The sequence below is a fragment of the Tursiops truncatus genome, chromosome 8, assembly GCF_011762595.2.
Source record: "Tursiops truncatus isolate mTurTru1 chromosome 8, mTurTru1.mat.Y, whole genome shotgun sequence".
Taxonomy (NCBI): domain Eukaryota; kingdom Metazoa; phylum Chordata; class Mammalia; order Artiodactyla; family Delphinidae; genus Tursiops; species Tursiops truncatus.
Window position 1 is genome coordinate 91851673 of NC_047041.1, and position 288358 is coordinate 92140030.

The following is a 288358-nucleotide window of genomic DNA, read 5'->3' on the forward strand; positions in this document are numbered from 1 at the left end:
TATCCTAACCACCTGGCTGCAATTGATTGGCTCAGGGGAAGCCACCTGACTCCTCCTATCACCCCCAGCCAATCAGGTGCTTTCCAAGGATTGAACCATAGATTGTGTGATTAAGTTGTTTCCAGCGGTAGGAGCTGTAAGACATAAAACTTAGAACCACTGGCAGCAATGCTTCCCCTCCCTTTGTAAAAAAAGAAAAAGAAAAAAGAAACAAAAGAAAAAGAAGCAGTTTCTAGTGAGAAAGAATGCAGGTGACACAGTGACAAAGAGAGGACTAGTGATGCTCCAGCCCTTGTTCTAGTCTTTTCTATTCCCCATATTTCTAGGATTTGATTAACCAGCCTCCCTTAGATTTCATGGGCTAATCAATTCTCCTTTCTGATAAGTTTTATTTCCATCTCTTGCAACCAAAAGAGCTCTCTTTAGATTGCTCCTAAATCCTGAGAAGAAGCATAATGTCATCTTTAAAAATCATATGTAGGTGGGTTTTGACACCTTCACCAAAAACTTTCTCAATTGCTTTCACCGAGGGCAAGAAGAGACGGGCTGTGTGGTTCAGTGAATAAAGCAGGAAAGAGGAAGAGTGTCAGGCCTTGGGCTGGAGAACTACCTCCACCGTTCTCCAGCTAGTAACATGGGCAGGCCCTTTAGCCTATTTAAGTTAGGGTTTCCGCATTTATAAAATAAAAGGATTAGATTACAAGACTTCTAAGACTCCTTCAAGCTCCTAACTTTCAGTTTCACTTCTCTAAGTCAACTGCTTCTGGGGTATCAGGATTCACAGGTGTCTGTCTAGCAGAAGTTGTTTTTCAAAACTTCTTCCCATTCTCCTCTGGTTAGTCTGGAAGCTTGTGTTAGCATTTGAGCACTAATTTTCTCACTCATCCTTTCTTCAGTTAAATCCAGCACTTCCTGAAACTGGCTGGAAGGCTACAGCTTGGATGACGGAGAAAGAGGATTAACAAGAGCAGCTCATTGGCGAAATAAGACTAATGAAGAAACAGCGTGTGGGGATCGCCTCTCTGGAGAGGAGTTTAACCTTGGGAAGGATTTCACCTGTGGTGGTTGAGGATGCTGGTACCTTTGAGAGAGGGTTGCAGAAATTAGCGTAGGGTTACACTCAGCGAGGCAGAGGGCTTTAAGGAAAGGCACTTGGAATTTGTTCAGGCCCATCTGTGGGGAGCAGATGTCACCAGGAGCTTGAGGCCAGGATGTGAGCCAAGGTCGAGGAAGAAGTCAGGAAAACCCTAGTGACAGATCTGCAGAGCCAGCGGCCACGTGCCTTATAAAAATGAACCACTTGCTTCCAACACTTGCAGCCAGTTTCGCGGTATCTGGGAACGAAGATGAAAAGATGAACGGCGCCTGCCAAGCAGATCACAGCCTTGCCTGCGACATTGGAAATGGTATGTTTAATCACTGCAGCGCACTTTCTCTAGCCTCCTAAGGACAGAAGGAAGTCCCTAATGAAATTATTGCTCTGCTGGCTGAATTAATGATTTCCAGGTAGGGTGCTGGTAAACACACTGCGCTACGTGTTCACAGGTTAACGGAGGCCACATTGTGGAGACCCTGACCCCACGGCTAACTCGTCACAGGTAGCTAAGTGTTGGGAAGAGAAAGGGCTAACCAAGGGGAACCAGCTGTGGGTACCATAACACTGAGTCTGGAAGAGAGCTTCCCATTAGGAAAAGGGGGAAAGGGAGAGAAGAGGATGAGAACTGTATCTAAAGATGGGAAGGAAGGCGCCAGAGGACAGATAAAGCCACTCCTGTCCTTCATGGGCAGCCTCTGCCATCTCCTCCACCCAACTTCCTACCCACTCTTTTTTTTTTTAATTGGCGTATACTTGATTTACAATGTTGTGTGAGTTTCTGCTGTACAGCAAAGTGACTCAGCTATATATATACACATATATCCACTCTTTTTTAGATTTCCTTCCCATTTAGGTCCCCACAGAGTACTGAGTGGAGTTCCCTGTGCTATTCAGCAGGTTCTCATTAGTTATCTAGTTTATACATAGTAGTGTCTATAGTTATCTAGTTTATACATGGTAGCGTCTATATTATCTAGTTTATACATGGTAGTGTCTATATTATCTAGTTTATACATAGTAGTGTCTATAGTTATCTAGTTTATACACAGTAGTGTCTATAGTTATCTAGTTTATACATAGTAGTGTCTATAGTTATCTAGTTTATACATGGTAGTGTCTATATGTCAATCCCAATCTCCCAATTCGTCCCATGCCTCCTCCCACCCTTTTCACACCCACTCTTGCAGACTTCACCCTTCCCACCTTCAGCGCCTCTCTCTCATCCCACATCACACAGTTTGAAGCCACACTGAGTAGATTTGCCCCATGGTGAGCCTCATACCAGGATCCAACATGTTGGAGAGAGAGAAAACACATTTTTTTCCCCTGAATGTGTTTTTTAAAGCCATCAGGAGCCCATCCATCTTTAGAAGTGACAAGCTCACCTGTGGCCTCACAGGGTCCACAGCGAGGATGCCACACACGAGCCAGCCTCAGAGGTGACAGGCTGCATCCCATTTCCTGTGGCTGCTGCTGCTACCATCTGCATCTGAGTCAGTCGGGGACGGAGGTGCAGCAGGCCAGCCACAGGGACTGCCAAATGACAGAGGGAGCGGCACGAGAGCGGCGGGGGGGGGGGGGGGGGGGGGGAGGGAAAGAGGAAGCCCACTAATAGCTCGCAAGCATGTCTTCTAAAAAGCATGTTAACCAAACAAGCTGCCATCCCTTAATCCCTCCCGCTCCTTCCCCAATGTACACTAATTGAAAATTAAGTTTTCAGTTTGAAGCCATTTTCTAATTCTGTCTCATTCAGGAACAGTGAGAGCCCCGGTGTTTTGCTGAATTCTCAACGTGCTTTTCACGAGCTCCCTCAGGAAGCCGACAAAAGAGCCTTGTCAGCATGTCCCTGACAGCAGCAGGTGGGGTCGGGACAAGGCTAAAGATTCTGCAGATCTCGACTGGAAGTGGCAAAGGGAACCCTCTCGCTCATCACCGCCCTGTCCCCAGTGTGTTAGGGAAGCCTTGCCAGTTAGACCATAAGCTCCCTGTGGGCAGGGACTCTGGTACCTAGATGGCCCTTGATCTCCTAGGGTAACTGACTCCAGGGAATGGCTCTACTTAAAGGAGAACAAAATGTCAGAGTAAATAGTGAAAAACAGGTTTATCGGAGGCTCTGTATTAAAAACTGAAATCGAAAGTTATAAAAATTGATTTATTTTGGCTTATATTTGATAAAATTTAGGTCATCATTATTCCAGAACCAAAAATAAATCATGTGCTGATTCCTCTGGCATAATTTTTCCACACAATTGTATGACTGCACAGTAGGGCATTCTTGATTTCGTATTTACCTTTCACTGCAAGAGCAAATGAGAGAATCATTTTTGAAAAATATTTAAAGTCTTCCTCATTTTTCCCGAGGGACTCTCTTAAGCACTGGATATTCTAATCACTGTCTATTGCAGAAGCTCAGATGTCCTTATCCTTGTCGACTGCTTTAATTTTTAAGGGTTCTTCCCAGTCTTGTTTTGCCAAACAGCATATATGCAACTCAGATGTCCTTCCAACCTCAATTCCACTGACTTCATCAAATCCTACACCTTTTTTTTTTTTTTTTTTTTTTTGCAGTACACGGGCCTCTCACTGTTGTGGCCTCTCCCATTGCGGAGCACAGGCTCCGGACGCGCAGGCTCAGCGGCCATGGCTCACGGGCCCAGCCGCTCCCTGGCCTGTGGGATCTTCCCGGACCGGGGCACGAACCCGCGTCCCCTGCATCGGCAGGCGGACTCTCAACCACTGCGCCACCAGGGAAGCCCATATCCTACACCTTTTACGGTATTTCCAGTTTCACTTTGCAATCGACTTACATTGAATTTGCTTTGCAGTTATCAGATATTCACCCTTCATAAAACATCAAGAGCCTGACACCCACCCACAAAGACATTGGGTAATACAAGAGGAAGGAGACCAGAGCGGATCTGGAAAGGCTGTCTGACGGGAACTGTTGTAATTGGCAGGTTCATTAGTGAGTATTTTCATTTGCAAAACCTTTCCTGTGCGATTTCATAGGATTCCTGTGATTTGTTAAGTAACTCAGATATCCACCACAGGTTGTTACCAAGGGGTGATTTCAAAATAATCTAATTCTAATGAATGGTTGGGCTACCAGGAAGGAGAAGGAAGGAGGCTTTGTTTGGGAACTTAATTAATGAAGCCTTCCCAAGGCATCATTATAAATAAACTACGATAAATGACATGGCCACTGTAACCCCCTTTTCAATGTCTATGGCAAGCAAGAACCTCATGTGCTTTGACTGAAATGTAGGTCTGAAATGCAGATTTTATGATTAATGGAACTTGAGTGACATAAGTGGAATGCTAGAGAAACTGAAATCTTGGGGACAAAAGGAAATGGGTAAATAATATGTGTGAATTTTCCTGAGGCTTGAGGAATCGGAGGGGGAGCAGCAGTGGTGGTGGTGCATAAGCTTAAAGAAGCTTCAGATGGCAGGTAGAAGTAAAAAGATTGGAGGAAACTCCAAGATCAGGCTGGAGAGGAAAGGAAAAGAAAGATCCAAGGAGTTAAAATATCAATCCACCTTGCTGGAAGGGGACTAGGACACCAGCTATTAAAAGTGCAATTCAGGGCTTCCCTGGTGGCGCAGTGGTTGAGAGTCTGCCTGCCGATGCAGGGGACACGGGTTCGTGCCCCGGTCCGGGAAGATCCCACATGCCACGGAGCGGCTGGGCCCGTGAGCCATGGCCGCTGAGCCTGTGCGTCCGGAGCCTGTGCTCCGCAACAGCAGAGGCCACAACAGTGAGAGGCCCGTGTACCGCAAAAAAAAAAGTGCAATTCAACTATATCTGAATAAAAAAAGAAACAAAAATAGGTACAATTCGCAGACAAAAGCAGCGGGTTCCTGGCTTGAGTGCTTATAGCGAATGTAGTTTCAACGAGGAACTTGAGAGTTGCACTTGGTTCCCTCACATGACTGTGCTTCAAAGTCTGACTCAACCGTTGTGTGACCACAGGTTAGTGACCTAACTTCTCTGACCTTCTGCTCCTCATTAATAAAACGAGATGTCACTCTCCAAAGAGATTTTGAGGGTTAGAACTAGTATCCATGTTATTGTGATACACAAATAAGTCCCCTACATACGAAGAGTTCTGTTCCAAGAGTGCGTATGTAAGTCCAACGTGTTCGTGAGTCCAACAAAGTTAGCCTAGGTACCCAACTAACACAATCAGCTATATAGTACTGTACTGTAATAGGTTGATAATACTTTGCACACAAATAATACATAAAATACAAACAAACCAAAAAAAAACCATTTTTAATCTTACAGTACAGTACCTTGAAAAGTACAGTAGTCCAGTACAACAGCCGGCATACAGGGGCTGGCATCAAGTGAACAGGCAAGAAGAGTTACTGACTGGAGGAGGGAGAAGAGGTGGGAGATGGTAGAGCTGAAGGATCGTCAGCAATAGGAGACGGAGGGCGAGCTGCAATTTCACTCACGCCTGATGTGGATGGCACAGGTTCTGGTTCCTTGCTGGATTCAGTTCTACCATCTTGAAAAAACGATCCAGTGAGAGCTGGGTAGTAGCTCTTTTTTTCTCATCATAGATGACACGGTAGCACTGGATTGCATTCTGAAGAGCAGCTGCAATGTTCGTGTACCATTCTACATTCGGGTCCTTTGCCTCAAAAACTATCAGTGCTTCCTCAAATAAAGAAAAATCCCCTTGCTATTTCCTGTGTTGTGAATCTTTTCGGTTCTTCGGTTATTTCTTCTTCCTCTTCCTCTTGTCTCTCTTCGTCCTTTCTCTGGGCCTCCAATTCCATCAGGTCTTGATTAGTAAGCTCCACGTTCACATCTTTGAAAGTTTGCAACTTGAATGTCCGTATGTAAGGGACTTACTGGATACTATATCCTGACTGGCACAGTCATTCTCTAAGTGGTAGCTGTGATTATAATGATGATGATAATGTGGGCAGGGCTAACATGTACCCAGCCAACCTGGGGACAGACAGGTAGAACAGTGTTAGCCTGAACCAACAACAGTTACTAATCCTGATCCCACTACAAAACAGACTTTGTTCTCTATACAAACGTCGGAGGAGTGAGCACTAAGGAATAGGCTGTCATAGTGAAGTAAAGAAGAGCCCGTAGCAATCCAGCATTGAGATAAAGTGAAGAGAAGCACTCCACTCTCAGAGGTGGCCAGGAGCCGTGAAGAAGCAGCCTCCCCTGCGTGTAGCTGGGACGATCTCAGCCCAGAAATCAGTAAGTGTGTGTGGAACGTTTTGCCATCCTCGGCATTACAAGATAAATGGCAGGAAAAATAAGACATAATCGCAGTACGGAATCATGGAAAAGGCAGGAAGACTGGGAGGTGAAGTCCTGGCTCCTTGAAAACGATAATAACAACATCAATCTAATGCTTTCATCCTGGGTACTTGGGTCAAGTTGGGTTCCCTAGAAGCAGAGCCTGAGGCAGGGACTCAGATGCATGTGACTTGTTGAGGCCATGTGCTCAGGAAGGACCTTTATGGGAGTGAGGAAGGACCTGTATGGGAGTGAGGCAATAGGAAAAAGCTGAGCAAGGATGTGGTCTCAGATGAAGTCTAGGCTTGGTCAGTAAACTGGGGAGGGGGGAAGGGAGAGAGGTCAACCTCCCAGGCATCTCCAACCAGGTGGTTCCTGTCAGCCACAGACAATTCTCCACAGGAGTTCACAGGTTGGAGTTGTTAGCCACAGATCAGAACGGGTGCACAACCTAGTGAAGGATCTGGGAGGGGCACCAGTGGTTTATACTACCACACCTTTCTAGGCAGATGCTTTAGGTGTATTAATTCACGACAATCCCATGAGATTCTCCTGACTTACAGAGGGGAAAAATGAAGCTCAGATAGTCTAAGTAACTTACTCTCAATCACCCAGCTTATGTGACAGAGCCAGGTTAGGAACCCTGGCACTCTGGTTCTGGAACCCACACACCTGGCCACTGTTCTACTTTACGAGGTACTGTTATAGGTTGAATTGTGTCCCCTCCAAAAAAGATTTTGAAGTCCTAGCCCCCAGTACCTCAAAAAGTGACCTTTCTTGGGTATAGGGTCATTGTAGATATAATGAGTTAAAATGAGGTCATTGTAGAGTAGGAAGTTCTCTTAATCCAACATGACTGATGTCCTTAAAAAAAGACACATGAGGAAAGAACACCACATGAAGATAGAGGCAGAGATTATGCTGCAGCAAGCCACAGAACTCCAAGGACTACCGGCAAATCACTGGAGGCTAGGAAGAAACAAGGAAGGACCCTCCCCTACAGATTTCAGAGGGAGCATGGCGCTGCAGATGTCTTAATTGCGTACTTCTAGCCCCCAGAACTGGGAGAGAATACACCTCTGTTGTTTTAAGCCATCCAGTTCATGGTACTTTGTTACGGCTGCCCTAGGAAACTAATATAGGTGCCAAAAGAAGGAACTAAATATTGGGGAAGAAACTGTTCTAGTATAGTTATTAATTTTAAGCTCAAAATAATGATTTACTCAAATGTACATTATAATCATAGGCAAGTGTTTCAAAATGACATATATACGAGGAATTCACAGAACCCTCAGGGAGATTATAAACTGCATGTTTAAGCTCTGGGGCTTAGAGTCATACTGGCTTCTAAATCAGTTCTTTCTTTAACAGCTGTGTGGCCTTGGACCAGTGTATTGACCTCTCTTCAGTTTTTCATTCGTGAAATGGTGATAATAATAGTACCCTCTCCTTAGAATTGCCAGGAGGATTATATGAAATAATGCACTTAGCATTTAGCATACAGCCTGGTACATAGTGAGCGCTAAAGGTGAGCTATTATTTCTATTACTGCTTTGAAATCCAATCACTATGCACTTTGGAAAACCTGAGCTCACTCCTCATTTCTACCCCTGGGTATCCTTGCACCTCTGAGCCTCCTTTCCTCAGCTATCAGTGGGATTGAGCTAAAGTATTGCTGCAATCAAACAGGATAATATATGTGTATAAATATACTCTAGGAATAATAATGCTCTTTGTAAATATGACACATGATAACGATGAGAGCTTTTCACTCTCCACTGAATTAAAGAGAACTAATTATGGGGCTGGCAGGAGGAATCGTTTCCTTCTGAGATCTATAGGCCAGAACTTCTCAAATTTTAGGGAGTATATGTGTCACCTGGGTTGCTTGTTAAACTGCAGATTCTGATTCAACGGGTCTGGGATGAAGCCTGACATTCTGCATTTCTAAGAAGCTCCCAACTGATAACCACACTGTGGGCCCAAAATGCACTGAGACATGAGATTTACCAGTCAGATGGGGTTCACATCTTGACCCTTAGGACTGCATCCCTTCTGGAATTTAGGGAGATAATGTATCCTCGTTCTGGGAACAAAATAGAAGGCCTTTTGTTATAAATTTTGTATCTGTGCTTACTGTGTTGGGGATAAACACTTTCAGAAGAGCTCTAGAGAAGTCCCCCTGGAAATGAAGGCCTATTTGTGCCCTGAGGGGTGCTGAATTTTTCCCAAGGGAGCCCCCTCAATCTCAATTGTTTCCACCACTCTCAATGGTCCCATGAACAACACAGCCCGCCTCAGGGCTGAGGAGTAAATGCTGGATGAAGAAAAATGATGGAGACTTATCGCCACCTACTGGATGAGGAAAGAAGAGTAAGGGTATGTATAGTAAAATATTTCACGGATCCCAGCTCTTAAATCTGAGAAGGGCCAGGAAAAGGAGGGGAATTATAAAACCAGAAAAAACCTTGGAGACTGCAGGTTCAACCCTCCAATCATTGAGTTCATCCCAGAACATAAACCAGCTAGGCCTGATGCCATCTCTTTCCTCAGTCTTTTTGCCAATTCTGGGAAGAATAACAGCTATAATTCACTGAGGGCTTACTATGGGTACCCGGGGACATAATTTGTATTATCTCATTTAATCCTCATAGCATCTCTCAAGTTAAAGAATACTGTTATCACCACCTTTGCAGAGAAGGAAACAGAGGCTTAGAGAAGTTAAAAAATTTAAGTTCACCAGGCATTAGGTATTTGCTCCAAAGTCTGAACCTAACAGATAACTAAGGGCAGGCACAGACCAACCGGCTCTCTGCCTTCCTGGTTGTGTGGGGAAAGCACAGTCACTAAAGTGCGGAGTCAGGATCCCCCTTTTATTCTCTTACCTCTTCCCCCATTATCACCAAATTATATCCTTAACCTTAGTTTTTGGAAACACTCCGAAGTTGAGGCTTCTTTTGTCAGCAAGCTACAGAATAGTACCTTCTCCAACCTGGAATGTATGTCCCACTGCACTAGTTTTCTAGGGCTGCTGTAACAAAGTACCACAAACTGAGTGACTTAGAACTTTATTCTGTCAGAGTTCTGGAGGCTAGAAGTATGAAATCAAGGCATCAGCAGGGCCATGCTCCCTGTGAAAGCTCTAGGGGAGGATACTTCCTTGCCTTGTCCTAGCTTCCAGTGTTTGCCAGAAATCCTTGGCATTCCTTTGTTTGTATTGGGTTGGCCAAAAAGTTCGTTCGGGTTTTAGTACCATGGAAGACCTGAATGAACTTTTTGGCCAACCCAGTAGATGCATCACTCCAATGTCTGCCTCCGTCATCACATGACTGTCTCCCCTGGGTGTCTGTGTGTCTCTTCTCTTCTTATAAGATTACCAGTCATGTTGGATTAAGCCCCCCTGCCACTCCAGTTTAACCTCATCTTAACCAATTACATCTGCAACAACTCTATTTCTAAATAAGGTTACATTCTGAGGTTCTGGGAAGGACTTGAATGGGGATGTGGGGCAGGGGGGTATCATTCAACCCAGTGGATCCACCCTAGTGGCGCTGAGAGTGACCACTGAAGTCCAACTACCTAGGTTCAAATCCTGGCCCCAGCCCTAACCAACTGTATAATTTGGGACAAGCTACCTAACTTTGTTAAACGTCAGTTTCCTCACCTATAAAACGGGTATGATAATAATTATGTCCATCTCATAGGCTTACTGTGAAGATTAAAAGAGTTAATACATAGAAGGTAACTCTCGGAACCTGGCGGTATGATGTAATTTCTAAAGCCCAGTTGCCTGGGGTTTGAGTCCCAGCTGTGTTGCTTACTAGCTTTACAGTCTTGGGCAAGCTACTCCACACTCCTAGGTCACAGGATCCTAATTTGTAAATTGAGGAATGATGAGGATGATAATTACACCTACCCATGGGGAGCAGGGCGGTTGTGAACATTTGAAGAGTTAGAGCAGAGCTTGGCGCATAATAAATGGCCAATAAGTGTTACCTAATGTTACCTAAGATCATCTCTCTCAGAGCTCTGTTGAAGGATTAACTGATGGAATCCATTGAGACCATGGGTCTCAGTACCTGCTCACTAAATATTGATGATGATGATGAATTTACACTAGGCCTGTAAGAGAAAGAGAGAAACAGCTGGAGCCTTAGGCCAGCGAGACTCCATAGGCAGGAAAATAAAGAGTCAGTATTCTCAGTTCTCCGATTTTAACTTCAAAGTAGGGATTATGATGGTAACTGAGTTGGATGAGTCTCCAGACTGTTAACTCCCCAGGGTGACACCTCTGTTCCCTTCCTTCGTGCACAAGCCCAAAGGCCCTGTCGTCTTCCTGCCTTCTGGTCTACCTCCTGGGGTCTCTTTCCCTCAGGGTTGCTGTGATGAGTGATACAGTCTCTCCAGTTCCTTCCTTCCTTCCTTGGGGTCTCTGCCATCAAGCCCACAGTTTCCTTTCCACTTTCAGGGCTTGATTCCTAATCTCTGAAGGAGAAGTAAAATACAACAAACTGGAGAGGAGATAAGTGTTCCTCAACTTCCCCCAGACATAGACCACAGTCTGTTGTTTCAGACTCTCTCCCTTAGAGGATGCCTGAAAATCTTGGGGTTTTTAAATAAATTTATTTATTTATTTATTTTTGGCTGTGTTGGGTCTTTGTTGCTGCACACGGGCTTTCTCTAGTTGCAGCGAGCGGGGGCTACTCTTCATGTGTGCAGCCTTCTCATTGTGGTGGCTTCTCTTGTTGCAGAGCACAGGCTCTAGGCGCTCGGGCTTCAGTAGTTGTGGCACGCAGGTTCAGTAGTTGTGGCACATGGGCTTAGTTGCTCCGTGGCATGTGGGATCTTCCTGGACCAGGGCTCAATCCTGTGTCCCCTGCATTGGCAGGCGGATTCTTAACCACTGTGTTACCAGGGAAGTCCAATGCCTGCAAATCTGATGGTCTCCTCTTCGTCTCTGTCTTTCCTGAAAATGGTGTTCACCAGTCCTCTGGCTATCACAGACACCAAGCCTTCCTACAGGCACAGGAATTTCTTCCTACTGGTGTAGTTTAGGAAGATTCAAACTGAATTATCCGCATTCATTCATTTGAAAGATATTTATCCAATATTTTCTAAGGGCACATGCTATGCCAGCCTCTGGGCAGTGCAGCAGTGAACTCTGCACTCTCTAGAGCTTTGCTGTCCAATCTGGTAGCCACTAGCTACATGTGGCTATTTCTATGTAAAGTAACTGAAACCAAATAAAAGTTAAAATGTATTTCCTCACTTTAACTAGCCACAAGCCAAGTACTCAAAAGACACTTGTGACTCTTGGCCACTGCATTGGGCAGTGCAGGTATAGCACATTGCCATTATTGCAGAATGTTCTACTGGAGGATGCTGGTCTAGGAGAGAGAGGCAGTGAGCAAATCCACAAATAAATGGATTCAAGAATTGCTTCTCTCAGCATCTCCAGAAAGGGTGGTGTCAATCTTAAAGGGCCTCTAACCCTGACCCACTTAGGAAAAGTCGTGCCCAATTCTCCTCCTGGGCCTCCTTACACATGGGGGCTCTGAGAGGGAGGGGAAGGGGACACCATTTCTTGAAAGCCCCTTTCCCGCCTGGACTCTGGATTCAGAGCAACACTTCAGGACTGGAACTGTGATACCTGCACTTTTACAGCTGAGGGAGCAGAAGCGGAAAGAAGTTATGCCGAAGGGAAGTTGACGTCACACAGAGCCAGGAGTCGAGGCTGGATTTGACTCAAAGCCTGGGCTGCCTCCCAGCAGTGTAAGCCCACCGAGAAGAGCTCTCTTCCAAGAGGCAGAAGGTGACGACAGAGAGAATCTTCAGGTGGCTCCTGAATCCTAGGGCCCCACTGAATCCGAGTGGACCAATATTCTCATTTTTCGTCATCCCTCAGAAGGTAAGCCTTCTTGGGATTCAGAGCCTGGGAATCTGCATTCTAGTCTGATTCCCACTATTTATTAGCTGCAACTTGGCAATAATTTAGCCTTTCTGTCCCTCAATCTTCTCACTTTTAAAGTGAGGGAGAATAATCGTACTTACCTCCTAGGGTCTTAAGAGGTGGTTTTTGTTGTAGGGATAATTGACAAATAAAACGGTAAGATATTTAAAGTGTACTGTGTTACGATTTGTATACATATATAGTGTGAAAGGGAAACCACATAGCTCAGATTTGGGACTTGAACCCACAGTCTTTTTTTTTTTTTTAATTTTTATTTATTTTTGGCTGCGTTGGGTCTTTGTTGTTGCTCATGGGCTTTCTCTAGTTGCGGCGAGCGGGGGGCTACTCTTCGTTGCAGTGCGCGGGCTTCTCATCGTGGTGGCTTCTCTTGTTGTGGAGCATGGGCTCTAGGCGTGTGGGCTTCAGTAGTTGTGGCACACAGGCTCTAGAGCGCAGGTTCGGTAGTTGTGGCTCACGGGCTTAGTTACTCTGAGGCATGTGAGGTCTTCCTGGGCCAGGGCTTGAACCCGTATAGCCTGCATTGACAAGCGGATTCTTAACCACTGTGCCAAACCCACAGTCTTTTAACTGAGATCACACACCTGGTCCCAGGACTTAATGAAGCTCAGGTTCTTTATGTCTCATCGCAGAAGGAATTCAGGGACAGACAAAGTGATAGGTAAGAAGTGGATTTATTTAGAGAGATACACATTCCATAGACAGAATGCAGGGTCCGTCTCAAAAGGTAAGAACGGCCCTGGGAGAAACACACTCCACAGACACAGTGTGGGCCATCTCAAAAAAAGGTGAGAGGGGGCTTCCCTGGTGGCGCAGTGGTTGAGAGTCCACCTGCCGATTCAGGGGACACGAGTTCATACCCCGGTCTGGGAAGATCCCACATGCCGCAGAGTGGCTGGACCCGTGAGCCATGGCCGCTGAGCCTGCACGTCCGGAGCCTGTGCTACGCAACGGGAGAGGCCACAACAGTGAGAGGCCCGTGTACCGCAAAAAAAAAAAAAGGTGAGAGACCCCAAAGTATGGCGTGGTTAGTTTTTATGGGCTGGGTAATTTCCTAGGCTAACCGGTGGGAGGATTATTCCAACCATTTTGGGGAAGGGGTGGAGATTTCCAGGGACTGGGCCACCACGCACTTTTTGACCTTTGATGGTTAGCCTCAGAACTGTTGTGGTGCCTGTGGGTGTGACATTTAGCATATGCTAATGTGTTACAATGAGCGTATAACGAGGCTCAAGGTCCGCTGGAAGTCTAAGCTTCCACCATCTTGGACCTAGTTGGTTCTAACCAGTTTCTGTCATGTCCTATGTCTGTGTCACTCTTTTAAAGGTTGTGCCCTGCCCCCTTCCCTCCTGTTTCATAAGGATTCCCACCACTGAAATGTGGATTCCTTCACATTCATCACCTCATGTATTTATCTTTTTTTTTTTTTTTTTTGGTGAGAACATTATGAGTTTCAAATGAAGCAAACTTTATGAACAACTTACCACAATGTCTAACCCACAGTAAGCACTCAGTCGTCATCATTACGGGATGGCTGGGGAGACAGTGGAATGGGTAGAGGTTAGAAGGGAACAAAACCTGCCACCCCCAAATGTGTCTCTTTGGCTTGAGGATTAATTTAGACAGATAGTTTTTAAGAAACAAAGGCTCAGCAAACCCTTTTACCTCCTCCCCTTAACCGTTCAGAAGAATTTAGATAAAGGGCCTGTTTCAGGAAAAAGAAGTATCACCGTGGGTAACTAAAGCATAATATGAACCAGCTGTGGTCATCCGGGGGAAAGTTAGCAAGGCCTGTGGCATCAAAGTCCTCTCCACCTCATGGTCTCCGCATGGCCCAGCAAACATTTGCTCTTGTTCATTTTCCTGTAACTTGCCTTCCTTCCCTTTGCAGTCCTAACCTCTACCCGCTTTCCTTCCCTCAGATGGCATACCAGCTTCTATTGACTAACTTGTTCTTAGGACCCATATTCTTATGGAACTCCTGTATGTATGTAATTAAATTTGATTTTCCCTCCTGTTAATCTGTCTCATGTCAATTTAATTCTTAGGCCATCCGGAAGAACCGAGACGGGGAGAGGAAGTGTTTTTCCTCCCCGACAAGGTCAAAGCTCTAAGTCAGCTGACCTAGTTTAAATCCTGCCTTGACCCAGCCAGCACTAGCTTCGTTTCTTGGGCAAGTCATGTATCCTCATTTGTAAGTTAAGGATAACAACGCCTACCTTAGAGTCCTAGTAAGGATGAAATGAGACAATTTCTGTAAAGCGCTTAGCATAGTAACTTGCTAGGCACAGAGTAACTTCTCAATAACAGTTAAAACCAGGCAGGATCCTGTGGGGAACTCCAGGGCATAAAAACCTTTCCCGGCTCCTGGTTTCTTGTTTGCAGGAAGAAGGCTTTCAGTCTCCTAGACCTCCCCTGAGTTGCAAAGGGCAGATTCAAACAGTTACAGGGGCCTGGGCCTGGTTCCTCCTCTAACATTTTGATACTTATCTCTGAGTTCTTCCTTAGGAGCTAAGGCCCCGCACCCGGATGGAGGAGGCTAAGTTCAGGCTGAGCCCAAGCACCCAGACCTCAGACTGGTTGGAACCAGAAGGCTGACATGGAAATTCCTGGAGCACCACCCTATTACCTCACCATCAGCCTATCACAGGAGAGTTACAAGCCCTGCAGCCCTCCCCATACGTTTTGCCTATAAAATCTTCTTCCCTGAAACCCATTGGAGTTTGTGTCTTTTTTTTTTTTTTTTTTTGCGGTATGCGGGCTTCTCACCGTTGTGACCTCTCCCGTTGCAGAGCGCAGGCTCAGTGGCCAGGGCTCACGGGCCCAGCCGCTCCGCCGCACGTGGGATCTTCCCGGACCGGGGCACGAACCCGTGTCCCCTGCACCGGCAGGCGGACTCTCAACCACTGCGCCACCAGGGAAGCCCGGAGTTTGTGTCTTTTGATGAGCCACCTGCTCTCCTTGTATGGTCCTTTCTCTGCTCCAGACTCCGACATTTCGGTCTGTTTGGCCTCGCTGTGCATTGGGCACGTGAATAACACTGTTAGCTATCAATAGGGTTACTAAAGTGCAGAGGGAAGGGAGGAAGATAAGCCCCTGGCAGACAGAAGTTTCAGGAATGGAGGGTGAGCGCCATCTAGTGGCCTCCAACTGAAGGCCAAGTACAGCAAACAGCACAGTCAAAGGCACAGGACTTTATTTCTAATTTAATATTCCCAAGAAAGAAGATCTTCTAGCCTCTTCCTGCCCACTTCTTCATGTCCAGGCTCTAGAGGCTGATGTAGGAGTAGAAGAGGAGGAAAAAAGCAAAACAGACAGGTAGTTTTCTAAAGCCTTCTCGGCCAGCCCTACTAAAATACTCAAAACCCATAAACTGCTACTATCAGGAAATGTCTCGAAGGCCCTTGAAGCATTAGGGACAGAGTTAATGGAGCTCCGAGAAGTTAAGCTTCATCTGAGCTGTTTTCTTCCCCACCACGTCATGGTCTTTCTCATCTCTCCCAGTGTACAACTTGATGCCTGGGAAATATCGTCTCACACCTGAGTTCAAGCCCGAACTCTCCCCTCCACTAGCTCTGAACTTCATGGAAGTTATTTAACTTCATTAAACCACAACTGCCCCATCAGTAAAATTTGCCTGTACTGCCCAGTGTGGGCAGAGCGCCAGCTCCCATGTGAGAGAGCTGGGTTCATGTCTTGAGCACCAATTTGGCTTTTCTGAACTCCTGATTTCTCTTCCACCAGATGCAACAAATAACTCCAACCTTGATGAGCTGTTAAGAAAATGGCATGAATGAAAGTTTGTAAACCACCTGGCATATAGAAACCACTAAACATATCATAGCTTTCTTCATTAGTTACTCTGCCGGTTTGCTGTCAGGTTTGAATGGCAAGATGTATGTGAAAGCTCATCGCACAGTGCCTGGTCCACAGTAGATGCTGTATGTTGTGGATGCTCTGGGGTGCCACCCAGATCCCCCCAAAACCATCAGCACTGAGTGGTGATAACTGAGAGCTCACAGCTGAGTCTCCCTCTGGAAATTGTTCTAGACTGAAGACAGCAGCCTTGACCGAGGTCACATCCCTTACCAGGGTGGTCCACACCCAACGAATGGTTAGTTTGTGGGTTAAACTGACGTTTAAAAGGTCCAAACCACTCGCTTCATTTGGGTCCACTCTGCAGGGTTATTCCAGCTTCAGAACTCCCCGTGGGATGACTGAGGCGGCTGAATCACACCCCAACTCCCCCCTCTGCCCATTTCTGCTTCCTACACTTCCCCACAGCTGTCATTCAGAAAGCACTTCCCAATGAACTTGCTTCATGCAAATCTTCTCAGAGTCCGCTTCCTGCGGAATTGCTCCATGACACTTCAGTGTTAGTTCTTTCTTACAGTCCCCCAACTCCCTGCCTCTTTCTTCCCCATCTGTAAACTGGAACAAGTACACTTGTCTCTTACCAGCTTCATTGGGCAAGAATAAAGATAACTGGGACAGAAACAAACCAAAAAACCTAACACCTCAATCTCACTTTCCTCCCCTTTAAATTGACATTAATTATTACTGTGCTATATATATTTTTAGGCACATCAATGAGATATAGAAGTGAGAACACTTTATGTAAAAATATAAATAATCTATAAAAATCGAAGGAATTAAGAAACTACAGAATTGACTGACAGTGAGTTAATAATAGCAACAATTTGCTGAATGTTTAGTATGTGCCAGGCACTGTGATACTTTACATGGTTTGTCATTCAATTGTCACAAAAATCATAAAGGTGAATGCTATTATTATCACCCTTTTATAATTGAGGAAACTTGGGCTTAGAGTACTAAGTGGTTTGCCCAAGGGCATCATCCAAATGGTGGGAGTGGATGGGAGGCAGGATTTGCTTCTCGGCAGCCTGATTCCAGAATCGGCACCCTTCTCCACCAGGTAACAGGGCAGGGTTATTTCCTTGATGATTATGCAATCATTCTTTTTTTCTTATCTATAGATTTATTTATTTATTTATTTTTGGCTGTGTTGGGTCTGCATTGCTGCATGCGGGCTTTCTCTAGTTGCGGAGCACAGGCTTTAGGCACGCAGGCTTCGGTAGTTGTGGCACGTGGGCTCAGTAGTTGTGGCTTGCAGGCTCTAGAGCGCAGGCTCAGTAGTTGTGGCTCACGGGCTTAGTTGCTCTGTGGCACGTGAGATCTTCCCGGACCAGGGATCAAACCCAGGCCACCTGCGTTGGCAGGCGGATTCTTTTTTTTTTTTAATTTTATTTATTTATTTATGGCTGTGTTGGCTCTTCGTTTCTGTGTGAGGCTTTCTCCAGTTGCGGCAAGTGGGGGCCACTCCTCATCGCGGTGCGCGGGCCTCTCACTATTGCGGCCTCTCTTGTTGCGGAGCACAGGCTCCAGACGCACAGGCTCAGTAATTGTGGCTCACGGGGCTAGTTGCTCCACGGTATGTGGGATCTTCCCAGACCAGGGCTCAAACCCGTGTCCCCTGCATTGGCAGGCAGATTCTCAACCACTGCGCCACCAGGGAAGCCCGGCAGGCGGATTCTTAACCACTGCGCCACCAGGGAATTCCCTTATGCAATCATTCTGATTTTTGAAGACCATTACTTAAGAGTTCTAGGAATTCTGGTCGAAATCCCAGGAAATCTGAGACTTCTGGGCAACAATATGTGGATGGGTCGGTCAGAAGCCACCGTTGTATGGGGACAGCTGAGCCTTTCTAGTGATATAATAAGACTATCAGGCTAGGAGTCTTCCATTTTACCACCTTCACTGCCCCTTACGCAGTGTGAAGCCGTCCTGCTCAGACTCCACGGAGCCTCAGGGTCCCAGGGCAGGAGGAGAGAGTGGCCCCCACTCACCCGAAACTTAGGAGTAGGCACCCTTCACTCCCAGGGAAAGGAGCACTTCCACAGCCATTTCTTTCTGGCCCTTCTAGAACCTTTTGATGAGAAGCTAAAAACACACGCTGATTGTAGGGCGCGGTCAGCTAACTGCTACGCGGCAGGAAGCTGAAATAAGCTGAGTCATCCTTCCTGTGGCCACTGCGCTTGCGCTAAGTATACTAATGAGGTTTTAAAGTAGCGACCTATCCGATGCTGGCTCACAAATCGCACCATCGGCGAAAGCCAATCACAGAGCGACACATGTTCTTAATCCCTATATAAGCAGACTGCTATAGGATTGCGGGGTCTTCCTTCCATCTTTCTTCAACCAAGCTGTGCTCCAATAAAGTGTGATACGAGAAGAATCTTGCGTGTGGCGGCTCGTTATTCTGCCGGTCAGAAACGGCTCGCCGCAAGTGGTGCCGAAACCCGGGAACTTCGCGCCCTGCATGGAGGACCGATTCAGAACTCGACACACGGAGTGAACCGTCGGTGAGTAGTCCAGTCAGGTATGTTTTCAAGATAGTGCATCAGAGAATGAACAAACAGGGACTACGGTAGACAGGCCTGAAATTATGAAAAGAGAAAAAAGAAAACAAAAGGAAAAGCAAGAAACGGTGCCAGGATTATATCCAATCCTAGATGAGTTTAAGGAATTATATTTGTTTCAAGATGAATTAAATCCTAGAGAGGAGGAAGATTTAGAAGGAGCGGCCGCGGCATATGAACAAGAGCGGTATGGGCATTGGTACATGCCGCCACTCGCTAGCCCACCATATTTTAATCCTGCGGAGGCTAGAGCTTCCGCCCCTGATATCTAATAGAGGGATAAGACGTAAGTTATAAGGCATGACCGCCCCTATAGAAGCCCGCGGAAATTTAAACCGCCGAGGCTTGGGTTTTTCTCAAGGGTCACTGAGTTTATGATTACATGGAGGACCACAACACCTGTGTGGGTACCTCAGTGGCCTTTGTCAAAGGAAAAGCTGGAGGCGGCATCCAAACTAGTGAATGAGAACCCGCTAAGATTAAGACTGATAATGGCCCAGCCTATACTTCCAAAAGCTTTGCTCTTTTTAGTCAAAAAATGCAGGTGATTCATATTACAGGCTTGCCCTATAATCCACAAGGCCATGGCCGACGAAAAGCCCAAGGAAGGAGTCAAGACTGAGAACAACGATCATATTAATTTGAAGGTGGCGGGGCAGGATGGTTCTGTGGTGCAGTTTAAGATTAAGAGGCATACACCACTTAGTAAACTAATGAAAGCCTATTGTGAACGACAGGGTTTGTCAATGAGGCAGATCAGCTTAAAGAACTCTTAATAAAACAAAAAGGGGGAATCGCAGAGAACTGTACCCCTAGACAGAGACTTTCACTTGCCTTATTTACCATAAATTTTTTACATTTAAATGATGATAAAGAAACGTCTGCTGAACGCCATGTGGCAACAAACCATAAAAATTATGGCAAAGTGATGTGGAAAGATGTGTTGTCCAATCAATGGAAGGGCCCGGATCGTGTTATTACTCGATCCAGGGGATCTCTTTGTGTCTCCCCACAGGATCAAGATCCGATCTGGGTGCCATCAAGACTGACGAGAATTGTTGAAGAAAACTTCAGAGAAGATGCTGAGCTGGATGTTCCTGATGATTCTTAATCGAAGTCTTTGTATTAGTTGGAATTCCACAAAGGATTATTCAAATTGTGCAACTGAGTGCTGCCGGGCTGGAGCCCGTTGCCTTTGGAGATTTTGCCTCTTGGCTCTCTTCTGCCTTTTCCTCCTTTGGGGAGTGGGTGGGGGTAGGAATCTTTGGAGTCTGCTGTGTATTTGGGATTATGCTGTGTCTCTGGTTGGTCTGTCGTGTGCGCATCAGGGCACATCGAGATAGGGTCCTGCTCACTCAGGCACTTCTGGCTATTAAGGAAGGAGATTCTCCCGCAGCCTGGCTCTCCGCCCTGAATAATTCGAAATGATTGCCCTTGCACAGAGAGGCCTTGTCGCCATTGCACCTCTATAGGGAGTCATCCATTGTCCTGATTGCCCTTGCACAGAGAGGCCTTGTTGCCATTGCACCTCTATAGGGAGTCAGCCATTGTCCTGATTGCCCTTGCACAGAGAGGCCTTGTTGCCATTGCACCTCTATAGGGAATCAGCCATTATTCTGAGTCAGCCTTTGCACCCTGCAGCCCTTGTTGGCATTGCACGCAGGAAGGTGTCTCAGACATGCCAACAGAAAACTGCCCTCGTACGGGCTATGTTCTGCTTGGTGTTCTAATAAATAAAAAAGGGGGAGATGTAGGGCGCGGTCAGCTAACTGCTACGCGGCAGGAAGCTGAAATAAGCTGAGTCATCCTTCCTGTGGCCACTGCGCTTGCGCTAAGTATACTAATGAGGTTTTAAAGTAGCGACCTATCCGATGCTGGCTCACAAATCGCACCATCGGCGAAAGCCAATCACAGAGCGACACATGTTCTTAATCCCTATATAAGCAGACTGCTATAGGATTGCGGGGTCTTCCTTCCATCTTTCTTCAACCAAGCTGTGCTCCAATAAAGTGTGATACGAGAAGAATCTTGCGTGTGGCGGCTCGTTATTCTGCCGGTCAGAAACGGCTCGCCGCAGCTGATGACTTTCTAATTTTCCTAGGGCCAGGTCTGAGAAAGGAGGGCATTCCACCTCAGGGAGCCATTGGGAATGAAGTCACACGGTGGAATGTTCTCGGGAATGAGGATGCCTGGAACTCAGAAGAGACGATGGCAGGTCGTTTCCATTATTTACTGCAACAAAACAAACTGTCCCCAAAACTTAGTGGCCTAAAACAGGGCCAGGAAACCTCATCGCGTGGACCGATTCAGCTCGCCACCTGTTTTTGAAAATAAAGTTTGTTTGGAAGACAGCCACACCTATTCGTTTCTCTGTCATCTACGGCCGCTTTCACACGATAATGGCAGAATTGAGTCATTGTGATAGAAACTGTATGACCCAAGAAACCTAAAATAATTACTATCTGGCCTTTTCCAGAAAAAAGTCGGATGACCCCTGGTCTGACAACAATTTTTCGTATCTCACAATAATGCAGTCTGTGCTGGTTTCTCCCATCTCACTCGGGCAACCACATTCAGCTGAAGGGATAGCTGGAAGAGGAGCTCAGCTGAGACGGCTGGGAACACTGAGCCTCGGTCTCCCAGGGGTCTCCATCCTCAAGGAGACCAGACCAAGTTCCCCCACGTGGTGGTGGCACAAGCCCCAGCACACAAGTGCTTATCAAGCCTCTGCCTGCGTCATGCTTGTTGATGTTCCACTGGGCAAAGCAAGTCACCTGAGGAAGCCCAGGGTTAAAGTGGAAGGGTATGAACACTGCGATCATGAACCCTGGAAGGGGTGGGTCATCAGGAGACACCAAGGCACCATGTACCACATTGGCTTTCAATATTTTTTGGTTGAATAAATAAGTGCAATAGGTCTGGCTGAAGAGTAGTGTTTATTCATTCACTCATTCAGCAAAGATTTAATGAGCCCCTACCCTACACCGGGCCTGATCTGAACGATTGCATTGGTCCAACGATTTATCTGAAAGTGAGTCGGTGATATATTTTTCACAAAAGCTAAATTTGTATTGATTCTCTTGCAGTGAAGACATATTGCGCTTAGATGTTTTACCTAGTATGTAAACATTTTAATGTATTCTAAGAACATTCAGTTCAATGCGAATGACATGCCTCCCAAAAAGGAACCCAAAGTAATTGTATCTTTATTGTGTCCAGTTTATGAAATGAAAACACACGTGAAAGAAGTGGGAGCTTCTCCATTTGTTACCACGATGCCGTTTTGCCGAAAGTTTTACTTTCGTTACAGGTTCAAAGGACTCGTTAACAAAAAGACACCACTCATCACACCAGTAGACAATTTCAACTTAACTTTAATAGAAAATCATTAAAAAGAAAGAAATAGAAATGAAAAGGGAAAGAAAAGTAAAAGCATGTACACCCTCAGATTGGGCCGACACCTACAGCCAGACTTAGCGCGGAGAAGTCCCGAAAACAGCAATCTGGAGTCCCAATTGGGAAAGGTCCTGGGCGGTGCGTACGCTCTGCGGGTGAGACTTCAAATTGCAGTTTAGGGGAGTCCCGCTTATAATACCAGGCTGCAGACTGATATCATCCATTTGCGTGCAAACGTGCAGCTCTGGGTTTCTTCAACAATGCTATTTATCTCATTTTGTGTATCATAAGAATTTCTAGGCCCCCGGGAACTCGCCAGGTCCCCAAGGCTCAAGAAATTCCACAGTCCACTCCCTTCTTCATCTTAAGTGCTGCCGGTCTTGCTGGCGGCAGCTCACAAGCAGGCACATAGTCCAGGCAAGGTCACGAGTCAGTTAGAGGCCTAATATTCCCTCTGAAGCCTAAACAAGACTACTTCCATTTCAATCCTCCTAACAGATGTGTAGCATGGGTGGTGTTGATTTCAGTCGTGCTTCAGACCTCAAGCTCTTAATAGGCATTTAGTTGTCCTTATAGTAGTGCCACCTCCAGAGGGAAGGGTCCTGGACTCGAGGGCCAGAGTTCTAGATTCTCATCCTGGCTCTACCAGTACCTCACTTTGTGTCAATGTACTGAGGTCAAGATCAATTTTTCACTATTCACACGTTTTGCTAACATCCTGTTTCCCTCTCTTTTGGGGCACAAGGAAAGTTTGTACTTCTCTGCCACTTGTAGTTAAGTGTAGCCGTATAACTCGCTCTGGCCAATGAACTATGAGTAGAAGAGACCAGGTGGAAGTATGAAATTGCCAGTGCTCAACACTACTCCTCACTCTTCACGTTTACCTTTTTGGGGTTTTTTTGCGGTATGCGGGCCTCTCAGTGTTGTGGCCTCTCCCGTTGCGGAGCACAGGCTCCGGACGCGCAGGCTCAGCGGCCATGGCTCACAGGCCCAGCCGCTCCGCGGCATGTGGGATCTTCGCAGACCGGGGCACAAACCCATGCCACCTGCATCAGCAGGTGGACTCTCAACCACTGCGCCACCAGGGAAGCCCTCACTCTTCACTTTTGACAGCACATGTAGATAAAAAGTGCAACCTGAGGCATCACATGCAGGATGGCTGCCCTAAAAATTCACCCAAACCTACAAAAAACTTAGTATGGGCAAGAAATCAAGCTTTCTTGTTTTATCCACTGAGATTATGGAGATGTTTGTTACTGCAGCATAACAAAACCCAGCCTAACAAAACCAGATTTCTTAGAAACAGCACCGCATCTGTTTGGGTAAAGTACCCTGACATGCTCTCAGTGCAAAGAAGGAGCCTTTCTGACACGCTCAAGCAACAAAAGATAAGCTAAACATCTATGTGTCCGATGGGGAAAGAAACTCCAGAGAGAGATATACAGAAAAGAAAGGGAAGGGGGAACCCACAGGATGCTGGGGATGTGCATATGCTAATGTGACTCCTCCTCCTGCGACCTCTACAAGTCTTCAGTAAAGTGGACTTCAAACGTTTAGGAATGCTTAGAGAGAACGGAATTGTTTTGATCATTTATGAATATGCTTTTGTTTCTTGTTCACTTGTTTGCTGTGGTTTTTGTGGCTTTTCAAAAATTTTGTTTGTTTCGGTGGAAGCTGGGTCTTAAGAGGCTGAATTGCAAGACACGGGTTGACACTGGGAGGAGTAGAGACAGCTCGTGCCACCGCAGGCAAGGATCGGGGGCGGGCAGAGAGCGCCATAAAGGAGAACTGCAAGCCCATGGGAATTTGTAGGCCTCACCAGCCCCAGCCTCAGCCCCACTGCAACAGCAGCTGACACTTCCAAAGTAACCACCATGTAGCACTTTACACAATGAGCGCGTTAAATCCTCATAATATTACCTTAAATTCTGTACTCTTATTTTCATCTTGCAGATGAATGAACTGAGGCATCGAGGAGTTAAGTTGGCCATGCAAACAGCTCCCCCTTGTGGACCCCTCTTCCAATGACCGGTTCCCTCTCCTTCAGGTCCTAACACAAATATTTTGTCTTCACAGAGACTCTCCCCAGGCACTGTTATCCACCTCTGTCATGCTAGGTCACAGCACCTATCACAATCCATGGCAAGTTGCTAATACTTTTAATTTTTGTATTGTTTTCCTCGGTTTATGTGATCGTCAGCTCCAGGACCACAGGAGCAGCGCTTGCCGTGTTTACTGTTTTATATCCCCCCCACCCCCAGTGCCTAGTGCAGCCATGAATGAACCAACATGTTGAGGAGCATGAACTGAGGTAACAGTGGTTGGATCTGTTAGGTGGGAAATCAGAACGCTTTCAGCCGCCAGTCACAAACGACCTGATTAAATGACATTAAAAAAATTAGGATGATTATTTTTTTTCTTTTCACATAGCAAAAAATCCAGTGTTTTATATAAACTAGAATTTGTATGTTTACCTATAAATAAGAAAAAAAATTCTTTTTCAGCAAACATACCAAAATGTTAACAGAGTTTGTCTCTCAGGGCAGGCTAGTAGGAGAATTTTATTTCCTTCTTTGTGCTTTTCTTTGCAGTTCCCATTTTCTTCAGTGAACATCTATTACATTTGTAATAAAAAATAGACATAAAAACCATTGGTACTTTTTTTAAACGTCTCTTTGCCTTTGAGGTTGTGAATGAATTCTGGGGTCATTCTCTTCCACTGCTTCTCCTTCTCTGGACAAAATTAAGCCAATATCAACTGTATCACTTTGCACACAGTAGTCATTTCTACCTGTTTTGATTAATGAATGGGGAACATGGAGGGAATAAAGAAGCACAGAATCTGTTCATTGTCCGTGAAGGGAAAGCTAATGGAGGGAAGACTTTTCTTCACGTTGGTTGCTGCAGTGGAGGATGGTGGGAAAGATATATAAAACTGTAGAGTCCAAGAGCTCAGGTTTTGAAGTCAGATGGGTCTGGGTTCAAATCTCACTTCTGTTACCAATCTGGCTGAGCAACTCTGGGAAATGTATGTAACCTCCTGACCTCTCTGATGTGACACAGAATTAAACCTTTTCTTCACAAGCCAGAAGGGAGAGAGGGAGATCCCACAAGGAAAAGCAGAGAGAAAGTGCTCAATATGTTAGCTATCACTTTTGTGGCTGTCATTACCATTATCGTCAGCCGTGACTGCTACGTCATCTCAGCTGCTCTCTCCCTCCCTCCCTCCCTCCTGGGCTCTCCACCCACGGAAACCCCAAAGGGTTGGCAATCAATCCAAGCTGGGAAGGTGGGACCAGCTTCAGCCTCCACTGCACCTTTATCGCTGTTATTCACAAACTCGTAAACGTCCTGATGATTAAGGGTGGACTGTATTTATGAAACATTTTTGCACTGGATAGAGTGCATACAAAGCTTTTTGCAGGAGGTGCTATACTTCAGATGAAACAGACTTTCTTTAGTTTAGGGAGGCATTCTCAATTATTTCTTTCAGTCTTACAAACTCCCTAGTTAGTTAAGAAATCTAGAGCCTCACTTCCTGCCCCAGATCACTTCCCCATTTTTTTTAAATTAATTAATTTATTTATTTATGGCTGTGTTGGGTCTTCGTTTCTGTGCGAGGGCTTTCTCTAGTTGTGGCAAGCGGGGGCCACTCTTCATCGCGGTGCGCGGGCCTCTCACTATCGCGGCCTCTCTTGTTGCAGAGCACAGGCTCCAGACGCGTAGGCTCAGTAGCTGTGGCTCATGGGCCCAGTCGCTCCGCGGCATGTGGGATCCTCCCAGACCAGGGCTCGAACCCGTGTCCCCTGCATTAGCAGGCAGATTCTCAACCACTTCACCACCAGGGAAGCCCCACTTCCCCATTTTTACACATACACCTAACACTTCATTGAATACCTAACTTAGCGGATGTGATCCAAATACACCTTTGTTATTTGTCTTTGCCTTTGTTATTTGTCTTTCACTATCTCTTTAAAATTTATTGAAGTAAAGGAATCTCATTCGGATCCTAGAGAGAAATTCTGGCAGATCCATAACTTTTCTGCTTGCTCTTAGTTAAAAAATAGTCCTCAATTCAGAAATTAAAATGTCCATTCTCACAGGTGAACCCAAACTCTAAACTTGAGTTACAATCATATCTTCTCTGCTCCATCTGGGACCTGCTTCCCATCCTGCCTTTCTGCTCTCTATTCCCCACCCCACCTGGTAAGCAGTTTCTAAGCCCTCCTGGGCATATGCTTTGAGAGGGGGATGTGAGAAGAGAGGATACGTTAGTACATGTGCAGTACTACATGCCTTCTCAGGTTGGTAGAGACTAGGTCTTTTCCATAGGCCACTCTGTGGGACCTTCAGAGGTGACCCCCAACTGTGACCCCCATGAGGTGCTCATGTGCTGCCCTCAAACGTCACACAGTTTCTGTTGCCACTGATTCTTGTCGTGGGGGATTTCTCATGCTCAGACAGATGCCCCCTGAAGCAGGACTTGGAATGGATCCAGAATCTCTCCCTCTCTCTCTCTTTTACAAGCCTATCTCTGGTACAAGGGAATCCCTCTGACCCCCTTGTTTCCAGGAAAAATCTGGGATGGCAGGTTGATCCCAACATGGCCACCTCCACTCTGCTGCCACAGGTAACTCAAGCTTTTTCAGGCATACGTCAGGCACCAGCCCTTCGTGTCTTCCAACTACAGGGATTACATTTCAGGCTCCTCAGTATGGTCCCAGGCTTGAGGGAACGAGGCCACAGTTGCCCCAAGCTGCTCACAAGCACAAGATCTCTCTCCAAAAACACCCTCACCAATCCCTCTCCTTCTACTACCTAATTTTTTTAATACCCTTAATCTAAACGAGAAGTATAAGACGCAAGGAACTGGTTTGTAACCATTGCCTGCATATATTCTGCACGAGTGAATCTGGCTTTGAAATTTACCATCTATTACAGCTGATGTTTCAATCTTGACATTTCAATATGAACACACATGCACATAACTTTGTTTTGTACGCTTTGGGGTTTTTTTATAATAAAAATGTAATCTTTTTATACCTGTTTTGCAACTTCCATTTTTTTCATCTAAACTTGTATCTTGCAGACTCTTATCAGTAAGTATATATGGTTTCAGTTATTTATTACCCTCTTGGTTATTAGACACAATCAGGTGGCCCAAACTCTACTTCGGCAGCCAGCAAAGATAAACTTTTCCAGTAGGGCAAATTTCACTCCTAGACCTGTTTAGCCTGGTGGACAGAAGTTTTTTTTTGTTTTTTGGGTTTTTCTGTTTTGTTTGGACGTTGAGTTTTGTTTGTTTGTTTGTTTAATGACAACTGAGTGATTTTTGCTCAAAAAAAACCACAAAACCCAAAATAAAAAATAATAAAAGCAACACTGAACCAATTGCCACAGATTTGTGTTACCTTCCCTGAGTCAGTTGTAAATAGAGTTTATGACTTCCCATACAGCTTGCACTCTCACTCCTCATTCTGTTTTTCTCCCCGTAAAATCACTTTTCTGGCCAACGTGAGGTCTTTTAAGGGCAGAAACGCAATTAGCTTTGTATTTTCCTCCAACCCGCACCAAGATCTCCTAGCCAGGCACAGTCCTTCCAAAAAAAAAAAAAAAGGCATGAGCTAGTTCAATCGTCCTTGCCGCTTTTTGCACCTCCCACCGCTAGAGGGCAATAAAACAGCAGGTGGCGCATTGGCAGTCAAAGAAGGCCGCTCCCGACGCGCACGTCTTTACGTGGACGTTGGGGGAGGAGCTGTCCCGTGCGAGGTGACTGGCGGCGGCACTGGCGGCAGCTGGATCCGTAATAGTGCGGGTCGCAGGCTAGGAGAACTTCAGAGGCGGCGGTGGCACCAGCGACGACGAAGACAGCAGTAACAGGCCCTGGGCTTGTCGTTCACCATGCCGACCGTAGAGGAGCTTTACCGCAACTATGGCATCTTAGCCGATGCCACGGAGCAAGTGGGCCAAGTGAGTTCCCTAGCGGCCTGCGGGGCCCAGCGCTCTGCGGCCTTTCGAAAGCGCTCCCCGGGCCGGCGGGGGCTACTGCTTCGCCCTCCCGCGGGCTCCCAGCCGCCCCGGCTGTATCGTCGGGGTGGGCCCCTCGCCGGGAGTGCAGACTCGGGCTTCACCAGGGAGAGCGCGGTCCCCGGGTTCCAGGCTCCTCTGCCTCCCTTGATTAGCCTTTTCTCACCGTGGCGTTTCCCAACTCAGCCTCTTCAGCCCCCCCGTCCCCGCCCCGTTCAGTCTCTTTCCAAGCCTTGTCCTCCAGATTCCACTGAAGTTTTTCTCCTTTTCGGTGGCGCTCAGTCCCTTGGAAGATTAGATTGAGAGTCCTCGAGAGGTCAAAAATGTCTTTCTCGAGGCAAAAATCTGCAATTAATTTACGAAGAGAATTTGGGAGACAGAAGTTTGTGAAATACAGAAAGGCCCTTTCGTCCAGACTTTAACGAGGGCTTATGATTTCATTATTCAGTACATTTTTTGAGCGCCTGTCATGGACCAGGCTCTGCGCCGGGCGCTGGAGGTACGAGACAGAAAAACACATGCGCTCCCAGAAAGCACCTTTAGTGAGGGAGACTAGTGATAAATAAGAAAGAGAGATGCTTCCCCCCCCCCTTCCCCCAATGAAGAGTGTCGTGAAGAAAATATAACAGGGCCGTAGGGGGGGTTGGGGGAGAGTGCAGTTTTAAATAGAGTTGTCTGGCAAGTGTTGAATTGGCTGTACGAGCCATTGCTTCTGTGTGAATTTTCAAGTACTGGAGTCCTTTGAAGTTGAGGAATTGACAAGTGGTTGTGTGTTTTCTTGGGAAAAGAACTAGGCTCTCCCCGCGGTAATCTTGACCATTGTTGTTGGAAATCCCATGCTGTATCTTTTTAGTGCCTAGAACGTCATGTGATTCTTCTGCTTACCCATCTCTTGGAGTAGTGAGTGGCAGATCCTAGAGTATGATAACATGAGCAAAGCTGTGGCTTTACCTCTCCCATCCCCTTTTCCAGACATTCAGGAAGAACCTTTCTGAGCCGAACAAAAAAAAATTTGATGTTGGGACCTTATTTTAGCTTAATCTAGAATTGTGAATATACCATTTTCAGATATCAGTTGGTTTTCCTTCCCTGCACGTTTTCATTTCAGTAGGAAATTTTGACATCATCAATGAGAAATATATACTGACAGTCAGTCTGTTGTAGATGTATGTAGGGTGTGTGTGTTAAGTTGGCTGTGAAGGAGACATTTTCTGCCGATTAAGGCAAGGTGGGAAAAACTTATGGTCACTCAGTTTGAGTTTGTTGTCCTTGTTCCTATAGAGAACTAGTAGTGAAGATAGTTTCATTCATTATGACTGAGTTGGGGGAGATTGTAGCCAATTGTTCTCCCTGAAATTGACTTCGTTGCACATCAGCAGATGGATGGATGGAATAAAAGGTACAACAGTGATTCTCAAGTCAGTTTGTATATGGTGCTCTCCCAAAGAGGTGATTCAGGAATCTTTTAGGGAAACTTTGAAACTGTATGCAGAGTGCTGTCCCATAACCCCACCCTCATTTTTTGCTGGAGTAGGATAAAGGTTGACAGCCACCTACTTACAGTATGTTAGAGCAAATAGAAGCCAAATGGGAGTTTTTATATTCTATGAATAATGGAGAGTTGCTCTCATTTCCCTCTTATATTGTCTTTAATTATAAATACCAGTTTAGATTCAGAGTTCTCTCTCAAGAGGTCAGTAGTGTTTCTCAAGGCAAAAATCCGCTTTTAATTTAGGAAGAGTGCTTAGGAGACAGAATTTTGTGAAAAACAGGAGGGACCCTTTTATGCAGACTTTCATGAGGACCCACAATTTCATTTATTCAGTATGTTTTCTTGAGTGCCTACCATGTACCAGACTGTGCTGGGCAATAAAATTTTAGCACGGTTCCCTTAGGTGATGGGAGATCAGTACCTTCATGACACTGTAATGACAATTGTCAAGCAACTAAATAAGGAAAAAAAATCTTCGGGTGATGAAAGGTTGTGATTTGCTCAGTCTCAAACAGTGAATTCTGGGAGAACTGAAGCTAGACTAAACCGTAATGCCAACTAATTCTGCTCTATTGTGTAATACTTCTTTCCTTTTAGAGAAAATTCCTAAAACTGCTCACCCCAAAAGGTGTATTAAGCTTCAAGATACTGCATGTGAATTTAATTAACAAAAGCAAGAGCCAACTTAACGGAAGGGACACCATTCACGTTTTTTTAAGGAGAGAAAAAAATATTTACATTCATAGTGTAGCACAGCCAGATTTTCATGTCACCTTGTTAAGATTTACAGTCAAGACTTTAAATTTCCTGGCGGGTACCTATCTGGACACTTCTGAAACCATATTTGAGTTTCTTAGTCTAGAACTTACTTCTAACTTTATTTTGATTTTCGCCCTTTTTAAAAGAGATGAGTACCACAGATGCTGCTCACAGAGCCACCACTGAAGGGAGTGCCCTCTCTGCTACTGTCAGTACTCCTTTTATTTTATTTTATTTTATTTTTTTAATTAGGAATATCTGCTTGCTTTTTTATATAGCCTATTGAAGAACATTTTTTTTACATTTTTATTGGAGTATAATTGCTTTAAAATGGTGTGTTAGTTTCTGCTTTATAACAGAGTGAATCAGTTATACATATACATATGTTCCCATATCTCTTTCCTCTTGCGTCTCCCTCCCTCTTACCTTCCCTATCCCACCCCTCCAGGCAGTTACAAAGCACCGAGCTGATCTCCCTGTGCTATGCGACTGCTTCCCACTAGCTATCTATTTTACGTTTGGTAATGTATATATGTCCATATATACACTACCACTCTCTCACTTTGTCCCAGCTTACCCTTCCCCCTCCCTGTGTCCTCAAGTCCATTCTCTACTACGTCTGTGTCTTTATTCACGTCTTGCCCCTAAGTTCTTCATGACCTTTTTCTTTTTTTTAGATCCCATATATATGTGTTAGCATACGGTATTTGTTTTTCTCTTTCTGACTTACTTCACTCTGTATGACAGACTCTAGGTCCATCCACCTCACTACAAATAACTCAATTTCATTTCTTTTTATGGCTGAGTAATATTCCATTGTATATATGTGCCACATCTTCTTCATCCATTCATCCGATGATAGACACTTAGGTTGTTTCCATGTGCTGGCTATTGTAAATAGAACTGCAATGAACATTTTGGTACATGACTCTTTTTGAATTATGGTTTTCTCAGGGTATATGCCCAGTAGTGGGATTGCTGGGTCATATGGTAGTTCTATTTGTAGTTTTTTAAGGAACCTCCGTACTGTTCTCCATAGTGGCTGTATCAATTTTCTCAGGGTATATGCCCAGTAGTGGGATTGCTGGGTCGTATGGTAGTTCTGTTTGTAGTTTTTTAAGGAACCTCCATACTGTTCTCCATAGTGGCTGTATCAATTTACATTCCCACCAACAGTGCAAGAGTGTTCCCTTTTCTCCACACCCTCTCCAGAATTTATTGTTCGTAGATTTTTTGATGATGGCCATTCTGACTGGTGTGACATGATATCTCATTGTAGTTTTGATTTGCATTTCTCTAATGATTAATGATGTTGAGCATTCTTTCATGTGTTCCTTGGCAATCTGTATATCTTCTTTGGAGAAATGTCTATTTAGGTCTTCTGCCCATTTTTGGATGGGGTTGTTTGTTTTTTTGATGTTGAGCTGCATGACCTGCTTGTATATTTTGGAGATTAATCCTTTGTCAGTTGCTTCATTTGCAAATATTTTCTCCCATTCTGAGGGTTGTCTTTTCGTCTTGTTTATGTTTTCCTTTGCTGTGCAAAAGCTTTTAAGTTTCATTAGGTCCCATTTGTTTATTTTTGTTTTTATTTCCATTTCTCTAGGAGGTGGGTCAAAGAGATCTTGCTGCGATTTATGTCATAGAGTGTTCTGCGTATGTTTTCCTCTAAGAGTTTTTTTTAAATTTTATTTATTTATTTATTTATTTATGGCTGTGTTGGCTCTCTGTTTCTGTGTGAGGGCTTTCTCTAGCTGCGGCAAGTGGGGGCCACTCTTCATCGCGGTGCGCAGGCCTCTCACTATCGCGGCCTCTCTTGTTGCGGAGCACAGGCTCCAGACGCACAGGCTCAGTAATTGTGGCTCACGGGGCTAGTTGCTCCGTGGCATGTGGGATCTTCCCAGACCAGGGCTCGAACCCGTGTCCCCTGCATTGGCAGGCAGATTCTCAACCACTGTGCCACCAGGGAAGCCCCCCTCTAAGAGTTTGATAGTGTCTGACCTTACATTTAGGTATTTAATCCATTTTGAGTTTATTTTTGAGTATGGTGTTAGGAAGTGTTCTAATTTCATATTTTTACACGTAGCTGTCCAGTTTTCCCAGCACCACTTATTGAAGAGGCTGTCTTTTCTCCACTGGATATTCTTGCCTCCCTTATCAAAGATAAGGTGAGCATATGTGCGTGGGTTTATCTCTGGGCTTTCTATCCTGTTCCGTTGATCTGTATTTCTGTTTTTGTGCCAGTACCATACTGTCTTGATTACTGTAGCTTTGTAGTATAGTCTGAAGTCAGGGAGCCTGATTCCTCCAGCTCCGTTTTTCTTTCTCAAGATTGATTTGGCTATTCGGGGTCTTTGTGTTTCCATACAAATTCTGAGATTTTTTGTTCTAGTTCTGTGAAAAATGCCAGTGGTAGTTTGATACGGATTGCACTGAATCTGTAGATTGCTTTGGGTAGTAGAGTCATTTTCACAATGTTGATTCTTCCAATCCAAGAACATGGTATATCTCTCCATCTGTTTGTATCATCTTAAATTTCTTTCATCAGTGTCTTATAATTTTTTTTTTTTGCATACAGGTCTTTTGTCTCCTTAAGTAGGTTTATTCTAGATATTTTATTCTTTTTCTTGCAGTGGTAAATGGGAGTGTTTTCTTAATTTCACTTTCAGATTTTTTCATCATTAGTGTATAGGAATGCAAGAGATTTCTGTGCATTAATTTTGTATTCTGCTACTTTATGAAATTCATTGATTAGATCTAGTAGTTTTCTGGTAGCATCTTTAGGATTCTGTAATGTATAGTATCATGTCATCTGCAAACAGTGACAGCTTTACTACTTCTTTTCCGATTTGGATTCGTTTTATTTCTTTTTCTTCTCTGACTTCTGTGGCTAAAACTTCCAAAACTATGTTGAATAATAGTGGTGAGAGTGGGCAACCTTGTCTTGTTCCTGATCTTAGTGGAGATGATTTCAGTTTTTCACCATTGAGGACGATGTTGGCTGTGGGTTTGTCATATATGGCCTTTATTATGTTGAGGTAAGTTCCCTCTATGCCTACTTTCTTGAGGGTTTTTATCATAAATGGGTGTTGAATTTTGTTGAAAGCTTTCTCTGCATCTATTGAGATGATCATATGATTTTTCTCCTTCAATTTTTTAATATGCTGTATCACATTGATTGATTTGCATATATTGAAGAATCCTTGCATTCCTGGGATAAACCCCACTTGAGCATGGTGTATGAACCTTTTAATGTGCTGTTGGATTCTGTTTGCCAGTATTTTGTTGATGATTTTTGCATCTATGTTCATCCATGATATTGGTCTGTAGTTTGCTTTCTTCATGTCACCTTTGTCTGGTTTTGGTATCAGGGTGACATTGGCCTCGTAGAGTGAGTTTGGGAGTGTTCCTCCCTCTGCTATATTTTGGAAGTGTTTGAGAAGGACAGGTGTTAGCTCTTCCCTAAATGTTTGATAGAATTTGCCTGTGAAGCTATCTGGTCCTGGGCTTTTGTTTGTTGGAAGATTTTTAATCACAGTTTCAATTTTAGTGCTTGTGATTGGTCTGTTCATATTTTCTATTTCTTCCTGGTTCAGTCTCGGAAGGTTGTGCATTTCTAAGAATTTGTCCATTTCATCCATGTTGTCCATTTTGTTGGCATATAGTTGCTTGTATTAATCTCTCATGATCCTTTGTATTTCTGCAGTGTCAGTTGTTACTTCTCCTTTTTCATTTGTAATTCTGTTGATTTGAGTCTTCTCCCTTTTTTTCTTGATGAGTCTGGCTAACGGTTTATCAATTTTGTTTATCTTCTCAAAGAACCAGCTTTTAGTTTTATTGATGTTTGCTATCGTTTCCTTCATTTCTTTTTCATTTATTTCTGATCTGATCTTTATGATTTCTTTTCTTCTGGTAACTTCGGGGCTTTTTTGTTCTTTCTTTACTTGCTTTAGGTGTAAGGTTAAGTTGTTTATTTGAGATGTTTGTTGTTTCTTGAGGTAGGATTGTATTGCTCTAAACTTCCCTTCTAGAACTGCTTTTGCTGCATCCCATGGATTTTGGGTCGTTGTGTTTTCATTGTCATTTGTTTCTAGGTATTTTTTATTTCCTCTTTGATTTCTTCAGTGGTCTCTTGGTTATTAACTAGTGTATTGTTTAGCCTCCATGTGTTTGTATTTTTTTACAGGTTTTTTCCTGTAATTTGTATCTAGTCTCATAGCGTTGTGGTCGGAAAAGATACTTGATACGATTTCAATTTTCTTAAATTTACCAAGGCTTGATTTGTGACCCAAGATATGATCTATCCTGGAGAATGTTCCATGAGCACTTGAGAAGAAAGTGTATTCTGTTCCTTTTGGATAGAATGTCCTATAAGTATCAATTAAGTCCATCTTGTTTAATGCATCATTTGAAGCTTGTGTTTCCTTATTTATTTTCATTTTGGGTCTGTCCATTGTTGAAAGTGGGGTGTAAAAGTCCCCTACTATTGTTGTGTTACTGTCGATTTCCCCTTTTATGGCTGTTAGTATTTGCCTTATGTATTGAGATGCTCCTGTGTTGGGTGCATAAATATTTACAACTGTTATATCTTCTTCTTGGATTGATCCTTTGATCATTATATAGTGTCCTTCTTTGTCTCTTGTAATAGTCTTTGTTTTAAAGTCTATTTTGTCTGATATGAGAATTGCTACTCCAGCTTTCTTTTGATTTCCATTTGCATGGAATATCTTTTTCCATCCCCTCATTTTCAGTCAGTGTGTGTCCCTAGGTCTGAAGTGGGTCTCTTGTAGACAGCATATAGACAGGTCTTGTTTTTGTATCCATTCAGGCAGTCTGTATCTTTTGGTTGGAGCGTTTAATCCATTTACATTTAAGGTAATTATCAATATGTATGTTCCTATTACCATATTCTTAATTGTTTTGGGTTTGTTATTGTAAGTCTTTTCCTTCTCTTGTGTTTCTTGCCTATAGAAATTCCTTTAGCATTTGTTGTAGAGCTGGTTTGGTGGTGCTGAATTCTCTTAGCTTTTGGTTGTCTGTAGAAGTTTTAATTTCTCTGTCAAATCTGAATGAGATCCTTGCTGGGTAGAGTAATCTTGGTTGTAGGTTTTTCCCCTTCATCACTTTAAATATGTCCTGCCACTTCCTTTTGGCTTGGAGAGTTTATGCTGAAAGATCAGCTGTTAACCTTATGGGGATTCCCTTGTATGTTATTTGTTGTTTTTCCCTTGCTGCTTTTAATATTTTTTCTTTGTATTTAATTTTTGATAGTTTGATTAGTATGTGTCTTGGCGTGTTTCTCCTTGGATTTATCCTGTATGGGACTTTCTGTGCTTCCTGGACTTCTCCTTGGATTTATCCTGTATGGGACTTTCTGTGCTTCCTCTGCTTCCTGGACTCCTTAACTATTTCCTTTCCTATATTAGGGAAGTTTTCAACTATAATCTCTTCAAATATTTTCTCAGTTTCTTTGCTCATGTCTTCTTCTTCTGGGACCCCTATAATTCGAATGTTGGTGCGTTTAATGTTCTCCCAGAGTTCTCTGAGACTGTCCTCAATTCTTTTCATTTTTTTTTCTTTATTCTGCTCTGCAGTCGTTATTTCCAGTATTTTATCTTCCAGTCACTTATCCGTTCTTCTGCCTCAGTTATTCTGCTATTGATCCCTTCGAGAGCATTTTTAATTTCATTTATTGTGTTGTTCATCACTGTTTGTTTGCTCTTTAGTTCTTCTAGTTCCCTGTTAAACACTTCTTGTATTTTCCCCATTCTATTTCCAAGGTTTTGGATCACCTTTACTATCATTATTCTGAATCCTTTTCCAGGCATACTATTTCCTCTTCATTTGTTTGTTCTGGTGGGTTCTTTCCTTGCTCCTTCATCTGCTGTGTGTTTCCTCTCTTCTCATTTTGCTTAACTTTCTGTGTTTGGGGGTCTCCTTTGCACAGACTGCAGGTTCATAGTTCCCGTTGTTTTTGGTGTCTGCCCCCAGTGGCTAAGGTTGGTTCAGTGGGTTGTGTGTGCTTTCTGGTGGAGGGGATTCGTGCCTGTGTTCTGGTGCATGAGGCTGGATCTTGTTTTTCTGGTGGGCTGGTCCATGTCTGGTGTGTGTTTTGGGTTGTCTGTGGCCTTATTATTTTAGGCAGCCTCTCTGCTAATGGATGGGGTTGTGTTCCTGTCTTGCTAGTTGTTTGGCATAGCATGTCCAGCACTGGAGCTTTCTGGTCGTTGAGTGGAGCTGGGTCTTGGCATTGAGATGGAGATCTCTGGGAGATTTTCGCCATTTGATATTACGTGGAGCTGGGGGGTCTCTTGTGGACCAATGTCCTAAACTTGGCTGTCCCACCTCAGAGGCACAGCCCTAACACCTGGCTGGAGCACCAAGAGCCTGTCATCCACACGGCTCAGAATAAAAGGGAGAAAAAAGAAAGAAGAAGATAAGATAAAATAAAATAATTAAAATATAAAATAATTATTAAAAAAGATTTTTTAAGTAATTTAAAAAAAAAGAAAGAAAGAAGAGAGCAACCAAGCCAAAAAACAAATTCAGCAATGATAAGCACTAAAAAGTATACTAAAAAAAAGCACAAAAAATGGACAGACAGAACCCTAGGATAAATGGTAAAAGCAAAGCTATACAGACAAAATCACACACAGAAGCATACACATACACAGTCACAAAAAAAGAAAAAGGGAAAAAAATATATATATTGTTGCTTCCAAAGTCCACTTCCTCAATTTGGGATGATTCGTTGTCTATTCAGGTATTCCACAGATGCAGGGTACATCAAGTTGACTGTGGAAATTTAATCCGCTGCTCCTGAGGCTGCTGGGAGACATTTCCCTTTCTCTTCTTTGTTTTCACAGCTCCTGGGGTTCAGCTTTGAATTTGCCCCTGCCTCTGCGTGTAGGTCACCTGAGGGCGTCTGTTCTCGCCCAGACAGGATGGGGTTAAAGGACCAGCTGATTCGGGGGCTCGGGCTCACTCGGGCTGGGAGGAGGGAGGGGTACAGAGTTCGGGATGAGCCTGCGGCGGCAGAGGCCAGTGTGTTCCATCAGTCTTAGGTTCGCCATGTGTTCTCCCAGGGAAGTTGTCCCTGGATCACGGGACCCCTGGCAGTGGTGGGCTGCACAGGCTCCCGGAAGAGGGGTGTGGATAGTGACCTGTGCTCGCACACAGGCTTCTTGGTGGCAGCAGCAGCAGCCTTAGCGTCTCATGCCCGTCTGTGGGGTCCACGCTGTTAGACGCGGCTCGCGCGCCCATCTCTGGAGCTCCGTTCAGCTGTGCTCTTAATCCCCTCACCTCGCGCACCAGGAAACAAAGAGGCAAGAAGAACTCTCTTGCCCCTTCGGCAGCTCCAGACTTTTCCCCCGGACTCCCTCCCAGCTAGCCGTGGTGCATTAGCCCCCTTCAGGCTGTGATCACGCCGCCAACCCCAGTCCTCTCCCTGCATCCGACCGAAGCCCAAGCCTCAGCTCGCAGCCACGCCCGCCCCGGCGGGTGAGCAGACAAGCCTCTCGGGCTGGTGAGTGCCGGTCGGCACCGATCCTCTGTGCGGGAATCTCTCCACTTTGCCCTCCACACCCCTGTGGATGCGCTCTCCTCCGCGGCTCTGAAGCTCCCCCACTCCGCCACCCGCAGTCTCCGACCGCGAAGGGGCTCCTAGTGTGTGGAAACCTTTCCTCCTTCACAGCTCCCTCCCACTGGTGCGGGTCCCGTCCCTATTCTTTTGGGTCTGTTTTTCCTTTTTTCTTTTGCCCTACCCAGGTACGTGGGGAGTTTCTTGCCTTTTCAAGGTCTGAGGTCTTCTGCCAGCATTCAGTAGGTGTTCTGTAGGAGTTGTTCCACATGTAGATGTATTTCTGATGTATTTATGGGGGGGGGGGAAGGTGATCTCCACGTCTTACTCTTCTGCCATCTTGAAGCTCCTCCTTCCTCCTGTGTTCTCTTATACAGGAGTATATTGGCTCCTAAGTGTGGAAGAGTGTAAGCTTTACTGACTTATATTTCATGAAATAGCATTCTTTTGGTACTTTTTTTTGGTATGCTTAAGCTAAAATCACAGACCAACCAAGTTCATAATCACTCAAAAATAATGTAGAAGTGTTAACAGTTTAACACTTACATTAAATTCAAACTAAGTTTATTAATTGAGTCTGAGGAAGGAAGTAGTATAGCTTAGCTTACCCATTTTCTTTTTATGTCATACTTGAGAAATTTGTTGAAACTACATCCTGTCTTCTCTTTCTTCTCATCCCCTCTTCTTCTGCTTTATTTCATGAAGGCTGCATCCTGGACCCAAACGTCGCTTACCCGGCACGTCAGTGACCACTTATGCATATCAGTTGTGATTTGACAATCATAATTGCAAGGTTTTTCTTTTAGAATGTGTCTGCTGAATGTGGATCAAATTGTAACTGACTTTTTTACTTGAAAATATCTTAGAGATTGCTCTAGAGTTTTCTCCTTTAATTAGAAATTAAAATCACACATAAATACACAGCTTTAGAAATCCATTAAAAGTATTTACAATTAAAGTTTCTTGGGCTTCCCTGGTGGCGCAGTGGTTGAGAGTCCGCCTGCTGATGCAGGCGACATGGGCTCGTGCCCCGGTCTGGGAAGATCCCACATGGTGCGGAGCGGCTGGGCCCGTGAGCCATGGCCACTGAGCCTGTGCATCCGGAGCCTGTGCTCCGCAATGGGAGAGGCCACAACAGTGAGAGGCCCGCGTACCACAAAAAAAGAAAAACAACAAAAAAAGCTTCTAATTAGGATCATTAATTTATCCAGCTAAAATATAAATACAACTGTTGGGAAAGCAAAGATACACAGTGCTGTGTAGTATTTGAAACATTTTATTATGGTTACATTCCTACTTGTTACTAAATCACTATGATCACTGCAAATATCACTTATATCTGGTTTCCTACTTTGAAAAGCAGAAATAGTAATTACTTTAAGGAGATTTCTGTTAAAAAGTCCTGTCCCTGTACTACAGTTAAAGGACATAATTCAAAAAGCTGGCAAGGAAGAATATAATTTTATTTTGCATTTCATAAAGGATAATTAGTTGAAGTCTATTGTAATGTCTGTGAAATTATTTGATAGAACTGATGCCTATTAATGATAAAAACTTTGATTTCTATTATGACTATGTTAAAATGTCTTAACTTTCCAAAGGTCTTGCTGTTTAATATACTACATTTCAATTTATATGCTTGTGTGGAGACTGTATTTAGGACTCAAATTTTACCTTTGACAATCCTCCATCTGGCAAGCTTTTCTTTCTCTCCTCCTTTGTTAATTAAGATCTCAGGACACTAATTTGAAAGATTCCAATTAAAGAAGCTTGGTATTAGGCACAGATCTTGACTTAAAAGGCTATCAGAACCACGTTCAGGTCCTGGATCTGCTACTTAACTAACTATATGTGGTTCTGGACAAATTATTTCACTTCTCTAAGACTTGGTTTTCTCATCTGAAAAACAAGCATAGTAACACCTAATTCAGGATTATTGTGAGGCACGTACAGAAGGCATTCCACAGTTCCATGTAGGCTTTCAGTAAGTGTTACTAATAATCCCTTTTTATTCTATTCCACATTTTTTTCCCTTGGTAGGGGGATGGTTGTTTTAAGCAGGGATCCTTCATTTAATTTTAGACAGTGAATTTTAGACAATTCAAAGGGGTTTATAAGTAAAGTCTGAAGTTTGAGTTACAGAAAATTGGATTGTGATACTCTGCAAAAACTAAGGATGTCAGACTGCTCAATACTTCAGTTTTATGAAGTCTGCTAGAAGCTATGAAGCAAGCCACAGGAGTGTACATTGGTAGAGAAGTCAGCCATGATTTTTTTGAACCTTTGCACTAAAAAGTGTATAATACACTTTTTAAAATATAAACTTATTTATTTTTGGCTGCGTTGTGTCTTCATTGCTGCGTGTGGGCTTTCTCTAGTTGCGGCAGGTGGGGGCTACTCTTCGTTGTGGTGCGTGGGCTTCTCATTGCCGTGGCTTCTCTTGTTGCAGAGCATGGGCTCTACGCGCACAGGCTTCAGTAGTTGTGGCTTGTGGGCTCAGTAGTTGTGCCTTGTGGGCTCTAGAGCGCAGACTAAGTAGTTGTGGCGCACAGGCTTAGTTGCTCCGAGGCATGTGGGATCTTCCCGGCCCAGGGCTTGAACCCATGTCCCCTGCATTGGCAGGTGGATTCTTAACCAATGCGCCACCAGGGAAGCCCAAAAGTGTATAATACACTTTTGAAGTAGTAACTCCTGAAGACTGATTTTGTGTCTGCATTTCATAAGGAAGCTAACCTTATTCACAGAAATTTCTGTTATTTAGGGGGTGGTATTAATGTTTAAGATAGTAGAAGGAGTTGTCATTAATCGGTTTGATGGAATTTGTTTATTAGAAATAATTTTTAGAATTTGTTTTTTTAGATAGGTTGGCAATATATGAACTTTTAAAGTAATCTAGTAATTATGCAGATTATATTAAAATGTGTACCTTTAGAAGATCTAATTGTGATCATAGCCTTTTGATACATGGAGCACTTTATTTCTGATTTTTTTTTTAAATAATGTCCTTGGGACTTCCCTGGTGGTCCAGTGGTCAAGGCTTTGAGCTTCCACTGCAGGGGGCACGGGTTCGATCCCTGGTTGGGGAACTAAGATCTTGCATGCCGTGTAGGGTGGCCAAAAATAATGATAATAATGTCCTTAATTGAGATCCCACTGAACCTAAATAACTTTTCATCATGCGATATATTTTTTCACTTAACACAGTATATTGTCCATGAGAAGAATTATCACAAAACTAAATTTGTGGTAATTCTCTAATCCATTTTCTGTTCTTTAGTTTTCCGCTCTTGATGGCATAAAGCAAGCTCACTTATCTAAAGCATTTAGAGAATTTCTTTATACAGAGTAAATACATATTTGGTATTTGTATTATGTTTAAGGTTTTCCAGGAATTAAAAGTATTGTGTAGCTGTGATATTTATTACTTTGTTTGCCAGCTTGATCCATTTAATAAAAGGACTGGTTTGGAGGCAAGTGTGTAGGGGGGATTGGGAACTTGTTGATTCTTCACATTATGAGTATCTGAGGGACAGCACTTCTGAAATTTTTTTTAAAGGAAACAAATGAGCTTTGAATGTATTATTTTAATGAAAAGTTAAATATGTGATATTAGCATCTATCTTCATCGAAATTGGTTGGCCATATAGAATGAATTACTGTTTTTATATCCTAAAATGTGAGGCAAAATAAAGCTTCCTAACCTTCCTCGTATTGCTTAATTTCAAGAGTGTATTCTCTCTACCTTCTGCAAGGTGGTAATTGGAAACATAAATATATTTAAGTAAATGTAACACAATTCTTTGAGAATTCTATTATATTCATTACAAATTTTTAAAGCATGATACAATCACAAGGCTAGGGTCAGTAATCAATAGAATAAAGAAGTGTTGGTACATAACAAACTTACTTGCTTTTTCCACTTAATACTAGAGTCATTCTTCTCCTTTCCCAACTCACAAATAATAACATGGGGGACAGGGAGCAGATAGTAGGAAGGTAGCTGTCAAATTTAAGCAGTAAAACTCCAAAAATAAGCCCATTTCTTAGCCTATGTAAAATTTAACTAATTTAAAGGAGACTCAAAGAAGTTTGTTTAGCTTCCCATCCTTCAAAATTGTGTTTCTTTTCTACTTCATTCTTTCTTTCAGCATAAAGATGCTTATCAAGTGATATTGGATGGTGTCAAAGGTGGTACCAAGGAAAAAAGATTAGCAGCTCAGTTTATTCCAAAATTCTTTAAGCATTTTCCAGAATTGGCTGATTCTGCTATCAATGCACAGTTAGACCTCTGTGAGGATGAAGACGTATCAGTAAGTTTACGTTTGACACTTTTCAACAAGTTTCAGACGTTGCTTTTGCCATTTTCAGATATTTTCTGCGTGTACCTAATATAACTGAAGTACCAATCATATCAGTGAACAATAAAATACTGCAGTGTGGCCTGGTGTGACAACATACCAAGGCTTAAACCTACATGTAAGAAAATATATTAGTTCTTTCAACTGTGAAAAATCTGTAGAATCACATAATACTTTGTTTTGCTTATTTGTTATCCACTGTTGAAAATGGTTGTGGCTCACATCTTTTCCTTAGATTATTACGCATTGTGCATATGAAATCAGACTAGTGTTAGTCTGTAGTCAATTTATGCTTGCTTGGATATTTAAAATAATAATAGTATTGCAGCATAAAATATAGTTTTAACACCCCTAAATATTTTGCATAGCAGAAAAATAATTTACCTGTGAAAAAATTGTATGTGATTACTAGACTAAAAAGAAATAGTTTTTGCTTGGAACAGAATTAACCATTAGCATTTCTGGCTGCTGATACAGGTTCCTAAGAATTTTCAACTATTAGCCCCTGGCTTTTCAAATGAAATCATTGAATCATGATTTCATGCATAATTTGTTAGATTTAACTCCCTTGCACTTTTATGTTAAACTAGATAAGCCACGATCGCATATTTGGAATGAAGTTCACAGAATGTATTCACAAATGTATTAAGTATTAAGTAGTACTGAAAGTTCTAAAGTAAATAGTTATTAGATATGACATTGACACTGTAGCCATTCTTGAGGGATACAGTATTACGTACCCACAGGTAGTAAAAACCCAACAGTTGTGTATAATCAGCATATAAACTGTTGTTTATAATCTCAAATCTGCCTACTCCAGATAATTGTATTTAATGTCCCTTTCCACCACATTTTGTTTTAGTATTCTGTGAAGCTTTGAATATTAAATTGGAGTAAATTATTTCTAAAACTGCTAAAAATCTCATATTTTTGCGACTCATATGCCCCTATATGGTTTGTCTGTGGTTTTTGTTTTCTTTAAAGGTTGAGGTTGTTTTTATTTATGATAGTATTTGGTTAATTTTTTGTTTGAAATTATGTTCAGATTCGACGGCAAGCAATTAAAGAGCTGCCTCAATTTGCCACTGGAGAAAATCTTCCCCGAGTGGCAGATATATTAACCCAACTTTTGCAGACAGGTAAGGAATTTTATTAATACTCTTTTATCTAAATATAAATTCTCTCTGAAATAATGACTCTGTTTTTCTTAGCTTTTTTTTTTTTTTTTCTGAAGGTGCTACCTCTGATAGAAATTTAAATTCTCTTTTTTATTCAGTAGTTTGAAGCTTACTGACTTGTGATTATCTAATTTCTGGTTTTGTTTTGAATTCTGTTTATAAAGGTATAATGACTGGATTCTTTGGGGAATTTTTATTCACCACCATCCCCCCCCGCCCCCTAATTTCGTGTAGTTTCTCAATTGTACCATCTTAACATAAGAACTTTACAGGTACACTAGATCAGGTTCTCTACCCTTACAAGAAAGATGTATTTTCTTGGTACTTGAGAGAAATGCTTAGTTATATGTCTCCTCTCAATGTAATCTGTGAGAAACTATGTTGAGTCTTAAGTTTGAAAATGAAGCAGATGATATTTTTCATTTATTTCATACATTGTACCACTTTTTTTCTATCCAGATGACTCTGCAGAATTTAACTTAGTGAACAATGCCCTATTAAGTATATTTAAGATGGATGCAAAAGGTAAGGCCACTTCTTGTTCTGAATTGTGTTTGATGTCCTAAAAAATTGGGGAGTTTGGTAGTACTCATTAAGGATAAAGTCTGGGATTCACCCAGACGTCTGTTTCATAAAAATTCTAAGTACTCTCCAAAAAAACCTTAGCTCAAGATGTTTGTGACTCGAAAAACCAGCAGAAATAATTGCAAAAACAGATCAAACTTTTCCCTTAGAAGTCTGTTGGAAAAACTCCCTTTGCCACTTTAAAGAAATTCTTCCAAAATACCTGAGTTTATTTATTATTAATAGTGATAGAAAAGGAAAGTCATGCTCAAGCTGATTCTGAATCCGTGAACAAAGCATATGGTCACTCTTATGGTTGGGGCTTTAGAAATTTCAGACAGTTTAACCAGTATCAGTGATATTCAGGAAGTTTATTAATTCACTTGAAAAGAAATACTGTAATTCAAATTAACTTGAAAAATTTCATTCCTATATAGAATTGACTTGCTACATGCAACTGTTTTGTTCTGCAGGGACTTTAGGTGGCTTGTTCAGCCAAATTCTTCAAGGAGAGGACATTGTTAGAGAAAGAGCAATTAAATTCCTTTCTACAAAACTTAAGACTTTACCGGATGAAGTCTTAACAAAGGAAGTAGAGGAACTTATACTAACTGAATCCAAGAAGGTAAGCTTCGGTTATCTTTTAGTGAACTTCTCTAATGCGCAAGAACATATTTGAAATTAGCCGTATTCATCAGTGCTGTATGTAGCTTGTGTATAAGGTGATATATCCCATAAGAACCACCGTAGAACTTCAAGATTTTCTTATGTTGTGCTTTGCACTTTGGTCACTTGTAGTGATGAATCAATGTGTTAATTTAAAGGGTTTGATCACATTTAAATCCTTTGTGGTGTTATCCTTAAAATTTATGCATTCATCAGGAAGGAATCATTTCCTTCAGGAATTTTTACCTAATTCCCGCCCTTCCTCCCTGATTTTAGGATATTCTCCCATAGTATTCTGGATCATTTCAGAATGAAACTGAAGTCACCTTGAAATGACCTGTTGTTTCATCCTATCCCATGACCCTATAAGCTCTAGAGACCATGCTTATTTGTGCTCCCAGCGCTGGCATAGTTACAGTTGCTAAGATTTGAAAGGTGCGTCACAATTAACTTTTCATTCATACAGTGCCAACGTTTGGGAATAATTTATTTTTATGTGTTGAGGAAAATTCAAAATTTTCTCTAATAGCACCGCTCACTTGCTTATTGATAAGATTTCTTTAGTGAGAGAGAAAGGAGCAGCATATTTCACCTATGTCCCAGCTAGTTATCTGGTGGGATACGTCATGATTGCTTGCTCCTTTGGTCAGTGAACAGAAAGGCTTAGACCTACTGATATGGAGCGCTTAAAATTTGCATGGTCTCCTGTTTTGTATACAATTACCATATTAATGTGAATGAGGCTGCTTTTAAATATAGGGAACTGAGTCTGATTTAACAGTTTATTGCCACATTTTCTCCATCTTTTTTTGGCTATCACCCCCTGAAGAGCCTTTTTAGATATTTTTTCCCTTAGCCACTATCCCATGAAACTTTAATACCACAGATATACTGTATATCTGTTTATGTACTGTATGTATATCTGTGCTTTATATGTAAAAGAAGAGTAAAATTTTCCAAGAACCAAATTTTGTTCCATTGGAAACAGTGTAGCGCACCATTGAAAATGCGTGGCTTATTCTGAAGCTAACTTGACTGAAGCCTGAAGTTGTCCTCTCTTCAGTATTTCAGGAACATTAGCAGCAAACTGACTTTGCAAAACAAATATGCTGTGCTGTTTCAGTATTGATGTTTCTTTCCCATTCAAATGATAAAGATACTAATAACTGTTCTGAATCGTCTCTTTCCAGGTCCTAGAAGACGTGACTGGTGAGGAATTTGTCCTGTTTATGAAGATACTATCTGGGTTAAAAAGCTTACAGACAGTGAGTGGAAGGCAACAACTGGTAGAGTTGGTGGCTGAACAGGCTGATCTGGAACAAACCTTCAACCCCTCGGATCCTGACTGTGTGGACAGGCTTTTACAGTGCACTCGGCAGGCGGTACCCCTCTTCTCTGTGAGCTCTTTGTTTTATATACCTGGTATTTTGATTACTCTGTTAGCTTAAAATTCTATAGATACACACTTGAGCATTCTTCTCAAACCTTTGTATAAAAGTATTAACCCAATGGAGCTATTATTTATTTTATGGAGGCCTAGGTGAAGAGCCCAAAGCAGCAAGAAATTTCTATATAGTCTTGCTTAGGGACTTTTTAAAAGTCTTGAGATTTTGCATCATACTTTATAGTTTCACTGAGTTTTTAAAACACTTAGTTTAGTAATTTAAATTTTTTTTTCCTTAAATTTTTTGGATTGTTGTTGTAGGTGTATTTGCTCTTTATCTCTGGCTTTGTGCTTCCTCTGGCCATGAATCTTCTGAGATGTGCCTAGCACAGTTTGAAAAACACAATTTAAAGGAGCTGTCCTGGTACTTCCCTGGTGGTACAGTCGTTAAGACTCAGCACTCCCAACGCAGGGGACCTGGGTTCGATCCCTGGTCAGGGAACTAGATCCCACGTGCATACCACAACCAAGGAGCCTGTGAGCTGCAACTAAGGAGCCCGTCTGCCGCAACTAAGACCCGGCACAGCCAAATAGATAAATAAATGTTTTCTAAATAAATAAATAAAGGAGCTGTCCTTCTAAAGGGAGAATGTACAGTCTAAAATTCAGCACTAAAGTTTCCCCCGAAATTTGACCTGAGAATCAAATAAGAGTTGAAAGATGTATAAAAGTCCCAATGCTCCAGATTACTTTGCAACAAAGTATATATTGTCTATTGAGGTTACTCCTGGGGTGCTTTGGGGTATGCACTCTGTTGTATTTTAGCCACAGTACTTGGTGCTTTGGTACTGAGCATTTGTCTATTGACATTCTACTGTTTGGGAGAATATAATGTATGTATATCTATATTTTTTTTTGACAATTCAGTGTTCTTTGGATTTTTACAGAAAAATGTTCATTCCACAAGGTTTGTGACTTATTTCTGTGAGCAAGTTCTCCCTAACCTCAGTTCCTTGACGACCCCAGTGGAGGGTCTTGATATACAGTTGGAGGTAAGAGAAAATTTCTGCTTTTAGCACTGAAAAGTCATTCCCGTATTTCAACATAAATGTAACCACTAACTTTGATCTGATTTCTAAGAGATTTAAGGCCTGGTGGTGGCTAGCTAGTAACCTCTCCCAGGATTAATTACATAGGAATGCTTTATGGATTCATTGAGAGTTTGCTACAGTAGGAAAGCACCGCCTATAGTTTTCATTATAGTCTAAGTCTCTGCCTTTGTAGCCTTAATACTTTTAAATACGTTGTTCAATTATGACAGTTCCTATCTCTATGACTGATAGAGCCAGATTTAACTGATTAACACAAAACGTCCTTTATCCGTTCTCCAATAGAATTGACTACTCTCTATCCCCTTTATATCTCAACTGTGATGTACATATACATTTTTTTTGCAGCATATAAAATACTCACATTTTTCTCCCCAATTTAACCTGATTCCTCTCTGAATCCTCAGAATCTAATGTAGAATTCTGAAGAGCACCTAGTAATGATTATTGAATTGAAATATGGAAATGTATGTGCCATTTCCTTCATGGGTCTTTAGGATAGAGAAGAGTCTCACTGTGTACTTACACTGTGGTTTCCTTCACATGTCCTGGGTTTGGCTTATCAGACTAGAATTGAGTAAAGCAGAGATGAACCTAAAGAATAGTGGCAATTACTGATACTTTGAGTTAGTATCCAGAGACTAAGTTTGATAGCAAAGGAGGCCCATCCTAAATGTTAGTAAATAATTCTTTGCTGTTAAGAGTTCTCATTGTCTCTTTCTTATACATTGTTAACCTGTAGCAGAAAGTGTATATTCTTTTCCTTACCAATTCTCACAGATATATTGAGAGTCATGAGATCTGGGTTTTAGAGTCTGCCCTGCCATTCACATACGTTGTGACTTTGCCAAGTCACATAATCTCTCTGACCTTCAGTTTCCTCAACAGTAAAATAGGGCTGCATCTCTAAATTTTTTTTCCAGTTCAAATGTTATGATTCTGTAAAAGCCTAACTGAAAAATAAGCAGTATTAAATAGTTATGTAGAATAATTATTATTTTATAACCCTTGCTCATTCAAAAAGAATGCTAATAACAGTGAATTGTGTGTTTTAGGTATTGAAACTGTTGGCTGAAATGAGTTCATTTTGTGGTGACATGGAAAAGCTAGAAACAAATTTAAGGAAACTGTTTGATAAGTTATTGGTAAGAACTTTTTTCTTTCCTTATGGCATAGTCAGTATAGAGCCCCAAAGTCTAATAGTGTAGTATTAATTTCTAGATTATAGAGAACCAGATTTTGAAATGATTTAGATAATAATTGTAGTGTTGTTAGCTGCTCAGACAACACGTCTACTTTAAAAATAAAATCTGTTTTAATCTTACGCATTTCTTCTGTTGTTGATGCTTTAGACAAAATATAATACAGGATTTATATAGTAAGTCTTTCTGCTATTCCTTTATCAAAATATTTTAAATGTTTGCACCAGATCACCATCAAGGTTGCTGCTCAAGGCCAAATGGCTTTAGCAACCTGGAAATAAAGTCATTAATCATAATTGTGGAGAAAATAAGCCATCTTTTTTAGTTTTTAATTGGAGTATAATTGCTTTACAATGTTGTGTTCGTTTCCACTGTGCAATGAAGTGAATAAGCTATATGTATACATAAAACCCCTCACTCTTGGACCTTCCTGCCAACGCCCCCCATCCCACCTGTTTCAGTCATCACAGAGCACTGAGCTGAGCTCCCTGTGCTATACAGCAGGTTCCCACTAGCTATCTCTTTTACACATGGTAGTGTTATTTATGTCAAACCTAATCTCCCAATTCGTCCCACCCTTCCCTTAGCCATCATGTCCACATGTCCGTTCTCTACCTCTTCATCTCTATTCCTGCCCTACAGATAGGTTCATCTGTACCATTTTTCTGGATTCCACATATATGCGTTAGTATGTGATATTTGTTTTTCTCTTTCTGGCTAACTTCACTTTGTGTGACAGACTCTATCTAGGTCCATCCACCTCAGTACAAGTAACTCAATTTCGTTTATTTTTATGGCTGAGTAATATTCCATTGTATATATGTGCCACACCTTTATCCATTCATCTGTTGATGGACACTTAGGTTGCTTCCATGTCCTGGCTGTTGTAAATAGTGCTGCAGTGAACATTGTGGTACATGACTCTTTTTGAATTATGGTTTTCTCAGGGTATATGCCCAGTAGTGGGATTGCTGGGTCATATGGTAGTTCTATTTGTAGTTTTTTAAGGAACCTCCATACTGTTCTCCATAGTGGCTGTATCAATTTACATTCCCACCAGCAGTGCAAGAGAGTTCCCTTTTCTCCACACCCTCTCCAGCATTTATTATTTGTAGATTTTTTTGATGATGGCCATTCTGACAGATGTGAGGTGATACCTCATTGTGGTTTTGATTTGCATTTCTCTAATGATTAGTGACGTTGAGCATTCTTTCATGTGTTTGTTGGCAATCTGTATGTCTTTGGAGAAATGTCTGTTTAGGTCTTCTGCCCATTTTTGGATGGGTTGTTTGTTTTTTTGATGTTGAGCTGCATGAGCTGCTTGTATATTTTGGAGATTAATCCTTTGTCATTTGATTTGTTTGCAAATATTTTCTTCCATTCTGAGGGGTGTCTTTTCATCTTATGTTTTCCTTTGCTGTGCAAAAGCTTTTAAGTTTCATTAGGTCCCATTTGTTTATTTTCGTTTTTATTTCCGTTACTCTAGGAGGTGGGTCAAAAAGGATCTTGCTGTGATTTATGTCATAGACTGTTCTGCCTGTGTTTTCCTCTAAGTTTTATAGTATCTGGCCTTACATTTAGGTCTTTAATCCATTTTGAGTTTATTTTTGTGTATAGTATTAGGAAGTGTTCTGATTTCATTGTTTTACATGTAGCTGTCCAGTTTTCCCAGCACCACTTATTGAAGAGGCTGTCTTTTCTCTGTTGTATATTTTTGCCTCCTTTGTCAAAGATAAGGGAACCATATGTGTTTGGGTTTATCTCTGGGCTTTCTGTACTGTTCCGTTGATCTATATTTCTGTTTTTGTGCCAGTACCATACTGTCTTGATTACTGTCGCTTTGTAGTTTAGTCTGAAGTCAGGGAGCCTGATTCCTCCAGCTCCATTTTTCTTTCTCAAGATTGCTTTGGCTATTCAGTGTCTTTTGCATTTCCATACAAATTGTAAAGTTTTTTGTTCTAGTTCTGTGAACAATGCCATTGGTAGTTTGATAGGGATTGCATTGAACCTGTAGCTTGCTTTGGGTAGTAGAGTCATTTTCACAATGTTGATTCTTCCAATCCAAGAACATGGTATATCTCTCCATCTGTTTGTATCATCTTTGATTTCTTTCATCAGTGTCTTATAGTTTTCTGCATACAGGTCTTTTGTCTCCTTAGGTAGATTCATTCCTAGGTATTTTATTCTTTTTGTTGCAGTGGTAAATGGGAATGTTTCCTTAATTTCTTTTTCAGATTTTTTGTTTTTAGTGTTTGGAATGCAAGAGATTTCTGTGCATTAATTTTGTATTCTGCTACTTTATGAAATTCATTGATTAGATCTAATAGTTTTCTGGTAGCATCTTTAGGATTCTCTATGTACAGTATCATGTCATCTGCAGACAGTGAAAGTTTTACTTTTTCTTTTCTGATTTGGATCCCTTTTATTTCTTTTCCTTCTCTGATTGCCTTGGCTAAAACTTCCAAAACTGCCCCTATCTTTTATCTTTTTGATGATGGCCATGCTAACAGGTATGAGCCAATATCTCATTGTGGTTTTAATTTGCATTTCCCTAATGACTAGTGATGTTGAGCATCTTTTCATGTGCTTGTTGGCCTTTCGTATATCTCTTTGGAGAAATGTCTGTTAAAGTTCTTTTGTACATTTTTTGATTGGATTATTTGGTTTTTTGCTGTTGGGCTGTATGTGTATTTATATATTTTGGATATTAACCCTTTGTCAGATACATAGTTTGCAAATATATTTTTCTGTTTCACAGGTTATCTTTTCACTTTGCTATATAGAAGCTTTTTAGTTTGATGTAGTCCCATTTGTTTTTATTTTGTGGCTTGTGATTTAGGTGTCATATCCAAAAAATCATTACCATGACCCACATCAAGGAGCTTTATTCCTATGTTTTCTTCTAGGAATTTCATGGTTTCAGGTCTTACACTTAAGTCTTTAATCCATTTCAAGTTAATTTTTGTGAGTGGTGTAACATACGGGTCCAGTTTCATTCTTTTACATGTACATATCTAGTTTCCCAGCACCATCTACTGAAGAGACTGTCTTTTCTCCATTGAATATTCTTGGCTCCCTTGTCAAATATTAATTGACCATCTATGCTTGGGTGTATTTCTGGGCTCTTGATTCTGTTCCATTGGTCTGTTTCTCTTTTTTTATGCCAGTACTATACTGTTTTGATGACTGTAACTTTATAGCCTAGCTTGAAATCAGGAAGTGTGATGCCTGTTGCTTTGTTCTTTCTCAGGATTTCTTTGGCTATTTGGGGTCTTTTCTGGTTCCATATAACTTTTAGGAGTATTTTTCCTAGGAGCATCAACTTTTTTTTTGTTTTAAGTATAGTTGATTTACAATGTTGTATTAGTTTCTGGTGTACAGCAGAATGATCCAGTTATATATATTCTTTTTCATATTCTTTTCCATTATGGTTTATTATAAGATATTGAATATAGTTCCCTGTGCTATATGGTAGGATCTTGCTGTTTATCTTAATTTTATATATAGTAGTTTGTATCTGCTAATCCCAAACTCCTTTTTATCCCTCCCCCTCCTTTCCCCTTTGGTAACCATAAGTTTATTTTCTATGCCTGTGAGTCTGTTTCTGTTTTGTAACTAGTTCATTTGTATCATATTTTAGATTCCACATATAAGTGACATAAGATAATTTGTTTTTCTGTCTGACATACTTCATGTGGTATGATTATCTCTAGGTCCATCCATGTTGCTGCAAATGGCATTATTGCATCCATTTTTATGGCTGAGTCGTATTCCATTGTGTTTGTGTGTATGTGTGTGTGTGTACATATATATGTATACCACATCTTTGCCCATTCATCTGTTGATGGACATTAAGGTTGCTTCCATATCTTGGCTATTGTAAATAGTGCTGCTGTGAACATTGGGGTGCATGTATGTTTTTGATTTAGATTTTTCTTTGGATATATGCCCAGGAGTGGGATTGTTGGATCATATGGTAACTCTATTTTTAGTTTTTTAAGGAACCTCCATACTCTTTTAAGAACATCAGCTTTTGATGTCAAACCCAGGTTGAATCCTGTCTCTTCAGCTTATTAACTTTGGGAAACTTACCTAAGCTCTCAGAACTTCAGTTTGTTCATCTGCCTAGTACCTAATAAATATTAGTCACTTTCACTGTCATTAGTAGTGGTAGTAGTAGTAGCAGCTATACTATAGGTTAATATAGAATGTTGACAGGCTGGGTTATTGATCCAATATGTAAAAGGGATATCTTACTTAAATTTCTGATCTTGGCAGTTTTTAATGCTTCATGTCTTCAAAGCGTGCCTTATAATTACGTGAGTATATGCTTATAATTAGAGTGTCTAGAGCAGATTGCATACATCTCTCTATTTTCATCTCTTAGGAGTATATGCCTCTCCCTCCAGAAGAAGCGGAAAACGGGGAGAACGCTGGTAATGAAGAACCCAAGCTGCAGTTCAGTTATGTGGAATGTTTGTTGTATAGCTTTCACCAGTTGGGCCGAAAACTTCCAGATTTCTTAACAGCCAAGCTGAATGCAGAAAAGCTCAAAGATTTCAAAATAAGGTGATGTATGGTTGAAGTGGCCAGTCTTTGACAAAGGTGAAAGCTATCTTGAAGCTCCCTAGATTTTGTTTTCATTTTATAAGAGCTTTTTCCCCACCCTGCCTTACTGCAGTGCAAAAGAATGGAAGATCTACAAAACAGGAGTGTATATAAACATACAACTATTGTGGCATAGCAAATGCATGGGAGAAGATGACCTTTCTCAAAAATGGACTCTGGCTCTCCCTACTTGCTTCATGATCTTGGGCAGGTTCCCTAACCTCTCTAACACCCCAAATTGTCCTCAGCTGTTAAATTTATTGATAATAGTACCTGCCTTATAGAGTTGTGAGAATTAAATGAGACAATGGATGAAAAGCTTTAAGCACAATGCCTGGCACATAGTGGGTATTCAGTAAACTGTATCTGCTATTACTATCTTATAGTGTTATTAATATCTTACAGTGCAGCTGGAGGAGCAGCACTGGAGAAATCAATATAAGTCATTTTCCTGATGATACTTTGTATTAAATCATTGCATGAACAAATTCACATCTTAAGTTTTGAGATGCTTGGCCACTGTATCATCTGTTATTGTCCTCTATGCTTTGGTAAGGCAGAGGTTTAATACTTGGTGAAATGTTTGACCAGAAGCAGGCATCTTAGGAAATTACTCTGAAAGTGAAAAAAACAGCGATGCCACGTTGTTAAGTAGAGTTCCTAGAAGTCGGCAGGATGGAGTTACGGTACCACCTTTCTTCACATATTAACTGGGAACAAATTTGAAAAAGAGATTACTCAACATCCTTCACAAAATCTGCAGTTTTGTTTTATTTTTAAACTGGACCCTTAGGTGCAAATGGGTCAAACACTGTCCCTCCTTAGCAGGTAAACATAGAGATTAAGTGACTTGTCTGTGTCACTTGACCTTCATTTGGCTAGTGGAAGAGAAGAACCCAGGCCACCTGATTCTAGTCACTGGCTCCTGGTTGTTTCTAATTTAGACACATACCTTGCAGGTTAACATAACAAGCTTCCTTAGCACAGTGCCAGAAGTGTTTCCCTTGCCAGGTTGAGTGTGGATCTATTCCAATTTTTGACGAAGAAAAACTGCTTTTATTTTACTTATTTGTGTATCTCTTATGATCATACATTGATAATTAAAAGAAAGTTCCCCTCAAAATTTACTCTTTATTGGTAAAGGCCATTTAGCTATAGTATTCTTTGAATTTAAAAACACAGTTGAGGTATAAAAGCAAAGTTGAAGTGATGATTTCTTAATTAGCAAATACTTCTTCATTTAGGCTGCAGTACTTTGCACGGGGCCTGCAGGTGTATATCAGACAACTTCGCTTGGCTCTCCAGGGTAAAACAGGCGAGGCCTTAAAAACAGAAGAGGTAAGAATACTCAGTTACATCTTGTTGGGAAATTTTTATGATAGCCACCATTTATTACAAATTCAGACTGAATTCATATATTGAAATGTAACATTCGACTTTATTTGAAGGATGATACAACTCTAAGTTGAAGATACAATGTTAGAAGACTACATATTTAGTTATATGCTAAGTTATATAGATAACTTTATCATTGTTGAAATGTCTTGAATGTTTCCAGTGTTTGTGAACAATGTTATCAAATGTTGATGCATACCAGTCTTTCACTAGGGTCTCATTAGCAGCATATTTTGTTTAAATATTTGATTAGCAATTGTGATATTTTTAATTTCACCTTTTTGAAGCCCAAATATTAGTTTACATTAGAAAAAAATATTAAACTGCCAATTCTATACCAAACTATATGTGTTTATGTTGGGATTTTTGGTTTTCTCTGATCTCATCTATTTTGATCAATCTTCATTTTGGTCCTAATGAAATATTTTAAGTTTTCATTGTGTCTTCCTGTAACATAAACTGATATTTTTTTAAAACAACTGCTATGTGCCCATGATCTGTCCCCTACTCGTTTTTCAAGTAAATTGTAGATATAACACTTCTAACCTGTCAAGGGAAGATAAAGATTATTTGCTTTCTTTGCCATCTCTACACTTGTTTTAGAGTCAAGAAATAGGATTGAGCATTATCAGTAAATATAAACCAAGGAATTCTCTAACTGTAGAAATGATTCTGAAAGAGAAGTGGAATTATTCAAGTTCTATACGGGAATGAAATATACATCATGAAAGTTATTGGCATTTTAATTTAATTTTGTTTTCCTTTTGCAGAACAAGATTAAAGTTGTTGCATTGAAAATAACAAATAATATCAATGTTTTAATCAAGGTAAGTCTTCCTTTCTTATCAAGTCATCCCAGCCAGCTAGAAAGTTAGTGCAAGAGGTTTTCCGTATGTCTTTATGTCTGCAATGGTACTGGTTAAGGAGAGATGCCATTACATTCCAGACGTTTGGCCTTTTAAAGCTTTATGCCTTTTATAACACCGAGTGATGTTTTTGTAGCTATTATAGAATAATACATTGTTTTATTTATTTAAAAGTTATTGCAGAAGATACTGCAAAGAAAGGGAGGCATGCAGAGTTTTTCTGACCCAGAGCATTGGAGCAGATACATTTAGACTCAGAAATTTCACTGACTTAAGTTCTTGTAGTCTTAATACTATCGGGTCCTTTTGAATGACCAATAATACCCTGCTTTGCTTACACTAAGAATGAACAGTCTTATGTGGCACATGAAATGTTGTCCTGTGGTCTTTTCTGTTAACTTGTCTATGTAATAAATTGAGAGTTTTCTATACTTACCATTAAGCCATAAATATCCTTCAGTTCTGTTTACCCTCCCCAAGTATCTGTTAGCCTAAACAAAAAACTAATGACCTGAGAGAACAAAAAAGGAATCACAACAAAGTAGCCATCATTTGATACTGTAAGTTAACAGTACTGTTATAAGTTGATAGTATTGTAGCCAGATGGGAGAAAGAAATATTTGTAACACTTATAGCACAAAGCTTAACAGCAGCAAAATCAGGGCTAGTGATATGCCTTAAAACTAATCTGGTAAAAATCCCATGGAATACTTACTTTTTATCAGAAGAGAAAGGGAAGCTTTTCAGAGAAAACAGTGAGACATTGAGGGATGAGTATCATTGCCAACAGGAAAAGTGAAAAGGCATTAACAACAGAAGAGGTAAGAATACTGACTCACATCTCAAAGAAAATTTTTATCATAGCCACCATTTATTTCAAATCTTAAATATAAATAATTTCAAATGGTGGATTAATACATTAAAATGTGAGATTTGACTTTATTTGAACTGATGCTATAAGTCAAAGTTGAAGATATACTATGATGTTAAGAACATTTTAAACTTAGCAAATACTATGACCCAACACATGGAGATGAGACAGTTTCCTGTTCAGGAAACCATAGTGATTTGAAGATGACTGCAGTAGGAAGTTGCATGGGGAAGAATGATGAATAGGGTCAGCAACCAATGTGTAGGGTACCTGACCAAAAAATTCTGAAATATTTTTTTAATATGACATAATTCTTTGTTTTAGGGAAATCACAAGAAAAACTGGTGTGCTTTGGTCCATCCATGGCATCTGCTTGCCATCTTTAGTTCCTACCTAACCAGACGCATCTAATTCCAAAATTTACCTTCACTTCTATTTCAGTGAATCCACAAACTATACTCCAGTTTCCCATTGTCACCTGAGATTTAACATGTTTAAAATTGAAGACTTCCCCCTTCTTCTTCCTGTTGACACTTTCTTAATAAATAACATTATTATATGCTAAATCACTCCAGCTAGAAACCTCAAGCATTTTTGTTTCAAAGGACTTTATATTGGCTAATTCCCTGCATTTATCTGGTACCCTGGACTTAAGTTTTATATAGTAGGAGGTGATTTTTATTCACATATTCATTTTAACTGTGAAAGAAACTTAGTTTACTTTTATCAGATTTTGCCTGTATATAAAAATTAGAGTAAAACTGGTAAGAAATGTTAGGTAAAATACCAAGAATAAATATATTTAGAAATTCATTCATAGTTTTGAGGGTATTATGAGGTTAGATTATTTCAGTTCTAGATTATGTTAACATTTAAATTCAGCAAATATTTGCATTACCTTATATTAATAATTTAGTACTTAAATCTTGTGGGTTTTTTCCTTATTGGTAATATATAGATATTTGAGGGGAAGAAAAACATGATTAGCCAGACCTTTAGTTTTGTTCTAGTTTTGAACCACTTAAAAACCTGCAAAAGCAAATGTAGAGTGCACCATTGTATCTTCCTTAAAGCACGTCAGTGACTGCTCCTGTGCAAAAGAAACTACTTGTGGATTTGATTAAAGTTGATAAATATTGATATTTTTGTCCTATAACTTGAAATGACATTTGAAAAAAGTTAGCTGCAGTTTCTTAAGTGATGTGTGCAAAATAACATTGAAGTAGTAGATGTAATTTGTAAACAAAATTGTCCTTGTTTACTTTTCTCTTGCAGTTTATTTTTTAGGTTATTATTTTAGTCATCAGCACAAAAGCAAGAAGGATAAATTAGTTTCCCGTCCAAAAATTAAAATGTGTCTCCCTGTTTCCTACCCTTACCACCACTCCCCGCACCACCAAACACATTAGAAATCTCTAATTTTTTCTCTTCAGGATCTCTTCCACATTCCTCCTTCTTATAAGAGCACAGTAACATTATCCTGGAAACCTGTACAGAAGGTTGAAATTGGGTAAGAAACATATTTAAAGGGATTAAAGTGTTCTAATATTTGATTTACAAATACGAAAAAATCTGAATTCAGATTTTACATTTCCTGTACAAAATGGTACGTTATTAGTTAAACGATTCTTAATAAGATGTTAAACTATGATTATTAAAAGCATGCCTTAAAATATAAAATCTAATCTAGTATTTATAAAATAAACTGGTAGAATACAACTCTGGAATTTTCAAGCTTTTGTCCGTATTGCTGTAACTTAATAAGACTTTCCTGACAAGTTTTATAAAATGAGTCACTTGTGTATAATCTGTGAAGCTACATATTTCAGATTGTTGTAAAGCCTTGTAAATGCCCCTCTGACAATGTCTGCATAACTAAAGCACAGTTAATTTGATGACATCAGAATGTTATTTCCTTTTTTCTGATGTGACTGTCATCTTTTGGATGTCTTTTGTAACAGATATAATAAATATATTGATAGCCTCTGGTATAAAAGAATTTTTTTTAATTGCTGTTCTTCCTACCATTATAGGCAAAAGAGAGCCAATGAAGATACAACTTCAGGCTCACCACCCAAGAAATCTTCAGCAGGACCAAAAAGGGATGCCAGGCAGATTTATAATCCTCCTAGTGGGAAATATAGCAGCAATTTGGGCAACTTTAATTATGGTGAGCGTTTCCGTTTGGGTACAAGCAATATGAGAGATTAGGCAGAAATTGTGTTGTACTTGATTTTAATTACTAATTAAATAGACTATCATAGTTCTTTCAGGTGACTTTTCGAGTTAGTTTGGGGAACCTGAACTGTTGGGGAAACAACTTAACCCATTCCTTTCTGACTCACCCTTGTGGGCTCACTGAATTGAGCATGTAACACTGAGAACCTGAAAAATGTGCCTCTTGTATTCAGAGGAGCCAACAGAAAAAAAAAGGAAGGAAGATGGCATGAACCATCTATTCCTGGTTTTCCCTGTTTTAGCTTCAAGGCAAGACATTTTGTGCATTCTCCCTCAAGAATGTATATAGCTTCCATTCTTGGCAGATGTGGTATTAATGATCCTTCTTGGCCTTAGTCAGCCTACTGCTTGTCCTCCCATCTTCTGCACTACTTCAAAAGGAGAAGTTCTAGAAGGTAGAGTGAGATGTTAAAGCATCATCTAGCAAAGAAGATGTGTCCTGTTGCAGTCTCCCCCACTACCCAGAGTGCAGTCCTCCTTTCAACTTTAGACATTAGTGCAAGGAGAGCTTCCCACTAGTCCAGTCTCTCCCAGGACTGTTGAATCAGAAGTGAAGTTTGTCTCACTGGCTTATAAACAAAAATGGACAAAAATTTCACTGACTCAGATTCTTAATCTTGCTTAAGAAGACCAAGTTTAATATTCAAAACCAAACATACTTGTGATTGGTTTTGGTTACCAAGCAGAATTGATTCTGCAGTAATTATTCCCAAAAAAGTACATTCTGAAGAATATGCTCTCTATAATTGTTTCCAGGGTGAGATGATTGTGACGTTAAGTAAATTCCTCCTACGATAGCTAAATTCCTCTAATATCTGAGCAAACAGATTATAGAAAGGCAATTTTAGATTGTGAAATGAACCCTTCTACTCCAGTCAGACTCTTTGAGGCAACTTTAGTGTAGAAAAGATCACTGAACTCTTTTACTTACATAATAATAAGTAAATGTGCATCTCTTAGCTTCTTTTCCTACCTGAAATAAAGGGATAACATAGAGCTTAAAAACTTCAAAAAATATTTGCAAAAGCATTTTTTAAATGGAAACGATGCTGTTACTTCATTGCACGAAATATTGTCCTCTGTCATTTGTATGATTTAATGTGGTGTTTATCAAAACCATTCTTAAAATCAACTGTTCTCTCAGATACTATCTTCATTTGATATAGATGAAAGTAATCAAGAGGTATGGCAATACGTAGAGAATTAAATTGTATTTATTTTCACTTAAGCAAGTCAGTTACTCTGAATTTTCGTAAGCATTTTGCCCTGTGAAATTCATTACCTGCCTGATAGGGAGAATCAGATGATGTGATGCATGTGGAAAAGAGATGTGGAAAATGCAAAGCCTTAGGTTGTATGTGATTTTTAAAAAATTATCAATGTGAAAAAAATAAGCAGTTTTACTCAGGACAAATATCCAGGGAATTCCCTGGCAGTCCAGTGGTTAGGATTCCACACTTTCACTGCCGGGGGGTTCGATCCCTGGTCAGGGAACTAAGAGCCCACAAGCTGCACAGTGCAGCCAAGAAAAAAAAAAATCCAGGAGTCACAACCTGAGTTGTTCCATAGTCGTCAAAGTAACAGAATGGCAGAACAGACAAAACTGTTGTCTTTTGTGTCTGGTATTCTTGTACTTTAATATTCCTATAGGGGTGAACCTTGTAATTGGAGTGCTTGTCATAAATTGAATTACAAAGCAAACTAAACTCTGATTGTTCTTATTGGAAAGTAGGAACAAAATTTCTGCTAGTACTTTTATTTTGGGGAGTTGAATGTGTCAGATTGTAAGTATTCTCATAGTAACAATTCAGAGAGTTTCCCTGGATTTCTTTCACCCATTCGGTTGAAAACCGTTCTTGGTACTATAGATGAGAATTGGTGGACCAATCTACCTCAAATTTTTTCTACCTTTTTTATGTCCTTTCCTTAGGGAACTGACAGTGGGTCAGGAAGAAGGAGAAACTGTTGGATTTTTTTTCCTGGGATGTCAGAGTTGTCTCAAAGTTGGAGGGAAAAAATGTTTTGTGTTCTTGAGTCTTTAATACATAGATTTTATTACCCACATTTGGCAAAAACATCATAATTCCACTTCTCTATATCAGCCAAGCTCAATTTTATTTTCCCAAGGAAGACTTGGTTGCATGGGGGGTTTTTTGTTTTGTTTTTGAAGAGTCATACACACTGAAGGGTTGGGAAATTTACTCCTTTTGTGTTATAGGGAACCAGGTAATACTAATATCGCTCTTATTACAGTGAACAAGTCTACTGCAAAGAAAATAGATTGTGCCAGTGTCATGGGCCTGAACTTGTTCACTACAGAGAAGGAGCCAGAATTTGTGATTGTTCTTTGAGTCCATGTAGGCATACTTAGACTTCTTTCCTTATCCAAGTTTATCACTTTACTAACCAATGTCTCTGTTATTTGCTTTATCAAATGGCATTTGTTCCCATAACTTAGTTCAGCTTCCTGGTGCATTTTCAGTCAAATTATTTGCAAACATATACGCATGTTTAGTTTTCCTTCATGCGGAACAGAGTTCCCTGGTAACCCACAAGTACTAATTCTACGTTTTGTGACTTGTATCCTTCAACTTTTACCTTTTTAGAATATAAAAATAATTTTTAAAGTATAATTTTAACTGTAAGCAGTGTTAGTAAGCTTGAAACCATTGAAAAGATCATTAAAGTGCAGAATAGTCCCTCAGGATGAAGAAAAAAGAAAGTTTGGTGACTCCCTGTACTGTAGAAATGGCTGCCTCGGTTGCAGATCAGAAAGAAATAGCCAATATAGAAAAGATAATCACAGCAAATAATACCTTCATACTATGTTTTTAATATACTTATTAGATATACTGAACAATTGAGGGTAACTGAGTTCTTCATATTAAAATTGATTGAAAAACAATTGAAAGGGTAGATTTTAGTAGTCTGTTAGCTTATAGCTAATAATGATAGCTATGGGGGTGTTGATTTGTTAAGTGTGTCGATGTAAACTGAGAAATGAAGGTTATATAATGAGTATGATAGGGGGAAAATATGCAGACATCTGCATGGGTAAAGCCAAGTCTTAAACAGTCAAAAATGCAGGAGTTACAGCATCAAGAAGTTGCTGTATTAAGGTTGCTATGCTCCCAGAATGCACCACAGTCATTGCATCTATCACTGGGAGTATCTTACCCACAGACGACCTCTGATTTTCTGAACGTGTTGGCTCACGATGGTTTCGTTTAAACAGTTTGCATACCAATCAACTTAGAAAAATGTGTCATGACATGAGAGGTGACTTTGAATCAGATTCTGTTCTGTTACACAGGTAAATGTTGGCTAAGCTGGGGAAAGGTCTAGTTAGTTTTCTAACTCAAGAGTTTCTGGAGGGAAAAAAAAAAAAGAAGAAATCAAAACATCACCCAAATACAGTAACTATATTTCTAGCCATAATGGCAAAAAATGGATTGCAACACTGACTTGATAGGAATTTTTCAAGCCTCCAGTATTATGGATCAAAAATGGCAACACCAGATTCTTTTTATTGCTCCTAACAAGATTGCTGCAATGAGGAAGTTTGAAAAGTTCCAATGAGGAGATTCTATCTCCAGAATTAGAAGTTTGAGACTAACTTATACATGATGAGAAGTCCTGCCTTGCTGATAACGTCAATCAGTTTTCTTCACTGGAAAGACTCCTTTGAGGAATATTTCTCTGGAGCTGTAAAACAGACTGACCAATAAATCAAGGACTCAATCTACCATATGACACAAGTAACTTGATTTTTCAGCAAAAGATATCCTTAATTTACATCAGTAACCCAAACACTGTAATATATACATATCACCTTTTTGGCAGCACTCTGAGCAGCTCATACATAGCTGAAAAAGCAGTGAGGAAGGCCGTCGGAATTTGTATCAACATTATTTTGAAATATGGTGAGCAAAACAAATTGCCTGTTTGTTGCATTTGAAAGGTACATTTTTCATTCTAGCCTGATTTTTCAGAATTGATCATTGATAGTCTAAGATATTTTACATATATGGCACTAACTTTTGAAGGCCAGTGGCTTTAATTCCATATTAAGTATAGAAATTTTTCTAGTTGTGTTAATTATCTTTGGTAGTGATAGACCCCAAAATAAAGAACTAACAATGTAGTTATAACATTGTCACCTTGAAATATCTTTATTAATGGGATACATTTAATTGAGTACCTACTGTGAATGTAGGCACCTTGTGTTATGTGCTTTGGCGTATATGATGCCCTGGTTTTATGTGAAGACTGAATTTGTAGATGGACTAGCAGAATACCGATGCTGTTTGTATAGAGCCTACTGCTGCATTCAGAGCTGCGAGCTACATTACTTCTGTGTGTGCTGTCCCGTGAAGTCCTGAACAAGACCTAAACCCTTGTTCGCTTTTTCGTAGAGCAGAGAGGAGCCTTCAGGGGAAGTAGAGGTGGCCGAGGTTGGGGAGCACGAGGAAATCGTAGTCGGGGAAGACTCTACTGAATGAGAAGTCACAGTCTTCAGCATTGTCTTGAGCTTAATATACTTAAATTCTACTACTCTACTCATTGGATTGCCGGGGATGTCCCTTTAAAAAGACTGCTGCCTTCAGCTGAAAACTTAATGTTCTTTATACCTTTGTATGTATGATCTACTTTTGTAATAGACCATGGTTGTGTCCAAGGTAAAACCACAGCGATATTTTTGGATGCTTTGTCTGCAATCTTGACTTGTTTTTGCAATATCACCATTATTCAGACTTCATATTGTGAATCTTTTAAACATCTTGATAATTTGTTATTGAGAGCTATTCAAATCTAAAATGTAATAAAATTCAGTCTAGTTCTGATAACTGGTAAAGATCATCAGTTCTGAAAGGTTACTGACTTTCCTGTCCTCTCTGTCTTGCCCCCAGCCAACATATGGAGAAGAGTAATGGTCAGTCTTAACATTTTATTTTCATTGTTATTTAATAAAGCCGCTAGGCAATGGTGCAGCATTCCTGGCTTCTGTCAGTAAAGCAAAATACTTACCAGCTTTCTTAAAATGTAGAAATGACATTACATTTTTAGGAGGAAGTAAGTTGCTTTGCACTGCTTACTTAACTCTTCTCCATATGTTGTGATATAAATTTTTGAATATGGGATCTTACTATTTGCATAGAAATGTGTATGTATAATATACATACATACATGAGCATATATCTGTGTATGTGTGTGTGTGTATATATATATATATATATGCATGCTGCGAAACTTGACTACACAACATAAGTCATTTTTTAAAATTCCAGGAACGGGTAGTCTTTGACACGGTGATTATCCTTTTGAGGCTGAATCCATTATTAACTTGTTATCTAGGTTTTCCTTCCAGCAGTGAGGGCTTTTGAGTCAGTTGCACTTACATGATTATTGTTATTTAAAACTAAAAATAAACAAAGGCTGCATTTTCAAAGATAAATTTGGAGATCCCTGTTGGAGAAATACAGCCAGAATATTGAATCTGATGTACATATAGGTTTCTACAGGATGAGATAGAATAATTTAGAATTTGGGGATTTGATAACCAGGGCAGCCCAGAAAAAGTGACTTGGTAACATGGTATACCAGTAAGTAAGGGATGCTCTCTCAGTTTGCTTTTGCCACTTTCAAGATTTTAACTTCTCAGGTTATTAATCAAAATTATTGTATAAGTTAGTCAATAGAGTCTTTAGGTTAAAACAACAGATGGGGGGTTTGTGGAGTGTTTAATGTCATGGGCATTTTTAGTAGCATAGGCCCTTTGCTCTGCATTTGAATGTTTCATATATTTTTGTTCCACAGTTAATCTTCCCTCCCCAAGTTTGCTATTCAAATCCAATGCCTGAGTGACATTTTCTAGTAGTTAGACCTTTTTTTTGAGGCATAGTTTGTGATTCCAATACAGGTGTCTTCATTACTGTTACCTCTATACTGGGGGTATAGGCAAAACCCCTTTGTTAGAATTACTGCACATGTATATGGGGAAAATATTTTTTGAAGACTAGAATGATACGAGTGAGCAAAAGAAGTTGGTCAGCTTGACTATGGAGTGGTGGCAATAATCTCTAAACATTCCAAAAGACAGTGAGCTGAACCTAAGCTCCCTTGGAATCTGAGCAGACACAGGAACATGGAATTTCCATTTGAAAACTGTGACCAGGTAGCCTGGACCTCAACGGCAGATCAGCCAGTGGCCTAAAGCCATTTCAAGTATAGATGCTGTTTTGGGACAGTTATATAAATTTGAACATTAAGTGTAATTTTTCCTCTTTTTCTTTTTAATATTTGTAAACTCAAAGCTGAGCAGAAGTGACTTTACTTTCTAAAGTTTGATATTAAGTTGACTGTGTTCCTTCCTTTACCACCTCATTGTTCCCCTTCCCTTTCCTAAGGCAATAGTGCACAACTTAGGTTGTAAAACTTTGAACGAAAAACTTCATGCCACGAATTTTTTTTCTTTTGCAAGACACCTGTATATCCCCTTGTTCAAATGTAAATGTTCCCTTATGCTTTTGAAATAAATTTCCTTTTGTAATTTTGTTTTGTGTCTTGTGTTACGATTATAACTTCAGATTCCTGGATATTCATTAAACATTTATTCATTGCTTCTCATGTGCCAAACAGTGTGTTAGACCATGAAAATATAAAGATGGAAAAAATACTGCTCTGCTTTCAAGGGTTCAGTATTACAAGTTATCTTTCATTTTCAACCTTTTGGATTTATTTTTAGAAGCTAATACCCTTCTGAAAAAAGGATTTGGTTCTTTCTGTCAAAGCAAAACATCAGATACTTGCCAAATCATTATGAAATAATTTCTTCCCTCAAGTTATTATGTAAAGCAACTTCTTATTTTGACTCCCAGCCTTTATTTGTTTTCCTGAAGTAGCACCAAGGATGGATCAGAAAAAGTTACCTAAATTCTCTTGGTGATCACATCCAGTCCTATGTCTGTAATACCATCTACATGCTGAGGACTGCCAAATGTCTATGTCCATCCTTTCTTGCCTGGAGTTTCATAATAGCCTCCTGATTGATCTCCCAGCTATTACACTTGACTATAGCCTGTTCTAAACACAGCAGCAAAGAAACATACACTCTTCTACTTGAAGCTGTTCAATGACTCCTCGTTTTAGAATAAAAATCAAAAACACTGCCATGGCTTAAAAGTTTCTGACCTCAGCTGCTGCTCTGCCCCAGTCAGTCAGCTTCATGCAGCTAGGCAAAGACACACTCCTACCTTAGAATCTGCACTGGCTGTTCCTTCTAGCCACATATCTGCCTGTCTGACTCCACCCCTTCGATTCCTCAAAGATCACCTTCTCAAGAATCCTGTTTAATACCGCAATGCCCCTTTCTACCCTGCCAAGACTTCAGAACCCACTTACCCTACTCAATGTTCTCTGGAGCATTTGCCAACTTCTAACATACTATCCTAATTATACTGTATATTGGGTTAGCCAAAAATTGCTTTCAGTTTTTAAGTAAAAACAAAAGGCATTTTTCATTTTCACCAAGAACTTTATTGAACAATGTATTCACCCTTTTATTCCACTACCTTCTGCCATTTTTCAGGCAACTTCATAATTCCATATTCCCAAAACTTTTTATCTTTTCGAAACAAAGAATTGTTCCAGGTGCCTTATACAGCCTTCCAGGGAATTGAAATTTTTTCCATTAAGAGAATTTTGTAAAGACCGAAATAAGTGGAAAGCCGAACGTGCAATGGCTGGTGAATACAGCGGACGAATCAGAACTTCCCAGCCAAGCTGTAACAGTTTTTGCCTGGTCATCAAAGAAACATGCAGACTTATGTTATCCTGATGGAAGTTTATGCGTTTTCTGTTGACTAGCTCTGGATGCTTTTTGTCAGGTGCTGCTTTCAGTTGGTCTAATTGGGAGCAGTACTTGTTGGAATTAATCACTTGGTTTTCCAGAAGGAGCTCATAATAGAGGACTCCCAATCCCACCATATACACATCACCTTTGGATGAAGACCGGCCTTTGGTGTGGTTGGTGGTGGTTTATTTCGCTTGCCCCATGATCTCTTCCGTTCCACATTATTGTACAGTATCCACTTTTCATCGCCCATCACAGTTTGTTTTAAAAACGGAACATTTTCATTACGTTTCAGTAGAGAATCACATGCGGAAATACGGTCCAGAAGGTTTTGCTTATGTGGAATCCAAACATCAAAGCGATTCACGTAACCAAGCTGGTGCAAATGATTTTCAACACTTGATTTGGATTTTTTGAGTATGTCAGCTATCTCCTGCATGGTTTAACGTTAATTGTTCTCAATTAATGTCTCGATTTGATCGCTATCAACTGTAACTGGTCTACCTGACCATGGAGCATCGTCCAGCGAGAAATCTCCAGCACGAAACGTCGCAAACCACTTTTGACACGTTCAATCAGTCACAGCACCTTCTCCATACACTGCACGAATCTTTGTTTGCGTTTCGGTTGCATTTTTTCCTTTATTGACATAATAAAGCATGATATGCCAAAAATGTTGCTTTTTTTCTTCCAACTTCAATATTAAAATGGCTACACAAAAATTCACCAATTTTGATAAGTCTTTTTTTAAATGCTGACATGACAGCTGTCACATACAATCTAACAAAATTGTTTCGAATGAAGTTAAAGACAAGTGCTACTAGAGCCATCTTACGGAAAAAAATGGACGAGCCTTTTGGCCAACCCAATAATTTACCATATTTTTAGTGTCTCCCCCTGGTAGAATGTAACATGGCCAAAATGCCACAAAGGTAAGGATTTTTGCATTTTATTCATTGATAATCCCATACATCTAAAACAATGCTTAGTACATAGTAAGCTTTCAATAAATAATAAGTAGAAGGCAGTGTTTTATGCTGAGGATATAGTGGTAAACAAGATAGGCAAACTCTCATGGAGTTTACATTCTATTATGCAGAGGCTAATTAATAAGCTGATTTCAGAGAGTAGTGTTATGAGGACACTGAAGCATTCTAAGGTGATCATTTGTAAGAGCTCACAGAATGGTTAGAAAAAGTCTCTGAGGAATTCACTTGAGCTGAATCCTGGATGATGATTTGGAGCCAGCCTAGTGAAGATCTCAAGGAAAGGCATTTGAAATGGAGGCAACAAAACGTGCAGAACCCTTGGCTTTAAGAATACCAGGCTGTGCTAAAGAATGAGTTCTCAAAGTGCTTAGGTTCCTAATCTCGACCCCAGAACTCCTAAACTCACCTTCGATGAACTACTTTCAGTAACTCAAAGGGGACATGCTCTTTCTGATCCTGGGGCATGTTTCCTCTGTCTGGAAAATCTTTGTTCCCTGACTCTCCCTCTCCCATTCATCAGACTAACATTCCTTCTTCAGGTCACACTAGATTTCACTCTCCCTGGGAAGCCTTTCCGCCCATGCTGGGCACAGGACCATGTACAGGGTGCTCCTTCAGCTCACTATCCTTCCTCCCCATTTTGGAAACCATAGGAGGAACTCAAATCAGTTCTGATGGGTAGAAAACAGCAAGTGGGATTTAATTCTAGCAAGTGTGATGGAAACTAAAACAAATGAAATCTAATTTATCAAAATCCTAAGAAACTGTAGATTTATTCCTAGAAGTTGTACATTTAAAACTAATATAGCCACAAATAAGAAAGTAAAATTCTGGTCATCATAAAGAGTTGATAAGAGAAACAAGATCTGAGACAAAGCCTAGACAGACTACTACATACAGTTCCAGTCTGTATTCTTCAAGAAATACGTAAGAATAGGAAACAAGAGCAAATAAAAGATGAAGGAATGGTATTTCTAGAAGGAAAAACTAAAAACTTGGTATGCTATAAAGTGATGGATAAGATCAAAAAGCACAAACGCACTAAAAGGTTTGAATAGAATGAACTTGGATTTAATCATAAAATCAGGATACTGAAAGTTGGGTGTATGTGAGGGAGTAAAAGCTGGGGGTGGGGCGGGTATGACCTGTAGCTACTTACAGACTGAACAGTCACAATACAATTACTCCATAGAAACTGTCGCCCCCAAATGTATTAACAGCTGCAAAGATTTGGATAAATTAATGGCTGGTAAGTCTGTATCAGGAAAAGTCTTTTGAGGCTGACCATCATGTCATCCTCAGAGCAGCCCTAGTGTCACTGTGAGTTAGAATCCTGGGCTGATTTGACACTTGGTCTCATCCAAAGTAGTCCTCATGCTTCAGACTGCCACACTACTGGCGAACAATTTCTAAATGAAATTACTACGTTTCATAATTTCTAATGAAATTAATATTTAGGTATCCCCTGTCTCTTCTTTGAAAACCCTCTTCACTTTGTGTATGGCTGCTGGGGAGATACACCTGGATAGCCCCTCCTGCCATAACCAGCCTCCCTCCGTATCCACCCTTTCAACCTCCACCAGTTCAAAATCACTGAAGGAATTAACTATATGTAGCAGGCTGCCAATAATTCCTTCTATTCCCAATCAAACATGCTGCTTCACTTATCAAGATGAGTGTTTCCATTTCCCCTGAAATCTGGGCCAGCCTTGTTACTTTCTTTGATCAACAGAATGCAGAAGTGACATTTTTCTGGGCCTGGCCCTCAAGGAGCCTGACAGCTTCTACTTTCACTCTTTTGGAGCCCTGAGCCACCACGTAAGAAACCTCTGTAACTAACTACTGGGACTGAGAGAGAGAGGCCCAGCCACCCCTAGCCATTTCAGCCACTCCTGGTAAGCACTAGGCATGAGTGAAGCCATTTGGGAACGTTCCAAACCCAGCCAGGGTCCCAGCTGTATGAAGCCTTATGAGTGACCCCAGCTAACAGCAGGAGGGGCAGAACCACCAGCTGAGTCCAGCCAAAAAATATATAATAAATCATGGTTTAAAGCTTAAAATTTAATCCACAAAGATTTACGTTGGTTTACTATGAAGCAAAAGATAATCATTTAACAGAATTTAAACCAGGGTGTTAACTCTCTCAGGAATATTTATATCTTAAGTATTTTCTCTAAGAAATAAACAGTATAGAAATCCTTCACAACATTCAGATAAAGTGGCCCAAGAGAGGAAATTAATAATCCAGAAAGATCATTTTATCATTGTCCAATTCCCAACTTCAAAAAAAATCTATAATGATAGTGATAAATTAAAGGACCTATGTGCTAAAATACTTTATGCTGAAAGACCAGATTACATGCAGTTATGGGTTTTCCTATCATTTGTTCAACTAAGAATTGAATCACAATTTAGAGATTATCAGCAATTTTGGTAACTACCATCTTATATTTCTACAGGTTTTATGTAAGCATGAAGAGAAAATATGTACTTAAAATGGAAAAAATATCAGGTCTTAGAACAACAGAATAAAAGAAGGGTAACAGGTGATCTATTTGGATGTAGAAAATTGGTAGCAACAATTTTATTTGGATTAGAAGTTTTCATTGTTTTATTCACATAAAATGGGAAAGCTACCTTTTGGGGGTATAAAATACTAAACAAACTAACCACTTAAGTATGGAAGCTTTATGGAAGATAAAAATACATTAGTATAGGAAATGCTTCCTGCCCTCAGATGCTAACAGTCTAACTAGTTAAACAAAGAGCTACTCAAGAGTTTAGCTGTTCAAAATGTACAAAGTAATATCACAAAGCAACATGGTATTAATTGTCCTATTAGTGTTACAGAATTCAGAGGAGGCAAATAGAAGTTGACAGATTTTTTTTTACAATCTGGGATTTAAACTATACCTTAAATAATATATTTTAAAAGAGCAAGAGAGGGATTTTAGGCAAGGAACAAGATGAGCAAGAGCACTTGTAAGTGTTACTGTGTGATGCTTAAAACATAGTTCAGTAAGACTAGAGGTGTGGAACTAGGCAGTCAGGATCTGTGGCAGGCAGGATTCTAAGATGACTCCCCAATGATCCTTGCCCTCATAAAATCTTCTCCCTTGAAAGTGGGGAAAATGCATGAATATGATATCATTCCTCAGTTTTATGTTATATGGCAAAGGGAATTTTTGCAGATGTCACTAAGGTTACTAATCAGTTCATATGGGGCTACTCAAAAGAGAGGTTATCCAGGTAGACCTTATCTAATCACATGTATGCTTAAAATCTGGGCCTAGAGATCAGAGATGGAAGAAGTCAGAGATATAAGTGATGGAGACATTTCCCTGCTTGCCTTGAAGAAACATCTGCCGTGCTGAGAAAGCCACATGGCAAGGCATGGTGGGTGACCTAGGAGTTGAGAATGAGGACAGTCAGTAGCCAGCAAGAAAACTGGGACCTCGGTCCTATAACAGCAAAGAACTGAACTCTGTAAAAACTTGAAAGCATTTGGGAAAAGCTCCTGAGCCTCAGGTGAGATTGCAACCTTGGTATAAGCCATGTGAGACACTGAGCAGAGAACCCACACACGCCATGCCAGACTCTTGACCCATGGAAACTGAGATAATAACTATGTTAAGCTGCTAAATTTTGTGATAATTTGTTACATAGCAACAGAAAACTAACACAGGATCCCAAAGGACAAGGGTTATCATTTAAGGAAAACGAAGGTGGGTGGTACGTTAAAGCTATAGAAGTTACTATTCCGCCCCTTTGCAAGTTAACTTGTGCATGTCAAAGAAATTGCTGATGGCCAAAAGAGGTGATGCCGGAGCTTCTTTCAAACTCCTCACCATCCTTCATCCATGCTCAGGCTCTAAAGTTAGGTAGACCTGAATGCAAATCTGAGTTCTGCTGCTTATTAGCTGTATGATCTTGGCCAAATTACTTAACTAGCCTACGCCTGGTAAGTTAGTGAAGATTAATTAGAACTATGTGTGTACAGTGCCCAGTATGTATTAAACACTCAACCAATGTTAGATGATGGTGACTGTCATTATTTAGTAGCTTTATACACAAGTAGGGTTTACTTCTATGCCTAAAAATAAGATGCTGAGAACATACAAGAAACCTTTGCAATTTGCCACCAATTTCACCTTTTCATGCTTAGCGCTTATTCTGCCTAAAACAGCACCTTTGCTCTAAGACTTTCACTTGGTTGGTCTGTCTCTTCTACACATGAGCCCTTACACACCCCCAATATCCTATATGTAAATTGTTACCTTGCCAATATCCCACCAGATTGCTCAGTGGTCAGATTTTCATACCCAGGGTCTAGCAGAGTATCAGGTAAAAAAAGCAGGTAAGCCATACATTTTTAATGAAAGTAATGCTCATCACTTCAGTACTCCTAAGAAAAGCTGCTCTAAGAAGACATAAAAAGCCAGTACTGTGGTAACGGCTTCCATAGCATGAAGTGATGTTTAAACACTTGGCAATTATTTGTTTCCTTGCAATACACCTGAGTAGGGAAGTGGTCAGGCATAATTCTCATCTTCCTTTTCCCAAAGAAAAAACCCCAAAGCATAATGAATCTAAACATAAAATGACACATATAGCTAGAAGGCAGCCCTGACACACCTAAAACGACATAGCTAGCTAGAACCTAGAAGCCAGGCTAGTCCGCTTGGCCTGCGTGTTGATGCACTAGAAGGAAGTGCTTCTCAAACTTTAATGGACATACCAGTCACCCGGGGCTCTAGTTAAAAGGTAGAATCTGATGGGAAGAGACAGAAGAGCCAAGAATGTGCTTTTTTTTTTTGTTTTTGCGGTACGCGGGCCTCTCACTGTTGTGGCCTCTCCCGCTGCGGAGCACAGGCTCCGGACACGCAGGCCCAGCGGCCGTGGCTCACGGGCCCAGCCGCTCCGCAGCATGTAGGATCCTCCCGGACTGGGGCGCGAACCCGTGTCCCCTCTAGAGGCGGCAGGCGGATTCTCAACCACTGCGCCACCAGGGAAGCCCAAGAATGTGCTTTTTTAATAAGCTCCCAGGTGATGCCAATGCTGCTGGTCTCCAGATCTAGACCTGTGATGTTCAGTAAGGTAGCCACTAGCCAGCCACACGTGGCTATTTAGCCCCTGAAATCTGGCTAGTCCGAATTTAGATGAGCTATAAGCGTAAAATGCAAACGGATTTCGAAAACTTGGTACAAAAATAAATATCTCAGTAATTTCTAATAATAGTTAGATATGTTAATAATAATCTAATAGATTTCACACTGAACTAATAATATACTGTATATAATAGGTTAAATAAGATGTTATTTCATTTTTTTTTTTTTGTGGTTCACGGCTCGCGTTACGTTTCTACTGGACGGCGCTGCCCTAGACTAACAACACTTCCAATTCTGAAGCTCCCCCTATTGTGAGGTTTTAAGAATAAAAGAGAACCTATCCCTTCCCTTAGATGTTTCGAAAGCACACCTTTTATTTTCCAACCATTTGACACAATCAGAAATAAAAATAATTTTTTTTTAAACCAAAGAGTTGCATGTATATACTCTGAGCCCTCTCATTTTGGCTTAGGCTCCAACTGGAACACTACTTTTCTCTCCCTCTGGTTCCCACGCTCCGAGATCGTATCGCGCACAGGAAAACAATAATGAGAAAGCGGTCTCCGACCTGAAGCCAAATTGGGCCAGCGTCAGAGGCCGCGCTTCCCCACCGCCTAAACCGAGCCCGAGGCCGAGGAAGGCGGTAGTCAGCGGGCAGCTCCCCCTCGGCTCCTCCTCCTCCTCCTCCTCCAGCGTCGACCTCCCCAAGATGGCGAACGGCGGGGGTCCATTTCCGCTTCCGGTGTGAGCGCCCGGGCTAGGGGGGGCAAGATGGCGGCGGCAGTAGGGGTCCGCGGACGGTGCGAGCTGCCGCCGTGCTCCAGTCCAGGCTGGTTCCTCAGCCTTTCCGCCTTGCTGAGTGTGGCAGCTCGAGGGGCCTTCGCCACCACGCACTGGGTCGTCACGGAGGACGGGAAGATCCAGCAGCAGGTAGCGGCCAGGGTGTCCCTCTCCGCCCGCGCCCGCCCTCGCCCGGGGGGGATTCCCCGGCCCGGCCCGGCCCCTGGCTGTTTGGCTCCGCGCGGCCCCGCCCCCAGCCTGCAGTCCCACGGTCCCGGTGTCGGCGACCTCCGCCCTCCAACCGGTCCCCTTCCCACTTGTGTCCTGGACCTGGCCTCGGCTGCCTGCAAGTTCTCAGGCTTCCACCCCTGGGGCCGGGCGACTCTCCCCGGGAGTTCGGGTCCTGGGGACATTATCTGGCTCCCTAGCTTTAAAACCCGGATTCATTATCCCTCCTCTGGTGCCTCTCTGGCCCACGCGTCACCAGCCCTCCCCGAGGAAGTAGAAAGCAGGTGGCAGCGCCCGGGTGTGCGCGAGTCCTAGGGAGGTGACAGCTTCGGCACCCCTAGGCAGTGTGTCACCTAATGCTACTTCCCCCAGTCTCCTGTTCCACATGCTGGCGTTCGTGTCAAGCTGTGGTGGTTTCAGCTGGTACCGTTACCCAGATCAGCAGGGGCTCATTAGACACAACACGCACACTCTCTTTGCGAAGGAATGCTTGAGGATGCCTCTGGTGGCGTTGCCTGCATCTTTTCAGCAGTCAACCGCCCTAGTATCCCAGTGTTCTTTGCATTGTTTCTTTACCTAGTTGCTGTGACCCAGCCCCTCAGGGAGGATATGCGATTTCCCGGATTCTTGTCAGGTTGAATTAATTCCTCAGAAGAGAGGCTGCTTTTCTTACATAACTTTCTGATGGCCTGTATTTTGTGAATGCTGCTGATGCCTAAAGAATGCGTGAGTGTGTATTCTGCTACAGAAACTTGATAAACTTAATGACTTCCAACACCTGAGAACAATTCTATAAAGTCCAGCAAACATTTAGAAAGTGATCTGTGTGCCCCATGCAATTTAATTGAGCCCACCGATCTGCAATGTATTAACCATTGTCCTGTGAAAGTACTGGGTTGTATGTAATGAATGGTGATAGGAACACAATGCTAGGCTTACCTTTGTGTAAAGTGAGGTTCACATTTAGATTCACCACGTGATGGCAGATTTTGTCTTAAATATAATGAATGAGTAAAGCAATTTAAAAGTCAGCGTTGGTTTTGGTGAGTGGTTTTCAGTGTATATCTGAGAAAAGACTGACTCTGTGGGGTGGCATTTCTCTATACCTAAGTTACATTAGAAAAAAATTTCCTTTTCATGGCCATACCAGCTGAGATTTAAAATATACATGTGTGTTTCAGAAACCCTAGACAACACTTACAAATTCACCTCTAACAAAAGATTGGAAATCTTGTGTGAATCCTGGTTGCTTCTGTCCTTCTTCTCTCTCCAGATGATGGTTTTCCCTGAGGCCCTTATGAAGGGAGATGTGGCGTTAAGTCCTGCTGCATTTTGGGGAGCCCTTCTCCTATTGGCTCTTTTGCAGTATTGTTTTGGGTCACAGCTATTTATATTCCCTGACGTTGACTTCTTCTCATTTTGATGTCCAGCTACTCAGCTGAGAAAGTAGCCCACCTGAAAAGTGGTAGAAAGCTGGTAGAAATGTATTTATATGCTGAACATTGCAAAGGGAAAGTAGAATCTGATTTGGTTTTTGTTTTTTAACACATTCCTTCTTTTTGCACATTGGGTACATATGTTTTGGTGGGGGAAAGGTAGGGGTTACTAAAAACTTGCTTGAGAAAGGGAGAAATCTACAGAATCTTCTGGATCTCTTCCAAGTCACTCCTACAGTAGGTAGTTAGGAAAGCAAGATTTCTTTCCTACATGCCTTTTTAGTGATCCTCTTTGGTGAATTTTCCAGTACTTTGCTACATAACATTTACAGTGTTAAGTCCAGGCAACTACAAAATTTTATACCAGAAGAAATAAAGTTGGTGACTACAGTGTAACAAGAGGCCAGGGGAGGGAAGTTGGATTTAATCTGAGGGGAAAAGCGCATGTAAATAAAGTAAGAGAGTTGGACCTCACAGTCAGCTTCTGAGTTCCACTCTGATAGCTCTGCATACATTACCCATGCAGCCCTTCCTGGCAGTAATTTGACTGCAGGCAGAATCCAAACCTCAATTTACATTATGCTTAATTATCACATTTGGGTATACTTATTAAAGAATTGAAAGGTCTCTTTAGTATGTGGATTTGGGTGTACTGCAGATCTATTCATGCTTTCAGAAACATAACTAATTAAAATTTAGTATAGGAACTTCCCTGGCGGTCCAGTGGTTAGACCTTTGCTGTCCAATGCATGGGGAGCGGGTTCGATCCCTGGTCAGGGAGCTAAGATCCCACATGCCTCACCGCCAAAAAACCAAAACATAAAACAGAAGCAATATTGTAACAAATTCAATAAAGACTTAAAAAATGGTCCACATCAAAAAAAATAAAGTAAAATTTAGTATATGTACTGTGTCTTACCAGGAGTACCAAATCCCTTGCTCCTTGTTTTTAGTTATAACTTCTGAGTGAGAACAGAAGTATTTCATTCTTTTGGCTGTGCCACACGGCTTGCAGGATCTCAGTTCCCTGACCAGGGATTGAACCTGGGCCACGGCAATGAGAGCCTGGAATCGTAACCACTAGGCCACCAGGGAGGTCCCTGATTTCATTTTTAAAAAATTTTTTTTTATTTTATACGTTTATTTATATATTTATTTTTGGCTAATTGGGTCTTCGTTGCTGCGCGCGGGCTTTCTCTAGTTGTGTTGAGCAGGGGCTACTCTTCGTTGGGGTGTGCGGGCTTCTCATTGCAGTGGCTTCTCTTGTTGCAGAGCACGGGCTCTACACACGCGGGCTTCAGTAGTTGTGGCGCACGGGCTTGGTTGCTCCGCGGCATGTGGGATCTTCCCAGACCAGGGCTCAAACCCGTGTCCCCTACAATGGCAGGCAGATTCTTAACCACTGCGCCACTAGGGAAATCCCCCGATTTCATTTTTAAAGTTGCCTAATATTAGGGAAAGGGTTAAGGGCAAACTGAAATAGCAGGTCTTAGAAAATAGCTTTTGAAACTCTTCACTCGATATTTATTTTAATTTTTTTTTAACTTTTATCTTAATTAATTTATTTATTTTTGGCTGTGCTGGGTCTTCGTTGCTGTGTGCGGGCTTTCTTTAGTGTGGTGAGCGGGGGCTGCTCTTTGTTGCGATGCATGGGCTTCTCATTGTGGTGGCTTCTCGTTACGGAGCATGGACTCAAGGCACTTGGGCTTCGGTAGTTGTGGCGCATGGGGTCAGTGGTTGTGGCTCGTGGGCTCTAGAGCGTAGGCCCAGTAGTTATGGCACACAGGCTAGTTGCTCCGTGGTATGTGGGATCTTCCTGGACCAGGGCTCGAACCCGTGTTCCCTGCATTGGCAGGCGGATTCTTAACCACTGCGCCACCAGGGACGTCCTTCACTTGATATTTAAACCTATCCAAATTAAGTGTAATAGATCATTGTTTTCCAGAGTGAATGTGGGTAAGTACTTATGAATTAAAAATCTGAATTGCCCAAAATACAGACTTAGATAGGGACATTTTCCATCATAATAGTTAAAGTTTTAAGTACAGTAAGCAGTCCTTCCCAGAAGAAGAGAACATTCGTTTGGCTTTTCTATTTCAAGCCTTAGCAGATGATAAAGATAGGCACCCACAAGTTACAGACTGCAGACTTGTGAACACGCATATATATTGGAAGCCTTAGATCTTTGGGGGGTTGAAATGGGCCTTTCAGTCAGAGCAGGGAAGCAGACATTGCTCCAGGCAGCCTCCTCGCAGTCCAAGCTGAGCTGCTTCTGGCAGTAGCAGGTGTCCAGTACTTGGTGTGGCGACTCAGGGAGTTAGTTGTTCCTTTCCACAGTCCCGGCTCCATCTAGGAAGCATGCCATCCATGTTTTTAGGCTCTGTGTTTACTGAGCTGCCACTGAACTCCCAGGAGTGTTGTACAGGGAATACTGGAGCTGGGATGTGAAGAGAATGCTCCAGTCACTAAGTTCATTTCCCACTGCAGTCAGAGGACGTCTAAGAAAAGCCCCTCCTCTCTTTCTCCTCTCCAGCTCTGTGCCGTTCTCCCAGCTTTGGGCTTTGGCATACTTCTGAACCCCTAATGTCCCTGTACCTGAAAACTAGTAAGATCCTCTCACCTTATTTAAGCAAGAGTCCTTAACTTGGAGTCCATGGACTTGAGGTATGAGCTTTTATAATCTAGTTGCTAGGAAGATCTACAGTAACTAGATCTTTTGTTTGACTTCAAGGTAAATTTTTGTTTGTTTCATTTTGACATTGTTTTTGCTTAATTACTCTTGTGGCAACACCTGTTTTCTATTTTAATCACAAGTGCCTAGCAGTTTTCTTGCACTGAAGGTTAAATAAACTTTTGTGAATTAGCCTAAGAGCCTATCTGTCACATCATTTCTTTGGAAAAATGTACGCTTCATGTTACAGCTTACCAGCTAACAGATGAACTCTTGAAAAATGTTAGTTAGGTCTAAAACTTGAAAATTTAGATTATCAACTCTCTCATAACATTATATTATTTATTTTCTTTGCTGCTGTTTCCCTCTCCTCCAATCTTAGAACCATGGCATTTTAGATTTGGAAAAAATTCTTAAAGAATATATGGTGCGACTCATAGGAGAGAGGGTCACCCAAAGACACAACTAATGAATGGCATTTAGTGGTAACAATAAGTAAAAATGTATTTATCTGCAGTAATGTGTAAGCCAGCACTTTATACTAAGTTTGAAGTGCGTTTTTTTATCTGCTTAACACCTACAAAGGAAGGAACAGAAAGAAAAACAAAACCAAATGAAGTAGATGTCTTCTCTTTTCCAGTTTGCTTTACTTTCGCAGAATGTTTTGTGATAACTTTAAGTTGGGGGTGGGTGGATGGGGGAGGGTCCCAAATAGGTGTGAATTAATTTGGGGGTCACTTAATCATTTTGCCTCCTGTCAAGCAGATGTCTTCGGAGTACAGATCTGTTTAACTGCTCAGAACAAATGAGATTTCTGACAAAACTAATGTTCTGAAGCTTAGCAAACTTGGCAAAAACTGTTTGATAAGCAACTATTTCAGCAACTATGACCTAGGGAACAGCTATCATATTTAGTTGGACAAACTGGCTAAATCTTTATTTGTTGATTTTTAACAGCTTATAAGTGAAGGAGTGGTTTAATTTTGGTCTCATGTTAAGTGATTTGGTTAATCTGGGAGAGAGCCTCCATATTGTACTGTGAAGCTGACAGCTTCATTTTGGTGCTTTTCAAAACTGAACCCATCTTTTGACATAGAGCATGTTTCTATGTTTATACACTTAAGGGATTTACTTGAACCTGGAGGTCATATTGGTTATTCAGTAGCTAGGCACCTGCAGTTCATACTAGACGTTGACATCAAAAGTGATTCTCATTCAATCCATTTTTTAAGATATTTCCCACTATTATTTTTCTTCTTATAAATTACCCAGGTATTAAGTTTGTTTATATGGTAGAGTAGTAATAGGAGTTTGGAAATATACAGAGATAAATTGTAACTTTAAATACTTTTCCCAATTATTTATTGAACACATATCTATTGATGGCTTCCTTTTCACCAACCCACAGTGCTTTGAAGGGTATGTTCTTTTCCACTGGCTACTGTGACACAAAATTCTCATTTTTCTTTAGGGGTGAGCAGAGCACAGCTCCTTCTTAACCTTCTGGGTCTTTTTGTCTTTTGTTTTGGCTCTTCCACCTCTGCTTATCTTCTAGATCAGTGGTTCTCAAACTTTGCACAAAAATAATCTGGGATGCCTGCTTAAAATTCAGATTCCCAGGTCACTGAGAGTGATTCAGTAGGTTGATGGTGGAGCCAAGGTTTCCACATTTTTATCAAACTCCTCAGGAGAGTGTGATGCAGATGGGTCACAGATCATTATGAGAAATTCAGTTTTAGATCTTGCTCTTCCTCCAGCCTTTGTTGCAGGCTTCTATTCTTACTCTCTTTGTATACCTGGGAAATGTCATCCTTTCCCAAAACTTAAGTTACCATATGTATGCTGGGAATACCTACATTTCTTTCTACAACTCAGTTTTTTTTTCTCCACGAGTTACAAATTCAAGACTTCCGTGTTAACTTTTAACTCCATGTGAATGTCCTCTAGGTACTTCAAGCTTAATATGACCAAATCTAAACTCAGTTTTACACCTATACCTATGTCATGCCCTGTTTTCCCAAACTTAATGAAAGACACCACTATACATCATCTGCTTATTGGTCCACATCAGAAGTCTGGTTGTCCTTTTTAATTTCTCCCTCTTCCTTACCAACAGCTTTCAGTTTTACTTTCTAATTATATCTTGCTTCTTTCAGTAGCCACTACCATTACTCATAATTCCAACCACCTAATTAATTGCCGTAGCTTCTTAACTGCACTCCCTGCTTCTAGTCTTGTCCTACTTCTAGTCCATTTTTTCCACAGTGCAGAGTAATCTTTTAAAACCTTCTGTGTTTTTTTGTTTAATTAAAAAATTTGAATTACAAAAGTGATGCGTGGCACTGTAAAAATAAATACCTAACACTATGGTAGTATTTGAAGTAACAAAATGAAGTCATCCTACCTCTACCCATTCTTACTCCCCAGGAAAAACTACCTTTAACAGATTGGTACATATCCCAGAATATGGTCCAAATTCATTAACATGTCTTGAGATCTGGCCCTTCCTTCTCTCTAGTCTGTCTCTGCTCATTCTTGAGTGCCCCACTCTCACCTCAGAATATACACACGTAATATACTTAGTCATACTTAACTTTTGTCAGTGTCCCCAAATATGCTCTGTTCGCACTTATTTCTGGGCCTTTGTACATGTTCTTCCCCCAAAACATCTTAATCTGGCTAACTCATACTCTTCATAACTTAAACATCACTTTCTCAGGGAAGCTTCTATGATGCACAGATTTGAATAAGCTGTTCTTTCAATGTGCCTTCAGAGCATCCTGCATTCCCTTATGAAAGCATTTGCCATACCATGTTGTGTCTGTTTACTTATGTAAATGCCCTACTAGACTACATTATGCTCTATGAAAGGAGCAGCTGTGTCCATCTTCTCTGCAACTCCAACATCTCTCACATTGCTTAATCACATAGGCTACAGTAATATCTGTTGAATGGATGATATAAGGAAGTATGAGAAATGATTCCTATTGATACCTTTTAGGAATTTACCATTGTCTGAATGAAGCCTTACGATACTCACCAATGTGGTTGTCATCAGGGACTAGCCTAAAGGAACCCTCAGACCTTCCAGGAGATCTTCAAATCTCCGAGTAACCCATCAGTGAGTCAGCCCTGAGGCCTTCAGAAACCATGCTGTACACAGGTGACAGCCATAATTTCAGAGATTACTCTTGCCTCTCTGTTGTGATCAGGTTGTGCCTGCCAGGGAAGTCATCGTGTCGCTGCTGACATTATATATCTAAAGGTCAGCTCTTGCTCAGACATAAAATGTATGGAGAAGAGACAGGAAAATGATAAACAAGAGAAACAGAAAAAGGATCGGCAAGGGCTGAGGCAAGGTAGGTGGGAGCTGGCAGCTGCACTGTTGAGGAGGGATTAGGATCAGCTGTGGGCTTCAGCAGTTGTTGCAGTTTAGAAGCAGCTCTGGTGGAAGTGAACAGAAGGCGCTCTGACAGTCAGGAATAAGAGGGCTTGCCAGCAGGTCGGGTCAAAAATTAGAACAGCTTTGCACTCGGAAATGTAGGGAGCTGGGTGTGAGCAGCGCCTGCATCTCAGCTGTGCTCCATGATGGCAAGAGTGAAAGGAATTCCTCTCCCTATGGCTCTTTTATAGCCAGACACCTCAGCACAGTTGTCTGTGCTCACAGACTCTCCTTCCTCTCTTCATATAGGTCTGTTTTAAACCCATTGCAATCAGTCCTGCATCCCCACAACTCTTGTCAAGATACCCTGGGCCTTCCACATTGCTGAATTCAGTGCTCAGTTCTCAGTCATCTTACTTAACCTCTTAGCAGCCCAGCATTTGTCTTCATACTCTATTGAACTATTTTTTTACATGACTTCCTGAACATATACTCCTGGTTTTCCTTCTAAATCCCCTGCCTCTCATTCTCTTCTGCTGAATTCCTTTTTGATTTGTGAGTCTTAAATATTGATGTGCCCCTTTTCTTCCCTCTGTACATGTGGCTCACCAGACCATCTTATGCAGTTTCATGGCATGAAATATATAAATCTGCAGTCTCTCCCTGAACTCTAGATTCATATATCCAACTGCCTACTCAACCTCTCCACCTAACTGCCTAATAGACACCACGAATACATCATGTGCTAAACTGACTCTTGATTTCCCACTCCACCACACCTGTTACCAAGTTTTTCAGGCCCCACATCTTGGTATCTTCCTTGACTCTTCCTTCTCTCACATCTCATACCCAGTCTCTCAGCAACCTGTCAACTTAACTTCCAAAATGTATTCTGAATCCTGCCATGTCTTTCCGCCTGTACTTTTACAACCCTGGTCCAGACTATCTTCATCTCTCTCCTGAACCTATGCAGTAGCCCCCTAACTGGTCTCTTTGCTTTTACGTTTGCTCCACAGGGTCTGTTCTCCCCAGATTAGCCAAAGCAGTCTTTTAAAAAACATAAGTTTTGGTCATGCCACTTCTTGAGGGGTCTTGGGGGAAGGGAAGCAAAGAGTATCAGAAAACCTTCAGTGGTTTCCCATCACACTTAAATAATAAAACCTAGTTTTCACCATGGCCTGTAAGGCCCTGCAGGATCTGGGACCTGGCTCCTGGCCACCTCTCTGCGCTGATACTACTTTCCTTCTTGTGTGCTGTGTTTCAGCCATACTGGCCTTCGGGTGGTTTTTAAAGCACCAAGTTCACTTGTTTTTGGTTCACCAAGACCTTTGCTTTTGCTCCTTCATCTGCCTGAAGCACTTTTTTGCAGTCATCAACATGGCTCAGCCCTTCTCTTCTTTCAGGCCTCTGTTCTCATGTCACCCAAATCTGACCAAGCTGTCTAAAGCAGCATCTCTTTCCATCACTCTGTCTTCTCACTCTGTTTTTCTTCATGTTATTTATTACTGGCACTGTATTGTAAGGTATACTTTATTGCCTGTCCTTCTACAAGAACATAAGCTTATGAAGGCAACAACTTTGTTTTGTTCAGTGAAGTAACCCTAGTGCCTAAAACAGTGCCTGACACATGATGCACACTCAGTAAATACTGAATAAGTGAGAGAGTATATGAATGTCTGTGTGTGCAAGCAGTAATTACTCCTGTATTAGCTCTTGTATCTCATATCAGCATACTGAAGGGCCAACCGTTGTTTTTTTGTTTTTGTTTTTTTAAATTAATTTATTTTATTTATTTTTGGCTGCGTTGGGTCTTCGTTGCTGCACAGGGACTTTCTCTAGTTGCGGTGAGCAGGGCCTACTCTTCATTGCGGTGCACAGGCTTCTCGTTGCAGTGGCTTCTCTTACTGCATAGCATGGGCTCTAGGGCGCGGGTGCTTCAGTAGTTGTGGCACGTGAGCTCAGTAATTGTGGCTTGCAGGCTCTAGAGCGCAGGCTCAGTAGTTGTGGCGCACGGGCTTAGTTGCTCCGCAGCATGTGGGACCAGGGCTCGAACCCGTGTCTCCTGCATTGGCAGGTGGATTCTTAACCACTGTGCCACCAGGGAAGCCCCCACCATTGTTTTAATAATCTGCAGGAGGGAGGTGCATTTACTTTAAAGGGGGCAAGCTGATTCATTCATTCTCCCTGTTACCAATAAAAGGTCTAGACAGCCTAAGACTTTTCTAAGAACATGGTATCTCTAACCAGAGTTGTAAAATGGTGCCTAAGATAATCTACTTTCCTACTGGCTGTTTTGGATATTTTACCTCTACAGCGTACCTTTTATGGTATGTTCAAAGAACTCATGTTTGAGATTGTGACCTTATTTAAATTAATTGAATATTGTATAAATTTAGGTTGTCACTTTATATTTTGCTTTCAAGACATACTATTAGGAATTCACACTGTTGTGCTTCCCATATTTATTTAGTCAGTAGTAAAGTCAGTTAGTAATGAGTCTAACTTTTTTTTTAATAAATTTATTTTATTTTTGGCTGCGTTGGGTCTTCGTTGCTGCGTGCAGGGACTACTCTTCGTTGTGGTGCGTGTGCTTCTCACTGAGGTGGCTTCTCTTGTTGTGGAGCACGGGCTCTAGGAGCACGGGCTTCAGTAGTTGTGGCTTGTGGCTCTAGCACGGGCTCAGTAGTTGTGGCGCACGGGCTTAGTTGCTCCGCGGCATGTAGGTTCTTCCCGGACCAAGGCTCGAACCCGTGTCCTCTGCATTGGCAGGCGGATTCTTAACCACTGTGCCACCAGGGAAGTCCCATGAGTCTAACTTTTGAAAAGAACTCATTTATGTATTTTTAACTAACGTTTTCAGTCTTCATTTTCCCTCTGAGGAACTTGGTTATTTCAGTTGAAATCAGGTGACTGGCAAGAGGTCCTGTCTCCAAAGGTCAGGCCTTTCCACCTTCAGTCTAATTGCTTGGTGGGGAGTTGAGATGGGTAATTAATCTTTAGTAGAACCCAAGAGAATAGTATCAACACATGACAAAAGTGGTCAAATGGAGTCAGGAACGTTTTTGTTAGAGCAAGTATTTGCTGAGTGCTTTTTGTGTGCCTGTTACTGCATTGGGTAAGCTTAGCTCACTCCTTCAGTACATACTTGGATGCTTTCTGTGTTAGGTACTTGAAATACAGCTGTGAGGGAGATATAGTCCCTGCCTTAGTAGAGTTTGTGTTTTATACAGTCATACATGGAAATGACTCTAATTTAGGATATCAACAGGTAACTTTTATTGTAATAAAAACAATTTAATGTCTGTAATTCACTGAACACTTTATCCAGTGTTTTCATGTTCATTATCTCATTTGGTCATCATACAGACTCAGTAAGATGTGGGTATTGATCTTCTATCAAATAAATTTGGGCAGAATGTAGTTAAACTCCTTGCCCAAGCCATGCAAGTAGGAAGTGGCAGAGTGTGAACTCAAGCTGAGGTCTGATTCTGAACCCTGTTCTCTTCTCTGCAGTGCTAAACATTGCTACTAACATAAAGAAAAATATTTCTGTAGTTTTATTTGTAAAACAAATACTAATCAAAAATTAAAATTTTTATTTTAAAAATGTTTTTTTAATTTTAAAATTGAATTAAACTATAAAATATATGATAATAGTTGAAAAAAATTTTCACACTATTTATTATGTTATAAAATGAAAAGTGAAAGTTTCATAACTACCCACAGCCCTTCTTCCTGGAAACAACTAGAATTATTTGTGTATTCTTCCCAAAAGTGTCTATGCATTTGCAAATACATAGTTCTTTATTTCATTTTTTTTGCGGTACACGAGCCTCTCACTGCTTTGGCTTCTCGCGTTGTGGAGCACAGGCTCTGGACGCGCAGGGTCAGCGACCGTGGCTCACAGGCCCAGCCGTTCCGCGGCATGTGGGATCTTCCTGGATCGGGGCACGAACCCGTGTCCCCTGCATCGGCAGGCGGACTCTCAGCCACTGCGCCATCAGGGAAGCCCCCATAGTTCTTTATTTTTAAACGCACAACTGGAAACATTTTGTCTCACCGTTATCTTCTATCCACTTCATAAAACTTAGACATCTGTCCATATCGGAAATAAGAAAGCTACCCTCTTCTCCCTTAAGATTGCATAGTATTGGGTTGTATGGGTGTTCTGTAGTTTATTTAACCAGTTCCCTAGTGGCAGACATTTAGATTGTTCCTCTGTTTTTGCTATCGCAAACATTGTTGCAGAGAGTAAACGTGCTAATACATTCATCTTTGCATGCTTCTGTGCCTATATTGAGTGTAAGATGAATTCTTTGAATTGGAATTTCCTGTTTCTAAAAATGCATATATTTAATTTTCTTAGGTTTACTAAATTGTTGTCCTAAAGGACTGCATCAGGAGTGTTTGAAAATGCTCAGCATTGCTTGGAATGTGCAAAAAGTTTTTCATAATCCAATTCTAGTAAAAGACCTCTGTTCCATCAGTTGCCCTTAGCTAAACAGTGTTGTGATTATCAGTAGAAATATGAACAGAAAGGAAGCTTCAGTTAAGTTTTTTTATCTTCATAGAAAAAAATTAAACCTTTGTCATTAACATTTATTTCACACTTGTTGGGACTGCAATAAAAGAGATTAGTCAAGCTGATTTCTTTTCCCCCACAGTTGATACTACCAGTGTTTTGATGACTAATCAAGTTGAACTTTATTCAGTTGTCTCTTGTAGAGCAGCGATTTCCAGTACGAAATAGCAGAGTAATTTACTGGCTGTTGAGTTTGCCATCATCTGAATAATGATAAAGTTACTAAGGTTTAATTCCTGGCACTAATTTTAGTGTTCCTTTTCCAACATTTGATTGACAAATCTGTCTTAGCTTGGGCTGCCGTAACAAAATGCCGTAAACTGGTGATTTAAAGAACCGATGTTTATTTTCTCACAGTTCTGGAGGCTGGAAATACAAGATCAGAGTGCCAGCATGGTCGGGTTCTAGTGAGGGCTCTCTTTTTGGCTTGCAGACAACTGCATCTTGCTGTGTCCTCACATGGTAGAGAAAAAGAGAAAGCAAGCTCTCTGGTATCTTCTCTTACAGGAGCACCAATCCCATCAGGAGGGCCCCAACCTCATGACCTCATCTAAATCTATTTACTTCCCAAACGTCCAGTCTCCAGCTACCTAATTCCCTTTTGCCATGTAACCTAACATGTTCACATGTTCTGGAGTTTAGGACATAGACGTCTTTGTCGGGCCATTGTTCTGTGTTCAGTATTTGCTGCTGGAATGAAAATTACTTCTGAGTTACATATAAATCCACTCTAACTGTACAGCTACATTTTTTCTGTGTATGTTTACAAGAATATGATAAGTACACAAATGAGAAATATTCATGACTCTGGTGTCCTGTTTCATTTTCTTTCCTTGTAAAGTTGTAAACTGTTTGCTTTATTCATTATGTTATTTGTATATTTCTTGGCAACATAAATCATAAAATGTAGACTGATAACACTTTTATAAGAACTTGTTCCTTAGTTATTCATGTTGAAAATGGTTACTTATTTGCTAATCAGTTGGGGAAATGGTGATTATTTGACATGAATGTTCTAATAAAATTGGCTGCAACACTGTACGTGTTCAAATCTAGATTATAGCTATATAATATACTTCAGATTCCTGGATTATTTTATGTGAGTTTAAGTATTTACAACTATGTCTTCCAAGAACTGAAAATCAGAAAGTAAAATCTAATTGAGGATAACTTTAGAAAATATATAAGGACATTAAAAATTCATGTGATGGTCAGGATTCAACATTTTTGTTTATTTAAAGTTTAATTTTAGTTTGGTAACTTGGTATTCTATAAAATTGAGACTGGTTTTTAACTTTTCACTAAAATACTATACAAGTGCTCTAAGAGTGAAAAAGTCATCTTTAATAAAAATATTTCCAAATCTTGACAGTTCATAACAATAGTGTTTTATTGATCTGATACAATTAAATTTTTCTAGTAAAAGGTCTGTTTAAGTTACATATTAAAGTTTTGGCAATTATTACAGCCAGCAACCTAAGTTCCTCTTAAGAGCTGAGGCTGAACTGGTATTTTGTGAACTTAACACTTCTCTAAACCTGGAAGAAGGTGCAAGTCCATGATAGTTAGACTTGAATCCTGAAGAGAGAGTTGCATGCGAAGTCAAGCCCACAGACTTTTCTGCCCCTCTCATTCTGTTCCTCTAAAACTCATCTTGCTCGCCACTGTATTAGGCTGACAGGGGTCACAAAGGTAAGGGCTCCTTAGACAATCATTTGAAAATGGCAGTGAACTAGATTTGCGATAAGGGTAAAAATTTGAGGTGAGAAAGGAACAAGAAAATACAATAGATGTTGCCTTTTTGAGTGTTTACCTGGACCCATATCTGTGAGAGGAATTTTTTTCTCTATGAGTATATAAGGAAAAGCTGCAGGATTGTTTCTCAGATCTGAGCTTATACTTGTCAGTTTGTTTATTTGTTTTTAAATACAATAAAGCATGTTGCATAGCACTCTAAAGTTTCATTTTAACAAGGTGACCTGTTCATAGCACTTTAAAAAAAATACTTTGTAAATTTAAGTGTACGTTCGCTGCAGAAGAAGTCAGAAAACACAAACCAGAAGAGAATAATCATCTGGAGTCCCACCAACTAGAAACCACCATTCGTAAAATATGATGTATAAACTGTCAGATGGATTTAAAAAGAGAAAGATTTTCTTATAAGTACACAAAAGAGGGCTTCCTTGGTGGCGCAGTGGTTGAGAGTCCGCCTGCTGATGCAGCGGACACAGGTTCATGCCCCAGTCCGGGAAGATCCCACATGCCACGGAGCGGCTGTGCCCGTGAGCCGTGGCCGCTGAGCCTTTGCTCCGCAACGGGAGAGGCCACAACAGTGAGAGGCCCGCATACCGCAAAAAAAAAAAAAAAAAAGTACACAAAAGAAGAAATATATATGACCAACAAAGAGATTAAAATATATTCACGCTCTTCTGTTTCCCTAAGAGTGTATAGAAACTCAGTGATTGTTGTTAGGAATTTCAGTTGATTCAACTATTCTGGAGAAAAGCTAGTAAAAAATATAAATTTAAAAAAGTTCAGTCCCTTTAACCTAACAGTTCTTGTTCTGGGAAGGAAATAATTTGACGGCTGTCAAAAAAATTAAGTGTAAGGATATTCATCACAATATTGTTAAAAAGAGAGCATAAATTTTAGTAGGAACCTGGGTAAATGACTTTAATATAATATTACCTACTAAATATGATCATGTAAATCTGTATTTACTGGTAAATAAGGCTGATAAAATTTAGGGAAGAATGGAGAGGGGAAGGATACAACACAGTAGATATATTATCTGATTTTTATAAAAATATTTATCTACATAGCTATATATGTATATATTGATAAATACAGAGAAGTTATCCTAACATGATATATGTATATGACAGCAGATATATCTGAAAGTGAGATTTCAAGTAATTTAACTTGCTTCTTTATATTGTCTATAATGTGTTTGTTTTTATAGTAACATATATTTAGCTTGTAAATCAGAAAAAAAGATTATTTTTAAGTTGAACTTTCTTGGAATTAAGCAATGAAAGGACAGAGAGGGCTAACTTTGTCTATGATACAATGAACAACTTAACTCTCAGAAATAAGTAGCCACTGCTAATTGGAGCCTTGGTTTAATTTGACAGATTGTTTAAAAGAAGCTTTTAACTGTAGCTTTGGAAATAGTCCCTTGCCTAAAGTGAGTACAAGTTTATATGGGCAAATTGAAAGAATGATAAATTCATTCATTTGAATATCACATTACTTCAGTGTCATAGGTTAGGCTGGTTAAAAGTGATACTTTTATAATAGTGTTAAATCTTTTATAGAGGTAGGATTTGAAAAGTATAAGGAATTTTTAGAAGTCATTAGGTTGGGTGCCCTCAGTTTATAGATGAGGAAACAGAAGCCCTGACAGGGAAGGTGATTTGCTTAAGGTCACACAGCTGGTCATAGTCCTGTCAAGGACTTATTTTTTCCTGATTCCTGGTGGCTTAGCCTCTTTACTTCCTTTCCAGATAGCCATTAGTGAGCCATAATGCCTTAGGAGATAGAGAATCTAACAGTGTGATATCAGACACTTTCATCAAACAATCATCAATGTTTTATGTACCTAACTTGTACCTGAAAGCACATTAAGTACTGAGGGTAGAAAGAGGAATACAAAAAAAAAAATTTTTTTTTTTTTTTTTCCGGTACATGGGGCTCTCACTGTTGTGGCCTCTCCCATTGCGGAGCACAGGCTCTGGACGTGCAGGCTCAGCAACCATGGCTCACGGGCAGAGCTGCTCCGCAGCATGTGGGATCGTCCCAGACCGGGGCACGAACCCGTGTCCCCTGCATCGGCAGGCGGACTCTCAACAACTGCACCACCAGGGAAGCCCCCAATTTTTTTTTTTTGGAAAGATGGCCATACAATAATTAAACACTGTAATAAATGCTAATACTGAAATATGTATAAAATACTATGGGAGCTCAAGAGAAGGATGGTTTCAGAAAAGAAATGTCATTTGAGCCAAGTCACTTGGCTTTCATCAAAAACATAAGAAGAGAAAAGCTATCCAAGTAGAGGAATTAGCATGTGCAAAGGCACAGAGGCTCATACAAGAGCCAAAAGGATAAGATACCCTAAACAGGGACTTCCCTGGTGGTCCAGTGGTTAAAAATCCATCTTGCAATGCAGGGGATGCCGGTTCGATCCTTGTCAGGGAACTAAGATCCCATATGCCATGGGGCAACTAAGCCCGCGAGCTGCAACTACAGAGTCCACACGCTCTGGAGCCCGCGCGCCACAACTGAGACCCGACACAGCCAAAAAATAAATGATTCAATTAATGAATTAATTAAAAAAAAGAAGATACCCTAGACAGGGGGCCTCAAAAAAATTAGGCAGAGGTTTATCAATACCATTAAGACTTTCAGTTTTGAAAATTTTCATTGGAATGTTTGGACAAATTCTTTTTTTTTTTTTAACATCTTTATTGGAGTATAATTGCTTTACAATGGTGTGTTAGTTTCTGCTTTATAACAAAGTGAAATCAGTTATACATATACATATGTTCCCATATCTCTGCCCTCTTGCATCTCCCTCCCTCCCACCCTCCCTATCCCACCCCTCTAGGTGGTCACAAACCACCTAGCTGATCTCCCTGTGCTATGCAGCTACTTCTCACTAGCTATCTATTTTATGTTTGGTAGTGTACATATGTCCATGCCACTCTGTCACTTTCTCACAGCTTACTCTTCCCCCTCCCCATATCCTCAATTCCATGCTCTAGTAGGTCTGTGTCTTTATTCCCATCTTACCCCTAGGTTCTTTATGACCTTTTTTTTAATTTTTATTTTTTTCTTAGATTCCATATATATGTGTTAGCATATGGTATTTGTTTTTCTCTTTGTGACTTAACTTCACTCTGTATGACAGACTCACTACAAATAACTACAAAAAACTCAATTTTGTTTCTTTTTATGGCTGAGTAATATTCCATTGTATATATGTGTCACATCTTCTTTATCCATTCATCTGTCAAAGGATACTTAGGTTGCTTCCATGTCCTGGCTATTGTAAATAGAGCTGCAATGAACATTTTGGTACATGACTCTTTCTGAATTATGGTTTTCTCAGGGTATATGCCCAGTAGTGGGATTGCTGGGTCGTATGGTAGTTCTGTTTGTAGTTTTTTAAGGAACCTCCATACTGTTCTCCATAGTGGCTGTATCAATTTACATTCCCACCAACACTGCAAGAGTGTTCCCTTTTCGCCACACCTTCTCCAGCATTTATTATTTCTAGATGTTTTGGTGATGGCCATTCTGACCGGTGTGAGATGATATCTCATTGTAGTTTTGATTCGCATTTCTCTGATGATTAATGATGTTGAGCATTCTTTCATGTGTTTGTTGGCAATCTGTATATCTTCTTTGGAGAAATGTCTGTTTAGGTCTTCTGCCCATTTTTGGATTGGGTTCTTTGTTATTGAGCTGCATGAGCTGCTTGTCAATTTTGGAGATTAATCCTTTGTCAATCGCTTCATTTGCAATTATTTTCTCCCATTCTGAGTGTTGTCTTTTGGTCTTGTTTATGGATTCCTTTGCTGTGCAAAAGCTTTTAAGTTTCATTAGGTCCCTTTTGTTTATTTTTGTTTTTATTTCCATTTCTCTAGGAGGTGGGTCAAAAAGGATCTTGCTGTGATTTATGTCATAGAGTGTTCTGCCTATGTTTTCCTCTAAGAGTTTGATCGTTTCTGGCCTTACATTTAGGTCTTTAATCCATTTTGAGTTTATTTTTGTGTATGGTGTTAGGGAGTGTTCTAATTTCATACTTTTACATGTAGCTGTCCAGTTTTCCCAGCACCACTTATTGAAGAGGCTGTCTTTTCTCCACTGGATATTCTTGCCTCCTTTATCAAAGATAAGGTGCCCATAAGAGTGTGGGTTTATCTCTGGGCTTTCTATCCTGTTCCATTGATCTGTATTTCTGTTTTTGTGCCAGTACCATACTGTCTTGATTACTGTAGCTTTGTAGTATAGTCTGAAGTCAGGGTGCCTGATTCCTCCAGCTCCATTTTTCATTGTCAAGATTGCTTTGGCTATTCGGGGTCTTTTGTGTTTCCATACAAATTGAGAAATTTTTTGTTCTAGTTCTGTGAAAAATGCCAGTGGTAGTTTGATAGGGACTGCATTGAATCTGTAGATTGCTTTGGGAAGTAGAGTCATTTTCACAATGTTGATTCTTCCAATCCAAGAACATGGTATATCTCTCCATCTATTTGTATCATCTTTAATTTCTTTCATCAATGTCTTATAATTTTCTGCATACAGGTCTTTTGTCTCCTTAGGTAGGTTTATTCCTAGATATTTTATTCTTTTTGTTGCAGTGGTAAATGGGAGTGTTTTCTTAATTTCACTTTCAGATTTTTCATCATTAGTGTTTAAGAATGCCAGAGATTTCTGTGCATTAATTTTGTATCCTGTTACTTTACCAAATTCTTTGATTAGCTCTAGTAGTTTTCTGGTAGCATCTTTAGGATTCTCTATGTATAGTATCATGTCTCTGCAAACAGTGACAGCTTTACTTCTTCTTTTCCGATTTGGATTCCTTTTATTTCTTTTTCTTCTCTGATTGCTAAGGCTAAAACTTCCAAAACTATGTTGAATAAGAGTGGTGAGAGTGGGCAACCTTGTCTTGTTCCTGATCTTAGTGGAAATGGTTTCAGTTTTTCACAACTGAGGACGATGTTGGCTGTGGGTTTGTCAAATATGGCCTGTATTATGTTGAGGTAAGTTCCCTCTATGCCTACTTTCTGGAGAGTTTTTATCATAAATGGGTGTTGAATTTTGTTGAAAGCTTTCTCTGCATCTATTGAGATGATCATATGGTTTTTCTCCTTCAATTTGTTAATATGGTGTATCACGTTGATTGATTTGCATATATTGAAGAATCCTTGCATTCCTGGAATAAACCCCACTTGATCATGGTGTATGATCCTTTTAATGTCCTGTTAGATTCTGTTTGCTAGTATTTTGTTGAGGAGTTTTGCATCTATGTTCATCAGTGATATTGGCCTGTAGTTTTCTTTCTTTGTGACATCTTTGTCTGGTTTTGATATCACGGTGATGGTGGCCTCGTAGAATGAGTTTGGGAGTGTTCCTCCCTCTGCTATATTTTGGAAGAGTTTGAGAAGCATAGGTGTTAGCTCTTCTCTAAAGGTTTGATAGAATTCGCTTGTGGAGCCATCTGGTCCTGGACTTTTGTTTGTTGGAAGATTTTTAATCACAGTTTCAATTTCAGTGCTTGTGATTGGTATGTTCATATTTTCTGTTTCTTCCTGGTTCAGTCTTGGCCGATTGTGCATTTCTAAGAATTTGTCCATTTCTTCCAGGTTGTCCATTTTATTGGCATAGAGTTGCTTGTATTAATCTCTCATGATCCTTTGTATTTCTGCAGTGTCAGTTGTTACTTCTCCTTTTTCATTTCTAATACTATTGATTTGAGTCTTCTCCCGTTTTTTCTTGATGAGTCTGGCTAATGGTTTGTCAATTTTGTTTATCTTCTCAAACAACCATCTTTTAGTTTTATTGATCTTTGCTATCATTTCCTTCATTTCTTTTTCATTTATTTTTGATCTGATCTTTACGATATTTTTCCTTCTGCTAACTTTGGGTTTTTTTTGTTCTTCTTTCTCTAATTGCTTTAGGTGCAGGTTAGGTTGTTTATTTGAAATGTTTCCTGTTTCTTAAGGTAGGATTGTATTGCTATAAATTTCCCTCTTAGAACTGCTTTTGCTGCATCCTGTAGGTTTTGGTTTGTCGTGTCTCCATTGTCATTTGTTTCTAGGTATTTTTTGATTTCCTCTGATTTCTTCAGTGATCACTTCGTTATTAAGTAGTATATTGTTTAACCTCCATGTGTTTGTATTTTTTACAGATCTTTTCCTGTAATTGATATCTAGCTAGTCTCATAGCGTTCTGGTCAGAAAAGATACTTGATACGATTTCAATTTTCTTAAATTTACCAAGGCTAGATTTGTGACCCAAGGTATGTTCTATCCTGGAGTATGTTCCCTGAGCACTTGAGAAAAATGTGTATTCTGTTGTTTTGGATGGAATATCCTATAAATATTGATTGAGTCCATCTTGTTTAATGTATCATTTAAAGCTTGTGTTTCCTTATTTATTTTCATTTTGGATGATCTGTCCATTGGTGAAAGTGTGGTGTTAAAGTCCCCTACTATGATTGTATTACTGTCAATTTCTTATCGCTGTTAGTATTTATTTGCCTTATGTATTGAGGTGCTCCTATTGTTGGGTGCATAAATATTTACAATTGTTATATCTTTTTCGATCGATCCCTTGATCATTACGTAGTGTCCTTTTTTGTCTCTTGTAATAGTCTTTATTTTAAAGTCTATTTTATCTGATATGAGGAGTGCTACTCCAGCTTTCTGTTGATTTCCATTTGCATGGAATATCTTTTTCCATCCCCTCACTTTCAGTCTGTATGTGTCCCTAGGTCTGAAGTGGGTCTCTTGTAGACAGCATATGTATGGGTCTTGTTTTTGTATCCATCCAGCCAGTCTGTGTTTTTTGGTGGGAGCGTTTAATCCATTTACATTTAAGGTAATTATTGATATATATGTTCCTATTCCCATTTTCTTAATTATTTTGGGTTTGTTATTGTAGATCTTTTCCTTCTCTTGTGTTTCTTGCCTAGAGAAGTTCCTTTAGCATTTGTTGTAAAGTTGGTTTGGTGGTGCTGAACTCTCTCAGCTTTTGTTTGTCTGTAAAGGTTTTAATTTCTCCATCAAATCTGAATGAGATCCTTGCTGGGTAGAGTAATCTTGGTTGTAGGTTTTTCCCCTTCATCACTTTAAATATGTCCTTCCACTCCCTTCTGGCTTGCAGAGTTTCTGCTGAAAGATTAGCTGTTAACCTTATGGGGATTCCCTTGTGTGTTATTTGTTGTTTTTCCCTTGCTGCTTTTAATATGTTTTCTTTGTATTTAATTTTTGATAGTTCGATTAATATGTGTCTCGGCATGTTTCTCCTTGGATTTATCGTGTATGGGACTCTCTGTGCTTCCTGGACTTGATTAACTATTTCCTTTCCCATATTAGGGAAGTTTTCAACTATAATCTCTTCAAATATTTTCTCTGTCCCTTTCTTTTTCTCTTCTTCTTCTGGGACCCCTATAATTCGAATGTTGGTGTGTTTAATATTGTCCCAGTCGTCTCTGAGACTGCCCTCAGTTCTTTTCATTCTTTTTTCTTTATTCTGCTCTGCAGTAGTTATTTCCACTATTTTATCTTCCAGGTCACTTATCTGTTCTTCTGCCTCAGTTATTCTGCTATTGATCCCTTTTAGAGTATTTTTAATTTCATTTATTGTGTTGTTCGTCATTGCTTGTTTCCTCCTTAGTCCTTCTAGGTCCTTGTTAAATGTTTCTTTCATTTTGTCTATTCTATTTCCAAGATTTTGGATCATCTTTACTGTCATTATTCTGAATTCTTTTTCAGGTAGACTGCCTATTTCCTCTTCATTTGTTAGGTCTGGTGGGTTTTTACCTTGCTCCTTCATCTGCTGTGTGCTTTTCTGTCTTTTCATTTTGCTTATCTTACTTTTTTGGGGGTCTCCTTTTTACAGACTGCAGGTTCGTAGTTCCCGTTGTTTTTGGTGTCTGTCCCCAGTGGCTAAGGTTGGTCCAGTGGGTTGTGTAGGTTTCCTTGGAGGGCACTCAGTGAGCGCAGGGTCCAGGCGCTGCTCCTCCCCTCTGGACAAATTCTAAGTGCTACAGATACAGCTTGATACAGGGCTCAAACAGTATAACCTGGATAGGTTTTTCTCTGTCTTCATTTGTTTACTTCTTTTACCCCATTCTCAGGCCCACTGTGGGTACAGGATGGCTATTCCCCAATTGCTCAAACAAAAGTTCTCGATTAGCGACTCTTTAGTATAAGCTAACTACTTGGTTAATGTCCCTTCTCAGAAATAATCACCAAGATACCAAGGGGAAGCAATCCACTGATCAGGCTTCCCATGTGGGGAAGGATGCTTCCAGCCAAGCAAAGCAGGTATTTTGCCACAAGAAGGAGATTGCTGATACTGGATAGGAAAAACTGTAAATACTAAGTGGGGTCATTTAAGGTAGAGGTGAAATCTTGGTTGCTTTGAATATTTTTATTTATGTTTTCCATCGTATTGTCTCAATATTTAAATAAACTAAAACTCTGAATAAAATATTTAAATATTCCATCACATTTTTAACCTAAGGGAAATTCTTTTTTAATGATTATGGCATAATATAAGATTTCATTAGTCAGTTTCAAACTGCTGATGGGAATAGAGTGAGTTCCCCATTAACAGTGCTTTCATGTACTCATTTGGATACCATTTTTTTAAAATAACAGATAAAAATATTCATCATATGTGAAGAATAAGTTGCATATGAAGGGTAGAACTAATGTTACAATAGAAAAGTTCAGTTTCTTATCATGAAGGACCAGTGAAAAGTGATTGATTTTGTAGAACTCAAAAATGTGTATTTCATTAGATTGATTATTTTATATTTGGTGTGGGTTTTTTGGCCGCACTGTGTGGCTTGTGGAATGTTAGTTCCCCAACCGGGGATCGAACCCATGCCCTCGGCAATGAAAGCTCAGAGTCTTAACCTCTGGACTGCTGGGGAATTCCCTAGATTGGTTTTTTAAATTTAATTTGTTCAGCCTTTGTTTAACTTGGCAGTGAAATCATTACCTTTATATAGTGACATTTCCATCCATTACCATGTGATTTTACTGAATTCACAGAGGTAGAACTCCAGATTAGAAGTGCAGGAACTACCAATATCTTGGTTAGAGATGACAGCATATGAAAATGAACTTGATATGAGTAAGATATTTACTGTTATATACAATTGGGTACATGTGCTTATATAATATATTAAAAGGAAAATAAAATTGAATTGTCTTACATAATTTGCCATTTTCTTTATTAAAATAAATTGCTATGATAACAGTGAAACTTTGTTTACCTGGAAGTCTTAAGAAAATGAATCATTTTGAATAGTTGAATTCCGTTATAGCTAATTTCCAAATACATGGTCAGTTTTTCCCTGCAGTTTAAATTTTGCTCTAAAATGTATTTCATGCTTTCTCTCCTTAAGTACAGCAAATTGAAAATAATTTCACTTTTTCTTTTTTATTCAGATCATTATAAGCACCATTTATTGTGCTGTGCAGCAATGGAAGTTTGTTTGTCCTTTGTGAAAAAGCCATACAGTGCTTTGAGATCTTGTGTATGCATTATATCATTTTTAACCTACCTCTCTGTAATTTCTATCACTCTTTGCCCTTGGACTTACAGCAGCCACTTCTAAATGCTAACGGTTTTGAAGGGATATTACCATTCCTTCTCACATTGTATATAAAATAGGAGTACATACACTCCAGATATGGACTCCTAGTGCGCCTGGTTCATAGAGGCTTAATAAATTTTTATTAGTTGAATGGATGTGGTAGTATTTACAGAGTTGTCAAACATCTTAGCAGACATGTCAAACATCTTTCGTAATCTTCTAAGGAGGAGAGGTATTTGAAAGGAGAGAAATTCAAGCTGATTGGCATTTGCCAAAGATAATTAGCATAAAGTCTTGAAATTTAAGAACTTGAAAGTATCTCAATAAAAATATGTGAATGCTATAAATCTTCTGTAACCAACCCTAATCTGGCAGAGATCCATGCCATTTGCTGCCAAGTCAAAAAGAGAAACACAGCTGTTAAACTGTCAGTGGAATCCCTTCCTTCTGCTAATAATTTTATCTTTATACCTTCTCTAGCTACTGTATCTTTGTTGAACTAAATGCTTCAAGGAAATGAAAAAGTACTTTCTCACAATTGAATATGGGCCAGACCCATGCTGGTTATGTAGTATCTTTTTAATCTAAAGCTAAGATTAAGTATTTATCTAATGTAAATCTTCATTTGTCTCATTCTGTCATTCCTCTTGCAGTTCTCCAAATGTTAGGTAATCAGACTGGTTGGGTATTTTGGAATGGGAATGTCATACTCCCACATTCCTTCTCCCTCCCCCAATTTTGTTCTAAAAACCTCATTTAAGTATAGAGAGATGAGGCTTCCCTGGTGGCGCAGTGGTTGAGAGTCCACCTGCCGATGCAGGGGACACGGGTTCGTGCCCTGGTGTAGATCCCACATGCTGCGGAGCAGCTAGGAGCCTGTGCTCTGCAGTGGGAGAGGCCACAATGGTGAGAGGCCCGCGTACCGCAAAAAATAATAATAAATAAATAAATAAAGAGAGATGTATTAAATCACTACCTCTCGATGTCTGAGATACAATGAAAAGAGAAGCAAAAGCTTCCACACCTCATTGAGAAACACCTAGCGTTTTGCTTGTAGACCTTTGCCAGGTTTGACTGTTTGATAGAGGAGATTCACAGCTCAAGTGGTCAACTATAGGCCTTGCTATTATATTTTTAGTGCCTTTTAAGTTCAGACTGCAGTTTTAATGTTAATTCCAGTATAGTAGGAAGGCCAGGGGAAGCACTGAAGGGATTTTGTCATAAAAGAGAGACCACGGGAGATTGTAATTATCCATAACTGCATAATGATGATTATGTAGTTCAGACAATTGCAATGAAAGTATGAGTGGAAGTTAGTCCAGACTAGCATCTCTTTTTCTTGTGGCATCTCTGAGATGATAGAATGAGGAAAGGCAGATGAGTTTTATATGCAGTCACCCAACATCGCCCAGTGTTATTGTGCATATTATTAAAGCAACCATTGAACTTATATCATGTTGTTTTTATTCCCTCTTTTTATATATTTATTTATGTATTCTCTTGGCCATGCCGCACAGCTTGTAGGATCTTAGTTCCCCAACCAGGGATTGAACCTGCACCCTGGAAGTGAAAGCACCAAGTCCTACCCACTGGACCATCAGGGAATTCCCATTCCTTCTTTTTAAATTTTTGTTTTTTAAATAGACTTGCATTCACCAAGGTCTAAGCAAGGCTATCTTTTGCACTTAAAAAGCTAGTTCTAAAATTAATTGAGCTGATGTCAAGGTCTTAGAGATTATAGAAAGATTCTTAGAGATGTTATGGAAAACCCCGAATGAACTTTTTGGCCAACCCAGTAGTTTCTTCTCAAAGTAGGACTTCTTGAAGAGCTAGTTTATAATTTGACAGTCTAACACTAAGGGATGGCAGGAACTTCATTTCATCTCTTAGACTCCAAGGCCACTGTCTTAGATTTTCTTGAAATTCAAAAAACCCCGTGTGTGTTGTTTTTTCCTTATTATAAACATATTATGTGTGTATTATAGACAATTTTAAAATATACAAGTTTATAGGGCTTCCCTGGTGGCGCAGTGGTTGAGAGTCTGCCTGCCAATGTAGGGGACATGGGTTCGTGCCCCGGTCCGGGAGGATCCCACGTGCCGCGGAGCGGCTGGGCCTGTGGGCCATGGCCGCTGAGCCTGCGCGTCGGGAGCCTGTGCTCCACAATGCGAGAGGCCACAACAGTGAGAGGCCCGTGTACCGCAAAATAAATAAATAAATACAAGTGTATAAAGTAAAAGATATAAATGTGCCTCTCTTCTTAATCCCACTTCCCCAAAGAAATCACTGTAAACCAACTTAGTTTTGTGCATATACAGACATGTATATGTCTATATCTATAAAAATGTAATTTCTTAAAAAAAGTATAGCATACTTATTATTCTTCATTACTTTTAGTTAATTATACATTGTGAACATCTTTCCATGATAGTAGATCTCATTTTTCTGTATCCCATTCCACTGGACAGTGGCTTTCTCTGTTCCCTCATTGCTGGACTTAGGTTTGTTGGGTCTTTTGTTTGTTTGTTTTTTGCAGCTAAAGGTAATACAGTGAGCAGCCTTGTATATATCTTTGCCCATTTAAAGAACGCCTATAGGATAGCTTCCTAGAATTTATATTCCTAGGTCAGAGGATATGTACTTTAAAAATTTTGATATATGTTGTCAAAGAACCCTCCAAATAATAAGTTTATAAGCCTGCTACCAGCATATGAGGGTTCATTTTTCCTACATATTCAACAACATAGTTGCTTGTTTATGATTCAGAAACAGGAATTGTAAACTGTAAGTCTCAAGGTTATTTTATATTATCTCTGATTTACGGCTTCTGCAAATAGCCTGAAAAATAGATGCTTTTCGTATTTTTCTTTTTATTGCCGCCAGACCTGTTCAGATATGGAATGTGCTATCAAGACAAAGCAATCTATTTTTATTAGTATAGATATAAAATATATTTTAAGGAATTTACTTTATCATTCATTTCCAAATACTTCTCTTCTTGAATATTTCTTACATGACTAGTCAAATCTGAATATTCACTTTGAAAGCTTGCTCTTTCAAGTTGGAGTTCAAGGGACAGCTATTGAACCTCTCATTCTCTTTGCCGAAATTTACATGTCATCACTTTTGAAATAAATACCCCTTGAGTTTACTGAGCACCTAACACTGATTATAATGGTGATCGAACAATAATTTAAGGCATATCCAAAGAAACGTTAATGAAATCTGAGCTTTATTTATCTATTATTTGCTTGCTTGCAGGTGGATTCACCTATGAACTTGAAGCATCCCCATGACTTAGTCATATTAATGAGACAAGAAACAACAGTTAACTACCTCAAAGAACTGGAGGTGAGGCAACTGGACATGTCATATGCAGCTGATACTTGTTGCATTTCACAGGAGCTGTTGTGTTCAAAGAACAAGTAAAGCATGCTATTTCTTAAATCTTCTGACTTTTACAGGAATATTCAACTTGTAGATTGTCCTTTTTTTTTTTTTTTTTTAAAATCAGAATGCCATTTGAGCAATAGTAAGAGAAACAGACTACCAGAGCCTGGGTTTTATGTCTCGTTTTTGTTTTAATTTTTTTAATACAGCAGGTTCTTATTAGTTATCTATTTGATACATATTAATATATACATGTCAATCCCAATCGCCCAATTCATCCCACCACCACCAACCCCCCTCCGCCCCACTTTCCCCCCTTGGTGTCCATACGTTTGTTCTCTACATCTGTCTCTATTTCTTCCTTGTAAACCGGTTCATCTGAACCATTTTTCTAGATTCCACATGTATGTGTTAATATACGATATTTGTTTTTCTCTTTTATGCCTCGTTCTTGACTCACTATATCCTTGAACAAAGTTTCCATGTATAAATTTTACCATCAAGTATGAAAAGGCATTATCTCAGGATATACTTGGAAGGAGAATTTGCGTAAAATATCAAAAGGAAGAATGGTTTGAATACCTCATAAAAATATAATTTTGTTAATTCCCAGGTAGTAAAAACTAGGGTCTTGGTATTTTGTGTTCTTATGATTGAGGTGAAGAGCATTCATCAATTTGCATCTTGAAAACTTTTTTTTTTCATTTTTATTTTATATTGGAGTATAGTTGATTAACAATGTTGTGTTAGTTTCAGGTGTACAGCAGAGTGATTCAGTTATACATATACATATAGCTGTTCTTTTTCAAATTCTTTACCCACACCTTGAAAACTTGATATTTATTAGTGCTAATAAAATCTGACTTTTTTGTTTCTATCATTGACCTTTTTGTTTCTTTGTTTCTTTTTGTTTCTATCATCTGGCCTTTTTGTTTCTATCATTGATTTTCATAAACTGAAAAGAGTATTAACAAAAGTAGCAAAGAGTATTAACTATTTAAAAAATATTTTCTTTTTTCTCTCATAAAACCTGTTCTTAAAAGTTACAGTGTAAATTGAATCCAAATTTTAAGGAAACTTTACATTGCAGAAAAAGTAACCCAATTTGCAAAATAAGATTTAGAAAATTATTGGGAATTATAAGAGTCAGAGTCTTTGAGCGCTAGAAGGAATCATAAAGGTGATCCTCATTTTAGAAGCAAGGAAACAATTAGACCTAAAGACAGTGAATTGCCTGATTTTCACAAAACAAGTTATGGCAGAACCAGAGGCAAACGCCTTATCTCTTGACTTAAACCAAAGGTAAAACCAGGTAGCCTTTCATTTTCTAGTTAATGTAAAAGTTCTGAATTTCACTTACATAAATTCAAACTGGTACATTTATCAACAGCAGTAGTTATAATTGTATATTTTTTAAATTTCTGTAAATTAAGAAGGAGGAGCTTTTAGCGCATACTAACCAGCTGTGTATAGGTAGTAGCACTTTAGGAATATTTATAAAACTTGAACACCTCACCATTTTTTAAATAGTATCTCACCTTGTTCCTACCAGTTTTGTCACTTATAAATTTGGAAATGTTGATTTTTATGAATACTAGGAAAAAGACAATAGATATATTTATTGGGCTTCATGCTTGGAAGCTTAAACACAGTGTTCAGAAAGATGCAGTGGTGCAGAAAATAGTTTTTATTTTCAGATGCATAGACACCATTATATATGTTTATTGTTATCTCTCTAAGCAGGAGTATTATTTAATCTAAAGAAAGGAGTCTTAAATTAGAGTATGTGTAGGGGGAAAATGCCATTTACCAAGTCATTGAAAATGCAAATGAAAAATATTGACTCCACCAATTTTTGGTTAAGGTAGTGTAATGAGTCTATACTTAGTACTTAGTTTTTACTTCTGCTCCATATACATAGCAATGACAGATAAAAAACAAAACAGAAATCAAAATAAAATATAGTCAGGCCTAAACACAACATAAATATCTCCATAGACCAGAAATAGAACAAAACACTAAGTTGAGAATGTAGCTGAAACTGTAAACCTGCTGGTCTCAAAGGCCAGGAACAGGCTCTGGTGTCTGGTTGTTCATTTCTATGGAATAAAGGAGATGACAATATTTCGTGCAAGATAAAGGAAGATAACCAAATTCACTACTGCTCAAAGACTAGGATGGAGCTTGAAAAGAGTCTGGTGGGGAAAAAAAAAAAAGCAGGAAGAAAAAACAAAACCTAATGACCAAAAAACAAACCAAACCATCCAGTGGTTCAATAATTGCATCTTCAATTTACTGAACACCATTTCAGGGTAGAATATTACTTTGGAGTAGAAACTCTAAACTAAAATTATGTGATGTGATTTTGGGCTTGGGATCTGGATAGAACCTGGAAGCAACTACAAAACTGTTAGACACAGGAGATGATCATGGAGTAGTTGGGAAGAGACAGACAGATAGGGAGAGGGGGTGAAGGTTGATTCCAAGATTTTTGACCTGAGTGACTGATCTTGGATGGAGTTGGTGTTAGCTGAGATATAGAAGACTGAAGGAGGTGTAGACTGGGGAGGAGTTTAGCTTTGGTATATTAAGTTTGAGATACCTATTAGGCATCTAAGTGGAGACACTGAGTGAGGAGTTGGTTCTTCTAGTGTGGACTCCTGGGTAAAGGTCTGAGCTAGAGGGATAAATTTGTTATGCCTTGACATAGACATAAAGCCATGAGACTAGGTAATACAGTTTGTCTACAAAGTAGTGACAACTGGATGACTTCTTAGATACCAAAAGACAGTGGAGGAATAGCATCAAAGTGTTAAGTCTAGAATTTTGTATTCTTTTAAATATAATATTTTATATTCTCTTAAACCATCATTCAAGAGTGAGGACAAAGCAGTTTTCTGACATACACAGACAGTTTACTAACCACAGACCCTCACTTAAAAAAAAAATTAAGTCCTTCTGCAAGAAGAAAAGTAAATCCAGTGGAAGTGCATAGGATGTGTAATGGTGAGTAAAAACTTGATGAAAAAGTTGCTAAATTTATTTATTTATTTTCTGTGTTTAAAAGGTAAAACTAAATAAAATTACCAGTCTATAGGTGGGTTGGGGCATGCTCAATGATTACTTAAAGCATATTAACTCTTTTGTTATATTCAGGAGGCAAAAATAACTGAATAAATTAAAATCCTGTTGGAAAATGTATAGGTATACATATTAAAAATTTAAGAATATCGCCACCTTTCAGAAGTCTTGCCAAAAGAAATATAAATCTAATCAAACCACAGTATAATTTGCTTTTCACTATAATTGGTTTCTTTTGTCATTTTATATATTCTGTGTATTTAAAAGATTATTCTAAGAAAGGGTTTGTAGGCTTCATCAGACTGCCAAAGAAGTCCATGACATGAAAAAGTTAAGAATCCCTGGATTCTGGTGTCAGTATTCAGGAAATACAGAGGACAGAGGAACATGTTAAACCTGTGGGATGCAGTCAGTAAAATCTTGTAGAGTAATAAACTCTACAGGATAAGTGACCCAATTTCTTTCTCAAATAAATTACAGGAATTAAAAAAAATGAAATAGAGGGGTAACCGGAAGATTAAAAGAGACTTAAAAGACAATTCAACCAATTGCAGTGTGTGTGTACCTTACTGAATTTTGACTCAAACAAATTGTATTTTAAAATAAAGAGGGAAGAAACAGTTGGGAATGAACACAGACTGGATATGTAATATTAAGGAATTACTATTTTTTGCATGTGATAATGGTGTTGTGGTATTATTTTTTTTTAAAGAGAATCTTTCAGAATCATACTGAAATATTTACTGATGAAAAACTTAACCAAAAAAAGAGTGAGGACAGTAACCAAAATAATGGAAATGCAATCTATAGTTTTCAAACCTTACAAACAAAGAGAAGATACAGGAGGAGGGGAGGGAATGTAGAAAGTGTATCAAAACTGTATCAGGGGCTTCCCTGGTGGCACAGTTGTTGAGAGTCTGCCTGCCGATGCAGGGGACACGGGTTCGTGCCCTGGTCTGGGAAGATCCCACATGCCGCGGAGCGGCTAGGCCCATGAGCCATGGCCGCTGAGCCTGCACATCCGGAGCCAGTGCTCCGCAACAGGAGAGGCCACAACAGTGAGAGGCCCGCGTACTGCAAAAAAAAAAAAAAAAAAAAAGTGTATCAGGCAGGAAATGAGAAAAAAGCAGCAAAGAAAAAGTAAGATAAACAGAAAACGCAAAATAATATGGTGAAAATAAATCCATAAGATCATCAATCACAATAAATATAAACAGATTAAACAAACTGATTAAAACGTGGAATATCAGATTGGATTTATTATTTAGTTTAGCTGTATAGTACATATGAGAAATATACCTACAACAGCCTCGATATTGCCATTCTCAGTACCTGAGGGAAAAGAAAGAACATGGTGAAGCATACACTGGCTCTAAAAATGCTTCCCTCTAGAAGGCTCAGATGATGCTTCTCATGTTACATTGACGAAAGGAAGTCATATTGGTCACATTGGAGTCTAGCAGAACAGTGATGTAGAATTCTCTTGTAAAGAGGGGCACAAATTTGTTAATAGTAATACAGTCTACCCCAATAATTATAACAGGATAACATTTCATACCCATGAGATTGACATAAATTAAAAAGGACACAGAGGGCAGACAGCAGAAGCAAGAAGAACTATAGTCCTGCAGCCTGTGGAACAAAAACCACATTCACAAAAAGATGGACAAGATGAAAAGGCAGAGGGCTGTGTACCAGATGAAGGAACAAGATAAAACCCCAGAAAAACAACTAAAAGAAGTGGAGATAGGCAAACTTCTAGAAAAAGAATTCAGAATAATGATAGTGAAGATGACCCAGGACCTCGGGAAAAGAATAGAGGCAAAGCGAGAGGATGGAAGAAATGTTTAACAAAGACCTAGAAGAATTAAAGAACAAACAAACATAGATGAAAAATACAATAACTGAAACGAATACTACATTAGAAGAATCAATAGCAGAATAACTGAGGCAGAAGAACAGATAAGTGACCTGGAAGACAGAATGGTGGAATTCACTGCTGTGGAACAGAATAAAGAAAAAAGAATGAAAAGAAATGAAGACAGACTAAGACCTCTAGGACAACATTAAATGCAACAACATTCGCATTATAGGGGTCCCAGAAGGAGAAGAGAGGGAGAAAGGACCAGAGAAAATATTTGAAGAGATTACAGTCGAAAACTTTCCTAACATGGGAAAAGAAATAGCCACCCAAGTGCAGGAAGCGCAGCGAATTCCATACAGGATAAACCCAAGGAGAAACATGCTGAGACACATAGTAATCAAATTGGCAAATATTAAAGACAAAGAAAAATTATTGAAAGCAGCAAGGCAAAAACGACAAATAACATACAAGGGAACTCCCATAAGATTAACAGCTGATTTCTCAGCAGAAAGTCTACAGCCAGAAGGGAGTGGCATAATATACTTAAAGTGATGAAAGGGAAGAAACTACAACCAAGATTACTCTACCCAGCGAGGATCTCATTCATATTCGATGGAGAAATCAGAAGGTTTACAGACAAGCAAAAGCTAAGAAAATTCAGCACCACCAAACCAGCTCTACAACAAATGCTAAAGGAACTTCTCTAAGTGGGAGACACAAGAGAAGAAAAGGACCTACAAAAACAAACCCGAAACAATTAAGAAAATGGTCATAGGAACAGACATACCGATAATTACCTTAAACGTGAATGGTTAAATGCTCCAACCAAAAGGCACAGGCTTGCTGAATGGATACAAAACAAGACCCATATATATGCTGTCTACAAGAGACCCACTTCAGACGTAGGGACACATACAGACTGAAAGTGAGTGGAGGGAAAAAGATATTCCATGCAAATGGAAATCAAAAGAAAGCTGGAGTAGCAATACTCATATCAGGTAAAATAGACTTTAAAATAATGTTACAAGAGACAAGGAAGGGTACTACATACTGATCAAGGGATCAATCTAAGAAGATATTACAATTATAAATATATATGCACCCAACATAGGACCACCTCAATACATAAGGCAACTCCTAAAAGCTATAAAAGAGGAAATCGACAGTAACACAATAATAGTGGAGGACTTTAACACCTCACTTACACCAACAGACAGATCATCCAAAATGAAAATAAATAAAGAAACAGAAGCTTTAAATGACACAATAGACCAGATAGATTTAATTGATACTTATAGGACATTCCATCCAAAGACAGCAGATTATACTTTCTTCTCGAGTACGCATGGAACATTCTCCAGGATAGATCACATCTTCAGGCACAAATCAAGCCTCAGTAAATTTAAGAAAATTGAAATCATATCACGAATCTTTTCTGACCACAACGCTATGAGATTAGAAATCAACATGGAAAAAAATAGAAAACACACAAATACACAGAGGCTAAACAATATGTTACTAAATGACCAAGAGATCACTGAAGAAATCAAAGAGGAAATCAAAAAATACCTAGAGACAAATGGCAATGAAAACAAGATGATCCAAAACCTAGAGGATGCAGCAAAAGCAGTTCTCAAGAGGGAAGTTTATAGCTACACAAGCCTACCTCAAGAAACAAGAAAAATCTCAAGTAAACAATCTAACCTTACACCTAAAGGAACTAGAGAAAAAGGAACAAACAAAACCCAAAGTTAGCAGAAGGAAAGAAATCATATAGATCAGAGCAGAAATAAATGAAATAGAAACAAAACACTAGCAAAGATCAATAAAACTAAAAGCTGGTTCTTTGAGAAGGTAAACAAAATTGTTAAACCATTAGCCAGACTCATCAAGAAAAAGAGGGAGAGGACTCAAATCAATAAAATTAGATAAAAAAGAAAAGTTACAACAGACACCACAGAAATACAAACCATCCTAAGAGACTACTAAAGCAACTCTATGCCAATAAAGTGGACAACCTGGAAGAAATGGACAAATTCTTAGAAAGGTGTAACCTTCCAAGACTGAACCAGGAAGAAACAGAAAGTAATCACAAGTAATGATATTGAAATCACAAGTAATGAAATTGAAACTGTGATTAAAAATCTTCCAACAAACAAAAATCCAGGACCAGATGGCTTCACAGGTGAATTCTGTTAAACATTTAGACAAGAGCTAACACCCATCCTTCTAAAACTCTTCCAAAAAATTACAGAGGAAGGAACACTCCCAAACACATTCTATGAGGCCACCATCACTCTGATATCAAAACCAGACAAAGATACTACAAAAAAAGAGAATTACAGACCAATATCACTGATGAATGTAGAGGCAAAAATCCTCAACAAAATACTAGCAAACAGAATCCAAAAACGTATTAAAAGGATCATACACCATGATCAAGTGGGATTTATCCCAGGGATGCAAGGATTCTTCAATATATGCAAATCAATCAATGTGATACACCATATTAACAAATTGAAGAATAAGAACCATATGATCATCTCAATAGACACAGAAAAAGCTTTTGACAAAATTCAGCACCCATTTATGATAAAAACTCTCCAGAAAGTGGACATAGTGGGAACCTACCTCAACATAATGAAGGCCATATATGACAAACCCACAGCAAACATCATTCTCAATGGTTAAAAACTGAAAGCATTTCCTCTAAGCTCAGGAACAAGACAAGGATGTCCATTTTCACCACAATTATTCAACATAGTCATGGAAGTCCTAGCCACAGCAATCAGAGAAGAAAAAGAAATAAAACGAATACTAATTGGAAAAGAAGAAATAAAAGTGTCACTCTTTGCAGATGACATGATACTATACATAGAGAATCCTAAAGATGTCACCAGAAAACTACTAGAGCTAATCAATGAATTTGGTAAAGTTGCAGGATACAAAATTAATGCACAGAAATCTCTTGCATTCCTATACACTAGTGATGAAAAATCTGAAAGAGAAATTAAGGAAATGCTCCCATTTACCATTGCAACAGAAAGTATAAAATACCAAGGAATAAACCTACCTAGGGAGACAAAAGACCTCTATGCAGAAAACTATAAGACACTGATGAAAGAAATTAAAGATGATACCAACAGATGGAGAGATATATCATGTTCTTGGATTGGAAGAATCAATACTGTGAAAATGACTATACTACCCAAGCAACCTATAGATTCAATGCAATCCCTATCAAATTACCAATGGCATTTTTTACAGAACTAGAACAAATCATCTTAAAATTTGTATGGAGACACAAAAAACCCCGAAGAGCCAAAGCAGTCTTGAGGGAAAAAAACGGAGCTGGAGGCATCAGACTCCCTGACTTCAGACTATACTACAAAGCTACAGCAATCAAGACAGTTTGGTGTTGGCAAAAAACAGAAACATAGATCAATGGAACAAGATAGAAAGCCCAGAGATAAAGCCACGCACCTATGGTCAACTAATCTATGACAAAGGAGACAAAGACATACAATGGAGAAAAGACAGTCTCTTCAATAAGTGGTTTTGGGATAACTGGACAGCTACAAGTAAAAGAATGAAATCAGAATACTCCCTAACACCACAGAAAAAAAGAAACTAAAAATGCATTCGATACCTAAGTGTAAGACCAGACACTATAAAACTCTTAGAGGTAAACATAGGAAGAACACTCTTTGACATAAATCACAGCAAGATCTTTTTTGATCCACCTCCTTGATTAATGGAAATAAAAACAAAAATAAACCAATGGGACCTAATGAAACTTCAAAGCTTTTGCACAGGAAAGGAAACCGTAAACAAGACGAAAAGAGAACCCTCAGAATGGGAGTAAATATTTGCAAACGAATCAATGGACAAAGGATTAATCTCCAAAATAGATAAACCGCTCCTGCAGCTCAATATTAAAAAAACAAACAACCCAATCCAAAAATGGGCAGAAGACCTAAATAGACATTTCTTCAAAGAAGACATACAGATGGCCAAGAAGCACATGAAAAGGTGCTCAACATCACTAATAGTTAGAGAAATGTGAATCAAAACTACAAGGAGGTATCACCTCACACCAGTTAGAACGGGCATCATCAGAAAATCTACAAACAACAAATGCTGGAGAGGGTGTGGAGAAAAGGGAACCCTCTTGTACTGTTGGTGGGAATGTAAATTGATACAGCCACTATGGAGAACAGTATGGAGCTTCTTTAAAAAAGTAAAAATAGAATTACCATATGACCCAGCAATCCCACTACTGGGCACATACCCAGAGAAAACTATGATTCAAAAAGACACATGCACTCCAGTGTTCCTTGCAGCACTGTTTATGATAGCCAGGTCATGGAAGCAACCTAAATGCCCATCGACAGACTAATGGATAAAGAAGTTGTGGTACATATATACAGTGGAATATTACTCAGCCATAAAAAGGAATGGAATTGAGTCATTTGTTGAGACGTGGATGGATCTAGAGACTGTCATACAGAGTGAAGTAAGTCAGAAAGAGAAAAATATTGTATATTAACGCATGTATGTGGAACCTAGAAAAATGGTACAGATGAACCAGTTTGCAGGGCAGAAGTTGAGACACAGATGTAGAGAACAACGTATGGACACCAAGGGGTGAAAACTGCAGGTGGGTGGCGGTGGTGGTGTGCTGAATTGGGCAATTGGGATTGACATGTATACACTGATATGTATAAAATTGATGACTAATAAGAACTTGCTGTATAAAAAAAATTCAAAATTTTTTTTAAAAAGTAGGACAAAACCAAATGTTGGTAAGTTCATGGGGAGATGGATATTATCCTAATCTGTTGGTAGAATTCTAGTTTTTATAACCACTTTGAAGAGCAGATTGACGGTGACTAAATAAACTGAAAATGTATCCCATACAGCCCCATATTTTTCTCCTACTGGAACTCTTACACAATGACAGTTTTATAAGAATACCGTAGCACATTTAATACCAAAAAATATTTAAAAAGAAGCAACCTAATGGTTTACAGCAAAATAAATACTTTTTTTTTTTTTTTTTTGAGGTACGCGGGCCTCTCACTGTTGTGGCCTCTCCTGTTGCGGAGCACAGGCTCCGGACGTGCAGGCTCAGCAGCCATGACTCACGGGACTAGCCGCTCCGCGGCATGTGGGATCCTCCCGTACCAGGGCACGAACCCGTGTCCCGTGCATCGGCAGGTGGACTCTCAACCACTGCGCCACCAGGGAAGCCCCAAATAAATACATTTTTATACATCCGGTAGAATGAAAAATTTAGAGCTTTACCGACCAATGTAGATAAATGTCAAAAACATAATATTAAGTTAAAAAAAAAGAAAGTTGTAGAATAATACATACAGTATGATAGTATTCATATAAAATTTCAAAATTTGCAAAGCAATGCTGTATGTTGATTTTGGAGATATAGCTGTAAATATATCTATGTATAAAGTAATATTTTAAGAAAAGTAGGGCAATATAGTAATATTTTATGAAAATATACATGAAAATGATGCATAAAACATTCAGGATAGTGGTAACTTTTGTTCTTTTAATTAATTAATTATTTATTTATTCTCTTGGCTGCACCACACAGCTTGTGGGGTCTTAGTTCCCCAACCAGGGATTGAACCCAGGCCATGGAAGTGAAAGCTCCAAGTCCTAACCACTGGACCACAGGGGCATTCCCAGGATAGTGGTAACTTTTAGAAGTGAGAGAGGGATCTCAAAGGCAGTTAAGAGGGGCTTCAACTATTTTCTTTTTCTTGTAGAAAAATCTGGAGTATGGCCAAATGTTAAGATAGATAGGGTGGTGGAAACATGGCTGTTAATAATTCCTCTGTATGTTTGGGGAAAAAATGTCAGTGGCAGGAATTCCCCTGGAACACTAGTTACTTCAGGTAGCACTATCAATGCGCTAGATGTCTTCAAGGACTGAAATATGATGTGTTTGGACAATTCAAGGTACTTCTAATTGCTGAGCTATTCTGTGCCAGTTAAGTTGATAGATGTAGCTTTATAGATAGTCAGAGATCATATCATAAGGCACTCACGTGCCAGTATTATAAATGTCATGTTCTGTTACTTTCTGTATATGGACACCTGTTTCGAGAAGCTTATTTATGTCAACTAGCATAACCCAGGGCATATTTTGATTTCTCTGACTTGTTCAACACATTAAATTCTCCTTTCTCTTACATGGTATCTAGGTTGAAATATTAGAAAAATCCTTTTGTGTTCTTATTTTCTTCTCAACAGAAGCAGTTAGTTGCTCAAAAAATTCATATAGAAGAGAATGAGGACAGAGATACAGGACTGGAACAGAGACATAATAAAGAGGATCCAGACTGCATCAAAGCCAAGGTACCCTTAGGGGACCTAGATCTGTATGATGGCACATACATAACTTTGGAGAGCAAAGATATCAGGTAAAGAAATTCTCTTTCCAAAAATAAAGTACGTCTTCCTGAACAGACCTTTCTCGAATCAATTAGAAATTATTTCTCTAATGAGAAAAAGCTTCAATCACTGTTGACTTTATTGAAATTTGAAAGTTGAAAATGTGTAGTATGTACAGAATTCTTACAAATCCATTAAAAGTATTTAATACCACAGTAGAAAATTGAACAATTTATGGTAAAAAAAAGCAAATGGCCAATAAACACGTGGAAAAAATATTTCTCAGTAATGATCAGATAAATGCATACTAAGACGTATTTTTCTTCTCTCAAACTGAAAAAAATGTTTAAAAATCAATAACTGGTAAAAATGTAGAAAGACTATATAGAAGTGTAAACTGGTTTAACATTTCTAGAAAGAGTTAAGCAGTGTTATATTAGCTTTTGAAAAGTCCACAGTCTTTTTTTAAAATTAATTAATTAATTTGTTTGTTTTTGGCTGCGTTGGGTCTTCATTGCTGTGCGTGGGCTTTCTCTAGTTGTGGCGAGCGGGGGCTACTCTTCATTGCAGTGCGCGGGCTTCTTTTTGCAGAGCACAGGCTCTAGGCATGCGGGCTTCAGTAGTTGTGGCTCACGAGTTCTAGAGCACAGGCTCAGTAGTTGTGGCGCACAGGCTTAGTTGCTCCGTGGCATCCCGGACCAGGGCTCGAACCCATGTCCTCTGCACTGGCAGGCAGATTCTTAACCACTGTGCCACCGGGGAAGTCCAGAGTCCACAGTCTTAACGGTTTGTGACTTACCTATTTTCTCCCTAACCATTTTTTTTTTTTAATTTATTTGGCTGCTCTGGGTCTTAGTTGTGGCACGCGGGATCTTTGTTGCAGCGTGCAGGATCTTCTGGTTGCGGCATGCATGTGGGATCTTGTTCCCTGACCAGGGATCGAACCCCGGGCCCTCCCTAACTCTTGATATATCTCCTTTAAGTTGAGCTCTCAGAAAATTTTGCTCTAACAACAGCTCTATGAAAAAAGTATGCATGTTGACTAATATTGGTTGTAAAGTGAGATGCTTTGAGAATATGATTTAATTAGGGAAAAATTGGACATATCTTCACTTTTCATTCATTCATTACTTCTTGCCTCTTGATATTTTAGCCCTGAAGATTATATAGACACAGAATCTCCGGTCCCTCCAGACCCTGAGCAGCCTGATTGTACTAAAATTCTAGAACTTCCGTATAGTATACATGCTTTTCAGCACTTGCGAGTAAGTAGAGAAATTTGGGGGGTTTTGTTTGTTTTCATTTTTTTCTTTAATCTCTTGCTTATACATACTCTTTTTCTTTCTTCTCTTCTTCCAAACAGCTTTATAATTTAACAAACATCTCCTATTTCTTAAAATTCCTTCAAATTAAATGCCATAAGATACCAAATTATTTGTGATTTCTATTGTCTTATAATCTCCTTTTTCTGTTTTTTTCTATTTTTTCTTCTCTTCAGGGTGTACAAGAGAGAGTTAATCTTTCTGCACCTCTACTACCTAAAGAAGATCCAATCTTCACATATCTATCTAAACGGTTAGGAAGGAGTATAGATGACATAGGTCACCTCATTCATGAAGGCCTACAGAAGGTAAGTCGTAAATGACTTAAAGAGCCCGGAGGCCCTGTGTGAACAGAAGATATTTTTCTCTCAGAAAATACCTACCTAGCTTGTTTTTGTCTAGAGAGTGATTTTAAATCATGATTACAGTAATATAAACTGTATAGTTCAAAGTTAGAAGCATTGATAATCCAGTCCCCTTTACCAGGACAAGATGCTGAAAAGTTTTATTTAAACTAATTCACAAAACAACAAATTATAAACTAATATAAGCAACAGGGCTTATAAGCTAGATTATATATTTTGAGTGTGAAAGAACATTAACATTAGTGTCTTTGATACATGTCTACACACAGGAAATACATAGATTATCACTGTTCTCTGAACAGGTAAAAGAATCACCACTAACAATAAAATCTTCATGTAATTTTAAGGGAACATCTACTTTAAAATGATGAAATGGGGAATTATATAACAGGACCCAAGAATTTAAAGGTATCATTCAGGATAACATATGGGAATTTAGAAAATAGTTTTTGCTCTTCTCTGTGCCTAAGGAGATTTGTAAAATGCAGGCTAGTTTCTAAGCACTATTATAGTGGTACTAAGTAAAATGTGTAATTGTAACATTTATATACAGTTTACTCAAATATATATTTATATGTTTATTCAAATGCATTATATATTATAGGATTATTTTTGTAGCTAAGTTACCTTCTTCATATTGTTTTTCTGAAGGTAGTGTAAAATATTGCATCCCCAGAATTGATAAGTAATAAGGAAAAACTGGCCTGGGATTTAAGATGTCATTCAGAGAATTGTTAGTTGAAAGTAGATCATCGTGGTAAATGCTCTATAGAAAATTAAAATAGAGGGTAATTGAGTGGCTTCTTTAGGTTGAGCAGTTGGGGTTATCCTCTCTGGAAAGATGAAATTTAAGCTGATACTTGAATGACAAGAAGGAACCAAAAGTCAAAGATCAAGGAAGAACATTCTAGGCTGAAGAATGAACAAAGGCCCTGAAGCCTTAATGAGCTTGGTAGTATATTAGTTAGCTCAGGCTGCCATCACAAAATACCACAGACTGTGTGGCTTAAACAACAGAAATCTATTTCTCACAGTCTGGAGGCTGGAAAGTCCAAGATCATGTTGCTGGCTGATTTGGTTCCTGGTGAGGACTCACCTTCTGGCTGTGTCCTCACATGGCTTCTTCTCAGTGTGTACATGGGGAGGGAGGGAGGGAGAGATAGAGAGATAAATCTTCCTCTTATAAGGGGACTGGCCCTATTGGATTTTTAACCTTTATCACCTCTTCAGAGGCCCTATCTTCACATATAGTCACGTTGAGGGTTAGGGCGTCCATATATGAATGGTTAGAAACACATTCAGTATATAACAAGTGTTATGTAATTAAATTCAGGTCAGTATGGCTGGAGCTTGGTGAGAAAAGGGAGGATGATAGGGAATGAAGCCAAAGAAGTAGACCAGGGCCAGACTATGTGGGGCTCTGAAAGCCAAAGTTAGGACTTTGAATTTTATTACAAGTGTGCTGAGAAGCTGGAGCAGACGAGTAACATAATTTAATTAGTACTTTTTAAGGTGCACTCTCAAACTTATATGGAGAAAGGACTAAAGGAGGCCAAAATTCGAAATAGACCATTAGAAGGCTAGTGCAGTAACTCGAGAGAGATGAAGATGGTTTGGACTAGAAGGATTGGTAGTGGAAATGGAGGAAGTTAAACTATTTCAGGAAATGTTTAGAAGTTTAGAAGCTGATTAATTAGATATGGGGAATGAGAGAAAAAGAGGAATCAAGGGTAATTCCTTAATTTTTGGCTTGAGCAACTTGGAGGAGCAGGGTTGGGGTGAGAGAAGATGAGATAGAGTTCTGTTTTGGTCAAGTTAAATCTGAAATACCTATATGAGTCTGGAATTCCAGTAGAGGTCAGAGCTGGGTATGTAGATAGAGAATAATTGTTAAGTAGGGAGTATCTGTAGCCGTGGGATTACATATGGTCATCTGGAGAAGAGTGAAGTTTGAGAAGAAGTCCTGGGTCCTCCTACATTATCTGTCAAGCAGAGGGTGAAGGGCCAGCAGAAAAGATCCAAAGGATGTCCAGAAGGATGTGATATCCTAAGAGCCAAGGGAAAAATGTGTTCAAAAGAGAGAGAATAATTAATAGTGACATTTGAACATTTATAGATTAGAGTGTAGATTTTATGAGAAATCTTTTTTTTATTTTGAATTTTATTTTATTTTTTATACAGCAGGTTCTTATTAGTTATCTATTTTATACATATTAGTGTATACACGTCAATCCCAATCTCCCAATTCATCACACCCCCACCCCCACCTCCACTTTCCCCCTTGGTGTACATATGTTTGTTCTCTACGTCTGTGTCTCTCTTTGTGCCCTGCAAACTGGTTCATGTGTACCATTTTTCTAGATGCCACATATATACGTTAATTAATATACGATACTTGTTTTTCTCTTTCTGACTTACGTCACTCTATATGACAGTCTCTAGATCCATCCACGTCTCTAAAAATGACCCAATTTCGTTCATTTTTTGGCTGAGTAATATTCCATTGTATATGCGTACCACATCTTCTTTATCCATTCATCTGTTGATGGGCATTCAGGTTGCTTCCATGACCTGCCTATTGTAAATAGTGCTGCAAGGAACATTGGGGTGCATGTGTCTTTTTGAATTATAGTTTTCTGTGGGTATATGCCCAGTAGTGGGATCACTGGATCATATGGTAATTCTATTTTTAGTTTTTTAAGGAACCTCCATACTGTTCTCCACAGTGGCTGTATCAATTTACATTGCCACCAACAGTGCAAGAGGGTTCCCTTTTCTCCACACCCTCTCCAGCATTTGTTGTTTGTAGATTTTCTGATGATGCCCGTTCTAACTGGTGTGAGGTGATACCTCATTGTAGTTTTGATATGCATTTCTCTAATAATTAGTGATGTTGAGCAGCTTTTTGTGTGCTTCTCGGCCATCTGTATGTCTTCTTTGGAGAAATGTCTATTTAGGTCTTCTGCCCACTTTTTCATTGGGTTGTTTGTTTTTTTAATATTGAGCTGCATGAGCTGTTTAAATATTTTGGAGATTAATCCTTTGTCCATTGATTCGTTTGCAAATATTTTCTCCCATTCTGAGGGTTGTCTTTTCGTCTTGTTTGTAGTTTCCTTTGCTTTGCAAAAGCTTTGAAGTTTCATTAGGTCCCATTTTGTTTATTTTTGTTTTTATTTCCATTACTCTAGGAGGTGGATCAAAAAAGATCTTGCTGTGATTTATGTCAGAGTGTTCTTCCTATGTTTTCCTCTAAGAGTTTTATAGTGTCTGGTCTTACATTTAGGTCTCTAATCCATTTTGAGTTTATCTTTGTGTATGGTGTTAGGGAGTGTTCTAATTTCATTCCTTTACATGTAGCTGTCCAGTTTTCCCAGCACCACTTACTGAAGAGAGTGTCTTTTCTCCATTGTATATCCTTGCCTCCTTTGTCATAGATTAGTTGACCATAGATGTATCGGTTTATCTCTGGGCATTCTATCCTGTTCCATTGATCTGTATTTGTTTTTGTACCAGTACCATATTATCTTGATTACTGTAGCCTTGTAGTATTGTCTGTAGTCAGGGAGTCTGATTCCTCCAGCTCCGTTTTTTTCCCTCAAGACTGCTTTGGCTATTCAGGGTCTTTTGTTACTCCATACAAATTTTAAGGGCTTTTTTTCTAGTTCTGTAAAAAATACCACTGGTAATTTGATAGGGATTGCATTGAATCTGTAGGTTGCTTTGGGTAGTATAGTCATCTTCACAATATTGAGTCTTCCAATTCAAGAACATGGTATATTTCTCCATCTGTTTTTGTCATCGTTGATTTCTTTCATCAGTGTCTTATAGTTTTCTGAGTACAGGTCTTTTACCTCCTTAGGTAGGTTTAGTCCTGGGTATTTTATTCTTTTTCTTGCAGTGGTGATTGGAATTGTTTCCTTAATTCCTCTTTCTGATCTTTCGTTGTTAGTGTGTAGGAATGCAAGAGATTTCTGTGCATTAATTATGTATCCTGCAACTTTACCAAGTTCATTGGTTAGCTCTAGTAGTTTTCTGGTGGCATCTTTAAGATTCTCTACATATAGTATCATGTCATCTGCAAACAATGACAGTTTTACTTCATTCCCAATTTGTATTCCATTTATTTCTTTTTCTTCTCTGATTGCCATGGCTAGGACTTCCAAAACTATGTTGAATAATAGTGGTGAGAGTGGACATCCATGTCTTGTTCCTGATCTTAGAGGAAATGCTTTCAGTTTTTCACCATTGAGAATGATGTTTGCTGTGGGTTTGTCATATATGGCCTTTATTATGTTGAGGTAGGTTCCCTTTGTGCCCACTTTCTGGAGAGTTTTTATCATAAATGGGTGCTGAATTTTGTCATAAGCTTTTTCTGCATCTGTTAAGATGATCATATGGTTCTTATTCTTCAATTTGTTAATATGGTGTATCACATTGATTTGCATATATTGAAGAATCCTTGCATCCCTGGGATAAATCCCACTTGATCATGGTGTATGATCGTTTTATTGTGTTCTTGGATTTTGTTTGCTAGTATTTTGTTGTGGATTTTTGCATCTATATTCATCAGTGATATTGGTCTGTAATTTTCTTTTTTTGTGGTATCTTTGTCTGGTTTTGGTATCAGGGTGATGGTGGCCTCATAGAATGAGTTTGGGAGTGTTCCTTCCTCTGCAGTTTTTTGGAAGAGTTTGAGAAGGATGTTGTTAGTTCTTCTCTAAATGTTTGATAGAATTCAACTGTGAAGCCATCTGGTCCTGGATTTTTGTTTGTTGGAAGATTTTTAATCAGTTTCAATTTCATTACTTGTGACTGGTCTCTTCATATTTTCTGTTTCTTCCTGGTTCAGTCTTGGAAGTTTACACCTTTCTAAGAATTTGTCCATTTCTTCCAGGTTGTCCATTTTATTGGCATAGAGTTGCTTTAGTAGTCTCTTAGGATGGTTTGTATTTCTGTGGTGTCTGTTGTAACTTCTCTTTTTTCATTTCTAATTTTATTGATTTGAGTTCTCTCCCGATTTTTCTTGATGAGTCTGGATAATGGCTTATCAATTTTGTTTATCTTCTCAAAGAACCAACTTTTAGTTTTATTGATCTTTGCTATTGTTTGCTTTATTTCTATTTCATTTATTTCTGTTCTGATCTTTATGATTTCTTTCCTTCTACTAGCTTTTGGTTTTGTTTGTTCTTCTTTCTCTAGTTCCTTTGGGTGTAAGGTTAGATTCTTTATTTGAGATTTTTCTTGTTTCTTGAGGTAGGCTTGTATTGCTATAAACTTCCCTCTTAGAACTGCTTTTACTGCATCCCGTAGATTTTGGATCATCATGTTTTCATTGTCATTTGTCTTTAGGTATTTTTTGGTTTCCTCTTTGATTTCTTCAGTGATCTCTTGGTTATTTAGTGATGTATTGTTTAGCTTCTATGTGTTTGTGTTTTTTACGTTTTTTTCCCCTGTAACTGATTTCTAATTTGATAGCGTTGTTGTCAGAAACGATGCTTGATATGATTTCAGTTTTCTTAAATTTACCAAGGCTTGATTTGTGACCCAAGATGTGATCTATCCTGGAGAATGTTCCATATGCACTTGAGAAGAAAGTGTAATCTGCTGTTTTTGGATGGAAAGTCCTATAAATATCAATTAAATCTATCTGTTCCATTGTGTCATTTAAAGCTTGTGTTTCCTTATTAATTTTTTGTTTGGTTGATCTGTCCATTGGTGTAAGTGAGGTTTTAAAATCCCCCACTATTATTGTGTTACTGTCGGGTTACTTTTTTATAGCTGTTAGCAGTTGCCTTATGTATTGAGGTGCTACCATGTTGGGTGCATATATATTTGTTATTGTTATATCTTCTTCTTGGATTGATCCCTTGATCATTATGTAGTATCCTTCCTTGTCTCTTGTGACAATCTTTTTTTTAAAGTCTATTTTACCTGATATGAGTATTGCTACTCCAGCTTTCTTTTGATTTCCATTTGCATGGAATATCTATTTCTATCCCCTCACTTTCAGTCTGTATGTGTCCCTAGGTCTGACATGGGTCTCTTGTAGACATTATATATATGGGTCTTGTTTTTGTATCTGTTAAGTGAGCCTGTGTCTTTTGATTGGAGCATTTAATCCATTCACGTTTAAGGTAATTATCAATATGTTTGTTCCTATGACCATTTTCTTAATTGTTATGGGTTTGTTTTTGTATGTCCTTTTCTTCTGTTGTGTTTCCCACTTAGAGAAGTTCCTTTAGCGTTTGTTGTTGAGCTGGTTTGTTGGTGTTGAATTCTCGTAGCTTCTACATGTCTGTAGAGCTTTTGATTTCTCCGTTGAATCTGAATGAGATCCTTGCTGGGGAGAGTAACCTTGGTTTTAGGTTCTTCCCTTTCATCACTTTAAATAAGTCATGCCACTCCCTTCTGGCTTGTAGAGTTTCTCCTGAGAGATCAGCTGTTAACCTTACGGGAGTTCCTTTGTATGTTATTTGTCATTTTTCCCTTGAGGCTTTCAATAATTTTTCTTTGTCTTTAAATTTTGTCAGTTTGATTACTGTGTGTCCCGGTGTGTTTCTTCTTGGGTTTAACCTGTCTGGGGCTCTCTGTGCTTCCTGGACTTGGGTGGCTATTTCTTTTCCCATGTTAGGGAAGTTTTCAACTATAATCTCTTCAGATATTTTCTCGGTCCTTTCTCTCTTCTCCTTCTGAGACCCCTATAATGCGAATGTTGTTGCGTTTAATATTGTCCCCAAGATCTCTTAGGGTGTCTTCATTTCTTTTCATTCTGTTTTCTTTATTCTGTTCCGCAGCAGTGAATTCCACCATTCTATCTTCCAGGTCACTCCTCCATTCTTCTGCCTCAGTTATTCTGCTATTGATTCCTTCTAGTGTATTTTTCATTTCAGTTATTGTATTGTTCATTTCTGTTTGTTTGTTCTTTAATTCTTCTAGGTGTTTCTTCTTTAATTCTTATAGTCTTCATTAAACATTTCTTGCATCTTCTCAATCTTTGCCTCCATTCTTTTTTGAGATCCTGGATCATCTTGACTATCATTATTCTGAATTCTTTTTCTGGAAGGTTGCCTATCTCCACTTCATTTAGTTTTTTTCCTATGGTTTTATCTTATTCCTTCATCTGGTACAAAGTCCTCTGTCTTTTCATTCTGTCTATCCTTCTATGAATGTGGTTTTCCTTCCGCAGGCTGCAGAATTGTAGTTCTTCTTGCTTCTGCTGTCTGCCCTCTCTTTAAATTAATCTAGGGACTTCCCTGGTGGTGCAGTGCTTTAGAATCCACCTGCCAAGGCAGGGGACACAGGTTTGATCCCTGGTCCAGGGGCAAGAAATCTTATAGATTTTTATTTAAAGATTTATTTTTCTCTTTGAATATACTATGATGAGTAGAGTATTCTGCTTATCATGATGCTTTAGTAGTTCATGTAGAATTTTTAATTTTTATATATGTATTTTTAAAAATAAAGTTATTTATTTATTTTTAGCTGCGTTGGGTCTTCGTTGCTGCGCGTGCGCTTTCTCTAGTTGCAGTGAGTGGGAGCTACTCTTCAATGCAGCGCCTGGGCTTCTTATTGCAGTGGCTTCTCTTTGTTGTGGAACACAGGCTCTAGGCACGCAGGCTTCAGTAGTTGTAGCTTGCAGGCTCTAGAGTGCATGCTCAGTCGTTGTGGTGCACGGGCTTTGTTGCTCTGAAGCACGTGGGATCTTCCCAGACCATGGGTCAAACCCATGCCCCCTGCATTGGCAGGGAGATCATGTAGAATTTTTAATTGATCTTTTTGTCCCAATTCACAATATAAGGTTTAAAAATAAGAGATTAAAAATCATTTGTTGATTTAAAGGAAAACTTTCTCAAAAGGCTACTAAAAAGGCAACTGAAGCCTAAGTCATAAGTCAAGTGTGAAAGAATATAGTATTCTGTAACCAGCTACACTTAGTGCTAAAGTCTTTCATTGCAGCACTCAAGAACCATATTTTTTCCTTGAAGATAGAATACTTAAGGATGCTTAGTAAAGAATTATACTAGTTTTAATCTTTTTTTCTTAATATTTATTTATTTGGTTGTGCCAAGTCTTAGTTGCAGCAGGTGGGCTCCTTAGTTGCGGCCCCAGAGCTTCTTAGTTGTGGCTCCAGGGCTCCTTAATTGTGGCATACAAAGTTTTAGTTGCGGCATGCATGTGGGATCTAGTTCCCTGACCAGGGATCGAACCCAGGCCCCCTGCGTTGGGACCTCAGCGTCTTATCCACTGCACCACCAGAGAATCCCATACTAGTTTTAGTCTTAAAGATAACTTTTTAAAATAAAATAATTGGTCCTTGAAAAAAAAAAAAAAGCTATATAAAAATGTAAAAGGAAATTAAAAATTATAATTTAAAAAGTCAGAGATAATTGCTGTTTTATATATTTTTGGAGTTTTATTTTTACATATCTTTATAGTTAAAACTTTATTCTCATAGGATAAATTTTTTTAGTGAAATTTTGGGATGAAAGGATAATCACATTTTTAAGCCTTTTCAAATACATATTGTCAAATTGTCCCCCAGCGATGCTGTACTAACCCAATATTTCTACACTTAATATCTGAAGTTAGTATACACTGTAGCCAATAGTGAATACTGGCATTCTTTCTAATCTTTGCTAATTTTTAAAAGGAAAACTTGTAGCTCTTTATTTCCTTTGTTGTTGTTGTTAAGTTTTTCGCCTGCTAAGTAGTCAGTGTTTCATATTTTTGAATTGTCCATGTTTTTGGCCCTTGTTCTTTTGGTTTTTGGTTTCTCTGTTTAGATTTTTTATGAGGTAGCTACACATTAAGTGTTGGCTGTCATATGTTTTTCCCATTTTATCTTAAACTTTATGACTTTTTTTCCATGCTGAATTTGATATTTCTTTCTTGGGTTTACACTTACATTGAGTTTTTGACATGATTCAGTTTAGTCTTATGACCTCTGTGTGGTTGAAATTTAGTATATGTTAGGGGACAAAAAATGCAAGCCACAAAAGGAGAAAACCTGTCTGAACTTCTGTTTAATTTGACTAAATAATGCACTTATTACTACATACTAAAGACTTACTTTTTAGCAGTGTGAAGGTCTGAGTTAGTTTCTGAACACACACGAGGAAATGACAAACGTTTACCTTTCACAAAAGCATAAGCCTTTCATTTGTTTACATACATACCTTCATTCAGATGTTAAATAAATAGGAAATTTTGCAATATGTTAATTTCAGGAATTTCATGTTAGAACAACTAGCATTTCTAAGTAGGTTAGATCCTGACTTCTAAAGTCCTGAAACAGGGCCCAAGTTTTGACCACTTGGTGGGATTTTTCGGCTTTATTTCCCCTTTGGAAGATAGTCTGGGGTTGGACTGTCCCTGTGTTTAGATCACACCTTAATACACCTGATCAACTAATGATCAGAATGCTGTCTTGACAGGGATAGTTTATTTGTACTTTGTCCTCTGCTTTGTCGCTACTGTAATGAGTCTTGATTTTCTTCATCAGTTTCAGACCAGACAGAGTGTAAAGGTGCTCATTTTGAACATTCTGAGTTGAAGAAACTATCTTGAGTTACATTTGGTTGTCATTTTATTTGTTTAACTTCTAGAACTCTTCCTCGTGGGTGCTATATAACATGGCTTCATTTTACTGGAGAATAAAGAATGAGCCGTATCAAGTAGTGGAATGTGCTATGCGAGCCCTTCACTTCTCATCCAGGTAGGATTCCTCCTCTTCTGGACCTCCTGATTTTCCATGTAACTCAGGACTGTTAAAATACATAAAAAACAAGAAGAGGAAGCATTGTGTTGTACTTGCATTCTCCTCCATCCCTGTTGCAATTAGTCCCATCACAAAAATGTTAGATATCAAAGAGTTCAAAGTGATGATGGCATAACATACTTCTGATTTCTGTTAAGGAAAAATATATAATGTAGATGCCCTCTGATTCACTTGAGACTTGAAACTAGGGAAATTGGTTGGAGGAACTATCAGAAATTAAATTATTCTCAAAGCAAATATAAGCCCTAAATACATTTTAAAAGCATAAAATCTCTGCCAGACCTTATTTTTGTGGCAAAATTTGTAGTTATCAGATTGAGTAAGCACCGTCAATTATGTAAAATTAAACATTAGGATTTTCTTAAATTATTTTCCCCATCTGTAAGTAAACTCAAAGTTATTTTCCTAAGCTCAATAACTTTGAATGTAATTTGCCCTTGTCAGGTAGTTATAGGCAATTGTGGAGCACATGCTTCTTTCCTGACATCTAATTACATCTTCCCTTCTCTTTTAGGCACAATAAAGACATTGCCCTGGTCAACTTGGCGAATGTTCTGCACAGAGCACACTTCTCTGCTGATGCTGCTGTCGTGGTCCACGCAGCTCTGGACGACAGTGACTTCTTCACTAGCTATTACACTTTAGGAAATATATATGCAGTAAATACAACTTTTTTTTTACGTGAACCAATCCAGTTGCTGTTTTCTTTCTTTCTTTCTTTTTTTCCAATAAAAAATACCCTTTTCCCTTCTTTTGGTCCAAACAAGGGGATAGAAAGGAAGAAATTAAGGGAAAAAAACTTCATAGCAATAATGAATCATAAGTGTTTTAGCCTCTTCACAAAAAAGAAAATAATCGAATTGATACGAATATTATTTTCCTTTAGCATACTCTTCTTAAAATAGCAGTACTTCCAATTGAACCATCCTGTATAGCATTGCTGCATGTTATGGAGATTTGACTACTGATCGAAATAATCTTCACTGTATGAGATTTAGTGTGATCTCATAAATCATAAGGGGATTTGGACGGATACAACCAGGCTAACCATTTCCCCCCCTTTGTTTGTGTATGTGTGTGTGTTTGTTTTTGTCTCTTCAGATGCTTGGGGAGTATAACCACTCAGTGCTCTGTTATGACCATGCTTTACAGGCTAAACCTGGGTTTGAGCAAGCTATAAAGAGGAAGCATGCTGTCCTGTGTCAGCAAAAACTCGAGCAGAAACTGGAAGCTCAACATAGGTAACTAGGAGAAAAAATTACTGAAGCACCAACACTGTAGAACCTTAGGTTAGACTTGTGTAGGGTGATATCAGTGTTAATTTGTTCATTAGAATTAAGAAAAACACCTTTTCACTAATGCTAGTCCTGTCCTTTTTCTCCAATCAGGAGGTTTAGCACAAGTCAGTGGTTGTATAAAGGATTCCAGGAACTAGAGAATATTTACAGTAAATGCTGTCATCTAAATCTTAACAATATTGACAGTCAATTACTTGTATGAAGTCAGATGGAGGAGGGGGTGCTGCCAGATGCTCAGTAATTCTATTGATTACATTTTTATTTCCATAGAATACACCGTCAGTAAAATCACTTGCGCATGCTACATTTGAGCTTTCTCTCCTTTGACTTCTAAGGTTGGGCTATTGTTATGTTGGTTAAGTGATGTTGAGAGAGATTATTTGGCCCACATTTTAATCAGATTTGTGTAAGTTGTACAGTAATGGAATTCTGTTGTACTTGGTCCTTGTAGTATACTTAAAAAATATCCTGTATTTAATTCTATAAATAATAGGGCCAGTAAAGGAACTTGACATAACTCAGAAGTGAATTGTTCATCTCTTATAGAATTAGCCTTAATGTTTTGAGTGTACTTTGATTATTATAGAATTAAGTGGGGATTTGGATTTCTTTAAACTTTTGCCTATTTTCCAATCTGTTTAAAAGCCTAATGTAGTAAAAAGGAAAGAATGACAGCTTGTTTATACCTGGCTTTGTTATACCTGGTCAGAACTTGCCCTGGCTGAGTTTCTTCCAATATTATGCTCTTCTTATACAATCTGTGCAGCTATCAAACCTCCATATGTTAACAGTATAATAGGCAATAAGATTTTTGTGACTAAATATAATCAAGCAGCTGATTTATTGATACCAGGTGGTAGGGAATATTCCTTTATAAGCAGTTTCTGTGGTTTTTTTCCCAAAATCTGTAAACCAAGAAGCTACAGTGCAAGAGCAAGGCATTGTGGCCTCTTCTCTTAACCTTGTCTTTAGGTAGAATCAAAGGAAAAGGTGAAAAGGAAGATTCTAGAAAGGCTTTGAATGTCCATGGAACTGACAGTCTTTGTGGAGGGAAATAGACTTGTTAAATGTATAAAGCTTTATAGTAGTATTTATTGCTATGTATCTTTTCTGGCACCTGAAGCGTCTAATACACCTTTTAATGTCATTAATTGTTGTGTTTATGGGAAGAATTTCACATCCATCTTTTTCCCCCCAAATTTTAATAAAACAATCGTATTTATTTAGCCCCATTGTTCTTGAACTTGTGATACAGTGATTGTATGTTAAAAGTCAAAATCTAGCAATTTTTGCTGAGAACCAGAAAATCTATGTATTTCAGTGGGTTTAAAAATCCATAATTTTAAAGCTCTGTAACTTTTTCCTGTTATTAAAAAATGTTAAGATCCCTCCAGCGAACACTGAATGAGTTGAAAGAATATCAAAAGCAACATGACCACTACCTGAGACAGCAGGAGATCCTAGAAAAACATAAGCTGATTCAGGAAGAGCAAATCTTAAGAAATATCATCCATGAGACACAGATGGCAAAAGAGGCACAATTAGGTAAGTACTGATTCCAAGTAATTGAAGACAGGTTAGGAAATTCACTTCTAGTGTGCTTTACTTTCATAACTTTCATGTAGCCATAAAGCAGTATAAAATTGTGCTTATGACTTCTCTCAGTCTTAAAATGACATCGTTACTACAGGTATACCAGCAGGCCTGAGGAGCTGGTTTGATCCTTCTAACTTTTTTTTAGTAAAAAGTAAAAACCAAATTTTTAAACTAAAAACCAAATTTTAAAGTAAAAACCAAATCTTTTGTATCCTAAGAGTCTTAACAGTTTGTTTGTCCTCTATGGCCTACATTGATGCTTCTCTAACTTTGGTATGCGTATCAATCTCTTGTTAAAATGGAGATCTTGTTAAAATGCAGATTCTGATTCAGTAGGTCTGGGTTGGGGCCTGAGATTCTGTTATTCTAACAAGCTCCTATTTGATGCCTGTTGTTGCTAGTCTGAAAACACACTGTAACATGGCCCTACACCAATTTAACGCAAGCTAGACACACCCTAGAATCAAAACATCCACACTTTTCAGCCAACAGTGGCAATAAGGCTAAATGTTCTCCTCTTTTTTATGCCCCATTAAAAACAAATGTTTTATTTTAGAAGTAAGATTTTAGACTAGACTTTGTCTCAAATAGGAAAGTAATCAATGGAATACTTTCGGGGGTTCTGAAATCCTCCCCAAAATTATACACAGTATTGTGTATATGCACATTTTTTTTTCCTGGTAAAATGGTATGTAGCTCTTATTAAATCTTTTACAGTCTCTGACCCCAAAGTAGAACCACTGGTCTAAAGGAACTTGGGTTGACAGGATATCAGTGATTTGATTGTATCCAGAATGTTTCATTTCTGATTAAACCCTGTGGGAGCAGATACGACAACTTGACACCAAAGAATAAATGAATAGAATCCCTTATATTACATCCTTCTCCCTTGGTAAATATATTGGTCTGTACAGCCTCTTGATCTTTGACCCTTAGCTGTGAACGTTTACAGTCCATTTTACAATCCACCTGACAAGTTTTCTTTGCTTTTTTTTTTTGCGGTACGCGGACCTCTCACTCTTGTGGCCTCTCCCGTTGCGGAGCACAGGCTCCAGACGCGCAGGCTCAGCAGCCATGGGTCACGGGCCTAGCTGCTCCGCGGCATTTGGGATCTTCCCAGACCAGGGCACGAACCCATATCCTTTGCATCGGCAGGTGGACTCTCAACCACTGCGCCACCAGGGAAGCCCTTCTTTGCTATTTTGAGTGTAAAGAGTATGTTCAGTCCTTGGGATTATTTGCTGCTCAATCTGTACTGAAGTGCAACCAGAGCACTTATATATATATATTTATATATTTGAAAAAGAGTCATGAAGTATATAAAGCAAATTCTCTCCAGAGAGATGGGCAAAGTCTTAAAACAATTTAATCAATAGATTTTACAGTCGTAGAATGCAATTGCCAGAAGGAACGTCAGTGATTATTTAGTGGAGCCCATTTGTTTTATAGGTGGAGAAACAGGCTTCTTTAGAATGATTTAATTTAATTAACCGTTAATGAGATTTCCCCTGGATAAGTATCCCCTCTGTAAGTACTCTGCCAGGCTCTGAAGAGTACAGGGTTGATAGTACATGACTTAGACTAAGAAAATCATGTTGGCATTGCTGATCTTTTTCATCAATTTAAATTTCCTTTCTTATTCCAGGAAATCATCAGATATGCCGTCTGGTCAACCAGCAGCATAGTTTACATTGCCAGTGGGACCAACCTGTGCGCTACCATCGTGGTGATATCTTTGAAAATGTGGACTATGTTCAGGTCTTTTTCTTAGTCTCTTCTAGTTGTTATAAACTTGCACATATCTAAGAGTAATATCACTCCCCCCCTTAATTCCTTATATAATTGATCTCTAAAATGTGTGACCATCATTTAAGGTGTTGAGTATCTGTTATGTTTATGAAGTCAGATTTTATAGAGAGTACTCAGTTACTCCATGAATGACATTTTTGTTTCCCAAAGTACTGGCTGTATTTTCTTTTCATATGTGTTTAATTCTTTTCTTCTTTACCAAGAGAGCTACAATAAAAGCCTTAACCTCCCCTTTTAATTTACTTTAGTAAGACCTATAATTTAAAATTTGGGAAAGAGTAGCCATGCTCTTTCCTGAAGTCATCAGTCCAGTTATGTTGCTTCAACCAAAAACGTCATCAAAATGATCATCTACAAAAAAACGTTTATTAAGCACATTGCTGTGTGCATGTTTTTTCTTTCTTTCTGTCTCTGTATATGTCCACACAGGTACATACACATATACACACAGTCATACACATACATAAAATCCTAGCCTATCTAGTTGGGAAGAAATAATGCATAAATATAATGATACCAGATAGCATGTAACTGATGCTGATATAGACAGTAAACACAATCAGAGTCCAATTTTCATCCAAAAGGATACTGGAAATAAAATAACATTTATCCTATCCCATAGAAAACCCATCATGTTCCTTAATCATAGATACAGAAATTTCTAGCAATAAGCAGTTAAAATAAGAGATCAGGAAAACTTCTATAGGAAGACAAACCATGGAAAATTAGAACTCTTTAATTTAGAAAAACCCAGATTACATTGGGAAAGAGTAAGAAATAAAAATTAAGAGGCCATTTAGGAGGAGAAGTAGTAATAGAGACCAAAAGCTTCCTATGATTTTTGTGAGCCAGCTCCTAGCAATATCCCATGTCTGGTTTTCAAGAGTAGTAAAGGAAGAACAGACTTACACCCTCTGGGACTCTAGCTCCCTGTCTTAAATCCAAGCATTTTAAGGGGAAAAAGGGAATATTTAGAAATGAAATATACCAAAACCCAGTGTAACTTTTAGATATCATAATGGTCTCAAGACAGACCATTTGGAAGACTGCCATGTGTGAGTGTAGCTTCCAACATTATATATCCATAAATTTCATCACTGCTATATAGTGAAAGAATCTGTTCCTGTTATTAAAGGCATAGAGCTACAAATTCATCATATTCATTCCTTTTTCTCATCTCTTTCCTACTCCATCCCATCCTAGTCCCATTCTCTTATCTAACAAGGTTTCAGAAATACACAGGAACTATATGGTATCTTGTGAGAATATCAAATATTGTTGTACCTTGGTTTGGAGGTAGGCTATACATATATATTTTTTAACATCTTTATTGGAGTATAATTGCTTTACAATGTTGTGTTAGTTTCTGCTGTATAACAAAGTGAATCAGCTATATGTATACATATGTCCCCATATCCCCTCCCTCTTACATCTCCCTCCCACCCTGCCTGTCCCCGCCGCAGGTGGTCACAAAGCACTGAGCTGATCTTCCTGTGCAATGCAGCTGCTTCCCACTAGCTATCTCTGTTTTACATTTGGTAGTGTATATATGTCTGTGCTACTCTCTCACTTTGTCCCAGCTTACCCTTCCCCCCACCCCGTGTCCTCAAGTCCATTCTCTTTGTTTACGTCTTTATTCCTGTCCTGCCCCTAGGTTCATCAGAACCTTTTTTTTTTTTTTTTAGATTCCATATATATGTGTTAGCATACAGTATTTGTTTTTATCTTTCTGACTTACTTCACGCTGTATGACAGACTCTAAATCCATTTACCTCACTACAAATAAATCAATTTCATTTTTTATGGCTGAGTAATATTCCATTGAATATATGAGCCACATCTTCTTTATCCATTCATCTGTTGATAGACACTTAGGTTGCTTCCATGTCCTGGCTATTATAGGTAGTGCTGCAGTGAACATTGTGGTACATGACCCTTTTTGAATTACGGATTTCTCAGGGTATATGCCCAGTAGTGGGGTTGCTGGGTCATATGGTAGTTCTATTTTTAGTTTTCTAAGGAACCTCCATACTGTTCTCCATAGTGGCTGTACCAATTTACATTCCCACCAACAGTGCAAGAGGGTTTCCTTTTCTCCATACCCTCTCCAGCATTTATTGTTTGTAGATTTTTGATGATGGCCATTCTGACTGGTGTGAAGTGATACCTCATTGTGGTTTTGATTTGCATTGCTCTAATGATTAGTGATGTGGAGCATCCTTTCACGTGTTTGTTGGCAATCTGTATGTCTTCTTTGGAGAAATGTCTATTTAGGTCTTCTACCCATTTTTGGATTAGGTTGTTTGTTTTTTTGATATTCAGGTACATGAGCTGCTTGTAAATTTTGGAGATTAATCCTTTGTCATTTGCTTCATTTGCAAATATTTTCTCCCATTCTGAGGGTTGCCTTTTCATTTTGTTTATGGTTTCCTTTGCTGTGCAAAAACTTTTTAAGTTCCATTAGGTCCCATTTGTTTATTTTCATTTTTATTTCCGTTTCTCTAGGAGGTGGGTCAAAAAGGATCTTTCTAGGATTTATGTCACAGAGTGTTCTGCCTATGTTTTCCTCTAAGAGTTTTATAGTGTCTGGCCTTACATTTAGATATTTAATCCATTTTGAGTTTATTTTTGTGTATGTGTTAGGAAGTGTTCTAATTTCATTCTTTTACATGTAGCTGTCCAGTTTTTCCAGCACCATTTACTGAAGAGGCTGTCTTTTCTCCATCGTATATTCTTGCCTCCTTTATCAAAGATAAGGTGACGATATGTGTGTGGTTTATTTCTGGGCTTTCTATCCTGTTCCATGACCTATAGTTCTGTTTTGGGGCCAGTACCATACTATCTTGATTACTGTAGCTTTGTATTATAGTCTAGTCAGGGAGCCTGATTCCTCCAGCTCCGTGTTTCTTTCTTAAGATTTCTTTGGCTATTCTGGGTCTTTTGTGTTTCCATACAAATTGTAAAATTTTCTGTTCTAATTCTGTGAAAAATGCCATTGGTAGTTGGATAGGTATTGCATTTACTCTGTAGATTGCTTTGGGTAGTATAGTCATTTTCACAGTGTTGATTCTTCCAATCCAAGAACATGGTATATTTCTTCATCTGTTTGTATTGTCTTTAATTTCTTTCATCAGTGTCTTACAGTTTTCTGCATACAGGTCTTTTGTCTCCTTAGGTAGATTTATTCCTAGGTATTTTATTCTTTTTTGTTGTAATGGTAAATGAGAGTGTCTCCTTAATTTCTCTTTCAGATTTTTCATTGTTAGTGTATAGGAATGCAAGAGATTTCTGTGCATTAATTTTGTATCCTGCTACTTTACCAAATTCATTGATTAGCTCTAGTAGTTTTCTGGTGGCATCTTTAGGATTCTGTATGTATAGTATCATGTCATCTGCAAACAGTGACAGTTTTACTTCTTTTCCAATTTGTATTCCTTTTATTTCTTTCTCTTCTCTGATTGCTGTGGCTAAAACTTCCAAAACTATGTTGAATAAGAGTGGTGAGAGTGGGAAACCTTGTCTTGTTCCTCATCTTAGAGGAAATCGTTTTAATTTTTCACCATTGAAGGCTATACATATTTGAAATTGACTGTCCAGTGGTTTTTAATGCCTAAATGATAGCTATATTAAACGCTTAAGAACCCTTAAGCACACTAATTTTATAGAATAGTGATCATTTTAGTCTAGGTAGGGGAGAGGAATAATGAATCAAACATCTAAATCAGCTAATCACTAAACTTATAAGAGACTAAATCATAGAAAGGAAGTAGTGGGACAGGAAAACAACCCACACTAGTTTTCTCACACATCAATGGCATAGTTGATTGAAAGTTGCTAGCTGTGCATTATCTGTGAGAGAATACTGTTGGGGCATAGTTCTGAAAATTAAAGATCTGATTGCCTTTTAACTGACCTACTTTGTGATTTTCTTCTAATTTTGAGTATTCATTAACATTTTTGGGTTGAGTTAAATCTTATTTACAACTCCTTTTCTGCTTTCAATTTGATTGAACTTTTCTTTTCATTTTCTAGTTTGGTGAGGATTCATCAACCTCCAGTATGATGTCTGTGAACTTTGATGTTCAAGCAAATCACAGTGATATCAGTGATTTGGTCAAGTCTTCTCCCATAGCCCATTCTGTTCTCTGGATCTGGGGCAGGGACTCTGATGCATATAGGGTAAGTTAGTAGAGGATGATTAAGGAGTTTTCTCTAACAGACAAGATTTCTTAAAGCAGTGGCCCTCAACCCCACTGATTAATATGGCCCCAGTCACTGTTCAGCTTAGTTCAGCAAGCATTTGTTAAGCTTACATTAAATGGAAGGCATTCTGCTAGGTGGTAAGACACAGGGTCTGTCTTGAGTTCTTGGCAGTCAGGTGGGGCAGATGGACACCCTGATTTCAGTTCAAAGCTCTGAGTATAATCACCAACCCTCATGAGTTTCTAAACTTGACCTAAGTGCGTGCTTGTATGTACTTCACTTATTTAATCAGCATTCTTTTATTGAGCTTCCAACTGTATACCAGGCTGATACTATGAATATAGTACACAAGTTCCTTGCTCTGCTGGAGCTCACATTCTAGCAGAAGATACAGATAATAAACAAGTAAATAAATATGTATTTCTAACCTACCTAAGAAATAATTGTGTGTTAGCCAATGGGGATACCAACATATGAAGACAGAAACCATGTATTTTTTATTCAACATTAAATTTTCAGAATTTAATTGTGTTTTTATTCTAACAAAATTAATACGGCCACTTATTATTTAATTATGTCTAATATAAATTCCCAAGTTTGAAAGCTTCAGGCTATAAGTTTAGTAAGCCTCTGGTACATGTTATTTATATTTAGAAAGATGAAATTTTACAAATAAAATAATAATTGTTAAACTTCAGCATTGGCAAAGAAAAGTCTTAGTTAAGGGAAAAACAGTTTTCTGTTCCAGTTTTTTAAGTGCATGTATGCTTCTAGGTAAAAGTCACAAACTCCACCTCAAATTGACTTAAACGAAAGAAAATTCACCTCATATTATGGGAAATCCAAAGATAGAGCAAACTTTGGCTTTGGTTGATTCAGTGGCCCAGTGACCCATTCCTTTCCGTTTCTTTAATTTGCCATCCACTGTATTGGTTCCATCCTAAAGCCTGTCTTCCTCATGGTACTGAGGCGACAGCCAGCAGTAGCTGGAGCAACATGGTTTTTGCTCCTTTGGGGCATAAGAGACTAAGACTGGCTTTTCTTTCTTGGAAGCCCCAGGCAGACCTCTCCTTGTGTCTTACTGGCTCAGCTGAGTTAGGCCTGCCCAACCCTGAACCAGTCTGTGGTAAAGCAGGTAGAATTACTGACTTAGACTAATAATCTGCAGTAGAAGGAATATTATAGAGTCTACCACAATGTCTATATCTTAAAATACTAAACTGTTTTTAGGTTATCCTAGTATATTTATGTTCTTTTAAAAGTTCATTTAGCATATTGAAGCATTGAATCTGAAGAAATTTATGAGAAATTTTCTTTTTTATTAGGACAAACAGCATATTCTGTGGCCTAAAAGAGCAGATTGTGCAGAAAGCTATCCTAGAGTCCCTGTTGGCGGGGAATTGCCAACGTATTTTCTGCCTCCGGAAAACAAAGGACTCAGGCAAGTGCTGATGGATTTGGCAAAGCACTTGATTCTGCATGATTATCATCTGGCAGTTCTTTGAGAGCACCAGCCTTGGACTTGAAAGGTTAAGTCTTTATTTTGAAGTCACCCAAACTTTGAAAATATGAATTTTGTTCCTTTTTCTTGTGCCAGGATCCACGAACTCAACAGTGATGATTATGCTTCAGAAGAAGAGGCCCAAACCCCTGACTGTTCCATAACTGACATCAGAAAAAGCCAGACTCTGTCCTACTTAGTCAAAGAATTAGAGGTCCGCATGGATCTGAAAGCCAAAATGCCAGATGACCATGCACGAAAAGTAAGGCTCACTTAGGCTGGTGTTTATTGCCGTCCATTCTGGTTGACTTCGCAAGCCTCATAGGTGGAGCAAAAATTTGATAGAAGGCAGTTGTTGAGCTTTAAGTTTATGAAACTGAAACATAGAGTTAAAGATTTGGTGAAATAATTAAGAAGTCAGTCATGCTATTGAAGGAATGCCAGTAAAGTGTTCCCCTGGGTTGCTATATACATAGACCACCCAAGCAGTGTTCCTCTAAGAGGGCTGCAAAGATGAGTAACACAGAACTCTGTTTACCTAGTGGAGGCCATTCTGACCACTGCAGTTTAGCTTTACATTCTCCAAGCTTCCAGAAGTTTGTATAAATTGAAAGCTTGAAGATTCTCTTTCCTTGGCCTTATCAACCCTGTTTTGTGCTCATATGAGGTCCTTAGGAATTTGTATGAATTTGATAACTATTTTGCAAACATTATAAATATGTTCTGTTACGCTGTTTTCTTTAGTTCCTATTAGCTATGTATAACTAGGAATGTTTTATTACTGAATATAAATCCTATATTAGTTACCATTCCGTAGGTACAAATGAAAAAATTTACTTTTTACAGAGAAAACAGACCATCACCATGACCTTTTTTTAACTTAATTTTAAAACTATGAGCAGTTACTACTTACATTCAGCATTTACTGAGGCAAAAAACATTATGTTCCAGGCACAGTTTGGAGTGCTAGGAATACAAAGAAAAATAGACCATGATCCCTAACTTAGAGTTGCTCACAGTTATATAAATGCTGCAAGAATATAAAGTAGACTAATTGAGGATCTGGTGCTTTTCCAGCTAGGAAGGGTAGCAGATTTTCATTGCATCAGGTGTTGCATGCTTTGCTCTCTGAATAATTTCTCATTTGGTTCTGGACACTTAGGTTGACTTGAACGGGGGAATGATAGATCACCTTAATATGTATGTGGTGTATATGTTTTTAACTTTTTTTAATTAAAGGAAACTAAGGCATACATGAGCAGGGTAACACCTGTTGTAATGTCAATGACTGCATGTTATGTATATAATTATAAATATCTCTTCAAGTTAGCTGTTCTTGAGGAGCTCAAGACTGTTGTCTATAGAAATTCTTTTCAAATGTCTTCCCTGTTATTTTCAATTGATTCAATCTTCCTTTTGATGTTTTCAGATTTTGCTTTCCCGTATTAATAACTATACTATCCCAGAAGAAGAAATTGGGTCTTTCTTATTTCATGCTATTAACAAGGTGAGTTGCCTACCTCAGATATCTGAAATTTAAATGCTTAGTAATTGTAATTAAAAGTTAAAATGCATGTATTAAAAAATCCTTTTTAGAATGAGTACTGTATTCTTGTATTAACTGAAGTATTTGGGGTTTTTCAGCCAAATGCTCCTGTCTGGCTGATACTCAATGAAGCTGGACTCTACTGGAGAGCAGTAGGAAATAGCACCTTTGCTATTGCTTGTCTTCAGAGGGCTTTGAATTTGGCTCCGCTTCAATACCAGGATGTTCCTCTTGTGAACTTGGCCAACCTTTTGATTCACTATGGCCTTCATCTTGATGCCACTAAACTGCTGCTTCAAGCTTTGGCCATCAATAGCTCTGAGGTGAGGTTTTATGTTTCTTTGTAGCAATATATACTAAGTAGTGATAACTCAAATTCAGAGTATAATATGTATTTTTATAGAAAGGGCATAAAAAAAAACTCGTTTTATTTTTTAGTAGAATTTGCATATTGTAAGACGGCTTTGTTTTATTTTTGATGTGTTCATCTATTTTAAATGAATGAAGTTTATAAATTATACAGTTATTTTTTAGAAACTTACATTTACATAAGAATGACATAGCTGCTAAAAATATACTGCCACATCTTTATGTCTGAAACATCTGCTTCTCACTTTATCCTGCTCATTACAGCGTGCACATTGCATAATGTTATACTGTTTTACAGCGTTAATTTATAGATACCTTTATACCAAGCAAGCCAGAGCACAGTTTAAAGGTTGTTTTGATAAGGATAGATAAGTAGGTTGATATTCATGCCCTGAACCTCCCACATGCAATCCATGGAGTTGTGTCACTGCTTTGTAGTTAAATACTTTATTTCATTGTTTCTAAAGTACCACTTACTTTTTTTTTTCATATTTTAACATCTCTGAAATAAGGATGCATGTTATAATTGATGACATCTTACGTTTGATGAATGCAGTTATAATAAATGTACAGTTAAATTGCTTTTATACTTAGCGTCTAAATGTTTCTGAGTTTTATATGCAAAGAAACTTTTAGAAGAAGTGTGCATGAATGGCCTAGGTTTATTCGAGGTGTCCCAAAACTGATTTTTTCGGTACTAGAAGAGAATGTTGCCTGTTAAGAGTTTCCTTTGAAATACACCAATTCACAACTGGATTTTAAGTAAAACTTTATAATCACTGTTATACAACAGGCCAAGTTGCCAGAGAAGTACATCAAATATTAATCAAATGTTTACTGTGTGCCAGGTGTGGCTATAGTAGAACAGATGGTCTATATGAGATGTGATAAAATGAACACCCAAATGGAAGGTTCAGCACAGCTGCATTCCCTTGATACTTCTCATGGTTCACTTTTTTCTGCCACCAGCCAAGGCAATTAGGCAGTTTTCTTCTGGAAAAAAAAAAAAAAAAAGCTCCTTTAGAGATTAGCTGCCTTTTCATTTTTTTTTTTGCAGTACGCGGGCCTCTCACTGTTGTGGCCTCTCCCGTTGTGGAGCACAGGCTCCGGATGCGCAGGCTCAATGGCCATGGCTCACGGGCGTAGCTGCTCCGCGGCATGTGGGATCTTCCCGGACCGGGGCACAAACCCAGGTCCCCTGCATCGGCAGGCGGACTGTCAACCACTGCGCCACCGGGGAAGCCCTGCCTTTTCATATTTGAAAATTATACTAAAATTTTAGCTAAATACTGTAGTACTGCAACAAGAATAAAAATACAAATCAGTGAATCAGGGTAGATACCCCAAAATACACCTTAATCAGACCCTACCCCCAGCTGTCAACATCTGGAAATATTTCCTTATAAGCTTTCCTTCTATGTAAATATTTCATAGTGTTGCAACTTTACTGTACTGGTGATCTTTAAAACTTATATAAAAAAAATTTTTACTACCTAGTTTTTATAGCCATCAATTTAAGTGGTTGTATAAAGGTTTGATGAATTGATATGTTAGAACTGACTCCTCTGTTGCTGGATGTTTAGGTTGCTAATATCAGTAATGATTTTCTGGATACGACCTTTTCTGTTTTCCAGATAATTTTCTTAGGAAAGACTGCTAGTAGCAGTGAAATTACTAAGTCAGTAAGAGAATGAATATTTTGATGGCTTTGATACAAAATACCAAACAATCCACAAAAAGATTTGGGCCAATATATATTGCCATAATCAAGATCTATAAATATTCATTTTGCTTGTATTATCACCAGAATCAGTTGAAGTAACTGCTAACTTTTATTGATTGTTTACTAGAGCCAGGCATCATACTAAGCACTTTACATGTAATAACTCATTTAATCCTCAAAACAACCCTATGAGATAAGATTTACCCATTTGATAGAAAAAGAATGCCAAAGGGGTTTACAGAAAGTCATAGAGCTTGGATTTGAACTCAGGGAGAGTGGCCATTAGAGTTCACACCTTTATAGTCAAGTCACACTGCTTCTGTATTAACGTTTGTAAAATAGATTTACTTTAAAAAATTCCATTCTCTGTTGTAACATAAATTTCTTAATCTTATTTTAAGGATATTGTATTTTTTAAAAATGTTTATTTATTTGGCTATGCCGGGTCTTAGTTGCGGCACACAGGATCTTCGCAGCATGTGGGATCTTTTTTTTTTTAGTTGCAGCGTGCGGGATCTTTTTATTTTTTACTTTTTAGGTGGGGCATGTGGGATCTGTAGTTGCGGCATGCAGGCTCTTAGTTGCGGCATGTAGGATCTATTTCCCTGACCAGGGATTGAACCCGGGCTTTCTGCATTGGGAGCTCAAAGCCTTAACCACTGGACCACCAGGGAAGTCCCTGTTTTATTGTTTATTGTTTGTTTGTTTGTGTTTCTGGCTGCGTTGGGTTTTCGTTGCTGTGCGCGGGCTTCTCATTGTAGTGGCTTCTCTTGTTGCGGAGCACAGGCTCTAGGCACATGGGCTTCAGTAGTTGCAGCGTGTGGGCTCAGTAGTTGTGGCTCGCAGGCTCTGGAGCGCAGGCTCAGTAGTTGTGGTGCACGGGCTTAGTTGCTCCATGGCATGTGGGATCTTCCCAGGCCAGGGCTCAAACCCATGTCCCCTGCATTGGCAGGTGGATTCTTAACAACTGTGCCACCAGGAAAGTCCCCTATTTTATTGTATTTTTAAAGTAAAAGTTTATGTAGGCATTTTGCTCATTTTGTTAGAATTTGTTTTTTTTTTAATTTTACATGAACTCTTTATACAATAAAGTCTTTAACTCCATCTATCATATGTTAAAAATATTTTCTCTCTTTGCCTTTTTATCTTAGCTTTTAAAACTTACCTTAATTTTCCATCTTTTCCCTTTTGATTTCTATTGTTAGATTTAAGGTGTCCTCATAAGAAGTCTGAAAAAAAAATAGTTCTATTTTGTTTTCTCTGGTTTGTCTTTAAATAGTTGACTCTCAGATATACAAAGGTCTTTTCCTATGTTGTCTTCTAGATGTTTTACAGTTTCAGGTTTCACATTTAGGCCTATGATCCATTTCAAGTTAAATTTTCTTTGCAGTGTGAGGTAGGGATCAAAGTTCATTCATCAAAGTTCATATCCAAATGGATATCTGATTGTTCCAGGACCATATCTCAAGAACATTACACTTTCCTTATTGAGTCACTTATCACCTTTGCTCTGAACTCCAGACTCCTTTATCCAACAGCTAACATGACACCTCCACTTGAATGTCTAAAACACGGTCTAAAACTACAGGCCAAAACTAAGCTCCTTAATATTGTTCTAATTTGTTCTCAGTCTTTCCCATTTCAGGAAACAGTAAAGCCAGTATCTCAGGACAAAAACTTAGAGCCATCCTTCGTACCTTTCTCCTTCTCTTAGGGCAGATTCAATCTATTAAGTAATCTCGCTGATTCTGTTTTTAAAATATACCCAGAATTTCACTATTTACCATCATGTCCACTGCTATCTTATCCACACCATCATTGTCTTTTATCTAGATTATTTCAGTAGCCTACTAACTAGCTTCTTGGCTTTCTGCCTTTGTCACCCTACACTCTATTCACAGTACAGCAGTCAGTGAAATTCTTATTAAAAGTCAGATGTTGTCAGGGACTTCCCTGTTGGTCCAGTGGTTAAGACTCCACACTTCCACTGCAGGGGCACGGGTTCAATCCCTGGTTAGGGAACTAAGATCCCATGTGCCACGCAGCGCAGCCAAAAAAAAAAGAAAGAAAGAAATTGCATTATGAATAAATACAATGCCAGTAGTGCTCAACATATGCTAAACTTATATGCTGTTCCTTAGCTTTAGGAAGCTGTAGAGTATTGCTTAAAGGGAGCCGCTTCCCCTCTCCTTTCACCTAAATTCTCTCCATCCCATAGCCAGAGTTGAAAAATTACCTTCTACATTGAAAAAATACAAGAAACAAAGTTAGTAATTTTTTTTTTAATGTCAGATGTTGTTATTTGTTCAAATCTCTGCGGTGAGTCTCCATGTAACTCACAGTAAGAAACAAGAATTTATAATGATGTAGAAGGTCCTACATGACCTTGTTACTTTTCTGACCGTATCTCCATGAGATCGTTCCTTTGGTCATTCTATTCTAGCCTCACTTGGCCGCCTTGCAGTTCCTTGAACATGCTAGCTGTGCTCCCTCCTCAGGACCTTTGCATTTTCTATTCTCTCTGCTTGGAATGCTTCATCCCACTAAGATTCTTCATAGCTTGCTCCTCATCTCCTTAAAATCTTTTACAAATACTAGCTTCTCAGGGAGTCTTTCCCTTACTACTCTGTAATGGCACTCTCTTCCCTATGGTTAGTACTATTTATGTCTCTTCCCTGCTGTCCTTCATCACATTTTACTCACAATTGTGTGACATGAGACTATAAGATCCACTAAGGCAAGGATTTATCTTTTTTTCTGCTGTATCCCCAGTGTCAAAAACAGTATTTGAAACATGGTAAACACTCAGTAATTATTTTCAGAATGAATTCACGAAAATTACTCTTTTTTTCCAAAATGCTAACCAGTTCGTCTGAATACAGGATATTTGCACAACTATCATTCTGGTCATAGGGATAATCATGATACTTCGTTTCCTTCATTCTAGTTGTAAGGATAATTACGATACTTCGTTTCCTTATGGAAAATATAAGGACATTTTTGAAATCTATGTATGGAATTTAATTGTATATCTTAGTGTGAACCACTAAGTAATACTTTAAATGTAACCTGAGCGCTACCTAGATTAGGCCTCTTTAATCTGGAATATTTTGTACACCTTGGTTTGGTTATAGTGAGATATTTCTGATGACCTAACAGCCTGAATCAAAAGCAAGTAGCTGATAAATTATAGGGGATAATTGCTTTTCACGGGGATATACTGTGCAATTTGAGAATAAAACATTCTTAGATCTTTTAAAATATTTTTAATGATAAAGTAAATAGATGGTTTGTAGAATAAATGGTTTGTATGCAGCAAATACTAAGCATAGGTATATTTCTGCTAAAATGACCTAAACGGAATACTTCGGGCTACGTATAAAAACAAAGTCTCAACAAACAATTGGAAAATAGAATTTTAAGACTATTTACAATAGCATCCAAAAAATCAGATATCTAGAAGTAAATCTAAAGGAAGATGCACAAGATTTTTATCATGATTACAAAACATTGCTAAGAGAAAGAAAACCTAAATAAATGGTGATATACATCATGTTCATGGATTGAAAGATTCAGTATTGTTAAGATGTAAGTTCTCTTCAGATTGATTTATAGATTCAATGTGATCCCAGACTCCCAGCAATTGCATGTATATGTGTGTGTAAATTGATAAGGAGAGTCAAAAATCTACATAAAAATGGATCTAGAATAGCTCAAAAATTGGGGTGTGAGGGGAAGAAAAAAACAGAGTTGGAAGGTTTATATTACCAGATTTCAAGACTTAACTGTAGTTAAATCAGTATGGTACTGGCACAAAGATACTCAAATATATCAATGGAACACAATAGAGAAATTAAAAATAGGCCCCTGCATATATGGTCACCTGATTTATGACAAAGGCACACTAGTTCAGTGTGTGTGGGAGCTTTTGGTTTTTCAGTAGGTAGTAATGGACTACTTGGATATCCCCTATGGAAAAAGAAATGAACCCTGACTCCTACTCCATGTCATACACAAGATTAATTTGAGGTGGATCATGTACCAAAATGTGAAAGATAAAACAATAAAGCTTCTTGATGAAAACATAGGAGGAAGTCTTTGTTACCTCATAGCTGGCAAAGATTTCAAAAAGCACTAACTATAAAAGAAAAAAATATATAGCTGAACTTCATTAAAATTAAGAATTTCTGTTTATCAGAAGATACCATTTAAGAGAATAAAAAGGCAAACAACAGACTTGGAGAAGATATTTGCAATAAATATTTCCAGCAAAGGTCTCATGTCTAGTGTATATATAAAGAACTCCTTCAAATCAATAAGAAAAAGGCAACCCAATTTTTTTTTAATGGGGAAAACAACAGCACTTCAGCAATAAGGGTACCCAAAGGGCCAGTAAGCACATGAAAAAATATTCAACATTATTACTAATCAAGGAAATGCACATTAAAATCACAGTGAGATGCCGCTTAAGCATCTCACTAAAACAGCTAAATTTAAAAAACTGACAATAACAAGTCAGTGCATTCTCACAGTTGTTGGTAGGAGTGCAAGTCTGTATGTCCAATGGGAAATGGTTTCGTTGTATCTCATAAAACTAAATGTATGCCTACCTTAAGAACCACTACTAAGTGTATACCCAAGGAAAATGAGTGCATATGTCTATCAAAAGACATTTACATGACTGTTCGTAGTAGCTTTATTTATAGTAACCCAAAACTGCAAACAATCCAAAAACTCCCTATCAGTAGGAGAATGGATGAATAAATTGTGTGTATTCACATGATGAAACATTACACATCAATTTTTTTTAAGAAGAATGAACAAATAGTACACAAAAAACATCTGGTTTCTTGAATATTAGATGTTGTGTTGAGTGAAAGCAGGTACAAAAGGGTACATATTATACACGTAAGAGAACATGCTGTTTGATTCATTTATATGGAGTTCAAGAACAGGCAAGGCAGAGCTGATCTATGGTGATAGTCACAACATCACATCAAGTGGTTACCTCTGGGGTTGGGGTTGGGTTGCCCAGGGGAACCTCTTGGGGCACCAGAAATGTTCCAAATGTTTTGTATCTTTAGATGAGTGGTGGTTACAGGGGTATATACGTATATAAAAACTCATTGAGCTGTACGCTTAAGACTAGTGCATGTTACATACTTTATGTATTTTTTATCTTAGTAAAAAGGTAAAAAATAAATTTATATTAAACAGTTTAGCTGATGTAAATAAAATGGACAGTTGGGGTAACTTTTATGAGGTAACCTAAAAAAAACCAAAAGACATATACTGTAAAGGTTTTGTAACTCTCAGAAAATATTAATTCATTAACATTTTCTGATTTTTTTTTTTTCTTTCTTTTCAGCCCCTGACCTTTTTGAGCCTGGGAAATGCTTACCTTGCTCTGAAGAATATCAGTGGGGCACTTGAGGCCTTTAGACAGGCTTTGAAATTAACTACCAAATGCCCAGAGTGTGAAAACAGCCTGAAGTTGATTCGCTGTATGCAGTTTTATCCTTTTCTGTACAACATCACCTCTTCTGTTTGCAGTGGTAAGCAGCTGTTAAATGCTGGCAAAATAATGAGTTCAATCAGGATTCCTGTTTTGATCAACAGAACACAGAAAATGATTTTATTTTTCCAAGGTTTTTACATAACCAGTGTAATTCTAGATACATAGGAAAGAAATTAATTAATAACTTGCTGTGTACATGCCTTGGAGCATTAGGCTTAATTCTCTCCCAGAACCCTAGTTTGAGAAAGGCTGATCAAAGTATATTCGACTGGGATTGATAAACTGTGAGATTTTTTTCTCTCCCCCAAATCTCTGATGTTCTACAACAACTGATATTTATGGTAAAAGACTTTTTTTTCTGCCACAAATTCAAACGGTGTAATGAGATTTGAAGCAGTGTTTCTATCCTCATTCACCGAAGTACAGCCCCTTGTCTTTGAGTGGAGGTGGTGTGGACCTTCACCGCACCTTTCAGGCAGTCGTCCGACGTGAAGCGGCTATCTACTTTGCATTCTTCCGCTTCCTCCCACAGGCACCACGCATGTGTACATATGTGTATACATACACACGTGTGCAGCAGTGTGTCCACCTGGGTCAGAGCTACTTGAGTTAATGTCTCAACTATTGTAAATTTCTAAGAGTTCCATGATATTTTTTCTTCAATATTTTTTTATTGACGTATAGTTGATTTACAATATTGTATTAATTTCTGCTGTACAGCAAAGTGATTCAGTTATACATATTTATACATTCTTTTTCTTTGAATTTTTATTTTTTTATACAGCAGGGTCTTGTTAGTCATCAATTTTGTACACATCAGTGTATACATGTCAATCCCAATCACCCAATTCATCACATCCTCACCCCCACCCCACCCCCTGTCACTTTCCCCCCTTGGTGTCCATACGTTTGTTCTCTACATCTGTGGCTCAATTTCTGCCCTGCAAACTGGTTCATCTGTACCATTTTTCTAGATGCCACATATATGAGTTAATATACGATATTTGTTTTTCTCTTTCTGACTTACTTCACTCTGTATGACAGTCTTTAGATCCATCCATGTCTCTACAAATGACCCAATTTCGTTCCTTTTTATGGCTGAGTAATATTCCATTTTATATATATTCCACATCTTCTTTATCCATTCATCTGTTGATGGGCATTTAGGTTGCTTCCATGACCTGGCTATTGTAAATAGTGCTGCAGTGAGCATTGGGGTGCATGTGTCTTTTTGGATTATGGTTTTCTCTGGGTATATGCCCAGTAGTGGGATTGCTGGGTCATATGGTAATTTTATTTTTAGCTTTTAAAGGAACACATTGTATGAGCACATTGAATATAAGGAATACATTCTTTTTTTATATTTTTTTATTTATGGTTTATCATAGGATATTGAATATAGTAGTTCCACGATATTTGATTATTATTTAACCTTCACTGGAAGAAAAAAAATGAGTTTAACTTGGATTATAAGTGGTTCAGTTTATATACATGTGAATCCTCAGTACCTTGCTTTTGTAGAGCACACAGTAGATGCTGTGTTTAATGTTCAAATTAGATTATAATATTCAACCAGAAGACTAGCTCAGCTCCTTCACTTCAGGTATTTAGAAGAAGAAAAAAAGTGATACACACTTCATTAAGTGACTTGTCTAAAAGACATCAGTAATTACTAGATTTGGCACCCAAACTGATTCACTATACCAGACTGCCTTAGGATTTTAATGGAAGGCAGGAAGTCATTTTAAATATCAGAGCCCTTTTTTTAGTGAAGAAACGAAAAATCTCTCAGACTCTATAGCTCAGTTGTAGATCATTGTTGAGCAGCATCTAAACTAGAATTCGTACATGAATGCTGAAGGCCTAACGGTGTTTTTTTAGCAAGGCAGTATAGTGGGGTGGCTAGTTCTAGAGTCATACAGATTCATGTTTGAGCCCTGGCTTTGCCATTACTATCTTTCTGTTCCCATTAAAGTAATTTGTGTCCTAATCTATAAAATGAAAGACAGTAAAATTTCATGTACTTTTTGGGAGGATTAAATGAGATTATTGTCACAGAGTAGGTGTTATGTAAAAGTAAGCCATTAGAAATTCATAATGAATACAGAATATGACTCTAAAGGTTAAGGATCTTTATCTTCTTACATAATACTAGAAAATATGTTGTGGTCTTTAAAGTTTTGTAGGTTATATCTAAGGACAGCCTTATAAACAGGATTTCACCTTTTTTCAATGAGCTGTTTATATTAATAGAATTTCTTATTTTCTTTACTGACTATCATCTCCCTCACTTCTCTTCTTTTCTGTTATTGGGAAGAAGGGTTTTGTATGTATATAGTGATCCTTTTCTAAAAGCCTTTTCTCTTGTATTTGTTTTACATGCTTTTGCTTAGTATTTTAGTTTCTTGAAATTTATTGTTATTTTATTTCACTGATATTGAGAGAGGAAATTCAGTTGTCTTAAGCTCTTTTTCCCCTGGAACATAATCTCAACTAGCCCAGGGAACTATTAACTTGAAACAGATCTTTCTCAAAATTGTAGTATCTGATAGTCCAGGTTATTCCAAGAATATTTTTTTAATTGCTATTTTTTTTTTCCTGCTCACTTCTTTTTTTTTTTTTAATAATTTTTAAATTTTTGGCCGCATTGGGTCTTCATTGCTGCGCACAGGCTTTCTCTAGTTGCGGCGAGCGGGGGCTACCCTTTGTTGCAGAGTGTGGGCTTCTCATTACGGTGGCTTCTCTTGTTGCACAGCATGGGCTCTAGGCACGCGGGCTTCAGTAGTTGTGGCTCGCATGCTTAGTTGCTCTGTGGCATGTGGGATCTTCCCAGACCAGGGCTAGAACCCGTGTCCCCTGCATTGGCAGGCAGACTCTTAACCACTGCGCCACCAGGGAAGTCCCCAAGAATATTATTGAATCTGATACAATAACTATAAAAGAAAATAATTTGACTTGGGAAGAGGGAATACCATTTTTGGTTCTTTCAGAGAGCTCATTTAAAAAAAAATTTTTTTAATGAAAAAACATTAGCTCTTTTTACATTGTAATTAATTAGCTTAGAAAAGAATCCAACGTCAGTAAATTTAAGAATATTGAAATCTTATCAAGCGTCTTTTCGGACCATAACGCTATGAGATTAGAAATGAATTACAGGGAAAAAAACGTAAAAAACACAAACACATGGAAGCTAAACAATATGTTACTAAATAACCAAGAGATCACTAAAGAAATCAAAGAGGAAATTTAAAAATACCTAGAGACAAATGACAATGAAAACATGACAATCCAAAACCTATGGGATACAGCAAAAGCAGTTCTAAGAGGGAAGTTTATAGCAATACAAGCCTACCTCAAGAAACAAGAAAAATCTCAAGTAAACAATCTAACATTATACCTAAAGCAACTAGAGGAAGAAGAACAAACAAAACCCAAAGTTAGCACAAGGAAAGAAATCATAAAGATCAGAGCAGAAATAAATGAAATAGAAACAAAGAAAACAATAGCAAAGAACAATAAAACTAAAAGCTGGTTCTTTGAGAAGATAAACAAAATTGATAAACCATTAGCCAGACTCATCAAGAAAAAAAGGGAGAAGACTCAGATCAATAGAATTAGATATGAAAAAGGAGAAGTAACAACTGATACTGCAGAAATACAAAGAGTCATGAGAGATTAATACAAGCAACTCTATGCCAATAAAATGGACAACCTGGAAGAAATGGACAAATTCTTAGAAAAGCACAACCTTCCAAGACTGAACCAGGAAGAAACAGAAAATATGAACAGACCAGTCACAAGCATTGAAACTGAAACTGTGATTAAAAATCTTCCAAGAAACAAAAGTTCAGGACCAGATGGCTTCACAGGTAAATTCTATCAAACATTTAGAGAAGACCTAACACCCATCCTTCTCAAACTCTTACAAAAAACTGCAGAGGAAGGAACACTCCCAAACTCATTCTATGAGGCTACCATCACCCTGATACCAAAACCAGACAAAGATACTACAAAAAAAGGAAATTACAGACCAAATCACTGATGAATATAGAGGCAAAAATCCTCAACAAAATACTAGCAAACAAAATCCAACAACACATTAAAAGGATCATACACCATGATCAAGTGGGATTTATCCCAGGGAGGCAAGGATTCTTCAATATATGCAAATCAATCAATGTGATACACCATATTAACAAATTGAAGAATAAAAACCATATGATCATTCAACAGATGCAGAAAAAGCTTTTGACAAAATTCAACACCCATTTATGATAAAAACTCTCCAGAAAGTGGGCATAGAGGGGACCTACCTCAACATAATAAAGGCCATACACGACAAACCCACAGCAAACATCGTTCTCAATGATGAAAACTGATAGCATTTCCTCTAAGATCAGGAACGAGACAAGGATGTCCACTCTCACCACTATTATTCAACATAGTTTTGAAAGTCCTAGCCACGGCAATCAGAGAAGAAAAAGAAATAAAAGGAATACAAATTGGAAAAGAAGAAGTAAAAGTGTCACTGTTTGCAGATGATATGATACTATATATAGAGAATCCTAAGAATGCCACCAGAAAACTACTAGAGCTAATCAATGAATTTGGTAAAGTTGCAGGATACAAAATTAATGCACAGAAATCTCTTGCATTCCTATACACTAATGATGAAAATCTGAAAAGAAATTATGGAAACACTCCCATTTACCATTGCAACAAAAAGAATAAAATACTTAGGAATAAACCTACCTAGGGAGACAAAAGACCTGTATGCAGAAAACTGTAAGACACTGATGAAAGAAATTAAAGATGATACCAACAGATGGAGAGATATACCATGTTTTTGGATTGGAAGAATCAATACTGTGAAAATGACTATACCACCCAAAGCAATCTACAGATTCAGTGCAATCCCTATCAAATTACCAGTGGCATATTTTATGGAACTAGAACAAATCATCTTAAAATTTGTATGGAGACACAAAAGACCCCAAAAAGCCAAAGCAGTCTTGAGGGGAAAAAACGGAGCTGGAGAAATCAGACTCCCTGACTTCAGACTATACTACAAAGCTACAGTAATCAAGACAATATGGTGTTGGCACAAAAACAGAAACATAGATCAATGGAACAAGATAGAAAGCCCAGAGATAAACCCACGCACCTATGGTCAACTAATCTATGACAAAGGAAGCGAAGATATACAATGGAGAAAAGACAGTCTCTTCAGTAAGTGGTGCTGGGAAAACTGGACAGCTACGTGTAAAGGAATGAAATTAGAATACTCCCTAACACCATACACAAAAATAAACTCAAAATGGATTTGAGACCTAAATGTAAGACCGGACACTATAAAACTCTTAGAGGAAACATAGGAAGAACACTCTTGACATAAATCACAGCAAGATCTTTTTGATCCACCTCCTAGAGTAATGGAAATAAAAACAAAAATAAACAAATGGGACCTAATGAAACTTCAGAGCTTTTGCACAGCAAAGGAAACTTTAAACAAGACGAAAAGAGAACACTCAGAATAGGACAAAATATTTGCAAACAAATCAACAGATAAAGGATTAATCTCCAAAATATATAAACAGCTCATGCAGCTCAATATTAAAGAAACAAACAACCCAATCCAAAAATGGGCAGAAGACCTAAGTAGACATTTCTCCAAAGAAGACAGATGGCCAAGAAGCACATGAAAAGCTCTTCAACATCACTAATTATTAGAGAAATGCAAATCACAACTATAATGAGGTATCATTGAGGTATCAATGAGGTATCAAATGGTACAATGAGGTATAATGAGGTATCATTGAGGTATCAAATGGTACAGATGAGCCAGTTTGCAGGGCAGAAGTTGAGACATAGATGTAGAGAACAGACATATGGACACCAAGGGGGGAAAAGTGTGGTGGGGTGGTGATGGTGGTGTGCTGAATTGGGTGATTGGGATTGACATGTATACACTGATGTGTATAAAATTGATGACTAAATAAGAACCTGCAGTATAAAAAAACAAAAAACATTATCCCTTTTCACATTGTAATTAATTAGTTTAGAAAAGAATCTAACGTCTGCTAACTCCTAAATAAATAGTTACCCTTAATGGAAATATATGCATTTTCTAGGTTTAAAAACTCATGGATAATACTGTACTAATTTCAGTATTAAATTTTTCTTTAACAGTGTTTTTGCATTACTTGTTTCCACAATAATCCTATTTATTGACGGTTGTTTTGCTGAGTTCCAGCTTTGAAAAGCTGAAACTTGAAAGAAGCAGACGCCTCTGTCAAAACCATGAACTTCTTACATTTTAAAACCTAACAGTTGCATTTACTCCAGTTATCTCTGAGCTCTACTAAACGGTTGATGAAAAAGGAGACAAAACCTCTGAGTAATGATTAGCATTTCTGTACCTTCAGATGATTCTGTCTGCCCTTTACTTTTTCATTTTTGCAATATTGAAAGAAGCTTCATAAGTTATCTTGTTTGACATATCTTTCTAAAGTTTTTATTATGACTTTAGAAAGGTTTCAAGAAGCAAGGCTTGTGATTCTGTTTCCAATAATCAAGGAATTCATATTTGTTTTGTAATACTCATAGTTACAGTTTATTACAGGGAAAAGATACTAGTTAAAATCAGCCAAGGCAGAGTCCTTGAGGGGTACAAATACAGAACCTCCGGTTGCCCTCTTCCCATGGAGTCATGGACAACATTACCTCCTCCCAGCTATGATGTGTGACAGTACACGTGGAGTATTGCCAACCAAGGGAGCACACCCCAGCCTTTGGTGTCCAGAGGGTCTTTTTTAAATTTTTATTGGAGTATAATTGCTTTACAGTGTTGTGTTAGTTTCTGCTGTACAGCAAAGTGAATGAGCTATACATATACATATGTGCCCTCTTTTTTGGATTTCCTTCACATTTAGGTCACCACAGAGCATTGAGTTGAGTTCCCTATGCTATACAGTAGGTTCTCATTAGTTATCTATTTTATACACAGTATCAATAGTGTATATATGTCAGTCCCAATCTCCCAGTTCATCCCAGTGCCCCTTTTCCCCTTGGTATCCATACATTTGTTCTCTATGTCTGTGTCTCTATTTCTGCTTTGTAAATAAGATTGTCTATACCAATTTTTTCAGATTCCACCATATATACATTAATATGCGATATTTGTTTTTCTCTTTCTGACTTACTTCACTCTGTATGACAGTCTCTAGGTCCATCCACATCTCTACAAATGACCCAATTTTGTTCCTTTTTTATGGCTGAGTGATATTTTAAGGAATTAATATTGTAATTGGGTTTTTTTGGACAAGATTTAAGCTGCCCTTATACACCCTTTTTCCAACCTAAAAAATTCTCTTATGAAAGCCTGTTTGAGAAGCTACCAATTTAAAAGCTTTTCAGGTGAGCTTTTCAAGATCAAAAATAGTTAAATACTCTTGGAAAACATTTTAAAAACAACTTTTCTGACCACTGTTGTTAATCTTCCCTAAATTATTTTCTTTAAAGATCCACATTAGACACTGTTTTTATAGCAACTGTAATATAGTGTAATGTCTTGGATAGTATGAACTGAATGGTAAAATTATCAGTAGTCTTTTAACATCAGTAAGTATTGCTTTTCATATATAATCTTGGAAATTTTTCACACAGCTTTTTAGTTTATGTTTCTTGGAGTATATGCACAGGTGATGTATTTAGCTTTGAATACTGATTCATTCAGCTTAGAAGTACATAATCATTATGCTCACAAACTTTTCTTACTTGAAAGACTTTATAGCTAAAAATGTGTCAATTAGTGCAGAATCATTTATCTGACAGTTTTCCCAAACTTTGATTAATCTAGATAATCCTCTTATTTACTGCCATTTATTAGTTGCATTTGTTCTTATAGAAACTGCTTATCATCATCTCTCTCTCTCCTTTGAATAGTACTTAATAAATTCTTTTCTTTTATAGGTATTTTTATATCAGCATTACAGTTTCAAGGATGCTGGGAAGGAAAACATAATAGATTTTTTAATTGCCAGCTCTCAAGTTGACTGTGAAAGAGAAGCTAGTGCTTCCAGTTTTGATTAAACATTTTATTTTGGCAGTTTTTAAATACATACTTTTTGTCCACATTTATTGGCTTGTTATTTTACAATTCAACTTAAATAGAACTGAATTGGCCACTTGAACAAACTCATTTTTCAATAACAACATACTTGGCCTTTTTTAAAGTAAAATGGAACCTGTTAAATAAACTTACAATGCTTTTGAGTATAAGTAAGGTCTCTTGAGTGCTCAACACTAAAAAAGAACTTTTTAAAAATTGAAAATAACAAGGTGTCACAGAAAATGGGATTTCATGAAGCAATAATGATTATATTCTCTAATGATGAAAAATGGAAAATAATTTATAATAAGCAAAACGTGGATATTAAATCTGTAATATTCATGATAGTGGATTTTCCAAGTGTTTATTACTTAAGAGTATTTTCTACGTACTTTCATTCTTCAGTTTCACTGATTTGAAAATTAAAAAGTTACATCTAAAAAAGATGCTTTCTACTACTTAAGCAATATACATTGTTCTATTATTATGTCTCTGATATGCATAATTTTAGTATTCTTCACTCAGTATTACTTTTCTTACATTAGAAAAGATAAGACCAACGGAAGGTTATATTTGTTAGACTTCATTGCATGCGTATAGGTATGCTGCTAACAATGGCATTGTTATTAACTGAGTATAATTAAGCATCAGCCCCACAATCGCTGAACACTGGTCTTTTCTTAATCCGCTGAGACACCTACCCACTTAAAATTATTGGCCCAGATCTTTAGAAATTATGAATAAATGTTATACAGAACTCAGACTTTAATGACTAGGTATGGTTAGAATTTTATATACATTTCTCTATAAAGTGTATTTCAGAGCTTTCACCACCATAGAAAAAAATAGAATTTCCAAATCACATACATGAGCTTTAATATCTGTTCCACTGTGCAGAAGAATTATCCTGTGTTGTCTTTTTTTTGTTTGTTTGTTTTTGTTGTTGTTGTTTTTTGCGGTACGCGGGCCTCTCACTGCTGTGGCCTCTCCCGTTGCGGAGCACAGGCTCCGGACGCGCAGGCCCAGCGGCCATGTCTCACGGGCCCAGCTGCTCCGCGGCATGTGGGATCCTCCCGGACCGGAGCATGAACCCGTGTCCCCTGCATCGGCAGGCGGACTCTCAACCACTGCACCACCAGGGAAGCCCCTGTGTTGTCTTTATAATGTTTCTGTATTTATAGCATCTACGTACTATTTACCTAAATCTTATGTCGTTTTATAACTTGTTTCTTGCCTGTGGTTTTAGTCTGTGTTCTTCCACCCAAATTTCTGTAGATTTATAACTTGTAGCTTAAAGCAATTTTACATGGAGTTCAGATTTTGAAGGAAAAGAAATCCTGCATTTTGCTGCCCTCCTGTGGACTATCCAACACATTCTACCTGCAGTTAAGGACCTGCTTTATCACATTCTTGATGAGAATTAGTGAAGATATCTGCTTTACAAAAAAAGAAAGAGGGCTTCCCTGGTGGCGCAGTGGTTGAGAGTCCGCCTGCCAATGCAGGGGACGTGGGTTTGTGCCCTGGTCTGGGAGGATCCCACGTGCCGCGGAGCGGCTGGTCCCGTGAGCCATGGCCGCTGAGCCTGCGCATCTGGAACCTGTGCTCTGCAGCGGGAGAGGCCACAATAGTGAGAGGCCCACGTACCGCAAAAAAAAAAGAAAGAAAGAAAATACAGTCTGAAAGACACAGTTTTTATAGCATTTTTAATATGCTACAAGTTAGCTTACCTCCATTTATTTTTGTTGGAAGAATGAAAACTGGTTAACTTTTTACAGGCTCAGAATCCTGTAGGTGCAGGTGCATCCTGCAACAAAGCTAGATGTACCTCTCTATATGTAATATGTATAAATTTTTATACTTCTTTACTTAAAGGGCTTTAATTATTTGGTTAACAAACAATCCTTTGATAAGCATCTATATGACGGTGAGAGAAGGAATAAGAAAGTGCCTTTTTTATGAATCTAGAAGCAAAAGTTATGATTTACTCAAGTCACAGCGTCAGTCATTGGTAGCACAGAGACTGAAATCTGAGTCCTCTGTCTTGTAAGGCCAGTGTGGCTCTCATGCGTAATTCTTTTATTCTCAAGCCATAAACTATTCCACTGCCAAGACGGAAAGAATTCATATTTGTAGATTCTTGAGTCATTTTATGAAAGTAGCATAATCACTGCACTTCGTATATCATCCCTCAAAAGAGATACATACATCCCTATATAAAACATGCCTCTGAACTATATTATGGGGGACAGTCATAATAAACCCTAAAAGCACATCTAAAATGGTCCGTTTCAGTTTAGCGTGTCACTTTCCTCTCTTCTGTATTTTGCATCATTAGATTGCTGTAATGCATTGGATTGTACACAGAAGATCTGGTAGCCGTACTTGTAATATTCACTCAGTAGGTAATATTTGTCTTTTGGGATTCCCAGCATTTTGGTTTCATGAGCAAAATGGTTACCTTTTGTTTTCATAAGAAGTTAAGACATTTAGGCAGGTTTTGTTAACCAGTGGTTTTACACTTCAGCCTCCGAAGGACATTTAATATGTATATAAATACTTCTTGGTTTTTAACATGAATTTTTTGTCCAGCATGCAAAAAAAATTGTTTTCTTTTGAGGAATGAGCCTGTTGGCCCCTGCTTAAGATCTTTCTACAGTTGTCCTCCAGTCATTATAGATTGTTAACCTGGCCAAATAATATTTAAGAAAAATGAAATTTGATAGTGGATATAACCTTCTAAAGCAATAGAGTATTTGTTTTCTTTCAAGCAAAGGGACCTGAGTATGGCTTATTTATTCATTCATTTATTCAACTAATGTCTACTATTCTAGGAACTAGAAACCAAACAAGCAAGCAAAAAACTCCAAGTCTTACGGAGCTCCATTCTAGTAAAGAGAAACAGAGCAGATGATAAACATACGAAAGAAGTTATTTAGTACGTTAGCAAATAAGTGCTCTGGGGAAAAATAAATAGAGCAGGAGGGTTGGTGTGATATTTAAATTGGATTGTTAAGGGAGGCCCCATTGAGAAAGTGACACTTGAGCAAAGATTTGAAGGAGGTAAAGGGTTGGACCATGCAGGCATACAGCATAAGAGCATTTCAGGCAGAGAAAATAGTTGTTGCAAAAGCTTATGCAAGGAGAGCTTTTCTGTGGTTTGGTGGTGTTGGAGGAAATGAAAGCAGAGACGAATGGGAGGAGGGTAGAACCGCATCTTTACTGCCTTACAGACCATTCTAATAATTTGGGCTTTTATTCTAAGAGAAAGATGTATGATTTGGAAGGTTTTGAGCATTAGAGGAAAATTATCTGATTTACGTTTTAACGGGATTCTTCTGGCTGCTCTGTTGAAGATAGATTGTAGTCAGGTAATGGCACAAGCAGGAAGACCAGTTAGGGTGCTGTTGCAAAAATGTAGGTGGGGCTTCCCTGGTGGCGCAGTGGTTGAGAGTCCGCCTGCCGAGGCAGGGGACACGGGTTTGTGCCCCGGTCTGGGAAGATCCCACATGCCGCGGAGCAGCTGGGCCCGTGAGCCATGGTCGCTGGGCCTGTGCGTCCGGAGCCTGTGCTCCGCAACGGGAGAGGCCACAACAGTGAGAGGCCCGCATAACACACACACACACACACAAAAAATGTAGGTGAAGGATGATGTTGCCTTGGACCAGTGGGGTGAGAGGGGAGAAGGTGAGAAGTGATCATCATATTTGGGGTATATTTTTGAAGGTGGAACCAATAAGACACTACCAGAGGAAGTATGGGAAATGAAAGAAGCAGGGGTCAGGGTGACTCCTAAATATGGGACCTAATCAACTAGGTGCTATTTAATGAGATTTTTAATAACCAGTGGTGCTATTTAATGAGATAAAGTCTGAGGAAGGAACAGATTTAGGGAGAAAAACAAGTTTGGTTTTAAACAAGTTTCAGTTGCCTTCTAAATGTTTAAGTGATGGTATTGGGTAGGCAGTTGGGTATATATGAATGTCATTATGGTCAAGGAAGAGCACCAGGCTAGAGATGAAAATTTGTGAACATGGACATACGAATTGTCTTTTAAAATCACAAAATTGGATGAACTTACCTCAGTGATTAGTATAAAAAGAAAAGAGGTCAGCGATTAATTACTAGGGCATTCCAACCAACATTTAGTGATTGGGAAGAGGAAGAACATTACAGGAGTAGCCAGTAAGACAGTAGGGAAACCAGGCAAGTGTTCTGTTCCAGAAGCCAAGCGAAGAAAGTGTTCCAAGGAGTGGTCAGTTATATCGTTATTCTTATGCTACGTGGATATATCCTAAGCTTGAGTTGGATGAGGACAGAGACTAAAGCATCGGATTTCTGAACATGGAGGTTGTTGGCAGTCTTCTAAAAGTTTGTATTAAATGGCTTGTGAAGTAGGTGAAGTGGAGATGGCCAGCAGCTCTTTCAAGGAGTTTTGCTGTAGTGAGGAGCAGAAAAATGGGATTGTAGTTGTGGGGGAATGTGGGATCGAAGATATTTGGTTTTGGCTTTATTGTTCTAAAAATAAGAGGTATTGCAGTGTGTTCCTATAGGAAATATCCAGTAAAGAGGAAGAAATTGAGGATGCAGAAAAAATTGTAGAAGCAAAACTCTTGAATAAACAGAAGGGGATGGGCTCCAAGGCACAAGTGTAGTGTAGAGGTTGTCCTTGAATAGGAGAAGGTACAGTTTATAGGTATAGATGTAGGTATGTTGGTGCGACTTTTGATTACTTCTCAGTGAAGTAAGAGGCCAGTTGTCAGATGAGTGTGAAGAGGGGCAGAGGAGGTTAGAAATACAATGAGAGAGGAAGGGCTGAAAACAATGGACTCAGAAGGTGAATTGAATAGAGAGGTTTCTAATTTTGATAACTGGATCATGTCAATGTCATTAATTTAGAGAAGGAATATGGAAAAGAAATTACCTATGCCTTCATGTGTGGCTGGAAAATAAGTTCAGTGATAGACATGTTCATACAGAGATGCCACTGGTTCCCTCAGATTGTTCAGGGTGAGAAGGAAAGTCCTAGAATGGAATCTTAGAAAATACTAGCGTTTAAGGAGCAGAGGCAGTGAAAGTGAGTAAAGAGAGGTATTGGGAGAACCAAGAGGGAGCTGGGTCTTGAAGGTCAGAAGAACAGAGAGTTTGAGAAGGAAAAAGAAATCAACAGTAGCGTGTCCTATATTGGTTCCTAAAGTAGGGTACAAATATCACCAGAGGCACACGAGCTTTTAGGTGGTACTTAGAGTAACATTTTTTGATTTTAGTATTTGTGGCTTATTCTAATGGGCATTAGAAGAAATAAATAACCAGCACATCAAACCTGTAATTCATGAAAAGTGGTACTGATTTTCCCTTTTAACATAAATTAATGTAAGATTAAACAGTGACTCCATTTAAAGAAGAACATTGCATAAATAATGGTACTGGTACCTATGGGAAAATCACGACAGTAGTGGACGAATGAATAGTGTGGGAAGCTCTGGGTTTAACAGTTTAGAAAATCATTTGGTGACCTCATTTTATCAAAAGTATTTTGTGTGAAATGGGGAAATATCTATACTAAAACAAGAATAAATTTTAGGAAAATAGAAATATTAAAGTGAGCTCTCTATGTATAGTTGAATTACTTTTAGAGTTACTGGCATAGATTCTAAACTATATAACTTTTGTTTCATCCTGTCACTGTGTAACTAAAATAACCTTAAAGCAAATAGTTAATGATACCAGGAATCATTCTTTAGATCATATATAATAGGACACAAATAAGGAAGACTTTAAAAAAATTCACTTATTAGAAACATGAAAAAGTAATTTGTGTTTGGAATAAAATAGTAGAAAACTTTGGCAGCTGAGTGAAGAAGGAAGGCATTTATTAGGCCCAGCATGTAATACACACAGAGCAAGTGGTTTTATTCTGTCTCTGGGACTCTTGGAACTGAGTCACTGCAGCTTGGTTGTGATGTTCCAAGAGGACTGTGTCCAAGGGCAGCAACTAAGCAGTCACTCTAGATATTTGAGTAGCACTTCTTGAAGTCAGCTAGGAGGTTAGCACTGCAGCTTGTTACTCAGTTATGGAATTCTTTTGTTCATTACCTTAAAAAGAAGAAGTTGCAAATTTATAATCTGAGTTACAGAGCTTAACACTTCAGGTGTGCGAATGGTCTTTGCCAGTGTTAGGGTTACTATCTTGAGTCTCCAGTAGGAAGTGAGTTACACTTTTGAGTTTGTAAATTAAGATCATGGTTCTGCTTCCTTTATGCTCTGTATGTAGTGCGGGGACACCCACTGGAAGGCATCGTTAATCATATTTTGTGAACACTTACCTACAGATAGGGTTGGAAAGTTACACTGAGACATCTTTCTTTGTGTATAGGCGCCATTCTGCGTCAGGAACTTACTGTGGTTTCCTGCATTCACATCACTGAGGTCACAGTGATTGTACACACCAGCAAGAAAAATGAAGGATGAGCAAGATGGGGTCTGTTTTATCTAGCCCCCACTAATTATTGAGCAAGATATTTTTAATATGGTTTGTCACTGCAGTAGTACCTGTCTCCTGATAGGAACTGAAGGGGGCTAACTTCTAGTTATAAATACTTTGTGTGTAGTAAGTTAGGCAAGTTCATTGGATGCTATCTTTTTACATCTTCAGTTTCCATTCATTGTTGCAGATGTTTTTGGGGATATTTCAGTTTGTGATGTTAAGCTTTGCTATCTCATATAGCAAGCATTTGCATGACTCCTTCCCATTCAAAAAGATTATTCTAATTGGCAGAACTCTCCCTCCCTCCCTCCCTCCCTCCCTCCCTCCTTCCTCCCTCCCTCCCTCCCTCCCTCTCTCCCTCTCTCCCTCTCTCTCTCCCTCTCTCTCTCTCTCTCTCACACACACACACACACACACACACACAAATCCATGCTACATTAGAGTGGGCTCTTTTTTAAGTGACCTATGCCTCAGAAAATTCTTTACGTGCACTGCAAACCAACTAGTTGAAATGAATTCCCAGTTTTGGAGTTCTTGTTTGAAACAGTGAGTACCAGCAGTTCCCTGGCAGTCCAGTGGTTAGAACGCGGTGCTTTCACTGCCGTGGGCCCAGCTTCAGTCCCTGGTCAGGGATCTAAAATCCCACAAGCTGCAAGGTGCAGCCAAAATAAACAGAAAACAAACCAAAAAAATAGGGGCTTCCCTGGTGGTGCAGTGGTTAAGAATCCGCCTGCCAATGCAGGGGACACGGGTTCGATCCCAGGTCCAGGACGATCCCACATGCTCCAGAGCAAATAAGCCTATGCACCACAACTACTGAGCCTGCGCTCTAGAGCCAGTGATCCACAACTACTGAGCCCGTGTGCCACAATTACTGAAGCCCACACCCCTAGAGCCCATGCTCTGCAACAAGAGAAGCCACCGCGGTGAGAAGCCCGCGCACCTCAACGAAAGAGTAGCCCCTGCTCGCCGCAACTAAAAGCCCGCACGCAGCAATGAAGACCCAACTTAGCCAAAAATAAATAAGTAAAATAAATACATTTATTAAAGAAAAACAAAAAACAGTGAGCACCAAGTATTTCAACCCCTTCACAAATTTAATCATTGAATGATTTTTTTTTTTTAACTCAGTTCCATGGGCTGATGGAAATAAAGCAGTTGAGCCTGATAATCAGTAGAAAAGAGCATTGGTGAGATTTAAAATACATATGACTGAGGATACCTGGCATGTATCTGTGTGTCCGTGTATATGCTGGTTTTGGGTTTTCCCCCCCTTTTTTCTTTCAGTGTTGGTTGTTACAATAGTCGGATTTATTTCATACTAAACTATTGTGATCCTTGACCAAGAAAATCTCAGTAGTCTGTTACTTTTTCTTAACCACCAAAGTTTATTTAGTTAGGATCTTGAAAATACAGGAGAAATTTAAATCATATTTCATAGCTGTTGAAATGAACACAGCTTCGGATTTCTCTTCTCATTTAGTTTATTTTTATTGATATAACAACAAATCTAAATTTGCCATTCAAAATTTGCCACTCTGAAAGCAGTTTAAACTGCTTTAGCTGTCAGGCAGTACTTAATAACCCAGTCAAATCACAAATATCTAAAATGATAATTATTTTAAAAAATAATAAAACAAGCATATCAAATTTCAGGAGAAGGAACTAGAGGTCAGTAGCAGCTGATAGGGTATGTGGGGTTGATCAAGTCTTCTGAGTCCTGGTATACCTGTAGTCATATAGCCAATTTCCCTTGATGATGTGAAATACAGCTAGAGGAAAACCTAACGTGAACAAAACAATTCACCACCTCCCTCACCGTACACTGCCTAAGTACCATAAATGTTAAAAACTGGGAGAGAGCAAGAAACCATGTTATTTATTACGTGAAAAGTGGCCACTGAGGTGAATGCCTCCAGGCAACTTTGGTGATATAAAGCAAAAGGAAACAGTATGATACTATCATTTATTTTTCTATGCTTTTCACTTGATTTAGTGCACTGATAATATGTACTTAGATTTAGGTAGATATACTCAAATCAAAGTTCCTGTCTTAATCCCAGACCCCTAAAGTGGGTCTGATATCAGGCAGCTAGGGAACTTTCTTACTGAAGGCCACAAGGCCTTGCTCAAAACGTTCTGTGGTAGAGGGACTTCAGTGGCCTTTTTTGTTAACCTTTGTTTAAATATCATACTTATTACCCAAACCAGTGTAAAGGACAATGCCTAACCCTCTTTGTCCTCATGTCTAAGTCCTATGAGATATTACTGGGCTCAAGTCCTTAACAATCATGGAATAACTAGGCTCTTGTGTTCTCATTTAAAGATACTGTTCTTATAATCCACTTAGTCTGAGGAGTAAAAAAGACCAAGTAGCCTTTGACGTTTTATTAGCCTTGGCCTTGCATTAGGAAATTGCATTTAGGAAAAAGCGCAAGCCTAATGGCAGTAAATGCTTCTGATGGAAGGTCCCTTCCCCATTATTTATATCTCTGGGCCTCCATTTATAGTTTGAGGAGGGGGAGCAGAGTTAAATCTATTGATTTTTCTACCAGATTTTTTTCCTTGACATCAGCAGGTGACCAATCACTTGCAGCAAGAGAAAGGAGAGGTAAATATAAACTCCAGAGGTTGTGAGTAGCTAGGAAATCTAAGCCCTCCCCTGTTGCCTCATCCCAACCCTCTGTTTATAGGCTTATTTTAGGTATTAAGAATTGAATGAAGCCAACTCACTGCAAGAATATGTGGTTGATGTGAATAGACATGCTTAATTTAAGCTCACTGACCACATAAGGACTTTAATATCATTCTGTCTTTTGCAAAGTCAATGGAAATTATACCAAACCATGACATATGATGATGCTATTGTGGAATACTTGTTTTCTTTACCACATACACCCTGCTTTCCTGGTTCCTTGTGTCGGCTTATATTGTTTTCAGTAGCTCTTCCCCATAACCCTCCCTCCTGCCCTCCCCCCACACAAAAATTCTAATCTTGCCCATCCTTCAAGGCCCACTTCTGCTATATGCCTTACTGATCCCTTAATTATAAGTAATGCATAACCAGTCATGCCACCTGCGCCTCTCCTTCAGCTCCTGTGACTTGCCATTACAGTTACTTGTGTATAAGACACTACTCCTACAGGACTTCTCTAGCTCATTGAGAGCAGGGACCAATCCTTTTTTTCATCTTCATACCATGGCCCACTATGCATTCCACACCATCCTCCCAATATTTAGCCCATAGAATGTACTTAAACTGCAAATTAGCTAATGGCATTTCAGGTTTGAACTACTGAAAATACCTAGTAATAGAGGGTAATTAACTCATACCCACCCACTGTTTATCCAGAATGCTTTATACCAGACCCCCACTCAACATACATATATAGATATAGATCTTCTTTTGAGGTCTGCAGCTCCCGCACAATAGGAGGGGGAATAGAAAAGGAATTATCTCATTTGTGTCCACTAGAAGATGACACATCTAATAGATAGCCTGTATTTTCTCCTGTCTGCTCTGTTTTTAATGAAGGTTACAAATGTCCTTGTTGACCCTCATTGAAAAACTGACATTTATGGGTAAATCAGTAAGTGTGAGAATCTATTGGATTTGTTTCCCCAACATTCTTGCTTGAAACAAATTTCCCTAGGCTGAAGTAAGAGATTTAAATTTAACAATAACAATAACAATAATAACAAAATATTCAACAGCAGCTATGGCAGTTAATTTTCTTTCTTTCTCAATATTGTTTCTACATGGGAAAATCTTTCCTAGTAAAACTTCCAGTAAATGTTTAAATTCCCTTGTTTAGACATCTAGCCTGATCTTTCACATTTCTGGAGGAAGTTACAGCTGTGGAGAGCTTGAATTCCATCACTGGAGTCATGTCTTCCACAGTCTCCATGTCATGGTGTCTGTGTCTCAACTGGTGCTGACTTCGCTCCCTGTGCTTTAGTCACTTAAGTGATGGCCACGTGGCAAGACAAAGAGGCCAGATTTATTGGTGGTTCTCTTTTTTCTTCTCTAAGAGAAGGCCGGGAGTACAGGTCTATAGAAACCAATGCACCTCTGAACTCTTGGGCAAATCACATTCCCCCACCATGTGTGAAGAGAGTGTTACCCAGGATAGAATTTAACTCCTCTTAGAACAAGGTCTACAAGACTTTGTCACAGCCCGTGGAGGTGGAAATCATAAAGGAATCTTTTCCCAGTGAGGTTTCTTACTGCTTCACGTATACCTATTTCTCTGTGTAGTACCAGGCCCCACATGCCACCCACAGTTAAAGTTTCCTGGTAATAATTTAAAGCAATCTTGCATAACAATGGTGCACAACTGAAAGATACACTTTTATTCACTTCACAATTTATATTACTATTTTTCCTAAAAGATACATATCCTACTAGAGAAATAAATATGAAATTAGTTGCTTGGCTCTTACAAAGTTCTGAGTCCTCTCAATTTTGTGGCATTCCTTTCTTATAACTAACCCTAAAGGATTCCTAACCCAACCAGGAATTTCCTACCAACTTATGAGATTCAGAAGAGAAGAATTCTTAAAAAAAGAAGAGAATAATTCTTTTTAACAAGTAAGTGGTTACCCAACTCCAGTTAGAAAATAAATATTCTTCTAGGACCTTTGTAAACAGGATTTATATGAGAAGATAGGAGATTTCTTTAACCTTAGTCATGGTAGGAGTTCCTGAGAACTTAGTTTACTCTGAAAATCTGTTTAGCCACAGAATAATTGTGCCTTTCTCCCTTAGGAGACTTATGCTTTGACAAGGTGTATTAAATATTTAGTTGTTTTCCAGAACACCCTTGTAGGGGAGGTGCATAAGTATTGACTTATGCAGTCAATACTCTAACCACAGAAAAGGATGTTGATATGTCTAAGATCTCATAGCAGTTCCAGAATCAGAAATACCCTCTTTGGAGTTTCATGCTCAGTTGGTTTTGCCTTGTACTCTCTTACTTCTAAGAAAAATCAGACTGCCAAGATTTGAATTGCTAAATGCTTTGCAAGCAAGTATAGAGCATTAAGCAGAGAAAAGTGTTTCCATTTTCACCTGGAACCTTGTTGTCTAAAGCAGTTCATTTAAATCATGTAGTTCCCAAAACAACAACAACAACAACAACATACCTCTCAAGGTTAGTCCAAGCCATAGAATCTCCTCATTTTTGCATTAACAAAAAATAATAGCCTTATGCACGGAAGATGACTTTTTACTTTTTAGGTGTCTTTCCATTGTTCCTTCTCCATTTTCTTGTGTTTCTTTAATAAGAACATCATCTCTGCCTTTGCTGGGAAGACAAGCAATATTTTTCTACATAGGCAACTTTTTTTTAGTTCCCCTTTGAGCTAGAGTAGACCTATACTATACGTGCTTTTTTTTTTTTTTTTGCGGTACGCGCGCCTCTCACTGTTGTGGCCTCTCCCGTTGCGGAGCACAGGCTCCAACGTGCAGGCTCAGCGGCCATGGCTCACGGGCCCAGCCGCTCTGCGGCATGTGGGATCTTCCCGGGCCGGGGCGCGAACCCGTGTCCCCTGCATCGGCAGGCGGACTCTCAACCACTGCGCCACCAGGGAAGCCCTGGACCTGTACTATAGTCCAAAGAATAGAAACTTATTTTTTCTGAAATTCTTCAGTTCTCCCTCAGGCAACTGGAAGGAGTAATTCAAAAATTAGGCAGTATGACTTTCTATGATTAGCCTAGATAATCATGGAAATCACACCAGAATGCTAAACCAGTCTCTTTTTAACGGTCAGCCTAAGAAAATTCATATTAATAGTTCTCATTTTAAAGCATGTAGTTTTTACATGATCATTTTGACCCTGTCTATTTCCAAGAAATATCCTAACATAAACTTCTTATGCTTCCTTTAATTCCCCCAGTTCTCCCTGATCCCCTTTCCTGCCCTCTCCCTCAGAGGTATTGGCCCCAATTTCCTGAGTTGGAGGGCAAGACATTCTTAGAATGCAGAAGGCTTGCTTCAAGAGGGTGTCTGGGCTTGAGGTCATGCAAGAGGACTAATTTTAGCTTCCGGATCTTATGCACATCGTATCTTATAAGTTACCTATGAAGCATTTTAAAATATTGCAGACATTTTAAAAGATGAAACCAATTAAATTTTTATAATAGAAAGAGGGTGGGAGAGAAAAATAAGAGATGGCAAAGGTTGGAGGAGGAAATCAACTGCAGGAAACACAGCTAGAATTTCACTGGGTTCCAGTGTTAAAGGTTTATCTTTTTGCTTTACTTGACCTGTGTCAAGATAAAAAATGCTTTAGAGGCAAATTCACCAAAGCTGAAGGCAGAGAGGATATTCACTAGGAAAACATGTTTAAAATTATCAGTGTCATTGTCATCTTTTTTTCCTCTCTGCTTTTAATAGTCATGCTTATTTATTTCCCAATTCAGAATTGCCTCTGAAAAGCATGCTGTTCTTCATAGTGAATTTTAGTCGGTCGGGTGTGTAGAGTAGTTGTTGTCATTGCTCTGTTATTTTAATGCTCTTATGCTTGGTTTCCCCGTACTTAATTGCACGTACTAGGTGGTGAAGACAGAATTAGAGGCAAATCGGCAACCTCTGTCTGTCCTCTCAGGAGAATCTGGAGAAAGAAAGCAACTACCATTGTTCATGGCTTCTTTTCTTAGCCCTCCAGGGCCCACACACTCCACACCTTCCGTCTCTGTCAAATCGTACTTCTCGTTGTCTCCCAAACACAAATGAGAATTCCTGTTCCTATTGCTTTGCTCAGCACATTATTCCTCCCTGCCTAGAATGCCACCTTCTCTACTTTTTCTGCTAAAGAGGTAGTATTGACTAGGGGAAAGCCAAGAAGCTTTGTGGTAAAATAGAATTAATTCAAATCCCAGATCTACCACTTACTTATTGTTTGACCATAGGCAAGTTACTTAGTTTCACTGATAACCAGTTTCCCTATCTGTGAAATTAATAATATTTCACAAGGTGTTTTTTTTTTAACATGTTTATTGGAGTATAATTGCTTTACAATGGTATGTTAGTTTCAGCTTCACAACAAAATGAATCAGTTATATATATACATATATTCCCATATCTCTTCCCGCTTGCATCTCCCTCCCTCCCACCCTCCCTATCCCACCCCTCCAGGCGGTCACCAAGCACCGAGCTGATCTCCCTGTGCTATGCGGCTGCTTCCCACTAGCTATCTACCTTACGTTTGGTACCGTATGCTAACACATATATATGGGATTTAAGAAAAAAAAATGTCATGAAAAACCTAGGGGTGAAACAGGAATAAAGACACAGACTTACTAGAGAATGGACTTGAGGCTATGGGGAGGGGGAAGGGTAAACGGTGACAAAGCGATAAAGAGGCATGGACATATATACACAAGGTGTTTTTGAGGAGTAAGTGGAAGAAAAAATACAGAAGTACTCAATAAATATTGATTCCCTTCCTTGTAATTCCCCCTTTTGAAGTTCTGTGTTTTTAAATCCTATGTATTCTTCAAAATTCAAGTTCTACCTACTCAAAACTTATTCTCTGAAGCACTTGGCACAGTAGACTACCTCATTATTGTTTGTTGTCTTGCGTTCATTGTCTTGTAAGCTTCTTGAGAGCAAAAGCTTCTGACATAGCCTTGTTGAAAATGGTAGCCTCAGATGTGTGATAGTGTAGAACTGGAAAATGGTAGCCTCAGATGTGTGGTAGTATAGAACTGGAAAATGGGAAGTGAATCCCTAAGTAGGCAGTCCCCTTTCTCTCACCTAGGAAGTTGGGAAAGGTTTTGAGTCCATTATGTTTTCTTGGCACAATAAGGAAAATGGCCTGAGAAATGCTTTCCAAAATTATGGAATCTGAAAGGGAGTCATCAGATCCAGAAAGAGACTTCTTGTATTTCCATTGCCACAGAGACAGCCTGATTGGGTACATACATCTCTTTGGGGCAACATTCTCTTAAAAAATAAAAAAAACTTGTAGAGAATGTTTGGACGTTCTGATAAAGGAGGAAAGTTACTTTTACACTCTTACTCAAAGAATTGTCCTATAATATGAATGTAGGCTTCCACTGAACATGCACCTTCAGTAGCAACGCACGTGGAACATGAGGAGACGTGTTCAGCCAGCCAGATTCCCACTACAGCATACACAACAGCCTAGTGACACATTCTCCTACCCAGAGAATGTCCATCAGGTGGAGCTGGATAGTGGCTCTTTATCCCTGTTAACATACAATCCCTAATAAGGTCGAAGCTTTTCAACTCCTGGGCAAAACTGTAGCAAAAGGTCATGCTCACTCTACGTATCAGAAGGTATCACAGAGTGCTATGATTACATTCAAGATGTGACATTTTATGCTTAGGTAAATCTTTATTACATGATCAGAACTTGTTTTTCAAAAGAAAAAAATAGGCACCTGTGTGATCTGACAGTCTTAAATGTGGATTCTCTGCCTCCACTATCCCCCTTTAAGTCCTTGGTTTTTAATTTATAATCCTTTACCTTTTGGTATATCTTTCATTTTAAACCATGATGCAAGAATGGTATATTTTTCAGCTATAATTCATCTATCTCCAGACTTATTCAGGTACTAATCTGTCATTTCTCACCTTCAAAAGGCAAATAGAAGGAAAACCACTTTTTTATGATGTTTCTGACTTTCAGAGAAGTGTTTCACAATCATTCATTATGAATGGAAGGAGATCTTGGGACTTGAACTTTGTTGTTATAGTTTTTTCCCCCAATACTTAAAATAGCCTAACAGGTGAAACTTGAACTTCAGTGCAAAATCTTGAATCACAATTATGGTCTGCCTTTGGGCACTCCACCTCACTGATTTGTGCATGTTCTGCTGGAGAAAAACCGACAGTCACCTTTTTGCTCTTCTTGATAGTTGGGGACCTTGAGCTATGGGACTACACAAGAGAGGTTTCTAATGTGCTCTATCTGTGTCTCTTGTCATTGAGGTAATTGTCATGCGAAAACCCTGGACAACAGCCATGACAAACAGAAATATTTTGACAACTCACAGTCACTGGATGCTGCTGAAGAAGAGCCCTCTGAGACAGGAACAGAGGAAGACCCTGTGCTCTCTGTTGAGAATTCAGGGAGGGACTCAGATGTCCTTAGACTTGAAAGTAAGTTGATTTGACCTGAGCTGTGCTTCTGGAGTAAAATCAACTCTCAGACTTGAAGCTTAGGCTTTCTCTACTCTCAAGCGTTTGTTCTTTCTTTTAACAGTCACTTACTATATTGTAGATCATGAAGGTGACCCTCAAGATTGGGAGGCAGAAGGCAAGCTATAAAGTGAAAATGCTCTGCACACTTCTTTCTGTTTTCTCCACCTCAACATCTTCATTTGCTAGAACAAATTTGATTTATGTACTAGTCTTTCTTCTTAATGTCATTAGTCTATTGAGTAAGTCATTGAAAAAAAAAGCAAGTTGTATTTATACTAACCCAATAAAATTTAAAGATTTGAAATAACGGGCATGCCTACCAGGCCCTTTCCTAAAATTCCATTTTATGACCACATTTTGAGCTATGCTGTTCTAAAAAGTTTTAAGATTATCAATTTATAATTGCCAAAATGAGTGACTTCTATTTTTTGTTTGTTTGTTTGTTTGCGGTACACGGGCCTCTCACTGTTGTGGCCCCTCCCGTTGTGGAGCACAGGCTCCAGATGCGCAGGCTCAGCAGCCATGGCTCACGGGCCTAGCCGGCATGTGGGATCTTCCCGGACCGGGGCACGAACCCGTGTCCCCTGCATCGGCAGGTGGACTCTCAACCACTGCGCCACCAGGGAAGCCCAGTGACTTCTTTTAAGTACTCATCCTGCTTAACCTCTTTTCTGCCTTTGGAACTGTGCACGACTCCTCGCTTTCTCCTCGCTTTCTCCTTCTCCTCTTGGCTTCTGGGATATCACTTGTTCTTGGTTCTTTTCCTTGTCCTCAGAATATCTTTTTTCAATTTCATTCACTTATTCTTTACTTTGCCCTTTATTTTTTTTACCCAGGATCTTAACCTTGGTCTTCTTTTCTTAGTCCTCCATGTGTTATCTCTTGGTGTTTCAGATACTTTGGAGTATACCAATGACTCTAAATCTGTATTTTCAGCTAAGACATTCTTTGTGACTCCAGATCTTATTTCTACCTTTTTAGTGGTCTCTTTATCTGGACGTGCCACAGCCATTTCAAACTTAACATATCTAAAATTGAACTTGTCTTCATTTTGCCCTACTTCCTGAACTGTTTCTAGTTCCTATATTCCTGCTCCCTGTTAATGGCACAACTCATCCAGTCATCACTATGTCCAATCAATCCCTAAGACCTGTTAAATATATCATCTCTTCATCTAATCTATTCTTTGTGGCACTGCCTGAATTTAGACTTTCTTCATTTCTGCCAGGGCTGTTGTAGTAGGTTCACGATTGGCTTCCCTATATCTAGTCCTTTACTTCAGTCTATGTATGGAGAGTGCGAGAGAGGCAGGGGTTGTGTATGTGTGTAGGGGAGAAAAAGAGAGATAATACATAGAAATTGGTATACAATTTAAAAAGCAGAAACAACCCCTGTTACCACTTTCTTGTGTGTCCAAAGAGTTGTTTCTGAAATCAGACCTGATCTGGTAAGTTGCCTACGTTTGAAGTTTTCAGTAGCTGTTACCTATCGGAAGAGTCCAAATGTCTTAATGTGGGATATGAGGCAATTTAGCCCTTGATTCTGTCTCCAGCTGAACTGTACCATCTACTAGTACTCTGCATAGCCGGAAGTACAGACCTTTCACTATTTCCCTCACGTGCCATGCTGCTTTGAGCCTCCGTGTCTTTGCGTAGGCTGAGAAGGACCCCTGCATGTTCTGTGCTTTTTATAGACAACTCCCATGCATCTCCAAGATCCAGCTCAAATGTCATCTCCTCTGTGAAGCATTCACAAAGGTCTCCAAGCATTTAGTTGCTCCATTTGCTGTCTTGTTCCTACTTTTTGTCAAGGCATATTTTATACAATATTAATTGCTTGTATGTCTTATGTTGCATCAGACTGTGAGCTTCTTATATATTGTGTCCTTTATAACGTTATATTCCTGGGTATAGTAAATATTTGTTAGAGTAATGAAATGTGTCCTTTGCCCTCCTGTGTAGATTGGATTAACATATTTAGCAATTACAAAATTTTGTGTTTCCTTCTAAGTGGTATTGTGTATGAAAAACAATGTCTAAGAGAAGCAAGCTAGACCTCAAAGGAGGAAGTTGTGACCTTCACTTTTGCAGGTTTAGGGAATTAGTTTCATCAGTTCTACCAGAAATCATTGGGCTTTAAGGAAATTAATTTTCCATTTACCAACTCAAAAGAAATTGACTTTTAAACCAGATGGCCACTTTGTTCATTCACAGTGGGTCTACTCCTCTCTAGTGCCTGGCAGCCTCCAGCCTCCTACTGACATCAGGTACCCATACAACCAAATGAACATCATAAGGGAGGCTGATACTGAATAATGTTAAGGGGTTTTGGGGTTTTTTGGTTTGGTTTTTTTTTTTTTTTTGGCCACGCCACAGGGCATGCGGGATCTTAGCTCCTCGACCAGGGATCAGACCCATGGCCCCTGCAGTGGAAGCATGGAGTCTTAACCACTGGACCACCAGGGAAGTCCTGGGGTATTTTTTTCAGTTTACAGAAACTTCCTATTCCAATACAACTCCTTAATGAGTGGAATACTCATGACTACCATATTAGAGTCTTTTCCTACAACAATTCAGAATAAAACCCAACCAAAATCTTATTCTTTGTCTCTTCATTTTCCAAATACATCATTGCTTGAGGCAGATAACCTAGTGTTTAAGTTTCTTTAGTTTCATGTTTCCCACGTAGTTCCATTCCATCCCCATACTGAGAACACTGAATGGTTGCCCTAGCTAGGGCTAGGTGTTTGCCAAGTCCCTTCAACATTATGCAAATTGTCTCTTAGGGTGCATTCCATTTCACATTGCTAATTTAATTATAGTATAATGATGACTCTTACTAGTTTTACTCTTAGCTACTAACTTTTTTTTTTTTTTTTTACTGTGTGTAAATTCTGGGATACTGACAAGTCCACAGGGACCACAGTCATGGTATGTGGTTAGGAGTCAGAAAGACTCTGTTTTTTAATATAAAGAGTATGGTATAATAAAAGTCAAGCATAGACATTAAAGAATTTTTAAAAACTCTATTTTTGTAGGAAATTTTAAAGAAATACAAATAGTTAAGCCCGCTCCAGTAACCATAAATTATTATGATAATCACTACCTTTTGTGGTACTGTATACCTTACAAAGTTATGAATTGTGTATTAACCTTGTGAAATAGATATTAACCTCATCTTGTAGCTGAGAAAATTGAGACTCAGAGTAGTTAGGTACCTTGCCTAACATCTTCAGTAGGTGACGTATAACTAAAACTCATCCTCAGGCCTTCAGCTTCCGTACACTGTGTGTCATTTGCCTGTAGTTCTCAGAAATAGGGGTTTGACCTATGGGATGCAGCAAAAGCAGTTCTAAGAGGGAAGTTTATAGCAATACAAGCCTACCTCAAGAAACAAGAAAAATCTCAAATAAAGAATCTAACCTTACACCTAAAGGAACTAGAGAAAGAAGAACAAACAAAACCAAAAACTAGTAGAAGGAAAGAAATCATAAAGATCGGAGCAGAAATAAATAAAATAGAAACAAAGAAAACAATAGCAAAGATCAATAAAACTAAAAGCTGGTTCTTTGAGAAGATAAACAAAATTGATAAGCCATTAACCGGACTCATCAAGAAACAGGGAGAGGACTCAAATCAATAAAATTAGAAAAAAAGGAGAAGTTACAACAGACACCACAGAAATACAAACCATCTTAAGAGACTACTGCTACAAGCAGCTCTATGCCAATAAAATTGACAACCTGGAAGAAATGGACAAATTCTTAGAAAGATATAACCTTCCAAGGCTGAACCAGGAAGAAATAGAAAATATGAAGAGACCAGTCACAAGTAATGAAATTGAAACTGTGATTAAAAATATTCCAACAAACAAAAGTCCAGGACCAGATGGCTTCACAGGTGAATTCTACCAAACATTTAGAGAAGATCTAACACCCATCCTTCTCAAACTCTTCCAAAAAATTGCAGAGGAAGGAACACTCCCAAACTCATTCTATGAGGCCACCATCACCCTGATACCAAAACCAGACAAAGATACTACAAAAAAAGAAAATTACAGACCAATATCACTCAACAAAATACTAGCAAACAAAATCCAACAACACAGTAAAAGGATCATACACCATGATCAGGTGGGGTTTACTCCAGGGATGCAAGGATTCTTCAATGTATGCAAATCAATCAATGTGATACACCATATTAACAAATTGAAGAATAAAAACCATATGATCATCTCAATAGTTGCAGAAAAGGCTTCAGACAAAATTCAACACCCATTTATGATAAAAACTCTCCAGAAAGTGGGCATAGAGGGAACCTACCTCAAGATAATAAAGGCCATATATGACAAACCCACAGCAAACATCATTCTCATTGGTGAAAAAGTGAAACCATTTCCTCTAGATCAGGGACAAGACAAGGATGTCCACTCTCGCCACTATTATTCAATATAGTTTTGGAAGTCCTAGCCACGGCAATCAGAGAAGAAACAGAAATAAGAGGAATACAAATTGTCACTGTTTGCAGATGACATGATACTATATGTAGAGAATCTGAAAGATGCCACCAGAAAACTACTAGAGCTAATAAATGAATTTGGTAAAGTTGCAGGATACAAAATTAATGCACAGAAATCTCTTGCATTCCTATACACTAATGATGAAAAATCTGAAAGATAAATTAAGGAAACACTCCCATTTACCACTGCAACAGAAAGTATAAAACACCTAGGAATAAACCTACTTAGGGAGACAAAAGACCTGTATGCAAAAAACTATAAGACACTGATGAAAGAAATTAAAGATGATACAAACAGATGGAGAGATATACCATGTTTTTGGATTGGAAGAATCAAAATTGTGAAAATGACTATACTACCCAGAGCAAGCTACAGATTCAATGCAATCCCTGTCAAATAACCAATGGCATTTTTTACAGAACTAGAGGGAGACACAAAAGACCCCGAATAGCCAAAGCAGTCTTGAGGGAGAACACTGGAGCGGGAGGAATCAGACTCCCGGACTTCAGACTATATACTACAAAGCTAAAGTAATCAAGACAATATGGTACTGGCACAAAAACAGAAATATAGATCAATGGAACAGGATAGAAAGCCCAGAGATAAGTCCACGCACCTATGATCAACTAATCTATGACAAAGGAGGCAAGGATATACAGTGGAGAAAAGAGTCTCAATAAGTGCTTCTGGGAAAACTGGACAGCTGCATGTAAAAGAATAAAATTAGAACACTCCCTAACACCATACACAAAAATAAACTCAAAATGGATTAGAGACCTAAATGTAAGACCGGACACTATAAAACTCTTAGGGGTAAACATAGGAAGAACACGCTTTGACATAAATCACAGCAAGATCTTTTTTGATCCACCTCCTAGAGTAATGGAAATAAAAATAAACAAATGGGACCTAATGATACTTAAAAGCTTTTGCAAAGCAAAGGAAACTACAAACAAGACAAAAAGACAGCCCTCAGAATGGGAGAATATATTTGCAAATGAAGCAACAGACAAAGGATTAATCTCCAAAATATATAAACAGCTCATGCAGCTCAATATTAAAAAAACAAACAACCCAATCAAAAAATGGGCGGAAGATGTAAATAGACGTTTCTCCAAAGAAGACATACAGATGGCCGAGAAGCACATGAAGAACTGCTCAGCATCACTAATTATTAGAGAAATAGAAATCAAAACTACAATGAGGTATCACCTCACACCAGTTAGAATGGGCATCAGAAAATCTACAAACAGCAAATTCTGGAGAGGGTGTGAAGAAAAGGGAACCCACTTGCACTGTTGGTGGGAATGTAAATTGATACAGCCACTATGTAGAACAGTATGGAGATCCCTTAAAAAACTAAAAATAGATTTACCATATGACACAGCAATCCCACTACTGGGCATATACCCTGAGAAAACCATAATTCAAAAAGGCACATGCACCACATTGTTCATTGCAGCACTATTTTCAATAGCCAGGTCATGGAAGCAACCTGAATGCCCATCGACAGACGAATGGATAAAGAAGATGTGGTACATATATACAATGGAATATTACTCAGCCACAAAAAGGAACGAAATTGGGTCATTTGCAGAGATATGGATGGATCTAGAGACTGTCATACAGAGTGAAGTAAGTCAGAAAGAGAAAAACAAATATCGTATTTAACGTATATATGTGGAACCTAGAAAAATGGTACAGATGAACCAGTTTGCAGGGCAGAAATAGAGACACAGATGTAGAGAACAAACGTATGGACACTAAGAGGGGAAATTGGCGGGGGTTGGTGGTGGTGGTGTGATGAATTGGACGATTGGGATTGACATAAATACACTAATATGTGTAAAATGGATAACTAATAAGAACCTGCTGTATAAAAAAATAAAGTAACATTTTTTAAAAAAAGAAATAGGGGTTTGATAGATTAGAACTTTATTTTTTAATTTGTAAGGTAATTTTTAAAGAAAACCAGCATCTGCTATTACCATTATTTTATAAAACAACATTTTAATATCAAAAAAGTACAAAGGCAATCTTAGAATAAAGGTCAGTCTTTGTCAGAAATGGACAGTTGGCAACTTTACACCAACAAGTGTGTATCTGGATGGACATAAGTTGTGTGTGTGTATTATAACTTTAGATATATGTTCTTGTTTTGCTTCTCACTTTGCTAAGGATTGGTGAAAATCGTGTAGCTGATTAACATTTTAAAAACCACTGCTTTAATAGCTCATCATATACTCCAGAATTTCTGCCCCAGAAACCTGATCTGTGGAGCGTAGGTTTTGTAGTCAGAGATATTGTTATCATGTCCTGGCTCCGCCACCTACTCAGTTGTTAAATCTTGGGCAAGCTGAGCCTTCCTTACCTCAAAAAAAAAAAAAGCCTCAGAGTGCTCTTGAATATTTAAATGAAATAACTTAGGGAAACATTTCTACCAGTACAGAGATGGACTAGCACACAGATGGAACACAGGAAATGTTCATTTCTATCAATGCAAACACAGGTGTGACTCTGCTGCTTCCCAACCTAAAGGCTGCTTGTGAGCTAAAGTCCTCACAAATACATACACACAGTATCTGCTCAATGAACGTCAGTAAAGGGGGCCCTGACATTTTTGCTCAAGAGTTATTACAGGAACAATTCCCTATTTGCTTTTCTAGGTTATTTTCTCCAAATTCTCAGTCTTCTCTTAACTGTCCTAACCCAGATAAAAGGTAAAAGAAGGAAGAGCACCACTGGTGCAAATGAAAACTCATGATTGTTGTTTTCTTCTCAGAAGTGAATCATTTCCCTGCCTACCTTAGTCTGAGTAATTTAATCTAAGCCTTTTGTGCCTTCTGATTACTGGCTTGAAATTTTATGCCATTGTTTATGCATTAAGTCTTCAGTCCACAGGTTTATACTCTGACTTCAAAGAAGAGATCACTGCCTTTTTTTTAATTGAAGTATAGTTGCTGTACAATGTTATATGTTACAGATGTACGATATAGTGATTCTTTAAGGTTATCCTCCATTTATAGTTGTTATAAAATATTGGCCATTCTCCGTGTTGTACAATATATCCTTGTAGCTTATTTTATACTTAATAGTTTGTACCTCTTAATCCCCTACTCCTATATTGCCCCTCCCTCCTTCCCTCTCCCCACTGGTAACCTGTAGTATGTTCTCTATATCTGTGAGTCTGCTTCTTTTTTGTTATATTCACTAGTTCGTTATATTTTTTAGATTCCATATATAACTGATATCATACAATATTTGCCTTTTCTGTCTGACTTATTTCACTTAGCATAATGCCCTCCACATCTATCCATGTTGCTGCAGAGAAGGCACTAGAACTCCAGGCAGAATTGCCCAAGGTCCTATGGTGGTGGAGTCCTAATTTGAAACCAACTTTGTCTAATTCCATAGTATACTTTCTATTTTGTGAGACAAAGGAACATATCCTTAAAGGTAGAATGTGCCTGCTTGCCTTCAGAAACCACAGTCTAATAGTAAATGGATATTAATCATGTAAGACTTTCTGGAGGAGATATTTTGAGTCCAAACGTTGAAGGAAAGATTTTGTCTTGCTGGTCATTTCTTTGAAGGTGTGACCTTTACCTCTGTTTATTCTCGATCTATTTCATTTTGAATGTAGCACTTATCTTTTCAGACTCTACTCCCTAAAACTCTTCTTGAAACCTCTCTTCCGAGATTATTAATATTGCTTCTTATCAAACACAGTCACCTTTTTTAATCACCTTCTGAGGGTCCTCTCCCTCTCAGTAGTGTTCCCAGCATAGTCTGGCTTCTGCTTCTCCTCCAGGCATGGGCAGCTCAGGCTCTCCCTGGGTAGCCCATTCCAGTTCTGACCATTCATAAGTCTTTCCTAATAATGAGCTAAAATATGACTTCTCGTTTCTAGTCCTGCCCTCTGAGGCTAACAAAGTCTTGCCTCTCACTAATGTCACATTTCCTTAGATATTTGAAGATGAGTATTGTTCCTGTCTACCCACCCCCCATGTTTTTGTTTCTTTTAGCTAAATGTCCGCACTTTCTTCAATAATTTCTCTTTATTATAGTTTTTAGTCCCTTCAGCATCCTTGAAGTACTCACTCTGGAATTTTTTTTTAATCTTTCTAGCAGAATATTTTTCAAGTCTGATTGTGTGTGTGTGTGTGTGTGTGTGTGTGTGTGTGTGTGTGTGTGTGTGCGCGCGCGCGCGCACATGCGCGCAGTATATCAGCTACTCTTCCTACTACGGGATCACCCTTGATTTCTTCAGTCCTTCTTCATTTAACATGGTTTTGAGTACTTTCGCCAAGTCACTTTTTTATGAATATGGTCCACTTTGAAAATCTCTTAAACTGTGGTACCCAGACCATGAATTTCCAGGTATGTCTGGAATGTTGCAAAGTTATAGTGGACTTCTTTTTTTTTTTTTTTTTTTTTTGTGCGGTACGCGGGCCTCTCACTGTTGTGGCCTCTCCCGTTGCGGAGCACAGGCTCTGGACGCGCAGGCTCAGCGGCCATGGCTCACGGGCCCAGCCGCTCCGCGGCATGTGGGATTTTCCCGGACCAGGGCACGAACCCATGTCCCCTGCATCGGCAGGCAGACTCTCCACCACTGCGCCACCAAGGAAGCCCTGGACTTCTTTTTTTCTTCCTTTTTTTTTTTCTTTCTTTTTTCTCTCTGTTTTTTGTTTGTTTTTTTCTTTTTCTAATCAGAACTACATACACTTCTCTCCATCTCTCAACACTTCTCCTTGTCCCTGTGATTCTTGCCAGATTACCTCATAGACTCAGCTGTGAGTTTTCCCAGTACCCTGAGATAAGATTCATCAAAGTGAAAAAACATGAACTCATACAAGCCTCACTGCGAGTGCTCAGTCTCTTCACTTCACAATATTTATTCTCCTTTTTCCAGTTTGAAAATGGTACATGTTGAAGAAGATAAATAAAAAATAAAGATATGGGTCTCAGTCTCTCTGTTTCCAGTTTTCATCATAGCATCTGCCCCGCAAGCAGCAGTCTAATATTTACTTTTTCTTCCTACTTCAAGTATAACTTAAAATCTTCTGAGATCCCTCTCTAGTCCGGACCTTTCTCCAGACCTGACTTCTGTATTTCCAGCTGCTTATTGGACAATGTCTGGAGATATGTTCCTCCATCCATTCTAGCCTAGACCATAGCTCCATGGGTCGTTATGTCCTGAGCCCTCAGCATATTCTTAAGCACATAACAACAGGTGTTTAAATGAATTAATGAATGAATAAGCTTCTGAAATCCCAACACTATCCTATTGTCCTCTACCAGTTCCATCATCTTTGTAAATAACATTATGTTTTCATATTCACAGATGCTAAAATTTCACATAGTAAAAAAATCTTGACATCATCTTTGGATTTATTCTGTTTGCCATTATATCCATATAATTACCAACTTCTATTAATTTTTCTTCATTGAAATTTCTTCATACCTCTTTCCCTCCCCTTCTAAAATCTCCCATTTACCCCCAGCCTGTCACCTTCTCTTTATATAACTCCTATAGAGATTGTTGAAGCACCTTTATAATTGTCCTGTGTTCTGTCTTCCTTCTGTCCTCCACCCCCTAACTCCTAAATCACCAGCTGATTTACTAATCTAACCGTTATAAATATTGCGGCTCTCATCTTGTTATTCTTTGCTTAACATACTACAGGCTCCCTTTACAATGAATCTTCTTCCTGACTTTCCCAGATACTCTCAGTGTCACCCACCTTCCCCAAATATCTTATTTGCTGATATACTCTGTATATGTTTTTTGTTCTAGTTAATTTAAAATTAGTAGTGGCTTCACATATACCTTCCTTATGCCTGTATCTATATGGGTGTATATGGGTATGTGAGTATATACATACCTGCTTTTTTAGTTTCATCACTCGGGGAGTGCCCTCCCTGAACCTCTATTCTGTCTGAATCCTGCCTCAGGTAGTCTACTCTCCTGTAAGAAGCATTTTGTGACCACATTCAATTGTGTTTTTCCTTTAGAAAAAAAAAATCTAATGTAATTGTTCTCTCATTGTTTAATGTATTGATGTATAGTTTTGTGTCTCCAGGTTGATTATCTTTAATTCCTTGGGACCAGATTCCTTTTGCTCCCAGCATGGAGATGGGCATGTAATAGGGTCTAAATAAATAAAGATTGGTTTACGTTTCCTCACTCGTAGCACATTTATGATCTCCCCATTCCTCACCTTTATTTGGTGGTGTTCTCTAAGAATTGCTATCACCCCGACCCCAGCAGCCTTGGAAAAGGCCGAATGGCTGCCAGCCGCAGCAGACTGCAGCAAGTTCCATAGTCTCTCAGTTGAATGCTGATTTTCATCAATGAAAGGCCCCTTCTCTAAGAACTTTTTGATAATGATATCTGTTACCATATGGTAAGGGCACGGGGAAGTATCAACCTTTGGGACCTCTCTGCAACTAAAAAACATGAATGCTTTCTAGATAGTAGTAGGTACTGAATGGAAATAAGGCTTCCACACACAGCATCCCTATGCAGCTCTAACTATACACTGGGGAATTAGTTACCTGCTGTCTACCTTTGACCAAAAGCCACTTTTCTTTAAACCCGTATTCTTGGCTATGGCCAAGTCTATCAAAAATCCTCTTCTGTCTCAGGACCAGGTGCAAGGAACCCCATGGCCGTAGGAGAAAGAAGGAGAAGAAGCTAAAATAACATGAGGAGTACTTAGAGACAGCTCAGTTGCCAGGCAATTCTAATTAAGTTCCTGTTTGGGATCCCTATAGCAATCCTTTTCAGCTGCTTTCCAGGATTAGCTACTGAGACGTTTGTAAGTCACGTAGTATGCCAGACACTATGCTGAAAACATGGTGCCTGCCTTTTTGTTTGCTTACCTTTCATCTGGGTTGACAGTACTTTAACAGATGACACTTTTTAGAGTTTAAAAAGTCTTGAATTTCCAGCAGGACAGGGCAGAAAGAGGAACAGCAGATCCTCAAGGATCTCACAAAGTAAAGTATTCCTGAGTTCCCATTAATTGATTCTATAGCTGTTTGTGCCTGCTGTGTGCCAGGTGCAATGTTGGACATTTGGAATATAGTAGCAAACAAGATAGAAACTAAAAATAAAAACTCTTTGTCCAGCCTACTTATACTACTGGCCACATAATTTTGGCAAGTAACCAACCATTTTTATCTAAATACCCTAAAGAAAAAGACTTTACACACTCCTGTTTTACTTTATTCTTGTTTCAGAACATTAATGACAATGTTAAGCAATAGAATCTAGCAGATTGGCTCAGAAAACCTAAAAGAAACTTACTTGAAAGGGCAGCAGTACATTTTGTAGTCACCTGTTAACAAACGGAAGAGCCCTATAGCTTTTTCAAGAATGACAAGAGATTTCTTGCAGGACTCTCAGCCTGGCAATGACCTTCCCACATTCTGGAATAGAAAGTGGGATAGGAGATAAGAGATGCCACCAGAGAGCTAAGGGTGACGCTGCAGACCTTCTGTGAGAGGGGCTCAAAGCTTTGTTTTTAGCCATGGTAATCAGCCATCTTTCTTACCCCAAGCCTCCTCAGAAACTAAAACTACGCATTTCTAAAATGGGTTACTCACTATGGCTATAGGTCTGGTGATATGGTTATGAGATTGCTGACGTTGGCCTTATTAATGCCGTGTTCTAAATCACTGAACGAGCCAGAATTCCCAATTGAAGACTTTGGGGATAACGTAGACTGGCATTTTGTGAACAATCAACCCCAAGCTCTCAGGTTGTCCAGTGGGTACATATTACAGGAGGAGGCATTCCATTTTGTTGTTTGTTTTTATACCCTGTACACTTCCAAAAAGGATTGGAGATAACTTTCACAGAACACACAATATAAGATTGAGCCATTAATTCAAAATAGCAAAAGTTAAATAGTAAAGAATTTTTTTAAGAAAGGAAGGCATTCTATTAAGAAACTTAGACTAATTTTGCCTTAAGGTTTCTAGGTAGGCATAGAGAGGGGCTTGTAAGGTTGTGTAACCTGCAGTGTATAATAATGGAAACATATTGACTTCTCAAGAGAGAATTTTTACTAGGCCATTGCACTGAGAAACATCCATGAGAGTCTTTATATAAGAAGCATGAGCAATGTAATAAATATCTTGATAACCATTTTAGAAAAAAATTACACTAGTATATTGCTATTTCTTATATTAGCCATTAGTGAAAATGGGAGCCTTCATGTGGAATTAGGATAATTTTCCACTAAACAAATCATTGTTCAGTTGAGGCAGACTGTATGGTCTGAACAGCTATGATATTTCATATGCTATTTGAATAAAGCTTGAAGAATCCTATATATATATTAAGTAAATAATATTTCATAATAAACTTCATCTTTGCCATCTCTGTCTCATGTCTAGAGCAAGTTGGGTTTTTTCCCCCAAAAAATACACATATAAAATAACCATCTTCAGGACTTCCCTGGTGGCGCATTGGTTAAGAATCTGCCTGCCAACGCAGGGGACACGGGTGCGAGCCCTGGTCCGGGAAGACCCCACATGCTGCGGAGCAGCTAAGCCCATGCGCCACAACTACTGAGCCTGCGCTCTAGAGCCCACGAGCCACAACTACTGAGCCCATGTGCCACAACTACTGAAGGCCGCACACCTAGAGCCTGTGCTCTGCAACAAGGGAAGCCACCTCAATGAGAAGCCCGCGCACCACAACGAAGAGTAGCCCCCGCTCGCTGCAACTAGAGAAAGCCTGTGTGCAGCAATGAAGACCCAACACAGCCCAAATAAATAAATTTATTTTAAAAATAATTTTTAAAAAAATGGCCATCTTCATGCTCACTAGTGACATAATCTATGACCTCCTGCCATCTAGCTGCTGCCATTGTGCTCAGCCAGGTTTTTTACAAAAGCTAGATGACAAAGATAATATTATATTATGAATTTTGAGGATGTTGAATGGTATTTTTATGAAGATGGACTATAGAAGTGCCTCTGAACAGAGCCAGAACTTTTCTCAGAAAGCATGGTTGGAGTCCCTCAAGTACTTGAATGATTGTAATTTTTAATAACATGCTGGCACTTGAATTGCAGGTACAGTGGTTGAGGAAAGCAATGGTTCTGATGAGATGGAGAATTCAGATGAAACAAAAATGTCAGAAGAGATTTTAGCTTTGGTGGATGAATTTCAACAGGCATGGCCTCTGGAAGGCTTTGGGGGAGCACTAGAGATGAAAGGACGGCGTCTGGACTTACAGGGGATACGAGTACTGAAGAAAGGTCCCCAGGATGGAGTGGCCAGAAGCTCTTGCTATGGAGACTGCAGAAGTGAAGATGATGAAGCAACAGAGTGGGTAAGTGTTTGCTAACTCAATTCTTATCAAATTGTAGCCCAGGTCTTTGCGGGTATGGGAGGTGCTTCTAGTTTGCAAAGTGTAAGGGTTCTGTTGGGTGCGTGGCTCTACTTCACTCCACGTTCCAGTCAGCCTTCACATGGGAATTGTACTGCCAGAAGCATTTCATGTTACTTAGGTATCGCTGGCTCTTCCAGGAGGCAAAGGAAGTGGGATGGGTGTGGAACGACACTCAAAGCCTGCAGACTTGGGAACAGCCCAGTTCAGACATCTTACTTTTCAGTTTCCTCTATACCCTTCAAGGCTAGGTTATTTTATTTATTTCACTAAACATTTTTCATCTAGATCTTTAAGAATTAAACTGAAGGAAAGAACTTAACCCTAGCACAAGGCTGATTATTCTTAAAGCCACCAATACCCACAGCCATGGACAGAAGTGATAACTGGTCCCATTTGTCCCTAACATGTTTTCGTTTCCCAGATCACATTCCAAGTCAAACGTGTAAAGAAACCCAAAGGAGATCATAAGAAAACTCCTGGGAAAAAGGTAGAATTGAATCAGGCAGAAAATGTACATCGTAACCAAGCAAACCTGGAGATCACTGGCCCAAAGGTGGCATCTCCTGGGCCACAAGGTAAATTTGAATATTTAATATGCCAGTTTCTTCTTTCAGATTTCACTGTCTCAGTTCTCACAAAGGGTGTGTTTGCAGCTTGAAGTAAATCAGATGTGAACGTAATTGAACCAAGTGAGCAAGAAATCAGTCATCGATATAAAAAGTTTTGTTTGACATATACTTGATTTTTTTTTACCATTGGCCATTTGACTTACAATCTTACCATCTTGAACTTAAATATCCTATTAATTCCTAACAGTCTAGTTTAATATGTAAAACTGTAAGTTTGAGACAGACTCCCTGGCTTCACACACCAGTTTTGCCATTTAGTTCTCTGTGCCTCATTTTCCTTATCTATAAAATGGCGATGATTGCATCTGTCTTACAGGGTGGTTGTGAGTATTATATGAGTTTATACATGTAAAGTGCTTTAAATGAACTGGGCACATAGGACTCGATAAGTATTAACTATTTAGTAACATTTTGTTTGTCAGATGTCTCTTTAAGTATTGGATAAATGCTTTGGAACTACTCCCCAGGAAAAAAAAATGCATTTACATCAAAATTTGGCATGTACTTTCAGGGTTCATAGTTGTCCCGAAGTCTATCTTTGGACTCCAGGTTCCGGGCCATTGCCATGAGTCCAGTTGACTTTCTTTTCCAACAATGAAATAGTGGTGATAGAATTTCTTTTTTTAAAAGAAGTCTCCTTTTTTAAAAGGATATTTTCACTGTCTTAGACTTCGAAAATTCAAGGTAAGTTCATGAAAATGTGTCTTATTTAAGTTGCATTTACCAAAGCTGAAAGCAAAGGACACATAATAAAATGTAAAGAATGAGGTCAACTTGGCTAAATCCCAGAATGATCTGTGATTTGAGAAAAGTACTAAGGACACCAAAAAGGATACTTTGTCATGACTAGAGTTGAAAGTATGAAGTAGCTTTACTGTTTAAGAAAAAGAGCATGTGCTAACATGTTATGGAAAGAAAGCAACACTTCCTCTAGTAGGTCCATCTGCAGTAGCAAGGAAAAAGATATTCAAACTATAAAACATGATTATAGCAATGAAACTTTCAATGGATTAAGTAGTAAATGTAATAAAAACATAAAAGAGGAAAATTCAAATGGATATTTATATACTTTTAAGGTGAAAAAGGACTTTCTAAAGCAGAGAGAAAAAGAAAAATAAAATAATTCTGGCATCAGAAAACACTACAAAATAGAAAGACAAAGGATTGAAACAGTATTTTTGCAGAATGTTTATATATATTTACAGAATATATGATAAGCAAAGGATATAAACATCATTTAAAGAACACCTACAAATTGATAGAAAAAAATACAGCATGTCAATAAAATATGTACAAAGTACATAGGCAATTCACCACATACACACTCACACACACACACACACACAGCCACTAAATGTGATAAAATGTTCAGCCTCACTAGCAGTCAAGGAAGTGCAAACATAAAATGTGATCTGCCAGTTTTGCTTGTCAAATTATTTGTGTAATACACAGTGAGAGTTAATGAAGTGATTTTTGGGATAGTTTGACTACATGTATCAGAAAATTTTTAAAAATGCCAACAGTTCTACTTCTAGTAATTTACCCTAAATAAATTATCTTACAAGTGTGAAAGACAGAAGTACAGAGATTGATCATCGTGCTGCTTATCATAATAAAAATTTGAAAAATGCCTAAATGATGATAGTTGCCTAAATAAATGACAGCATGTTCTTGCCATGTACTGTGCAGCCAAGATGTTTATAATTTAGTAGGTGAACAAATGCAGTTTATAGAATAGCATATATAGAGAATACTTCAATTTTTGTAAAATAGTAAATATACTATATTTTGACTACATTTTTTTTCACATTTCAGTATCTCTGAAATTGAGATCATCTTACAATTGATAGTATCTTAACTAATAATTGGCAACATTTTTCTTTCTTAAATCATGTAAAGTAATGTGTACTTTACAGTTGATGACATCTTAGATTTGATGAAATATGCTAAAATAAACAAGCACATAGAAACGAGTGTAGGAGAGAATACACTAAAATGTCATAAATTATCATCTCTGGGTGCTCATAGGGCTGCAGGTGATTTTCTGTTTTCTTCTACATTCTTTTCCATTTTCTAAATATTTTGTAATAAGCCTATATTACTTTAACAAACAAAAACTAAAAATTTCTTGTAAAAGTGAAAATTAAAGCTCAGGGTGGTTGAGATGATAGGAGAGCACTTAGACAATTTTGAATGGATTCAAGGAGGTGGGCCTGGTTAGGGCACTGAATATACTTGCAAATGAGATCATGGAACTAAAGTGTCACTGTCACTAAAGTGAAAAGTTCTAAAGCAAGAGAAGACTGGAGAGGTTCAGTATCCCAATTTTCAAATAAGTATGGATTCTGTCCACTACCAAATGATAAGGAGTTTGTGATAAATTCTGACAAAGTTCTAAAGCAAATTATTAAACCAGTACTTTGTGAGCCCATGGGGGAAGAGTAGGGATCATTAAGGGCCATTGTAGATTTTCTAAGAATTAATAAAATTAATAATGCCTAACTAATTTCATTTCCTACTTTGGTGAGGGCTAGTAGACTGGAAGGCCAGGAAAGTGTCATAGACATAACGTAACTAGATTAAAGCCAAGCATTTAACAGAGTGTCTTATGATATCCTTGTGAACAAGGTGGAGAGTGGTGCGCTCAAAGGCTCCCCAGTGCCTGCAGCATAAAGGCCAAACTTTCTGGTGTGGTGCACAAGACTGTTTACAGCCCAGCCTTTCTCTCCCCTTCAGTACCATTCTCTGAACCAACCCTGCTCTTGTTTTACCTCCTTGTCTTTGCACATGCTGTTCCCTCTGCCTGGAATGCCCTTCTGCCACCTCAGCGGTGCTAAAATGTCACTCATCTTTACACTTCAGACTCCAATGCCGTCTCTTCCTTGGTACCTTCAGGCAGCATTAGTTGCTGTCTCCTCTATGCAGCTGTTCTGTACCTTCACTCTAGCACTTAACCCTATTGTGTTCTAATAATTTGTTTGTTTACCTTCCTCAGTAGACTGTGAGCTCAAGGGCAGGCCCTTTTATTATTCCTCTCTGTATCCCTAGTGTCTTAACACATTTCCCAGTCTCTTATAACAGATGCTCAATAAACATTTTTCAAGTGAATTTCTTAAACATAAAAGAAAAATAATCCTTATTGTGAAACCTATGGTTCAACTCTTTAACTTATTCATTTAAACAGGGTTCATTTGAAACTCTTCCAAACAGTTTTTTTTCTATTCTATTAAAATCTAAATCTAAAGCCCTGCCTGTGTCTTAAACAGTTTTCTATCATTGGTAAATTCCTACAGTATAAAAAGAGCTATACAGAACCAAGGTTCTCCTTCCTGTCCATTCCAGTCGAATTTCTTCAGAAGAATCCTTCCTAGATAGGACTTAATTCTGCTGTTTTCTTGGGGACTTGATTTAAGTAAAGGGCCTACACCCAAAAGGTAGTACCTTTGAAGGGTACCATAAACAGAGCTTTCAAAGCCCAGTAAAGCCTTAAATAGCATGATTGGGAATGTGCACGTTAGAGTCAAACAGACCTGGATCTGAATCCCATTTCTGCCACCTAGTAGGCAGGTGACTCTGGGCAAGTCAGTTGATTTCTCTGAGCCTCTGTTTTCTCATCTGAGAAATGAGGATTAAAATCTGCCTCATGAGGATACAGATATAAAGCCCTTAGCACAGGACCTGAACACATGGTAAGTGCTCTGGAAATAAATGATAACCTTTCATTATCATCATTATTCTCTAACCTACTGCTTTTCTTTACAGCAGGGGTTCTCTACCAGGAGTGACGTCGCCCTCGCAGGGAACATTTGACAGTATCTGGAGGCATTTTTGTTGTCCTATGTCAGGGAGGGTGCTGCTGACATCTGTTGGGTAGAGGCCAGGGATGCTGCCAAACACCCTCCGGTGCGCAGGACAGCTCTCACAGTGTCAGTAGCAGCAGCTTAAGAAACCCTGCTTTAGAGATATATGTTTCTCCTGACTTAAGAGTTGTCTCTATAAAATCAAAATGTATTGATTTTGAATAGAAAGCAATAGAAAGGTAAAAATTAAGGTTGGTAAAATGTTAACATTGAACAGTATTTTGACCCTTATCTCAGTCTTAAATCCATAAAGGGCACATTTATTTTTACTTCATCATCTGTCTTTGAAAACAAGGCTTTACTCAAAGATGATTGTTATTCCCATAGCTGTGAATGACAAGATTTTAGTTAGTTCTCTAGGTGGTAGAAATTCTAGACTAGAAGAATGACTGGCACCTCCAATACACCAATCTGGATGAAGTAATCACCAGGGCATAAGACACTATATGTTCTGTTCCTTTGCAGTCGTGTCGATTGATGACATACTTTCCTTCCAGGAAAAAAGCGTGACTACCAGAGTCTGGGATGGCCCAGCCCAGACGAGTGCCTCAAACTCCGCTGGGTAGAGCTGACGGCCATCGTGAGTACCTGGCTTGCAGTTTCTTCAAAAAACATTGAGTGAGTATCTTAAACCTCTCCCTCCTTCATGGCATTTGTGACCAGTGACCCCACTGGGCCCCAGCTGACCTCATGGCTGCCCTTCTTTGTCAACAGCTACTAGAAGAGTCGTCCTCTCTAGGGTTGGTGGTTCAGAGGATACCACAGTTGGACTCAGCCCATTGTACTGAAACAGTCGATGTGCCCCCTTCTCAGTGCCTTCACCCATACTTTCTAAGCTATCTAGAAGTCACGGCTAACTTACTTAGTTTGAATTAAAGACTGGATCTCTCTCAATCAAAGCACAAAACCTCCCTGACATGGTGTGCTTACAAAGGGAGCCAGAGCAAATCCAGATTTACAAGCACCTCCCGGGACCCAGGCGAGCAAGGTTGCCTCTCTTATAGCTGCTTTTTCCTGCCTGGATGCTCAGTCTCTTTTGTTGGCCCCTTTTCTACCTTTTAAGCATTGGAGTTCCCCAAGATTTACCACTAAGCCTTCTTATTTTACAATCACTCCTAGTCAGACTGCTCTACTCCCAGAACTTTTGAATATTTTTCAAAACCACCTGCTTTTCTTCATCCCCATTGCGGCCTCCTTAAACCAGAGTACCATCATCTCCACTTAGATTCATTCAGTGGCCTCCTAGCTGGTCCTCTTGGTTTATTCATTCTTGCATCTCTTCAGTCCATGCTGTCCACAGTACTCAGCATTATTCCTCAAATATAAGTCAAATAATTCTTAAAATACTCTAGTAACTTATAAATATCGCTGTTCACAGTGGCCCACAGAGCCCTTCATGATTTGCTCCCTGAGTGTCTTTCCATCTTCAGCTCTGCCCTCCCCCCTCCCTCCTTTCACATGTAGTATCTCCTTTGCCTGTGCTGGTGTTCTCAGCACCTTCTCCCTTCCTGGTTAATTCATACTCCTCCTTCTGGTCTCCACTTAAACCTCTTCCGCAGGAAGTTCTTCATTAACCACCTCCTTCCTCCATCAGCATGGAGGAAATATATACCCTCCTGTAGTAAACTGACATTGCACTGTATTTTTATCTTTTACAATTCATCACACCTGTAATAACCGACTATCACAAGACTATGAGCATCATAACTGTGGGAACTGGGTATGTTTTGTTAATTATTATAACCCTGATATCTGACATGTAATAGGCTGTGAATAAATAATGAATGAATGAATGTTTGCATAATATGTGTTAAACTTTTTAAGTAGCTATAACAAAATTTGGTAGTGCCAATTTGCCACATCAGTGTATATGATATATATATGATAGGGTATAACATTTAGCCTGTCTATAGCAGGAAAATGACCCCTTTGGAACCATGAAGGGAAGTACTTATATCTTATACATAGATACAGTGACTAGCTGGATCTGTATAACATTTACTGTCTAAACTTTAGGTAACTTTTTCTGTGGGGACAAGTGTACTTCTGTGCATAGAGGGAAAGTAAAAGATAAGAACCACCTGTGGGTATTTATCACCATCTGTACCCTGGAAGAAGAAGTCCTAGAAGAAAACCCACCTGGTTTAAAACCTCCCCGGTGAGAAAAAGTGGTGGCCAAGCAGCAGTAAGGAAATCAGACATCACGGTGCATAGAAAGGAGGCAGCTTGAGGAGACTGAGAAAATACTGAGTTCAAGACTCAGATCCCAACACTGCTGCTTTGACCCAGGGTACGATGTCTATTCATACATTCAACAGATGGTCATTACCAGGCACTGGAGTCCTTGTGCCTGTAAAATGAGAGATCGGGCTAAATAACTTCTGAAGTCTCTTCCATTGTGAGATTCTGTGGTTCCAGACACTTCTAAGCATATGTTGAAGTTATGGTCAGCTGATTATTAATACTCTTTCTCCCCACCCACTCAGTTTTTCCACGGCTAAGGTGGTCCTCTCCATTTTTCAGCATCACAGAACACATAGACTTTGCCACTCCAATACAGCAGCCAGCTATGGAACCTGTTTGCAATGGCAATCTCCCCACGAGCATGCACACCCTGGACCACTTGCAGGGGGTTTCCAACCGAGCCAGCCTCCATTACACGGGCGAGAGCCAGTTAACAGAGGTGAGTGCTCGGCTTCATTCAGCCTCTCCGTGGTTTTTAGTCCCACAGTCATGATGCAACTGATAGCAGAAAGCACAAGCAGCCAGGCTGTATTTTTTTGCCTGTTTTCAGATGGCTGCCATCTAGGTGGCTTAGGCAAAGCCTGATTTCTTTCAGGCCCTGTGACTGAGCTTATGCTTTTTTTTATGACCAGGAAATTTTAATTCTGATTTATTCCTTGAGGTGGGTAGCATTCTGCTTGCCATCAGACAGAGGCTCTTCGTGAGAAATATTTGGGGCAGTTAATCCTCCTATTGACATTCTTAAGAAGGAAGGGAAAGAGGACAGACCCAGCATATACACAGAAGAATAACTGGAAAACATGCCACAGTAGAGGCATGTTAAATAAGTAGAGGATTTGTTAAATAAGTTTTGGTATAGATGTGAGATAGTATACAATAGGAGCCATTAAGAAAGATGTAGTAGAAATATACGTATTGGCATGAAGAAACTTTTAGAATATATTATGTGAAAATGTAGGTAATAGTTTACAATGCGATCCCATGGTATACAGTCTGTGAGAGAAATAATAGATGTGTATGTAGAAAAATATCTGAAAGATACATAAGAGATATCAACAGTGGTTGTGTCTGGGTGACAGGATTACAAGTGCTTTTTATTTTACTTACTCTATATTCTGTAATACTGTAATGAATGTGTTTTACATGTCCATAATTTTTGTTAAGTGAGAGAAGGCTGAGGGGATGGTAAAATGGCCTTCAGTGTATCTTCCACAAAATGCTTTACCAACAGGACCACAGCAGGTACCCCAGAGAAGCAGTCTGCACCTGTGGTACAGTGCCCAACTCAGCGTCAGCAGTGTCACCAGCCCTCACCTCATTTTCATTCCTCTAATCTACCATCTTTCTCCCTATACCAGGTATTGCAAAATCTTGGCAAAGACCAATATCCACAACAGTCACTTGAACAAATTGGCACCCGAATTGCCAAAGTTTTGGAAAAGGTAAGTCACTCTGTAGAAAAGCTCTAAACTATTGCCCACTTTCTAACTTTTCCTGATTATTTGCCACTCTGTGGCTCTGACCTGTTCTGTTAGTTACTTAATACTTGGTACCGAAGGGATGACGTGAAATGTTTCAATCACTTTTCCATTACTTTTTCCATCAATTGGTTAGTATTCTTTTTTGCTGCTTTGTTGACCTTCTGTGCTTAAACTTTACATGGTCAGTTTTCTCTTTTATAGTCCAGCGTGGATATATTCAGGTGATGCCACTGTGAACTATGGAATCTAGGTATGGGAAATAAGTCAGGTGTTCCTTTTTTGGTGATAAAGAATATTTGGTATTTTGGATGTGGGTGGGAATCACATCTTGAAATATCTTTTTTTCTTTGAAATCATTAAAAATATTTGCAAAACTATATTTTCATACAGCCTACAGAAAATATAATTAAGAGTCTCTAAGACTGTTCATCTGCCTCTGTGATATTTGTGTAAAGAGGAAGTTTTTGAATTTTAATTTAACTATTTTATGGTTAAGAATCTCTCCACTTTATTATTATAATGATATTGAAGAGGTAACATAAAATAGTGATTAAAAGGGTCAACTCCACTTCTAGTAGGTAGGGATAGGATAATCGCATCAGTTTAAAAGAGAGGAAGTGGAAGGCACTCAGCAATCACTATTCCATGATAATTCTGAAATTCATCTGGCCATATGTCACCGGTTCCCCCAATTCCAGCGTAGGATATATTCCTTTTTAATTAATTAATTAATTTATTTATTTATTGCTGCATTGGGTCTTCGTTGCTGTGAGAGGTTTTCTCTAGTTGCGGCAAGCGGGGGCTACTCTTCATTGCAGTGCGCGGGCTTCTCATTGTGGTGACTTCTCTTGTTGCAGAACACGGGCTCTAGGCACACAGCCTTCAGTAGTTGTGACTCGCGGGCTCTAGAGCACAGGCTCAGTAGTTATGGCACACGGGCTTAGTAGCTCCGCGGCATGTGGGATCTTCCCAGACCAGGGCTCTAACCTGTGTCCCCTGCATTGGCAGGCAGATTCTTAACCACTGCGCCACCAGGGAAGCCCAAGGATATATTCCTTGAATAGGGCCTGTTTTGGTTCCCTGGGGTTGGTTTCCTAATCTGTTTCTCAGCTTTCAGCTCTTCTGTCTGAGCTGTCTTTCCTTTTCCTTAGGAGTGTCCTGTATTTGTAGCTGAATAGCTTACTCAGCTTGCTGCCTGTCTCTATCCTTGGCACAACTTCTTGGAAAAACTTTGTGGACTTTCAAATTATAAGCCATCCCATCAGACAAAAGCCACACCCACAGATCTCTTCAAGAAGGCCCCTGTCTGCTTTGAACATGAATCCAGGGCAATACCTTTAAGATTCTTAGACACCTTTGGTCTAACGGAGAGTCTCTGAGGCTTAAATCTAGACTCAGATCTTTCTGAGGTGGTAGTAAAAAAGTGTCTTACTGCCGTGCTTTTGATTTGATCTTAATCCTGAGGCCATAGTTTTACTGGTAGCACCTGGATTTGACTTTTTGTCAAAACCTTGTGCTGACTAGAGAAGCTGGCAATTGAGAAAGTTTCATTTTCTAACCCTGCAAGTCCCAGGTTGGAAGCATTTTCTCTAAATTTTGCTTGAAAACTGCATAGTTCCTTGTTTAGGTCTCCTCTCTCTTTTAATACCTAAAAAAATTATAGGTGATTTTTTAAAAACTATTTGTCACTTTTAGCGCTCTTCCTAGAGGCTTCCTGGCCAGATCCACAGCTTTGTTAGGTATTTTCCTATATTCCAAGATACAGCCTCTCTATTTGTTTTGCCAATAGAGTATAATGCCGCTTCTCCAGGGTCCAGTAGCAGTATCCCCAGTGCTCTTCCAACCTTCATTAATGGTCTCGTTGCTGCTCCTTCGTCAAGTGTCCTCAACCCGTTCCCCAGACTTATGTCACATGCTTTAAGTTTCTGTTGCGGCCACACTCCATTCTTGATGCCAAATACTATTTCCAGTTATCTTTTTGCCTAATAAATCATGCCAGGATTTACTGGCTTAAAACAAAACTATTATTTGCTCAAGATTCTACAACCTGAGCTGGACCATCTTCTGATCTGACTTGGAATCATTCATGCAACTATAGACATGGGGAGACCTAAGTGGGGCTGGCCGCCAAAGAAGGCTGGAGCAATTGGAATAGTGGGACACAGTTGGATATCGTCTCTCTCCAAGTAGTCTCTCTAGCAGAGAAGCTGGACCTTTTTACCTGGTGGCTCAGGGCTCCAAGACGGTGAAAGCAGAAGCTTAGAGTCCATGCACAGAGGTGGAACAGCACCACTTTCACCCCTTCTATCTGTCAAAGCAAAGTCCCAGGGCAGGGGAAGTATCCTCCGCCTGCTGACAGTGCAAAGACTATGGCCTATCTTTTATCTACCGCAGTGCCTTTAAAAGGAGCAACAATAAAACTGACAGCTTCTCAGTGGAAATGATGGAAACTAGAAGCCAATGTAATGACATCTTTAAAGTACTAAAGAAGAAAACTGCAAGCCTAAAATTCTATACCAGCAAAAATACTGTTCAAAAATTAAGGTGAAGTAAAGATGTGTTTAAACCAATAAAATTCAGAGACTTAGGCATCAGTAGGCCTGCACTGAAATAAAAATTAAAGGGAGTTCTTCAGAAAAACGATCCCAGATAGAAATATGGACATGCCAGAGGGAAAGAAGAACACTGGAAAGAAAATATAAATGAAGACTAATTGTACAAAATGATAACTGTACTGCCCTGAGGAGCTTCACCTTTATATATAACTAAAATTCATGGTAACAGTAACATAAACGATGGGAGGGAAATAAATGGAGTTTAAAAGTTCTAAGGTTTAATTGGTATCAGCCAAGTAGTAAAAGAAATAATTTGCATTGGACTGTAATAAGTAAGAATGTATGTTTTAGGCTCTAGGCTAACTACTAAAAATGGTTTTACAATATAATTCAGTGGAAAGAAAATGGAGTAATGTGAAACATTTGATTAATCCAAAGAAAATCGAGAAAGGTAGAGTCACATAAAAATAGAACACAAATAGTAAAATAGTGAATACAGTATATCAGTAGTTAACTACAAAAAAGATTTATAATTTAAGCATTTTGTATAGAATGGATTTTTTTTAAATCCAACTATATGCTGCTTATAAGAGAAATTCTTCAAATATTAGGATACAGAAGGGTTGAAAGTACAAAGATGGAAAATAATATACCATGCAAACAATAAAAAAGGCAGATATGGCTACACTCTTTTTAAAAAAAAAACAACTTTGAAGCAAGGAACATTATGAGAGTTAGAAGGGCTAAAATGAAAAAGATTGATGATACAGATGTTCAAGATGATATGGAGAAACCAGAACTCTGATACATTGCTGGCGAGAGTATAAAATGGTACAGTCATTTTGGAAGACAGTCTGGTAGTCTATTAAAAAGTTAAGCATATATGACCCGGTATTTATCAAAGAGACATGAAAACTATGTCCACAAAATACTTGTTAAAAAATGTTCACAGTAGGGGCTTCCCTGGTGGCGCAGTGGTTGAGAGTCCGCCTGCCGATGCAGGGGACGCGGGTTCGTGCCCCGATCCGGGAAGATCCCACATGCTGCGGAGCGGCTGGGCCCGTGAGCCATGGCTGCTGAGCCTGCGCGTCCGGAGCCTGTGCTCCGCAACGGGAGAGGCCACAACACTGAGAGGCCCGTGTACAGCAAAAAAAAAAAAAAAAAAAAAAAATGTTCACAGCAGATTTATTTGTAACATCCAAAAATCTGGAAACAGTAAGATGCCCATCAGTAGAAGAAGGGATAAACAGTGTTATATTTATACACTGAATACTATTCTGCAAGAAGGACCCTATATCCATATTGATGAATCTCAAAAATATTATTGCTAATAAAAGTCGTTGGACACAAAGTGTATAGTGTATGATCTCAACTATATGAAATTCTAGAACAGGCAAAACTAACCTATGGTGATAGAAATCAGAACAGTGATTGCTTTGTGGGGGGAAGTGGTTGACTGGGAAGCAACTTGAAAGGACTTTCTGGAGTGTTGGAAGTTTTCTGTGTCTTTAAGCAATAGTCAAAACGGAATGTTATACCTAAGGTCTGAGCGTTTCTCTGTATTTAAATTATACCTTGATTTTTTTAAAATGAAGTTTAGATAACGGTTTTAGACCACAAGAAACTGAAAGATATATGTTATCAACAGACTTGCATGAAAAATCACTAAAGGGATTTTTTCAGGCAGAAGGAAAACTATTCCAGGTAGAAACTCAGAAATACAAGAAAGAGTGAAGAGCAACAGAAAGAGAAAATATTAGAGTATGTGTAAATGAGTATGACAGTACAAAATAATAAGTAGTGTCTTCTGAGGTTACAGGTCATGACAACAGCAACACAAAAGGCAGAAAGGAATTGCACTGATCACTGTAGATGGTCTCAGGTCCAATTAGACATTTCACACTCATGTAATTGGCCTCACTTAGAGTGGGCTTCACCCAGAAGGATAAGGGGCTAGGACACCACAGCAGCATCAGTCATATACCTCCAGAAAGAGCACTCACTTAGGCCAGGGACCATTCTCTGCCCACCCTTCTTTCCTGCCAAGTGACTGTTCACATGCTTGGGAACAAATCAGATGATTAAGTGTGGGAACTACCCTGGCTTAGGTGCTCCAAGTTCCATATGAGAACCAGTATCTTTTGTAATAGCCACATGGGCATAGAGTGCTAGAAAGGGACATGGCTAGCTACAAGAACCATGGCACTTAGAGGCTCCAAGCTTCCTACCTGGTGTTTATAGTTTTTTCCCAGTCTTATCAGTCCAGATACAGTTTACCAACCAAGCCATTTTTACTGTAAGTTGTCTTGCCTAGTGACAGCTAACATTCCCCCTTTATTAGGTCTTCAGGGAAATAGGGCTAGAAGGTAATCCAACATCAGTTTCCATTGTGGGCTCACAGACTGACCTCCATGACCTTGAGTTATTAACTTTAGTACAGTAGTTCTCAGACTTTAGGGTACACCACAATCACCTGGAGGACTTGTTAAAACAGATTGCTAGGCTTCTATGACAGGACTTACTGATTTAGTAGGTCTAGGGCCGGGCTTGAGAATTTGCATTTCTAGTAAGTTCACAGCTGATGCTGAGCGATGCTGCTGATCTGAGGACCACACTTAGAAAACGGCAGTGATAACAAAGCAGAAGCAGCCCTTCCCATTTACCTTTCAGAAAAGAAAAGGATCTCCGTATCCGCTCTGCTCCAACTTTTAAAATACTCAGTCGTTATCCTTTATTATTTCTTGAAGAGCCCATCTGTAGTTGTCTCTTTAGGGAGTTTTTAGTTTGCATTACCATAATCATCACTAAGTGTCAGCAGATGACATTGGTCAGACTCCATTTTAGGGTGAAATCATTATGCACTATCAGAACCCTCAGAAAGCTGCCCAGGTTGCAGCTGAGGTTACTCTCCACACATGGTAGCCTCTGCAGAGGTCTCACCTCTGGCCCCAGATGCACACCGTGCTGCCACCATTGTCACCTCTGGCCCCAGATGCACACCATGCTGCCACCATTGACCCCGCAGCTGGTTTGTATGCCCGGTTGCCACGTTGTCCTGTTTGACCTTGTGGGCTAGTGCAGAAATAGTCCTCCCATTTTTGTCTCCCCAGGTCTTCAGGTCGTGGCTTGTGGGCACTACTTTGTGCTGGTTAGATCTACAGCCAACCCAACTTGGGTCAGAACCAAGCTGCTCCACCTCCTTTTCTGATCCAGACCTAGTTACAAACATGGAGTCTTAAGCTCATGTGCTTGTCTCCTCCCCGCCCCCTGTCAGGCATCAATGCCTACTTTGGCTCAAATGCATCAACTACACTAAGGCAATATCATTCTTGCCAGTAAGCCCATTTGTAACTAGGTTTCTGGTCAGCTCCATTTCACTGGACAGTGGGGCATTTTCTCTCGGCATAAGTTTGTCTCCAGCTTTCATCCATTCCTACAAGGGGGAGCTTTATCCCCTGTCACACAGTGTCAAGCTTCTGCCATCAGACTGTGGGAAAGTTGGCCCCCACTGAGGCTTCAGTCTTATCAGCATCTTCCTCTCCATTCCCTTTGTGTCCTGGTGCCTTGGCCATATTGAACCAAGGATATGAAAGTCTGTTTCATTGCTACTGCTGCTCTGCAGTGCCCACTGTTTGTGGTTTTAAGACCAGCTCGATAGATATTTCATACTTGCACACCTCAGTAGGGCACCTTTCTTGCCTTCACTCAGGAGGATATAGAACAGGACATACAGCAGGCCAGCAGGGAAGCTTTTCATGTATTTCTCCAGGAGTCCCCATAGCTCTCTGGCAGCAGTCTTGGGGACTGTTCTCTGCTCCAACCATCCAATTGATAGCTCAGGGATAAAGGATCAAGACCACATGGATGAGTGTGGGAACCACCCTGGCCTGGAAGTCTCAAGTTCCATGTAAGAACCAGTGCCTCTTTACCAGTCCTATGGGCCTAGAGCCCAAGAGTTCCAACAAGGGACAAGAAACATCACACTGGGGAAAGCTCAGAGCTGTGGCTTCCTACCAGATCATCACAGTCCACTAGCAGTTTACAGTCAGGTCATCTTTACCATAAACAATGTTGCCTAGTAATGTGGGTGACATTCTACCTTTATTATGTTTCCAGGGCAACTTAGCTGAAAAGTTAACATGAGATTAATTTCCCAGGAATACACATAGACAAAGTGTTAGGCTTTAACATTTCAGGAAAGTAATAAAATTAATAATTTATATTTTTTGTCTGTAATAATTCAAAGATGCATGTTATACTTTTAGGCTAACCACTAAAAGAACAGTTAAAGTATAATTAAGGGAAAATGGAATAATAAAAAACATTTGATTAATTCATAAAGGAGGCAAGGAAGACAAAGGATTATAAAACAGGTGGGTGAAATAGAATACAAATGGTAAGATGATAGTGATAAACCCAATATATCAGTAATCACAATAAATATAAAAGGACTAGGTACCCCAATTAGAGTGCTAACATTATCAGACTAGGTTAAAATCTTGAACCCAATTATGTGCTGTTTAAAGTAACACATCTTAATATAAGATACAAAACAGTCGAAATTAAACTGATGGAAAAAAGATACATCATACAAACATTAATCAAAAGAACCTGGTGTAACTATACTAATATCAGACAATGTGGAATTTAAAACAAGAAGCATTACTACAGATAAAGACAATTCATAATGATAAAGTGGTCAGTCCACCAGGATATTGAAAGTTGTAAATCTATATGGAACCAATGCCATAGTTTCACATTATATAGACAAGCATTAAACATTGACATGTAAAAGGAGAAATAGATGAATCCACAACCAAAATAGACTTTAACATACCTCTTAATAGGTGATAGAACTGAACAGACAAAAAATTAAGATATAGAAGATCTTACTAATAAACTTGACATAACTGATATTTATATAATGCCACATTCAACTGTGAGGATATTCTTATTTTTAAAATGCATATGGAACATTTACCATATTGATCATAAGCTGAATCATAAATTAAACCTCAATTAAATATTAAACCACTGAAGCAATTTAGAGTTTACTTTCTGACGATGGTGGAATTAACCTAAAAAAAAAATCAGAAAAAAAAGGATAGAAAATTCCCAATGATTTTGATGAGATTATACTACACCTCTGAATGACTCAGGGTTCAGTGAAGAAAGCAAAATTAGAAAATATTTTGAAATGAATGACAATAAAGATTTGGCATATCAAAACTTATGGGATGCACCTAAAGCAATGCTTGAGGGAAGTTTATAGCCCTAAATGGATATGTTAGTTTAAAAGAAAAATGACTGAAACATAGTGATCTGTGCTTCTACCTCAAAAAGCTAAAAAAAAAGAACAAAATTACACTGAGATATTTCCTGCCCATATCATTGGCAAAAATTTAGAAGTTTGATAGAATAGGATACCCTTGGTGAGACCATGGGAAAACTGGCAGTGTCATACACTGCTGGTAGAAATGCAAAATGGAATAATCTCTATGGAGAGAAAATTGACAATATCTAGCAAAATTATACATTCATTTACCCATCCAGCCAGCAATCCTGCTTTTAGGAATCTTTCCTGTAAATACAATGGCAAAAAAAATTACCTGACAAAAATACCTGTGAATAAGGCTGTTGATTATAGCCTGATTTGTAATAGTAAACTAAAACAATCCAAGTGCCCAGTAGTAGGGGGTTGATTGAATAAAAAGTCCCATGTGGCTGCTCATTGTGTGTGAACATCCACACAATGGAGACTTCTGAAGCTGTCAAAATGAATGAGGACCATCTCTATAAACTTATATGGAGTAATCTCCAGGATATAGCAAATAAAAAAAAGAACAGTAGAAAAATATTATGTCTTAGGTTACTCTTTATCTCTTTAAAATAGCAACTTGTGGGGAGGGGAATTATATGTAGAGAGAAATAGATATTTTAAAATGAAAGACTAAATTTGAAAAAAAAAATTTAAATGGTGTCCCATGGAAGGAAGACAGAAATAGGATAGAAAAGGCATGGAATGAAGCTAGATTTCCTTGAATCTACATTGGTTTTTTGTTGTTGTTGTTGTTGTTTGACTTTGGAACCAAATAAATATTTTGCATAATTACAAAGAATTTTTAAATAAGAGAATTCCTAATTAAAAGTAAAATTAAATGAGCCTAACTTTGCATTCCATTGGTAGTATAACCACATCAAGAGGAAGAATTCCAAGTGACTTTAAAACACAGTTATTTGGCTGTACATCCCTAATGGAATTTACCCTAAGAACAAAAGAAAACCTTATACTGTTTTTAGTAATACTATTGTATTAATAATATTGATGTTATTCTTTTGAGATTGTAGGTGTATGTATTGCAAAATAAATGAGTAATTTTGTTGGTGATGTTGAAAACTGGAATTTTGAGTATGGGTGAAAGGACATAGAGATGTGAGAATGATGATAAGTAAACATCTCTAGTCTTGAATTGGAAGTATTAGTAAGAATTCTTGAACTATTTTATTGATATATTTACACATCTCCTAGCTTTATTTTACTGAAAAGACTAGAATCTATGACTAGCCCACTATTAGTAGGCACCCTTAGTACCCAGATTGTGATCTTTAGATACTGTTTTCCACTTTAAAACAAAGTCTGTAATAAAAGACAAAGAAGGGCATTATATAATGATAAAAGGATCAACACAAGAAGAGGATATAGCATTAATAAACATATATGCACCTAATACAGGAGCACTTAAATATATAAAGCAAATATTAAAAGACCTAAAGGTTGACAGTAATACAATAATAGTAGGGGACTTTAATACCCCAGTTACATCAGTGGACAAATCATCCAGACAGAAAATCAATAAGGAAACAGTGGTCTTAAATGACATGTTAGACCACTTGGCCTTAATAGATGTCTACAGGACGTTCCATCCAAAAACAGCAGAATACACATTCTTTTCAGACAGATCACATGCTAGGCCACAAAACAACTCCCAATAAATTTAAGAGGACAGAAATTACATCAAGCATCTTTTCCGACCACAACAGTATGAAACTAGAGATCAGTTACAAAAGAAAAATGGGAAGAACACAAACACGTGGAGACTAAACAACATGATGCTTAAAAACCAATGCGTCAATGAAAAAGTCAAAGACGAAATCAGAAAATACCTTGAGACAAATGAAAACAGAAAACTTCCCAAAATCTATAGGGCACAGCAAAAACAGTTCTAAGAGGGAAGTTGGTAGCAATTCAGGCATACCTCAAGTAACAAGAAAAATCTCAAATAACCTAACCTACCCCCTAAAGGAATTAGAAAAAGAAAAATAAAGCTTAAAATTAGAAGAAGTTAGGAAATAGTAAAGATATGAAAGGAAGTAAAATAGAGACCAAACAAGACAAAACAAAACAGTAGAAAAGATCAGTGAAACCAAGAGCTGGTTTTTTGAAAAGATAAACAGAATTGATAAGACTTTAGTCAGGCTCATTAAGAATGAAAAGAGAGAGGACCCAAATAAAATAAGAAATGAAAGAGGAAAGGGACGTCTCTGGTGGTCCAGTGGCTAAGACTCCACACTCCCAGTGTAGGGGGCCTGGATGCGATCCCTGGTCGGGGAACTAGATCCCATATGCCGTGACTAAGAGTTTGCATGCTGCAACTAAAGATTCTGCATGCTGTAAATAAAGATCCCGCATGCCACAACTAAAGACCTGGCACAGCCAAATAAATAAATAAATATTTTTTAAAAAAAGAAATGAAAGAGGAGAAATTAAAACATATCACAGAAATACAGTCATAAGAGAATACTATGAACAGTTATATGCCAACAAATTGGACAAACTACAAGAAATGGATAAATTTCCAGAAACATACAATCTTCTAAGACTGAATCAGGAAGAAATAGATAATCTGAACAGACAAGATACTTTTATTAAAATTAAATCAATAATAAAAAAAAACGCCCAACAAACAGAAGTCCAGGACCGGATGGCTTCATGGGGGAATTCTACCAAACATATAAAGAAAAGTTAATACTTACCCCTCTCAAACTATGACAAAAACTTGAAGAGAAGGCAGTACTCCCAAATTCATTCTGTGGGACCATCATTATCCTGATACCCAAATCAGACAAAGATACTACAAAGAAAAAGAAAATTACAGGCTAATATCTGTGATGAATACAAATGCAAAGAACCTCAATGAAATATTAGCAAGTCCAGAAACTAACACACCATTGTAAAGCAATTATACTCCAATAAAGATATTAATTAAAAAAAAAAAGATGTGGCACAGCCTAAATAAATATTTAAAATATATATATATATATATATTAGCAAGTCAAATTCAACAATATACAAAAAGGTCATACACTGTGATCAAGTGAGATTTATTCCAGAGATGTAAGAATCGTTCAGTATCTGCAAATCAATCAATGTGATACACCACATTAACAAAACAAAGGATAAAAATCACACAATCATCTCAATAGATGCAGAAAATGCATTTAACAAAATTCAACACCCATTCATGATAAATATTCTCAACAAAGTTGGTATAGAGGGAACAGATTTCAACATAATAAAGGCCATTTATGACAAACCCAGCTAACATCATACTCAGTGGTGAGAAACTGAAAGCTTTTCATTTAAAATTGGAATAAGACAAGGATGTCCACTCTCACCATTTCTATTTAACATAGTATTAGGAGACCTGGCCATAGCAATCAGACAAGAAACAGAAAAGGCATCCAAATTGGAAAGGATGAAGTAAAATGGTCACTATGTGCAGATGACATGATACTACATATAGAAAACCCTGAAGTCTCCACCAAAAAACTATTAGAACTAACAAATGAATTCAGTAAATTTGCAGGATACAAGATTAATATATAGAAATCTGTTGCTTTTCTATACACTAGTAACTATCAGAAAGAGGAAGCAAGGAAACAGTTGCATCAAAAATAATAAAATACTTAATAATTTTAACCAAGGAAATGAAAGACCTATACTCTGAAAACTGTAAGATGCTGATGAACAAAATTGAAGATGATACAAATAAATGGAAAGATATCCCATGTTCATGGTTTGGAAGAATTAATATTGTTAAAATGTCTATACTACTTAAAGCAATCTAGAGATTTAGTGTAACCCTTATCAAAATATCGATGACATTTTTCACAGAATTAGAACAAATAGTTCTAAATTTTGTATGGAACCACAAAAGACCCCAAATTGCCAAAGCAATCTTGAGAAAAAAGAGCAAAGCTGGAGGTATCATGTTCCCTGACTTCAGACTATACTACAAAGCTATAGTCATCAAAACAGTATGGTACTGGCACAAAAACAGACACATAGATCAATGGAATAGAATAGAGAGCCTGGAAATAAACCCACACACATATTGTCAATTTATGACAAAGGAGGCAGATATATACAATGGGGAAAAGACAGTCTTTTCAGTAAGTGGTGTTGGGAAAACTGGACAGCTACATGAAAAGAATGAAATTAGAACATATTATCACATCATATATAAAAATAACTCAATGGATTAAAGATCTAAATGGAAAATTGGAAACCATAAAACTCCTAGAAGAAAACACAGGCAGTATATTCTATGACATAATTCTTAGCAATATATTTTTGGATCTGTCTTCTCAGGCAAGGAAAACAAAAGCAAAACTAAACAAATGAGGCCTAAATAAACTTTAAAACTTTTGCACAACAAAGGAAACCGTCAACAAAACAAAAAGGCAACCTACTGAATGGGAAAATGTATTTGCAAATGATATGTCTGATAAGGGGTTAATATCCAAAATTTATAAAAAGCTCATTCAACTCAATATTAGAAAAACAAATAACCTTATTTAAAAATGGGCAGAAGATCTGAATAGGCATTTTTCCAAAGAAGACATACAAATGGCCAACAGGCATATGTAAAGATGCTCAACATCATTAATCATCAGGGAAATGCAAAACAGAACCACAATGAGCTATCACCTCACACCTGGCTCTCTACAAAAAGTTAACAAATAAGTGTTGGCAAGGATGTGGAGAAAGGGGAAACCCTAGTTCACTGTTGGTGGGAATGTAAATTGGCACAGCTGTCATAGAAAACATTATAGAGGTTCCTCAAAAAATTAGAAATAGAACTACCATATGATCCAGCAATTCTACTCCTGGGTATATATCCAAAGAAAATGGAAACACTAATTCAAGATATGGAAGCAACCTAAGTGTCTATCAACAGATGAATGGTTAAAGAAGACACACACACACACACACACACACACACACACACACACACACACACACACACACACACACGATGGAATATTACTCGGTCATAAAAAAGAATGAAATTTTGCCATTTGCAACAACATGGATGGACTTGGAGGGTATTATACTTAGTGTCATAAATCAGAGAAAGACAAATACTGCATGTTTTCACTTATATGTGGAATCTAAAAAAATAAGTGAATGAATATAACAAAACAGAAGCAGTTGCATAGATACAAAGAACCAACTAGTGGTTACCAGGGAGGTGAGGGGTGGGTAGAGGGGCAGCACGAGGAAGGGGATTAAGAGGTACAAACTACTAGGTATAAAATAAATAAGATATGACATTTTAATGTACAGCACAAGGAATATAGCCAATATTTTATAATATTGGGTTGGCCAAAAAGTTCCTTTGTTTTTTAAGTAAAAATAAAAGACACATTTTTCATTTTCACCAAGAACTTTGTTGAACAACATATTCACCCTTTTGTTCCACTACCTTCTGCCATTTTTCAGGCAACTTCATAATTCCATCTTCCCAAAACTTTTCATCTTTTTGGGCAAAGAACTGTTCCAGGTGCCTTTTACAGTCTTCCAGGGAATTGAAATTTCTTCCACTAAGAGAATTTTGTAAAGACCAAAATAAATGGGAGTCCGAATGTGCAATGTCTGGTGAATACAGCGGATGAATCAGAACTTCCCAGCCAAGCTGTAACAGTTTTTGCCTGGTCATCAAGGAAACATACGGTCTTGCGGTATCCTGATGGGAGATTATGCATTTTCTGTTGACTAATTTTGGTCGCTTTTCATCAGGTGCTGCTTTCAGTTGGTCTAGTTGGGAGCAGTACTTGTTGGAATTAATCATATGGTTTTCCGGAAGGAGCTCATAATAAAGGACTCCCTTCCCATCCCACCATATACACAACATCACCTTCTTTGGATGAAGACCGGCCTTTGGTGTGGTTGGTGGTGGTACATTTCATTTGCCCCACGATCTCTTCCATTCCACATTATTGTACAGTATCCACTTTTCATCGCCCGTCACAATTTGTTTTAAAAACAGAATGTTTTTGTTACGTTTAAGTAGAGAATTGCATGGTCAAGAAGGTTTTTTGCGCTTAACTTAGGTGGAACCCAAACATCAAAGCGATTAAATAACCAAGCTGGTGCAAATGATTTTCAGCACTTGATTTGGATATTTTGAGTATGTCGGCTATCTCCTCTATAATAACTTTGATTTTTCTCAATTAATGTCTCAATTTGATTGCTATAACTTCAACTGGTCTACACAACAGTGGAGCATCGTCCAGTGAAAAATCTCCAGCACAAAACTTCGCAAACCACTTTTGACACGTTCAATCAGTCACAGCACCTTCTCCGTACACTGCACAAATCTTTTTTTGCATTTCAGTTGCATTTTTACCTTTCTGGAAATAATAAAGCATAATTGGGACTTTCCTGGTGGTGCAGTGGTTAAGAATCCACCTGCCAATGCAGGGGACACGGGTTCGAACCCTGGTCTGGGAAGATCCCACATGCCGTGGTGCAACTAAGCCTGTGCGCCACAACGACTGAGCCTGGGCTCTAGGGCCTGCGAGCCACCACTACAGAGCCCGCGTGCCACAACTACTGAAGCCCATGCACACTAGGGCCCGTGCCGCACAACAAGAGAAGCCACCGCAATGAGAAGCCCACGCATCGCAAGGAAGAGTAGCCCCTGCTTGCCACAACTAGAGAAAAGCCCACACGCAGCAACAAAGACCCAACGCAGCCAAAAATAAATAAGTAAATAAATAAATAAATTTATTTTTAAAAAAGCATAATAGGCCAAAAATGTTGCTTTTTTCTTCCATCTTCAGTATTAAAATGGCTACACAAAAATTCACCAATTTTGATAAGTTTTTTTAAAAATGCACGCTGATATGACAGCTGTCACAATACAATCTAACAAAATTGTTTCAAATGAGGTTAAAGGCAACTAAGTGCTGCTAAAGCCATCTTACGGAAAAAACTGAACAAATATTTTGGCCACAACTGAATAACTATTTCTTTTTATGTTTGTTTATTTATTTATTTATTTATGGCTGTGTTGGGTCTTCGTTGCTGTGCGGGCTTTCTCTAGTTGCGGCAAGTGAGAGCTGCTCTTCATTGCGGTGCGCAGGCTTCTCACTGTGGTGGCTTCTCGTTACGGAGCACAGGCTCTAGGCACGCAGGCTTCAGTAGTTGTGGCACACGAGCTCAGTAGTTGTGGCTCGTGGGCTCTGGAGCTCAGCCTCAGTAGTTGTGGCGCACGGGCTTAGTTGCTCTGTGGCATCTTCCTGGACCAGGGCTCAAACCCATGTCCCCTGCATTGGCAGGCGAATTCTTAACCACTGCGCCACCAGGGAAGTCCCCCAATAACTTTAAATAGAGTGTGATGTGTAAAAACATCTAATCACTGTGTTGTATATCTGAAACTAATATAACATTGTAAATCAACTGTACTTCAATTTTTTTTTCTTTTTCTGGGAAATAATGCTTTAATTTTATGTCTTAACTGATTTTTACTACATTGCAGCAAGTTGAACCATGAGGAAACCCATGGAATATGACCATAACAGCTCTGTTAAAAGCTGTCAGCTTTTTTCTGTAGTGTTTTTTATTCACATCTTTATTGGAGTATAAATGCTTTACAAAGTTGTGTTAATTTCTACTGTACAACAGAGTGAATCAGCTATACATATACATATATCCCTATATCGCCTCCCTCCCACCCTCCCTATCCCATCCCTGTAGCTCATCACAAAGCACTGAACTGATCTCCCTGTGCTCTGCAGCAGCTTCCCACTAGCCATCCATTTTACATTTGGTAGTGTATATATGTCAGTGCTACTCTCTCACTTCATCCCAGCTTCCCCTTCCCCAGCATGCCCTCAAGTCCATTCTCTACGTCTGCGTCTTTATTCCTGCCCTGCCACCAGGTTCATCAGTACCGCTTTTTAAAATCTATATGTATGCGTTAGCATACAGTATTTGTTTTTCTCTTTCTAACTTACTTTACTCTGTATGACAGATTCTAGGTCCATCCACCTCACTACACATAACTCAATTTCGTTCCTTTCTATGGCTGAGTAATATTCCATTGTATATATGTGCCACATCTTCTTTATCCATTCATCTGTTGATGGACATTTAGGTTGCTTCCATGTCCTGGCTATTGTAAATGGTGCTGCAATGAACATTGTGGTACATGACTCTTTTTGAATTACGGTTTTCTCAGGGTATATGCCCAGTAGTGGGATTGCTGGGTCGTATGATAGTTCTATTTTTAGTTTTTTAAGGAACCTCCATACTGTTCTCCATAGTGGCTGTATCAATTGACATTCCCACCAACAGTGCAAGAGGGTTCTCTTTTCTCCACACCCTCTCCAGCATTATTGTTTGTAGATTTTTTGATGATGACCACTCTGACTGGTGTGAGATGATGCCTCATTCTAGTTTTGACTTGCATTTCTCTAATGATTAGTGATGTTGAGCATCCTTTCATGTATTTGTTGGCCATCTGTATATCTTCTTTGGAGAAATGTCTATTTAGGTCTTGCGCCCCTTTTTGGATTGGGTTGTTTGTTTTTGTGGTATTGAATTGCATGAGCTGCTTGTATATTTTGGAGATTAATCCTTTGTCATTTGCTTTGTTTGCAAATATTTTCTCCCATTCTGAGGGTTGTCTTTTCATCTTATTTATGGGTTCCTTTGCTGTGCAAAAGCTTTTAAGTTTCATTAAGTCCCATTTGTTTATTTTTGTTTTTTATTTCCCTTACTCTAGGAGGTGGGTCAAAAAGGATCTTGCTGTAATGTATGTCATAGAGTGTTCTGCCTGTGTTTTCCTCTAAGAGTTTTATGGTGTCTGACCTTACATTTAGATCTTTAATCCATTTACTTCATTTTTGTATATGGTGGTAGGGTGTGTTCTAATTTCATTCTTTTACATGTAGCTCTCGAGTTTTCCCAGCACCACTTATTGAAGAGACTATCTTTTCTCTGTTGTATATTTTTGCCTCCTTTGTTAAAGATAAGGTGACCATATGTGCGTGGGTTTATCTCTGGGCTTTCTATCCTGTTCCATTGATCTACATTTCTATTTTTGTGCCAGTGCCATACTGCCTTGATAACTGTAGCTTTGTAGTATAGTCTGAAATCAGGGAGCATGATTCCTCCAGCTCTGTTTTCATTTCCTAAGATTGGCTATTTGGGGTCTTTTCTGTCTCCATACAAATTGTAAAATTTCTTGTTCTAGTTCTGTGAAAAATGCCATTGGTAATTAGATAGGGATTGCATTGAACCTGTAGATTGCTTTGGGTAGTATAGTCATTTACACAATATTGATTCTTCTAATCCAGGAGCATGGTATATCTCTCCATCTGTTTATGTTATCTTTGATTTATTTCATCAGTGTTTTATAGTTTTCTGAGTACAGGTCTTTTGCCTCTTTAGGTAGGTTTATTCCTAGGTATTTTATTCTTTTTGTTGTGATGGTAAATGGGATTGTTTCCTTAACTTCTCTTTCTGATCTTTCATTGTTAGTGTATAGGAATGCAAGAGATTTCAGTGCATTAATTTTGTATCCTGCAACCTTGCCAAATTCGTTGATTAGTTCCAGTAGTTTTCTGGTGGCATCTTTAGGATTCTCTATGTATAGTATCATGTCATCTGCAAACAGTGACACTTTTACTTCTTCTTTCCCAATTTGTATTCCTTTTATTTCTTTTTCTTCTCTGATTGATGTGGCTAGGACTTCCAATACTCTGTTGAGTAATAGTGACGAGAGTGGACATCCTTATCTTGTTCCTGATCTTAGAGGAAATGCATTCAGTTTTTCACCATTGAGAGTGGTGTTTGCTGTGGGTTGGTCATATATGGCTTTTATTATGTTGAGGTAGTTTCCCTCGGTGCCCACTTTCTGGAGAGTTTTTATCATAAATGGGTGTTGAATTTTGTCAAAAGCTTTTTCCTCACCTATTGAGATGATCATATGTTTTTTATTTTTCAGTTTGTTAATATGGTGTATCACATTGATTGTTTTACGTATATTGAAGAATCCCAGCATCCCTGGGATAAATCCCACTTGATCATGGTGTATGATCCTTTTAATGCATTGTTGGATTCTGTTTGCTAGTATTTTGTTGAAGATTTTTACATCTATGTTCATTAGTGATATTGGTCTATAATTTTCTTTTTTTGTGATATCTTTGTCCGGTTTAGTGTCAGGGTGATGGTGGCCTCGTAGAACAAGTTTGGGTGTGTTCCTCCCTCTCCAATTTTGGAGGAGTTTAAGAAGGATAGATGTTAACTCTTCTCTAAATGTTTGATAGAATTCGCCTGTGAAGCCATCTGGTCCTGGACTTTTATTTTTTGGAAGATTTTTAACATCTTTTTTTTAACATCTTTCTTTGTTTCTATTTCATTTATTTCTGCTCTGATCTCTATGATTTCTTTCCTTCTACTAACTTCGGGTTTTCTTTCTTCTTCTTTTTCTAGTTTAAGTGTAAGGTTAGATTGTTTATTTGAGGTTTGTCTTGTTTCTTGAGGTAGGATTGTATTGCTATAAACTTCCCTCTTAGAACTGATTTGCTGCATCCCACAGGTTTTGGATTCTGGTATTTTCGTTGTCATTTGTTTCTAGGTATTTTTTTATTTCCTCTTTGATTTCTTCAGTGATCTCTTGGTTATTTAGCAGTGCACTGTTTAGCCTCCATGTGTTTGTGTTTTTTACTGTTTTTTCCTGTAACTGATTTCTAATCTTATAGCATTGTGGTCAGAAGATGCTTGATACGATTTCAGTTTTCTTAAATTTTCCAAGGCTTGATTTGTTTTTTTATATACATTTATTATTTTATTTATATTTATTTTTGGCTGCGTTGGGTCTTTGTTGCTGTGCGTGGGCTTCCTCTAGTTGCAGCGAGCAGGGGCTACTCTTTGTTGCGGTGCGCGGGCTTCTCACTGCAGTGGCTTCTGTTGTTGCAGAGCATGGGTCTCTAGGCACGTGGGCTTCAGTAATTGTGGCATGCAGGCTCAGTAGTTGTGACTCTCAGGCTCAAGAGCACAGGCTCAGTAGTTGTGGTGCACGGGCTTAGTTGCTCTGCAGCATGTGGGATCTTCCTGGACCAGGGCTGGAACCCGTGTCCCCTGCATTGGCAGGCAGATTCTTAACCACTGTGCCACCAGAGAAGTCCTCCAAGGCTTGATTTGTGACCCAAGATGTGATCTGTTCTGGAGAATGTTCCATGTGCACTTGAGAAGAAAGTGTATTCTTCTGCTTTGGGGTGGAATGTCCTAAAAATATCAATTAAGTTGATTTGGTCTATTGTGTCATTTAAAGCTTATGTTTCCTTATTTATTTTGTCTCTGGATTATCTATTGGTGTAAGTGGGCTGTTAAAGTCCCCCACTATTATTGTGTTACTGTTGATTTCTCCTTTCATAGCTGTTAGCATTTGTCTTATGTATTGAGGTGCTCCTATGTTGGGTGCATAAATATTTATGATAGTTATGTTTTCTTCTTGGATTGATCCCTTGATCATTATGTAGTGTCCTTCCTTTTCTTTTGTAACTGTCTTTATTTTAAAGTCTATTTTATCTAATATGAGAATTGCTACTCCAGCTTTCTTGTGATTTCCATTTGCACGGAATATTTATTTCCATCCCCTCACTTTCAGTCTGTATATGTCCCTAGATCTGAAGTGGGTTTCTTATAGACAGCATATATATGGGTCTTGTTTTTGTATCCATTCAGCCAGTCTTTGTCTTTTGGTTGGAGCATTTAATCTATTTACCTTCAAGGTGATTATTGATATGTATGTTCCTATTATCATTTTCTTAATTGAGTTTGTTTTTATGGGTCTTTTTCTTGTGTTTCCCACTTAGAGAAGTTCCTTTAGCATTTGTTGTAAAGCTGGTCTGGTGGTGTTGAATTCTTGTAGCTTTTGCTTGTCTGTAAAGCTTTTGATTTCTCCATCGAATCTGAATGATATCCTTGTAGGGTAGAGTAATCTTGATTGTAGCTTTTTCCCTTTCATCATTTTAAATTTGTCCTGCCACTCAACACCAAGGTAAAACAGAACCCCAAGAGGAAAACAGAAAAGCCTTGTCTGTGGTGGCGAGAGTTTAGGTGGAGGTGGAACTTACGCAGAGGCCAGGTTTAGGGTGGGGCGAGACCTATGCAGGGGGGTGGGGGTGCAGGTGATGTTTGAGCATGGAACAGGGCCTGGTTCAGGACCCACACCTGGTTCAGGACCCTCGCAGGCAGAAAAGGCCTTGGGGGCAGGCCCTAAGTGTGTGTGTGGGGGGGGGGGGAGTCGACATTCAAGTGTGGGGCGGAGCCTCTGCTTAGGACCTGCCCAGAAGCAGAGAGGCAGCACGTCCAAAGGGGTGCCTCTGGAGTATGGAGTTCCAGAGTTTGGAGGTAAGTCCCTGGGTGAGGGTGTATGGGTGGGGTTTTCGCCCAGCACGGTTGGAGGTGGTCTCCCACTATAGAGGTAGGGCCCTGGGTGTAGGGGTGGGGCTTGGGCTCTGTGTGGCAGGAGGGAGACTCCAAGGGCAGAGGATTAGGCCCCAGAGCCCAGTAGGCTCTCTGGTGTTTAAGTGGACAGGGAAAGTGCTGGCTGCGTTCCTCTCCATTTCTCTGTGCCCTGCCCCCCGCCGTCTCCCCCAGGGTCTCCCCCATCCCCACTGGACCCCTAACCGTGGGTGGGTCCCGCTGGGTGTAGGAAGTCCTCCCCTACCCCAGCCGCCCCTCAGGGAGGCCGGACCCATAGATCCAGCCTTTACTTTTGCTCCCCCTTCCCTCCCTCCCACTCCCTCAGGACCCGCATGGCTGGAGGGGGCCTCGGTGGGCAGAGGATCAGGCCCGGATCTCAGCAGGCTCCCGGGCGCCCACGTGGGCAGGGGAAACCTGGCCGCTCTCCCTTCTGGTTCTCTGTCCTCCCAGTTGTCCCCCAGTTTCCCCCTTCGGGTGTAGGATCACTTTCCCTCCCCCAGCCACCCCTCAGGGGCGCCAGTCCTGTCCCGCCTCCAGTTCTTCTCCCCCCTCCCTCCCCACACCCCACTTTCTACCCGGTCGCTGGGGGTTCCTCCCGTCCCTTTAGGTGTCCATGGTCCCCCACCAGTGCCTGGTAGGTGCCCTAGTTGTGCGGAGACACAAATTCCTCATCCTCCTAGTCCGCCGTCTTGACTCTGCCTCCTTTCCAGGCTTTAGGCTTGATTTATTTATTTAATTCGAGTGTCCTTCCTTGACTCTGTTCCCATATGGAATGGATCTTGATCTCATATATCCTTGCCAAAACCTTTGTGCAGTTTACCACAGAGTAAAGGGTTGAAAGGTTGACCTCTATACTACAATTTTTAAAAATGACCTTCTAGATCCTTCTAGGAAAGATGAAGATGGTAATAAACATGTATCCTTCCTTTCTAAATGAACAGTACTTTAGGATAAATAAATAATTGATGAGAAAAGTCTCTTTATAGGAGTATTCCAACTAATAAACTAGGAATGATCATTGCAGCCCCTAATTAAGTTATGGCAGTGATTACCACTGGCTGCTACCATCACAAATAGAGAGACAGTATGTGTGTACTCTTGGAAGTTCTCACTACCACCTATGAAATAGTTTTGCCCCCACTCCTCCCCAAAAAAGTCAATCCTGAATCCAGTCAAGCCCCTAACTACCAACTTACGGGAAATACAGGGGACAGAGGAACATGTCAGATGGTTCCATGAGGATGCAGTAAGCAGAGTCCAGTCAGTGTGAAACTACAGGATAAATACCCTGTATTTCTAGTACAGAAATAAATTTTAAAAATTAGGTGGCGGACTCTAGAGATCAAAAGAGACTTAAGGAATACATTAGCCATTTGCAATGTATGAACTTTAGTTAGATTATGATGAAAACTGTAAAAGGAAAGCAAAGTTTTATAAAACAGTTGGGGGAAATAGGGACACCAGATGAATACTTGATGGTATTAGAGAATAATTTTCAATATTTTAGGCCAAAGTTTTTCAAGTTTATCTTTTAAACATGAGGTTGTATCTTTTAGAGGTAACACTGAAAAACTTACTTGTGAAATTATATAGAGTCTGGGATTTGCTTCAGATTAGCATGGATGAGGGTTTAGATGAAATAGGATTGGCCATGAGTTGTTGATAAATGTTGAATCTAGGTGATGAGCACATGGAGTTCATTATACTGTTCCCTTTATTTGTATATGTATTTGAAATTTTTCATTATAAAATACCTCAGAGATGTAATCACAAAAGTGAGCAAAGAAATGACATAGAAAATGAGTAGGTAAATTTTTTTAATTGATATGTCTTAAACTAAAAATATATTTCTTTAAGTAATTAAGTCAGATACCCCGTGGATGAGTTAGATAGATTCAGACACAGTTAAATAATTAGTGAATTGCAAGCTTTGTGTAAAAAATTACCTGGAGTATTATAGAGACAAGGAGGTAAAGGAATCAACAGATTCAGGAAGTACCATGTATCCCAAGCTGGGTAAATAAAAAGAAATCCACGCCAAGATACATTATAACAAAGACAAAGACATCTTAAAAGCATCTGTTTCAGTCAAGGTACTGTCAGGAAAACAGAAACAACACTAGGTATTTCAGAAGAGCACACTGAATTTAGAGAACCGAGTACAGGCGTACCTAGTTTATTGTGCTTCGCTTTATTGCGCTTGGCAGATGCTGCATTTTTTGCACATTGAAGGCTTGCAGCAACCCTGTCTTGAGCACGTCTGTTGGCGCCATTTTTCCAGTAGTATTTGCCCACTTCGTCTCTTTGTGGCACATTTTGGTAATTCTCACAATATTTCGAACTTTTTCATTATTATCATTTGTGTTAACGGTGATTCTGTAGCCAGTGATCTTTGACGTTACTACTGCCACTCACTGAAGACTCAGGTGATTGTTAGCATTTTTTAGCAAGAAAGTAGTTTTAATTAAGATATGTACATTGTTTTTTAGACATAATGCTGTTGCACACTTGACAGACTACAGTATCGTGTAAACATAACTTTTATATGCACTGGGAAACCAAAAAGTTGGTGTGACTCGCTTTATTGCAATATTCCCTTTATTGTGGTAGTCTGTAACTGAAACCGCAGTATCTCTGAGGCATGACAGTACCTTGTGGTGGAGGGCTGAAAAAGAAAAAGGAAACAGGTAAACCAGAGATATTAATTGTAGGGAATGAGAAGGTAAGCATTTGAGATTTTCAAAATCTAGAGTCCACAGGCGAGAGCTCTGAGCGAGCTAGACTTCCTGCTTCTGAGGAGGGAGCATGGGCGGGCTGGCTGCTGGGTCTGGGAGTGCTGGAAGAAGCTGGAGACCAGAGTGCTGCCCACAAAGTGCTGTTGCCACAATGACAGTGACAGGAGCAGCATGCAAATGGGCAGAAAAAGTCCCTTTCCCTCTTACCTTCCAATCCCCTAGCACATATGTTTGCAGAACCTAACAAGAAGCCAGCTAGCAAAGGAGAAATGTGGTTTGCAGAGTTCCAGCCACAGTATCACAAAGCAGATTATAGAATTTTGAATTTGCATCTGAGAGAAAATAGCTTAAGAAGTATGACAGCAGCCTTTCATTCATTTATTCATTCATTCAACAAATATGTAGCAAAGTATTGTGCCAAATACTTTTCAGGTGCTTGGCATCAATCAGTGAAGAAAACTTTAGACCTAGATCTCTGCCCTCATGGGGACAGAAAGGACAGATCACCTATAGAGAAGAGATGACTCAAATGACAGCCTGTTTTTCATAGCAGCTATCTAAGCCAGATGACAGTTTTGGAAGTATACTGGGCCCACTAGAATTCTGCACCCTACAAGGAGGGAAGAATAAAGGCACTTAAAGAACTGGAAAAAGTTTACCAAGAGCCCCATCCTAAAGGAACTTTTCTATATGACAGCTAGAGAAGGATTGTCTGAGACAAAGGAAGATTCACTAAGCAAATAAAATTATACAGGTATACAAACCCAAACAAACACTGTCTGTAGAAAACAATTTGTGGGTTTTTTAAATTTATTTATTGTTAATGTTTTATTTTTTTAACATCTTCATTGGAGTATAATTGCTTTACAATGGTGTGTTAGTCTCTGCTTTATAACAAAGTGTATCAGCTATACATATACATACATCCCCATATCCCCTCCCTCTTGCGTCTCCCTCCCACCCTCCCTATCCCACCCCTCTAAGTGGTCACAAAGCACCGAGCTGATCTCCCTGTGCTATGCGGCTGCTTCCCACTAGCTATCTGTTTTACGTTTGGTAGTGTATATATGTCCATGCCACTTTCTCACTTTGTCCCAGCTTACACTTCCCCCTCCCCGTGTCCTCCAGTCCATTCTATATGTCTGTGGCTTTATTCCTGTCCTGTCCCTAGGTTCTTCAGAACCTTTTATTTTTTTTAGATTCCATATATATGTGTTAGCATATGGTATTTGTTTTTCTCTTTCTGACTTACTTCACTCTGTATGAAAGACTCTAGGTCCATCCACCTCACTACACATAACTCAATTTCGTTTCCTTTTATGCCTGAGTTATATTCCATTGTATATATGTGCCACATCTTCTTTATCCATTCATCTGTCGATGGACACTTAGGTTGCTTCCATGTCCTGGCTGTTGTAAATAGAGCTGCAATGAACATTGTGGTACATGACTCTTCTTGAATTACGGTTTTCTCAGGGTATATGCCCAGTAGTGGGATTGCTGGGTCGTATGGTAGTTCTATTTTTAGTTTTTTAAGGAACCTCCATACTGTTCTCCATAGTGGCTGTATCAATTTACATTCCAACCAACAGTGCAAGAGGGTTCTCTTTTCTCCACACCCTCTTCAGCATTATTGTTTGTAGGTTTTTTGATGATGGCCATTCTGACTGGTGTGAGATGATACCTCATTGTAGTTTTGATTTGCATTTCTCTAATGATTAGTGATGTTGAGCATCCTTTCATTTGCTTGTTGTCAATCTGTATATCTTCTTTGGAGAAATGTCTGTTTAGGTCTTCTGCCCACTTTTGGATTGGGTTGTTTTTCTGTTTGATATTGAGCTGCATGAGCTGCTTGTAAATTTTGGAGATTAATCCTTTGTTACTTCATTTGCAAATATTTTCTCCCATTCTGAGGGTTGTCTTTTTGTCTTATGGTTTCCTTTTCTGTGCAAAAGCTTTTAAGCTTCATTAGGTCCCATTTGTTTGTTTTTGTTCTTATTTCCATTTCTCTAGGAGGTGCGTCAAAAAAGATCTTGCTGTGATGTATGTCACAGAGTGTTCTGCCTATGTTTTCCTCTAGTGTCTGGCCTTACATTTAGGTCTTCAATCCATTTTGAGTTTATTTTTGTGTGTGGTGTTAGGAAGTGTTCTAATTTCATTTTTTTACATGTAGCTGTCCGGTTTTCCCAGCACCACTTATTGAAGAGGCTGTCTTTTCTCCATTGTATATTCTTGCCTCCTTTATCTAATATAAGGTGACCATATGTGCGTGAGATTATCTCTGGGCTTTCTGTACTGTTCCATTTATCTATATTTCTGTTTTTGTGCCAGTACCATACTGTCTTGACTACTGTAGCTTTGTAGTATAGTCTGAAGTCCAGGAGCCTGATTCCTCCAGCTCCGTTTTTCTTTCTCAAGATTGCTTTGGTTATTCAGGGTCTTTAGTGTTTCCTTACAATTGTGAAATTTGTTGTTTTAGTTCTGGGAAAAATGCCATTGAAAGTTTGATAGGATTGCACTGAATCTGTAGATTGCTTTGGGTAGTAGAGTCATTTTCACAGTGTTGATTCTTCCAATCCAAGAACATGGTATATCTCTCCATCTGTTTGTATCATCTTTAATTTCTTTCATCAGTGTCTTACAGTTTTCTGCATACAGGTCTTTTGTCTCCTTAGGTAGGTTTATTCCTAGGTATTTTATTCTTCTTGCTGCAGTGGTAAATGGGAGTGTTTCCTTAATTTCTCTTTCAGATTTTTCATCATTAGAGTATAGGAATGCAAGAGATTTCTGTGCATTAATTTTCTATCCTGCTACTTTACCAAATTCATTGATTATCTCTAGTAGTTTTCTGGTAGCATCTTTAGGATTCTCTATGTATAGTATCATGTCATCTGCAAACAGTGACACTTTTACTTCTTTTCCAATTTGGATTCCTTTTATTTCTTTTTCTTCTCTCATTGCTGTGGCTAAAACTTCCAAAATTGTGTTGAATAATAGTGGTGAGAGTGGACAACCTTGTGTTTTTCCTGATCTTAGAGGAAATGGTTTCCGTTTTTCACCATTGAGAACCTTGTTGGCTGTGGGCTTGTCATATATGGGCTTTATTATGTTGAGGTAAGTTCCCTCTATGCCTACTTTCTGGAGAGTTTTTATCATAAATGGGTGTTGAATTTTGTCAAAAGCTTTTTCTGCATCTATTGAGATGATCATATGGTTTTTATTCTTCAGTTTGTTAATATGGTGTATCACATTGATTGATTTGCATACATTGAAGAATCCTTGCATTTCTGGGGTAAATCCCACTTGATCATGGTGTATGATCCTTTTAATGTGCTGCTGGATTCTGTTTGCTAGTATTTTGTTGAGGATTTTTCCATCTGTGTTCATCAGTGATACTGGCCTGTAGTTTTCTTTCTTTGTGATATCTTTGTCTGCTTTTGGTATCAGGGTGATGGTGGCCTCGTAGAATGAGTTTGGGAGTGTTCCTCCCTCTGCTATATTTTGAAAGAGTTTGAGAAGGATAGGTGTTAGCTCTTCTCTAAGTGTTTGATAGAATTTGCCTGTGAAGACATCTGGTCCTAGGCTTTTGTTTGTTGGAAGAGTTTTAATCACAGTCTTAATTTCAGTGCTTGAGATTGGTCTGTTTATATTTTCTATCTTTTTCTGGTTCAGTCTCAGGAGTGGCTAAACCGAAATACTGGAGAAATGTACATTTGAGAATGGGATGATCATAGTTAAGGTATTCAAATGCTCTTTTAATGTTCAGGAGGAGTGAGTTAATATATTACTTGGACTTTGTTAAGTTAAATATTAAGTAGAGATTTAAGGGTAACCTTTAAAAAAAATGTGCAACTCCCAAACCTCGGAGGGTAAAATAATGAAGTAAGAACAGGAGGACCAAAAAAAAAAGCAATCCAAAAAAGAAAAAAGAAATCAATCCAAGAAATGGCACACAAAAAAAAAGAGGAAAAAATGTATTCAAGAATCAGGATAAAAAGAAACCAAGAAATATGATAAACAGTCTTTAAACAAATCTGTAATATAACAGTCACAATAATGTCAAATTGGAAACTTTTTAAAGGAGCTACATGTTTTTAAGTCATACCTAAAGCATAGTAGAAATGTTAATGGGAAAATACTAATCAAAAAGGAATATACTATCAAAAGGAAGTAGCTATAGTTATATTAATTACCTGGAAATATATATTTCAAAGCAGAAAAAATTATTAGGGTCAGAGAGAATGAGCACATAATGATAAAGCTTTAATTCACCAATATATACTGCTTCTAACCTTATACATATGCTATAAAAATAACCTCAAAATATATAAAGCAGAAAATGATTGATTTAATGAGAAATTGACAAACCAACACACACACCTTTCTCTACCGCTGATAAGCCATTCAGTCTGAATTTATGTTCATAAGTATATTAGTCTGATTTTCTTGTAATATTTTGTCTAGTTTTGGTATCAGGATAATAATGACTGTGTGTAATGTGTTGGGAAGTGTTCCCTACCCTTATTTTTCTGGAAAAGATTGTAGAGGATTGGTATTATATCTTCCTTAAATGTTTGATAAAAAATTCACCTTAGAGGCCATCTGAACAGGGAGTTTTCTTTGTGAGAGATTTTTAACTATAAACTCAATTTCTTTAATGAGAGTATTCAAATTGTCTTTCTTCTTCTTTTTTTTTTTTTTTTTTTTTGCGGTACGCGGGCGTCTCACTGTTGTGGCCTCTCCTGTTGCGGAGCACAGGCTCCGGACTCACAGGCTCAGCGGCCATGGCTCACGGGCCCAGCCGCTCCGTGGCATGTGGGATCTTCCCGGACCGGGGCACAAACCCGTGTCCCCTGCATCGGCAGGCGAACTCTCAACCACTGCACCACCAGGGAAGCCCTTTCTTCTTGAGTGACCTTTGTTAGTTGTGTCTTTAATTTGTCTAGTTTATCTAAGTCATTGAATTTATTGGCATAAAGTTGTTCATAATAGTTCCTTATCATTCCATTAATATCTGTAGGATTTGTAGTAATGTACCTTCTCAATTCTTATCTTGGGACTTTGTATCTTCCCCCCCGCCCCCGTCACATTGACTAATAAAAGTTTATCAATCAGTTTTTATTGAGCTTCCCAAAGAATGAGTTTTTGGATCCATGGATTTTTCTCTATTGTTTTCCTATTTTCTCTTTCATTGGTATCTGCCCTTATCTTTGTTACCTCCTGTATTCTGCTTGCTTAGGATTTAATTTGACAAGTTTTTTGTTTGTTTTGTTTTTAGTTTCTCAGTATGGAAGTTTAGGTTACTAATTTGATCCCTTGCTTTTCTAATGTAGGGGTTTAGTGCTAAAAGTTCCCTCTAAATTCTGTGTCAGCTGCATATCACATGTTTTATTTGTCATATTTTCATTTTCATTCAGTTTAAAATGATTTATAATTTTCCTTCTAATCTCTTTGACGCATAAATTATTTAGAAGTGTGTTATGTGGTTTCAAACTATTGGGTATTTTCCAGATGTCTTGCTTTAATTGATTTCTAATTTAATTACACTGTGGTAAATCAGTATACTTTGTATGATTTGAATTATTTTAAACTTATTCAGACTTGTTTTATGCCCCAGAATATGATCTGTCTTGATAAATGTTCCATAAGCACCATAAAAGAATGCATCTTCTGCTGTTGTTAGACTGTTCTAGAAACGTCATTTAAGTCAAGTTGGTTGATAATACTCTCTATATATTCTTCATATTTACCGATTTTTTTGTCTACTTCTATCAATTATTGAGAGGTATGTTGAAATCTACAGCTGTAATTTTGAATTTTTTATATTATATATATATATATATATATATATATAAAAGATGCACCTTGACCAGTTGGGTTTATCCCAGAAATACAAATGTAAACAGTCTAACTTTAGGGAAATCTTAAATTCCATCAGCCAAATTAAAGGAAAAAAATTATGAAATCATTTTAGTAGATTGCATCTGATAAAATTCAGTACATTCATGATATAAACCTAATGCAAATTAAGAATAGAAAAGTATTTCCTTAATCTGATGAGAAGAATCAACAAAACATCTTCATCAAAGATAATTGTTAATGGGGGAAATATTTAAAATAATTCTTTGAAATCAGGGAAAAGAATGCCCACCACTACCACTTCTTTTCAGCATTGTACTAAAAGTCCTAACAAGTATAGTAAATCAAGAAAAAGAAAGTAATGGCATAAGTATTAGGAAGAAAAAAAATGTTATTCAGAAATGATGTGATTATCTACATAGCAAACCTGAAAGAATCTACAGACAAATATTTAGAAATAACAATGTTTCTATCAAGGTGGCTGCCTGTAAAGTCAATAAATAAAAATAAGTTGTTACATTTCTATACAGCAGCAGTAAATATGAGAAAACATAATTTTTAACATGTATTTACTTTGTTACAAAAATATAAAGTTCCCAGTACTAAATCTAACAAAAAAGTTGTGAGACTTAGGTGCAGAAAGTGATAAAACTTTATTGAAAGACATTTTAAAAGACCTAAATAAACAAAGATATGTAATGTTCATGGATAAGAAGACACACACCATAAACATGTCAGTTTTCCCCAATTAGATTTATAGAGTCAATCCTATTGTAATCAAAATAGCAACAGGGTTTTTTTTTATGGCACTTAAAAAGCAGATCTTTACATTAATATGGAAGGGTAAAGAACAGACAAAACACTCTTGAAAAGAAGAATAGGTTGTGAGAACTGCCTTACTTTTATGAAAAATTATAAGACATTATGCCATTTGCTCAAGGAATAAGCAAAAGTAATGAGGGGGACTAAATAGGAAGCCCAGAAAGTCTCTAGTGTACACAGAGCTGTGGAAGATCAATGGGGAGACGGGGGACTATTCAGAAAGCTTGCTGGGGCAATTAGTTAATTTCAATCCTCACCTCACATCATACACAAAAAATGAACTCCATTAAGGAAGTCCTGAATTAAGGACTCAAGTATCAAAAACAAAACTTTAAAAATTAAAATAAACTGTGGGAGATGATCTCTCTGGCCTTGAAGTACAAAAAGATTTCGTAAAGAAGATATACAAGCATAAGCTAGAGAAGAGAACGTTATTAAGTTCAACTATATTAAAGGTTAAAAGTTCTTAATTAAAGACATTTTTTAAATGAAAGTAACCAGAGTGAGAGAAAATTCATTTAACACATTTAACCTACAAGGATTAATATGCAGAGCATGTAAGTGATGAGAAAGATAAATAATAAAATAGAAAAATGTATAAAAGATATTAACAGACATTTCACAGAAAAAAGATATGTATGACCAATAAACACAAGAAACAATTCTCAGTCTCACTAATAATCAGGAAATGCAAATAAAGGCTACAGTAAGATGCTGTTTTATCCCCACTGATAATAACAAGAGTTAGAAAGGATATAGAGCAAGAGGCACTTTTAAACATTTCTGATAGCACTGAAACTTGTCATAACACCTTTAGGAAGCAATTTGGCTTTCTCTTGTTATGTTGGACATTTGCGCATCCTCTGACCCAGCAGTTCCACTCCTAGGTATCTAGACTAGAGAACCTCTTTGTACATCTATTGGCAACGGGAAGCTAACTTAAAAACAAGAAATAACTCAAACCCTCCCATTTACAGAAAATGTATAAATATGTTGTAGTATATTCACTTAATGGACATTTAATTGTGCAGCAAGGAAATTTAATGAACTGAAACGACATATAGCAACATGGATGAATCTTAGAGGGCCGAATAAAAACACCAAGTCCCAGAAGACTGCTTACACCATGTTTATAATGCACAGGAAGAAGTAAACTAAGTATTGTATTGTTGGAGCAAATATGTGTGTGTAAGTGATAGAACGGTGTTTAAAAAGAGCAACGGAGGGCTTCCCTGGTGGCACAGTGGTTGAGAGTCCGCCTGCCGATGCAGGGGATGCGGGTTCGTGCCCCGGTCCGGGAGGATCCCACATGCTGCGGAGCGGCTGGGCCCGTGAGCCATGGCCACTGAGCCTGCGTGTCCGGAGCCTGTGCTCCGCAGTGGGAGAGGCCACAACGGTGAGAGGCCCGCGTACCGCAAAAAAAAAAAAAAAAAAAAAAGCAATGGAATAATAAACACAACACTTGGGATAGCGTGTGCCTCTGGAGAAAAGACAAGAGGCTGGCATAGTGTCAAGAACATACAGGAGAAGCAGGTTCATTCTTTAGTAGGGTAGCGGTTTCTGGAATATTCATTATTTTATGCTTTACAGCATACATGTATATTTTATATAATTACATATTTGTTGTATGTGTATATATATAAATATGTTCTTCAGTATGTGTCAGATATTGGCATTAAAGAAAGGTAATTTTATTTTCTTAAAAAAAGGATCCTTGTGGGAAGCCAGTCAGAAGAATCAAGTCATAAAGAAGGAGGAACACATCAGGCTAGCTTCAGATTTCTGTGCAGCCCCCATTCAAACCAAGAGGCAATGGAGCAATACCAGCAAATTGTTCAAGGAAAGAAAGAATGAGCCATGGTTTTATATCCAGCCAGCTGTGCTTCAGGCATAAAGGCTAGAGACAAAGTTTTGAACTTACATGATTGTATTTGTTTGCTAGGGGTGCCATAACAAAATACTATAGACGGCGTGGCTTAAACAACAGAAATTTATTTTCTCACAGTTCTGGAGGCTACAAGTCGGGGATCCAGGTGCCGGCAGGGTTGTTTTCCTCTGAGGCCTCGCTCCTAGGTTTGCAGTTGGCCACCCTGTTGGCACCTCTCGCCGTCATCCCTCTGCACACACGACCCTGATGTATCTCTTCCTCTTCTGTAAATCCTTCATATAAATCCAGTTATATTAAATTAGGGCCCCACAATAATGGCCTCATTTTAACTTAATCAGCTCTTTAAATACTTTATTTCTAAATAGTTACATTCTGAGGAACTAGAGATTTGAGACTTCAACATATGAATTTGGGGAGACACAGTTCAGCCCATAACAACAATCTCAGAATAATTTTCCCATCAGCCCTTCTTAAGAAAAGTACTAGAAGATAAACTTCAGCCAACCAGGAGGTGACTAGGGAAGCCGCACAAAAGTAATGTCAGTGATCAAGGACTATATTTAACTGTAGAACCAATACAAAAACAAAGGCAGGAAACTGGATGATAGAACAGAATATAAATGCTATGTGCCCTGACAATGAAAAATGATAAAATTACCCAAAAAATAGATTGGAAGACAGAAAGAAGATAGGAAGCAGGGTAAGTTTTCTGATTGCCTCATCTGTAATGGCTGGGAGTTAGAGACCACCCATCAGAATGAAATAGACAGGAAAATGCAAAATTAAACCTAAATTAACCCAATATTCGACTTAAATTAAGTACTAAAGTTTTGTATATGATAAAGATAGCATCACAGTGGGGGAGAGAGGAATTAACTCACTAACTATTATTGAGACAACTTAGTAGCCATCTGGAGAAAAATTAAATTGGAGCCGTATCTTTACAGCAAGTTAAATTTTAAGTGGATCAAAGGTTAAAATGTGAAAAATGAAACTACAAATGTTCTGGGGAAAAAAACATGGTAAAAATTCTTAATAGCCTTGGAGTAAACAAGACCTTCCTAACTGAAAATCCAGAAGCCATCAGAAATAGATTAATGAACTGAACTACGCAGAAATTAAAACCTTTATATCACACAAAGCACCATAAGTCCAAAGGCAGACTTGAGAAGCCTGGGGGAATGTATCTGTAATTCATATACAGGCAAGGGACTAATCTCCCTTATACCTAAAGAGCTTTCTCATATAGATAAGCTAAAGACCTCACAGAAAAATTAACAGTATAAGAACAGGTCATTCACAGAAAAGAAATCAGAAGGCTGTCAAACATGAAAGGATGGTCAGCTCCATTCATAAGAAGGGAAATGTAGATTTAAACCGCATTTTCACCTATCAAAGATCCCAGAGTTTAATAACAGACTCCTTGGTGAGGCAATAAAGAAACAGGGACATATGTATATTTCTGGTGGGATATTAAATTGCTACAGTCCTATGGAAGGCAGTGTGATGATTTCTATCAAACTAACGTGTATCCCCTTGATATAGCATGTCCACACTGGAAATGTATCCTACAGATGCGCTGCACAGACACAAAATTACACCTATACAAAGTCATGTTTGCAGCATTGTTTTTAATAGTGAAGAATTGGAGGAGAGAGGAATATTCATTAATAAGGACCTACTTAAATAAATAATGGTACTTCCAAACAATGAAATACTATGCAGCTGATAACAAAGGAATGAAGAGGCTTTCTACACACTGATGTAGAAAGATCTCTAAGGTGTACTGTTTAGTGAAAAAAGCAAGGTGCAGATGAATGTTCTCTCTTATATAAGTAATAGGCTTATAAAGCAGGAGAGATAAGTCTGTATTCGTATTTGCTTAGATAAAGCATAAAGAAATCCTAGAAGGTCACATAAGAAACTAAAAATAGTGTTTACTTGTATATAATAGTGACAAGGATGGCAGGGAGGTTTTTCATTGTATAACTTTATATAATTTCTGGTTTTTGAAACGTGAATGAATTACCTGTTCAAAAAGCTAAGTAAATTTAAATATAAAAGAACATGGGCATGAAATATAGTTCTGCTACTTAGTAATTGAGTGGATTTGGACAAGATATTTAAACTCTCTGGATCATAGTTTTCTTATCCATACAAAGACTGTAATAGTAGAATCAAGCTTATAGGGTTGCTATTAGGATTAATAAGAGGATGAACATGAGTGTATAGCAGACCGCCGGGACCAGGTAAGTACTCAGTTAATTGGTCATTAACTTGTGTTACTTGTGTTACTGTTCTTAATCTTGGTGGTAAATTAGTGTGTTACTTAAGAAGCATCAGCTTTAGCTGACCATTCCTTTGTAGAACCAGACGTCCTGGGTCCTTTCCAGCATGGCAGCCCTCTACTGGAGAGTGAAAGGCCAAGGGAAGAAGGCGATTGACTGCCTACGCCAAGCCCTGCACTATGCTCCACACCAGATGAAGGTGAGTGGAACTCAGAGGTGTGAATTTCCATCCCTCAGTCCTTTCCTTTGCCCACAGTGGTTTATTCTAAGGTTTCAACAACCTTCCTCATGCTCAGCCTATAAGAAAATGGCAAACGGCTAAGATAGGACGGAAAAACTTATGACCCCACTTGTGCCACCACAAGCCTGTGAATTACACCCACTGTTGTGCCTTCCCTACCTCAGCAAGATGGAACGTCAGGGAGGGGCTTCAAGATCACCGTAAACATTGTATCAGGCGCAGGCATTGCCGAGTTCTAAATGCAGCTCTGCCTCTCACCGGGTTTGTGATCTTAGGCAAATTCTTAAACCTCTGTGACCCTATTAACGACATGCACTCTGTGGGTATCCAGCAAGGACAAAGATGGGTCATTTCTTCTGTTTCTTCTGTATCTCCTATAGAAGAACCCAGTGATGCAGAACAATGCAATATAGATAGCAGTTGCTCAGGTAACACATTTAAAGGGAATAAATATTTGTGATATTAATAAATATTTGTGATAATAATACTGCTACTTGATCAACCCATCATTCTGTGCTCTGTACTGCTAGGCGATAGGGAAGGGCGAAGACTCTGGATCAGGGGGTCAGGGAACTTTTTCTGTAAAGGGCCAGGTGGTACAAATTTAGGGTCTGAGGCCAGACAGGCTCTGTTGCAGCCACTCAGTTCTGCCATGATAGCGTGAAAACAGCCACAGAAATACCTAAGGGAATGGGAATGGTGTGGTCCAATAAAAAGTTACAAAAGCAGGCAGCAGGCTGGACTGGCCTGTGGGCCACAGCTTGCCAGCCCCCGCCTCAGGCAGTGCGGCGGTCCTTGCAGAAAACCCGTTGGCTCTGTGACGGCATGTCCCAGAGCGTGGGCTGTGCAGAGCATCGGGCCACCGACTTCCCTTACCAAGCTGCAGCGCAACTAGGAGCTTGCACCAGGATGGAAGCCAACAACCGCACTCAGCAGGTTTTTACGCAGCTGACATGTGTTTGTTTGTTGAGGCAAGTCTCACTCAGTGAAAGAAGTACTGCATGGATAGGCTGGTGCGTGCTCCTTCCCTATCACAGACCCGTAGCAAACAGCAGCCTCCCGCGCTGAGTTGCACGACCCTGCCATTCACCAGGAAACGCTGACCACATTACTTACGATCACCAGAGCCGAGAATGAAAGCTCTTCCCTTCTCGCCTTCTCCTTCCTCCCACAGGACGTGCCCCTCATTAGCCTAGCCAACATCCTGCACAACGCCAAGCTCTGGAACGACGCCGTCATTGTGGCCACCATGGCAGTGGAGATCGCGCCACACTTTGCTGTGAACCACTTCACACTGGGCAACGTCTACGTGGCGATGGTGAGGTTGGCCTGTGGGCGGAGCACACCAGCTCTGCCACCTTCTCTCGGGCACATCTTTGATTTCAAACCCTCTTTGACTGTGTCAGTGTCCTCCAGTTTCCTGTAAGTTTTGCGTCTAAAATTGTTAGCTCTCCACCAAAGGTATATTTTATAGGTAAGGGGTTTGTGAGTTTTTAAAGCAATACAGGAAATTCATCCACGTATTTGCAACTATGTAGTTCCGCACCTTAAGTTTTTAACAGTAATAGAGTCAGATTTACCTGCAGTTTTCTAGAGACGTCACCTTACCTAACCCTCCACGTGGACGGACACACTCTCGTGCTTTCTTACTGCAAGGCTGGGCTAGGTCCCTACGGTTGCACTCATGATGCCCTGTGCAGATTTCTCTTGTACTTTCACCTTGCTTTATAATTTTTGTTTCAAGTATTAGTCTCTCCCCCTAGACCAGGAGCTCCTTAGAAAGAGACTCCTCTTCATCTCCCTGTTCCTAGCACTTCACAGGGTTTGGCATATAGTAGGTGCTCACCAAAGCTTTGATGAATGATGGAATGCCACTAGTTTCATGGGATACCATTTACAGATAAAATGGCAAAGCCATCTTGTTCAGAACGAGGACCGATTTCAGAACTTAAAGTCCCGGGGTCCCCCAGAATCTGTCATAGCCGAATTTAACAGGAATTGTGCCATGCACTTTCATCCAAAGCTTGGGGTCCCACATGGGGCTCTTCCCACGGTACTCTCAGTAAAGGTTAATAGAATGAGCAGCTTCAGGCTCTAAGTTTTATGTGTTGTTACCCGTGACTTCAAAGGCAGGAAATATAATTTTGGCCAGGTAGGTCTTGCTGAATGTGCAGATTTCCCTCTCTGCTTCTTAAAATTGAAGAATCTATTTTCATCCCCAGTAAATGCAAAATTTGCTGCTGTGAATGAGGAATTCTGCCTCTCGTTTGGCCAGAAGGAGCCATTTAAGCAGTAGATGTGCGCTCTTCTTTGAGAGTATTAGTCTAAGTAAAAGATTAACGCCTTCACTATGGCAGTGATCATTTCCAAACCGTGTTCGTATTTTCAAGTGTTAGGGAGAAGAAGAAACTGTTTCAGAATTTCCAAGTCTAATTGAGATACCTGACATGACTTCCATCTTTCCAGTTAACAGTAGAAAATTCAGACAGATGCACAATAAGCTTTTGCCAGACATAGTTCTAGAGGTTTCTGTGAGGATTAAAGGAAGGGATTCCATAAAGCACCTAGCACTGTGCCTGGCACACAGCAGGTACTCAGTAATGTTGGTTCTTACTGTTGCCACCACAGTTACTTCTATTGTTGGGCCAAACCTCTATAAACTTGATATCCCCTTTCCCTCTGGTTCTTGGGCTCTGCCGTAATTTTCTTTGTTATTTCATACCTTGGGGATGGAGGTAGTTGTTTCCTCCAGACCTTAGAGTTTTCCTCAGAGATTTAGATCCGCTGAGAAAATACTGCAGGACTGTCACTACCACAGATGTGCTTTTCACAGAAAAAGAAGTCACCATATATATTTAGTCTGGTGGTAGTACCCCTCTCACTTTTGTCCCTCTGCCCCTCACAGGAAGAGTTTGAAAAGGCACTGGTGTGGTACGAATCTACACTGAAGCTGCAGCCCGAGTTTGTCCCGGCCAAGAACCGAATCCAGACCATCCAGTGTCACTTAATCCTGAAGAAGGGCCGGCGCTCTCCTTAGCTCACTCCTCCCTTCTCTCCTGTCTCTCTTTTCTCATGCTCTTCAGAAAAGGAATAAGAAACCAATCATTGTCAGTATCTACTTCTAATGATGTGTATGACAGTAACTGAGTAAGACATATAACAGGACTTTTACATATGTGGGAATTGGTTTGTTTTGGTTTTTAAGTTCCTTCTTTCCCCCAGCCAACCTGAAACATAAATTTCTTAAAAGGAAAATGCAGCCTAAAGATATTGTGTAAATACTGAGCCAAGACATTTCTGGAGCTGTGCTCTGTCTCCAAAACCTCGATGCCTTTAGGGCTTTTCTCAGTGGTCCAGCCAACCTCCTCCGATTCGGAGGAGGGCGAAACCGCATCGCACATTCTCTGCTTCCCGTCGTAGCCTCTGTTGTCAGTGGAAATGCAGAAGCCCATCTGGTGCCAGTCAGTGAGAAGCAATGTTCCACGCTCTCCCCACTAGATCTCCATGCTGCCCCCAGCCTTGTCCGTTCCATGCTGCTCTGATCCAAACTCTCACAGGTAGTTTGCGGGGGAGGAAGGGGAAATGATTTTAAAAACAAAATATTTACAACAAAAACTCTTAGGATCACCTGACCTTTGTGATGTTATTTATATGTTGGGGAGGGAGGGGGGCTGAGAAGGGGAAATCAGCAGTGTACAACATCGATATCATTTGTACTTTAATTACAAATCACAAGGAAACCAATAAGTTGAACTCCTATATAACAGGTTTATATATATAGAATATGTATATTTGAAGCCCTCTACAGACTGAGTCTATGTTTTACTAATTCTTTGTTCACTGTGTTACCCATCTTGGAATGAGGCATGAGTGTCAGCTCCCTCTCTCTGAGGCCTTCAGACTTAGCCCCTCAGGAGAGTGGTGAGCCAAGGTTGAGTGTTCCGTACAATGCTTATGCCTCTGGTCCAAGGAGAGTCAGAAACTCCAGGCATTTGGGAGTCTTCAAGGGCACATACTGAGGACAAAAATAAAAGTTGTTTATGAGAATAGGTCTGTGGTGTGGTTCTTCTTTATGGAACCAGGCTCATTTGGACAGCTCTGAAGCCTAACTCTAACTCTGGGTCAGATTTTCTCAAGTCCTAGGTTGTCTTTATCTTTCTTTCTTTCCACCACAGCAAGGTGTGGGGAGAAACAATCCATCACTAGGTTTTATGGTTGATGAACTTCATTAACACAATACATTTGACCAGGAAAGATGCACAGTCAGCAGATGTTCAGAGTTGATAACTGACCTTCCTGGGAAAGGAAGAATAATCTAAACCACAAAGGCAGCCCTCCGGTGAGCCCTGATCCTAAAGTTCGTCGAAGTAAGCTTCGTGGAACTTTGGGGAGAGTTGTACCAGTGTGAAACTGAGCATTCCCTTTGGGACAGGACTCCACTGAACACAGGGTTTCCTAGAACATTATCAGACACCAATCATCTCAAATACTGGGTCACTAAACCTGGAGCATTTGGTTCTAGCAGAGACTGTAATTTCTTAGAAGCAGGTGAGCAATCAGACATGCCTGTCAACTCTCCTTCTGTCTTTTATTCAGCTAGAGTCCAGCTAATTTCAAACAGTTTCATATCAGATAGATGTATTTTGAGAAGCAGCTCATTCATTGCTGGATAAAGTGAACCTCTTTTCACTGAGAATCCTGTGTGTGTCTGATTGTATTTCCTGCTTCCCCAACCTCTCCACAATGTTGCATTTAGTTTTTCCTGAAACTTGCAACCGTTGTTTGTGATTTTGTTTTGCTTTTTTTTTAATTTACATACAGTGAAATTCATTCTTCAGTGTACAGTTCTGTGAATGTTGACAAATGCATAGTCTTACAGCCACCACAACAATCAAGGTACAAAACTTTCATCACCCCCAAAAGACTCCCTCACTCTGCCCCTTTGTAGTCAAACACCACCCTTAACCCTTGGCCACCTCTGATCTGTTCTTTCTATAGCTTTTCCTTTTCCCCCAGAAGTCAGACTCCAAAGGCTATGTACTATATGGTTCTATTTACATGGCATTATGGAACAGCAAAGGTAGATGCCCTAAGGCAGAAGCATACTGAAAGTTACAAAACACAGGAGGCCACTTTGGCTGAAGAGGTGTAAGCAAGAGGAAGAATAATAGGAGATGAAGCCAGAGAGGTGAACAAGATTGTGTAGCTTTTTGGGTGTTTGTTTTGTTTATTTTTGTTGTGGGGCTTTATATGTCACTGCAAGTCACTGGTTTTAAGCAGAGAAATAACATGATCTGACCTGTTCTAACAGGAGTCAAGATTACAAGATTTTTTGACCTGAGCAATTAGGAGGGAGTTGCTATTAACTCAGATGGGAAGACCAAAGTTAGATAAGAGTTTTGTGGGGAAGATTAAGGAATTCAGTTTTGTACAGACTATGTGAAGATATTTGGTAGACAGTTGGATAAATTAGGGTTAATAGAGGATATCTATGCTGGAGATATAAATTTGGATGTCACAGGCATGGGGATAGTATTTGAACCCATGAGACTGGATGAGATCACTAAGGACATGAGAGAATATAGACAAGAGCACAGATTTAAAGACAGAACTGGGGAATTCCAGTGTTATGGGGTCAAAGAGTTCACATGCCCAACAACAGAATTCATTCCTAATGTACAAGAACTAATAGAGCAATTTGAAAAGTAAGAATGCTGAAAATGTTCAAGTAGTTAAAAGACTATCATCCACATAACAGAGATTATGGAACATGAGCAGGTTAGGGACTTCCCTGGGGCCACAGTGGTTAAGAATCCACCTGCCAGTGCAGGGGACACGGGTTCAATCCCTGGTCCAGGAAGATCCCACATGCCGCCGAGCAACTAAGCCCGTGTGCCCCAACTATTGAGCCTGTACTCTAGAGCCTACGAGACACAACTACTGAAGCCCGCATGCTCTAGGGCCTGCATGCTGCAACTACTGAGCCCACGTGCTGCAACTACTGAAGCCTGCATGCCTAGAGCCCGTGCTCCACAACAAGAGAAGCCACTGCAATGAGAAGTCCACGCACCACAACAAAGAGTAGCCCCCACTCGCCGCAACTAGAGAAAGCCCACGCGCAACAATGAAGACCCAAGGCAGCCAAAAGAAAGAAAGAAACACGAGCAGGTAGATGTGAAGAAGAACCACATAGGACTCCTACAAGTGAAAAATATTGTTGAAATAAAAATCTCAATGGATAGGTTAAACAGACTAGACACAGCTGAAGAGAGAGTTAGTGACTTGTAAGATAGAATGAAAGAAATCCACCAAAGCAAAAACAGAAGGACAAACTTTTCCTCAAATATTTGTATTAAATGCTCTCATAGGGCAAACTCCTCACTTTCCAGGCTAGAACTCACTTTCTTAAGCAGTCAAGCTTTTGAATCAGGGTCCAGAAACAGAATACAACTCTTGATTTATTTCTAGAACTGGGAAAAGAGTTGGTGGCAGGATTGAAGACCTCTGCTAATAAGAAGAACTAACATCTATCGGTTGCATGGTGTGTGCCTGTCCCTGTTCAAAGTGTTTTACATGGATCAGGAGCAATGGGTGACTCAGGCAGAGCTGAGAGACCAGACTGTACCTCTGTAGATTAAGTGAGAACAGCTTCACATGTCCTCTGGAGCTGTCCCTGATTTAGTCTTCCCTCTCTCTTTCAATTTCCAGTCTCTTCTCCCTGATGCTTCTATAGCTTTAGGGTATTGCTGGGTCTGTCCACCATTATTAATTCAATAGTTCAGTAACTTTTTTTTTTTAATCAAGCAACTGTTTTGCACCAGGTCCATATGTTGAAAGAGCGGGGGATATAGACATTTATTAGACGTGGAGCTAAGCATCTGATTGGAGACAAGATACGTGGTCAGCAGACCGAGAATTGCCGTAGCAATCCTAAGAAAAAAGAACAAAGCTGGAGACATAACCTTTCCAAACTTCAGACAATACTACAAAGCTACAGCAATCAAAACAGTATGGTATTGGCACAAAAACAGACATATGGATCAATGGAACAGAGTAGAGAGCCCAGAAATAAACCCACACACCTATGGTCAATTAATCTTCGACAAAGGAGGCAAGAATACACAATGGAGAAAGGAGAAAGGGTAGTCTCTTCAGCAAATGGTGTTGGGAAAGCTGGACAGCTAGCTACACGTAAATCAACAAAGATAGAACACACCCTCACACCATATGCACAAAAAGAACACAAAATGGCTTAAATACTTAAATATAAGACATGACACCATGAAACTAGAAGAGAACATAGGCAAAACATTCTCTGACATAAATTGTAGCAATGTTTTCTTACGTCAGTCTCCCAAGGCAACAGAAATAAAAGCAAAAATAAATGGGACTTACTCAAACTTATAAGCTTTTGCACAGCAAAGGAAACCATAAACAAAACAAAAAGACAACCTAGGGACTGGGAGAAAGTATTTGCAAATGATGCAATCAACAAGGGCTTAATATCCAAGATATACAATCAGCTCATAGAACTCAAAAAAAATTTAAAAATCAAAAAATGGCAGAAGACCTAAATAGACATTTCTCCAAAGAAGACATACAGATGGCCAATAGGCACGTGAAACGTTGCTCAAAATCACTAATTATTAGAGAAATGCAAATCAAAACTACAATGGGGTATCACCTTACACTGGTCAGAATGGCCATCATTAAAAAGTTTACAAATGATAAAGGAGAGGGTGTGGAGAAAAGGGAACCCTCCTACACTGTTGGTGGGAATGTAAATTGGTGCAGCCACTATGGAAAATAGTATGGAGGTTCCTTAAAAAACTAAAACTAGAGTTACCATGTGATCCAGCAATCCCACTGCTGGGCATATATCTGGAGAAAACCATAATTCAAAAAGATACATGCACCCCAATGTTCATTGCAGCACTATTTACAGTAGCCAAGACATGGAGTAGCCTAAATGTCCATTGACAGATGAATGGATAAAGAAGGTGTGGTACATATATACAATGGAATATTACTCAGCCATAAAAAAGAATGAAATAATGCCATTTGCAACAACATGGATGGACCTAGAGATTACCATACTAAGTGAAGTCAGACGAATATCATCTCTCTTATATGTGGAATCTAAAAAGTGACACAAATGAACTTATTTACAAAACAGAAACAGACTCACAGACATAGAAAACAAACTTATGGTAACCAAAGGGGAAAGAGGAGGGGAGGGATAAATTAGGAGCTTGGGATTAGCAGATATGAACCACTATTTTTAAAACAGATAAACAACAACGTCCTACTGTGTAGCACAGGGAACTATATTCAATATCTTATAATACCTATAATGGAAAAGAACCTGAAAAAGAATACATATATGTATGTATATATCACTCTGCTGTACGCCAGAAATAATACATTGTAAATCAACTCTACTTCAATTTTTTTTTTTTTTTTTTTTTTTTTTGCGATACGCGGGCCTCTCACTGTTGTGGCCTCTTCTGTCGTGGAGCACAGGTGCCGGATGCGCAGGCTCAGTGGCCGTGGCTCACGGGCCCAGCCACTCCGCGGCATGTGGGGTCTTCCCGGACCGGGGCACGAACCCGTGTCCCCTGCATCGGCAGGCAGACTCTCAACCATTGCGCCACCAGGGAAGCCCCTACTTCAATTTTTTTAAAAAGAAACATGGTCAGCTCATTTCCCTACAGGCGATGAGTGTCACCAAAGGGGTTATCACAGGTGCTGTAGGTACGTGGCATCCTGTGACACATGGACAATGCCTCTGAAAACCAGTGGAATTAAGTGAAAAAAAGGGGGAGAAGTGGGAGGAGTTGGCATCCAGGTAGTGGCAGCAGCATAATCCCAGACATGGAAATGGGGAAGTTTTGTGCATGTGGGAAACACTAAGTTGTAGCTTCAAGTGCAAGCTGGGGAGTGGCTCTCCATTTCCACCAGGAAAAAGCCCAAAGTTCGTGGCTCTGCTTATGATGACTTTCACGATCTGGACCTTGCCTCATCTCTCACCACCTTCCCCACCCGCACTCTATCCTCCCACCATATGGGATCACCTGCAGTGGCCAGCACGGTGCCTGGCACATAGGAAGTATTCAGTACATGTTTGTGGAATATAAAATGAGTTGCAGAAGAAAAGTATGGAAAGACAGGCAGGGGGCCTCTGCTTGGAGTGTCCAAACCAAGGTTTGTACACCTGGAAGAGGCTACACCACCCTAGGGGACTCAGACAGTGAATCCATCAGAGACCTCTGTTTCTGGGTCTTCAACATTCAGGAGTAGACTTTGTGTCCCCTAATTCTCTCAGTCTTATCTCTAACTAGACTGTGACTCCTTGAGGGAAGAAGCCATGTATAATGTCTCGTTTACAGTGTTGAACATCAATAGGTGCTGAATTAAATGTTCGTCGGTAAAGCTGGACTTGCCTGTTTGCATCTCCACAGAAAAGGAAAACATGGGATTAGATCTGACCGTTAGGAGAACCACAAAAGCTGAAGTTAGAAGCCAGTCTCCCCTGCTGCTGGCTCATCCACTGCTTGAAAGATAACAACAGGCATAGACTTGAGTAGAGTCGCTGGATCCAGGAAAGGGGAATTATCCACACAAAGCTGGCCCCACCAGACTGGCCCCATTCTCCTTAACTAGTGGTGCAGGGTTCTTGGGCAGTGAAATAGACTGGGTTTCCTCTATCAGCCTAGTAGCCAGATTGAGACTAGGGAGTCTGAGGCGTGTGTGTGTGTGTGTGTTGCAAGTTCCATTGCAGAGAAGCAAGATATTTTGTTTCCCTCAGATTGGTTTCCTAAAAAGCCATGAGATATGGGTGGAAAGCCCTCCAAACTCCAACAGCAGGAAAGAGAGGAACACATCAATTGCACTGTTTTGTCATTCATTCAGCATTTACTAAGTATTTACTACATACTGGGTGCTGCATTCAGTGCTAGGAGGCACAGACATGTGACACACAAAGGAGAACACATATGGAAGAGACAAGATCAACACACCTGAAAGCAACTAGAGAACAGTTAAGAATGAAGTACTTACTAGAAATAATTTGTATGTGGAAGAAGTGTAGGAGAGCAGCTAAGAGCACTCACTTGGTGCATTAATTTAGGTAAATCTGAGCTTGGTTTGAATCTGAACTCCACCACATATGTGTGATTATGAACCGGTTGCTTCACCTGTGAGCCTTGGTTCTCTTATCTGTAAAATGGGGATAACATCATCTATCTCATTTTGTAGCTGGGAGGATTAAATGGGATAATGGATGTACATAGCATGGTGTTTGGGAGTGCTGGCTCTAGAACGAGGCTACTTGGGCTCAGATCTCAACTCCAATGCTTCCCTGCTGTCGTCTTGGGCAAGTTACTTAATCTCAGTTATGGTTTTCCCATTCTTAAAATCAGAATAACAGCTCCTACACTGTGGGGTTGATGTGAGGCTCCAATGAGTTTTATCCAGTGGGAAACTTTTAGAATAATCTTGGAACATAGCAAGAACTCAACACATACATTTACAACAGGAAAACAACGGCTGAATTATTTTCACAAGAGAAATTAAAACCTATCTGCACACAAAAATCAATATGTGAATGTCTATTGCAGCTTTACTTATAATCTCCAAAAGCTAGAAACATCCCAATGTCCTCCAACAGGTGAGTAAATGATGAAATACTACTCAGCAATAAAGAGTAATGGATTATGGGAATGTAAATTGGTACAGCCACTATGGAGAACAGTATGGAGGTTCCTTAAAACACTAGTTTCCATATGATCCAGCAATCCCACTCCAGGGCGTATATCCAGAGAAATCCACAATTCCAAAAGATACATGCACCCCAATGTTCACCGCAGCACTATTTACAATAGCCAAGACATGGAAGGAACCTAAATGCCCATCGACACATGAATGAACAAAGAAGATATGGTATATTTATACAACAGAATATTACTCAGCCATAAAAAAAGAATGAATAATGCCATTTACAGCAACATGGATGGACCTAGAGATTACCACACTAAGTGAAGTAAGTTGGATAGAGAAAGACAAATATCATATGATAATCACTTATATGTGGAATCTAAAAAAAAAAAGATATAAATGAACATATTTACAAAACAGAAACAGACTCACGGACATAGAAAACAAACTATGGTTACCAAAGAGGAAAGGTCGGGGGAGGATAAATTAGGAGGTTGGGATTAGCAGTTTCAAACTACTGTATATAAAATAGATAGTCAACAAGGACATACTGTATTGCACAGGAAACTCTACTCAATATTCTATAATAACCTTTATGGGAAAAGAACCTGAAAAAGAATTGATACATGTATACATATAACTGAATCGCTTTGCTGTACACCTGAAACTAACACACATTGTAAATCAACTATACTCCAATATAAAATAAAAACTTTAAAAAAAAAAGAGTAACAGACGACAGATTCATGCAACAACACGGATGAATTTCAAGTTCACTATGGTAAATGAAAGCAGTCAGATTCAAAAAGCTATAGACTGTATAATTCCGTTTACATGACATTATGGAAAAGGAAAAACCATAGGGAGAACAGATTAACAGTTAAGGGTTAAGGGTGGTGTTTGACTACGAAGGGGCAGAGTGAGGGAGTCTTTCGGGGTGATGGAAATTTCATACCTTGAATTCCCCCAAATATCCACTTGGCTCAGCACCTTCCCTGGGAGGCTCCTCTAATCGTGATATTTTAAATTGTGCCATCTACCTCCACGATTTCCTAATCCCCTTTCCTGCTTTACTTTTCCCAGTAACTCTTACCATTATTGAGTCTACTGTGTAAGTTATTTGTTGTCTGTCACTCCCACACATATGTCCTAACGATGCAAGATTTGTCTCTGTTTTTTTTTTTTTTTTTCTGTACGTGGGCCTCTCACTGTTGTGGCCTCTCCCATTGCGGAGCACAGGCTCCGGACACGCAGGCTAAGCGGCCATGGCTCATGGGCCTAGCCACTTCGCGGCACGTGGGATCTTCCCGGACTGGGGCACGAACCCATGTCCCCTACATCGGCAGGCGGACTCCCAACCACTGCGCCACCAGGGAAGCCCTTGTCTCTGTTTTGTACCCTGATGTGTCTCTAGCCCCTGGTACAGAGTAGGTGTCCAGAGGAAACTGCTGAATGAATGGATGGATGGATGGATGAACGAGTGAGTCATGCTAGACTTCCTCATATATTTTATATTTTTTGTCCTTATTTAGCAGGAGTTAACATTCGAGGTAATCCCACAAGTACCTGGGATTGAAGACGCCTCCCTCCGCAGAAGTTTTTGAAGTGGCCTCTACTGGAAACCCCATAAGGTCAACACGTTTGTTAGCTTCTGAAGTTGGGGTTTCCACACTGTATGGAGAGTGTGAGTTAGGACCCCACCTTCCCACAGGTAGGAGGCTCAAGGTCCTAATAGTTTTACCTGGTGGGCAGGGGCTGTCTGAGCTGGGTCTTGTCCCTGCTCCTGGCCTTAGACAGAGCCCAGTTCCATCAATCAACTGTTCATGAGGGCTTATCCCTGTCCCTGCAGCAGACCCAAGACCACAGTTCTTCAGGCCTGTAGGAATTCTCAGTGCCAGTTCCCACTCCATCATCGGCACCTGGTAATTTCTTGATTTTGAGTTTGCTCAATATTCTAAAATATCATATCGTGCCCTTGTATGTGCTGGAGTTGGAGGTGCAGGATTCCAGTCTGTGTGTTCCATAGGCCAACATGGCTGGACGTTTGGAGAGGGCAGCGCTACACTACATATGACCTTACCTCCAAGAAACCTGGAACCTTCCCCTGGGGCACACGAATCCCTGTGTGAGAGGCATTGCTACAGAAAGACATGAATTTTATCCTTCATACAGGATGAAATAGAAAGGGCATGCAGACACGCTGGCTTCAGAGCAGACTCCCATTTTGTCTAGAGTTCACCTCCTCCATGCCCTCCAACCCCAAAATCTCTGCAAGGGCCTATCACGGAAAGCCCACCCTCTCTGAAAATGCCCAGCTGCATTAGGGAGGTACCTTTTATAATTTGAAAACAAGCCCAGACCAGTAGTGAAAGTAAGGCCCAGCCAGACCCTTACCACATGCTAACTTCATAAAGATGGCAGACGGGAACCTGGAGCTTCTCCACTAAGGCCTCTCCAAGAGTTCTGAGAATGTGTCCAGAGTCATTCTCACCAAGCCTTCTCTCTATAGTCACATGCCTTGGGGTGAGGCTAGTGAAAATCAGGGGACCCAGGGATAAGGGACCAGGCCAGCTCCTGCCCATTGCTCTCCGAATCCTGCAGGTGGCAGCCGGACACAAGGCTGAGGATCTGAGGACCAAACGAAGGGGGGACCACGTGGCACTCCAGGCGCAGGGATGCTCTTGATCAGGGCAGCTCGGAGTCCTAGCTGCAGAGGATGGAGAGGCAACAGGGTGGTGGAGGACCTGCACTGTCCACGATGGTAGCCAGTAACCAACCTGCCCACTGACACTGACATTTAAATTCATCACCATGGGATCAAATTAAAGATGCAATGCCTCGGTTGCACCAGCCGCATTTTCAAATGCTCAGCAGCCACATGGGTCTTCTGTATTGGACAGCACAGATACGAAACATCTCCATCAGCAGAGTCCCAGGGGGAGCGCTGCCCCAGCCAGTGAGCTCCAGCCCACCCCAAGTGTGTAACACCCAGACACCAGCCAAGTCTGCATCACCCCCAGAGAACGTCCACTCAGAAGGCCCCAGAGTGGGTCCCTTAACGCAGACCCCTCCTCACCTCCTTCTTTTATTCCTTTCCAGTTTTATCGAGATACAATTGGCATACAGCACTATATGTCTAAAGTGTACAGCTTAACAACTTGACTTACATATATTGTGAGTTAATTACCACAATAAGTTTAGTGAATATCCATCACCTCATATAGATACAAAAAGAAAAAGCGTGTTTTTTCCCGTGATGAGACCTCTTAGGATCTACTCTCTCAACAAGTTTCAGATCCACCATACGGCAGTGCTAGCTATAGCCACTGTGTGGTACGTTACATCCTCAGTACATTCTTATCTTAAAGCTGGAAGTTTGTACCTTTTGACCATCTTCATCCAGCTCCCCCCTCCTTTCTTCTTGGGAAATAATTATTTCTCCTTAAGCTGGGATGGTTTAGGCTCCTTCAGGCCTCAGTGCCTTTGAACATGCTGTTACCTCTCCCCGGGAGGCTGGGATGCTCTCTTCTTCACGTCTATGTACCAAACAGTGAGCACTGTGCCGGGGCTGTCGGTATCCGCCCATATGCCCTCAGCACTGCTTCAACGTGCCCACAGCTACTGCCTGGGGACTGTCCTGGCTATGGGAGCCATTTGGCCCTTGCACGGGCAGGCAGTGCTGGAGAGTTAATGCCCCAACAGATGGGGTGTTGGTGGATAGATACCCCTTGAGTAAGATGACTCTGAGGCCTTTTCTACACTTGCTCCCAGAATCCCCAGAGGACTGAGCTTCAGTGGGGTCCCCAGGGGCAACTGGCCTGAAGAGACGCCTTTTACTGGCTTTCCGACACCCCATCCTGCCCCTCACTCCCTACTGGTGCTTCCTCAGATCACTTCCCAAATAAATGGCTTGCACTAAAATTCTCAGAGTCTCCTTCCCGCAAGGCAAGCCGAGACCAGGGCCTACCGTGTGCCAGACTCAGCAGTAAGCACAGAGGAAAAGAGATTTGATAAATTCAGTTCCTTCCTCGTAAGCTTGCAGTGACACGGGTGAAGCCGGTGGGTGAAGAGGCAATTGGGAGATGGTGGCGTGAACAGCACTGTGATGGGGCCGGAGAGGGGGCAGGGATTCCCTGGGGAGAGACAGCCGCCCAGCCTGGATGGGGTGGGGGGAGTTAAGGTGAGTGCTGAAGGCCGAGGGAGGGAGGAAGACTCCAGACAGAAGCGCTCCTGAAGACGTGAATGGGGAACCATTGACACCTTTCACGCTGGGAATCATGTGATGGGATTGACATCTCATCACGCTGAAGGTGATGTGGAGAAAGGACAGAGCGGATGAGGATGGAAGCAGGGTGCCCACCCTGGAGGCTGGTGTGGGAACAGACAAGGAGAGACGGGGTGTGAATCAGGCAGGGCCCAGGCCCCAGGCAGAAGGTGAAGGGTCAGAGGAGAGCTGATGAAGGAGGGTTGCCGGGACCTGGTGATAACTGAGCCCCGGAAGCCCAGGGAGATGATCCCAGGTTCCTGGCTGAGGAAACTCAGTGGTACTGCTGCCATTCCCTACAAACAACACAGGAGGCGTGGGTTTGAGGGAAAGATGATGACTTTTGTTTTGGACATGACTCTGAGGTGCCTGTAGGCCTCTGATTCTCTGAGACCAGTAGCCACAGCATCCCTGGAACTTTTAGAAATGCAATTTCTCAGGCCCTACCCCAGACCTACTAAATCAGGGACTCGGCGGGTGGGCCCAGCAATCTGGGCTTTAATAAACCCTCTAGCCCTCCAAGTAGTGGTGACTGAGAAATGTTTAACAACTCCCTCCTGGGGAGAAGGAATTCCTGATTTTAGTACTCTCCAATTCTAACGGTGGAAATAATCCCACCATGGCCGATTTCAAGCCACCTGTCTGACATCACTCCACACAGAGCTGGGAAGAGATGCAGCAGTTGTCACCCCCAGGCAGTATGAACTGGCTCCAGGGGATTCTGAGGTGCACCTGTGGGCCCAGAGCCACTGCTCGAGGCCAATTGCATGAACTTATCTAGTAGGCAGGTAGATGTACGGGTGTAAAGCCCAAGAGAGAGGACCGGGATGCAGAAAACGTTTGGGAGACATCAGCGTAGATACAGGTGCCTACCAGGTAAACCCAGGGAACACAAACATGAATAATTAGACTGGGTTCCTGCCCCCGAGGATCACGCAGTCACTTAGACAGAAAGGCACACAAACAATCATCACACAACAGTGGAGGCGCAAAGGAGGGGGTGATCCCCTCGACTGGGGAAGGTTCTTGGAGGAGGTGGCAGGAGCTGGGTTTTTTAAACACAGGAAGGGAATTAGACGGGTAGAGAAGAGGGAGGCCGGTGTCCCAGGCAGAAGGAAAGGCCGAGTGGAGAAAAGAACGTGGCTGATGGGAGGTGGACGCACTGCAGTGATGGAAGGGGAGGCCAGAGAAGCCAGATCTACGAGGCGCCTGAGCTCAGGGCTACAGAATTTAAACTTGACCTTGGAACATATGAGGCATCGTTAAAGAATTTGAAGGAGTGGGGGGTTATGATCAAGAATGAAAGGTCACGCTCTCTCCTTAATCATTACGCTGTATTCGCTCTGGAATTTCTTTTGTTTCTCAAACATATAGAGCTATTTCCTACCTCCAGGCCTCCATGCACTTCCTCCTGACTGGAACCCTCTCACAATGGCTGTCCTCCGGGTGGACTTGTCCATCAATGTTCAGCCCAAGTGTCACCTCCTCCTCCAAGCACTCCCCGTGGCCATGATGTGATTTAAAACAGGCCCCTCTGTCCTCTCCACCCCAGTACCTTGTCCAGCTCCTTGGTATCTATGGCACTAACCACCAGCTACGATGATCTTCACTGTGTCTGTAGCCGAGTTTAAAATTTGTACATTTCAACCCTGATGTCAAAAGGAAAAATCAACTTGATTTCCCACAGCTGAACTTTTAATTGAATTCATCTTTGCTCTCAAGGCCCTGTTCTAATGTGCTCCCAGTTGGTCCAATTTAGTAGGCGTTTTTCAGATAAATTTAAATATTATCTCAATCACTGTGCAGTTCAGAGTTTGACTGCAGTTTTAACAAAAATACTCAGTAATTCAGGGTGTCATCATATTCCCCTCCTCTTGTCTCTCTTTTTAAAGGGCATCTGGGCACCGGGAAAGCTCGTGCCCCGTAACGGACGGGAGTGGGACTAGCAATGGGAAAGTGCTGATGGGATGCTTCTCAATGCCAGCCTTTAACCTCTGATGGCCTCATCTGCAATGAGGTGGGTCAGAGCTTCAAAAACTAAACAGAGAATTACCATTCGATCCAGCAATTCCACTTCTAGAACTAAATTTCCAAAAGAATTCAAAGCAGCAGCTGTACATCCATGTTCATAGCAGCACTATTCACAATAGCCAAGAGGTGCAAACAACCCAGGTGTCCATTGAAAAATGAATGGATGATAAAATATAGTACACACAAAGAATGGAATATTACTCAACCTTAAAAAAGGAATGAAAATAGAAAATAAACTTATGGTCAACAAAGGGGGAGGAGGAGGGATAAATTAGGAGTTTGGGATTAAAATATACACACTACTATATATAAAATAGATAACCAACAAGGACCTACTGTATAGCACAGGGAACCACACTCAATATTTTGTAATAACCTATACGGGAAAACAATTTGAAAAAGAATAAATATATTTATATATAACTGAATCACTGTGCTGTACACCTGAAACTAACATGACGTTGTAAATCAACTATACTTCAATTAAAAATATATATATTATTGGGGCTTCCCTGGTGGCATGGTGGTTGAGAGTCCGCCTGCTGATGCAGGGGACAAGGGTTCGTGCCCTGGTCTGGGAAGATCCCACATGCCATAGAGCGGCTGCGTCCATGAGCCATGGACGCCGAGCCTGCGCATCCGGAGCCTGTGCTCCGCAACGGGAGAGGCCACAACAGTGAGAGGTCCACGTACCACAAAAAAAATATATATATATGTGTATATATATATATATATATATATATATATATATAATTATCCCAAAAAAAAAAAAAGGAATGGAACTCTGATACCTGCTACAACATGGATGAATCTTGAAGTTGTTATGCTAAGCGAAATAAGCCAGACACAAAAGGAAAAATATCATATGAGTCCGCCTATGTGAGATACCTAGAATAGTCTGATTCATAGAGGCAGAAAGGAAGATAGAGGCTGCCAGGGACTGGGGGAAAGGGGAAACTAGGCAAGGGGAAATCTACAGAAATCTCTGATAAAGGGGCCTTTGTATCAGTCAGCTATCACTGCATAACAAACCACCCCTAACCCAGTGGCCTGAAACAACAGTTACTTATTATCATACCTTATCTGTCTTTGGGTTGACTAAGAGTAGGCTGATCAAGGCTGGGCTCAAATGGGGCTCAGGGGTCTGCTGACTTCACTGGGGTCACTTCTGTATGTAGAGGTTGGTTTGCGGGTAGTTCTCTAGGCTGGGCTTGGCTGGGCACCTTCATTGGGGCAACTCTGCTCCACACGTCTCTCATCCTCTTCCTGGGACCAGCGAGCTAGCCCAGAATATTCTCATGGCAATGGCAGAAGCACCAGAGAACAAACCCAGTCATGCAAGCACATTTAAATACCCTGCTTGTGTCATGTCTGCTAATATCCACTGTCCATGGGCAGGGAATTATAACTTGCCCTCAAAGTCACACGGATACAAGGAGTGAAGAATTGAGGCCATAACACAACCTACCACAGTCTTCTTCCAAGTTTTGCCTTCAGGGGGCCAGATAAACAGAATATTTGCTTTGTGCTCTGTTCGATACACAGCCTTGGAAGGATGTGTCACTTTGGGGGTGAACTTAGTGCCACTTGGGGTGAGCTTTTGGGGTGTCACTTCCGCAGTTATCCTTCTGTTATAACACACCCCACATGGTTCTCTGGCGGGTTCTTTGTGTGTCTGTCTCCTCTATTACACTGGGTGCTCCGTCTTATTCACCTAGGTTCCAGAGTGGATGTCCATAAACATCCCTTGAACGCTGAGTGAATGACGGGACATTCCTGGCCACCACGACCCCTCCCTTCTCTGTCTTCCTCTACACATTATTTTCACCCTTTATCTCATTTTCTGGTTATTGCTGGTTAATCTGTTATGCTTACAATTCATCGTTACAGCGTCACATGGCTGTCTTTTTACTGACAGAGCATTCAAATCAGTCACCTCAAAAGACTATACTTTTCTATACTCTTTCCCCACCCTGAGTTCTGAAGGAAGTTTCAGGAACTCCCGCAGTAATGCTGTCATGTTCGCTTGAATACTCCTGAGGGTGACAAATCTTTGCCTTGTTAAGGTGGATGGAATTTTTGGAAACAGCTGACAGTCATTTAGATCCAAAGCTGGTGACAAAGGTGGGTGATCAATCTGGGTCATTCTGGGGGGAAAAAAAGAAGTGATCAAGAAGAAATGAGCCTGAGATTTTTCCATTGTTTCAAAGCTATCCCTGAGGACAGCCCACAGGAGCCCCAGGTGGAAAAGAAAACGGTCATCTGAGCAGTCAGCCTCCTCCCAAGGTGACTATATTGAAGGGGCCCACATACACCATGGGATGAGAAGCTTTCATCTCATTTACTTTAGCTGTGGTTCTGATGCTTTTAAATCCTTTGAGAATCTGACGAAAGCTCCAGACCGTCTCTCCAGAAAAACGCCCATTTCATGCATATAATTTCAGGGGGCCCACGGACCCCCTGAAGCCAACCCAAGGATCCCAGGTGAGAACTTCTGTTTGGAATGAACACACTAACTAGTGTGAAGGCACCAGAGAGCAACAAGTATGGTCTCCTTCGTTTCTTAGTTTCTACCCACCCACCTCACAGTGAGCCCAGGCCAGGCCCAGGACATAACAGATTCTCCAGAAGTAGTATGTGAACTACTGGTACGCCCTTCTTCACTCTGAGATCATCTTTGTGGGCGAGGTCCCTGCGGCCAGCTTGTCCCCTCAGCGCCTGTCAGGTCGGCAGTGCAGTCTGAGCGTGGTGAGCCTTCTCAGAACGGCTGTTTCAGCCTCCACAAGGTTCTTGCTTGGGAAGAAGCAGGAAAGGGCCTTGCTGCTCCAATTAGACTCAGGGGTTCAGGGGGTCCAGGCTGGGAATGAGCTTTACTTTGGGAGCTCAAGGGCCAGGCCAGGCCAGCTTCAGTGTCCTCGGTGCCCCTCCCTTCAGGCACCTGTCAGGGTGCTCTGAGCAGCCAAGGGCACGGGGGCGGGAAACGCCTGCCATGAGGCCTAGTGGCCACAAGAGGGAGACATTTGTCCTGAAAGGACAGGCGTCTGGCTGGGATCGTGACTCCCACATTCATCCCCCGACGCCCACGCAGGCTCCGGGTAGCGTTAGGTGCTGACTGCAGGCGAGGACAGAGCATGGGGTGCAGGTGGCCACCGGCTGAGATAGATTCTCCCCCAGTGACCTGCTTCTACCCAGGTGGGTGCAATGGACACAGCCACTTCCAATGCCTCTGAGCTCTCAGACCTTTTATAAGGTTCCTCCTCTCTTAAATTTTTCTTTTCTTTATGGCAGAAGCAACCCAAGCTCAAAGGGGAAAATGAGAACATTCCGACAAGCAAAGGACACCCGACACCAGCCCATCTCAAAGACAAGCCTGGTTACCATGATAGAGGTACATCCTGCCTGGGACCCTCAGGAGGGTAACAAGAACAGGGGAGCCTTTCAGGGAGAATGGTGGTGCATTTGTCGATGGGGTACTCAGCAGTCTGTGGAGAGCTGGTGATACCCCCAGGGTTCCGAGCCACAGGTGCCTGGAGGGAGAAGCACATGGCCGGGGAGGGAAGGAAGCTAATCCCCGCTGAGCCACCCTGTGACCCCATACGTCCGTCCCAGGAGCCATCTCCTCTATTCTATATGCACATGCTAACCAGTGCCGCTTTACAGCTAGGGAAACTGAGACTCAGACGAAATCACCTCCTCTGGGTCACGCAGCCAGTGAAGTGCTGCTGGAGCCCAGATCTGGAGCTGGGATGTCTCCCTCCAGAAGCTGATGCCTTTACGAAGCCCTGGGGCCTTTCACAGCAAGGGTCTGCCCTCAGGCTCGGAGAACGTGGCCCAGCTCCCCAAGCCCCACCTGCACCCACAGCATCACACACATCCCAGAGTTTGCAGTACAGCCCCAAGGTTAGAGGGCCTCTCAGGCCGTCAGCGTCTTGTCCTGACTGCACAGTCCCTGCCCTAAACCAGCCCTCAGGAGGCCTCAGAGGAGGAGAGGTGGGCATTAGGGAAAGGTGCTCAGGAGATACTGCAGTGACGCGTCCGTGGCCCGCTCAGCCTTGGTGTGGTGGAAACTGCTCGCACCTGTCTCCCTCTGAGGCTCTGCAGAATGGGTCCACAGAGACTCTGATCATCTTCTCTGGAAAGAAGCCCCTGCCGCCCTTCCTTGGGGGACAGGCAGCTCTGAGAACAGGCACACCCACCCTCTTCCCAGCCTCCCTTTCTTAGGACATCTCCTCCCAGACTCAGCCTGGAGGCCCAGGGAGAGGCCTCCCCTGGTTGCCAGGGCAACGGCTCCATTGTTCCTGCCTCCGGAGGGCAGCAGGCAGGCCCCCCTAGCTCCTGGACCTGGCTTTCCCTACCGTTCTTGAGCCAGTGGAGCCCGCAGGGCCCCATTCTACCCCTCAGGGCCTCTTTGTCACAGCAGGATGCAGAGGAGGGGGAGACAGGCTGACTGGTCACCATGCCAACAACACATTGCCCACATCCCTGGGGGGAGGGGAGGGGCTGGGGCCTTCGGACATTCAGCAGTCTAGGGAGTGGTTTGTCTGTCCTTGGGTCACCTGCCAAGGGCCCCTGCTGCTGGCCCAGCATAGGCCTCAGGGTCCACTGCGGGAGAGACTCTGCTAGCTCTCTGCTTTTCACCCAGTGTGCTGTATTTTTGCTCAGTGAAGCACAGCTTGGAGCTGAGGCTTTCTCCCACCCATTCTGAAGTTTCACCGGCAGGCGGGGCCTGGGCTGTAGGAGAGGAGCTAGGCTGTGTCCTGGCGCCCAGGCTGCGCTGGTGGCTGTGGTCCGTATCCATTCACTCATTCACTCGCTCTATCTCATTCATTCAACAACATTCCCTGGGGCTGACTCAGGGCCACTTCAATATTATTAAAACCACTTTACAGAAGGAGAACTCTTACTCCAAGAGGTAAATGGCCCAAAGTGCCCGAAATATTAAGTGTCAGAGACAGGATTTAATCTCAGCTCCGTCTGGCTCTAATATCGCTGCTTTTAAGTGAAGAAGAGATTACATTCTCCCCACCACTGACAGTATCTTGACTACCCTGGGCACAATACGTAGATTGATTATTAACTAAAAATGAAGCCATTACAAGGAAGTTAATGGCAGGGTATCTTAGTGTCTTGCTTAGTAAGTATGGAAGGCACGTGTGGATGGACGGATGAGCAGATTCTCAGTAACTACTCTCTTCAGAGTACTAAGGGCAACTGTTCATTCACTCATTTATTCATTCATTTACATTCATTCAGTAAATAAATACTGAGGACTTCTGTGTATCAGGCACTGTGCTGGGCACTGCTGACATAAGGGAAACGACACATATCGGGTTCCCAGTCTGGTGAGAGAGGCGGACAAGTAAACTCCCCATTACAGTGCAGTGGAGTGAGAGCTACAACGGGGGAAGCCAGGCTGACCGCAACGGCATCTCTCATTTTCTGAATCACCGAGTCACAGACCCTCTAGGCAGAGAAACAGATCATAAAATTCTTCTAGTTCAGTTCTTACGCTTTGGTCATTTCATGTACCACCATCACCATGTTTACCATATCTGCATATCACTTGCCATTATTTCACTAATAACTTTCTTTAAACTGACTCTCTTATTAAGCTCTAAAAAGATTATGTAAGATGGAAACTTTATATCCCTACCAGACATGGAAGACCACGGGAAAGTCAATTCATTGTAAACAAAACAATGTTATTAAATTCTAGGGAGACACTGTTGCTGCCGGGGACCCTGATCTAGGACCCGCTCTCTTAAAAGGGACATTCACAAGCGTCAGTGAGGGTGTTGGAAACATGGGCACCAAGCTGATGCCTTCTCTTCAACTTAAAAGGTTGAAAGAGAATTAAAAGGGGAGAAACCTTCTTAGTGGGTGATTTAACGTTATTTAGGGGCTGGCGGGCCATGAAACACCTAACGTCAACTAAGGCACCATGGATTTATGCCCGCACTTGACACACACTGGTGGGTCCTGCCCCTCCCTGCGCGAATTACTATGTCCCCGTGGAGGGGCTGCATGGACTAAAGGAAAGTAGGGGCTTCTGGACGACCTCCCTGTGCAGCCCTCTGGGCAATGCTATGGGCTCCACCATGGCATCCCCTCTCTCCCCCGCCACCTGCCACCGCCACCTCAGCACCGACTGGTCTGTTCCCTCTGGTGCCTCCGCAGAATCAGCCGGTCTCCCCAAGGGAGTAGATCCCCCCAGCCCTTCCTTTGCGCAATTCTCAGCAGGGCACCAGCCACTGAAGTGATTCGCCAGCCTCCTCCTGGATCCTGTAGCTGGTTGGCTTTTGACATTTTCCTTTCCAAGCATGTTATAAGAGGAAAAACAAACGGGCTAGACTTATGCACAGAGGAAGGAGGATCTGAGTCTCCAAATCCTGTCCCCCTCCCCACACACACACCTATCGCTAGTACCTGAGGGTCCACTGTTAGTGCTTCATTCCTTTGAACTTATAATTAAAAGGAATTTAAGAAGAGAATTTGCTTATTGTGCATATTCTGATCCATGTATATGAAATGTCCAGAACAGGCAAATCACAGAGACAGAAAGTAGATGAGTGGTTTTCCCAGGGCCAGAAATGATGGGGGATTGGGTTGATAGCGAAAGGATATGGGTTTTGAGGTGATTAAAATGTTCTATAGGGCTTCCCTGGTGGCGCAGTGGTTGAGAGTCCGCCTGCCGATGCAGGGGACACGGGTTCGTGCCCTGGTCTGGGAAGATCCCACATGCCGCAGAGCGGCTGGGCCCGTGAGCCATGGCCACTGAGCCTGCGCGTCTGGAGCCTGTGCTCCGCAACGGGAGAGGCCACGGCAGTGAGAGGCCCGCGTACCGCAAAAAAAAAAAAAAAAAGTTCTATAATTGATTGTCATGCTGGTTGCACAACTATGTGAATATAGTAAAAATCAAGTGTGCAATTTAAATGGGTGAACTGTGTAACATATGGGTTATATTTTGATAAAGCTGTTATGGATGGGGGGAGAGAGAGAAAGAATAAGGAGGAGGAAGAAGCGGAGGGGGTTCTTCACGATGGAGATGGAGAAAGAACTGTCAGCGCTATTCCCTCCTGTCCCCTTATTAATGTCAGATCTAACCCCTCTCTCTATCACCCCCATCTCTCTCTATCACCCCCATCAGCCCATCTTCTATTTCTTCTACTGGTCCCTGACTTTAATAATAATCAGAGCCAACATTTCCTGAGTGCTGACAATGTGCTTGGCACTGTCCTAAGTGATCTTCATTTAATCCCTTGCTGAGATCATTCGCTCACAAAGCGCAGGAACCGAGGTCACCTTTTGCCCCAGGGCAGGAGGTAAGAAGGACTGGGGGACTTCTTGGTTTCCTATAGCTACTTCCAGGCCCCTCTGCCTGCACGTCCTCCTTACAAAACCAGGTCACCCGCCTGCGTCGTCACCACCACCCCGCTTCCTCCATGTTATCTGCCAGCCTGCAGGATCCCTTCCAACCCCAACCTTCCCCGAGAATGGGCACACCTGGCTCATTCATGGGTTCCAGCCCCACACTTTTCCATGTTCTCACCTCCACTGATTTCCACAACCAGGCGGAAGACTTCTCAGCTTGCACTGCCTCAGCTCGAATTGATGCCTCATCCACACTGCACTTGAGCCAGCCGGAGGCAAGGCTGCATCTGGACCGTGTCATCTTTCACAACTGCTCAGCCCCTGAGTCTCAGGCTCTAGACCTCCCTCTCCTATATAACGACCGGGACTTTCATTGCCATCATCCACCCACTCCATCTGAACTTGCTCTTTACTTTCATATTTTCCTTCCATCCCCAGACCGTGCACCAGTATCAGTCCTTCACTTGAGCTCTTCTTTTCAAACTTAGTCCACCTCTAAGAACTTGCTCCTTCCGTTACTTGCCATGTTCTTTGCATCTTCCATCACTTCCTTTCCATTAGACTGTTTTCTTAGTCTACAAATATCTCTATTCTAAAAGTCCTTCATGGGACTTCCCTGGCAGTCCAGTGGTTAGGACTCTGCACTTGCACTGCAGGGGGAAAGTGTTCGATCCCTGGTCGGGGAACAAAGATCCCACATGCCGTGCGGTGTGGCCAAAAAAAAAAAAAAGTCCTTCATGAGTCATACCATCTCCTAACTCTCTTATTTCCTTTACTACCAAATGTCATGCTGGAGTTCTGTCCTCAGTCTCTCTTCATAGAGCAGTTTCTGTTCTATTTTGTCCTCTATGATCATAAAGTGAATTTTTAAAGATATGGCTTTGACAGAACAAATGGCAAAGGCCGTAGCACAGTTTGGCGGTCAGGCGGAATAAAAGGTAGGCTGGTTGCTTCTCACCATCCAAGAGAATTTAAATAGAATATCAAGCCCAGGGCTTTAAATTCATGGCTCATTAGTCAGAGAACCAAGGACTTCCTATAACTGTCCTGAGAGAACGGTCTTATGAATACCCTAAAATCATATCCTATCTCTCATAGCTAGTGAGTAGCCTAGTGTAGTCAAGTGTAGATTCTTATCCTATTGGTTGCTGATTTACAAAATAGACTGGATTCACAGCCTACCATATTTCTTACGTGAAATTTTAGGGCAATGATTAGGAAAGACCAGAGTCCCAAAGTATTAGAATGGTGATATTTAGGAGAATCCAGTTAAATCTGAAGACTCTGGACAACATAACTCCACCGGGCTTCTCTCACCAGTAGAAACAACTCCTCTGACCCTAAGGAGGCTGGTCTTGCCTTGCTTGATGATCCTATGACCATCTCCCACCCCATAGCTTCACATGTGTCCCAGATCCATGGCTAAAGACAATCTGCGTGTACCCAGGGAGCCAATTATAAAGGTGTGCCTAGTAGACGCTTAGATGCCAAAATGTGCAAATTTATATATCAGTGAAAACCTGGGGAATATTCATAGGAATAGGTTTGAACCATGCTAGAGTAGAGAGGAGAGAGTAGTTTTAAATCTGGCTGAATTTTTCAGTATGGATGTCCTGCTTACCAGAGATTCTGAAGCTGGTGCACCAGCTCAAGAATCTGATCAAAGTTGTATTGTTACTTCAGTTGATAAACTGAAGTTTGGACTCACTGATAGTCAAATGAAACGGACATGCCAAAAAGTCTCTGGGTATAATGTAAGAGAAATCCAAAGACTTAGGGAACTACGTATGTTGAAGTGGATTTATCACATGTGACTGGTCTATCTAAGCTTTAACTACAGGTCTTCCTTGACTTACCCATGGTAAGTTGACAATATCATATGTTGAAAATGCTTCTAACACATCTGACCTACCAAACATCATAGATTACCCTAGCCTATCTTAAACATGCTCAGGGACTGGAACCAAGATGGCAGAGTAGAAGGATGTGCTCTCACTCCCTCTTGTGAGAACACCAGAATCACAGCTAGCTGCTGGGCAATCACTGACAGGAAGACACTGGAACTCACCAAAAAAGATACCCCAAAGACAAAGGAGAAGCCACAATGAGACAGTAGGAGGGGTGCAATTACAGTAAAATAAAATCCCATAACAGCTGGGTGGGTGACTCACAGACTGGAGAACACTTATACCACAGAAGTCCACCCACTGGAGTGAAGATTCAGAGCCCCACGTCACGTTTCCAAACCTGGGGGTCCGGCAATGGGAGGAGGAATTCCTAGTGAATCAGATTTTGAAGGCTAGTGGGATTTGATTGCAGGACTTCGACAGGACTGGGGGAAACAGAGACTCCACTCTTGGAGGGCACACACAAAGTAGTGTGCACATTGGGACCCAGCGGAAGGAGGAGAAGTGACCCCAGAGGAGACTGAACCAGACCTACCTGCTAGTGTTGGAGGGGCTCCTGCAGAGGCGGGGGGTGGCTGTGGCTCACCATGGGGACAAGGACACTGGCAGCAGAAGTTCTGGGAAGTACTCCTTGACGGGAGCCCTCCCAGAGTCTGTCATTAGCCCCACCAAAGAGCCTAGGCAGGCTCCAGTGTTGGGTTGCCTCAGGCCAAACAACCAACAGGGAGGGAACCCAGCCCCACCCATCAGCAGTCAAGAGGATTAAAGTTTTACTGAGCTCTGCCCACCAGAGCAACAGTCAGCTCTATGAACCACCAGTCCCTCCCATCAGGAAATTTGCACAAGCCTCTTAGATAGCCTCATCCACCAGAGGGCAGACAGCAGAAGAAAGAAGAACTACAATCCTGCAGCCTGTGGAACAAAAACCACATTCACAGAAAGAGAGACAAGAAGAAAAGGCAGAGGGCTATGTACCAGATGAAGGAACAAGATAAAACCCAAGAAAAGCAACTAAATGAAGTAGAGATAGGCAACCTTCCAGAAAAAGAATTCGGAATAATGACAGTGAAGATGATCTAGGACCTCGGAAAAAGAATGGAGGCAAAGATCGAGAAGATGCAAGAGACGTTTAACAAAGACCTAGAAGAATTAAAGAACAAACAAAACAAACAGAGATGAACAATACAATAACTGAAATGAAAAATACACTAGAAGGAATCAATAGCAGAATAACTGAGGCAGAAGAATGGATAAGTGACCTGGAAGACAGAATGGTAGAATTCACTGCTGCAGAACAGAATAAAGAAAAAAGAATGAAAAGAAATGAAGACAACCTAAGAGACCTCTGGGACAACATTAAGTGCAACAACATTCACATTCACATTCACAACAACATTCTCCTTCACAGAGGAGAAGAGAGAGAGAGAAAGGACCAGAGAAAATATTTGAAGAAATTATAGTCGAAAACTTCCCTAGCATGGGAAAGGAAATAGCCACCCAAGTCCAGGAAGCGCAGCAAGTCCCATAGAGGATAAACCCAAGGAGAAACATGCCAAGACACATAGTAATGAAATTGGCAAAAATTAGAGAGAAAGAAAAATTACTGAAAGCATCAAGGGAAAAATGACAAATAACATACAAGGAAACTCCCATAAGGTTAACAGCTGATTTCTCAGCAGAAACTCTACAAGCCAGAAGGGAGTGGCATGATATACTTAAAGTGATGAAAGGGAAGAAACTACAACCAAGATTACTCTACCCAGTAAGGATCTCATTCAGATTTGATGGAGAAATCAAAAGCTTTACAGACAAGCAAAAGTTCAGAGAATTCAGCACCACCAAGCCAGCTCTACAACAAATGCTAAAGGAATTTCTCTAAGTGGGAAATACAAGAGAAGAAAAGGACCTACAAAAGCAAACCTAAAACAATTAAGAAAATGGTCACAGGAACATACATATCGATAATTACCTTAAACGTGAATGGATTAGATGCTCCAAACAAAAGACACAGGCTTCCTGAATGGATACAAAAACAAGACCCATATATATGCTGTCTACAAGAGACCCACTTCAGACCTAGGGACACATACAGACTGAAAGTGAGGGGATGGAAAAAGATATTCCATGCAAATGGAAATCAAAAGAAAGCTGGAGTAGCAATACTCAGATAAAATAGACTTTAAAATAAAGAATGTTGCAAGAGACAAGGAAGGACACTACATAATGATCAAGGGATTGATCCAAGAAGAAGATATAACAATTATAAATATATATGTATATGCACCCAACATAGGAGCACCTCAATACATAAGGCAACTGCTAACAGCTATAAAAGAGGAAATCGACAGTAACACAATAATAGTGGGGGACTTTAACGCCTCACTTACACCAATGGACAGATCATCCAAAATGAAAATAAATAAGGAAACAAAAGCTTTAAATGACACAATAGACCAGATACATTTAATTGATATTTATAGGACATTCCATCCAAAAACATAAGATTACACTTTCTTCCCAAGTGTGCACAGAACATTCTCCAGGATAGATCACATCTTGGGTCACAAATCAAGCCTCAGTAAATTTAAGAAAATTGAAATCATATCAAGCATCTTTTCTGACCACAATGCCATGAGATTAGAAATGAATTACAGGGAAAAAAAGGTAAAAAACACAAACACATGGAGGCTAAACAATAAGTTACTAAGTAACCAAGAGATCACTGAAGAAATCAAAGAGGAAATCAAAAAATACCTAGAGACAAATGACAATGAAAACATGATGATCCAAAACCTATGGGATGCGGCAAAAGCAGTTTTAAGAGGGAAGTTTATAGCTATACAAGCCTACCTCAAGAAACAAGAAAAATCTCAAATAAAGAATCTAACCTTACACCTAAAGGAACTAGAGAAAGAAGAACAAACAAACCCCAAAGTTAGCACAAGGAAAGAAATCATAAAGATCAGAGCAGAAATAAATGAAATAGAAACAAAGAAAACAATAGCAAAGATCAATAAAACTAAAAGCTGGTTCTTTGAGAAGGTAAGCAAAATTGATAAACCATTAGCCAGACTCATCAAGAAAAAGAGGGAGAGGACTCAAATCAATAAAATTAGAAATGAAAAAGGAGAAGTTACAACAGACACCACAGAAATACAAAGCATCCTAAGAGTTTACTAAAGCAACTCTATGCCAATAAAAATGGACAACCTGGAAGAAATGGACAAATTCTTAGAAAGGTATAACCTTCCAAGACTGAACCAGGAAGAAAATAGAAAATATGAACAGACCAATCACAAGTAATGAAATTGAAACTGTGATTAAAAATCTTCCAACAAACAAAAGTCCAGGACCAGATGGCTTCACAGGTGAATTCTATCAAACATTTAGAGAAGAGCTAACACCCATCCTTCTCAAACTCTTCCAAAAAGTTGCAGAGGAAGGAACACTCCCAAACTCATTCTATGAGGCCACAATCACCCTGATACCGAAACCAGACAAAGATACTACAAAAAAGAATATTACAGACCAATATCACTGATGAATATAGATGCAAAAATCCTCAACAAAATACTAGCAAACAGAATCCAACAATACATTAAAAGCATCATACACCATGATCAAGTGGGATTCATCCCAGGGATGCAAGGATTCTTCAATATACACAAATCAATCAATGTGATACACCATATTAACAAACTGAAGAATAAAAACCATATGATCATCTCAATAGATGCAGAAAAAGCTTTTGACAAAATTCAACACCCATTTATGATAAAAACTCTCCAGAAAGTGGGCATAGAGGGAACCTACCTCAACATAATAAAGGCCATATAGGACAAACTCACAGCAAACATCATTCTCAATGGTGAAAAACTGAAAGCATTTCCTCTAAGATCAGGAACAAGACAAGGATGTCCACTCTTACCACTATTATTCAACATAGTTTTGGAAGTCCTAGCCATGGCAATCAGAAAAGAAAAAGAAATAAAAGGAATACAAATTGGAAAAGAAGAAGTAAAAGTGTCACTGTTTGCAGATGACATGATACTATACATAGAGAATCCTAAAAATGCCACCAGAAAACTACTAGAGCTAATCAATTATCTTGGTAAAGCTAATTAATGCACAGAAATCTCTTGCATTCCTATACACTAATGATGAAAAATCTGAAAGAGAAATTAAGGAAACACTCCCATTTACCATTGCAACAAAAAGAATAAAATACCTAGGAATAAACCTACCCAGGGAGACAAAAGACTGGTATGCAGAAAACTATATGACACTGATGAAAGAAATTAAAGATGATACCAACAGATGGAGAGATATATCATGTTCTTGAATTGGAAGAATCAATATTGTGAAAATGACTACACTACCCCAAGCAATCTACAGATTCAATGCAATCCCTATCAAATTACCAATGGCATTTTTTACAGAACTAGAACAAAAAATCTTAAAATTTGTATGGAGACACAAAAGACTCCGAATATCCAAAGCAGTCTTGAGGGAAAAAAAAAGGAGCTGGAGGAATCAGACTCCCTGACTTCAGACTATACTACAAAGCTACAGTAATCAAAGCAATATGGTACTGGCACAAAAACAGAAACATAGATCAGTGGAACAAGATAAGCCCAGAGATAAACCCACGCATCTATGGTCAACTAATCTATGACAAAGGTGGCAAGGATATACAATGGAGAAAAGACAGTCTCTTCAATAAGTGGTGCTGGGAAAACTGGACATGTAAAAGAATGAAATTAGAACACTCCCTAACACGATACACAAAAATAAACTCAAAATTGATTAGAGACCTAAATGTAAGACCGGACACTATAAAACTCTTAGAGGAAAACATAGGAAGAACACTCTTTGACATAAATCACAGCAAGGTCTTTTTATCCACATCCTAGAGTAATGGAAATAAAAACAAAATTAAACAAATGGGACCTAATGAAACTTCAAAGATTTTGCAGAGGAAAAGAAACCATAAACAGACGAAAAGACAACCTCAGAATGGGAGAAAATATTTGCAAACGAATCAATGGACAAAGAATTAATCTCCAAAATATATAAACAGCTCACGCAGCTCAATATTACAGAAACAAACAACCCAATCTAAAAATGGGTAGAAGACCTAAATAGACATTACTCCAAAGAAGACATACAGATGGCCAAGAGGCACATGAAAAGATGCTCAACATCACTAATTATTAGAGAAATGCAAATCAATACTACAATGAGGTATCATCTCACACCAGTTAGAATGAGCATCATCGGAAAATATACAAACTACAAATGCCAGAGAGGGTGTGGAGAAAAGGGAACCCTCTTGCACTGTTGGTGGGAATGTAAACTGATACAGCCACTATTGAGAACAGTGTGGAGGTTCCTTAAAAAACTAAAAATAGAACTACCATACAACCCAGCAAGCCCACTACTGGGCATGTACCTAGAGAAAACCATAATTCAAAAAGACACATGCACCCCAATGTTCATTGCAGCCCTATTTACAACAGCCAGGTCATGGAAGCAACCTAAATGCCCATCGACAGATGAATGGATAAAGAAGTTGTGGTACATATATACGATGGAATATTACTCAGCCATAAAAAGGAACGAAATTGGGTCATTTGTTGAGGTGTGGATGGATCTAGAGACTGTCTAGATCCACTTCACAGACTGAATTAAGTCAGAAAGAGAAAAGCAAATATCGTATATTAACACATGTATGTGGAACCTGGAAAAATGGAACAGATGAACTGGTTTGCGGGGCAGAAGTTGAGACACAGTTGTAGAGAACAAATGTATGGACACCAAGGGGGAAAGCCATGGCAGGGGTGGGAATGGTGGTGTGATGAATTGGGCGATTGGGATTGACATGTATACACTGAAGTGTATAAAATTGATGACTAATAAGAACCTGCTGTATAAAAACTAAATAAAATAAAATTAGAAAATTTAAAAAAAATGCTCAGAACACTTATGTTAGCCTACAGTTGGGCAAAATTATCTAACACAAAGCCTATTTTATAATAAAGTGTTTAATATGTCACATAATTTATTGAATAGTGTACTGAAAGTAAAAACTGGAATGGTTGTTAAGTGTATCAGCTGTTTACGCTCTTGTTTATGATTACGTGGCTGACTGGGGGTTGCAGATTACTACCCATGCCTAGGATCACAAGAGAGTATCATAAGCATACCGTTAGCACAGGAAAAGACCCAACGTCAAAATTGGAGGTATAGTTTCTACTGAACATGTATTGCTTTTGCACCACCATAAAAATAAAAAATTGTTAAATTCGGAGCATTATAAGTCAGGTACTATCTGGACATCCCCTGAGAGGGACCAGAGGACTCCCCACTTCACCAAGACATCAAGAAATTCATTGATGAGGAGAACACTAGCTTCCTCCAAAGGTGCTAGAGCTGCAGTCCTCTCTATGCTCTGGGTGATAATGGAAGACATGCCATTGAAATACGTTCTTGGGTTTTAATGGTGATAATGAGACCCCAGCTCTGTAGTGACACTTAGTGACCATAAGCAAGGTGGACAAAGAAGGCAGCAAGGGGGCTTCCCTGGTGCCACAGTGGTTGAGAGTCTGCCTGCTAGTGCAGGGGACACGGGTTCAAGCCCTGGTCTGGGAGGATCCCACATGCCGTGGAGCAACTAGGCCCGTGAGCCACAACTACTGAGCCTGCGCGTCTGGAGCCTGTGCTCCGCAACAGGAGAGGCCGCGATAGTGAGAGGCCTGCGCACCGTGATGAAGAGTGGCCTCCACTTGCCACAAGTAGAGAAAGCCCTCGCACAGAAACGAAGACCCAACACAGCAAAAATAAATAAATGAATAAACTCCTACCCCCAACATCTAAAAAAAAAAGAAGGCAGCAGGGCCAGAGTGACAGTCAGAATAGAGTGACACACAGGGAACTTTCGTGGTGGCTAAGTGATCATGGATACCAGGGGCTGAAATATAGAGAGCACGGCATTAACATCTTACTAGATCTGTAGAATTTTTTAAAAAACTAGAGCTCTAAAGATCTGACTGACAAGGTCGCAGGACATCAGAGGGTCATAGGTTTTCACTAAATTCCCAGACCTAAGTCAGGTGAGTAGAAAAACTGTGTACTCTGTACCATATGATATTACAAATTTATATTGTACATCTTCCTCCAGATTTTTCTCCAAGGGAATTGTGGTCATTTAGTAGAGTGAGTGTGCACTGGGAAAAGAGAAATAGCAGACTTTTCAGGGCTTATTACTGGCGCTGAGCTAATGGGTTGAATGGGTTGAAATGAAATTAATGGAGGTCAGGAAATAAATGGAGTTTGGGCCCAAACCATTTCACAGTGGGCCCAATAGATTCATATCCACCCTGTGGTTGTTTCTCCAGGTCCTGAATGTACAGTTGGAATATGTACACTCAGCGACAGGCAGAATCTCCAGTGGATTCTGCCTGACCTATGGATTAAGGGCCATCATGACAGGAAGGACCAAGTGAGAACTCCTGGTGAGCCCCTCCTTAACAAAATAGTAAATCAAAACCAATGCCACATTTCTAGGGAATCACGGAGTTCAGTATCACCACAGAAGACTTGAAGAATGCAAGGTTGGTGACCCATCAGTGAGAATTGTTCTCACTTATTCATAAGAATTATATAAGATTGTTAACATTACCTCCAAACCTCATCTTTGGTAGCTTTAAATTGGCCACGATGAGACTACTTAAACCATGAAATTGGCACACGCTACAAATCAGGGCTTTTTCGTCCTTTCTGAGAGCCAATTTACCAGCAAACTAGAGGTGATCCCCATCACATCCTCATTTAACCTACTTACTTGACTTGACCAGATGTACCTTGGAATTGGAGAATGATGACAGATTATGTAAGATCAGACTGTAATTTCAATCGCAGCTGCTGTTCTACACCTGGTCTACTCACTGTACCATATCAACACAGCTTCTGATGCCTACTGTGGTTGGATGGATGGATGGATGGATGATGGAAGATGAATGCATGTTATTCACAATAGCTAAGATACAACCTAAATATCTGATGATGAATGAATGAAGAGAATGTGGTACACACAATGGAATATTATTATTCAGCCATAAAAAGAAGGAAATTCTGCCATTTGTGACAACATGGATGAACCTGGAGGGCATTACGGTGTAATAAGCCAGACACAGAAAGACAAATACTGTATAATCTCACTTATGTGTGGAATCTAAAGCAGTCAAGCTCCTATAAGCAGAGAGTAGAACGGAGGTTGGTGGGGGTAGGTGTGGGGTGGAAATGGGGAGATGTTGGTCAAAGGGTACAAATTTTCAGTTATGCAAGACGAATAAGTTCTAGAGATCTAATGTACAGCATGGTGACTACTGTTAACAATACACTATTTACTTGAGATTTGGAAAGAAGGGATGGAGGGAAGGAGGGAGGGAAAGGAGGGAGGGAGGGAGGAAGACAGAGGCAACTATATACAGTGATGGATATGTTAATTAGCTTGATTGTGGTGAGCATCTCACAATGCATACTTAAATCAAAACATCAAGCTGTACACCTTAAATATATACATTCGCATTTGTTACTTGTACCTCAATAAAGCTGAAAGGAAAAAAGATAATTATGAACAAGGTCAAGGTAATTGCTTCCAGTCTTATATAGACAGATTAGCACACTGTCCAATGAAACTGAATTGACCTATAACCTGTACGGTTCATCATGTATTATTAGTGAATATAATACATAACTTTATTCTCTTTGATGAACTGTAAATACATTTGGATACGAAAGTCCTTTGCAGTTAATATAAATATAACTAAAATTTATATGCTCCTATGCCAATAGAGACTTTCGTGTCAGCTGTAAAATGAAAACAGTAACCCCTATGAATGTCCAGTTCACAAAACGTGATAATCAAATGAAATCACATATGTGAAAGAGCACTGCAAACTTCAGTGCCCTGCCTTAAAAGATGGAAGAGGCTAACGCTAGGTGGTTTCTATACTCAAGACTGAAATGGAGAATCTTGGCAATTATATTATTCAAGGATGAAATTCTACTGTTATTAATTAGCTTTATCAAATCCTTTAATTGTATGTTAGGCATACATCTGATTTCAACTGAAATGGAACATGGATGGATGGATGGTGTTTTGTAAGAAGGGATAGTTATATTAGGTGGGAGCACGTTGCTGTTGCTGTTGTTTATTAGAATTTAAGTGTGGGGGTAAGGGTATATGTTCCCATACTGCAGAGAATGAAAAACCAAAAACTTCCCAGACTCCTTTGCAGCTAGATTTTAGATTGTGACTTAGGTTCTGCCAATAAGTAACACTTGATGAGACTTGAATTTGGGAACTTGGCCCTGTATCCAAAGTTGCTGTCCCAACTTCCTGATCCCTGCATGACAGCTAAGTGTTCCAAGGCTCAACAGCAGTGGCTTCCAAACTCCCCAGTTTCTTTTTATTCTTTTTTTTTTGGCCATACTGCGCAGCGTATGGGATCTTACTTCAAACCTGTGCCCCCTGCAGTGGGAGCATGGAGTCTTAACCACTGGACTGCCAGGGAAGTCCCTCCCCCATTTCTTGACTGTGGTAGAGATGGTAGGCCCCCTGGAAGATTAGTGATGAGATGCCCTGGATTCATTCCTGGAATCTCAGTTTAGAGTTTGGCCTTCTAGACTTTCCAGTGATTTTTGTAAGCACCCAATTCACTGCATTAAGTCCTCTTCTTCTTAAAATAGCTACAAAGGATTGTTAACTGCAACTGAACTCTGACTAATACACCCTTTTCAAGTTTTTCTTCCCCGCGTCATCTCTACTATCCAATAACCTCCCATCTCACTCCCCAGAGATGAATCATCTCTTACATTTTAGGGGAAAAACAAGACAACATCATTGAGGAATTTCTTAAATTCCTGCCAATCCATCTAAGGTTTCTAGACCCACTGCTACCTCCACTACATCTTTCCTACAAGGATAACCCAACCACCTTTGCTCTGGATCCATCCTTTTCATCTCCGGAGTCTTCTCTTTCCTCGCTGTATATTTGACCTCTTCCCTCCTGCTCTTCTGCTCATTCTTTATAGAAACACCATAAAATCTCTCTCATGGGGAAAAAAACCCAACTCCAAATCCTCTGTCCCCCTCTAGCTACAGTCTATTTTTCTCCTTCCCTTCACTGCCAGGCTTTCTAAGAGAATCACCCACACTATTCATCTCCACTTCCTCCCCTTTTGTTCATTCCTCTGTCCATGCAACTTAAACTTTGCTGCACTCACTCCACTAAAACTGACCCACTGATGTAGTCAGTGACCACCAAGTAGCCAATCCAAAGATTCCCTTTCATCCTTTTTCTTTTCTGATTTCTGAGGGGCATCTAATGGTGTTAACTCTCTCCTCTGTGATGTTCATCAGACTTTTCTCCAGCACCATCTGGTTGACCTTTACCATTCTCCTTTTCCTCAAGGTTTTGTCCCTGAGTCCTACATTTTTTTCACTCTAAAGGTTCATCCTAGGGACTTCCCTGCCCTGGTAGCCCAGTGTTTAAGACTCTGTGCTTCCACTGCTGTGGGTGTAGGTTCGATCCCTTGTTGGGGAACTAAGATCCCACATGTCACATGGTGCCGCCAAAAAAAAAAGGTTCATTCCAGGTAACTTCATCTAAGTCCATGACTTCAACTACTGGCAGCTCCCAGATGTATATCTCAAACCCAGACCTCTTCCTGACGTCCCACAAACATCTCAATCTCAACATGTCCAAAACAGAACTAACCTTCCCCCAACGTCCACTCTTCCTCCTGAAGTCCCTGTCTTGTGAATGCCACCACTGTCCACTCACACTCAAACCAGATATCTAGGGAGCATCCTAAGTTCCCCACTCCCTTGTCCCTCACGACTAAGTTGTCACTAACAGATTTCAATTCTACCCCTAGGACTCTGCATAATGGTTTCTCCCCTCTCCATCCCTACTGCCTTGGTCCAGCCCTCTGTTCTCTTTCCCTCTCACTCTCTTATTTCTGCTTCTGCCCACTCACTAGTCTCCCTGGCTCCCCTCACAACCCCCTCAATCCATCCTCCACACAAAAGCCAAATCTAATCATACCACTCTGTCCTTAAATCTCCCAGATGATGTTCCCCACACATCCTGAAAACTTTGTCAAGTGTATGTGTAAGTTCACTTTCCTTATCCTGGACCCAAGGCCCTTCATGATCTGGCAACTCTAACCTCATCTCCCTTCACTGACCTGCAGCCATACTCTCACCCACACCCACCTGCACTTACTCACTCTATGGATTTCCCTCCACATGGAACTCCCTTCCACTTCTTCTCCCCTTGGGCCACTCCTTTGTCATCCTTAGAGACTCAGGTCATGACCCCCCTGAGTAGCGCTGACCACTCTGCTCCTTTTTTTAAAAATTTATTTTATTTATTTATTTTTGGCTGCGTTGGGTCTTCGTTGCTGCGCGCGGGCTTTCTCTAGTTGTGGCGAGCGGGGGCTACTCTTCGTTGCGGTGCGCGGGCTTCTCATTGAGGTGGCTTCTCTTGTTGCAGAGCACAGGCTCTAGGCATGCAGGCTTCAGCACTTGTGGCACGTGGGCTCAGTAGTTGTGGCTCGTGGGCTCTAGAGTGCAGGCTCAGTAGTTGGGGCGCACAGGCTTAGTCGCTCCGCGGCATGTGGGATCTTTCCGGACAAGGGCTTGAACCCGTGTCCCCTGCATTGGCAGACGGGTTCTTAACCACTGCGCCACCAGGGAAGTCCCCACTCTGCTCTTTGTGCCACCACTATGCTTTGTATCCCCTGTGCTTCCCTGTAATGTTACATTAAGCTGTGTCATATATCAAGTGTGTCCTAGAAGTAAACATACTTATCATAGCTCTTGTTAACCTGCATTACATATTTTGAATGTCCGTATTCTACCACAAGACCAAGTGTACTTTTGGGGCCAAGTCCACACTTAGCAGGTACCTGGTATAGAGTAAGCATCTGGTGCATGTTTGATAGATGAATTAGTAAGTTCTGCTTGAATTTCATTTGGTAGTTGTGATGGGTCCCTTGGGTCTACTAAAAAGAATATGTTGGAGTCCTAACCCCCAGTACTTCAGAATGTGACCTTATTTGGAGATAGAATCTTTATAGACGTAATCAAGGAAAAGTGAGGTCATGAGGGTGGGCCCTAATCCAATAGGACTAATGTCCTTATAAAAAGGGGAAATCTGGACACAGAGACAGACACAAGTAGAGAGAAGACAATGTGAAGAAAGACAGGCAGATGATCGCCATCTACAGGCCAAGGAGAGAGGCCTAGAACAGGTCCTTCCTTCCCTCACATCCTCAGAAGGAACCAACTCTGCTGACACCTTAATTTTGGATGTCTAGCCTCCAGAACTGTGAGATGATGATAAATTTCTGTCATTTAAGGTACCCAGTCTGTGGAACTTTGTTATGGCAGTCCAAGCAAATAAATACAGTAGGATTTCCTGTGCCTGTTAATCTAGTTTCTTTGTCTGAATCTCTAGCCATAAGCTAGTAACTCCTGTTTTCTTTCTGGAGTCCAAGAGATTTGCTTTTCTAGCACATCTCTCTACCTCTGTTTCTCAGTCTGTGTCACACACTCACACACACACACACACACACACACACACACATCATATGATCATCCATCCCTTTCTCCCAAGAACTTCCCCTTTTCCTCCAGACACTTCTACCTTACCAACAAGTTCTCCCTTGCTAGTCAGAATTAGATCCCAGGTACTAGCTCCCCGCATCACTGCAACGCTTATGAAAGAACAGGGCACCCAACGGTTGTGCCCATCAGCCCAGTTCACTGCCTCCAAGTGAGGATTTCCTGGACAAGGAGAGCATCACAACACTGTTAGCCAGGCCAGTGGTTGGGACCTCCCATAGCAGCGTCACTTGTTTCTCCTTTTATCCCCACCCGTGGTGTACCATCACCAGCTTTTGTGACATCAAGTCATGCTGTTCTCCTGCCCAATACTCTATGATGCCTCCCCACTGCACGTAAAGCCAACTCTCAACTTGCTGCAGAGGCCTCTCCCAGGTTCACTGAACACCTGTAAGGCCCTTCCGGCCTCGGGATCTTTGACAGTTTATTTTTTGGCCACACCACATGTGACATGCGGGATCTTAGTTCCCCAACCAGGGATCGAACACACGCCCCCTGCAGTGGAAGCGCGGAGGCTCAACCTCTGGATGGCCATGGAAGCCCCAGCCTCAGAATCTTCGAACGTGCTATTCCCTCTGCCTACTACGCTCCTCTGCCCATCCCTTGCCCTTTGCCTGACTAAGCTTAGTGTCCCTTCCTCAGAGGAACGTTCTCTGATGCTCCACCCCTTATTAACCTCCTATTAGATGCTCTCAGAGAAACATGTAGTTATCTTGCCAAGGATTTATCACAGTTTCTACCTATATATTTATATTTCTGACTGTGTGATCAATGTCTTTCTCCCCCAGCAGACTGAAAACACCTTGAGACCTGGATGCTTGTTTTGCCCATCACTGACTCCCCAGTCCCTACTGTAGTACACGCCATGCAGTAGATATTCAATAAATATTTATTTAAATAATTAAATGAACTGAGTTCTTGACCCACTGCCATGAGACTTATTTGGGTGAATAGGATCCTTACCAACATAGAATTCACATCATAAGCCTCATCCAACCAAGCGTTGCTGATGACATTGAGCTTATACCAACCTCATGTTACAGTTTCAACTTTATGTCATTTATTACATTATTGTATTAGGTAGGGTCCCAGTGGGAAGTGGGTCTTCTCAGACCACTGAGATTGAGACCAATCTCAGACGGGGTAATTCGGAGTTTAATAAAGGGGCTGGTTAAGTAGTGTCAGCAGGGTTAAGGGAAACCAGCAAGGAATAGAGCTAACAAGGGTGGGGATCTGTTACCATTCCAAGCCCTGGAGGGGCAAAGGGAAAAGGTAGGTACCTGAATCTGAACAGAGTTGCTGTAGCACGTCACTGACAAGAGCTGAGGTTTTTAGAGGAGGGATGCAGCCAGCACATGGAGACCCACCTGGGAGGGAGCCAGAAAATAAATATCCCGACTTCACTCTCCTCCCATCTTCCAGTCTCCCACTGGTTGATTCTTATTGGCTGAACCCAGCAGAGAGCCCACGGATGCATCCATAAAGACAGGCTTCCAGGACTCGGGGCAGAATGTTGAAGATGGTGGAGAGGACAAAGTAAAGATCTCCAGCCCCAATCTGAGACCACACGAACACTGTTACTTAACCAAGAACTTCTTTGCTTCTATTTTCACTGATGCCAGGCTCACTCTCCACAATACCCGGTTTTCACTGCAGATGAAAGTCTCTCAAAGTTTCAGTTTAAGTTATTTGGATCAGGTGGGAGATTTTCCTGCCAACCCCCATTGTCATGATCCCCTTCAGATGTACTCTGTCCTTGGGAGAAAGTCCATTTTTATAATGTTAAGTCTTAGTTCAGAAGACCCAGTTCTGATCTTTAACACTAGGTGACCATTTCCCACAGCTTGCTTTCTCTGTCAGTGTGACTATAAGCAAGAGTAAGAGACAAATGTTATTTGGTCTTGCCCTTTGAGTCCCCACCTCTCTCCCTGCAATTCCTGCAGCTTCCCAGGGCTACCAAGTGACAAAGTTCCATTGGGAAGTAGCTATACCCATTCCCGGGTCGTCTCCCTAGGACCCAAAGTATGCAAGCCAACTGGAGGCTTCCATATCAGGGATGTGGGCCAACATCATTCTTCCTCTGGGGAGCAGGTCCCCCAGATATTCTCAGGCATCCTTTCCATCCCTAGGATCCTGGGGCTCAATGGTTCTGTCTCCACATCTCTGTCTCAATTTCTGGCTTCATGGTGCCACACTCAGGCCACCTTACCTTTCTCTCACCTGACCTTTGTGCTCAGTACCTTCTGCCTCAGACCAACAACTCTGTCCTGAAACCTGCAGACTACGAAAAATTCTGACCCCTATGGCCATCGGCTGAATATGGCCTCCCTGAGTTTTCATATTTACTTCCTAAAGAAGTATCTTATAAACATCTAAGCAGCTCTAAATTGTCTTGAGTAATGCATGCCACTCCTTCCCTCCTTTCTGGAACCTGATCTCCTCTATTCTCCCCCCTCACTTTCAGAGAGATTGTGTCCTTCTCCATGCCCTTCCCCACTGGGTCAGCAGAGGAGAAAGTCTCCTGCAGAGACATCTCCTGACCTCGCAGCCCACCACAGGCTACGACTGCTGGGCGGGAGGACGGCTGTGTCCAGGAGGAGGGCACATGGGGCAGCGGCCCCTGTTAATAACAGCGGGCCTCATAGCTGACTTGTGGATGAATGGCTCCAAAGCAGGAAGCCCCTTTGCCCAGGTTGAGGTTTTGGGGGTTCAGGGGAATGTAGGGATGGGAGGGGGCCACGTAAGGGTAGCTGCCCTGCTCTTGATCTGAACCACGGACTCCCAATGGCCCCATCCTCCAGCCTGCTGTCTTCCTATCCTTTCACCGGGATTGATTTTTTTTTCTCCCCTTCCAAATATTTTCAACATAAAAAAATAAAAAGCCAAATCCCGAAATCCTAACACAATAAAAAGCAAAGACGGGAGGAAAAATAACAAGGGATAAAAGCTCTCAATCCCAGCTGCAGACAAGAACCCGCTCTGACGTCCTTGGGCGCCCGGAGCGGTTAACCCTCTGCTGCCCGCGAAGCCGCTCCCTCCCCTGCTCCCCTCGGCCCCGCCCACTTTCAGCGGAGATGGGTGGTTGTTTGCCGGTAGTCGGGCTATAGATAGATGGATTTAGTTCTCTATTTTTGCCAAACCTGCACGAGCTCATCTCCACCCCACCCTCACCACGAAACCTTTTGTCTCAGTGCCTCCTTCCTCCACCAGACAGAGAATGTTCCCTGGTGAAACTGAACCTTTGGCCATACTACTTTGGGGGCATGAAATGGATGCCTTGCGTGTGCTTCTCACCATCACTTGCCTTCTTTCTTACACACACTCTCCCCAATAGCGAGAGACAGGCACACGCCTTCTGCATCCCATCTCTGTGCCATTAGTGACAGCTTTTGTTGTCGTGTGGGCAGAAAGCAAGTGGACAAAGGACCCCAGATGATTTAAGCCACACCCCTTACCTCCTCTGAGAGCCTGAAGCCAGGCTCCTCCAAGGAGAAGAGAGCAGGGAATCCTTTCAGAGCCCCCATTTTCTAAAGCAAATGCCAAGTCGACAGTACAGTTTACCAAGAGAAGCATTTTCACCACTTCATTAAAATTACATTTGTCTCAAGTTTTAAACAAAAGGGAATTTGGGTTGAGATTCCCAAAACCCCAGGACAGCTTGGCGAGATAAGAGGACCTGCAACCACGCAGCAGGCTAGAGATTCTCTGACAAAACTTGACTAGAAAGCATCCAAATCCACCCCTACCTTATGCCAGAGGGCCCCCCAGTGGGTCTCACACAGCAGCCAGGAACCAGTTGTTCGGGAATTGCAATGAACTCGGGGTGAAGGATGGAGGATGGAGGGAAAGACGTACACCTGGGACTGTGGACAGAACACTTTGGAAAGCAACCTCTCTCAGGCCTGAATGAGACTGAAGTTGTTATGACTTAAGATATGGACCAGGACCAGCTGGTTTGTCCCAGCTGGTTTGTCCAAGTCCCTTGGCGGGGCGGGGGGAGTGTGTCTAATAAATGGAGAGTGAGATTTGGGAAAGGGGAGGAAGACGTGTTACAGACACCAGGAGCTTGTTCGAGAGGCTCTTCAAAGTGTCAGCACAAAAAACATCCATCCATCCTTTCACCATGTGGACTGCCTCCTGGCCACTTGTCCTGGGGGTGCATCGGTGATGCGCAAACCTTGTCTTTGGGGATGTTAGTGCCAAAGACTCCACCCTAAGGATCTAGTTTCCAGTTCCAGTTTGCAGCCTTAACCTCCTGCTCAGTTTCTGCATCTGGAAAAAGGAAGTACCAGGTTCTTTATTGCCTTATGGACCACCAAGAAGAAGAAAGAGCCGGAAGTTCGTTGTTCAATTTGAATTAAAATATAACAGGACCATATATACCCAAAAGAATTGGAAGCAGAAACTCCAGCAGATATTGTACCCCACTGTTCACAGCAGCATTATTTACAATAGCCAAGAAGTGGAAGTAACCCAAGTGTCCGTGAACAGAGGAATGGATAAATGAAATGTATATATGCACAATGAAAGGCATGAAAAGGAAGGAAATTCTGACATATCCATGGTTTAACATGGATAACCCTTGAAAACATGATGCTAAATTAAATAAATCAGACACAGAAAACCACATTTTGTATGATTCCTCTTGTATGAAGTTTCTGGAATAAGCAAATTCTTAGAAAGTAGAATGGAGGTTACCAGGGACTGAGGCGGGGGAGGAAATCGGGAGTTATTTTTTAATGGATACGGAGTCTGTGTGGGGCAGAAAAGTTCTGGAAATGGACAGGGGTGATGGTTGTACAACATTGTTAATGTTCTTAATGCCGATACATTGTACACTTAAACAGAGTTCAAATAATAAATTTATGTCATGTATATTTTACCACAAAAATTCAAATATGTATATGTACTCTTGTGATTTATAATATATATTTGGTCTTCAGGCACATAGCTCCTAAAGCATTTGGAACTCCCTAAAAGAGGAATAAAGGTGAAAGGAGCATCTTTTGTTATTCATCACAAGCCCCTATACACCTCACCTGAGCTTGTTAATGAGGTGACTTTGAAAAACCCCTTAGGATGGCACCTAGTTGCCAGGGGAACCAACCATTTAGAGGATTGGAACTTTCAGCCCCTGACCTGACCTCCAGGGAAGGGAGAAGGGCTGGAGGTTGAATTAATCACCAGTGGCCAATGATTTGATCAACATGCCTAAGTAATGAAGTCTCCATAAAAAAGCAATAGTATGGGGTCCTGGGAGCTCCCAGGTTGCAGAATATGTAGAAGTGCTGGGAGGGCGGTGAGCCTGGGTAAGTGCTGGGCTGCACCCCACAGGCCTACAAGGCCTGTACTTGCCCAGCTTGAAGACCGAACAAGAAGTCCAGAGTTAGTGACAGAGATATCAATGGTTTAACGGATGAGGGATCTTACATGTCTGAAGCAAGGTCCAGGAGCAACACTGTACCACGCAGGGTGGCAGTTTTCACTCCTGGCCGGGAGTGAGTTGGGTAGGTTACCGGTTACAGGGGGAATTGACATCAGGTTGGCTCATCGGTTACCAGGGAGACCAGCTGAGGGGCATGCCCCTCACTGCCCCTTTGATAAGCTGTCATGGTGGAGATGTTCTGATCTAAAGGTTAGAATAATCACTAGCTGGGGGGCAGAGGCACGTATGGTGGAAGGCGAGTCATGTGAGTAGGGTAGAGGTGAAGCAGGCACTGGTCGAGCAGGGGATGTACAGAGAGCAAGAGAACAGCCATCCTGGGTGGCCTGACCTTACACTCCACCCCTACAGACCCTGCACGACCCTTACAGTCTTGGTCCACCCCTCTTCCATGATATCCCTGGGTATATAGAGGGGCACTGCCACCAGATACCACAAATACACTACAGACACCAGCAGCTAAAGAGTATCAACAGTAAGATACCTAGTATGCTAAGAACAGTCGTTTGCCAGGATGTGGGCAAATTTTGGAGCCAAGCGCTTACCAGGTCAATGGAGATGGAGTCAATGGCAGCAATGCCCTGTCCAGTTATAAGGAAGGTAAGGCCACCCTTGGTTTTTACATTTACCAAAGGGGTCCTTCTGATGTACTGGCCCGTGGGAAAGGAAGATGGTGAAAGTCTTCCCCTGCCCCATTGTCAGTCATCCCCACATGGTCACATTAGCTGGGTCAGTTTTTCATGGAAGTCCAGAGGAAGATGACAATGGCATCTCGCTGTTGACCCAGCAATTAGACTCATTTTGCAGTGAGGCCAGTGTTGCTGTTCTGTCCTCAAATAGATTCCCTTCGCTCAAGCTAGGGACGAAATGTAAGACATCTAACAGGTACAATACAGGGGTGACCATGACCATTAAACAAAATACAAGCAGTACCTGCATTCTGAGATAATACCACACCTGCCTGTGGTTTTTGTGCTGGTCTGCAATACAGTTCTGAACAATGGCCACCTCGTTTTACCTTGGGTGTCTGAACCACAGCTGCTCCATTTTCACTTTCAGATGCATTCCCCTCCACATGGCCAAAGCAGATGCATAATTCATGCTCGACAGGCCACCAAACAGGCCACTCTGGTCCATAAAGTTTAAATTAAACCACGTATAAGCCAGAATGACTTCCCCATACCTCCATATATGAAGATTTTCCCATCATTTTCCCCTTTTGACTGCAAATCTTTAGATAGACCAAAGTATATGTTCCTGGGAGCCAGGGTGAATGCTGCCTACCCCGGGTCCAGATCACGTGCCTCAGTGCTAGGCCTCCTTCCTATTTGCTTACAGAGTTGTCCGCTTTGAGGGAAAACTAATGAGATATTGTGAACAAGCTCAGAGGTATGGGGAAACATTTCATAGGCTATACATTTTATTACTTATACCGAAGTGTTACACAAACATTGTACATGTGCCTTTAGTGGCAGACATAAAGCAAGCAGTGATACACTCTGAGTAATTATACTCTGGGACAACTTCACTAGATAATTTTCTTTCCAGCCTGAACATCAGGGCAAAAGTATGGCTAACACAGTAACTTTCGTAAATACAGACCTCAATTAGCAGAACTAGAATTTAATATCTATTGAAAAAAAACAATCTTTTTTCTCTCTGAAATTACCCTCATCTCCACCAAACACAGCCAAATCAGAACTAATTTGTTTGGAAAACAAGTCTGGTCAGTTGACCACATAGGCTCCTCCAAACTGGCTGTGGTAGAATTCCTCAGGAGTCTCAGACTGAATTCCCAGGAAACCTCTCAAGGCCAGGAGAGCCATGCCAAGGGCCTGCCATCAGACTCCACGTCAGTGGATCTCTCTCTTCTAGAGGTCCCCAAAATATCGAGATACCTGCACATGCCAGGAGACAGTCTTTCCCATTCACTTGATAAGGCTGCTCAGAACCCAAAAGTCTCCAGTTTCTGGAGCGACCAGGCAGAGAGAAGAAAATGTTTCAATTCTACCCACAGGTGTAGTTTACCAAATTGCTGTAAGTGTAACTAACTTTAGGGGAAGGGCTTCCCTAGACCTGGGAAACACAGATCAAAACCAGTAATAGGGCTTCCCTGGTGGCGCAGTGGTTGAGAGTCCGCCTGCTGATACAGGGGACGCGGGTTCGTGCCCCAGTCCGGGAGGATCCCACATGCCGCGGAGCGGTTGGGCCCATGAGCCATGGCCGCTGAGCCTGCGCGTCCGGAGCCTGTGCTCCGCAACGGGAGAGGCCTCAACAGTGAGAGGCCCGCGTACCGCAAAAAAACCCCCACAAAAACCAGTAATATTCCAGACAAAAACCATAGAAAGTATAACCATATCTACCAGTTCACTCAGTAACCAATCCTTTTGTTAACTTTTTATGAAGCCATCAGGTTTTCCCTTGGGATTCTTTAATTTCTTACCCAGTTCAGTGGTAGGATCTGAAATTTATCAGAGACCTGTACTTGTCAAAAGATCCTTCCTATGACTCTTCTTGAAGATGAAGCACTTTTGCAAAAGCATCAGAATACAACAATACGTCTATAAATCACAAAAGACCTAAAAAGGCACTGTTAAACACCTGATTACAACATAATCAATAAAGAAACTTGGTCACAGTAACTAGGATTATGACCGATTATAATCTTAACCCTTAACAACCTTAATCTCTGGCAGAAACCAAGAAGAAAGTAATTGTGAACTTTTTGCCCTACCAGCATTTCCTGATTGGAAAACTGATGCTTTAGTCTTTCTCTCCTAAAAAGGCAAAGGTAGGTAAACTTACACCTCCCCAGCAATTAATGTTCCAATATTTTATCCTATTTGAAATGACCCAGATTTTCAGAGAATTCTCTTCATTTAACTTAGTTTAGTTGCAAATTACCAAAATCTGGAGAAACAATTTTAGACAGACATTCCCAAAACATAATTATTCCTATAGAGTTCTAAAAGGCCTCTTTTTTTTCCTTCTTCACTCTCAGGGACCAGGTGATTAACGTCCCTGAGAGCCCAGGCAGGTCATTTACATCTCAAAGGCACAAGAAAAATACCAATCCTTCTAGGAAGCTAACTCCCTTTAAACAGTTTTAGAATGTCAAAAGAGGACATCTTTAGGAATTTATTTTTTCAGTTTCTAAATAGCCCACTCAGTTTAAACAATTAATAGCAGTAGACACATTCACTTGCCTCACCTTCAGAAAAACATGAATCAGCATTCAAGTTACCAGGGCCTTTTAACGAAGGTCAAGACCAAAGAGAGAGAACAGGATTTGGACTCACGTACGTACTAGGCGCCCATGCACACATCCAAGGTAAAGCCAACCCAATGACAAAAGGCTCACTTTGACACAATAGCAGAGCCATTAGGGGCCACTGTTTTCCATACTCTCTTGGCAGCCCCACCACAGGACCCCACATACTAGTGGACAGACACCCTGGGATCTCCTGGGCCCACATATTAGCGGATGGCCCCGCAACTTTCCATTCCCCTTCCTTATCTCCCGACATCTCTGCACTCACAGAAATTTCCTCGGTCTCCTGGCAGGCGCCGCCAATTGTTGGGCTGCACCCCCCAGGCCTACCAGGCCTGTACTCGCCCAGCTTCAGGACCGAAGAAAGAGCCTAGGGTCAGCAACAAAGACGCCAATGGTTTAATAAATGGGGGAGCTTACACATCTGAAGCGTCTGAAGCAGGATCCTGGAGCAACACCCTACAATGCAGACAGGCGGGCTGGACTGGGCGGTAATCTTCACTACCGAGAGGGAGTGGGAGGTTATCAATTATAGAGGGAATTGACGTCAGGTGGGATCAATCAGTGACGTCAGGTTAGAACAATCTCTAGCTGGGGTGGGAGGCAAGTATGTAGTACGGGCAGTCACGTGAGTAGGGTACAGGTGAAGCAGGCACTGGTCGAGCAGGGGATGTACAGAGAGCAAGAGAACAGCCATCTCGGGTGGCCTGACCATACAGGAAGGCTTGGAAGCTCCACATCCTTCCCCACATGCCTTGCCCTATGCACCTCTTTGATCTGGCCGTTCTGAGTTGTATCTTTTTATAATAAACCAATTATCTAGTAAGTAAACTGTTTTCCTGAGCTCTGTGAGATGTTCTAGCAAACTATCAAACCCAAGGAGGGGGTCATGGGAGCCTCTAATTTATAGCCAGAAGGTAAGAAGCACAGGTGACAACCTGGACTTGGCGACTGGCATCTAAGGGAGGGAGGAGGGTGGGCAGTCATGGAACTGAGCCCTTAACCCATGGGGCCTGTGCGAACTAACTACAGGCATTATTGTCAGAATTGAGTTTGAATTGTAGGACACCCAGCTGATGTCTGAAGAGTTGAAGAACTGCTTGATGGGGAAAAAGCCACACACATTTGGTGTAAGAAGTAGTCAGTGAATAGTAAATAAAGAAAACAAGTGTTCTCCTTTCAATATTTAAAATAGGACCCACTGAAGGCCAGTTTAGTATTCTAGTATGAATCATAGGGCTTAGCAAGGAGTAGGTGTGCAGGGTACGCTTAATGAATGGTGCTGTGCCAGAGGTCAGATTTGCATCCAGAACAGAGGCTCTCAGAATTAGGAGGGAGTTCATCTGGGATCAGGTGAATCTCATCTGATCTAAAGGTGATCTCATCTGATCTAGCCTCCCACCCACTATGCAGACATTCTGCAACAGGTGTTGTAAATTTAAAAGTACACAGGAGGGCTTCCCTGGTGGCGCAGTGGTTGGGAGTCCGCCTGCCGATGCAGGGGACACGGGTTCGTGCCCTGGTCTGGGAGGATCCCACATGTCGCGGAGCGGCTGGGCCCGTGAGCCATGGCTACTGAGCCTGTGCGTCTGGAGCCTGTGCTCCACAACGGGAGAGGCCACAACAGTGAAAGGCCGACGTACCGCAAAAAAATAATAAAATAAAAATACACAGGAGTCAGTTGCCTCCCATAAATGAGAGATGCGGCCCTAAAAGAGGGTATAAGACATACATATATGTACAATAGGCTTTATCTTAAGGGAGTAGCCACAGCTCAGCTGCATTACTGATACGCAGGACTGTCAATTCAGTGTTGCCAGATCTTCCAACTCTGCAAAAAACAAACAAGCTGAAAATCTAGACTTTTTAACAAAAATCTCCTAATCCATCGTTTTTTGTTTGTTTTTATTTTTAATTTTTAAAAATTTTTATTTGGCCATACCATGCAGCTTGCGGGATCTTAGTTCCCCAACCAGGGATCAAACCCGTGCCCCCTGCAGTGGAAACGTGGGGTCCTAACCACTGGACTGCCAGGGAATTCTCTCCTAATCAACTGTCGACTCATTGAAACTTTTAAAAAATACATGACCGCCCAAATAATACACCTTTGCAGGTGAGATCCATCCAGCCCATGGACTACCCATTTACAAAGTCATATACCATCTACCTGGATGTCTATTCAGGATTTGCCTGAATGCCTCTGATGACAGGGGAGCTCATTACTTACCAATTCTATTGTTAGGAAGATCTCATCTTACAAAATCTACCTCCTTGTAACTTTCTCTTACTTTGTTCCTACAACCACCTACGTCCCCTTGCCATCTTAAACAAGAGGACAGCTACCCCCCCCCCCCCGTGTCATCAGTGCAGTTTTCTTCCCCGGAGTTTTAGTTCTTTGAGGATAGCAACTAAGTCTTTATTTTTTTTTAATTTATTTATTTATTTATTTTTGGCTGCGTTGGATCTCCATTGCTGTGTGCCGGCTTTCTCTAGTTGCGGTGAGCAGGGGCTACTCTTCATTGTGGTGCGCCGGCTTCTCTTGTTGCGGAGCACGGGCTCTAGGCACGTGGGCTTCAGTAGTTGTGGCACGCGGGCACAGTAGTTGTGGCTCGCGGGCTCTAGAGCGCAGGCTCAGTAGTTGTGGTGCACGGGCTTAGTTGCTCCATGGCATGTGGGATCTTCCTGGACCAGAGATCGAACCCGTGTCCCCTGCATTGGCAGGTGGATTCTTAACCACTGCGCCACCAGGGAAGTCCCCAGCAACTAAGTCTTACATCTCAAAGTAAGGATAATAACAGCCCAAGTTTACTGAGCACATATAGCCCAGGCACTATTCTAAGTGCTCCACATGTGTTAACTCTCTTGTCCCTCATGAGAACCCTGTGAGAGGCACTCTCATAAAGACATTTTACAGACAAGGAGACTGTGGACAAGTGATGATTAATAACTTGTCCAAGGTCATACAGCTAGTAAGTGGCAGAGCCAGAACTGGAACCCAGACAGTCTGACTCCAAAGGTGATGCCCTTCACACTGTAGTGTTTATGGGGACAATCACACTCGTTCAACAATTGCCTGTTGACATGAAATAAAAGAAAACAATACTAGTTCTTTCTTCTGGAACCAGGTCTCTATAACACCAGCGTTAGAGATGGATTCCACCATACGCAAAGATGTGAGAGTTGAGAAGGGAGAAATGATGGCCAACCATGGAGAATCAAGTTAGACACTATGCAGAACTTCCTGATGTGGAGGCCTTTGCACCCCTGGCATACAGAATGAAAAGTTGTGCTTCGTTTCTTGGAGATCCATTTTTAAAAGAAAGGAAGGAAGGAAAGAAGGAAGAAAGGAAGGGAGGGAGGGAGAGAGGGAGAGACTAATGTTTCCGGATGGCTCTTCCATCTGAAGCCATCCAGAGGCAAAGAAAAGCTTTATAAAGAAATGTGGCTGCTGAGAAACTTGCCTTCTTCCAATTCCTCTTCCTCATGGGGTCCCCTAGAGGAGGCAGAATAATGGTCTTCTGGGTATTTGAGCTTATTGTCTCAGGCCCTGATGGATCCCAGACTGAGGACGCTGGAGGCAAAGAGATCTAAGATTCACAGGTCAAACCGTGTATCCTAAAATACAACTACACAGGTCAGAAATTGACACAGTGTATGGTTAGGCTATTCAAGATGGCTGTTCTCTTGCTCTCTGTACATCCCCTGCTCAACCAGTCCCTGCTTCTCTCACATGACTATGTAATCCTCTTAATTATAGGGCTTAATTAGTCCCTGGTAACTGATGAGCCCACCTGGCTGTCAACTCCCCCTATTAATGGTAGCCTCCTTCTCCCATGAGTAGTGAAGACTGATGCCACCTCCTGCCCACCATCTGCCGTGTACGGTTGGGTGTCACTCCAGGACCCTTTGTGTAAGAGCCTCTGTCCAATAAATCACTGATGTCTCTGTCACTGTCTCTGGGCTCTTTCTTCAGTCTTTAGGCTGGGCAACTACAAGACTTACAGGCCTGTGGGGTAAAACCCACACATAGGATACCCAGAATCAGAGTATCTTAGTGTGGGAAAGGGCTCAAGAAGTAATCTCTTCTTATCCAATCTCCCACTCACGGCAAGAATTCTTTCCACAATGTTCCAGACAGGTGGGCATTCACCTGTTGTTGACACTCACCCACCATAGCTCTTGTATCAGCCCTCACAGCCTCTAAAGGAGGTGAAGTGAATCACAGATAGTTGGTGCAGGAAAATCTAGAGGCAGACTGAAGGCTGAGGCCAGGGGAAAGGGAAGTTAGGGAGACAAAAGAACTTGATACCTGATTTTCTCAGCAGAAACTTTTCACACATGTCCATGTGAACATGGGACAACTGTGAATAAAGCCACAGGGATGGAGTTTGGGAAATCTGGAGCAGCCCATTCTAATCCTACTGCTGAGCTCACTTTTTCCAACACTGTGATGAACTGGATTATTTTTCAGTATATTTCTCTGCCCCACTGATGTTGGGCTTGGCCTCCTGACTTGTTTTGGCCAAAGGAATATGGGCAGAGCCAACAGGCGTGCCAGTTCTGAGCCAAGGTCTTAAAAGGCGCGGTGTGTTTCTGCCGTTCACCACAAGAAGAACATACCCGAGGTGGCTCCTGTTCCCAGGAAGATGAGAGGAAATAGACTAAACCTGAACCCAGTCCACATCCTGGGGCCAAGCTTAGTCAATCTGCAGCCCAAAGCAGAAATGAGCCAACCACTCCACAACCCCGTGAATGAGAAAAAAAGTTAATGCTAAATATTGTAAACCACTGAGTTTTGGGGTGGTTTGTTATACAGCGTTACTGTAGCAATAGCTGGCGGATACAGACTACTGTTAATGAATTGAACATCTGCTGTTTTTGTCACCCACCTGCCATTCACCTTTCCTCTCGTCACCACCTTTGGATGCCTCCTGAGAACCATTCCTCTCCATCTCTCAGTCCCGTGCTTTGAGTGGGGTGAAACTCACCCAAAATATATGTGCCTTTGGCCTTTATCGATGGAGCATCACAATCCCAAAACCACGATTGGTTTAGGAGAGACCTGTGCCAGGAATGCTGGGAAAGGCACAGACATTCTTTCCCAATGGACGTGAATCCAGGTAGGTGCAAGATTGGAAGTTCTGGAGCCATCTTACAACCAGACTGAAGGAGCCTATCTGAGACAGGAGCCCGCCAAGGAGAAAGCAGAGCCTAGACAGGGAGAGAGAATGAAACCAGATGTCTGCTTTAAGCCCCTACGCGAAGCCACGCCTGAGGGTGACACTGCCCTATGTACTTTCCAGTTATGTGAACAAAAAAAATAAAAAATCCGCTTTAAATTAAGCCGGTTAGGCTGAATTTTCAGTTACTTGCAACTGAAATACTCCTGACTCTCTTTAGAAGGGTTGCCTTCCAACGAATCAACCCAGAAACAAATCTCCCTTGGGTAAGGCTCCGGTACTCTGCTCTAGGGGTTACAGAGGGGAAAAGAATCAGGCCCTGAGCACTGCCCCCCAGGCATCTAGACTACCATAAAGGAAAAGCCAAACCACTACAAAAGGTTTACCTAATCCTTCTGGAAATCAATAACATGCATTTGTTCTTGCTTAGCAGCATCTGACGGTGTGTTTGTCACCTAGGCATCTTGGTCAACAGGTCCCTCTTTTTTTTTTTTTAATTTTATTTATTTTTGGCTGCCTTGGGCCTTCGTTGCTGTGCGCAGGCTTTCTCTAGTTGTGGCGAGCGGGGGCTACTCTTCGTGGTGGCTTCTCTTGCTGTGGAGCATGGGCTCTAGGCACGCAGGCTTCAGTAGTTGTGGCTCACGGGCTCCAGGGCACAGGCTCAGTAGCTGTGGCCCACGGGCATAGTTGCTCCCCGGGATGTGGGATCTTCCCGGACCAGGGATTGAACCCACGTCCCCTGCATTGGCAGGCGGATTCTTATCCACTGCGCCACTGGGGAAGTCCAACAGGTCCCTCTTTTAACACTTAAATCAAGATAGAAAATGAAAGAAGTGGGTGGGAATGAGGCTTTTATTGATCTGGCTCACCAGGAGACAGAGGCAGGGTTGCAGAGACCCAGGTGACTATAAGAACCATCTAGAGACATCCCCTGAAACTCCTCCATGAACAAAGGCTGAAATCTTAGAAGGCTTGACACCTGCAGGGGCGCTCTGGTAGCCCCCAGCACCCCCTCCCAGGCATGGCTGTCCAGACCCATCACTATCAAGCCTCCAAGATGACAAGAATCTCATGGCAATTTGCTGATTTGTTTTTGTCGCTGTTCTGTTTTCCAGTATTTATGGAGGACAAGAGGCTTTTGGGGTAACTTGGGTCCATTTCCTCTGGGAAGACATACAACAACCAATCAGCATCTTTCCCCCACTGACAATCCTTTGAAACAGGGCTGGAGGCAGGCCCCTAAAAAGAGATTCATACATGGAAAGGGACAGTGGATGAGGAATGCTGCCCCACACTATGCAGACTTAGGGGGAAAGGTGGTTGTACCAGGCAGTTTCATGCCTCTACGACTGTGGCCAATGAGGTTCTCTCTATAGGAATATCCTTCCCTGCCTTGTCTGCTTGCCTGCCCAAGTTCTAATTTACTTTTGCAATCGGTCCAAGCATCACCACCTCTGGAAAGCTGTGGTAGATTGTATTATTGGTCCAGATAGTCACCACCCCACCTGACCCTGTAGGAAGATTACACTTTCTGCTCTATTTATGGCCAACTTAATCACATGACTTGCTTTGGCCAATGTGGCATGAGTGAGAGTGACATATACGACTCTGGAGCAGAAGCCATTACACGGCTCTGCCATCTCTATTTTCTCTTTGCCATTAAGACCAGCCAGACCCACGTAGGGACAGCACCTTTACCTTTGGTTCCAGAATGAAGGGAGCATGCAGCAAAATCGCAGGAGACCTCTGGTGGACATGCATGTGAGAAAATAAAAACCTCGATTGTTTTTAGCTACTTGAGCCATTGGAGTCAATTGTTACTGCAACATGATGTAGCCCAAGCTGACAGATACACTCCCCAGTGCAGATTTCAGCAGCTTCCCCCTTATGTTACCCTTGTATCTCATGAGCAATCCAGTTATATCATTTCACTGGGATAAAATCATTTACTGTCTTCTCAGTGGACCCAATACTCCTCATCAACAGAGGCCATGTCATTTTAACTAGGTTTCCCCAGTGCCTTGCGTAAGGCGCAGAACACAGTAAGCCCTCAAGAAACAGGAACGAGTAAATAAATGGTCAAAGACTCCTAAAGCTCGGCAGTGCCCTTTCCTCCTCCAGGAGTGCAGCCCTCTCCTGAGGCCTTTTGCGTGTTTGCACATAAACCTCTGTTTTCAAGGTGATACCTGGTGACAAAATTAACTCAAAGAACAAGCTGCTGCTAAACTGTATGAAACTGCTATCCTGAATAACAGGAATTCTGAGGAGCTTGACCTGGAGCGTAGAGGGCTTGCTGAAGGACGTCCTCAAGTTTCTAATGTCCAAGGCAACCGGATTTAACAACCCCAGTAGACTGGAGCAGAAGAGGGCCCAGGGGACACTGAACCGTCCACTCAGACTTCTCTTTGGGGTCTGAAAGAGCTTGTTTACAAGGCAGTTTTCAAGAGCCCATCCAGGGCAAGCTCTTAGCAGGTAACGCTGGAACCTGGAATTGCAACCCCCAGCCCTGCTGCCTCTCTCTTGGTGAAACTTTAGCCCAGGCAACCGCCACCTGGAAGCGAGGGCCCCAGGTCTGTCTCTTAGGGCAACATCCAGAATCATCCTCCAGCTAGGGGACGGGCCTCAGAGGAGTGAGCCCACACCTTCCAGGGCAGGGTGTTAACAACTGGGCGAGGGCCGGACCTGACTTCTGGGTATCTCTCGCCTTTCATATTTATTTCTCACCCTACCTCTGTGTCCAACACACACCACCTTACCTCAGACCTTGCGTCAGACGCACTGCAACCCAGAGGAGAGAAACCTGGGCTAGGCCTTGCTGCCCAGTTAGCAGGGGCAGCGAAGGCGTATTCTTCGGTGCTGAATGGAACCAAACCACAATATTTACTTCCGGGGAGGGGGGGAGGGACACGTGCTTCGGTGATCAACAAAGAGTGGAAATGAGCTGGTGTTTAGGATCCCTCTCCTCCTGCGGAGTTCCTGTTTGTTTTTCCACTGCCCTGTTCCAAGAGGGTGTACACCACAGGGGCCGTGTGGATAGCCTGTGGGCCGCCCTACTCCCCCTCTGCCGCCAGCAACCACGTGGACTCCGGAGGTGGGGTTGTGGGGCTCTGAGGAAAACATGGGAGATTTCAATGCCATCAAGGCCAACCAGGTGCAGGATGGAGACACAAGAATGTCCCATAGGGTGGACGGGGACACGGGGGCTGGGCCTGGCAATGACCTGGTGTGGGAAGCCACAGTCATTGGAGGCGGGGTGAAGGGAGGTAAGTGGGGTGCCTGGCAGTTGGGCAGGCCCGAGGGTGGCAAGCTCAAGGGGCAAGGCTGGGAGCCAACCTCCCGCCCCCGCCCCCAAGTGCACGCTGCGGAATTTTGCCAGCACGAAGCAGAGTCACGAGCCGAGCCAGAGCAGCGGAGCGGGCAGGGCATCATCAGCGCTGGGAGAACACGCGCGCGTGGGTGGATGCGGGGGCGGGGTGTTAAGGGGGTATCCTCGCATCTGACCGCACCCCTCGCCTCCACCAGCCGGCAGCTGTATTCCGCATCCCTACTTCTCCTCGCCCCAAATGTAGGAAAACCCCGGAGGGTACGGGAGAGCCTTTGGAGGGACTGGGGGAGGGGGCTTGCCCCGTCGGAGGGCCTAGTGCAGCGCCGGGCGCCAGCCCCTACCCACGTGCCTCCCTCTCCTCCCCCCCCGACCCCCCTCCTTCCCCTAGCTCCTAGTCGCACAGCTCCAGCTCCCCCGGCTCCGGGGCTCGCCCACGCGCGGGAGCTCTCGGGACGGAGGCGGCGCGTTCAGCGGCGCGAGGGCGGTGGCGCCGGGCGGGGCGGAGCGGGCGCGGGCGGGGGCGGGCGCCGCGCTCCTACGCAAGCAGCCGCGAGAGGGGATCCTGGGCGCAGGCCCCGCCCCCTCACGTGCCCGGGGCGCAGCGCCGCGTGCCGCCCGCGTGACCGGCAGGCTCCACCCGGCCGCCGCCGCCGCCGCTCGGCTCCCACGCGTGGGAGGGAGGCCGCCGCGGTGGGGGCGGGCCGGCCTGAGCAGGCGGAGGGCAAGTCTGCGTCGTGCAGCCACGTCCCCGCCCGAGGCCCCGGCACCGCCGCCCTTCTCTGTCCCGGACTTGGAGACCAGGGTTGCCGGCCAGGGTTGCTGAGCTCCATGCTAGCCCGGTTGTGGGGGAAGGGGATGGAACTCGGTGAAAGGAGGTCTCCCTTCCTTAACCCCCACCCCCCTGAGTTTCAGGGATGCAAGAAGGAGGCAGAGTAGGGGGACTCTTCTGTAAGGGAGGAGACGGTTCCAGATTTAAACCTAAGCTTGGCTTGGGAGGGAGGCGGGGAGAAGAGGTTTTGAAATGAGGGGGAGCCCGCAGCCCTCTTTGGCCTCCGTTACCGTGCCGACGCTGTGGCGTAGACGCCTCGGTCGGTCTCGACCGCCAGACTCTGAGCTGGGTTGGGTCAGGTGCCCTGGCTTACTGGATCCTGTGCCGAGCACCGAGCTCCGCCCACGGGCGAGAATCTAATATCTGCCTCCTTCCCGGGTCGGTGACCTCGCTGACTCCCCCGGCCCCAAAACCCCTCCCGGAAATGGCAGACGAGCACCTGGGGAGAACCAGTGAGCCCTGGAGGCCAAGGACAGGGCACGCACCGAATTGAGTGTCCACAGCAACACAGAAGGAAACCCATCATCTGTGCCTTTGCGTGGTGTCCTTAAGTGACCCATGCTCCTGCAGGGTGTCAGGTGTTGAGAGAGTCCATGCGGGCTTGTTGCTGTCTTGAAACTTGTGTCTCACTGCTTGCTAGTTCCCGTGCCCGGTGAAACGGGGTGGGAGGGTGGCTCTAGAGTGGAAATCCCTAAAGTAAACCATCTCAGGGAAAAGTGATGGATGATGTGGCCCAGAGGGTGGGAGCCGGATGCAGGGAAACCACCAAGCGCTGGAGGAGGGGCAGAGGTGTGAGGGGGAGAGGAGAGGACCTGCGTCTGACCCAGGCCCACTTCCCTGTTTCCCTGTGGGAAATCATGGGCTTGGTGTGTTCTCTTGAATGTGGATTATAGTCTCTAGAGCAGAGGTAATTCCACGGGACGGTTCTTTTATGGAAGGCAAAACCTAAGTGTGTCCAGTTCTTAATGTGTTCGTTTCTGGGATGATCAGGGAATGGAAGACATTTGGAGACAAGGAGATAGGTCCCCTTGGGCTGTGTGTCTAAATGTCAGTGTATCTGGACAATTGCCTTTCTACTCTTGGCTTTTAAGGAGGCCACTTGGCTCTCAACACTCACTATTAGGTATGAGGGTGGTCAATATAATTGAATAGCTACTGAGTGCCAGGCACTGTGGAGAAGCCAAAGGGAATGCCAGGTAATGTCCTTGACCGAAAGGAGTTTACATCTCTTAGGGAAAGGCCTACCCTACGTTCTTGAAATACGTACTTAAGGAAATGTGAGTGACTATATGAGGTTAAGAGCCAACATGAGTGGTGTAGACAAGTGCTTTGATAGAAGGGGGAGAGCAGTAGAGGCCAAGAAGCCAGAGAAGAATGGGGAGGTTTTGAATAAATGGACAGGAGCTGGGGAAGGTGTCCTAGGTGCTGAGAACTCCATGAGTAAAGGCAAGGAGGAAGGGATGGTTGTGGGCAGCCCACTGGTCAGGGAGAAGGCTGGTCTGGCTGGAACAAAAGATTTAGGATTAAAGTCAAAGATTGCCTTAATGAATGAATCTACAGAGGCCCAAAGCAGAAACTATAGGTTCCCCTGCAGCCTCTCGTTAACCCAATACACTAAAGCTCAGCTCTGATCACATAAAGCCCTCATTAGGAACATGCTATGGCTCTCCATTGCCCACACTCTATCATGGCACTCCGGGCCCAAACAAACCTGTTCAATCTTACCTCCCATTCTGCCCTTTCAGGCCTGCCATAATCCACAGAACTGCCCCGGGGCCTCAAACACGCCTTCTGCCTTCCCTGTTTTGTGCCTTTACTCATATGCTTTTCCCTTTCTTTGGAATGTCTTCTCCTCCCTTGCCATTTCTACCCACTCATCCTTGAAGACACAGCTCAAGTGCCAGCTCATCCCACAGCCAGATGTAATTTTCATCTGAGTTCCCACAACACAGTGTACTCTATCTTGGCACCTCACGTTCTACGTTGTATTACGGATATGGAGAGGCAGCGACTTTCAGATTAGGTGCTGCTGATCCCATCACTTCTTGCCACCTCCATCAATGTCAGTCTTACCCAAGCTACCATCATCTCTTGTTTGACTGCCATGATAGCCTCCTGACCCGTTCAGTTGCTTTCCTCTTGCCCTCTTCAGTCGGTTTTCCATACAGCAGCAAGTGTGATCCTTTTAAAACATAAACCAGATCATGTTACTCTCCTGCCCCCAAGTCTACAATGGTTCCCCATCACATTCAGATGTTAACTTAAGATTAACATGACCTTCATGACCCTACGTCATCTGGCCCCATCTACCTTTCATAGGCTCCCTGATTTCTAGCCACCTTGTTCTTCCTGTTTCTGGAGTATTCCATTTCTGCCTCAGAGCCTTTGTTCTTGTTGGCCCCTCTTAATGGAGTGTCTTTCTTTTAGAATTTCCAGGGTTCACTCCCTCACTTCGTGTTTCTGGTCAAATACCTTTTTCTTAGAGGTGTTCCCTGACTACCTTATCTAGAATAGGACTTCCTATCAGTCACTCTACATTTCCTTACCTTTGCTTTTTTAATTTTTTTTTCTTACCTTTTCTTAAGAGCCTTTACCACTGTCTGCACCATATTATGCTTCTTCGGTTATTTGTTTATTGTCTGGCACTATCATGAGAAGATAAGATTGGTGAGGCAGGAACTTGTCTTGTTCACTGATGCAGAACAGTGCTTCCTCGCACATAGTAGGTGCTCAGTTTGTTAAATGAATGAGTGAATGGATCTTAACTGGTACTCAACTATAAGCTCCTTGAGGGCAAGCACCATGTTTTATACTTGGGTCCCCTTCCCCAACTCCTGGCTTCTGTACATGTAAGTCCACTCAAATGCTCATTGAGTGAATTTCAGATTCTGTAGAGAGTATCGCCAACTGATTTTTTTTTCCCCCATTAATGTGACTACACCTGTTTAGAAGACATGAGCATATGGTCTTTACCTATTCTGTCACCTTTAAGGACAGAGCATTGACCCCCGGAATATCCACCAGATCACTGTTTCTCCACTGATGAGTTGGGACCCACATTTTGTGTGTGTGTGTGATGAAACAGAGCAAATGAAGGAATATCAGAGTGCATCGCAAGTTGTAAGGCTAAGTATTATAATCTTTCAACTTTGTGTGTGTTATCTTCAGGTTATGATATAAAATGAAAATCTTACTGTTGGCCATGGGCCAAAACTTTGAAAGTTCTAGATGCCCCATAGATGGTCATCTGTAGAATGTATGCTTATAGTCTTAATAGTTAAATAGCTAACATTTACTGTGGGTTAACTCTATGCCAGGCAGTGTGTTACACACTTCCACATACATTACCTTATGCAGTTCTTATAACAATTCTCAGGGCAGGATGCTGTTATCATTATTATTCCCATTTTACAGGGGAGGAAACTGAGGCTTCGAGAAATTAAGCAACTTGCCCATGATCACAAAGGCAGTAAACAGTTGGGCTGATGGTCCACTTTCAGCGCTCTCCTTAACTGCTATGCTACAATATCTCCAGCAGCATATGTTGTTTAATTTAATGAACTTAATTGAAAAAGCTCACCTTTTCTTTGTCCATAAAACAAGTACTACTTACCCAGCCTTCCGACTGGAGATTTTTTCAGTAGCCAGTAGGAACCAGTGAGGAATGTGGATTCGGGGACTTGTGCCCTGCCAAAGAGGAACACGGCCACAGACAGCCCATAGCTTGGCAGGGAGGAAGATGGTGCTGTTCTTCCATCTTCAGATTTCCCTGGCAGGGCCCCCCAGTGGTTGAACCAGAGATCCAGAGTCCATGGGGGCCCTGTAGGTCAACCTCCAGGGGCACAGAACAGAAGGGAGAAATTGCCAAGTGCCTCTGGAGGGCCAAATGGAGAATCCCCAGCTCCCCAACCTCAGTGTCCAGACCAACACGGAGTCCCAGAGCCTGGGAATGCCAAATCTTGGCTCCTGCAGGACTTGACAGCCCTCCACAACTCTCACCTCTCCCCAGAGTACAAGATCTGAACGGGCCAAGTGGGACACTGTGCAGTCTTGGGCCACACTGCAAGCCCCTCCCTTGGCCCTCTCTTTGTTCACCAGGCTGCCAAGGGAGGGAAACCAGGCCAGGAAAAGAACTGGCCCCCTCATCCACGTAGGCAATTGCAGCTTTGCCAGCACTTGGGCATCTCCTCCGAGGTCAATAGGTCTTTATACAGGCTGGGGATTCAACCGTCTGAATAGCAGAAATGTGTTTGTTTCAGGGAACGAAGTGGGGCCAGGAGTGACGGTGTGTATATGTGTGTGTGTGAGCGCGCATGTGTGCGCGTGCGTGCGCGCAAGAAGGGAGGGGTAGAATGCAGCCTTCTAAAGGCACGTTCCTGCTGTGCACACTTGCTCAGCCTTTGCAGGCAAACGTGAGACTGCAGTTGCGGCTAAAATATGAATGAATGTTGTTGTGTGCAGGTGCACGAATGACTGTAAGTTTCTGTGAATGAGTGCATTTGTGATGAAGGGCGTCTGGGAGCCTTTGCAAGCTGGGGTAGTGGTTTGCAGGTGCCTGGTTGGCTGGAAGCATCCACATGATCAGTGTCTTTACCAAAGTCTGTAAGTGCTGGGTTGGGGGAGAGAGGAACACTGGGTTTTCTCACAGCATCTCCCTTTTGCTGCTGCTGCTGCTGCTGCTGCTGCTGCTGTGGCAGTACAAACCATTGGCAATTGTCTTGTCCTCCCTGACCCCTCAGAGAGGAAAGAGGGGAAGAGACAAGGAAAATCACATGGTCAGTCTGTCCTCAGTTGAAGTTTCCTCCAAAAACCAGAAACTGTCCTTAGATAAACTTTAGCCCTACTAGCCCTCAATGCTTCTCCTTGGGGCTGACAAAGGGCAGATGGGGTTTGGTTTTTTTCTGCCCTGCACTCCCCTGACCTACTAGCCTGGCATAATAGAATTATGCATTTTCTGTCCTTGTTTGAAAATGTTGAGAATGACAAGATCTTACCCAGTCTCTCTCTCGACTAGATATCAGGGAATGAAAGGAACGGCCTCATTCTTTTAGGACATAGTGATAAGCACAAATGATCGGGTGATGATGAATGGGAAAACTGACCTTGTGGGTGTATCAAAAAAAATTGAGGGCCCTCTTAATTTTGTCACGTTATTTAAGTACATCATGGAAGCTGCTTCTTCTCCACCCAAGGCCCCCCACATCCCTTGTCATCCAGATGCTTCCCAGGAGGGCCCCTGTACACAATGGCCCTAATTAGTCCCCTCATTAACAGTCTCAGCAGAGGCCAAAGACTGAATGGGTCAGAGAAACCGAATTCTTTTTTCACTCAGAGGCACAAGTGCAGCACATTGGAGGAGAGTGGGTCAGGGCGAGAGGGTTGGGAAGCAAGAAATGTGGGCAATGAAGACTCTGAAACTACTGTAAATTGCCTCCTCTGAAAATAGAGAAATCCAATATGCCCCTCCCCAGAGTTTTGAGAGTGGCATCTATCACCCACCTTGCTTCTATGGGGGAGGCCCTCTCTATACTCCTGTATATAATTCACAGGTATGTCGAAAACTGTATAGTTGTAAAATAGACCAATTAGAACTGTATCGTGAGCTATGTGAGGGGGGCGATTGCTCCCCTATAAAAAGCAGATTTTTACTACATGCAGATTTTAATAATATAATCTAATTATCGGATTGAATATTTAAATCCCCCCAATTAAACTTCAACCTGTTTCGGTGGGTGGCTGCTATGCCTTTTCTGCCAAGCAACCCTGAGAGGAGGGAAGATCCCAGAGCCTTTGCTTATGAATGTGCTGTCTCTGCTAAGTGTGAATGCCCTGGTGCTCTGTGTTTGTATGAATGGGGGTTACATGTGCTGGTCAGAGGCCACGTGAGACACGTGGGATGGGAATTATATCTTAAAAAGGTGAACTGGAAAAAAATGAACCGGTACAGTGCGAATGGCATAAATCTCCCCCGGGCACCCCCTCTTCTTTATTACCCACCACCACCGAGGCGCACCTGTTTCATTGAAATTAATTCCTGGCTTTGCAAATATCAATAGATCGATATCTGCACTGTGTTCCACCCTTCACCAGGACCACACTGCTGAAAGCAGAGAGCTGCAACACAAAAGATACCGCAGTCAGCTCAAGCAAGGGGTTATTTTTAGATCAGAAAAAAGAGAGGAAAGAAAAAAAAAGAGAAGCAGTTCTGGGTTTTTGCAATCTAATTTAGTCTCTTTTCTTAAGGAAAAAAAAAATCCCATCAATGGCATTTTCCATACAATCTGATTTCTATTTGGCTCCTAGAAAAAGAAGAGATCTAGGGCTGAAAATTCTGGAGTTTTATGGCTGATTCCAGCTAGTAGCCTTTCTTCACCAGGCTCCAGCTGAATTAATTTGATACTATTTTTGAAAGTCAGTGTTTCTAAGGGAGACCTAATGACGCACTGACGTCAATGCAGGTCAATAGCACACACTGCTGGAACTGGGCGTGCTACACCGAGCCAGAGCTGGAGCCTTTTCAAACAGCCCCAACTCTGCAAATATCCCAGCTTTGCAGGGGGAAAAAAAGCCAGGGTTTGGTAGGCATTGAGACCCCCACCATTTTTACCGAACGCCCTCAAAATTGATGCATGTTTTCCTGATGGAAAAAAAAGAGGAAAAAAAATCCAAACAGATATAATCAGACGCACTGCAGTGTAAAATAAATAAATAAATAAAATTTAAAAAAAATCATACCTGTCAAAGGAACCGTATGTAATACACACACACACACACATTTACGCTCAGAATGCAATGCATATCATTAGGGTCTGTCTATACATAGCCCCCGAGAGTGTGTGCATCGGGACTTGGTCCCCAAACGGGGTTTTCGAACGTGGGTGATGAGTTCTTGCTCTGATCAGTTACTCAGGAGGTGCCTAAATGTATGGGGGTGGGAGCGTGGGAAGGGGGCTGCCTCCTCTCTCTCCTCCTTTCCTCCGGCTCTCCCCCTCCTTTCTTCTCTTTCTCTCTCTCCCCCTCCCTCCCTGCTTACCTCCCCTCTCTTCTCCCTCTATCTCTCCCTCACTTCCTTTCTTTCTCTTCTTCTCCCTCTCTCCTCCAGTCTCCCCCACCCTCTTTCTTACTCTCCCCCTCCCTCTCTCCTCTCCTTCTCTCCCCCTCCCTCTCTCTTCTCCCTCTCCCTCCAAGTCTGGCACTGAACGCGAACTGTTTTGCTTTGCTCCGGGAAGAGTGCAGACACAGAACGTGAAATCCCGAGCTTTTTTGCGTGGTGCATTTAAAACGCTTCCTTATTTATATTACCCTCATTCCCTCACCTCTCCCACCCCCTCACCAGTCCTTCCAAATTTCCCTAGAAATCTCTGTGAAGCGTGCGGAGGGGAAAACATTTGCACAAAAAGTGAAGGAGCTCGCCAAGGTAGGTTATACCGTGCACTGTCTTGTGTTTGGCTTTTGCAAAGTTTATGATGTCAGTTGATGGATGTTTGGAGGACTAGAGCTGTATGACTGGCCATGATTACTGTCTCTTTCATTGAACAATTATATTGTACAAATCGCCTTGACTTCTTGAGCAGGCTTTGCTGGGGTTGGGTGTGTGTGTGGTTTTTGCAGGAGTCATGCCAGCTGGAAGACAATCCTGTGGTGTCTCTCTCCCCCCACCCTGCTGTTTTGTGGTGGAGGGATGGAGGGGGATTCTGTCGTGGGCAATTTGTCCACTTTGTCGTATTTTGGATGGATTCTCATTCACTAAGTGTTTTCATTCTTGTAATTATTTTGCATATGAAATTTTAGTTCCGAAAAGGCTTCGTGAAGTCAGAGCAAAGTGGGGGAGCGAGGGGAGATGGAGAGAGTCAGGGCATGGTGGTGGTGATGCTAGTGGTAACATTTCTTGCATAGAGAATTTAATCTCTCTTCCCATTATTTGGAGAAATGCTAAGTCTTTAGTGGGTGCAAGGAAAATAATTGTTTTAAACCCTTAACAGCGGGTAAAATGAAATTAAAGACAAAAACACACCACGTTTCTACTGCAAGAGCAAAAACTGCTACAGCTCACAACCACCTGTAGAGGGAAATCTCTGTGCATGATTTCTTAGGGCCGGTTGTGTGGAGAAAATCCGCCGGAAAAGGCGCCTGGCAAACTTTGCAGCTTGAAGACAAGAGAGGCTGAACTCCGCAGGGTGGAGGGTTAAATCGTGGTGGCGGCGGAGGGAGAGGCTGGCACGCAGCCAGGGCCTCTCAGAGTCTAGGAAGCCACGGTGCTGGCTTCCTTGCTTTGGGGGGCTGGTGCTGGGATGGGCCCAGCTTGAAGTGGAGAAGGTCAATAAATGGGGGCGCGGGCTTGCAGGGCGTGTGTAGTAGTGCTGGGGGCGGGAGAGGACGTTCTGCGAGGTCAGGGATTGGGTGGTGGCTGGTGCCATGTGGCGATGGCGGGGTCAGAGGCCGGTTTCTCCAGCAGAGCCCTGGCTTCCCTACTGCTGCACAAAGCAGGGTGGTTACCAACAAGTGTTTCTCCTGAGAAGATTAGTTTTGACAGACTTCAAGGGGTTCTCTAATCTGGGTAAATCCACCAGGGCTTTATTGTGTGTAGCAAAGAGAGTCATTCTTTGTTAGGAGGGAGCT

General features: G+C 40.6%; 2 protein-coding genes and 2 long non-coding RNA genes across 7 annotated transcripts in view; 3 read left to right on the forward strand and 1 right to left on the reverse strand.

Annotated features, from left to right (window-relative positions):
- Positions 1–27934: 27934 nt before the first annotated feature.
- Positions 27935–65024, forward strand: API5 (apoptosis inhibitor 5). Of its 2 annotated transcripts, none has more exons than XM_019948331.3 (14): positions 27935–28144; positions 42180–42341; positions 43435–43528; positions 44027–44092; positions 44605–44756; positions 45988–46194; positions 47129–47233; positions 48346–48435; positions 52880–53061; positions 54345–54438; positions 55266–55322; positions 57666–57742; positions 58266–58402; positions 62886–65024. In XM_019948331.3, the coding sequence occupies exons 1-14, from the start codon at positions 28076–28078 to the stop codon at positions 62966–62968; spliced, it is 1575 nt and encodes a 524-aa protein (XP_019803890.1). In that variant the 5' UTR covers positions 27935–28075; the 3' UTR covers positions 62969–65024. The 2 variants fall into 2 exon arrangements, with proteins under 2 accessions (XP_019803890.1, XP_019803891.1); XM_019948332.3 differs by having other exon boundaries at positions 62891–65024.
- An 8135-nt stretch (positions 65025–73159) lies between these two features.
- TTC17 (tetratricopeptide repeat domain 17) lies at positions 73160–226756 on the forward strand. Of its 3 annotated transcripts, none has more exons than XM_019948320.2 (25): positions 73160–73349; positions 100101–100190; positions 111454–111623; positions 112748–112859; positions 113093–113224; positions 122887–122996; positions 123574–123718; positions 124161–124300; positions 125742–125902; positions 127599–127711; positions 131795–131941; positions 133291–133406; positions 133563–133728; positions 134896–134973; positions 135111–135335; positions 142473–142659; positions 166178–166348; positions 179999–180258; positions 180740–180893; positions 185305–185425; positions 187331–187490; positions 188410–188493; positions 222544–222663; positions 223880–224023; positions 225611–226756. In XM_019948320.2, the coding sequence occupies exons 1-25, from the start codon at positions 73191–73193 to the stop codon at positions 225740–225742; spliced, it is 3597 nt and encodes a 1198-aa protein (XP_019803879.1). In that variant the 5' UTR covers positions 73160–73190; the 3' UTR covers positions 225743–226756. The 3 variants fall into 3 exon arrangements, with proteins under 3 accessions (XP_019803879.1, XP_033716377.1, XP_019803880.1); XM_033860486.1 differs by having other exon boundaries at positions 124212–124300; XM_019948321.2 differs by lacking the exon at positions 166178–166348.
- A 13853-nt stretch (positions 226757–240609) lies between these two features.
- LOC141279383 (uncharacterized) lies at positions 240610–262852 on the forward strand. Its single transcript, XR_012333522.1, has 3 exons — positions 240610–242002; positions 243005–243104; positions 262483–262852. It is a non-coding gene; the product is annotated as an uncharacterized lncRNA (long non-coding RNA).
- Positions 262853–285743: 22891 nt separating this feature from the next.
- LOC141279384 (uncharacterized) overlaps positions 285744–288358 on the reverse strand; it is an 11130-nt gene continuing 8515 nt past the window's right edge. The window contains exon 3 of the long non-coding RNA XR_012333523.1: positions 285744–285853. This is a non-coding gene — a long non-coding RNA (uncharacterized lncRNA). The remainder of the gene's footprint in view (positions 285854–288358) is intronic.

What these genes read in the sequence shown, in the direction of transcription:
- API5 (XM_019948331.3), top strand. Translation starts at nt 28,076, where the DNA reads ATGCCGACCGTAGAGGAGCTTTACCGCAACTATGGCATCTTAGCCGAT. An exon ending in TACTAACTGAATCCAAGAAG is followed by an intron (nt 44,757 to 45,987) that starts GTAAGCTTCGGT and finishes GTCTCTTTCCAG; the next exon opens with GTCCTAGAAGACGTGACTGG. An exon ending in AACTGTTTGATAAGTTATTG is followed by an intron (nt 48,436 to 52,879) that starts GTAAGAACTTTT and finishes TTCATCTCTTAG; the next exon opens with GAGTATATGCCTCTCCCTCC.
- TTC17 (XM_019948320.2), top strand. Translation starts at nt 73,191, where the DNA reads ATGGCGGCGGCAGTAGGGGTCCGCGGACGGTGCGAGCTGCCGCCGTGC. An exon ending in AAAATGTGGACTATGTTCAG is followed by an intron (nt 127,712 to 131,794) that starts GTCTTTTTCTTA and finishes TTCATTTTCTAG; the next exon opens with TTTGGTGAGGATTCATCAAC. An exon ending in AGATGTCCTTAGACTTGAAA is followed by an intron (nt 166,349 to 179,998) that starts GTAAGTTGATTT and finishes CTTGAATTGCAG; the next exon opens with GTACAGTGGTTGAGGAAAGC.